The sequence below is a fragment of the Dasypus novemcinctus genome, chromosome 13 (genome assembly GCF_030445035.2).
Source record: "Dasypus novemcinctus isolate mDasNov1 chromosome 13, mDasNov1.1.hap2, whole genome shotgun sequence".
Taxonomy (NCBI): domain Eukaryota; kingdom Metazoa; phylum Chordata; class Mammalia; order Cingulata; family Dasypodidae; genus Dasypus; species Dasypus novemcinctus.
The window spans coordinates 90,238,923-90,459,748 of NC_080685.1; the positions used below are offsets into that span (position 1 = coordinate 90,238,923).

Sequence of the window (220,826 nt, forward strand, 5' to 3'; positions counted from 1 at the left end):
TGAGCCACAGCTGCTTTCCCCTGGAATCTCTTTTTAATTACTTCCTTTGTTCTGTTCATTTTCTCTATATTTGATTATAATTGATCATAACCCATTTATCTCTTTCATTTATCCTTTATTTATTCATCCAGGGGGCATTCTTTATAATGAGCTTTTAGATGTCCTCCTGCCTGTCTTAGATTATAAATTCTCATGTAATTCTTTGACTAACAGCTAGCACAGCATCACATTCAGGGAGGTACTTCATTCATAGAGTGCCGCTGTGAACAACTGTGCAGGTTAGGCACTGCCCAACTCCAGGTGGCACCGGTCACAGTGTAGTCCAGTGCTGCTCACTAGAACGTTCCGCAATGATGGAAATATTCTCTAATCTCTATTTTCTAATACAGAAGCTGCTAGTCACATGCGTGGCTACTGAGCACTTGAAATGTGACTAGTGTGGCTGAGAAAATTAATTTTTAATTTTAATTAATTTAAATTTAAGGGAAATAAATGTGGCCCAAGCAGCTGCCTACCACATGGGAGGTCCCAGGTTTGGTTCCCGGTGCCTCCTGGAGAAGACAGCAAGAGAGTGAGCTGACATGAAAGGTTGGCATGGCAAGCTGATGCAACAAGATGATGCAGTGAGATGACACAACCAAGAGACACAGTGAGGAAACAAAATGAGAGCCACAACAAAGAGGGCATAGAGGTGGCTCAAGCGATTAGGCCCCTCTTTCCCACATGGGAGGCCCCAGGTCCGGTTCCCAGTGCCTCCTAAAAAGCAGACAGTGAGGGCAAACAGTGAGGGGAGAGGTAAGAAATAAATAATAAAATAATAAATCTTGAAAAAAATTTTAGATGGCCACATGTGGTATGGTGGATTTAATTGTGTCCCCCAGTTTGGACACGTTCTTGGTCTGCATTCTAGGGGGTGTGGGCCATTGTAAAGATCTTCTCAAGATGGCCCTGCGGAATCAGGGTGGGCTTTAATCCAGATTACTGGAGTCCTTTATAAGAAAAGTGAAAGTCAGACACACACAGAGAGAATGTCACTGGGAACAGCCAGAAGCTGGACGTCAATGGAGCACCAAAGGAAAAGAAGACACCGCTGCGTGCACTGCCTTGTGACAGAAAAGTCAAGGAACCCCAGAGATTGCTGGTCAGCCAGAAGATATTGCCCTGGAAGAAAGCAAGTCTTCCAGCCTCTGGAACCATCAGTCAATAAAGTCCTGTTGTAAAGCCAACCCATTATATGGTATTTATTTTAGCAGCTAGGAAACTAATGTATGTGGATACCATATTAGACAGTATAGTTTATGCTCAAGGCAGCTCAGCTTTTATTCAAACATTCACTCAGCCATTCAGCAAATAGCTAAGAAGCTTCAAGTACGAGTGATGCACTGTGACACCCTCTGTGGCCACATGGAGACTAAGACAGTCCCTGCTCTCAGGAAACTTCCAATCGAGTGGGGGAGACACATCTATTTAAAAACTCAGTGTGATAAATGCCATGAAGGGAGCATTTGCCAGGGGCACTGGCTGGATCTGCCTAGTGAGAGCTTTTATTCCCTCCACGGGAGAGATGTGCATGGGTCTTAAAACAGGAGTATACCACAAAGCTAAAGTGAGTGAGAGATTTCAGAAAGAGAAACACTTAAGAACATTTTAACAATTTGGTTATGATGAAATGAATACCTTTTGTGGTTAGCAACACATGATCACTCTCAAGAGTACTTGCAAAAACGTGTTTTCAAGACAGCTACAAGAGGAAAAGCTCTTTGGTCAAGTGTTTTCCAAATTCCAGGATTCCCAGGTAGAAAGGAATCTTGCTCATTTCCCTGCTTGGGGGCAAGATTATGAAACAACCAACCCAGAAAATCAGTTTGTAAGAGGCTCCAGTAAATCAAGGTTTTATGTATAGGGAGAGAAAGAGTTTGAAGTCGGGGCTTTCTTCTGGCTGGTTGGTTGGAGGTGGGAGAGAGATAAATGTCCGCCGCCACTGCTATCGTTGATAACCAAATGGAGGCCTTTCCTTGCAGTAAAAGAAATGACTGAAAAACCCAGCTCCCTCTAACATATCTATACAGGAAAAATTAGACCACAATGATCTCTGAGGTAGTCTTTAAAGGAGGAAATACTCCCTGAATAAACGCAGGCTGTGGGTCTAAGAGGCGCGGGACAGTTCCACGCCTTTGTCCTGCTGACGGAGCAGGTCTGACGTGTGGACCTAGCCTGGGGCCAGTGAGTGGCCCTACCAGAGCCTCCTTCACAACTGCTTCTGTCTCACCAGAGGCTCTCCCAGGAATGGAATTTTGCCTTCTGAGGCAGGAAGACTGATTCCACGTACCGTGGGGAGGGCTTCTAGATTTCCTCCGAACATGCTTCTCAGCCTGCTTTGCTCCCTCCTCACCAATCCCTCTCGCTGGAGCGTAGCATGGCCACCGAGCCTGTCCTTTCCTGCTTGCCACACGACGTGTCAGTGTAAGGGAGTACAGTGTCGCGGGGAGGGCACATGCTGTAGTCTCAGAGCCCTGTGTTCACATCCCAGTTCCACCAATTACCATCTATTAATACATATTAGGAGGCCCCAGAATCACCCTCACTTCTGAAACCAATTGCTAGTTGAGGTGTCCCCGAGGTCACTTTCTTTTTTTATTTTTTTTAAGAATTATTTTTAAAATTTATTTCTCTCCCCTTACCCCCCCTCCCCCCCGGCCCCCTGTTGTCTGCTCTCTTGTGTCCGTTTGCTGTGTGTTCTTCACTTGCATTCTCGGTGGCACCAGGAATCTGTGTCTCTTTTTGTTGCGTCATCTTGCTGCATCAGCAATCCGTGTGTGCAACATCACTCCTAGGTGGGCTGCGCTTTTTCATGCGGGGCACCTCTCCTTGCAGGGTGCACTCCTTGCGTGTGGGGCTCCCCTATGCGGGCGGTGGGGGGGTGGGGGGGACCCTGGTATGGCATGGCACTCCTTGTGTGCGGCAGCACTGCCCATGGGCCAGGTCACCACACAGGCCAGGAGGCCCTGGGTTCGAACCCTGGACCTCCTATATGGTGGGCAGACGCTCTATCAGTTGAGCCACATCTGCTTCCCTCCCCAAGGCCACTTTCAGGTTTAATCATTAGCCAGGATTTACAGAATTCACTGAAAGCTGTTATATTCATGGTTTTGATTTATTACTGTAAAGGAATTCGGAGTAAAAATCAGTCAAGAGACACATGGAGTAGAGTGGGAAAAATTCCCAATGTGGAGCTTCCATTGTCCTCTCCCACTGAAGACAGGGACAATGCTGAATTCTTCTGGCAATAGTGTGTGACAATATGCATGGAGTATTGCCAACCAGGGAAGCTCACCTGAGCCTTGATGTCCAGAGTTTTTACTGGGACTTGGTCACATGGACACGAATGACATCCCGTGTGGCTGATCTTAGTTTCCAGGCCCTCTGGAGGCTGAGCAGATGCTGCCTGCCTAAAGCTCCTACCATAGTCACATTGTTAGGACAGACTATCTGGTGTGGCCCCAGGAAACAAAAGTACTTTTATCAGGCAGGACAATCCAAGGGCTTGGAGATGGCCTACAAGGGTCAAGGGCAGAGGCCAGGCCTCTCTGTGGGAAGATTAATTCTTGACTGTGCACCCTCTGTATGATGCTGCACTCATACTGCCCTCACTGGCCTCTATTTCCTCATCAGTAAAATGGGATGAGAGTCCCACCTCCCTGGCATTTTGTGAGGATTAAGTGATAGAACACCCATGAAGGGCTTGGTATGCTAAAAATTTCAGCAAAAGCTACATCTTTCCTGCTTTCTTCCGGGTGCTCCGTTCTCATTTCTAAATTGGTCCAGGGCACCATTTCCTCTCCTTTTCTTCCCACCCCTTATCTCAAATTGCTTTTTTCCCCCCAAGAAAGGGATAATACCTTACATGGTGTTATTAAATTGCTTTTCTTTTTGAAAGATATATGTGTGTGCACTATCATTTTTAAAAGCAGCTTCATTCTTTTCTATGGAATGAATTATCATAAAGTATTTAATCATTGCTCTTGAAGGAATGCACTGAACACCCTTGTACATACACAGCTTTGTGACTTGTGTCAATGTTTCTGAAGGCTGAATTCTTGGGGGTGACATTGATGGGTCAAAGGGTGCATTTAAAGTCTGGATGGTCCTGCCTAATTGTGCTCCTAAAGGCTGCACCTACTTAAACCTCCGCCAGTTCTGCACGAGGCGGAGGCTCCCCCGCCCTCTCCGGGGCTGTGTGGAGGAGCATGGGTTGAAGAGTGCACCAGACACTGTCAGGACCCTGCCCTGCCCCCCAGCACTCACCATGGCACACGTGTCCCCCAGCAGGCACTTGGGGGCTTTCTCTTTACTTGAACTCGGGATGAGGCAGGGACTGTGGAATTTGATTGGGAGAAACGCTAGGGACTGTGAAAATCATCAGTGACTTACCATTCGCCAAGACAGGGCGCACACTGAGGGAGATTTTGGGTCCAGGGTCAGCAGAGGCAGCTGGGTTGAAGTCCACGCCTGCTGGAGGTTTCAGGCAGAACCAAAGATACAAACCCGGGGCAGAAAAGAAAGGCCAGAAAAATGTCTGGGAAGAGAAAAGCAACCACTTTCTGCCTTTTGCCCTGAGTCTGTTCCTGGCACCGGTAGAACAGCCTGCACCTGGCCCAGACTCGTCTTGGTCCTTGAGTCCTCGGATTCCATCACCAGCAGGTGGCGCCCCTCCCCGATCAGGACGGGCTGGGAGCTCCAGGAAAGGGCCTTGCAGGGAAAGGTCGCCGTGCTTCCCTCCTGGCCAGGCTAAATTTCTTTTCACCAACACCATGAGATTTGATTTCCAGTCCAACTCACTATGTGATCAGTCTTCTATTTCTCTAGGCCTTCTTTTTCTTGGTTGTTGACAAAAAAAAAAAAAAAGAAAGATAAGGGAAGACCGGACAATAACATTTGTGTAGAGCATTCTGTCTTGTAAAGTGTCTTATCTCATTGTTGCTCACTTTATCCACATTTTCCAGATGTGAGAAATGAGTCTTCGGTTAAATGATCTCCCCAAGTTCACCCAAGCGCACGTTGGTGGCAAATCCTGAGTTCCTTTAACTTGCCCATCCTACAAGATCCTAATATTGTAAATCTAAGATTTTTAGGACCCACCCTAAAATAGCAAAGTAATTTTAAGCAGTCACTGTTGGTCACATCTCAGCTTTGAACGACTACTTGGGCAGATTACATGAGTTTCCATTTTCTCATCTATAATAATAACAAGCAACATTTAGTAAGTGCTTGTATGATAAGCACCTTGCTACATGAATTATTTCATTTATCCTCACAGTAATCCTATGAGGTACTACATTTATCCCTATTTTACAGATGAAGTAACTAAGACTTAGGTCCATAGCAGTACACTGGACAGAGAGGAACAAATAGAGACTGGAATATGTCTGAAGGCTCCGGGACAGATTCTTCAAGAAGATAAATTTGCTAGAATACTTGTTGGAGCTGAACATTTGGAGAACAGATTTAGAGAACTGATGGAATTATAGATAATTACCTTACATGAAACAAGTAAACAAAAAATGCAAACCATAACTCCTGGAAAAACAAAAGGTTTTTAGGAAATGAAAAGATCAGTTGTGAACAGGATTTAAATAGTCATAATAAATACTAATTCTGATATTAATATCAGGATGTGACTAAATCTGGAGGCAGAGTTAGAGAACAGGAAGGGCATATGTGAGGTGAAGACAGGGGTAAAAGAGCATCTTTCATAGAGAGAAATCAAGAGATAATGTCTGAAAGAGAAAAAGTGAGAAGTAGCAATATAACACGTTATTTAGAGGTATGAAGATAAATATCAAAAGAAACCACTCAAAAGAGTTGAAAGTGGTGACATCTGGAGTGGGGAAAAAATGAGGAATATGTAGTCTATAAGAACTCTTGTAGAATGATTGGACTCAGATTCAATTATGTGTTTGTATAGCTTTGATACTTTTAAAAAAAATAAAAGGAAATAACTTGCTCAAGTTCACCCACATCTGTTGTGGTAGAGGGGGGCTCTGTACCTTCATTGCCTTGAAAGCTGATGCTCTCAGCCATTATGCCATACCGCCTATAAATATCTATTTCCTAGGGCTATTAAAAAGTAAGTGAATAATATAAATGAGACCTTGTGACCAGCAGCACTCAATTGGTTTTTAGAAAAAGAGAGTAATTTTCTTTAGCTCATGGTACTGGCCACAACTGGACACTTTCAGCCTTTAGAGATGGTAAGGGGGCCTCTCTGACCTGGGTCCAGGCCTGAGGGGTCCTGGCACCTTGAAGTGTCTTCCTGGAAATTTTCTACGTGGCCCTTTGGTGCCTGGGACCAGCCAAGTTGGCAGTGCCATCCAGGCAGGGCTCCCCAGCTTTTCTTGGGAGTGTTTTCCATCCCTTTACACACTTCCCATGGGAGTGACCAGATGCTCTGAGAAGCTTTAATACTTCCTCCTGTGGCCAGACCCCCCTCGAGGAGGGCTCTATTTTGTTCACGGTGCTGCTATTTCATTCACAGGCTGCCAGAATGATGCCTACATGCTGATTTTAAGAGACAAAAATTGTATAGACAGGGAACCTGCAAAAAATATATGCCCAGTGTCCTTCTCACCCAGAGGCAGCCATATCAACCTTCTTCCCCTCCCATCTTATTGCCAAACAGGGCAATTGTGTATTCTGAGGCACTTAACTGAAGAGTGGAAACATTTTATCAATTATCTGGATGATTTCTTCTATCATTAGCAGTCATTCATTTCTTCAGCACGTTTATACTGACCTACTATGTGCTAGGGCTGGGGATACCCTGGGGAACGGCCTGGTGGGGGAGGCCAAGAAGCAGACGGGTGGGTATAGCTCAGACCACCAGGGTCCAGGCTCTGTGGGCAGAGAGAAAGGGGCCCGATGCAGCCTTGAATAGAGCCCTGGAGGGGACTGTGGCTTCGGATAGGGACTGGACTAGAGTCTCCCAAGAGCCCTTCCACGCCTAACAGTCTATGACTCCCGCATCAGAATCTTATCACTGTCGCAGGTGTCTCTCTGCAGTTCCCTGGGAACACAGATGCCCGACAAATTCCTGTCCGCAAGAGGTCCTAGTTTGACGGTGGAGGGGGCATATATAGGACAAACATGCGGCCCTGCTGGGTCCTGGGGCTATTTCCTCCTGTGTGCTTGGCACGTAGTAGGCTCTCAGCAAACGGAAACCAGCATGAATCATTATCATTCCCAACGTCAGTCCTCAAAGAGGCCCGTGGGTAGGGTGAGAGGAGAAAGGAGAGGCTTTTTCATGCCCCTCTCTCTGCGAATGGGCCCAGACGCGCACGGCGAGGTTGCGACCCGAGCATCCTTTCCTCCTCTTGCGTCCGGGTTCCGGCTTGACGGACGCTCGGCGCGCGCGGAGGGAGTGGCGCGGCGGCGCGCACGCAGGCTGTCGGGGGCGCGCTAGCCACCGGGGACGCGCACGGGCTGGTCTCTGCCCTAATGCGGCGGCTGGCGGCGAGAGGCGCTGCAGGGGACGCGGGGGAAGTGGCGGCGCCCGCACCCAACAGCTCGGACTGCGCCCAGGGTCGGAGCCCGAGCCCCTGAAGGTAGGCGAACACGGACGCTGGAGAGATGGGAGTAGGGGAGAGTGGGGGCCATGGAAACCCAGCTAGCGACACCCCCTTGTTCCCGCCCTCCTCTCTCCACCTCTATTCCCCGACCTGTCCCCATCCCCCTCCGTCCACATCCCTGTCCCTTCACGTCTCCACACCGTCACCTGCCCTGAATCTATCCTATTCTCGTCATATCTTCGTCTCATTGCTGCCCCATCCTCCTTTGCACCCTACCCCCGTCCAGCCCCCAACCCCCTGCCTACCCCATCACCCTTTCTATCTTCTTTGGCTGCATCCCCTTCCTTCCTGCATCCTCACCTACTGCCCCCTCTCCTCTCTTCCCCTGTCCCTACACCTCTGTTTACCTCGACACCCCACTTTTTTTTCATCCCATCCTTGCCACTCCCCTCCCCCACATCAGCCCCTCTCCTTGCCCTATTCCATCACTCCTCCATTCTCTTTCCAAGCTCCTACATCACTCCGTGTGCCTTCCCTCCATTAGCTCCCTCACAGTTTATTTCCTCTGCACACCCTGTCCCGGCCCTTCCAGCAACCTCTTGCTTTCCTCCTGCACCCTAGCTCCTGTCAAGAACCCCCTCTCCCCTCCCTTGGCTGTTCGCTGGTCTCCCACCTCGCACCTTCTCCCCCTGCCCTCCCTGGTGCTGCTTTTAGCCACCAGGTTTGGACCACGTCCCCTCACTTGCCCCTGGGCCCTCCCGCCCCACCTGGGGAGGCCCAGGGCCCTAAGGCCTGGTGTACTCACGGGGGTGGAATCCAGTTATAACGTGTGTTTGTCCCTATTCATGGCTTGGAGGTGAAGGGTGGGCCTCTCTTATGCTCCTCTCCAACACCCTCCTCCCCCAGCTGTTCAGGTTTGTTTCCTAGATGGACTTGGAGAGGGGGGTGCTAGCCATAGCGAAACTAGGATGGGGAAGAGGTTGGCTCAGGGAATGGCTGGACGGGCTCTTCCTGCGTCTTGTTCTGAGTCCTGAAGCGCACAGGCCTGGATGAGGATCTCCGCTGGAGGAGGGGGTGGAGTCAGGATTTTAAGAAAGGATTCTTCCTCGTCCTCCAAGCAGCACTCTGGCATCAGGAGCCGTCATGAGTGTGGCCGTGGCGGGGCTGGGAGTGGGCAGAGTGCTGAATCACCCCGACTCCGGTCCCCACGGCAGCCCCTCTCGTGCCCTGAGTCAGGCTCTGCTCCTGGTTCCTTGGCGGTCGGCAGTGGGTCGTATGTGCGTGTATGTGTGTGTGCGTGTGTATGTGTGTGTGTTGGGGAGAGATGCCTCCTCCCTCAGCCTGGAAGAGTGGACGGCAGTGGCTCTGTTCTCCCTCTATCCTTGGAACTGTGGTGAGCCCTACTGGGCCCAGTCAAATCTCTGGCAAGGCCCCTGGACTCTGGGGCCCGCAGGTTGAATTGTTTGTGTGGGGATAGTGACTGGCTGGTTCAGAACCCACAGAACTTGAGCCACAAAAAGGGGAAGCCCAGGGAACTGTGTGTGGAGCATGAACGCCCCTGGGGCAGGGATGGTGCCAGCCGTGAGGAGGGAGACGGAGGGGGCAGGCAGAGATCTAGCCTCCCTGCTGGTTTGGGGGTGATTGAGCCTGGAGGAATTGCACCGGAGGAAGAGCTGAAGGAGATGAGCAGCCAGCTCTGCATCGGATACATTCCACCTTTTATGTTGCCTGAGCTGGCACTTGTGAGAGAGAGCGAGCGAGCGAGCGAGAGAAAACAGGCAATAGCAGCCCAGGGATCCTCAGCTAAAACCCAGAGGCTTCAATTGGGAGGTTAGGAGCCAATTATAGACACTGTCTCTTCTCTGAAAGGCCCCCTCACTTTAGAAAGCTGAGCGGTTGGACTCCGGCTCACGCGGGACTGAACGGGACCCAGGCACTGCCGGCGAGGGGGCGTGCAGCGAGGGGGGGCTGACCGTCCTCTGCTTTGTCGCCCTTCTCCGCCTCGTCTCCTCCCTGTCACTGAGTGGGGGTGGGGCAAGCAGCTTCCCCGGGCATTCGCCCACCCAGGGCTACCAGCCTTTCCTGGTATAGGAAGGAGGCATCACCTGAAGCTGTCGAGAGCTGATTGGATTAAGGCTCTGACGTTGACATGCTCGATTGGGGCTCAGGTTAAGTAGGGGATTCTGATGACAACAGTACGCATTTCCCAGTTTTGTGCAATGAATCTCACCCCTTGTTCCCTTGCTTTGACATCTCAAAGGCTACACAGAGATAAGCCGAGGCACATGGTGAGAGGAGCTAGAGCGGAGACCTGACGAGTGTGTCTAGTTGCTCCCTGTGGAGCTGAACTGGGCTGCAGTTAGAAGGACTGGTTCTTTCAGGGCATGCCAAGGAAATGGCTGATACCTGGGAGATGGGTCCTGCTTTGGCTCTCTGGGGGCATGGAAGGGGAGGAGGGAGGAGGGTCCTATTTCTGCCGACAGAGGCACGGGATTCCAGGGCTCTGGAATTGTAGATTGTTGCAGCTGTTCCTTATTCCTGGCACCTCCATCGAGCTCATTTGGAAGCTGGAGGGTACACTAAGTTTTCCAAGACCATCCAGGAGTTGGAAATGGAGTGAGGATCATCACTTCGTTATTTTAAAAAGAGAAGAAAGGCGGAGAAGCTCAGGGCTCAGTCTGTTTGCCTGGGGGCAGGTGTAGTGAGAGAAACTTAAGGCTGGTTAGAGATCATTCATTTAATTAAAGTCTACAGTGTGCTGCCGTAGTAGGTGCTGAGGTCATGAAGATGAAGAGTAAGACAGGGTCCCGTCTCTCAGAGCCCCCCCGGTGTCATGGGGGAAACACCTGATCAGACAAATTACATAGATAAGTTTGAGTGAGATCCTCCTGACAGAGATGTTGGACAGCGGTACTTTTAATTCCAGTGGTGTCAGCCCTCTCGCATCCCCAACCAAGAAGAGGGCTTGCCTGATGCTGTCCAGAAGGGTAGGTCAGGCCAACCCTGGAGTTCACTGTGAGGTGCTCCCTGGTTCCCAGCCGGAGGGGCAAGGAGGGATGCTTTGTATGCAGCCGAATCCTGCTCGATGCTGCAGCCTGACTGGGCACCCAGAGGGAAGAGGTCACTGGCTACTTAACTCTCCTGTTTAGGTCTTCTAACCACTTTTATTTTAGGGGCCAAGAATGGTCTGGAAATGTTTAGACAGTCAGAGTGAGTCAGAGGAAAGAGGTCCAGTGTGGGCCCTCAGGGAGCTCCCAGTCTGAGGGCACAGCAAGCACATGCAGTTATGTGCTCAGAACCAAGGCAGCTAAAAATGTTGGAAGCTCTGATGTGTGAAAGGGTGTTGGAGTTAAGGGATAGTTGGAGTCAGGTGAGAGTCATTAGAGAAGACCAGGAGGGGACAGGAAATCGATGGGGAGCAGGAGAGATCCTTAGAAGTTATATATTTGAGCAGAGTTTACCAGGAACATCCATAGCTGAACTGGGAAAGCAGCCTAAGGATAGAAATTCCAGCCTCATCCATCTGAGTAGCTCCTCCCCACACACCTAATTTAGTTAATTTAATTAGTGTGTCCTGGGCTGTTGAAAAAATGCCAGGACTTGTGGTAGGTATTGGGCAAATAGATCAAATTGGAGAGACAGAAGTGAAAAACAAATTAAAATTCAGCACAAGAGATGCTCTGACAGCTCTTAGATGGGTTCCTGGCACTGCGGGAGCATGGCTGAGGGGTCAGGGTGGGCAGTAGAACCTGGAGTGGATAGAGCCCTGCCTTGGCTAGAGTAGTTTGATGTCACACTTTTGAGCATTTAGTCATGGTCCTGGGTCCAGGCCCACTTGCAAGGGCAGATGTTGGATGCATCTGATCTGGTTGCTGGGACTGCAGGGGAAGGTTCTGGGAGCTAATGGCTGTGCTTGGTGCTTGAGTAGGCACTTCAGCAGCTTTGCTGACCAAGGGCATTAGATGGGGCCAGCCAGCTTGAGCAGACTCAGCCATCCTCCTTTCATTTAGGTCTTGAGGTGAGCCCAGAAAAAGTAAAAGGGGCATCATAGCATGGCCATGCTTACTGAGTGCTAGGCACCCTACTATGTGCTTTATGAGTGTCATTCATTTAATCCTCTGAAGTGTTAACCCTACAAAGGAGGTACTGTTAGGATCCTAGTTTTACAGATAACAAAACAGAGGTTGTTGCTTGTCTAAGATCACAGAGCAGGTGAGTTGCAGAGCTGGAATTTAAATCTGTATTTGTTTGACTTCAAACCCCATGATCCTCTTCTGTATACCCTGGTAGAAAAGTAAAGAATTCAGATGTTTTAGCCACATGCATGGGGATATCTAGAAAAATCTGTTAGAAGGGATCAGTTAGCACACATTTTTTAATGTTCTTCTGAAGGATATGGAAATGTGGTTCCTGCTTTCAAATCGGGGAAATAAGATGGAAATATGTTCAATCTCATTGGTGGAATTTGAAGGAGATGCGTGAAGCACCTTGGCAACAATACAAGACATAATGGAATTTTCATTGTTGTCTTAGACCCTGGACAGTAAATTTCAAAAGAAGTGATCCATCAGTACATCAGTTGCAGTCAGGGAGGTGACAGAGCACAGTGGAAAGCACTCAGCCTTTGAGGTTAGACAGACCTAGGTTTTATTTTAACCAGGGGACTGCAGTCTCCCCATCTGTAGAATGGGGATGTTAATATGGACCTTGCAGAGCTGTTCTAAGGATTAAGTGGATAAGGTAGTGAAGGGCCCAGCACACTACCTGATTGGTAGTAAATACTCATCAGATGGTAGCTGCTGTTCACTGAGAAGGTGAGGATGGAGATGAGCCTTAAAGAATAGGTAGAGGACATTGTAAATCCTCCCAGGGCCCACTGGATGGAATGGGGAAGAGTATGGGCCATGATGTGGACCATTGACCATGAGGTGCAGAGATGTCCAGTGATGTTCTTACCAAATGCAATGGATGTGTCATGATGATGGGAGTGAGTGTTGCTGGGGGGGTGGGGTTGAATGGGACCTCATTTTTTTTTAATGTAATATTTTTACAAAATCAAAAAAAAAAAAAAAGAATAGGTAGAATTTGGATAGAAGGGTGGAGAGGAAGGACTGTAGATGAACACTTCTCCAGGTATGTAAGCAGAAGCATGGTGGGTTCATGCTCTCTGGGAGGAAGTGACCTGCCTCATTGTCCTCATCCTGCCTCCTCTCCCCAGCCCTCACCTCCCCGACCCCACATCCCTGCAGTAAAGTCTTGCAAGGAAAGGACATCATCATGAAAGACATGAAGGTCCTATGTTCCATTTCCAGCCCCATCATTAACAAAATTTAAGTATCTTTCTCTGTAAAACTCTCTAGCTCCAGAAGCCCAAGTCCCTGGGATTCATTTAGTGATTAACTTCTCATCCTGTCTTTCCCATCCCAAACATCAGGCCAAGAAAAGTTGGAGTGCCTGGGGCACGGTGGGGTCATCTCCTGCGGCCCCTGTCCTCCCCTCCCCTTCTGCAGTTTCCCTCCCCAGGGAAGCAGCTGCCTGAGCATCTGCCTCCTCCTCCTTCACCTGCCCCTTCTCACTCTTGCCCTCCCGGCTGGGCCAGCCCCTCCTGAAAGGCCTCCCTGGCAGCCCCTCTCCCCGTCATTATGATGCTAATCGTGTTGTTAATTTTTCTGAGATTCAGAAAGAAAGCCCCAATCTGTTCTAATGAATTTAATTAGAGAGGGGCTTGGAGGGCCCCAGAACCTCTTACCAGGATCACAATAAACAGAGTTAACGAGATAAACAGCTTGGGATCAGCCGCTCAGGGGGAGGAAGAGAGGATTCCCGACTCAGTCCTAGCTTGAGGAAGGCCCAGGCACCCAGAATTGGAGAAAGACTGAGTGGGCTGCTGTTGTTCAGGTGGGCTCCCTTTTGCTGTGTTTCCACCTATGCCACCCAGCCCCTTGTACTTGGTTGCCCTTGGTGGCAGGTGAGCCTTCTGAGAAGGTCTTGTCATTCTTGTCATTATCACCAAAGATTTAGAAGGCATCTGCTGTGCATAAAAGGGAAACCACATCATCTTCTGGAGCTCTGTGGAGGTTTACAAGATCTTGCCTCTGCCCAAAAAGGAGAAAAGTGATATATGTTCAAATATAAAAGCCATTTTCTAATTTCAAGACAATAAATGTAAGGAGGTTGAGGGCAGACAACACTGGGCTTGGGTGATCTGAAAGAGCCTCTTGGAGGAGGAAGGACTTGAGGTTGGTCTGGAAAGACCAAGACTTGAAGACGTAATAACCAGAGCTGCTGGAAGAAGAGCAAGTGCAAAGGCAGAAAGGTGCAGAGATCGAGTCCTGGTGAATAAATGGCATGGCTTGGGTGGTGGGCTCATGTATTTTCAGGAGGGAGGGATTTGTCTGGGGATATATTGAGAAGCAATCATTGAGGACCTGGAGTACTCAGGTATTTTGCTCCTCTGCCCTGGTTGTTGGCTAGTACTGAGGGCTCCCTGCTTTCCTTCTCTGAGTACCTCAGAAGCCAAACTTGGGGAAGAGTATCTTAGAACATGGTGTTTCTCGCCTTCATGCTGAGTCAGCTCTTGTGGACCTAGTTTAGCCAAGCTGGGCAGATGAACTCTCTCTGGTGGACTGACTAGATGCTGAGTTTGTTCTCAGGTCTTGTGATTTTCTGGGATGAGAGTGAATGGCTGGCAGAGCAATTCCAAGGACTCTTTCCAGAGATGAGAGCTCCCTTCTTCTTCACGGATGCTGGCCAGTTTCCTTTGGCAGTAGCATTTTTTGCAAGTATTTGGTTGAATCTTCTAGTTTCAAGGTCATTGTGTTTCATAGCTCTTCTTTCTGGGTTGCCAAGAGTCCTCTGAGTATATGTATGTGCATCTGTGCACATGTGTGTGCTGCCTCTGTCAGTCAAATTATTCCAACTAGATTCTGATTCTAGTTTGACCTTTATTTGTAATGCAAACTTGATTAAACATTTCTGGGACTTATTATTTCCATGTGCAAGAGGGGATGAGTCACCCTTATACCTTATTGTATGTGGATACATAAGCTGAATGCTTTTAAAACAGGATTTTAAATAAATGTGAAGGGATATTATAGATATCATTTTGACAGGAAGTATAATTTGGAGCCGAAATTTTAAGTCAGTTCCAATCCCCCCTCCCCCCACTGCTCCAGTACTTTTTACCTTGTGAGACCAGCCATAATCTTATTTTTGAGCACCACCAAGGTTTATACTTTTTGTTGTTTTCCATAATCTATCTGGGCTTATGCATAATGAGTAATGAATTCAGAATATTGGCAGGAGTTGGGTGACATATCCTTGTGTTTATATGAGAGGCATTGTTATAATGTCGTTCTTCTGATACCCATTGTATGGTATTTTCCACATGTTGGAGGAGACATATTTTTTAGGAAGGAAAATGCCTGTGAGGCCACATGCAATTTTCCTATGCTGATGTGGGCAGGGATGGAAACTTGATCTCTTTCTGATCATCATCACACACTGAGTGGAACTGAAGCTTTTGGGACTCATGTTGGGAGCTAAACCAGAGTTCTGTGGCTGATCCCAGCCCTGAGCTGTGCCTTGGTTTTGTATTTATATAATACCCATTGCATTTGCAGTTATTCTTTGAAGCTCTTACTATGTGCATAGCACTCTTCTAGGTGGCAACTCATTATAAGAGAATCCTCAATTCATATAATAATAGAGACTTTTTAGTTCAAGATCTGTATTTTGCTAATGAAGAAACTGAGACTCAGAGGCGTGAAGTAACTTACTGTGGCTGCATGGTGAATTGCTGGCAAAAGCTATCCCTTCTTCCTCATACTGGCCCATAAATGAACCTAATAATTGTGCGAGATGATATGTAATTAAGTTCCCTAAAGCATGATTGAAACCAGCAGTGATTTCAAATGTCAGAGATGGGAAGAAATCAATGTAGACTAATGTCCTTTGGGAAAGTTTTGAAGAGAAGAGGGGCTGGTTCAAGGCTTTAGGGATGGGTAGGATTTAAATAGGTAAATGTAAGGAAATGAGATTTAAGGTAGGGTGGAGAAAGCATAGTCCGTCAAAGGTTTAGAGAAGGAAAACAACTGGTATGGACAGACATAGTGAATTAATCAGGCTGTAGTAGTGGGAAGTGCAGTTGAAGGGACTGGCTGGGGCCAGAATGCAGAGAACCTTTTCTCCTTGAGGAAGGAATTGGGCTTTTTCTTGGTGAAGGGACCATTAGAAGCTTCTTTTCTGAGCTGGTTCTTGCTCTGAGGACAAGGCTGTGCTGCTAGAAGTGAGTGGAAAATCCCTGCACAAGCATCTGGTGGTATCTGAGGAGACAGTTCCTTCTAAAGGGGAGTTTGCAGGGAAAGGGAGTGCTGAAACTTTTCCTTGGGTGCTATTAGGGAGCTAGTTGCTGTCCAGGGTGCTGACAGGACTTTGAAAGATTTCCTCCAATGATGACAGTTTAGACGATAAAGCCAGAAAATGATTAGAACCACCCAAAGTGATCTGGCAGAAGATCCTGGCTAGGACTGGGTAACATGTGGGATTTCTGGCAGCAAACTGGTTACAGCATCTAACTTCACAGTTTTTGTGATGAAAGCAAAAGTATGGGTTGGGGGAAACCAGTAATGGCCCTTTTAAGAAGAGACCACATGTGTGCACATGAGTATGCTAAGATGACCTGATTTTTAGCCCTGTCAGTTTTGCTTTAGAATCTCTGTGTTTTCCAGAGAATCCCAGCACATTTCTTAATCCATTGTTAAAGTGCATTCCCTCTATTCAACATTCCACAGAGTCTCCAGCAAGCTAGGAGAGAGTGCAGAAGTTTCCAGAAGATCCTACTCAATGGAGAAAATGAAACATCTAAATGCTTGATGTTAGTCCAATAGAACTTTCTGTGATAGTGGAAATGTCTTCTATCTGCATTGTCCAGCACTGTAGCCATTAAGCATATGGCTGTTGAGTACTTGAAATTGGATAGTGTGATTGAAGAATTGAATTTTTAACTTGTAATTTAAATTTAAATGTAAAAATAGCCACATGTGGCTAGTAGCTTCTGTGTTGGACTGCACAGCTCTATATAGTCAGAGTCCTTGACCTTTGCCACTTATCCTTGTTTATTAGTCCCTAATATCTAAAACTCTCTGTCTTAGAGGAAAGTGGACTTTGCATGGAGATAAGTTTGACAAATTGCTGGAGAAAGCCCCATGCTGAATCTGAATGGAAAGATTTCATCTGGCTATACATTTGCCTTTACTTTCTTGTCTTCACGCTGAGAACAGCCATACATGATATACTGCAATTTTCTTTTCAAGGACAAAGAGAAAGTTCTTTGTACTCTGGCTGAGGTCCCAAGAACTGGTTTTGAGACCTTTGGGAGCCTTGACTAGAGAGGCAATGCATGTTTGTGGCCCTAAAGCCTGGCTCTCAGGTGAGGTGGGAGGCGGATGTGCTGCTGTGTCACCTGCTTTTGGGCACCCAGCGGAGAGGTGCTCCTGGTCTTCATCTGTCTCCCATTGCAACTTTGGGCATTTTCTTCTCACCCTTTTTCCCTGGTACAGTGGATATCGCCCAGGATGAGGGTGAGAATGTTTGGTAGAGATACCAGAGGGGGAAAAATGCTTTAAAAGTGCCAGGCAATAGGCAGGTAGTAACCTGTCAAATGACTGGAACAGGAACTTCCCATTGTATTGGCATTTGCCATGCCCCCAGGCCTGCCACACCTCATTTCATAAGCATGCTTGGTTTCCTTGGGTCTCTTGTCTTTGCCTTATCATGTATAAGTCTGAATTCATAAAGGAGAATGCAGGCTTTTTGAAGGCAGGAACCATGCTTTATACTTCTGTTTTCTCCCATAGAATCCTAATTATAACTCTTAATAAATGCCTGCTTCTGAGTGGCTCTTCCATAGCCTAGAGCCATGGGGCTGGCCCCTAGAAAATGTGTTCACATGAATACAAATAATATTTACTGAGCCCATGCAGGGTGTTCATCTTTCTCCTTGGTACTGTGGACAGTGACAAAGGAGTAGCGAAGGGTGGTTGCTCACAGACGAATGGGAGAGAAGAGGCAGGCACATATGAATAATCACACACACACACACAACTGATAGAAACAAAGACAGAAGTGGCAGCAGTGATGCAGAGCTGGGGGTGGGGTGCAGGCGGCTGGAGGGTCCAGCTTATGTGTGCGTCTCTGTCTGGCCTTCTCCTGAGGATTCCCTGCTTCATAGGCCTAGCTGGTACCAGCCACCCCCATGCCTGCAGTGACAGAGCGGCCTTTATGGTCGGTCAGACAGCTTGCTGTCTCACTGCGCTGTGCTGTCCTGAGCTTGCCCCTTCTGTGGCGAAGAGCCCTTGATGAGGGGGACGGGGAAGGGGGAAGAGGACTGTGTGGAACAGGGAGAATCTCCTTTTTTTCTTGTCTCTGAAATGGTGGCAGAGTCTTGCTCTCAGACTTCCTCCTAATCACAGAAAGGTTTGCTGGGACTCCAGCAGCTCTTGTACATGGAGCCCCATGATGCAGGCTCAGGTGCAGCTCTAGAGGAGACAAGAGAAGCAGAGCTCTGTAATACGGCTCCCCACAGTCACCTGAGCCCCCCTGCTCCACTCTCAAGGGTGTGATCTGCCTGGCAGGGAGCAGGTGGGCTGCCTCTCCCAGCTGGGGCTTGGGAGGGGCTGCTCTGGTTGACTCACAGGGAGGGGTCTGCCTTCCACCATCCTCTATGTCAGTGCGTCTCAGTCCTCAGTGTGCACATGGATCGCTCTGTTAGAATGCAGTTTCAGAATCAGTATGTCCAGGCTGGGGTCTGAGAGTCTGCATTTCTAAATAGATGCTGCCTGTGGGGGAACCACACTTGATTGGCAGGTCTCCACACCTGGGTTCTCACTGCTGGCAGTACATTAGCATCACCTGGGCAGATTTAAAAATATGCTGTTCCTGCAACCCACCCACACTGGAATAAATCAGTCACTGAGGTTGAGTCTGGACATTGGTGTATTTTAAAGGCCCTCCAGGTAATTCTAATATACAGCCCAGGTTGAGAACCATTGATTATCTGGGTAGTTTTTCTCCTGTCTACACTGAGTTTCACCTGGCTTCGCCTTTCTTACCCGAAGAAAGACTGTAAGTGTCTTGAGGACATAGATAGTCTTATGTCCTATACTACTATGCCTCCCCTACAGTAGTTCTCAGTCTGGATAGCAGTGGTTAGCTGAGGTGGTTACAGCATGATGTCAAGGTACCCAAGGTCATGGGCTCCATCGCCGGATGTATCATCAGCCGTGTGGAATTGAAAAATGTGATTGACTCAGAGTAGGCCAGTTCTGCTCATGGAACAATTCAAAGTGGGTGTCCAGTGCCTGGAACCATGCCTGGCACTTAGTAAACTTTCAGGGAGTATGTATTGAATGGTTAGTTATTCCATAGATTGAGGCAATGTGTCATGGGGGGATGGGCACTGGATGATGGATCTGAAGACCGAGGCTAAGTGCAATTGGACAACTTAGCCTCCTTTAGCTTTAATTTTCTGTAAAATGAGAGTAATAATGACTACCAAATATGGATTCTGCAAATGCTAAAAATTATGCAGATAAATGATCATGTAAGAATTCATTTTAACAATGGTGAGGCTAAGCTACAGGTATCCATTCTTTAACCTTGTTCTAAGAGACCCTCTGGGTAATCGTCATCTGTGCCTTTATCTACTCAACAGCAAGAGGGCTAAGGGAGGTGCTAGTGACAGCATACCTGCTCTGTATCATGGCCCATGCTAGATGCTTGGCTTTTTTCATCTGATTGATACAGCCCAACCCTTGGAATGTATGTTATTATCCTCATTATACTCAGAAAACTGAGGCTGAGAGTGGGAACCAACTTGCCCAAAGTAGCACAGCTCCAAGAGGCAGAGCTGGAATTTCCTTCCAGGTCTGTCTAATTCCAAATTCCTGGTAATTACCCAACAGGCAGTTCTGGGTTCCTGCATAGGCCAATGATCCATTTGTTTGATCCTTATATTGAAATATGAGGTAAGAGCCTGAGTATCACAGAAACCCATCTCCTGTTAGGGAATGTTAGGATCTGACAGCTCCAGAACGTTCTGGATCTTGGCTGACATATGGTGAAGCCAGTGCTCAATGTTTTCCTCTGGCCTCAGAGCTGAGGCTATGACACCTTCTGCATAGGAGACTCACCGTCTGAGCCCTAGATCTCTTCTCTGATGGACAAAGCCATGGCGCCCAGCCCTGGCGTCTGTTTTGCTTACCTAGCTTTACTTTTCTCATTCTGGTACTAAAAGAAAATGGGAACATAAAAGGGTCAAATCCCCTGACCCTCCCCTGTCTACCTTGCTCCCAGTATAAAGCCAATGGTGCTATGCTCTCATCCTGGGGATGGGGGACCTACCTTCTCTGATCTGCTTAGCATGGAGAGGAGATCCAATTTCTGCTCTCCTCCTGCCTACCTCTACTTCAGCACTGATGCCAGGTTTATGAGGGTGCATCCTGGCAGAAATCTCCCTGGCTAAGCTCTTTAGTAAGAGAAGGGTGTGCTAATGGTGGGGCTGATTTGCATGGTCTGACCAGTTAGGGTGGATCCACCTGGTCCAGGTGCTTATATGTCATACCTGCAATGCTTTTTTAACTTAGACCTTTATCAAGTTTTACCTGAAATGAACTGAATGTGCACAGAGGAGGAGAACTATATAAAGTTAACCGGACAGGAAACTCAAGCAGGACTATATAAACCCACCAAATATCAGACGGTGAGCTTGGATATAAACTTCTAAAGCCCCTCACTGAGGGGTAACTCGCTCTTCATATGTGGTCCATATTCATGCTTGTGCCTTGTTCTAATTTGGCTTATTTTTCTCATTTATTTCATGAAATTATGTGCTGGGATATTGCCTTCCTCCGCCAGGGCCACTATTACCATATCTGGGGCATTCTTTTTTTTCTTCCACTTACCTGTTTATTAGAAACATTCAAGTCTGGGGCATCCTTAAATTTTGTTTATAAATTACTTAAAGTTTACTTTTGAGTGCAGAGTTTATCCGTTGTGTTGCTTCAATATGTTCTCTGATAAATCCCATTTTATACTGCCTTTTTTTTTTTAAGATTTATTTATTTATTTCTCTCTCATTCTCTCCCCTCCCCCCGGTTGTCTGCTCTCTCTGTCTATTTGCTGTGTCTTCTTCCTTGTCCGCTTCTGTTGTTGTCAGCGGCACGGGAATCTGTGTTTCTTTTTGTTGTGTCATCTTGTTGTGTCAGCTCTCTGTGTGTGCGGTGCCATTCCTGGGCAGGCTGCACTTTCTTTCCCGCTGGGCGGCTCTCCTTACGGGGCGCACTCCTTGTGCCTGAGGCTCCCCTACGCGGGGGACACCCCTGCATGACAGGACACCCCTTGCACACATCAGCACTGCGCAATGGCCAACTCCACAAGGGTCAAGGAGGCCCGGGGTTTGAACCGCGGACCTCCCATGTGCTAGAGAGATGCCTAACCAGTGGGCCAAGTCCGCTTCCCTATACTGCCTTTTTTTTTCTCTTTCTCTTTGAGGGTCCCTAGTGTTGATGTCTGTTCCTGTCTCTGATTCAGTATGGTCAACCTGTGTTTTCTCTGGTGGGAATTAAAACTTCCAGTTAGGTCTGGGCTAAAAATGGATCCCCTGCCACCCAGAAGCTTGGGCACCCATCTCATACTCTTTGTAACACCATTGGACTGTGGACTTCTATGGTTTTAGTGCTTAATTGTTTTACTCCCTCTGGCCTGTGGCTCCTCCAGCACAACTAGTTCCCAAGTATTTTAGGAATCAGCATAAAGTCTCTTGGGCTTCTGGGACCTGGATGGGTTTGGCTGCTGGATCTTCAGGCACCCTTCCCCTTTTCCCTCTCCATCTGGCTGTCCTCAACCCTGGGGCCATCAGTGTGTTGTCACGTTGCACTGACAACTAGAGGCTTGGATGAGGTGTACATGCTGGATGCTGGAGGTGGTCTGTCTTTGGTGTAGGCTTAATAGAGATGTAGCAAATGACTGTGGGTGTTGTGTGGGTGGCTCTGATGGAAGGTTCTGGAAGGTTGGTGTTGGGAGAGAGATTAGGGCTTGGGTCAGGGCTGGTCCCATTCTGGGTCAGACTGGGAAAACCTCTCCAAACACATCTCATGATTCTTCTGCATTCCTGAAATCTTGAAAAATAAAGAGGGAGCATTTAGCACCATAAGAAGTTGCAGCTGGGGCTTCTGAGAGCAAGTACACTTTGTTTCTCAGTGGGGTGGTAATGTCATCTGGAGTCTACCCTAGATGTTGGGGATGGACCAAAATCTGGCAAAAGTCTACTAAATGATGGCCACAGATAGTCTGCCTTTGTGGATTGCTTTTGGTCCAGATCATTTGTCTACTTCCTGCTCTTGCTTCCCTCCCAAGCTTGTTTTCCTAAGTTCACTTTTTGAGATGCTCAGTCCATGTGTCTGGTCTTGGAAGTGTAGATAATGCAGGAGCAAGGGCCCTGGAATCAGACTTTCTGGGTACAAATCCCTATTGCCTGGTTGTGTGATCTTTGGTGTCTTAGTTCTAAGGGCTGCCATAACAACTTACAATAAACTGGGTGGCTTAAAACAGATATTTACTGTCTCACAGTTCTGGAGGCAGCAAGTCAGAGCTGCGTGTCCTTAGAAACTGTAAGGGAGGATCCTTCTTTGTCTCTTCAAGCTTCTGGTGTTTGCCAGCAACCCCTGGCAACCTTGGCTTGTAGCTGCATCACCCCAGTCTCTGCCTCTGTCTTCACATGGCTGTTGCCTCCCTTATCTGTCTTTTCTCTTCTTCGTATAAGGGCTGCAGTCATACTGGATCAGATGCCTGCCCCACTCCAGTATGACCTCATGTTATCTACTCCACCTGCAGCAACACCATTTCCAAATAGGCTTGCATTCTGAGATTCTGGGGCTTATGGTTTCCATGTATCTTTTGGGGGAGTGAGGAGCACAATTCAGCCCAAAACATTTAGCACATGGCTTCAATCTTCTCTAATTTTCATCTGTAAACTGGGAATTAAATAGTGCTTACCCTGCATGGGGTCGTTAGTATTTTATTAGAAAATGCATATAAGCCCCTTTGCACAGTGCCTAGCAAATAAGATGTGCCCCATAAAAGTGAGCTTTTGTTATTATTTCCCCACCTGCCTTTCCTCATAGTAGCCTCAAGGCCTGCCTTCTCTAAGAATGCCTAATGGCTTTGGTAGATGTCATACAATTTTTCAGCCTTAACACGGTGCCCATTATATGCTAGGAACTATGCGAATTACAGCGAAGAAGAGGAAGTTATGCCCTCAAGAATCTAGCACTCTAGTTAAGGAAGCATACCTGGCATCCATGCATGACAAGAGACCAGTTGGCCCAGGTGAATGCTGTGTGTTTACACACATCAGAATTGGTGTCTGTCTGCAGCCTACCTTTCAGGCCTCCCTTTGGAGCCTATGACCAAGGCAGAGGGCAGGAGCCACTGAGTGTGTAGATGTGGGGACAAAGCCCATTCTTGGACTTGTCATCCTTAGCCATTGGCATCTGACCTTCCTTCCGAAATTGGCTTCTATTTGGGCATTGAGTTATTTTATGTAAAGTACTCTCACATTGTGAGAGCCTTGCAAGTGTTAGCTAATACCATCATCATCAAGATCATCATCAGCTTATCTTCCAGGCTGGGGGGGAAACTGTCAGAGCTGCAGGAACCTTAAAAACAGGCTAGTCTGTTTCTCATACTTTGGTGTGCACCAGAGTCATCTGGAGGACCTCTTAAAACACAGATTGCAGGGCCCTACTCCAGAATTTTTGAGTCAGCAGGTTTGGGGTAGGGCCCAAGAATGTGCATTTCTGACAAGTTCCCTGTGATGCAGATGCTGCTGGTCCACCCCACTTGGAGAACCACTAACCCACTTCCTTCATTTTGCAAGCAGCGGCCTGAGGGGAAATAACTTAGTAAAAGTTTTACTATTAGTTAATTCCACAACAAAAAGGCAAATAATCCAATTTAAAAATGGGCAAAGGGCTTGAATAGACTTTTCCCCAAAGATGATATACGAATAGCCAATAAACACATGAAAAGATGCTCAACACCATTAGCCTTTAGGGAAATGCAAATTACTTCTAGTTAGTTGCAGAGCTGGGCCCCAAACACAGGTCTTCTGACTCCCAGCATGATGTTCTGGTCACCTGTCCTCCTGGAAGTGCCAGCAGCTGGGTGGTACAGGACTCTTGTCCTGCGATTAAAACTGCCCCAACTCTGAAAAGTGAACAAGAGCAGGCACAGCTTGACTGTAGGGGCCAGGAATACAAATCCTGATCCTGCTGCAATTTCTCTTTATGGTGTTTGGTCATTCATACCTTTATTTATTCAGTAACCCTTTGTCAAATACCTACTATGGGAAAAGAGCTGTGCCTGGTGCTATGAGGGGCAACTGGACAAACAGGACAAAGTCTGAGTTCCCATCTGTGCCTGTGCAATCCCTGGACCCTGCCTGTCCTCCAGTGTTCGGAGCCATCCTTAGCTGTTGGGTGCATAGTGAGAAGAGAAATCTCAGATGCTAATCCCTGCTCTACTGTGACTTACCAGATGACCCCAGGGAAATCGTGTTCCTCTCCAGTTTTCAGTTTCTTCACTGGGGATGGGAGAGGGCTTTAGCAAGACTCCTTTCTCAGGCTGTGATTCTGCTACTTTGGAGGTTCTCAAATAGATAGTAATAGCATCTGACTTCATTCCTGCTTTTCATCAGTCAATGAATACATTTCTTTCACCTTTCCTCCTTAATATGAAACATATTGGGAGTGTCATGTTCCCGTCCCTCCATTGGTGTATTATCCACTGAACACTGCCTACTGCAGTGGTAGTTTTTCCCTCATAGTTTTAATTTGTTTTTCTTCTTAGACATCTATTGTTAATTTTTCCATAATGAACCATTAGTGGAGATAGGAAACATATGGTAGAGTTCATGAGTAATCCAACAGTTATAATAATTCTACAGATTTGCCTGAAGATGATGCTTACCAGATTGTATTCATTTGACCAGAATTTTTATATGGCACATAAAAATATTTCTAGTTCTTAAAAAAAGTTATAATTATATCTAAGGTAGATTTTCATTTACTGGGCATAACCACTATCCACATCTATAACAGTGAAGTATACATAAATAGGTCTGAAAACTTGTCTCCTTTAGAAATAAAATTTAAAACTTACAAAGCACCAAGTATAAGAGTTTCTAACTTCAGGATGTGAGAGCAGTTTTGACTATTTTTGATCCCTTAACATTTGATTAAATTCCTGTAATATAATTTGATTCCTGAACCTGACATGATACAATACATTTAAAATTGTGAACTCTATTAAACAGTATGTGCCACTTGCTAAATGGGGGGAAAAGTTAAAATTTGCCTTTATGCCTATAATAATCATTGTTAAAGATTGCATTAAACTATATAAAAATGTAATAACAAGCTAACCTAAAATAGCATATTTTTAAACTTCAAAAATATGCAAAATAACCAAATCATTTTACCATTTCTAAGATGAAAAGATTGGGAAGCAAGGGGAGAAAAATTTCTAAGATTCTTTCTGGTTCTGACACACTAGGATTGTAGGATGGTGCAGGGTTTGAAAACCATGATAAAGAACAGGAGAGTATAGTAGTTTAGCTGGGGGTGGGGACACCACGTTCCCACGCAGGATTGTTGTTGGAAATGGGCTTGGGTATGTTCTTTGAGAGTCCAGTGTAGAACTACATCAGGGGTGGAGATCACAGGGGCAGCTTTCTGTCCAATTTACCAAGAGCTTTCTAATCTTTAGAGTCATTGAATCTTAGAGTTGGAAGGGGGCATCAGAGACCATCTGATCCGACTAGAGCTGCCCCAAATAGGAAGCAGAGTGAGAAGCCTTGCAAGGCATGGGTTAGGCACCTTAGGAAGCGTTTAAGCAGAGGCTGATTGCCTGGAGATTGACATTGATGATCAGCCCTGGAGCCTGCTGCTGGGGCTCAGACACGAGTGTGGCTAGATGGACGCGATTCCATCCTCCTCTCCCACCAGCTCCAAGCTGCCTTTGGCAAAGGTGGGTCCATGGGCAGATGAGCTCTGGGCCTGGGCCTCTGGGAACACTGCTATGGCATCGTGGGGGGCTCTCACTGGCCTGGGCATGCCTTTTCTGGGGGAGCTGACTGTTGTGTCTTCAGATTTCATGTTAGGAGGGGAGGGAGCAGCCTTTGAAAGTGGGACTGATGGTCTGGTCTGAAGGAAAGCCCCTGGGCTTGGGTTCAGGTCACCCAAGGCCTCAACCCAGCTTGAGGCGCCTCCTGCCCTGTCAGTCCTCCTGGCTGGCATTACTGCTTTTATGGCCACATTACCAGATGGGAAGCAGTGCCACAAAAGGCACAAACCCTAGATCATCTACAACCACATTTAGTTTAGGAATGACCTACTGGATGTCACTTAGTTTTACACAGATCATCCTTGCTTATTTTAGTTTTTGTTGGGGTTACAGACAAAAATGCTTTTATATATTTGAAGTCCATATTAGAAGCAGGGAGCTTAGAAGGTGTTCAGGCTCAGAAATAAACTGTCCTAGGCCTGAATATTTGTTGCAGGTGATTGAGAATTGCTTTTAGTTCCCTATAATCACATTCTCTTGTGCTTTTGTATAATAATCCTCTTCAATTTTAATCAGTTTGTGTGTGCGTGTGTCCCATATACTCTATTTAGCCTTAACTAACCTCCCAGAGCCTCAGCCTAGAGCCTTCTTTCTGTATCTCTCTACCCCAGGGCCCAGTAACTGGCTCCCGTAGTATTTTAGGGTATAGCTTAAATAAAGCACCCCAAGCATAGGGTGTACAACCCTGAGCCAGTTCTTTGTGTTCTTTTCCTGTTTGGGGGAGACGATTGTTGTGAGTGTCCTGAGCACAGCTGTTTGCACAGCTGATACCTCCTGGCATCGTGCCAAACTTGTGCCAGCCCCTGCGTATCTCACTGACAAGTTGGGAGAAGTCTGATGCTCTTGGCTTGCCCCACTCAGTGGAGTGTGAATGAGTTTCTCAGCTGGGCTTCTCAGGACACCCCCTTCTGCCTGCCACTCCCACCCATCAAGGGGCAGCCAGGCACCCCCCTGGATTCCTGCTGGCAAGAGTGGGAGGGAGGCTGCCCGAGAGCTTGTGGCAGGCCTCTGCATGGCTTCTTTTCTGCTCTTCCTTCTGAGGGGCTCCAAACTAGCCTCCTGACTGTCTCGCACACCTAGACTCACCATTAGCATTACCTGGCACCTAGTTTTTTCTCTGGCGGCATTAGCTTGTCCATTCCCCACTTGAAAGGCTTAGTGAGTGTCTGTTTTGTTTTTCCGTTCCTTGGGTGGTGGCTTCATCAAAGGGACCTGTGAGTGGGGGCCGTCTGCAGGTACCTCACCTACTTCCATATCAGCCACCCGGAGCTCCTTCATTTTTTTGGCTGACATTTAATCCAGCAGGTGAGCGCCTGTTGGTGGAAGGGGCTCAAGCACCTGGGAGCTACATCTGGAACAATAGAGCCAGGTTGGGTTGCCCGCCCTCACCCTCCTGACCTGGGGAAATCCTCTAAGCTGACCTAATTACCTGCAATGAGAGAAAGCCAACAGTCTTAGCAGATGTGGGACTGAGGAGGGAGGGAATCCTTGGAGACAGGTAGGGTGAACCACTCTGGAGTTAACCCTTTGGTTGCTGCCTCCTTAGGAAGAGTGTTTTCTTTCACTTTGCTATCCTTGTGAGAGTCAAGTGCTTTGGATTTCTTCCGGGCTGGTCAGCCCTCGGGGATACAAGGAATCACAATCCCAGCTTAGCATAGATTTGCCTGACCTGAGCATATTTCTGCCTCTCTCTCAGTGCTAATCATCAAGAGATGCCTGGCCACAGAGAGGAAAAAATGAATAGACAAACAGAAAATCTTAGAAGTGAGAGGCCAAGGGGAAAGAACCGCTGTGGGCTGTGTAGAGAGAGCTTGACAGATAGAGCCAGTCCTGATGGCCAAGTGAGCAAAAAGTGCCAAGCAGAGCTGCAGAAGGGTGTGTGCATGCATCTGTGTGCGTTTGTGCGCGTTTGCATGCATGCAGGCTCTCTTGCACGTGGAAGGATAGGAGTGTACAGAGGCTCTGGTTGAAGCAGGCCTCCCAAACAGGGTTGAGGGAATGTAAAGTGCTCAGTGCTGGGCACAAGGTGTGACCTCAATAAATGCCAGTTTTTGTGACCATTATTTTTATTTCCATGCCTTTTTAAAATTTATTTCTTAATGTATCTGACACCTCATATTTTAATAACTCATGCCTTACCGCTAACGTCTTTTCTTGATCTCTTTTTGAGTTGCAATATGAGAACTGCAGAATTGTCGTTGTTGATCTGGAATTGGTCATGTTCTGGACCTTCTGGATAAAATGTATTGTGCTGCCTAACTTTGTCTTCCTATGTGGTCCAAGACTCCAATAGGCCCAGCTTATCCTCCCCAAAATGCTGATTACCTTTATTTTTTTACTGCTAAGCTGAGGAACAGGCACCAGCTCAACTGCAAGTCCATGCCTTCAGTGGTGGTGAGGCCTAATTCCACGGCCGTGCTCCTGAATGTGTGACCTTGTCAAAGCTAGTTGCCTCTCTGAATCTGGCTGGAGGAGGGCCTGACTGCATTGTGGGGGGGAGGGTATGAAAATGTCTAGTGGACGTTCACCAAGGTAGAGGCTGGAATGATCCTCTAGTATGTACCTAATGATTACCTTTTACCTATAAGATCACCCCTCCACATTTTATGCACTGGGCTCAGTACGCAGGTGCAGCCTCTTTCTCAAAATAGCCCCTTTAGCCCACCCACCTTGGGCCAGGGGTCTTGGCCACTTCTCGGTCTTATCATTCTATTTCTCATGCTTGCTCTGTCATCAGTCAGCCCTGTGTTTTCTTAGAAGTTGGATGGCTCTACTGTGGTCATCCTGAGCTGAGAAAGCCAAAACAGAAGCAATTGCCTGCCCCGGGCCCTGCCTGCTTCTGGGCTGTACTGTCCCCTCCTTATGTGCCTTCTTCTCCCCAATACCAGCCACTGGGGGCCAGTTGTGAGAACACAGGAGCTCTCAAAGTTCTCTGGCCCTGCTGTGGAGATGACACTTGGAATTTTCTTGGGTGCCCCAAGCTACAGCTGGCTTTAAGGGGGTCGTCTATGGGTGGATAGAGCAGCAGGGGTGGTTAATGACCAGAGAGTGCTGGCAGAGAGGCTGGGGAGGGGCTGGGGACTGGGACGGGGCCCCGTGATTCTTCCTGGACTGCTCTTTGGTTTCAGAGTTGCCTTTTTTCAGGCAAGATCAGAACTGGTGGGGGGTGGGGCAAGAAATGGTGGCAGTGAAGGGGGCACTGGGAGCTTTGGGGAGGCAGGAAAAGCAGTGTCCATGATCAATAATTTATTCTTGGATCCCATGCAGGAGGGTATTGCCATGGTAACAGGCCGGCTCCCAGTGGTTGGTCTGGCGATTGTCTCTCAGAGCCACTGCTTCTTACTTGGTTGCTTTCTCCCCCATTCTCCCTTCCTTGCTTTCTCTCTGCCACTTCCCTTCCTTTTCATTTTTCTTGTGTGTCTCAGGAGGCTCTTTGTGGAGTGGAGTCTGTCTGTGCCTGGGAGGACACCACTCTGCTTGCTCACTGGAGGGACTCAGGGACTCACAACAGCTGTAGCAGCTCCCTCTCTACTCCTGAGTGACCGTCTTAGTTTGACAGAGCTGCTGTGACAAATCCTGCACAATGTTTGGCTTAACAATAGGAATTTATTGGCTCATGGTCGTGGAGGCCAGAAGTCTCAAATCAGGGTGTTTGCAACACTGTACTTTCTTTTTTTTTTTTTAATTTTTAAAATTTTATTTATTTATTTATTTATTTATTTATTTATTTATTTATTTCTCTTCCCCCCCCCACCCCGGTTGTCTGTTCTCTGTGTCTATTTGCTGCATCTTCTCTGTCCACTTCTGTCTTTCAAAGCCTGTGGTATCTGATGCTGGCTCGCTGTGACCTTGGTGTTCCCTGACTGCATCTCTGCCTCTGTCCCAGGGTGGTGTCCTTGGTCTCCTCCTGTGGCTTTCTCTGACTTCCGACCTCGACATCTTCTGCTTCTTCTGGCTTCTGCTGGCTGACTGCAGCTGAGTTTCCTCTCTTCAGGGTCTCCAGTCATTTGGATTAAGGCCCTCCCTGATTCAATTTGGCTGCACCTTAACCAAAATAACGTCCTCCAGAGGTCCTGTTTATGATGGGTTCACACCCACAGGAGTGTGGATTAAGGTGAAGCATGTGTCTTTTCTTGGGGGGCATGATTCAGTCTACCACAGTGGTCCCAGGGTCAGAGGTCATCTCTGACTTTCTAATCGCCGGGCCTCTTGCCTCTGCACAAGCTCACAGAGAGCTGCTCCTTTAACAAGTTGAATGGGTTGACGTCCCGCCACATTCTGTTCACTGGGCCAGGTGCCTCTGCCCAGAGAGAGCCCCTCAAGCACAGCAGCCGGCCTTCCCCTGCCTTAGCCCCCCAGGCGGGTCACCCTCCCGCCTGCCCGCTGTTGGCTACAGCAGGTGTGCCTCAGTGGACGGGGAGATGCCAGGAGCAGGCAGCTAACGAGAAGTCTGTGAGCACCACCATCCCGTCAGCTCCAGGCCTGGGATTGTTATCATCCTCAGTGTCACACAGTAGGTGCCCAATAAATACTTTTGCTATGCTGTGGAATAAATGAAAGAGGAGTCTGAAGGAGGACTCCGACAAAGACTGAGTCAGGAGCAGTCCCTGCCTCTTGGGTCTTTCGAAGATAATTCCCAGAGCTGGGGTCTTGGATCCAACAATTGTACTGAGATTCAGCAGTTCAGACCGTTGAATTTTTAAAGTTATTTTTCATGTACATTAAAATCTACTGCTCCTCTGATTCACTGGCTGTCACAACTAATAAGGGATCTGGGCCTGTAATAACTGTTTAAGACTTAATGTTATTAGTCTTGTAATTGCTGCTGAGGGTCTCCTCTCACCTCTCAGTTTATAAATCCTCACTCACAAAGATTAGGAAAACATACCCCTAAGCTGGAGGCTGCACAGGGCTGGGTGGCTGGAGACCAGCCTCAGCTGCTGGCCTGCTGTGCTAGTTTCCTGATAAAGCTTCGAGCTGGGGATGCAGATATGCCTGGGGAGCATCTGTGAGCATCCGTGGAGAGCTGGGGAAGGAAGGGAGGGGTGCCTGTGGAGGACTGTGGCGCGGTTGACAAGCAGCTGCTCGTAGAGAGCAGCACCTCGTCTCCAGGGATGGTACCCTGCCCCCTCCCCAGTCCCCAGCTGACTGCCCTGCTCGCCCTGGAGAGTGAGCAGCGATGCTGTAATCAGTTGGTGTGATGCTGCAGGCGGGATTAGAGTGGACAAGAAAACCAGCTGTATTAGAAATGTCCTCGGCAGGCTTTATCTCGAGGAAACGTTCCCACCTCTCCCCACGGGGGATCTTTTCCCACACATGGCTGGCTCTGGTCCTCATCAAAAAGCATTTATTATGGGTTTGATTGTTTGGGTGAGGTGGAGGGAGTTGACAGCCAGGGCTCACGGCTGTTTATCACTGTCTGGGTGCTGCTCACCTTGCACCGCCCTCTCCTCTCTGCCAGTTTGTGAGGGTCTGGACACTGCTGCCTATGAGAGCTGCCAACCAGCACCAGCAGCCACTGGCCTCTCCAGACCCTTCTTCTAGAAGGATTTAGGAAAAACTCAGCCTCCTTTTTTTTTTTTTTTAACATCTTGATAAAATACACATCACATAAACATGACCATTTTAAGCATTTTAAAGTGTGCAAGTCACCTGCATTCATTGCATACATAACGTTGTACAACCATCACCATTACCTAGTTCCAAAGGATTTTCATCACTCCAAAAGGAAACCGTGTCCCCAGTATGCAATAACTCCTCATTCCTTCCCCCGCCCCCTGGCAACCATGCTGTCTCTATGGATTTGCCTATTCTGGACATTTCATGTAAATAGAATCATACAGTGTGCAGCCTTTTGTGTCTGGCTTCTTTCACTTAGCATGATGGTTTCAAGGTTCATTCATTGGTGTAACAGGTGTCAGTATTTCATTCCTTTTTTATGGCAGAATGATGTCATTGTATGGATGTGCCACAATTTGTTTATCATCTGTTAATGGCCATTTGGGTTGTTTCCACCTTTTGGCTCTCGTGAATAATGCTGTTACGAACAATCATGTACAAAATTTTATTTGAACACCTGTTTTCGGTTCTTTTGGGTATCTCCCCAGGAGTGGAATTTCTAGGTCATGTGGTAGGTAATTCTATGTTTAACCTACTGAGGAGCCCAAACCTCTTGAAAAACTCTGCCCATTTCTTTACATGTGCCAGCCTGTTCCTTCGAGAGAGGGGACAGCCTGTTCCCTGTGCCCACTCCAGGTTATGACCCTTGGCAGCCACTCTTGGAAAGTTCCCTGTTGCTAGACAGTGACATGGATGAACACTGCCAGGGAATCCAGCAGTGACAGTGGAGTGATTTCTAGTTGTTTTTAGTGGTATTACCAGATCTTATTCACCCACACATGTGCTGTCCTTCAAAGCCACATCATTTGGGAACTGCTAGTTGTTCCTGAAAGGAAGCCAATATTCAAAACCTAATCTCACACTCCCTAGGAATGGCCTTCAGAGCCTCTTGACTGCTGTTCGCTTTGCTTTAGATACTAAAAGTACTCCCTATTGCATCACCCACCATCTTTACCATTCTTGACACTCGTTTTCAATTTAAGGGGGAAAAACCCAAATCTACCGTAATAGTATAAAAATTTGCCACCATAAAGGTCCTTCAAAAGAATGTGCTGTAGGTTTTGAAAGCAGTTCCAAAAAAGAAGCTTTGGAAATGTTCTAAGCACTGCATGTTTTTGGGATATGCATGTAGCCTCCTGCCGGGTCTTCTTTGAAGGAGACAGCCCTCATATGAATATATAAATTCAAATGTTTGTTTAAAAGGTGAGTCAGTAGTCTCCATAGGCATATAATAAAAACATATTGATGGTTATTGAATTATATACACTTCTAGGAAATTTAAGAAAGATGCATGCATTTTAGGAATATATAGCCTGGGGTGTGGTGGGGTGGTTAACACAAAATAGTACTGCCCAACTGCTGGAGAGGAGAGGGGTCAGGGGAGCACCCAAAGGCTTAGAACAAGCATCTCCCCATCTTGACAGGGGCAGCGTCTCTCTTTTGAGTTATTCCAGCCACTGTCAGTCTGGCAAGGAAGGAGATCACATACAGAACATGACTATTTTCACTGTTCTGCGTTTTTCGGGGCCATGTGAGAAGGGAGGCTGATAAGAAGTACAGGTGACCTGGTACCTTGATGAGTTAAGTTTTAAAAATCTAAAAATGTGGAATGCATGTGGAAGTCTCTTCCTGTAGCCTGGACCCCTGGGGCTTCCTTTTATAGGTTAAATATTTTAGCTTTGGAAGTCTGGCAAAGAAGCTTTGGGCAAAGCACCTAAACCCCTGTTCTGGGTATGCCTGACCTACTGGGTAGTGGTTGTTTTTCCTTCTGGTTCATGAAGCTAAAGTCAGCAGCCAAGGGGTAGAACTGGGAAGACTTGGGAGTGGCCTGGAGGGAAGGTCAGAGAAGTGTAGTCTGGTTCTTACACAGTTTCAGGGAGAGTTCGGAGGCTGGTGACACTGCCCCCATTTTACATCCAGGCCTTAAAGGTGGATGACAAGGTTAGCAGAGTTTCAGAACTGAGAATAGCTCCCCACTCCACTGCAGTGCCACGGTAACCACCTCATTCCAAGGTTTGAAGAATATCGCCCTCCAGGGAAATAGCACTTCTGAAAACCGCTCCATGTCTTTGTCTCATTTAGCCCAGCAGTCATTTATTTTGGGCTGGGTATTGATGTACTTGAAAGCAAAGCAAGAAAGAATGCTTTAGTGATTTAGAGACTCGAGAGAGTTACTCATCCTGGGGGTGTTTGGGTAAGTCATCAGTCTCCAGATCTCATGATTGGAATCAGAACTGTCATTTTTTAAAATGTATATCAAACTTTAAAAAGGTCAGATGAAGTGAAAAAGGAGATAAACAAGGTAGAGAGAAGCTAAGGAAGAGAAGGGTCTTGAGCCTAGATTTGACCAGACAGAAGAGCAAGGCTGTGCCATACCTTAACTCACCGCAAAGTCTTTTGTTACAATTTTTTAACAGCTTTATTGAGATAATTCACATACCATAAAATTCACCCATTTAGAGTGTACAATTCAATGACTTTTAGTATAATCACAGTTGTGTATGCATCACCACAATCAATTTTAGAACATTTTTATTACCCCCTAAATGACACTGCACTCCTTTAGCCATCACCTCTCAATGCTCATCATCCGGTCCTAAGCAACCATTAATATATTTTCTGTCTCTGTAGATTTTCCTATTCTGAACTTTTCATTTAAATGAAATCATACAATATGTAGTCCTTTGTGTTTGGCTTCTTTCACTTAGAATAATGCTTTCAAGTTCATCCATGTCATAGCATGTATCAGAGCTTCATTCATTTATATAGGAGAATAATATTCCATTGAATGAGCATACTGCATTTTGTTTTTCCATTCATCCACTGATGGACATTTGGGTTGTTTCTACTTTGGGGCTGTTATGAATAATGATGCTATAAATATTTGTGAACAAGTTCTTGTTCATTTGGATATATACCTTGGAATGAACTACTTGAGGAACTGCTGGACTGTTTTCCAAAGTAGCTGCACCATTTTCCTACCAGCAGTACATGAGGGTTCTGATTTCTCCTCATCCTTGCTAATACTTGTTATTATCTGACTTTTTGATTGTGACCATCCTAGTTGGTGTGAAGTGGTACCTTACTCTGGTTTTGATTCGTTTTATTCTGAAATAATTTTCACTAAGGTGTAATTTATATATGGTAAAGCACACATACATTAAGTGTACAGCTTGATGGGTTTTTTACATGTCTATATCCATGAAACAACTACCAGACAAAGATATAGAACATTATCAGACCCAAAAGACTCCTCTGTGTCCCTGCCTGGTCAGTAGCTCCCCAAAGGTAAATCTTTTCTTTTTTTTTTTAAAGATTTAAAAATTTTTTGTACTTTATTTTTCTCCCCTTCTCCCCCTCCCCCGCCCCAGTTGTCCATTCTCTGTGTCCATTTGCTACGTGTTCTTCTTTGTCCGCTTCTGTTGTTGTCAGCAGCACGGGAAGCTGTGTCTCTTTGTTGTTGCGTCATCTTGCTACATCAGCTCTCCGTGTGTGCGGCACCATTCTTGGGCAGGCTGCACTTACTTTCGCCCTGGGCGGCTCTCCTTACGGGGCGCACTCCTTGAGCGTGGGGCTCCCCTAGGCAGGGGGCGCCCCTGCGTGGCAGGGTACTCCTTGCACGCATCAGCACTGCATTTAGGCCAGCTGCACATGGGTCAAGGAGGCCCAGGGTTTGAACCATGGACCTCCCATGTGGTAGGCGGATGCCCTATCCACTGGGCCAAATCCACTTCCCAAAAGTAAATCTTTTTTGACCTCTGTCACCATAACCTGTTCTGACGTTTATATAAATGGAACCATATAGTATGTTTACTTTTGTATCTGACTTTCTTTGTTCATCATTGGTTATGTGAGGTTCATTCGTATTGTTGTATATGTTAATAGTTCGTTATTTTTTGTTGCTATGTAGTATTTTATTGTATACAAATATCACAACTTATTCATTCAACCATTGTTGGATGCTTGTGTTATTTCCAGTTTTGACTATTATGATTAAAGCTTCTGTATTCATTCTTGAACATTTTTTGTGTGTGTGGGCATAAGCCCTAATTTCTACTGGGTGAATACCCAAAAGTGGAATTGCTGGCTCATTGAATGTAATTCTATTCAGCTTTAGTAGAAACTGAACTGCGAAACAATTTTCCAAAATGATTGTACCAAGTTCTCTTCTACCAGCAGTGTGCCACATCCTTGCCAACATTTGGTAATGCCAAGTCTTTTGTCAAATTTTAGCCTTTCTCATAGAGGACTCCCAAATTCTGAGTCAAACTCTGCTGGCTTTTTCAGGGGCAGGAGAAGCAGCCCCATCTTTGCCCAGATGGTCTTTCCTCTGGCACCGCGTTGGAGAGTACTCCTTGCTCCCTTCCCCATCAACAGCAGCCAGGGTCTTGCTCAGCTTTGGAGGTGAAGATCTTGCAGGATGTCCAGCCAATCTGAGAGAACATTGGGTTTGGAATATGTGCCTGTATGTGTGGAAGCGGGGGTAGGGAGGGGGTGGTGGTCATCAAGGTTGCTTGAGAGAAATTACTGACTGAATTCAGTCTTGGCTGCAGGCTCCAGCCATCTGAGGTGCAGGGTGAATGGGGCTCTCAGAGCAGGGAGAGGTCAGTTTTTAGGGAAGCATGCCTCATTAGAATGAAGAAAATGGCAGAGCTGTCCTCATTTGACCCTGGGCATTTGTTCCCAGAGGAGTCTCCTTCAGACACAATGAGAGTCTGAGTTCAGAGAAGTTCAGCAGCATTTCCTGCCTCGCAGCACACCAGGGCTGGAGACTCTCAGGTCTTTGGTGCACACGGGCCCAGCTCTAAAGCACCCAAGGCAGTGCCTGCTCAGTTAACCCCCTTTTTCCATTTTCTGGGCAGCTAAACTCAAGCCATAAAGTTTAGTAAGTATTGACTGTGGACCTCTGTGTTTAAGACATTGGACCAGGCACCTTGGGAGCTACAAAGGACAGAATGAACTCCCTGAATGTAAGTTATGCATCACCTTGTAGGGGAGGAAATATTTGCATATGTCATTGCAAAGAAAGTGGAATGGGAGCTGTGCATAGTGAGTATACGTAATGGGCTTTGGGAGCCAGGGGCAGAGAGCACCCAGCCAAAGGACTGAAATGGCTTCTTGGAGGAGGGGCCCTCGGCCTTGAGCCTGGAGGATGAGTAAGATTTTGTTAATCAGAGACGGGGTAAAGGAATTCTAGGCAAAGAAACAGAGGTGTGGAGGTGGGCATTTGGAGAAAAGCAAGTGTAATCAGAGGACCACATGCTAACAGGGAGGCCCCTGGATTTTATTCTGCAGAAGCAAGGAGCTGCTGCAAGGCACACATGTGGAGGACTCACTCGGGGGATACTGGAGAGTATTCTGCTAACAGCAGAGAAACCATGGGGCTGCCACCCTCTCCTGCTTCTGCTTCCACACACACGCATACACACGTACAGGAATCGGGACAAACGCACACATAAAGACCGACAGGCCCACACGTTCAATGCACATCCATGTATTGGAACTCATTGGTACACACACAATGACAAAAAGCCTGTAAACCCAAGAAGACACGCATTCAAGCCCAAACAATGTCCTGTGACAGTAGTACACACAGCAAGACAGCCCTACACACTGACACACTAAGGTACACACATACAACAAGACAGACATATGGGACTGACATACACATATGCCCACTGAGCCAGACATAATTAGATATCGCCATCTTAGACATAAATACACACCGAGGCACTTGCACACACCAGGGTACTCTTACACACACAGCCAAGCAGAGCCTGCTCACACTCACTGGGGCATATACATGGGGGCTGAAAATCCCTCCCCAGAGACAGACGCACACAGCTTCTCATAGCCTCACAAGCACATGCTCACACACAGGCACACCCACTGACACACCTACTCAGCAGAGCCTCGCCAAAGCAGCCACGAGCGGATTCAGGCCATGGGCCTGCCCGCGCTCTCCTCACACGTGTGCCCCTCCGCACGCGTGTGCCCCTCCGCACACACATGCGCTCCTCACAGGCTCACTGCTGAATGACTTGCTGCTCCGTGGCTGCTTCTAACCCTGTGTAATCCTGGGCTCTCAGCACTGGACAGACCCTCAGAGGGGGTCCTAGCCCACCTCCCACTCAGTTCTGGCATTTGTACTGCTCCTCCCACCGAAGTTACCCAGCTTCTGCTTAAATACTGCAGAGAAAATACTCCATGACAAGTTTCCTGTTGCAATGGAATTCACTCTCCCTCCGTGGAGTGAGGATGGTGCACCTGCAGATGAGAATGGCCCTTTGCTGCAGTACTCACAGTCAGATAACAAACATGGTTTGAGCACTTCTGGCCTGCTCGTCCCCGTCCTGATCCCTCAGTTCCCGTGGGCTGTCTCTTGCAGGACCACTCTCCCTTCCACCATCCGTGAGCATTATCTCACTGACCTGCTCTAGGGTGGAAGAGTGGGTGGGCTGGATTTCGCATACCAGTCACCTCCAGAGAGGGGCTGCGGGTGCAGAGGAGTGACCCTGTGGGGTGGGGGAGGGTAGGAGCGTGGCTTGGCCACCTTGCCTCGGTCGGGGTGGCGACCTCCCTCGGCTCCCAGCTGTTCCAGCCATCCTGTATTGGCACCGGTATCCTCTGTGAATGTGACACAGGCCCAGCGGCTCTCTTCTGCCCACCCCCACAGCCCTCCCCACGCCCTGTCCTCCTCCGGGCTGAGAAAGGAACTGCTCTGCGCATCTGAGAGACAGCGCTGGTGCGGCTGCCTCTGGGAGGGGAAAGTCAAGGGCCCTCCAAAGCAGTGGCTTCCACCTGAGAGTGAGCACAGAGTGGAGCTGGCCACCCGCAGGGGTCATCTGGATGCCTGCCTGGTTTTCTCAGTCTTCCCTCCTCCTGTTCCTCTCCACATGGGCTATATCCCCGTCTTTGCATTAAACCCTCCCTACCCTGCCGGCCTGGAAGAGGCGGCTCCTGCTGCCTGGGTAGGACTCTGCCCCATCCCCACCTGGGCCGCCCCCCCCCTTCTTCTCCCCATTCTGTGTGCACTGTGGCTCTGAATCTCAGGGCCAGCACCTCCCCTTTCTCCGCTGTCCTTCCCAGGCTCTTGCAAACTCCATTAGCCCAGTGGTCATCACAGGCAAGAGAAATAGCTCAGCAGCAGCCCCTGGAGAAAGGCCAGGCTGGGGATAGGGGGTAGAGCTGCAGAGAGCCACGGCCTGGGGCTGAGGCTGACTTGCAGCTCAATATGGGCGCACAGTGGGACGTGATGGTCAGAGGCAAGGCAAGGTGAGACCTCCCCGCAGGGAGGGCAGCGGCCGGGACCAGGGGCTACTAGCCCTGAGCTCTGTGCTGGGGAATGACGCTCTGCTGTGGGTACCATCCAAGGGGAAAAAAAGGTTTCCCTGCTAATGAAAGCAATTTATGTTCTTTGTAGAAAATTTAGAAAATACAAGTATGCACAAAGGAAAAAATATAAATTAGCTATAATTTCACTACCCAAAGATAGCCATTCTGACCCTATTTTAGTAATCTACTTTTTTGCACCGAACATTCCATTTTATTAAAATATTCAACCTATTTCATCATTCTAATACTATATAATATTTCATTGTTTATGATGGTTGTAGCAGTTTGATATTGTTTATGAATTCCAAAAATAGATACTGGATTATATTTGTAAACTGGTCTGTTCCTCTGGGCATATTGGGTTTTGTTGGATTCAGAGGTTTCACTTTTACTTGATTAAATAATGAATGGGGTTTTGATTGGGTCACATCAGTAGGACGTTGAGTCCCCGCCCCCTTGGTGGGTCCCCTTGATGGGCGAGGACTTACAGAGAAACTGGACCACAGAGAAGGGAGGTCGGGGTTTTGATCCTGGAGCTCGGAAAGTAAACACACAGAGAAGCAGATACGTGAGGAAGAAGTCTCCAGTAAACACAGGCAGAGGCCTCAGGAAGAGAGACGAGCCGTTTGCTTGATAGTCTACAGCTGGCCTTGTGGAGAAAGCAGAGCAGCTGAGCCCGAAGAGAAACCAGCCCCAGGAAGAGAGGAGCCCAGGAAGCGTGAACCCTGGCAGGTGTTGGCAGCCATCTCACTCCAACACGTAACAGGCTTTGGTGAGGGAAGTAACTACGCTTTCTGGCCTGGTATGTGTAAGCCCCTACCCCAAATAAATACCCTTTATAAAAACCAACCGATTTCTGGTATTTTGCATCAGCACCCCTTTGGCTGACTAATACAATAGTAATGGTAATACAAGCTAATTTTTTTTTTTAGCATTTATTGTATGTATCAGACACAGTCATTCATTGAATCTTTGTAATGTGAGATTAGTACTATTAGTATCCTGAATATACATATAAGGAAACTGAGGCACAGAGAGGCTAAGTAACTTGTTCAAGGTCACACAATGGCAATGCCACATTATTTTGGGTTGAATTTTGTTCCCTGAAAATAGATGTCCCTCGGACTGTGAACTTATTTGGAAACAGGGTCACTACAGATGGAATTCAGTGGGTGAAGATTAGGTCGCCCTGAAGCAGGAGTGGCCCTTAGTCCAGTATGGCCGGGGTCCTTATGAGAAGGAGAGAATGGACACAGGCAGGGGGAGACTTCAGGGAGAATGTAGGACAACCGAAGCGGAGGTGGAAGCCCGAGAAGCGCCAGCAGGCCCCCAGAAGCTGGGAGGGGCAGGGGAGGACTACACCTTACAGATTCCGCAGGAGTGCCTGTCTGTTGCCTCACGCCCTGCCCTCCGGCCTGTCGAGCTTTGTTGGGGAGTCCCTAGGAGACCGAACCCAGGTCATGCGACTGCAGAACGCTGGTGGCTTCCCCGCCCTGCTGCCTGTCAAACCAGGCACCGGCCTAGTTTATCAGCCCCTATGATGGCTCTTTAGGTTGTTTCTAATTTATTTTTTACCATTATGAGCAATATTCTGATGAGCATTTGTGTGACTAAATATTCTAATTATCCTTCATATCCTTCAGATACACTCCCAGAAATGGGATTTATAAGGAGCATAAACATTTTTAAGACCTTTCAATCCGATCTCCACATCTCTCTCCAGAAGGGTATGTTTAAGGTTCACTCCCACAGCAGGCCAGGAGGGTTGGGCCTCACACATTGAGAGAAACCCTGAGCCCCTGTGTGCTGGGGTGAATGGAAAGTTTCCCGCGAGGGCTGCTGGGGGTTGGAGATTTTATATTCAGCCTGCAGGGCACGCGGGGATGAGGGCACACTCTTGGCTGTGATCGGACAGTGGTGGGCCGTGCAGTGGAAGAGAGAGGCTTGTCCTGAGGCCCCAGAGCACAAGTGCACCAGTGGGCCGACGTTTCGGAGAGCGATTGTCCTGCGCAGGGCCAGCTCATGGCCTTGGACGGGCAGGGTGGGTGTTGAGTAAATGTTACGTGCCCCGCTGCTGTCCCCGGCCTGGGCTCATGTGGGGGCTTGTGTGCGGGGGAGGCCCAGTACCACCCACGCCACGCTGTGCATGACGTCTTGGGATCCTGTCTAGGGGCTCTGCTCCCCATCCCACCACCGCCGCCCCGGGGAGCCTGGCCCGGCCTGGTACCTCTCTCCGTCTTTCCCTCAGGGCCAAGGAGCACAGCATGGCTTGTGTCATGAGCCACACAACTCCTCCATTATGCATGAGGGGGACCCAGCGGTGAGTGAGCGAGCCAGCCAGGGCAGAGGGACGGGACAAGTGGTTATTAATAAACGAGTGTATTGTGTGGATTCCATTCACTGCACTCTCGGAGGACGTGGTGGGCTTGAGATAATAAAGCCCTGTTTATGCCACAGAGGCCTCGGGAGGTGGCGGGAGGGGGTGGCAAGGAGCAGGGAAATCAGCAGTTATTTTGATTCCACCGGGCAGGGCTGCAGTGTTTGCTCTGGGGCCAGCACCCGGGGGGAAGGTCTAGCCGGGCGTTGGCTCAGGCCGCAGTCTGCTGCTGCTGTGGCCCGGGCCTGAGAAATGCTCCGTTTTCCATCCTGCTCTGTCCCCATGGTGGGAGACTGAGGAGACCCTGGATGAATCACACCATGACTCCTTTCAGAGCGAGGTAGCAGGTGAACTCTACCCTACCTGCTTCCAGGTGAGTCCTTCCGCTGTGGTCCTGAAAGGCTCGAGTGGTGTGTGTGAGGATGGTGCATAGTTCCCTGGGGCACTAGAAATGTGTTTGTGGACAAGGGCAGGTGGAGGCTTCCCAGCCCACAGTAGAGTGGTTTGGTGGTAGAATCTAGAATATGAAGCAGGCAAGCTAGAAGGGATAGAGGGGATGATAATTGTCTCACATTCTCAGTGAGCTGAAAATTTTAGGAGACAAGAAACAAGGCTGCAAAATCCTAGTTGTGGGCAGGCAGGGGAGCTGTGGTCTGAGGAATGAGGGGTGGCTGGGGAAGTGAGATGCTGAAGAGCTTTTGGATAGAGAATTCAGCATTGTGTGTCTACTTGCAAAGCCCACGTTAGTGCCGCAGCCTGACCCTCGCCTGGGTTGGTCTTCTCTGCGCCTCTTCCTTTCTGTCCTTCAGCCCTTTGCTTGGGCTCCACCACCCCAAAGCAGCCCTCTCCCTCCAGCCGAGCCTGCCCTGCTCAGTCTGGGACCAAGAATGGAGAAGCTGGTGGTTGGGAAGAAGGTCCAATGGTCCATTTTGCTGTCTGCTGCTTGTGGGGCTGGAGAACAGGTCCTGGTTCAGGTGCTGAAGGGTGAGGCCAGAACCCGGAAAGACCTGGGTGGCCCTGCTCCTCAGGAGCAGGTGGTGCTCCTTGGACCCTGCACGTGGCTCTGGCCCGGAGCTGCCTTGAGTTAGGACACCCTTTTGCCTGCGACAGCTGAGGAGGGTGTGCTGGTTTGGGGGTGAGTTGGGTGGGATAGGGAGGCGGGGGGAGGGGACAATTTGTCCTGCCCTCCTTGAGGGTGCAGGGCTGCTGAGGCCTGGCCTTGGCCCAGTGACTTTAAAATGTGTTTGGATAGAAGATTCCATATCTCTCTTTTCTCTCAGGAAGTTTTGAGGCTGCATTAGAGCCAAAATAGGCTGATTCCAGGTTATAGAAGGAACTTGGCTCAGGTAGAAGGTGGTGGCCTCGCCACAGGCAGGACAGAACTCCCCCGGGGCAGGGGTCAGAACTCAACTTTGCAGGGTGCTCCCTGCACTCCATGCTCACAGCCACGCAGGTGCCCCTGAGGAGGGTCTGCAGAGAACGGCAGCTCCCAGGGCTCCACACTTCCTGTCGACACCTGGACACTCGCTTCCCATCCCCCTCCCACATCTGATGATGCAGTGACTATTTTTAGAGCACCTGCATGCTCCTGGGATAATTGTTTCTGTGGTTTACGGGCCCGGCTGGCTGTGTGTCTACTTAGGGAGGGGGCATGAGCTGGCCCAGCGGCTGGGTGGGGATATGGGTGTGTGTTCTGCCCACCGCAGTTGGCCCGGGCAGCCGGGCCTGCAGGAATGAGCCAGCGGCCCCCGCCACACCTTCTGGGGGCGCTCACTGGCCTTGCTTGATGGTGGTCAGGTGCTGTAGGCAGTTCCTAGAAGGTCCTGCAACAGAGCAGGGCCTTGGTGAGAGAAGCAGCCAGACTGCGCACCCTTGGGCACCCTGCCTTGGTAACGGGGCCTTCCAGGTAGCAGTGGCTACTGTTTATTGAGGGCTCACTCTGTGACAGGCACTGCCTCAAGCCCTTGAGGCTTCCGTCATCCTACGCTGTCCTCATCTTAGAGTTGGGGAAACTGAGGCCCAGGGAACAGCGCGTGTTGCTCAGGGTCACGCCGTCGACTGAGCCAGGCACCTCCCCGGCCGTCTGGTCCAAGTGCTGCCCTCGGGGAGCCTGAGGCTGCACAGCCTCCCAGCAGAAGGCAACAGGGTGCATTGTCGTGGTGGCCACGAGGAGGACTGAGGCCAGCACGCGGAAATACTTCTTGACCGTGAGAGGCGCTGGGTGGGAGGTTCTAACTTTGGCACCTCTGGGCAGCATCTTGCACTTCTGGAAGACACCTTCCTGCAGGCGGGACTCTGGATGGATGACCGCTCGGGGGATTTTCTTTCTTGGGATTTCGGCAGCTCTTTTTTTTTTCTGTACCCTTGACTGGCGGCCGCCTGTCCGTGAAAGATGCTAGATCATGTATCCATAGGCACAGGGTGTGCCCGACCCACGGCTTCTGGGGGAATACCAAGAGCCTGCCTGGGATTTGGGGTCCTGGGAAAAGGCCAGTGAGCCTGGAGAATTCCCCCAGCCCAGAGAGGAAGCCCGAGAGGGAGCAGCTACCCCCGGGAGCTCGGGAGCAGCCTTGTGGTTTAATGGACTTTTCATTATCGCCTTCGAGTCAGATGTGTGCTGTTCACCCAGAAATGAATCCTTGGCTCCGCCGGGGCCGCGGGCACCGGGCCATAGCCCTGGGAGGCCCTTCCTGAACCTCCTCGCACAGAGCATGAGGGAGCAGCGCAGAGCCAGGAAATGCTTGACGCTTTACCGAGGATACGGGCGTCTTCAGTTCCTTTGTGTGCAGGGGACGGCTGCTGGGGGTCTCCAAGCTGAGGCAGGAAGGGGCAAGAGGAGAGAGCCCCTCCCTCAGGATGGGCGAGCCGTCTGGGTGGGGACGGGGGCTCCCCGTGCTCCAGCTGCAGGCCTGCTCGAGCCCTTCCTTCCCGCTCCGTCTGCTTATTTGTACCATGGCAGCAGACTGAGAGAAGAGCGTGGGGGCTCTCTCCTCCGTGAGGACCCGCAGTGGGGAGGGAGAGTGAGCGCAGCCAGCACCTGGAGGAGGTGTGGTGAGTGGGCAGACGTGCAGATGGACAGTGGGGCCCGACTGCCTGGCTCCAGACCCAGTTCTACCCCTGGCTGGGCGGCCTCCGCTCTCCTCATCTGTCAAGTGCCATCCTCCTTGTGATTTGTGAAGACAAGTGAACTAATCCATGAAGTCATTTAGCATGGTGCCTGGTTGGGGTAGTGGCAGTGGGGGTGAGAGGGAGGAAGAGCCGTCTGTCCACTTCATTCTCTCTCTCTCAGCTTCTCCTTAGTACCCCCTTCTGCCACCCGGCCGGTGGTGGAGGGAGCCTCCTGGGGCTGGTAGCACACCTCCTGCTGCCCTGCTCCACTGGGATGAGACCGCCCTGCGGCCTCCTGGCTGCTCCCGCCCACTGCCCCCTGTAGTTGTCGGAGCCAGGGGCTACGCTGAGGCTCAAGCTTGAGTTCCAGTCCTGCGGCTCCCTGGGTGCCTTTGGCCCTCTTTCGGGTCTGGAGGTGAGAGTTCTCTTCCGGACAGTGCCAGGGCACACCCTCCTGGTTTCTGGCTGGCACCGAGTGACTTCCCGGGCTCCTCACGTCGCAGCCCGGAGCCCACTGCTTTGGGGCCTGGGAATCGAATCATGGCTCCGTGCCACCGCCCTCTGTCTGCAGCGGGCTTTCCAGGGCCCTCCTCCGGCTCCTGCAGCCCCAGCCCACCTCCCGGATCCACCTCCCTCTCTCCTTTCTGCCTCCTTGTCCTGATCGCATCTGCCCCAGATCCTTGCCTTTCTCTGCCAGCGCCCTGCTCCCCTTCACGGCTCTGCCCGCTGCCCTGGTCTGAACATTACGAAAGTTTTTACTCCTCGGGGATTCAGGTCCACTTTGCAGGCCTCTTAAACTTCTGTTGACCTTTAAAAAATACCTGAGGGCCCATTTTCATTTCAATGTGAACCCAGCATACTCTGTCTGATACAGGTGACCGAAATGAGGGTCCTGAGATGGACCCACATTTCAAGTCTCTTCTGAAAAGCAGAGGTAACTTTCCATTTGCTCTAGACTGATTGGGGTCAGAATGAGGGGGTGTGGAGGGAATGGCATTATGCTTTTTGGCTGCCATCAGTCCTTGCCCTGTGCCTTTGATGTATGCCCTCATTCAGTCCCTTCCATAACCCAATGAGGCAGATACCACAATCCCCATTTTATGGACAGGGAGACAGAGAGGTTACGTGACTTGCCTCAGCTCACACAGTGAGTAAGTGGCGAGTCAGGATTCGAACGTGGGTCTGTGTCTTCCACAGGACAGAGGTGAGTTGAATGGATATTAAGGTGGATACATGGGAATTTTGGTTATCCCTGAGTGGGGTTTTTGCCTGTGAGCAGCCCCACACCTCCAGTTGAGGTCCTTCGTCCCTCGTGGAGACCTCGCAGGCCTCGGGGGAGGAGGGGCATCCCAGCCTCTAGGTTAGACCCGGAGTGTGGCCAAGTGCTGAAACCGTCGGCCCCTCGGACATCACGTGTCTGGGAGTGGATGGATGAGCGGGAAAGAAAGGAGTGGGGAATCTGGAGGTGCCCAAGAAACACAGCACTGAAGAGTTAAAATGCATCTCCCCCCTAAAATCAGTGGGCGGGAACATTCTGCAGAATTCATTCCATGGTCGAGGAGGCCTGAGGGCTGGGTACCTGAACGAGCCACCGAAATACGGCTGCCCCTAGTCTTGGGGCTGCTCTCTTTCTCAGAGCTCCCCCCTCCCCACCCCCTCAGCGCCCTGCCGTGGGCGCTTTGTGAGGAAAGATGCCGCAAGTGACATGGTAATGGGCCTAAGCACATACCAGGAACCAACAGTAGGTACCAGCCACCCTGCTCCCCCTCCACAAGTCCCCAGACAAGACAGGGTGTTATTAACTAGGTTGTGAGGGAACGTTCCGGACAACTTCCATCAGCCTGAGAAGAGGTCTGGCGGAGGCTTTGTCTGCCTGAGTCTGAAATTCTGGGGCTGGTGGGAGAGGATGCGGGGAAGAGGGCCCCGTGCCCTGTGCCCAGCATCGATTTGCCTGGTAAATCACGGTCATTTGGGTGCATTGTCTTCCCTCCTGAGCCTTTAGGAGCTGCCTCCTAAATTACTACCAACACATGTGACAATCTTGCCCCATCTCCTAGGGTGCTTTTTTTTTTTAACTTTTAAAATCAATTTTATTAAGGTATCATTTATATTCAATAAAATGTACTCGTTTTAAGGTTACAGTTATGTGAATTTTGGCAAATGTATACACCCATGTAACCACCGGTCCAACCAAGATACGGAATAGGTCTGTCACCCCTCAAAGATGTAGATTGTTTTGCCCATTCTAGGACAGATACAAGTGGAATCAAGTGGTAAGCCTCCTTGTGTCCCCTTCCAGGGCTTTTATTAAGCATCCAGGGAGAATAACAGTTATTGGAGACCCAAGCACAGCCTCTGCGTCAGACCCCCCACCTCTGCACCTGCTGCGCTCTCCTCGCACCCAGCACCTCCTCTCTGCCCTTGTCTTGCGTTTGCAGCAGGAAAAGTCCCCACCCTTCCCTCTGCTTTTGCCGGGAGTCTAAGGAAACAGTAGGAAGAGAGATTTGAGGGAGTTTGGGCCTGTGGTTGAGAACAATTTGAAGCACAAAATCCCCTCAGAAGGGAACCCCCGGATAACGTGGTGGTAGAGAGGCAGCTGGGACGCCCGCTTCCCCCTCGGTTTGTGGCAGGTTGTTGCCACTGTGGGTGTGAAAGTGGAAGCTGCTCTGCTGGGGAACATTGACTCCGGAGGTCCATGGCCTTTTTTCCCTTCTTTTCAGGACGTACCAGGGATTGAACCCAGAACCTCGTACACAGGAAGCAGGTGTTCAACCACTGAGCTACATCTGCTCCCTCCATGTCCTTTTAGTTGAATTGAGGGGCAGGGAGGCACAGAAAGGACCAGACTTGAGAGGGTCAACTCCTGGGTGGGTGCTAGGGGCTAGGAGGCCACCTAGAACAGGTGCAGCCGTGGGTTTGAGGCAGTGAGGTATGTGTCACAAAGCGGCGTGAGAGGACAAGCACCAGGGAGCAGGGCCAGGACCCGCTGACCAAGGGGCGAGCAGCACCGCAGTTTAACTTGGGCTCTGGTCAGCAGCTCCTCCTCTCCTTGGGCAGGCCAGAAAGGCCGATGAGACTGTTTCTTAGTGATTCCGCGCAGCAAGCTGGGTGAGAAGCACACTGCTGAGGATTTGCTGCAGTTTGCCTAAACTTTCTGGCATTCAGTTGACCCATCTCTATGAATGGGCATATTTTAAGGATATTTTAATGCACAATTTTAAATGTGCTTTTAGCTCTGGGGAAAAGATACAAACTAAAGCCAAGATGTTGTCATTATGGTATTTTAAATACTCAGCAGCACAGAAACTCTTACTCCTCCAACTTCTGTCTCCCAAGGACCGGGAATGGAATGTATTTATGCTTCCCCAGCCTGCACCCCTGTCTCCTCTTACTTATGCCTGTGGGGAAAATGATGTGCTTCCAGTAGTTCAGTCTTTGATGGGGAATGGGGATTCAGGTTTTCAAACAATAGAGTTTTGAGTTCCTTTCTCTAGAAATTTTCTTTTCAGCATGTCCTATTCTTAGTCACCAGCTGACTTTTGGAGTTTGATTCCATTAAGTTTCTTAACACCAGAATATAACAAAGCATCTTGGTTCATCAAGGATAGAAAAGACGCTAAATCAATCACTCAGTCTATCTACCTATCTATCTGTCTGTTTATACATACATACGTATATACATCTACCCATCCATCTATTTTTAAACATTTGAGAATGGGTTGTATATATCATGCTCCTTGAACACTTAATACTTCCATGTACATTTCCTAAGAATAAGGATATTTGCTTATGAAACCATCTTGAGAAGTTTAGCATTGATATGAAGTTTACAGCTTATATTCCGATTTTTTTCATGTATTCCAACAATGTCCTTTTGATGAGGCCAACACCTTTCATACACTATCTAGATGGCTACCTGGACCTTTAAGTGCAAAGAAGCCAGAGAATTTTCCTGGGCATTTTCTTTTACAATAGAAAGTCCAGTCCTGGAGTTTCCCTTGAAAAGAAAAGCGCTTTGGGCTGCCTTTCCCTAGTTCTGGTAAACTGTGGAATTATGATTAAAATATAGTAAAGCACAGAGAATGGTATAATGACTCCCCACATACCCAGCTTCGACAATTATCAGCACGTAGCCAATTTTGTTTATTCTCACAGGATCTTCTTTTTGATCTTTGGGTTTGTCCCAAGTTAGGTGGCAGCAGTTGGTGTTTTCTGGAAAAGCGAAGGGGGAACAGCAGATCTGTGCATCGTGGAGCTTCATCTCTTCCCAGCTGGAAGAGTGTTAATTGCCATGGGTTGGAATCCCCTCTGAAGGTTCATTATTCTTCTTGTTACTGAACACTATCCAGGTTGTGGGGGGGAGACAAAGCTTTTGGGAGGCCTGGCAAGACTTGGCAGGGTAGGGAGAGAGGCTTCCCTTTCTGAGAGCATTTTCCTCCTGCAGTTTATTTATTAGAGATTCTTCTAAGAGGGAAGAAAGAAGGTTACATGAGGATAAGTACCTTAGGGAAACAAGGCTGAGCCAAGCCAGTCTTGAACAGAAGCAGGGACCAGAGTCAAGTAAGCCTTTGCCTCTTCCACTAGTTTTAACAAACATTTTTATTTATGTATATTTTTAATATCTAGAATGTGCTAGGCACTTGACTGGGACTGCAACTAAGACATGTTGGCATCTCTCAAAAAGTTTATGGTTCACAAAAATAATAGTTTTTTATTTTCATTTTTAAAAATGCTATTGCGATAGCATATATACAACATAAAATTTCCCAGTTTAAAGCATTTTAGTGTATAATTCGGTGGTATTAATTACATTCACCATGTTGTACTGCCATCACTGCCATCCATTGCCAAACAGAATCTTAACTATTAATAGCTAATGAAAACTAACATTTGTTGTGTGCCAGACACTGTGCCCAAGCACCTTACGTTCATCGTCTCATTCCCTACCTCCCCAGCAACTTGTAAAATGGGTGCAGTTATCCCCATGATACAGGTGAGGAAACTGGGGCCTGCCTGGGATCCCCTGCACCCCGTGCAGCTGGCAGTGCTGGAGATGCTTGGGTTTGTGCTGCTGAGGTCTGTGCAGGATGAAGAGGGTAGAGAGGACTGCAGCGGGGGAGAGGGGAGGGGACCATCTCTTAGGCCACTGGAATGTGGTTATGTCAGACCCCGCCAGATGCACTTTGTCATAGGATTTGGCGGAAGCCAAATGGCACATTTTCCTCTTGATGTTATAGAGAACTGAGGGATTTTTTTTTTTAATTTCCAAGACAAGGCAGTCCTGTGGGAGGAGAGGGAGGATTGAAAGCTGGAACTTAGAAAGAATTCTTCCCTGGGGCTGCAGAAAGGGATGGAGAGATGAGAAATGAGTTGGGTTTATTTGTGTTTCCTTTTTCTTTACAAGAATATGTGCTGGCTTTGCCCCACGGTCAGGAGGTTCAGACCCTCGTGCTGGGGGGGCACCCCGTCTTGGGGCAGCAAAGCTACTGTCCCTGCCCTCCTGGGAGTGACGCTGGCAGGGCAAGCCCAGCTTTTGCATGGAGGCCGCTTTGAGAGTTTGAACATGTTTTCTAGAGTTGGAAAATAGACTGAGTCTATAGTAGAGATGAATTAGTGATTTATTTTAAAAGAAAACCTATCAACCTCTTTCCGCCCCAGGCAGCCCCTCACCCTACTTCGTTTAAGCCTTCGTTTACCCTTAGAAAGCTCTGCCTGCCTGTCCAGAAAGGGATGTGAAACATAGAAATGAGAGTGCCAAGAACGGCCTGGGATTTCCTTTAAGGAGCTGAGAGAAAAGGAGTGTCTATTATTAGTATTTTAATTTTTAGTTTCCTTTAAAAAAAAAAAAAAGACCTGGGTTTTTCTTTATATAGAATCTCTGTGCGATGGTGCTGTTTGGCTCAGAGACCAGGGAGTGATTCCTCTAAAGGTCCTTCCAGCTGTGTGATGTTTTTCTAGTTGGCTCCATCCTGAGTTTTCAGGTATTTTAAAAGCAAGATTTTGGGCAGTAGCAGCTTTAAGAAGTGACTTTGAATCGTCTTAACCATTTGCATTTGCACCTTACTGACAGATGAAAGCGAATAAGGACGTGTCTTTCAGGAGTCTGAGGAAGAGAAATGCATGTCTTAGTCTCAGAATAAGCAGAGCACTGTGTTTCCAGCCGCCTGCTGCTCGCCCTCCCGGGATCGCAACACACAAATGCCTGTTGCTATGGATACGGGCAACTGAGGCTCCCCTGGGGCAGTGGCGGTAGAAGCCAGCGCGGCTGTTTGTTGCAGTGATGTGGGAGCTGGTGTGGGTGGGTGCCCCACGACAGTGCCTCGGAGGGCGGGCAGGGACCAGCGTTGCCCGAGCTGGGCGGTGGCGGAGTAGCCCCAGACTCTGTGCCTGTGTCTGCCCACCCACCCCCGGGGGCATGTGTACCTGAGGTAGCCAGGTCTGGCATTGAGTGGCGGGTGGGGCAGTTCAGGGTGGGCTTGGGGGCGCCCTTTCTGGACAGAGCACCGCACAGGTAAGAGTCACCGTGAGCAGGCCCGTCCTGCAGGCCAAGGGAAGGCATGGAAAGGTGGGGGCAGTAGCTTGTGCCCTCAAGGGCTGCTGGTCTGAGAGGGGAGACACAGCCCCTGTTCCCAGTGACCTCCCACTCTGCCGGGGAAACCAGACGTTCCTGAAGGACACAGCATGGCAGACAAAGAGAAGGGAAAACCCTCCCTTCCTTGTTTCCAGTCCTCCAGTGGCCTGCCTTCACCGCTTCACGTAAAACCAGCCTCTCCATGGCTCCATGGTGTGCCGGCCCTGTGGGGCCTGCCCCCCCCCCCCCCCCCCCCGCCACTAGGCCGTCTTCACCCCTTCACTGCCCACACCCCCAGCCCACTCTGCTTTCACTCCCCGCACCCCCAGCCCACTCTGCCTTCACTCCCCACACCCCCAGCCCACTCTGCCTTCACTCCCCACACCCCCAGCCCACTCTGCTTTCAGTCCCCACACCCCCAGCCCACTCTGCCCTCACTGCCCCCACCCCCAGCCCACTCTGCCCTCACTGCCCCCACCCCCAGCACACTCTGCTTTCACTCCCCACACCCCCAGCCCACTCTGCCCTCATTGCCCCCATCCCCAGCCCACTCTGCTTTCAGTCCCCACACCCCCAGCCCACTCTGCTTTCACTCCCCCCACCCCCAGCCCACTCTGCCCTCATTGCCCCCATCCCCAGCCCACTCTGCTTTCAGTCCCCACACCCCCAGCCCACTCTGCCCTCACTGCCCCCACCCCCAGCCCATTCTGTCTTCACTGCCCACACCCCCAGCCCACTCTGCCTTCACTCCCCCCACCCCCAGCCCACTCTGCTTTCACTCCCCACACCCCCAGCCCACTCTGCCTTCACTGCCCCCACCCCCAGCCCACTCTGCTTTCACTCCCCACACCTCCAGCCCACTCTGCCTTCACTGCCCACACCCCCAGCCCACTCTGCTTTCACTCCCCCCACCCCCAGCCCACTCTGCTTTCACTGCCCACACCCCCAGCCCACTCTGCTTTCAGTCCCCACACCCCCAGCCCACTCTGCCTTCATTGCCCCCACCCCCAGCCCACTCTGCTTTCAGTCCCCACACCCCCAGCCCACTCTGCTTTCACTGCCCACACCCCAGCCCACTCTGCTTTGCACAGGGTCTCTGGGCGTGGCTCCTGCCTCAGGGCCTTTCCTTGCTGTTCCCTTTGCCTGGAGCTGTGTCCGGGTGACCTCCCAGCGTTCTCCTTCACCGTATTTGTAATTCCGGCGTCTGGCCTGGTCTCTCCTTCTGGCCACACTAGGTAAAACCAGCACTTTCTTTTACCCCTACCCTCATTGTTCCTCTTTCTCTTCTTCATTTTCCTTTACTCTTTTCCCTGTAGTGATAGTGTTTGTTGTTTACTGTTTCATTGCCTGTCTCCCCTCCTGAGTGTTGTGGTAAACAGTTCCTGGTTTACCACTGACTCCCCTTGCCGAGAACATTGTCTGGCACATACTAGGTACTCAGTAAATATCTGATGAATGATAAACTGTGTAGCTCAATTTTTCTTGAGGAATTCTGAGAGGACGTTTACAATATGCTTCCGTAGTCTTTTACCAGTGATAAAGATGAAACTTGCCATTTCAGAGTCTAGTTTGCAATTGAGAGCTGTCTTTCACTGACTTAGACTTTAGTTTCTTCAGTCTTCTCACCCTGGGGTATGCACACTCCTGGAGGGTCTTAGATACGCCCTTGGGAGTTTAAGATTTGTTTCCTTCAGAAGATATCTGTACATTAATCAAGTTTGGGAAACCTGTATGTGTGCTGTTGGAAATCATGTACATGAGGGACTGAGGTGGGAAGCACTGGGGGCGGGACTTTCTGGAGGGCAGGTCTTGAGCAGCAGTGGAAAGCAGGGGCGGGTGTTAGAGGCGCACCAAGGGCACGACTTGGGTGAATGCTGGGGAAGGCCATCTGGAACGAGCCCTGGGGCCGCCAAGGAGTGTGCCTACCTGGCTGAAAGGGAGCCTGAACTGGGATAAAACAAAGTGAAGCTGTTCAGCCCAGGACATTTGTGTCCCAAATGCCTGAAAGTGAGTGACAGCTGGGACTGCACTGGAGCGGTGACCCATAAACTCTGCTTTCTGGCCCCTTCCCCATCACTTAGGTCTCATTGAAGTCATGCTGGCATGATGGCCCCTCCAGGGAGCGTCGGTCCCCCCTCCCGTGGCCCGTGCAGCCGGGGGGGTGGGGGTGGGGGGGGTGCGTGCATGCAGGAGTCAGCTGGCAGGTGGGTGGGGACGCAGCCCTCGGGAGCCTGGTTCCTGGCTCACCAGCTTGCAGCCTTTCGTTTAACCACAAACCAACCAGGCCACAGGTCAGCACTTTCCTTGGAAGACTGTCAGAGCTCACCTGTGGTTGAGGGGAAGCAGGGTCAGGTTCCCGGGGAGTGGGCCAGGTCGAGGCCCCTTCTCCCACACCGGCTCTCCATTGTCTGCAGCCTGGCATGGGGTGGGCAAGGTGGCTTTCACAGCCTGGTCAGGACCGTAGACCTGCGCAGGCAGGAGGCCTTTTAGAAGCCACGTGATGACGCCCTTCCTGTAGAGATGAGAGGTCTGAGGCCCAGGGAGGCCTCTTAGAGATACTGGTGCAGCTAGGCCTGGAGCCTGAGTGCCCTGAGGCCTCGCTCAGAGCCCTTCCTGCCTGAGCGGGGCCAGGAACCCAGGTGGGCAGCGAGGCCCAATGCCCCCGCACCTGCATTTCTTCCTGAGCGTGGGCCTTGCTCAGGAGGGTCACGGTCCATTTGGGAGTTTAAAATAAACATTCCCCGCTCTCTGCTGGAGTGACAATTATTCTCCTTGGACATGTGGCTGTCATCTGACTTCCTCATGCTGTCAGAGCCTTGGGCGCCCTCCAGGGCGGGAAGGCACGGGGCTTCGGGCGAACTGTTTGGAGGGCTCCAAGGTGAACGTTCGTGCGCAGCGGCCCCTCGTGGGATGGCATCGGGGCCCGAGGAGGAAGGAGGTCCGTGGCCCTCGAGGTTCTACCCCTTCTCGGGCTGCCAGCTTCATTTCTACCTCTTCTCGCAGTTCTTCAGAGGTCCGTGATCTTGGTCATGGCTCCTAAAATCATGCCGTCGGTTTGAAGACCCTTGCTTTTGCCCCTCTCCCAGCCTGGGGGGCCGGGAGCGTGTGAGGCTCTGGATGGGAGGCAGGCAGAAGGGGCTGGGGCCGGCGAGACCTGTCCAAATTCCAGGGCATGAGGACCCAGTTCCAAGAAGCAGAAGGTAAGTTGAGGGTGGTGGTCTACCTACTTACCTTTGGGCTTTTAGAGGGATGGGAGTTGTCTAAGCGTTAACACTTCCAGATTTGGAGTCACAGAGACCTAGGTTTGCATTTGAGCTCTTCCCCTTGACCTTGACTAGGCTAAAGAAACTTTTTGAGCCTCAGCTTCCTTATCTGAAAAGTAGAATTGTTAGTACCTCTCCCATAGTACTGTTGAGAGGATTGGCTAAGGCAACACCCATTAATAGAGTGCTTCTCCCAGTGCCTCGCCATGGGAGGTGGTCAGTACATGCAGCTCATCCTCACCTTCCTCATCACGCGGGGCGGGGTACCTACGCTGTGCCCAGCTGCGTGCTGCGTGCTGTGGGAAGGGAAGAGTCCTTCACACGCCAGCTAGCAAGTGCAGTCTAACTGGAGAGAGAATCGCACATAAAAGAGAGGCTAATGCAAAGCGTGTGGGAGAGAGTTCCATAAAACGAAGAAGATGACTTTTAAGGACATTTGAGGAGTTGAAGTAGGATTAGCAATAAGCTCAACATATATTCAAAATAACCTTCCACTTTTAGTATCTGCTTCCCCAAGTGAACACTGGAATACCACAGTGTGGAGTCCTGGGCTGAGGGGCCAGGTGAATTTCTGAGTGGCAGGTGGCCCAGGAAATAGAACCTTCCACCACCACCCCCCTTCACTTTCCCCAGGGGTCAAGTCCACGGGTGCCTCCTTCCCAAAGACCAGAAAGCCTATGTGGCTAGATGGAGAAAGAATCTTCCACCCTCTGAGTTTTCACTGGACCCTGTGGGATGCTAGAAATATTTTTCAACCCACCAAAGGCTAAAAGAATTGACCGGGGCTGGTGCCAAAATATTCAGTAAATTCAAAGGAGTCTTTTGTTTTATGAAGAAAGTGGCTGGGATGGGAGCCTCCTCTTCTGATTTGACATCATAACCCCATGGGTTGGGCCGTCCACAGCTTGTCCAGTCCTCAGTCCCTGACTCAAAGGCTATTAGCCTATTCAGGATTCTTTGGGAAAGCTGATTTCTGGTTCCACGTATTAGTTGTTTAACCTTAGACAAATCATTTGTCCCCTCTGGGCCTCAGCTACGTCATCTCTGAAATGGTGGTAACAATTCCCTTTGAAGGGTAAGCTCTGAACCGAATCGTCCCTTGTTCCATTTTCAGCTATTAGGTCTGAGCTTTCATGAAACGAGTCTTGCCCCTTGCCAGATGGACACTTCGGGATGTCAAACACATAGTTCTTTCATTATCCAAAACATGGCTGAGGTATGCTTTGGAAATTGCCTCTGAACCTGCAGCACATTCTTTGAATCTCCTCAGGGATAGACAGTCTTCTTCCTTTTAGAGAGCTTTCGATTTCTAGAAGCAGCTTAATCAGGAAAATAAATTATATGATCAAGCTGAATGAAGATACTTTTAGTTCCAAACAAATGAAGCTGATTTTGCTCAGTTTCTAAACTAATTCAGAAATCAGTTCCAAATAAAACATCAAAAATGTTTTGTACAAGAACTATATTATTAGAACACAGGCATAGCCTTGTAGTGACTTGTGAGGACAGCACTCATTTGGATATATTAAATCTGATTTTTTAAAAAATGCACTTACTGCTTTCTGTTTACACCTCAGTTTTGAAAACATGGTTAAGTGCCCTCTTCATTCCTATTCATTTCCCCCTGTATTGATTTTATGTGTTTGAATGTGTGTGCATTTTATTTTCCTACAAATGTCGCTTACCCAGCTCATTATCACTTACCAAAAAATAAAATGTCCTAGCTCAGTGGCTCTCAAACTGGAATGCTTTGTCAAGCCCAGATTGTTGGGCCCACGCCCTGAGCTTCTGATTCAGGATGACTAGGATGGGGTGCGGTAATTTGCAATTTTAATATGTTCCCAGGGAATGTTGCTCCTCTGGGACCACATTTTGAGAACCCCTGGCCTAGCTAAAAGGGGCCTTGGTTTTCTAATCCCATCCCCTTATTGTGCAAATGAGTAAACTGAGGTCTGGGGAGAAGTGACTTCCTTGCCTAGTGTTATATAACTAGTTAGTGGCAAAGCTGGAACCAGGCACTCTATACACCCTGAACTTTGCTTCTGAAATGATCATTTCTTGGTTGGGAACCTAGTTGTCATGACTGTGGGTTTTTAAGATTTTTCAGGACCTTCCTGGTTTCAAATAATCTGGCCTTTTATCCCCTTTAGTACAACTGTGTCATGATTTTTATTTCAGAATATAGAGTCACCATGGGAATAGATTGTGTTTGATTTGCTTTTTATTCTGCGAAGTTGAGGCTGGAAGTACTGACCTGCTGTTAACAAATTAGTGGGTAAACAGAGCCTGAACAGTCACTGGCTCTCACCCATCTGGTGCTAATATTGGAAGGTGAATCAGCTGCTCTGCAATAAAGCAGCTCTGTTCACAGTTCACTACCAGAAGCTGCAAATGGTCTCTTGAGCATACTCCCTTCTACTGCTTGACTCTGCCCTGTCTTCCCTGTCAACAGGCTACGTTCATGTTTGCTTCTCCTTTGCCTTTGGGCTTCTAGCTGTTTGTATTCCTGTCTACCAAAGCTCGCCAGTCCCCAGACACTCCCCCTGCAGTACAGAATGAAGTCTGGAACCAGTGAGTATAGCCTCTTACACTGCACCTTAAATTCCCTAGATGGAATAGAATTGTAGTCTTGGGAGGTAGGTGAGATGGGAAGGCCTCACACGTAATAGAGACTAATAAATACTTTTAGAATTAATGGATGAGTGTTTGACAAGAGGGCTAGAAAGCTGTCAGGTGGGGTTCTGGGGAGCTGGGAAGTTTTGCAAGGAATAGCCAACTGGATGCATTGGTTTTTACCACCACTCAACAGTCTCTGAAGCTTCCCTGGAGTTAGAGGAGGTGATTGGGAAGCCTGGTGCCTCCTGCTTCTGGATGAGTGCCTGCTTGAGGGTTAGAGCACAAGTTTCCTCGATATCCATCCCAGTCTGTTTGTGGCTCATGTGGGATCTCTAGCAGCAATTCCAAGAGTCAGCAGGGTGTTGGGGGCTGAGGAGAAGGAACGCATTGACTGAGGCTTTAGTCTGCAAAAACTCCGTGGTCTCTGCAGCTGACTTGAGGGGTCTTGTGAAACTCCAAAACCAAAAAAAAAAAAAATTTTTTTTTAAGTTTAAGAAAAATTAAAGCAACACAACCTTCTCTTCCTGGTTCCAAAATCCTTCAATCAATGAAGTTAAACTACTAGTAACTGGTATAGAACTCCCAAAAGGTTTGTCCTGCTATCATTTTTCCTCCTCACCACTGTCAGCTGAGTGGATGGGTTACTTAAAAATAAAAATAAAAACCGGTAAGATGGCCATTATTGATGCCATCAGAAATTATTCTTTTGCTCTAATTCAAGTGCTCTGTTAGTCAGGTTATCAGAGGGGAAATGTGAAGCAGATATGGCAGGTTATCCACAGCATCTCTGTAGGCTCAGAATAGCATCATGTTCATTTATTTTGCATCAGCAGATGGTACTGATGCTATCTGTATGACATTTTACGACTTACAGTTAATTTTTACCCATATTGTCTCTACACATTGGTAAATGTCTTCTTAGATCTTGGGGCTTTGTGTGTCTCTTCCCCCAGTACATTTTCCCCTCAAGGAGGTGGTCCAGACATCTGCCCCCAAGTGGGTATTATCCTTTTTTCCTTTCCTCACATTAGAATGGAGCTTTCTAAGAGTTCCCAGATCCTGGGACAATCAGCGAAGGTAAAAGTACTGGGTGGTAATTGGTGATGTTTATCTGGCGGTTGGGAGCTGTCATCAGGTCTTCAGAGTACAAATTTGTAGAATCCATTAACATCAGTGCTTGCTACTAATTGTAACCAGACCCCACCTTATCTCAGCATCCTGCTGCCACTTAAAAGGGTAATTCCCCTTGGCAGCTGACTTCCCTTTCCAGTTGCTCTGGGTGTGCAAAGGAAAGGACATTTATTTCCTCAAGGCCTTGATAACTTAGTCATCAGATGAGAGCGAAAGGTCTTTGTGGGCCTCCCCCTGTCCTGTGAGCGCTGTGAGAGCTGCCTTCCTAAGGGCTGCTTAGGGTGAGGCAGTGCACACGGGTAAATGTGGCTGACTTCCCTCATGTTAGGCCTGGGGCCAGAGTTATTCATCCTTTTGCTGTTGAGTTGTAGGGTTTCCTTTTATATTCTGCATATTAAATGCTCATCAGATATGTGGTTTCCAAATATTTTCTTCCATTCTGTAGGTTGTTTTTTACTTTTGTCATGAAGTTTTTGATGCACAAAATTTTGAAATTTTGATGAAATCTAACATCTATTTTCTCTTTGGTTGCATGCACTTTGGGTAAAGTCCAAGAAACCATCGCCTAATACAAGGCTCTGAAGATGCTTTTCTATGATTTTTTACTAGGAGTTTTATAGTTTTCATACTTACATTTAGGTCTTTGATCCATTTTGAGTTGATTCTTGTATATGTGTCCAGTTTCACTCTTTAGCATGTGGATATCCAGTTTTGCTAGCACCATTCGTTGAAGAGACATTGTTTACCCATTGAGTGGACTTAGCACTCTAGTCACAGATCAGCTGGCCATAGATGTGAGGGTTTATTTCTAAACTTTCAGTTCAATTCCATTGATCTATATGTGTGTCCTTGTGTAAAGACAATGCTGTTTTGATTACTGTAGTTTTGTATTAAGTTTTAAAATTGGAAACTGTAAGTCCTCCAACTTCATTCTTCTTTTTTGAGATGGTTTTGACTATTTGGGCCTCCTTGAGAGACCTCCTTGGTGACATTCATTTCTTCAGCCACTCATTCAGGTAGTGGTTGTCTCACCTCTTCCTGTGTTGGGAGCCACCCAGGGGGTCAGGGCTACACAAGACCTCATGTACACCTTCACAGAACCTCTAGCGTGATTGATGACACTAGATCGCTCTACATGAAAATCCAGACAGCAATACAAGGCAGGCCTTAGAGCAAACAACCCATCATTTTATAGGTAAAGGAAATGAGCATGTGAAACCCAAGCTCTTGAACCTAGACTAGGTTGGAAGAAAGACCAGGAAAAGGAAGGAGTGAAGCATTTTACGAATCTTCCATAAAAGTACTTAAGAAAGGTGATGTCTATTTCTTTGGAAAGCAGAGGGTACTTTTCTAAGGGGAATAGGAGAGGGAGTGACAGTAGCATGAATCCTCTGATGCTTATGCAGTGGTCGGATGCCTTGGGAGTGTGCCAGGCCTTCTGGGGCAAAGACAGTGGGATGGACAAAGAAGACATTACTTAAGATGAGAACCAGAGAAATGTGGGTTTCTCTTGAAGCAGTTAAACATAAGGTGCCTGAAATGTTATTGGGTTGTGTGTGTGTGTGTAATATAAATATCTCCTGCCTAACTGGATTCTAGGTCGCTGGTATCTTGGCTTGGATTCTCCAGAAAGCAAAACCTAAGGCAAAGGTTTTGTGCTGCAATTTTAGAGGGGATTGCTATCCCAGGGAACAGACATGAAGGGAAAGGTAGGGAAGGCAGGGCAATAGGGCGAGCCAATACGAGGATGCATTGTTGATCTGGCCACCACGTGCTATCAGGCCCAACCATCGGCTCCTTCATTTGGGACCATATTAAATGACTGCTTCTCCCAACAGTCCATCAGGTGAAGAAGGGAAAGAATTTATCCACCAGCTACCCTTTGCTTTTGGTCAAAGACCTGTCCCTGGGCATGAATTCCCTAGCATTTCTGCGTTGCTGGTATATGGGCTCCCAGTGTTGCCTCACAGCTCAGTGGCAATGGGGAAGCATGTGATATGGAAGTGAGGCTAGGAACAGTTGGGTGGTGCCAATGTAGAGGATGGAATAATACCTTTATTAGTGCCTGGGAGTGGAAGAAATGACCCCAGAAACAACTGGGGCCAAGAGGATCTGAAGCAGCACTTGACCACACACCCGCATAGCTCTGTGGACAGGAGTCAAGATAGATTTTCTTTGAATACCAGCAAGAGTATGAGTCATAGACTGTGTGGCTGGAGTAGGAAGCATTCTTTATTTTCCTAAACAAAGGGGACCCTGCAGGGGCTTGATTAAATGTCTGGCTGCCAACATAGAGATGAAAAGGAAAGATGCCCAGGCAAGCAACAATGACAGCTGCCACTTAGCCTGCTGCGACAAAACCTCTGGTCAAACTAACCTAGTCTGCAAGGAGACCTAGCGCCATTATCTTCTCTAGTCCTGGCCTGCATGGAACCCTGCACCTAGCCTAGCCCAGGGGAAAAGCTTCTGTGGACTCTTCTGTCAGTACTGAGTATCAAGAATGTGTCTTTGTACTATAAGCATGTGATACTTTTAAAATTTTGAGTTAGTGAATGATTCCTAGTATATGAAGAGGAGAGTGGCTTGGGGTTGGTAAAATTGAAGCATATTGAATAAAAGTGAATTCTCTGATTGACTACACATTTGAAGACTGCTTTTACTAGATTAGATTCATCCTTCTTTACCTCCTTATATAAAGTCTTAAGACTTTCAGAACCTTAGCAAATATTGCAGCACTATCTACTACTGAATCAGTTATCTATTTCTGTGTAACAAGCCACCCCCAAACTCAATGACCTAAAACAACAACTACATCATTTCTTCACAGTTCCATAGGTCAACAGTTTATGCTGGCTCTGTTAGATGGTTCCTCTGATGGTCATACCTGGAGTTACTCATGTGGCTGCAGTCATCTGGTGGCCCGAAGGGGCCGGATGGGGTCAGATGGCCTCACTTACATATCTGGCTTATGCTGCTGTCAGCTGGTTAGTGTAGAGCTGTGTTGTCCAGGGCCTTAGTGACTATCCACATGTGACTATTGCATTCTTGAAATGTGACCCATCTGAACTGAGATATGCCATAAAAAATAATGCACACCTTGCTTTTGAAGTCTTAGTAACTATGTTTAATAGAAACTGCCTCATTAATGATTTTTGCATATTGATTACATGTTGAAATGATATTTTAGATATATTATTAAAACTAATTTTACCTTTAAAATATAACTATTAGAAAATTTAAAATTACATATATGGTTCACATTTGTGGCATTATATTGCTATCGGACAGCTTTGTACCCTATGAACAACATATATAGTTGCATTGCAAATGGCGCTATGACTTAAGTTTTACCATTTTCATATGTATTAATAAATGATGAAATGGATAAGATTATCTATATGGTTCATACCTTTCACATCTGCTCCATCCCTTTTACCTCTGGTGGGAAAAGGATCCAGAATTATTTAAGGGTGGAAAACCAGGACTAGGATGCAGAGTCTTGTTTTGTCACAACTGTGTTTTGTGAAGGACAGAAACAAAAGCTCAGAGGGTTAAGTGACCAGATTAGAACTAGGACCCAGGACTCCTGCCACCCAGCCCTTGGCCATGCTGCTCATGCCTTCATCAGTGGTTCTCCCTGGACCCTGGACCATATCTCTACAGCTTAGGCATTTTCTTCTCTCTAGAACCACAAAACCCTTTCTTTCCTTATCACATCTCATGCCTTCATGCCACAGGCAGCCCAATATTTCATACTCAATCCCTAGCACCAGAAATAGATGTAACAGCTCAGAGCTTTGCACTTTGACATTCTGCCATAATCAGTTGACATTCATTAACCCAACCTGACCAGGTGGGGCAAGACTGGGAGCAAGTCCCCAAAACCAATCTGGAACCAAGAGTGAAAAGCAGAGACTAAAATTACTGCTAGTCACTGGCCTGGGCTAAAGCACACCCACTGAGCCTTTTGACCCAGATGCTCTGAGGTCTGAAGGAAATCTGTAGCATCAGCAGAACTGAGGACATCACTGTACACCTTGCAGAAGCTCAAAATTAATATTGTTAGGCAGCAGAAAACAATGAAAATAATAGTGACCCAGTTGAAACTTGAATTAAAGTATCAGCAGGAAGCATGAATAGTAAGGGACAGAATAAATACTTAGGAGCCAAAATAGAAAGGAGTTGGATGTGGGAGGCATGGAGAGAGAGAAAAGAGTCTGATTCTCAGATCTAGCATGGTGAACCTGCTGGATAATGGTGTCATTCATTGATGGTGTGACTATAAAGAGGAGAAAGTGGAGGAAGTTTTTATAGAAGATCATGAGCCTGGTTTTAAATATGTTGTTTTTAAGATACCTAAGGGAGATGCTAGTGGAGACGGTCAGCAAACAGCTGGAAATGGGGATTAATTGTGGGAGAGAAGAAAGGACTAAAACATTAATACCGGAGTCATTACTGAATAGGTGGTGATTGAATCCATTGGTGGAGCTGATTCTCCAGGGAGACTGCAAAGATTAAGGAGAGAACATCGCTGAAAGTTTGAAGTTTGGGGAAAGGAAATAGAACCTTTGAAGACCAAGAAGTGATCTACCAACAGGGCCCGCTACTCAATCCATATTTGCAGAAAGAGGAAGGAAGAAAAATCCATAGAATGTAATTCTTCATCTTTGTATTCCCCAAGGGTTTTGCACATCAAAGACACACAATTGATATTTGTGGAATGAGATTAAGTTGTATTGTATTGCACTGCACTGCATTGAGCTTTGCTGCTTCCAGGGCTGCTCAAGTGAGCTTTTTCTGCTCTTTCCAGCTTCTTGGCATTCCTTCTTTCTCTTCTCTTGTTCACTAAAGCCTAGTATATGTAAGAACTTTATTCCTGTTTAAACATTACAGGGTTTCAGTGAAAGCTGATACAGATTGTCTCACAAGTTACCATTTTCCTGCTTTCAGATAACCTTTAACAGAAGGTACAGATAACAAAGACTTAAGTAAAAGGACATTTAATTACCTCTCAAATTAAGCAGTCTGAAAGTAGATGGTTCTAGGTTTGGGGCAGGACATAACAGGCTATAAAAGACCCAGGTTCTTTGTGTCTTTCCACTTTCAAGCATCATGACCTCTAATAGTCAAATTCCTGCAAGAATAAACATAATGCCCCTTTGTAGTATCTTTGAAAGAGATAAAAATCCTTCTCAGAAGTTTACCTGCTGGCTAAGAAGTCATTGGCCAACTTGGCTATATACCCATCCCTAAACCAACTACTAGCAAAGGGAAGTCATATTAATGTGCTTGGCTTAGTCAAATCAGAGTTCAAACATTAGAGCTGGAAGATCTATAAACTGGGAAAGGAGGAAATGACTGTTGGGCAGGCAATAAGCAGTGTCTTTCACACCCATTTTTTTTTTTGTTCTTGTCTTCTTCCACCTTCCACATTCAATCCAGCACTTATTAGGCATTTACTCTGAATCAAGAACAATTACCTCACTGAGGCAGATAATAACTCAGAGTTTAAAATACTGAGTAGGTCTTCTGTCTACTATCGGTTGTTAGTCTCTGCTTTTCCATAGAGTTCTCTCCTACTTGGAACACTGAATCAACCCTCTGGGCTTTGCTCAGTTCTAATCCAATGTTTTGGCCAATTTCCTCACCTTCTTGCTTGGTGTACTTGATCCTGACCTTTGAAAATCCTATATTCTTTGCTTCTAGTCAGCCAAGCTAGCATTATAAAGCAGTGCAGGGTGTCACTGCCCCACAAGATCTTTGAACAACTAGCAAAAGCTGACAGAGCCATCTTCCTCAACACTCTGGAAAATAGTAAAGGACTGCAGTGCCTGGGCCATGCTGAATTAAGAAAACACAGCTTTAAAAACGGTAGGAGAATCCCTACCCCTCACTACCACTTCCGCAGCATGGAGTGAAGCCAGCCTATATGCCCATTGCAGGAAGAGGTAAATTTAAGCTTCTTGTTAACCATAAAGAAAATATCTGGAAAATATATACATAAAGAAATGAGAAGGATCTCAAATTAGTACACAACCAAAAAATCAAATAAATATGAAAGTATGTGTTAACTGAAGAATTTGGAGAACAGTAAAAATATAAGACTTACAAAGACCAAATAGCAAATTAGCAGAAGAAAGTCCTGATTCTCAGTCGTTATCTTAAATGTAAATGGATTAAACTCTTCAGTCAAAAGGCAGAGATTGTTGGAATGAATAAAACACTATGACCCAACTATCTGATGTTTACAAGACACTAACCTTAAATTAAAAGATATAAGGAGGTTCAAAGTGAAAAAACCATACCATACAAATAAGAAAAAGAGAGCCAGAGTAGCTATACTGCTTTCATATAAAATAGACGTTAAGTAAAAAACTGTCAGAAGGGACAAAAAAGTCAGTATATACTGATAAAGAGGTCAATACAACAAAAAGACATAACAATTACATCTAATAGCAGAACCCCGAAAGATATGAAACAAATACTTACCAATTTGAGTGGAGAAATAGACAATTCTACATTACTAGTAGGAGAGTTTGATACACCCCTTTCAATAATGGATAGAACATCAACACGGAGATCAATAAGGAATAGAAGACTTGAACAATGTTCTGAACCAACTAGACGTAACAGACATATATAGAACACTTCATCCAACAGCAGCAGAATACACATTCTGCTCTAGTACACATGGATCATTATCGAGAACAGACCATATATTAGGTTATAAAACAAGTCTCAATAAATTTAAAAACGATGTTTCTCTGACCACATCTGGAATGAAATGAGAAATCAGTAACAGAGGGAAAACTGGAAAATTCACAAATATATAAAAATTAAACAATGTCCCCTTAAACTACCAGTGGGTTAAAGAGAAAATCACAAGGGAAATTAGGAAATATCTTGAGGCAAATGAAAATGAAAATAGAACATACCAAAACATATGGGATGCAGCAAAGGCAGTGCTGAGAGGGAAATTTATAGTTTTAAATGCTTACGTTAAAAAAGAAAAAAAGATCTCAAATCAGAGACCCACCCTCACAACTGGAGTATCTAGAAAAAGAAACTCAAACTAAACCCAAAGCATGCAGAAAGGAGGAAATAACAAAAATTAGAGCAGAGATAAATGAAATAGAGAATTAAAAAAAAATAGAATCAACAAAACCAATAATTGGTTCTTTGAAAAGATCAATAAAATCAGCAAACACTTAACTAGAATGATAAAGAAAAATGAGAGGACACAAGTAAGATCAGAAATAAAAGGGGGTCATTACTACTAACCACACAGAAATAAGGCTTATAAGAGGATACAATGAATAACTGTATGCCAACAAATTAGATAACCTAGATGAAATGGACAAATTCTTAGAAACACACAAACTACCTACACTGACTCAAGAAGAAACAGAAGATCTCACCAGACCAATTACAAGTAAAGAGATTGAATCAGTCATCAGAAACCTTCCAACAAGGGGCTCGAACAGATATTTGCACACTGTTGTTTATAGCAGCACTATTCATAATTGTCAAACAATGGAAGCAACCCAAGTTTCCTTCAACGGATGAATGGATAAATAAAATGTAATATATACATACAATGGAATATTATTCAGCTGTAAAGTGGAATGAAGTCCTGATACATGTGGCAACATGGATGAACCTTGAAGACATCATGTTGAATGAAATAAGCCAGACACAAAAGGACAGATATTGTATGATCTCACTGGTGTGAAACAATTCGAATAAGCAAACTCATAAAGTCAGTATCTAGAATGGTTACCAAGGGATGGGGTAGGGATAGGGAATGGGAAGTAAGGCTTAAAATGTACAGAGTTCCTGTTAGGAATGAAGAAAATGTTTTGGTAATGAATGGTGGTGGTGATAGCACAACATTGTGAATGCAGTTAATAACACTGAAGTACATAACTGAATATGATTAAAAGAAGGAATGTTAGACTGTATGGTAAAAGAATAAAAAATTTTTTAAAAATCCATGGAACTACACTACACAGTGAACCCTAGGTTAAACCATAGACTTTAATTAATAGTACAATTATTAAAATGTGCTATCATCAATTATAACAAATGTTCCACACCTATGCACGGTGTTGGTGGTGAAGTAGTATATGGGAATCCTGAATTTTATGTGATTGTTCTGTAAACCACAACTTCTTTAATAAAGGGGATTAAAAAAACTCCCCCCAAGGAAGAAAAGTCCAGGACCAGAGAACTCTCTGGTGAATTTTACAAAACTTTCCAAGAAGAGTTAACACCAAACCTACTCAGACGTTTCCAAAAAAAATGAAGAGGAAAGAACACTCCCTAATTCATTCTATAAGGCCACCATAGTCCTAATAGTAAAGCAGATAAAGATACCACAAGAAAAGAAAATTACAGACCAATATCCCTTATGAATATAGATGTAAAAATCCTCAACAAAATACAAGCAAACTAAATCCAAAAGCACATTAAAAGAATTATGTACACCATAATCAAGAATTATGTGTACTGTGTATGCAAGAGTGGTGCAGTATAAAAAAATCAATTAATGTATACACCATATAAAGAGAATGAAAGGAAAAAAACACACGATCATCTCAATTGATATAGAAAAGGCACCTCTTGTGTTTGTGTGTGTGTCTGTGGTAGTTTTTATTGCCAAAATAACGTAGGAACAAGGTATATATTTTTTAAAAAACCTTGAAATTAGTTGCATACATTCTTTTTTTTAAAAAGATTTATTTTATTTATTTCTCTCCCCTTCCCTGCCACCCCCACCCCCCCATTTGTCTGCTCTCTGTCCATTCCCATGTGTTCTTCTGTGTCCGCTTGTGTTCTTGTCAGTGGCACCCGGAATCTGTGTCTCTTTTTGTTGTGTCATCCCGCTGCATCAGCTTTCCGTGTGTGCGGCCCCATTCCTGGGCAGGCTGCACTTTTTCTGCACTAAGTAGCTCTCCTTGCAGAGTGCACTCCTTGCACGTATGCAAGGACACCCCTGCGTGGCACGGCACTCCTTGTGCGCATCAGCACTGTGCATGGGCCAGCTGCACACGGGTCAAGGAGGCCCGGGATTGGAACCACAGACCTCTCATGTGGTAGGCGGACACCCTATCCATTGGGCCAAGTCTGCTTCCCCAGTTGAATACATTCTTAAGGACTACTGGGTGTGTATTTTTCAGCCAATTTCAGATGTTTTAAGATTTTTTTTCAGGAAGAGACTCGGCCTAAGTCCTAGGATATTAACCATAGGTCCTGGATGATTCAAATTCAGCTCTCTGAAAGCATGAAGATGGATGGCGTTTGTTTAGGTCTTCTCTGACTCAATGACTCAATAATGACGTTAAGTAAAAATAATGCCTCATACATTTATTCAAATGTCTTTCCCCTTACATAACCATCCTCCTCAGAAATATGAATAAAGAGCCATTATAAACTCTAAAAATCATCAAATCATTAAATAGTAAGTAGGGGATACTTATTTTAATTGTTTATTTTACTAAAGAAATGAGCAGTGGCAGATATATTTTTGTTTTTGATGTTTGATTTTTGAATAAATACAACTATGATTTGAGGAATGCACAATTTACAACTGTAGATTCTGCCACCACCTTCATACTATCTCTTTTCTCACAACATTTAGAGATAGGTGGTATTTTCTTTCAGACTGCAGAATCTTATCTTGATTTAAAGTAACCTTTTAACACTTTCACATTTTTTTTCTTATTTTGCTTGATTTAGGGTAGTAATTAATCATTCAGATTAAGCAGCCCCCTCTTGGTGTATTTGAGGAATAAAAGTGGTGGTGGATATAGATCTGTAATCAAAGACTTGTAGTGTCTATTTCCTCTTCATCTTAATTTGAAAACAAGACTGGCCATGGACAATAGCTATTTGCAATCATATCAATATAATGTTACTAGCATACTCCAACAGAGAACTATCCTAACTTCTATTTAACCAAAAGTTAACTGGTAGCACTGCTTGTTTGGAAAGGGGTATGTGTGTGTATTTATATATATTTACCTATATTTGTGAAACCGTTATTAATACTCATGTATAACACACAAATAAGATATATGGAGTACTTGCTCAGCTTCTAAACTTGGAGACTTCTTGAAATTCACTGAAAATTTACCACCTGAAGTTTTATTATTTCATAACAATTTTGAGTTAGTATTATACCTGTAGTGACCTTTTCTTTTATGCTGTTTCAAAACTACTTGAGTATATTTTCATTATAAAAAGAAATTAGTCTAGTTCCTTGGTCTCTTTGTCCAAAGTTAAAATTTTCGTCTCTACTTTGTAAAATTTCTTTTTATACTACTTAGTTTTACACAATGGTCAATCATACACATTTCAATACAGTCATATCTTTTACACATTTTAAAAAAAGATTTGTTGATTTATTTATTTTTCCCCCTTCCCCTCCTCTCACCCTGCTGTTTTTGCCATCTGTGTTGTCTTCTCTTCTCATTTTCACTCCAGGATTCACCAGGATTTCATCCTGGAGACCCCTGATGTGTAGAGAGTTTCCTTGTCAATTGCGCCACCTCAGTTCCTGGTTTCTGCTGTGCTTCACCTTGACTCTCTCCTTGTCTCTCTTTTGATGCATCATCATCTTGCTGCATGGCTCACTTGCGCGGGCACTGGCTCACCACACAGGCACTCGCACAGGCACTGGCTCGCTACGTGTACACGCTTTCTCTTCTTCTTTTTCACCAGGAGGCCCCGGGGATCAAACGCAAGTCCTCCCATATGGTAGGTAGAAGCTCTATCACTCAAGCCACAACTGCCTCCCTCTTTTACACATTTGACAAAAATAACTTATTTATGAAGGAAAATTAATTTAGTAAGCAATAAAATATTGATGGCTATGGACTGTGAAAATAATAAGACAAATATACAAAAATTATTTTATAACTTCTTTTTCGTAAGTGGTGACCTTCTGGCACAAGGGCAAAACCTGCATTAGAAGAGTGCCATGAGCTTCTCCTTAAGTTGGTGTCCAATAATAATGTATTTTAAATTCATTGGCGACTTCTCCAAGATAAACACAGTCGTCCACCACAAATGGATCCACATCTGTATTGTCTGGTTGTAGATGGCCTGTTTGAATTAAGTCTGAATATGCCACACATGTATAATTTGTTTCCCCAAATGTAGATGTTAGTGAGTGTGGGATTTGTTGTTACTGATTGTGAAAGTGCAACAAGTCCTTCTTCTCTTATGTTGTTGCTAAACACTGACAATGCTTTAAGAGTCCTGTTATGTAAAGCAAGACTTTCACTGAGATAATTTGCTCCTGTGTTTTCTACTCTGTTAAAAGTAAGATTATTACTTCCAGGGTAATGTTGCTTTTCGTACACCAGCCAAATAACCCCATTCCATCATGAGTTATTTTATTGCAGCTGACATCAAGGTTGCATCGGCTAGAGTTTCGATACAGTGCATCACGTAACTGTTTCCTACTATAATTTTTTATATCATGCTTACACATGTGTAGTTCAACAAGGCAGTGAGTTTCTTTTAACATGTGGCCTAAATGGACGTGGACTCTTCCTGCTCACCATACAATATAGGATGGTTTAGGTTTATTCCCCTAATTGCTTGGTTTTGAGTTAGTCCTGTAGCAAATGCTATCACACTATGCACTCCAAGATCACAGTCTCCCAGATATGATTTCTCCAAGGATGAATTAACCCATAGCATTACAGCAAAAAACATTCCACCTTTATTTTCAATCTTGTTTCCAGTTATCCTTAGGTACTTCAGAGTTGTATTCTTATGTGGCGCTTTAGCAATCAGTTCTCCACCATCAGGCCCGATATCATTAAACATAGGGTTTAAATAAATGAGATTAAGTTGTTTCTCAAGCAGTTTTGCAGCATGGCACGCACCCACATTGCTGAGTAGATTGTATCTAACATCCAAACCCGTAATATATGGATTTGTCTTTAAAATTCTGGAAAGAATCCAAAAATCTTTACTGGTTACTCTTTCTACTGGTATTAGGCAATTGTTACCAGCATTGTTTAATGTGATTCTTTTTCCCAATCCCTTTTTACTTCCTTCATCTACTTTCTAGAGTATATTCAATATAAAAAGATTAATTTTCTGGGACTTTTCGTTCACAGATCATAGTAATGTTCTCAAAGACTGGCAATAGATGCTGGAATGATCTCTTTGGCTGAGGCTAGGGTCGGAGTTGGGGCAGGAGAAGGGACTGGAGTGGGGGCCGAGGCCTGGGAGGGCCATCCCCTCCTGATGTTGCCAGACGTTCTGCCATGCCAGCCAAGGTGGGGGCATTGCCATGGCGACCCCGCTGCACGTCCAGCAGCTGTAACACCTCTTCTTTATTAGAGATTTATTTTTAATTTTTTTTGTTTTTATTTTTTATTTATTTCTCTCCCTTCCTCCCCCCACCCCCAGTTGTCTGCTCTCTCTGTCCATTCACTGTGTTCTTCTGTGACTGCTTCTATCCTTATCAGTGGCACCAGGAATCTGTGTTTCTTTTTGTTGCGTCATCTTGCTGTGTCAGCTCTCTGTGTGTGTGGTGCCATTCCTGGGCAGGCTGCACTTTGTTTTGTGCTGGGCGGCTCTCCTTACGGGCACACTCCTTGTGTGTGGGGTTCCCCTACATGGGGACACCCCTGCGTGGCAGGGCACTCCTTGTGCGCATCAGCACTGTGCATGGGCCAGCTCCACATGGGTCAAGGAGGCCCAGGGTTTGAACCGCGAACCTCCCATGTGGTAGACGGACGCCCTAACCATTGGGCCAAGTCCGCTTCCCTTGATTAAACATTTAGAGAACTAGGAGTAGAAGGAAACTTCCTCAACATATATAAAAAACACACCACCAACATCCTATTCAATGGTGAAAGTCTGAAATCTTTCTCTCTAGATCAGGAACAATATGCTGTCACCAAGATTATTCAGCATTGTGCTAGAATTTCTAGGCAGAGCAATTAGGCACAAAAGATAAATAAAAAACATCCAAATTGGAAAAGAAGAAATGAATCATTCCCTATGTGTAGGTAAGATGATCATACATCTAGAAAATCCCGAAATATCCATAACAAAGCCGTTATGTGGGGTGAAGTGGTGGGGTACAAGATCAGTGTGCAAAAATCAGTACTGTTTCTATACACTAGTCATAAAAATGTAAAAAGGAAATCAAGAAAAAATGCCATTTACAATAGAAACCAAATCAACTAAATATCTGTGAGAATTAACCATGGATGTAAAAGACTTATACACAGGAAAACTGTAAGACATTGCCGAAAGAAAATAATGAAGACCTAAATAATTGGAAGGGAATTCCATGTACCTGGGTTGGAAGACTAAATATTAAGATATCAATTCTACCCACAGAAATTTACAGATTCTACATAAGCCCAATAAAAATTCCAAAAGCCTTAAAAATTTTTATGCATCAAAAGACTTCATCATGAAAGTAAAAGCCCATAGAGAAAGAAGAAAAGGAAAAACACAATCTACAGAATGGGAGAAAATATTTGGAAACCACGTAATGCTAAGGATTTAATATATAGAATATAAAAGGAAATCCTACAGCTGAAAAACAAAAAGACCAACAACTCAATTAAAAATAGGCAAAAGACTTGAGTAGACATCTCTCCAAAGAAGATGTACAAATGGCCAATAAGCATATTAAAAGATGCTCAACAACATTAAGTCATTGGGTAAACACGAATCAAAACCACAATGAGATATCATTTCATAACCTGTAGAATGGCTACTACTAAAAATAATGAAAGAATATTTTTTAAAAAAGAACAAATAAAAGGAAAAATATAAAATAAGAAGTGTTGGAGAGGATGTAGAAAAATAGGAACATTTGTTCATTGTCAGAGGGAATGTAAAATGATACAGCTGCTGTGGATAAGTCTGGCAGTTCCTTGGAAAGTTAAGTGTAGAATTACTATATGGCCCAGCAATTCCACTTCTAGATTTGTATCAAAAAGAATTGAACAGATATTTGCACACCGGTCCATGGTGGCCTTATTCACAATTGTCAAAAGACGGAAACAACCCAAATGTCTATCAACAGATAAAGAGGTGAACAAAATGTGGTCTACATGTTCGATGGATTACCAGCCCTAAAAAGGAATGGAGTCCTGCATGTGACAACATGGGTGAACCTTGATGACATCATCTTGAGTGAAATAAGCCAGACACAAAAGGACAAATACTGTAGTGCCAGAAACTAGAATACAGGGTACCAGGGCCAGGGTAGGTTTGGGAATGGGGAATTAAGTCATAATTGGTACAGGGTGTCTGTGGGGGGTAATGGATGGCAGTGATGGTACACAACATTGTGGATGTCACTAACACCACCGAATTATATATTTGAATATGGATAAAAGGGGACATTTTAGGTTGATAATAAGTTACTATTAATAGAATAAAAATGTTTAAAAGTCTGTAGGGGCCATGGACTTGGCCCAGTGGTCAGGGCATCCATCTACCAAATGGGAGGTCCGCGGTTCAAACCCCAGGCCTCCTGACCCGTGTGGAGCTGGCCCATGCGCAGTGCTGATGCGCACAAGGAGTGCCCTGCCACGCAGGGGTGTCCCCCGCATAGGGGAGCCCCACGCGCAAGGAGCGCGCCCCATAAGGAGAGCCGCCCAGTGCGAAAGAAAGTGCAGCCTGCCTAGGAATGGTGCTGCACACACGGAGAGCTGACACAACAAGATGATGCAACCAAAAGAAACACAGATTCCTGTGCTGCTGACAACAACAGAAGTGGACAAAGAAGACACAGCAAATAGACACAGAGAACAGACAACCGGGGTGGCGGGGGGAAGGGGAGAGAAATAAATAAATTTTTAAAAAAAGTCTGTAGAAATGTACAATACAAACAATGAACCCTAATGTAATCTAAGGACTATGGTTAAGAATATAATTATAGGGAAGCGGATTTGGCTCAATGGATAGAGCATCCGCCTACCACATGGGAGGTCCAGGGTTCAAACCCAGGGTCTCCTGACCCATGTGATGAGCTGGCTTACATGCAGCGCTGATGTGCACAAGGAGTACCGTGCCACGCAGGGGTGTCCCCCACATAGGGGAGCCCCACACGAAAGGAGTGCGCCCCGTAAGGAGAGCTGCCCAGCATGATAAAAGTGTGGCCTGCCCAGGAGTGGCATCGCACACACAGAGAGCTGATGCAGCAAGGTGATGCAATAAAAAGAGACACAGATTCCCAGTGCCGCTGACAAGAATACAAGTGGACACAGAAGAACACACAGCAAATGGACACAGAGCAGACTACTGGTCGGGGGAAGTGGGGAAAGGGAGAGAAATAAATTTTTTAAAAAATATATAATATGGTTTCATCAATTGTAGTGTTAATAATAGAGAAAACTGTATGGGGTGGGTATATAGAAGCTCTGTATTTTCTGTGTGTTTTTTTCTCTGAACTTTACTCCTTAAAAATATTCTTTATTCCCATCATTCTTCTTTTGTTGATGGAGGCCATTCGTTGTCTCTGTACTCCTCTCTTCCCTTAAGCTCCTCCCCATAAAATATTTTGTGTGTTTTTAAATCACAAGCCCATAAAATATTTTACTGCCCAGCCTCCTTTCTGTATGCTCAATCTCTACCAGTCCCAGTTTCCATCAGTCAGTCTCAAGGTCTTCTTCAGGTTTGTTTGCTTACTCTCTCTTTTTCTTCCTACCCCATTCACTCTTTTCCACCCTGAGCCTTGCCATTACTGCGTCTTTCAGGAGTCACCTGCTCACCCCCTGACTGGTCCCAGTTTGGACACAGTCCCTGGCTCAGAGAATTCTGGTGGTTCTCCATCATTGGTTACGTGAATTCTCCAGCCTGCCAGAAGGATAATAGCTAGTAACAGTGTTTACTTATAGAGAGTGCTGAAGGGTTCATTAACTTCATCTGTATTACTTGCGTGTCCTACTGCGAGATCTTATTCTGTGTTACTTCTAATTTTTTAAAAAAAATCTCTAACCTGGCAGTCAAAGCTTTCCACAGACTCTCCTCTCCATCCACACCGGTGTCCTGTCTGCTCTCGTGATCAGCCTTGAATTATTGCTCAATCCTCAGCCCAGTATAAGGTGAACTTTAGCCTTTGCCTCCTGCCTTACCTAATTTGTACCCTCTGCGATCTTTCAAGACATCACGCCTTCCAGTCTCCTTCCTTCACACTCCGAGGCACCAGTGCTGCTGTCCAGGGCTCTGACTTCGCCCACATCTGCCTTTCGCTGTCATTCAGCTCTGCTCTTCCGGCACTGCCTCACAGAAGACTGAGCATCCATTCTTGCCTTCTTTATTCATTCACACCCTGATTTTTGCTGATGACACTGAATGTGGCTGGAGTGACTGCAGCAGTGGGCAGGAAGGATTTCAGCTTACAAAGGGCTTTAAGATGTGATCTTCAGAAATGCCTTGTTTACAAATACCTAAACTATTTATTTGGCTTTTAGGTGTTTACTTCCTGGCAATCTCTGGTATTGTAACCTTTAGACGTGACTTACTATTTCCTATTAATCTTATTCCCTTAACAAGATCATAAACCTCACAAAAGACAGGATCATATCTAATTTATTTGTGTTTACCCCCCACAAATATTTATCTCTCTGAGTACATCTTTGTTGGTTTGATTTGAATCCCATTTCCTTATATTTTCTTTGTCGCCACATTTTCAAATCAGTACTCGCAGACTTCCTCATGTTTTTTAAAGAACTGAGACTTCACATTTGAATTTGAGCATCGATGTTTCCAACTCTCTTTATGTAAATGGCCCCTCTAGCCCCATAACCACCTTCTTGGAGACAAGGACTTCCGTCTCAGGAGCCTTCTGCCGGTAGGAGGTCGAGAATGAAGGCAATTGGGCCCACAAATTGGATAGGTCCCCGGGAAATGGGCCCAACCTGTTGGTTTCCTGAGGTCATTTTGTTTAGAAGCTTCTGAGCTGCAAACAGCTCCATCCCCTGTCTGGCCTGGAGGAGACAGTATGGTGTGAGCCAAAAGGAACAAAACGGAGAAGAAACCAAGGTTGGGATAATCAGAGAAGCCGAATGCAGAGAATTGAGGTGCACAGCCAGAAGTTGCAGCAAAATTGGGGGCAGGGAGGCATTGCAGGCCCCACCCATGATTGCTCCTATTGGGCTTAGTAATTGTGCTCTGAGAAGCATTTAGACTGGCATTTAGATGGGCCTAGAATGTGAATTCTTGCAGGGGAGGCAGCCAGCACAATCCTGCTTTGTTCCAGTTCTTTGAGGGCTAAGGAAATAATTTTTTAAACAATAACCCTTCTTCCTGAGTTGTCACTTGTTTGTTTGCTTCAAGGATTGCTCAATAACTCTTTGGTCTCTTTTATTCATTTTGTTTGTTTGTAGTTATTGTTGTTATTTTAACTCTGTGCTCTTAACAAGTAGGAATTGGTGGAAGGGAAGGTTTGGGGTAAATGGCAATCTGGTGGTATATTAATTGTGTCATTCTACATATGTTTTACACCCATAAGGGGTCACAGACCGGCGTCTCTTCTTCATTTATCCCTCAGTCCTCTATTCAACAAACGCTTCGCAGACCTTTTAGGTGTGTGTATCTAGGGTCGTTCTAACTATTAGGAATAGAAAAGAAGAAAGACATGGTTCTTACCTCAAGAATCTATAGTTCCATGATATAATAATAAAATATACAATAGTAATAATAGCCACTGACATCATTTATTGAATCCCTTTTACTTGGACCAGAGCCAGTCTAGAGGTAATAGAGATACTGCTCAATTAATCAGCAAGCATTTCTTGAGTGTCTCTCATCTGGGCACTGTGCTGGGGGCTGGGAATCAGGCCGAGAGCTGCCAGAGAGCTGGCGTTTGGCAGGAAAGACAGCATTAAAGAAGTACTTGCAAGTGGGAAAGGGAGCTTTGCCACTCTCCAGGGGCACCTCCAGCAGCGCCGGCTCACCTGGAGCATCTAGTGCAGCACTCAGGTGTGCTGAATCAGAACCTACTGCAGACTGACAAGGTCACAGGTGGTTCATTTGTATGCACACTGAAATTTGGGAAGCACTGGCCAGCAGTCATGGTTTAGGTTGGTCTAGGCTGGGAGATCAAAGGAAGCTTTTCCAACAAAGTGACTTGTAAGCTGAAATAGGATGGATGAGTGGGAGAGTGGGGAGGTAGCCAGGAACGAAGGGGATGGTGGAGGGTGGGGTGGAGTGAGTTCTTGGCTGCAGGAGCAGCTTGTGGGCAGGCCGGGGCTATGGAGTCCAGTGTGCTGGCAGTGCAGAGGGGTAGGCAGGGGCTGGGGGGAGCACCCTGGAAACCAGGGTAAAGGATGTAGATTTTATCCTAAGACAACCTGAAGATATTGTGTACAGCTTTGGGCCTTAAAAAAAAAAATCTCAGTGATACAGAGAATGGATAAAAAGGAAGTATTATCCCAAATTTATGGATGAGAAAACCAAAGTTCAGATAGGTTGAGTAATTGGCCCAAGGTCACATAGCTACTAACTCACTGGTAAACTAGTAAGAGCTAGATTTACATCCAGGTCCCCAATTCCAAAATCCATTTTCTGAAGCACCATATAATTTTGTTCTCATGGGTCATTAAGAAGACAAAATATACACATAATTTTATGCATCTCTTTTATTATTTAGGATTTAAAGACTCTCACAGTAAAATGGGTTAAATTAAACAGGATGATTAAAACTGGAAACAAACAATGAAACCCATGAACTGGGAGGAGGAGATAGTTCCATTTGAGCACAGTTTTTTTCCTCTAGTTTCTTAGGAGCTGTGGTATAGAAACAGACACTGTAAGTAGATAGCTCTTGTTATCTGAAAAAATAATGTAGATTTCTTGCTGAGGAAGAACGTTTCTCTGCCCGACCATTACACTGTAAGAGGAAGCACGAAATGGTTAACTGCGAAGGCAGAGCGCTGTGATTAAAACAGGGTTGCTTCCGTCCCTTGTGCTATTTGGCTGAGCGAGCCCTTGTATCTTTTCTTTCTCAGCTCACGATGTGGGCCAGAAGGCAGGAGAGAGGGGCAAGGAGGGAGGGGAGAGACAAAGCAGAGCCTTGTGTCCTCCACATCTCAGGCAAGATAGGTGAAACTTGGGCACCGGCGCCAGCTCAGACAGATGAGCTGAGCTGCTGGACCTCCTCCCAGAAGACTCCACGGGCTCCCTCTGGCTGGCGGATTCCTGTGCCTCAAATTGGCCAACCCCGCACACTGCCGGGAAGGAAGGGAAGGAGACCCCTGTCCTTGGTGCTGGAGGATGCTCGAGGAGGAGCTGTGTGCCCTGGCCCCCGGGAAATTCTGCAGCTGTTAGGAGGGTCTGATCTTCAACCTTGGGGAGCTTCCAGTCTGATGGGAGAGGCACAGCCTCTGCCTTCAAACAACTCCAAGAGTGACGGGGGAGATGCAGCTCTTGCCTTCATGAGGTCCAGACTGAAGGGGAGAAACCGACCTGCCCTAGGGAGCTTCCAGGCTGATTGGAGAGACAAAAAGCTCAGACCAGACCCAGGAGAATACAGAAGAGCACAATTGCCAAAGTTACCAAAGCTATTTAAAAAATGACAGCACCCCTGGCGCCACACTGCCGTGAGAGGACTTTGGAACACACCAGTTTACTTCTTGTCATTTCTTGGCCAGCTGCAAAAGCAGGAAGAACTCACTGCATCTGCAAAATCAGAAGCCAATGAAGACAGGACTCACTCCTTTTGAGTGAGTTGGTTTCTGTCTCTCAGGGGTTATTTTAAGGGGGAATAAGTTGCTACTCATTGTCCTGGTAGGAAGGAAGGAGAAACTCCTGAGGCTAAAGAAAGGTAGCTGGGAAACACTCAGACGTACTTTCTCTCCTCCTCTCTCATCTAAACCCCAAATTCATACACAGTTCACACTCCGCTGCAATGCCAAGGCTGGTGGCAAAAGTAAGTGATACAATTTCCAGTGTCTGCCTTGGGAGAGCAGCTGTGCCTTCCAGCTGATGTTCCAGAGAACTGTTTAGCATACGGTATATTTGTCTGTCCTTTCTCTCCAGCATCACCCCAGGAGACTGTGACTGCTGATGTGGGGGCAAGAAAGAAGGAGAACTTGAGGCCGACTGAAAGGGGCATTGGAATAATCAGGAAGTTCTTGCTTTTCTTCTACAAATGACTCACATGTCTCCTTGAGCGAGTTCTCCTTCATTCCTTTATTCTGCTACCACGGTGTCCCTTTCCCCATTAGTATTAAACTAAGGCAGCATGGCAGACAGGAAAGACCGGATCATCTGAAATCATGAGACCTGTGTTCAAGTCCTAGCTCTCCTGCTCCGAGCTGTATGACCTTGGGTAAGGGATTCTATTTTTTTCCTCAGATAAGGGATTTTTTAAAGTAATTTGAGCCTCAGTTTTCTAATCTGTAAAATAGGAATGATGATCATTCCTAGCACACTGGTGGCTCTGATGATCAGTTATAGTGAATATTGAAATATGCCTGCTTTGATTGGAGAGCCTAAATAGTAGAAACAGCTAATTCATGGTCAATACTGTGCTAGGGCTGAGGGTGATAAAGGATAAATGGAAAACCAGGTCTTGTGCCTCAGAGAACTCAGAGCCTAGTGGGAGAAATAAGATTAAGAATCATGACAGTAACACACAACGTTAACTGATACATTTCAGACTCCAAGTGTTTGGGAAGATCAAAGGAATCAGGGAAGTCTGCATGGAGAGAGCATGTTGTAGTAAAGCTACAAGTGTAAATGTATTAATTTATTCAACAAATATTTATTGACTGTCTTTTATGGGCTGAGCACTATTCTATATGTTGGGAATACAGCCAGTAAATGAAGCTGATTACATTTGAATGAGAAGAGATAAACAATAAATAAGGAAAACAAGGAAAATATATGGTACATTAGATGGTTATAAGTGCTAGAGGAAAGAAATTAGGAGGGGGATGCAGGGAGTGTTGAGAGAGATGGTTTGCAGTTTTAGGTAGCATGGCCAGGGGACACTTGCACAAAGACCTAATGGAGAAAAGTAAGATTGTTGGCAAGAATGGTGGCTTGGACCAAGAGTGGAAGAATAGAGAAATTGAGAAGAAAACAGATTCCTTTTTGAGATAGAGGCAGTAATATTTGCTGATGGTTCAGGGGCAAGGTACGAGAAGGAATCAGAGATGACCCTAAGGTTTGGCATACCTGGAAGAAGTGCTGTCATTAACTGAAATGGGAAAGGCTGTGTGTGGTATGGTAGGATGAGAACAGGAGCATACTAATTCTGATGTGCCTACTAGAAACACGATCGGAGATACCAAGTAGGCAGTTGGCTATGTGGGTCTGGGAGTTTTCAACATAGGGATGGTATTTAATGGAATGAAACTCAATGAGATCTCCAAGGCAGAGAGTGAGTGTAGAAAAGAGGAGATCCTAGGACAGAGCCCTGGGACACTCCAGCATTAGCAGTTGGAGAAACCAACATAGGAGATTGAAAAGGAACAGCAACAAGGAAGGAAGAGAACCAGGAGATTGTGGTATTCCAGCTGCCAAGTGAAAAAAGTGTTTCAAGGAGGCTGGAGTGATCATTTGTGTTAGATATAGTAGGATGAGAACTAAGAATTTACCGTTGGATTTACCACTGTGAGGTCATTGGTGATCTTGATAAAACCAGTTTGGGTTGAGTTGTGTGTGTGTGTGGGGGGGAATCTTGATTAGAACAGGTTTAAAAGAGGTTTGCAGAGAAGAGAAATTGCGATCATTAATATAGGCAACTCTCATAAGGGATTTTCCTGTAAAGGGAAGAGAAATAGGGCACTAGGACAGAGTGGGAGCAAGAGAAGGCGTGTGTGTGTGTGTGTGAGTGTGTGTAACATATAGATGATATAAAATTTCCCATTTAACCACTTTCTTGTATACTGGTCAGTGGTATTGATCACATTCACAATGTTGTGCCACCATCACCATCATCCATTACCAGAACTTTTCCATCACTCCAAACAGAAACGGTATCCATTATGCATTAAATATTCATCCCCCCTCCTATATGACCCTGGTAATTTGTAATTCCCTTTCTGTCTCTTTCAATTTGCATGTTTTAGTTATTTCATTTAAGTGAAATCATATAATATCTGTCCTTTTGTGTCTGGCTTATTTCACTGAGCATAATGCTTTCGGGGTTCACTCATGCTGTAGCATTATCTGAGTGTCACTCCTTTTTAATCGCTGAATAAAATTCCATTGTATGTGTATAGAACATGTTGTTTATTAATACATCTGTCAATGGGCCAGTGTCTTGATCCCACCCTTTGGCTATTGTGAATATTGCTGCTGTGAGCATTGGTTTACAAATATCTGTTCAAGTCCCTTCTTTCAATTCTTTTGGGTATACACCTAGAAGTGGGGTTGCTTGGTCATGCGGTAGTCCTATGTGCTATCTCATTGTGGTTTTGATTTGCACTTTCCTAAATGGCTATGATGTTTAACATCATTTCATGTTCTTTGCCCATTTTTAAAATTGTGTTGTTTGTCTTTCTGTTGTTGGCTTATAAGAATTCTTTATATATTCTGGATATTAAATCCATATAATATATAGGATTTCCAAATATTTTCTCCCATTTTGTAGATTATCTTTTTACTTTTTTTTTTTTTTCTTTTCTGTACCAGGAGCTGGGGATTGAACCCAGGATCTCGTATGTGGGAAGCCAGCACCCAACCACTGAGACTCTTCAGTCTCCCTAAGTTGGATTCCTTGCCCATTTTGCTTGTTGTTTTTTGTTTGTTTTGTTTTTCAGGAGGCACTGGGAAGCATGCCCAGGACTTCCCATGTTGGAGGTGGGCACTCAACCACTTGAGTTATATCTGCTCCCTTTACTTCCTTGATAATGTCCTTTGATGCACAAAAGTTTTTAACTTTGATGAAGTCTATTTTTTCTTTGTTGCTTGTGCTTTTAGTGTAGGCTGAGAATCAATTGCCTAATACATGGTCCTGAAGACATTTCAATATGTTTTCTTCTGAGAGTTTTATAGAATTCATACTTATATTTAGGCCATTGATACCTTTCGAATTAATTTTTTAGTATGTTGTGAGGTGGGGCTCACTCTTTTGTGTACGGATATCTAGTTTTTCCAATACCATTTGTTGAAGAGACACTTCTTTCCCCATTGAGCAGACCTGGCAGCCTTGTCAAAAATCAGTTGACCATAAATGAATGGGTTTATTTCTGAACTCTCAGTTCTATTCCACTGATTTAGAAGAAGTCTTTTTAAAGTTAGGCTAAATAGCATGTTTGTAAGCAAATGGGAAAGACCCATAAAGAAGGGAAATTTGATGTGGCAGGAAAAAGGGAAGAAATTGCTGGAGCATTGTCTCTGAGTTGGCAAGTGAGATGAAATCTAGTGCACAAACAGTTCATCCACAATAGAACAGGAGAGATGGTAGAATGTGCAAGCACAAATGCAGGAAGGTGCAGGAAAAAATACAGGAGGGTGGGTAGATGTGGTGATGGCCCTTGGGGAGGTTTTCTTTTGATTGTTTCTGTTTTCTCAAAAAATAAACAGGGCCACTAGCCAAGAGTAAATGAATGGGGAACCCCAGGTTCTTTAAAAAATAAAGTTTAAGGGGGAAAAAAGAGAGGTGAAATGGGAACTTATAGATTAAATGAGACTTAGTGCATTATCAGCTAATGAGAGGACCTTATTTGGATTCTGATTCAAACAAACATGAAAAAGTTAAGACATTTATGAAACATTCGGGAATTTGGACACCTAATGAATATTTGTTAATATTAAGAAATTATTGCTAATTTCAGAGGATCAGGATGGTCTTTGCTTCACAGTGATTTTGGGACTAGTTTAGCTGATTTCTCAGGCAATCCATCTTTTGACCAAGTTTAATACTCTATTCCAGGAATTTTAAATTGTTTATTTTGTTTCATGAGCAAAAATATATCTGTATCTCTATTTTTCTCTCTCTATTCATCTTACCATCCCTATCTGTCTGTCTGTCTGTCTAATCTATCTTTCAGTCACCCACCTGTCTAAGGTGGGGAGAAACGGAAGTGGCTCCAATTGCCCCACCTCCCATCCTCCTATCCCTGCATCTAATGTGTGAGTGTGGGAGCGTAATCTTGGTCTGAGTGTTCTTTCCTCAGTGTGTATGTGGCTGGGACAGATGTGATACTAATTCCTCTCTTGAATAATGGCTGGCTTGCTTTGGATCCCCATTTTCACTTGCTAGCTTTTTCTATTGAGGAAGTCATTGTGGTCCAGTTGGAAATCAAAAGCATCTTGTAAAGAACAAGGTATTTGTCATACCCCTGATTATGGTTCAGCCTTTGTAGACTATTTCCCTTAGCCCCTCCTGTCCGTCAGCTCATGCTCTATCCCAAGGCTGTTCCAGCAGCAGCAGAGCTCATCTTTCATTGGGTCATGACTTCCTAGTTCCTGGTCACAGGACTGAGGGTCTGGTTGCCATGGTTTATCTACTTCATCTTCCTTAGGAAAAGATCTTTCGTAAGTCAAAACATTTCTCTGGCCAGGACATGCTTACTAGTACAAATTTGTCTCTAGTTCATGATATATGTTAAAACCAAATTGAACATATAAACTAAGTGTAGTTGGTATGGTTTTTATATGTCTTTTTCCCTTGGGAATAATCATTTCTTTATCTCAGAAGATAAGCACAAAGAACATTTTTAAAGAAACCTCATGTCTAGTTTTCTCATCTTTATATCTTCTACAGGGTCTTTCACAAAATAGCAGTTTGAATGTTGTATTGCAGTGAAGTAAGTTTCAGCATGGCATAAAAATAGTATGGGCTTTGGGGACACTCAGTTTGAGTTTTGTCTCTGGTACTCACCAGCTGTGAAACCTTGAACAAGTTATTTAAAATCACTACACTTCAGATTCCTAATGTGAAAAAACTAGATATTAAAGTCTTCCTTATAATAATATTACAAGAATTAAAATGGATGGGTAAGTGTAACTACCTGGCATCATGCCAGCATATAGTAGGAATGGATCTGTTCTTACTTTTCCCTTATTGCTGCTTTATTTAGCCTATTTATGTTTTTATATTTAACATGGGTGTCTAGAGTCAGCATATAGTTGGCTCTTGCTTACTTATCCAATTTATATTTTTTGCTTTTTAACTGGGGCATTTAGAGCATCTATACATATAATAATTAATATGGATTTAAATTTGTCTCTCATTGCACTTCTCCTCGTTGTGTCTCTTCGTGCATCATCTTGTTGCATCAGTTCGCCACACCAGCCTGTCTTATCAGCTCACTGTCTTGCTTGTCTTTTTTAGGAGGACTGGGAACCAAACCTGGGACCTCCCATGTGGTAGGCATGCACCCAACTGCTTGAGCCGCATCTGCTTCCCCTCATTTCCTTTTTCTACTTTTCTGTTTGCTTTTGCATTAATTTAGTATCTTTATGGTTCAGTTTCATTTCTGTTATTAGCTTATCAGTTGTACATCTTTTAAAAACAATTTGGTTTGTGGCTGCCCCAGGGTTTATAATATATATCTTTAACGTCTACCTTCAAATAATATTAAACTAGTTGATGTGTATTACATATAAGTGTTATAACATTATACTTCCATTTCTTCCTTTCCATCCTTTATGCTATTGTTGTCATGCATTTTACTTTTACTTATGTTATCCTGACAATACATTGTTTAATTTCTTTAGACAGTCAATTCTCTTTTAGAATGATTAATGATAAGAAAAATATCTTTTGTACAATCTTTCATTTCTGTTTCCAAAGTTTTTTTTATTTTTTTATGAATAGCAAGTCTCTGATATATTACTTTTGCTTGAGACCTTCTTTTTTAATTTCTCATAGCCCACATCTGCTAACAGTGAATTCTTTCTCTCTTATGTTTCTGACACTTCCATCATACTTATGTTAAACCATGTCATATTGCTCCACATCTCTTGGATGCTTTGACTTTTTTTCCTCTGTTTCTCTCTGTATTTCAGTTGGATAGTTTCTCTTGATCTATCTTCACATTTACTGATTCATTCTCCAGCTATACAAAATCTCCTGAAAAGCCCAATGAAGACATTCTTCATTTCTATTATCATGGGATGTTGGTTTTTGTTTTTGTTTTTTTTCATTTCTAGCATTTGCTTTTTATAGCCTCTCTCTCTCTCTGCTGAATTTTTTTCATCTTTTTATGCATATTGCCTACCTTTTCCACTAGATCTTTATCACATCAATCATAATTGTATTAAAGTCCCTGTTTAATAGTTCCAACATTTGGGTCATCACTGAGTCTGGTTGATTGCTTTATTTCCTGAAAATTGCCCTTTTCTTGCTTTTTTGTATGTCTTTTAGTTTTTACGTGAATGGTTGACATCATGAGTAGGCCATTAGAGACTGAATTTAACAGTGTTAATGCCTGGAAATAGGCAAGCAACTTCTCTTAGTCCATTAGTCTGGGGACTTGATTCAGTGTAGTTACTAGTTGATCTGGGTTTGGGTTTTGTTGTTACTATGTTTAGCTTCAGTGCACCACTGGCTTCAAATACCTTTAGGGTTTCCTTATGCTTTGTGTGGGGGCTGCAGCATCAGAAGGTTTTCATCATGTTCCTGTTCCACCTTCAGCTTGCAACATTCCCTGTGCACCTGTACTCAGAGAGAGTCTCCCCCCACCCCCATGATACGTTGCTCTTGTTTATTACTAGTGCTTGCTAGGCTGGGGGAGGGGGTGGTGGGATGGAGTTAGGTTGGTTTTCTTTTGTCTTGCTCCAGCCTCAGCCTTAGGTAGACCCTCAATGTATAGATTGCAGCATGGCACATTTCATTGATCCTGCCTCTCGTACCTGTGACAGTCAAACTACCTCGTGTCTACAATAGATCTTTGTAGGACAATTCCTTGCTCCTCCCCTAGCCCTGGACCCAGGACATTTGCTGCCTCACCCCCAGGGAAGATGTTTTTTTCCTTATATCCTTCTCCCATCTGCAAAGGGTCTTCACTTGTGCCCTTGGAACAAGTGCGTTTCAGCTCCTCCCCCAGAGAGTTAAGACTTTTGCATCTAATGAGAAAAGGGTTTGGACAGGGGTGTGGGGTTTTGTGCCTTCCCTGGACGTCAGTACCGAGGAATCAGTGCTCTCTGACCTCCTGCCCTCCCACCAAGCCTCCTTGTGAGCATTCAGAGGAAGTCTAGGGAAAAGAACCCACAAGTGTGTGCACACTCTCCTTCGGTCTGGGCTTCCAGTATTCTCTACTGTCATGCTAGCCCATACTTAGCCTTTAACTCTTTGCTAAAAAATTCTCTTCCAAGAATTTTTAATTTTAGATTTTTTTCCTAAAAAAAACAGCCAGTGCCTGTTCCTCCTATGCAGTGCACAGGTGAGCCAGTTCATGCATCTTCCTTCTTGGAGGAGACTTTCTCATTGGAATTCAAACTACTTGGTTGCTGTACAACCTTAGCTCTCTGATGAGTTCAAAAGTTATCATTTTGTATTTTTTCCAGTTTTTCATCATTTTTAGGGTGGGAGCAAACTCTTCTTGGTTTTCTCCATACTTTGGAACTCTTCTAATAAGTGTTTTGATGAACAGAAATTCCTTAAGTTTACTTAGGTTCACTTTCTTAAATTCATTTTTTATAAATGAAAGTTCAGTAATAAAGCAAAATGTACCTTTCTGTGCCTTGTTCAAGAAATCTTTCCCTATTAAAGGTCTAAAAGATATATATCTATATTTTCTGCTGATTTCTTTATTTTTAAATTTAATTTATTTTATTTATTTATTTATTTTTCAGTTACCAGGGCTGGGGATTGAACCCAGGACCTTGTATGTGGGAATGTGGCAATCAACCACTGAGCCACATCAGCTGCCCTGAGTTGGGTTTTTTGTCTGCTTGTTTGTTGTTTGTTTGTTTTGTTTTTAGGAGGCACCAGGGAACAAACTGGGATCTTCCATGTGGGAAGCAGGCACTCAACTACTTGAGCCATATCTGTTCCCCTCTACTGATTTTTAAGGTTCTGTTTTTAATTTTCTAAGTCCTCAATCCATGTAGAGCTGATTTTTGTATATGGGATGAGAGATTCAATTTTATCTTCTTCCATATGGATAACCAATTTTTCCAGCTTGATTTATTAAACATTATTCCTTTCCTTACTGATTCTATCTCTATCAACCAAAATTTCATACTTTCCTGGGTCTGTTTCTTTATTCTATTTTATTTATCCATTTGTTGATTCCTACACTATCTTAATTATTAAAGCTTCATAATTACTCCTGCTCTCTGGTAAAACAAGTTCTACCTCCATGCTCTTTTTTTTAAAAGCAGTTCCTAGTTTATCTTGGCCTTTTATCCTTCCACATATATTTTAGAATCATCTTGTCAAGTCCCATAAAAAAGTAAGTTGGGATATTTAAATCAAATTTATAGCTCTGATTGGGGAGAATTGACAATTTTAACATGTTAAATCTTTCGATTCATATTCATGCTATATATCTTCATTTATTTAGGCCTTCTTAGAAATCTGTTCATTAAATTGTATGATTTTTCTATAGCTGTCTTGAACATTTTTAGTTAAGCTTATTCCTAAATGTTTGTTATTCCCTAATACTACTTCTAATAAGTTCTTATTTTAATTATTTTCTAATTCTGCTAATACATACATTACACACACAATGGAATTTTGTTTATTAATCTATCTGGCCATTTTTTAATGTAATCATATTTTACCATTATATCTAATCCTATATCTGTATCAGGGTAGTTACAAAAATAGTTATGTAATATGCACATAACTACAATTTCTTTACTCTTTACAATTATTCCTCTAACCTCTTTATCTGTTTCATTATACTGGCTAGAACCTCCAATACAAGGCTAATGAAACAGATCTTTAAAAATCAGTTTCAGAAGAGAAAAATACATGTGTTTTTAAATGCAGAGTTTCAAAATTGGGATGAAGTGTCATTTCATTTCAATGTCCTAGAAGGAGTTGGTGATATATTTTAGTTTCACTGAAGAGAAGTTACTCTCCCCAAATATTAATACTTATTGAACTTTCCATTTCTTCATATTAATAGTTATTATGTGGTAATTAGAATAGAGAGGAGAGCTGGAAACTGAGGACCAGGTTAGTTTAGAGAATGGAGACATAGAAAGAGGAACATGGAAGGGGATGTGTGATCTTTTCCATGAATTGTAAATCTGTTCACTTTCTTTTCTTCACTGATGCCCAGTGCCTGGTGATCCCTGACTTGATAGATTTCACCTTGATCGTTGTCATCTTCTTTAACCCTTATGACACCACTCAGTCCTATGGAAAACTATACTGATGGATCTTTCCTTTCCTTCCCAAGCATTTTTCCCAATAGTATTTTAAAAAGAAATGTATGGAATTTACTGCATTCTTTCTTTTAAGTTAATTTATTAGCTATGTACTTCCTCCTCTGGACTGCAGGCTCTGGGGAGTGGGGCGCATATCATGATCTTGCATTTTTTGTACTTCCTGCATTACCTAAGCAAAATGCCCGACAGAATATGCTTAAGGAATGTTTATTGACCTCTTATACCAAGCTTCTGCCTTCTGGAAGCTTTAGACAGACTTGTCGATTTGGGGATGCAGATGGCAGAATTGAAGTGTTCTATAATAAACTTCAGACCAGAAAAAAAAAAAAAAGCATAAATAAAGTTACTTCCAATTCTGGTAATGGCAGACTGTTTTTTTTACAGGAACTTGTCAAGTTGATTTTTAAATTTAGATGGAAATGGAAAAGACCAAGAATTGCTACTGTTCTTGAATATGAACAATGGAGGATGAATTGTTCTACCAGATATCAGTGTTTATTATATCTCTATAGTAATTAAGACAGTGTGATAATACGGAAAGGTAGACAAATAGACCAGTGAAACTGAATAAAGAGCTCAGAAAAAGACCCACACTGGATGGATTTATGGTAAGATACCACAGGGAAAGGGAGGCCTTTCCAATAAATGGTGCTAGGACAGTTGCATATCCATATGGAAAAAATTAATTGGAACCTTACCTCACACCATACACAAAAATCAATTCCTGAAAGTTTATAAATTTAAAGGTGAAAAGTAAAAGAACAAGGCTTTTTATAAGATCATATCACAGAATATCTTCATGTTCTTGAGATTAGGAAGAGAATTTTTAAATAGGTCACAAAAAAAAAAAAACATAAGAAATTAGTAAATACAATTAAATTGATGTTATTAACTTTTCTTCATCAAGAGAGTAGAAAGACTATATAAAATGGGGAAATGTATTTTCAGTATGTGCAAACAATAAAATGTTCATATTCAGAATATACTGAAAACTCTTAAAATCAACAATAGAAAGAAAATCTAATAGAAAAGATGGCAAAATACTTGAACATACATTTTATTAAAAGGATATTCAAATGGAGAATAAACATTTGAAAGTGAAAATGAAAATGAAAAGTTGCTCAAACTTGCTAGTAACCAGAGAAATGCAAATTAACATCACAATGGAATACCACATCACCACCCTTACCAGATTGACAAAAATTAGAGAACCTGATAATTTCTAGTATTACTAAGGCTATGGAGTTAATACTGATAGAACATAATATGAAACAACATGGAAAACATTTTGGCATTATCTAGTAAAGTTGATGATATGCCTTTTCTGTAATCCACCAGTTCCATTCTTAGATTTGTATCCTAGAGAAGTGGATATACATATACACAAGGATTGCAAGACAAATGTTCATATCAGCATCATTCATAATATCCAAAAACTGGAAACAAATGTCTGTCAATGAGAGAGTGGATAATAAATTATGCAGTGGAAGTACTATGCAGCAATGAAAAGGAATGACCTACATGCAATAACATGGGTGAATCTTACAATAATAAAATTGAGCAAAAGAAGTCAGATGTACAGGTATAATGTGTTTCTAGTTATTTGAGTTTCAAAAACAGACAAAACAAAACTACTGATGGTAGTTCGGGATGGAACTCTAGGAAGTAAAACCTTAAAGCAAGGAAATGACTACCACAGAAAAAGACTAATGCTTCCATCTAGGGACAGGCAGGGGACTGTGATCAGGAAGGGACAAGGTGGGGCTGCCAGTGTGTACACACTTGGCCTGCATTTTTGCTTTGTCATAATTAAACTGTACACTTATGCACATTTCTCTATATAAGTTATATTTCACATTTGCAAAGATTTTAAAAAGTGAACCATTGTAGATAATGTGCAGATACATTTGGGAGTCAGGGAATAAGGCTAAACTCTGAGCTGAAGGGAGAAGGCAGTCCCCAGAGATGGAGGTCATTTGGAGAGTCTAGGTGGGCGTGAGGTGCCTGTTTGAAAGGGACTTTAAACTATGCACTGCTTAAGTCCCCTAGGCCTGAAGGTCCAGGGTCATTTCTGACAACCCTCTTTGCTGCCCCTTCTTGCAGAAGCTCAGTGCTGTCAGAACTCACACAATTTCTTCTTTTGGACTTTCACTTACCCACAGGGGTGGGCTAAGAGGTCGGTGGCTTGGGGTAAGAGAATGGCCCTACTGGTCATCTCTGACAGCACGGCCCCTCCACCAAGCTTGCACTGCAGTTGCAGCTTTGAGGCATCTTAACTAGCCCATGCCCACTTCAAGCCCTGTCCTAGAGGTATTCTGGGACCACCACAGCTTTTTTTTTTTTTTTTTTTTTTTTTAATTTATTTTTCTCCCCCCTCTCCCAGTTGTCTACTCTGTGTCCATTCACTGTGTGTTCTTCTGTGTCCGCTTGTGTCATCAGCACCCGGGATCTGTGTCTTGTTTTGTTGCATCATCTTGCTGCGTCAGCTCTCCGTGTGTGTGGTGCCACTCCTGGGCAGAGCACTTTTTTTGCACAGGGCGGCTCTCCTTACGGGGTGCACTCCTTGCACCTGGGGCCCCCCTACGTGGGGGACACCCCTGCATGGCACAGCACTCCTTGCACGCGTCAGCACTGCACGTGGGCCAGCTCCACACGGGTCAGGAGGCCCGGGGTTTGAACCTTGGACCTCCCGTGTGGTAGGCGGACACCCTATCCATTGGGCCAAATCCGCTTCCCTGAAAATATTTTACTTAAACTTTTTATTTTGAAACAGTTATAGATTCACGTGCAGTTGTAAGAAATAATACAGAGAGATGCTTTATAAATTTTGCCTAGTTTCCCCCAACGATAACATGTTGCAAAACTAGTGCAATATCACAACCAGGATATTGACATTGATACTGTCAAGATACAAAATACGCCCGACACTAGGAGGACCCCTCCTGCTGCTCTTGTACAGCCACGCCCATTTCCTCCTGTCACCACCCCTTTCCTTGGCCCATGGCAACAACTAATCTGCTGTCCATTTCTCTAATTTTATCATATCAAGAATGTTATAGGGGGGTGGGACCACAGGTCCCAGATGCAGTTAAGAAACTTGTCCAGCCTTTTGATGTCTTGTCCACTTTCATGCCCATCTCGCTGTCGTCACCGCCACCACCATGGGGAAGCTCAGCCCCAGAAGGATAAAACGTACATTACCTGTGTTGAATACACTCACGTCTATGGTGGCAAGAGAGCAGATATTCCCCAAACAAATTTTCATCGTTTACCTTTTGACCACCGCAGTGTCTCTCTGCAGCCCTTCCCCTACCCGCTGTGCACCCCTGAAGGCGCAGTCTCTGTCTTGCTACGCATCGTGTTTTGGCTTAAGAAGTGTGGGACCAACCCCAGCAGTGGAGAGGACCAAGCCATTTTATTGCGGGACTTCTGGGGGATAGAGGAAGGGGTGGGGACGAGGTCCGACGTCAGCAAACCCGCAGGGACCTCCCGACCTCGCAGCTGTAGAAAGCTTACTGGAAATTCTTAACTATGTACGTATCTCACCAAGTTAAAAATCTTTTTAGTAAAAGTCACCGCATTTCTATAACAAAGTAACAAAAGTCACAGCTAATGTAAATGAACTTAAATCCATTCAACTACAGGCTGAAAAAATTCTTTGGTTCTTCAGGAAAAAATTTTGCAAAGCAAGAAATTTGTTTCATTTAATAGTTGTTAAATTTCATAGCTGTACTTTAATGGTTACATGTAAAAAACACTCCACAAGAACCAAACTATGTAAGTAATTAATGAATATGCTTGAGACTGTGCATTCAACATACCTGGCAGGAAAACTATGGTTATAAGGCTAAGTAGAACGAATTGGTCTTTAAAATATGAGTTCCTGGGAAGCAGATTTGGCTCCGCCTGCCATATAGGAGGTCCAGCGTTCAAACCCAGGGCCTCCTGGCTCATGTGATGAGCTGGCCCATGCACAGTGCTGACACGCACAAGGAGTGCTGTGCCACCCAGGGGTATCCCCCGTGTAGGGGAGCCCCACGCGCAAGGAGTGCACCCTGTAAGGAGAGCCATCCAGCATGAAAAAAACACAGCCCACCCAGGAGTGGCACCGCACACATGGAGAGCTGACACAGCACAATGACGCAACAAAAAGAGACACAGATTCCTGGTGCCACTGACAAGAATATAAGCGGACACAGAAGAACACACAGCAAATGGAGACAGCAGACAATGGCAGTGGGGGGGAAGGGGAGAAAAATAAAATCTTTAAAAAAAAAAGAATTCCTTTCCTTTAAAAAAAATTAGGGGGAAGCTCAACAGATAGAGCGTCCACCTACCACATGGGAGGTCTGTGGTTCATACCCCGGGCCTCCTTGACCCGTGTGGAGCTGGCCCATGCGCAGTGCTAATGCGCACAAGGAGTGCCATGCCACGCAGGGGTGTCCCCCACGTAGGGGAGCCCCACACGCAAGGAGTGCACCCCGTAAGGAGAGCCACCCAGCATGAAAAAGGAGAGCCACCCAGCATGAAAAAGGAGCCACACACACAGAGCTGACGTAGCAAGATGACGCAACAAAAAGAGACACAGATTCCCAGTGCTGCTGACAAGAATACAAGTGGACACAGAAGAACACACAGCGAATGGACACAGAGAGCAGACAACTGGGGGGATGGGGGAGGAAGGGGAGAAAATAAATTAAAAATAAATCTAAAAAAAAAATTAGGGAAGCGGATTTGGCTCAACGGATAGAGTGTCCACCTACCACATGGGAGGTCTGTGGTTCAAACCCAGGACCTCCTAACCCATGTGGTGAGCTGGCCCATGTGCAGTGCTGATGCGCACAAGGAGTGCCATGCCACACAGGGGTGCCCCACGCGCAAGCAGAGCTACCCCGCACAAAAAGCGCAGCCCACCCAGGAGTGGCGCCCCACACACGGAGAGCTGACACAGCAAGATGACACAATGAAGAGACACAGATTCCCAGTGCCGCTGAGAATGCATGTGGACACAGAAGAACACACAGTGAATGGACACAGAGAGCAGACAACAGGGGCAGGGAAGGGGGAAGGGGAGAGAAATAAGTAAAAGTAAATCTTAAAAAAAATTAAACATAAGTCTGTATGTAAAAAAAAAAAAAAAGACTGTTATAGGGAAGCGGATGTGGCTCAAGTGATTGGGCTCCTGTCTACCATATAGGGGGTTCCAAGTTCAGTTCCCAAGGCCTCCTGGTGAAGGCAAGCCAAGCCTGTACCACGAGCTGATGCAACAAGATGATGCAACAAAAAGAGACAGCGGAAAGCCAATGAGTGACACAATAAACCAGGGAGCTGAGGTGGCTCAAGTGATTGAGTGTCTCTCTCCCACATCAGAGGTTCCAGGATCAGTTCCTGGTGCCTCCTAAAGAGAAGACGAAAAGAGAGGACAAGCAGACACAGAAGAACGCGTAGTGAATGGACACAGAGTGCAGACAGCAAGTGCAGGCAGCAAGGGAGGGTGGGCGGTAATAAATAAAATAAGCAAACCTTTTTTTAAAAAAAGAATGTTATATAGGGGAGTGGGTGTAGCTCAGTGTTTGAGTACCTGCTCCACATGTACGAGGTTCCAGGTTCAATCCCTGATATCTCCTAAAAAAAAAAAAAGTTATGTAAATGAAACTGCACAGTAAGCAACATTTTGGGGTTAGCTTTTTAAACTCAGTATAATTCTCTGGAAATTCACCTAGTTATTGTATATATCAATAGTTTCTTCCTTTTTTAATGCTGAGTAATATTCCATGGTATGGATGTACCTGTTGAACTATTGTTTCCAGTTTGGGGCTATTATGAATAAAGCTGCTATAAACATTCATGTACAGGTTTTTGCGTGAACATAAGTCTTCATTTCTCTGGGATAAATGCCCAGGAGTGTACTTGCTAGATCATATTGCAGGTTTAATTTTTTTTAAAACTGCCAAACCATTTTTTTAGAATACCTTTACCATTTTACATTCCCACCAGTAATGTGTAAGTGATCCAGTTTTCCCACATCCTCACCAGCATTTGGTGTTATCACTATTTTTTTTTAAGGAGAGCATCTTGGTCAAAAATCAGTTGCGTATAATGTGTAAGTCTAATTCTGGGTTCTCTATTCTGTTCCATTGGTCTATGCATCTGTCCCTCTACAAATATCACACAGTCTAGATTGCTGTAGCTATATAAATCTTGAAATTGGTTGGACTGATTTCTCCCATTTTATTCTTTGTTTTCAAAATTGTTTTTAACTATTCTAGGTCCTTTGCCTTTACCTATAAATTTTAGAATAATCTTGTCTCTCTCTAGGAATTTGGTAGGAGTTGTTTTAAAAATTTTTGGGTCTTAAAATTATGAATTACATTTCCTTAATAATTACAGGGCTATTCAAACTGTTATCTATTTAGGAGATGTGGTAGTTTGTATTGTGTTTTTTGAGGAATTCATCCTTTTCATCTAAGTTGTCACATTAATGTGTATAGAGTTCTTTGTTGCATTCCCTCCATATCCTTTTGATATCTGCAGGGCCTGCAGCAATATCCTTATTTCATTTCTGATATTGGTAGTTGTATCATCTCTCCTTTTTTCTTTTTCAGTTTTGTTAGAGGCTTGGCAACTGTATTGACTTTTTTCAAAAACCAGCTCTTCATTGCATTGTTTTCTCTATTGTTTTTGTTTTCTATTTTACTGACTTCTGCTGATTATCATTCCCTTCTTTCTGCTTACTTGGAGTTTATTTTCTTCCTCTTTTTTCTAGGTTCATGAGGTGGGAACTTAGAGTATTGAAATGAAAGCATTTCCTCTTTTCTAAACGCATGTATTTAGTGCTATAAATTTCCCTCTTAGCACTACTTTAACAGTGTCTCGGAGATTTTAATATGTTGTACTTTCAATTTAATTCAGTTAAATGTATGTTTTATTTCCTTTGAGACTTTCTCTCTGAACCATGGATTATTTAGAAAAATAAAATTCAGTACAGTGGGATTAAAAAGTAATATGCAACAATCATTTAAAATAGCCTAATGAAAATCAAATGCATAGCAATAGACAACACAAATGTGCATCATCTATATGAGAAAATTTTGAAATGTGATTGAATTAAAAGGAACTCCAATGAAATGTGAACAAATTAAAAGGCATGTCACAGTCTTATTTTAATGTGATTCCAATAAAATACTATCTAATTTTTTAAAAAAAAACAAGAGATTCTGATTTGGGAATTCATGGGGAAAAAGAAATAAAGAATAAACAGGAAAATTCTTAAAAAGAAGAATAAAATCTATTATAAAGCTATAATAATTTTAAAACATAGTTCCAGTACATGAAGAAATAAACAGATGAATGGAAAAGAAAATCCAGAAGTGGATCCAAATACGTAAGGGAATTTAGTATATGACATAAGTGAAATTTCAAACCGGAGGGTAAGAGGTGAATTCTTCAATAAATGGTGTTGTGAGACATCCATCTTTATGTATTCATAAAGCTAGATCCCTCTCTAACATGATATCAAAATAAGTTCCAGATGGATAAGAGATTGAAACATAAAAAAATTAATCCATAAAACTGCTAAGGAAAACATGGGAACATTTAAAAATAATCTTGGAAGGAGAAGGCCTAAGTATGACACAAGACAGAGTTATTAAAAAAAGAAAATTCATTTAACTATGAAAAAAAATTTAAATTTTTTCCATGGCAAAAAAAAAAATTATATAGATAATTTGCAGCTCCTATTATAGAGATAATTTCCCAAATAAGCAAAGATCATCTTCAATCTGATAAGAGCAAACCAACAACCCAGTAGAGAAATGGGCAAAGAACAGAAATAATTCAAAGAAAATAAAAATGTCCAACCTCATTCATAATAAAAGAACCACAAAAGAGATACCATTTTGTGTACATCAGATTGTCAACAATAACGAAAATAAACTAACAACACAGCTTGTTGAAGAGAGAGTGGAAAACAGGAACTCTTGTATGTTATTTATTTTTTTTGGTATTTTTTTTTATTTATTATTTTTTTAAATTACATTAAAAAAAATATAAGGTCCCATTCAACCCCACCGCCCCCGCCCCCCACTCCTCCCACAGCAACACTCTCTCCCATCATCATGACACATCCATTGCACCTGGTAAGTTCATCTCTGAGCATCACTGCACCCCATAGTCAATGGTCCACATCATAGCCCAGACTCTCTCACGTTCCATCCAGTGGGCCCTGGGGGGATCTACAACGTCCCGTAATTGTCCGTGAAGCACTATCCAGGACAACTCCACGTCCCGAAAACGCCTCCACATCTCATCTCTTCCTCCCGTTCCCCACACCCAGCAGCCACCATGGCTACCGTTCCCACACCCATTCCACATTTTCTCTGTGGACATTGGATTGGTTGTGTCCATTGCACACCTATGTCAAGTGAGGGCTTAGATTCCACATGGGTACTGGATGCTCTCCTCCCACTTCCAGTTGTAGACACTCTAGGCTCCATGTTGTCGTGGTTGACCTTCTTCAACTCCATGTTAGCTGAGTGGAGTAAGTCCAATAAATCAAAGTGTAGGAGCTGAAGTCTGTTGAGGCTCTGGGCCTAGGTGTCATATTATCAGTCCAGAGATTCAAATCCCCTACATATATCTTAAACCCAGCACCAACTACAGTTCCAATAAAGTAGCATGCAAGTCTTGTGAAAAGAGATCCCCTCTGAGTCCAATTCCATCATGCAGAAACAACAGCTCCAAAGAAGGGCCATCTGTCATGGCAGTGAACTCCTTCTGCCATGACCATAGAACCCGTGGGTCTCTTTATCCCTCAAAAGAACCAATACCTGGGGTTGTATCTACCTTATCTGTCTCTTAGACTCTGTTCAGTTGTACATAGGGGTATTCCTTCTGACAACCTCCAGACTCTTTTTTAGAGACTCACAGCCTTATAATCTCATTTCTCCTTTCCATTTCCCCCTTACATTAGGTCAAACAGCTTCCCGAAGTCATGTTATTATATGTAGACAGGTATATTCTGCTGTTCCGCATTGAATCTTTAATTCAAGGTCATTTTCTAGTTGCTTCTTCAGCTGCTATGTGGTAGTGATCCCTCGGTGCCAGGGAGGCTCATCCCCGGGTGTCGTGTCCCCCGCTGGGGGGAATGCATCACATCTACACACTGAGTTTGGCTGTGAGAGTGGCCACATTTGAGTAACATGAAGGCTGTCAGGAGGAAACCCCCAGGCACAATGCTACTCTAGGCCTTGTTCTTATTGTAGGTGTATAGGCTCAAAAGTGTAGCCATTAGTATCAAGAGCCCACTGTTGGGCCCTCCTTCCTTCCTGGTTCTTGCCATTGCACCTGGAGGATTGCCGCTGCTCTCCCAGGGCCCACAACAGTGACCCCCCAGCCAGGAGCCCAGTACCCCCCCAGCGGTTGTTTTTAATTGTTTCCACTATGAGTATATATAGACATTACCATATACCCTGGGCATATGCCCTGTATAACTCCCTGTCAACCATATATATCCTGTCAATAACATCCGATATCAGTATTCCTCCGCTGCCATTGTTGAACCACTCTGTGATCCAAAACTTCCCGTAAAGTGAATCCCAACATAATGTCAGCTTCACAAGAGTCTTAGATCACCGAAATTCATATATACAATATACAGTATTTCCCCAGATCCACCATAAAACCTTTTCCCTTCCACAGCAATAATCTTTTAACTTATTCATATCATATTTCCTGAAACTGATGTACAGATTCCAAAACTATAGTTTTCAAACAAGGTGACATTTGTGCTTACTATGTGGTCCATACTTTAGGTTGTACAGTTTTCTAAATTTTTTAGTTATCCTATGTTTTGTCTTATGGTTTTCATTATTAGTCTGTCGTCCCCTATATGTTTTTGGTGTAATATTAGCTGTTTTATATTCATCCTCGTGTACTCTCACATAACTCCTCTTTTGCCCCCTTATTTACCTTAGTTCCATCCATTCCACATCCATTTTCCCCTCCCCTTAGGGCCCACAACGCCTGCCAATCTAATGCCCTGGGAGCCGTCCTTTCTCACGAGAGATACAGTTCTCTCTATTCGATGGCATTAGTCTTCCCCAGGATATGGGTCCGCCCCACCCAATGGTAGAACCCACCTTGGCAAAATGAGCCTTCAGCTATTCCCTCCGGAGTCTGTCCCGCATCAGACCATACCCCCTGAGGGTCCTAACCAGGTAACCCTCCTACTTATACTTTGATACATTTTACTCAATATTTAGTTCTCAACAAACTTCTGACACTCTCCCATGTTCGTATGTTGCCCCTCCCTCCCACCTATTTCTTGGACAATATTACCCCTCTTCCCATCCCCAGCCCCCCTCAAACCCAGAAAACCCCACCCGAAGGTAACCCCTTGCCCCCATTTTGTCCCTTCTTTGTGCTCATACTTACTGCCCAGCTCATCACAGATTCCACCCCTGCAGACATTAACTCACATCCTTCCTCCACCCCCCGATTTCCTGTAAGCCACTTTTCCAGACTCTAGCGCTCTGAGGCAGTTAACTTATTTCATATCATTGAGGTCATATAGTATTTGTCCTTCAATGCCTGGGTTGCTTCACTCAACATAAGATTCTCAAGATTCATCCATGTTATCACGTGCAATTGTAGTGTATTGGTTCTTACAGCTGAGTAGTATTCCATTGTGTGTATATACCACATTTTATTGATCCACTCATCTGTTGATGGACATTTGGATTGATTCCAACTTTTGGCGATAGTGTACAATGCTGCTATGAACACTGGTGTACATATATCGGTTTGTGTCCTTGTTTTCAGATCTGATGGGTATATACCCAGCACTGGTATTTCTGGGTCATATGGCAAATCTATGGATAATTTTTTGAGAAACCGTCAAACTGTCCTCCAGAATGGTTGGATCCTTCTGCATTCCCACCAGCAATGGATGAGTGTTCCCCTTTCTTCACATCCTCTCCAGCATTTGTATTCTACTGTTTTTTTCATGGCTGCCAATCTTATGGGAGTAAGATGGTATCTCATTGTAGTTTTGATTTGCATTTCCCTAATAGCTAGAGATTTGGAGCATTTTTCATGTGCTTTTTAGCCATTTGTATTTCTTCTTTGGAGAAGTGTCTGTTTAAATCTTTTTCCCATTTTTTAAATGGGTTGTTTATCTTTTTGTTTTCAAGATATATGAGTTCTTTATATATGCAAGTTATAAGTCTCTTATCAGATATATGGTTGCCAAATATTTTCTCCCATTGTGTGGGTTCCCTTTTTACTTTCTTGACAAACTCCTTTGAGGTGCAGAAGGCTTTAATTTTGAGGAAGTCCCATTTATCTATTTGTTCTTTTGCTGCTCGTGCTTTTGGTGTGATATTCATGAAGCCATTTCCTATTACAAGGTCCTGTAGATGTTCCCTACACTGCTTTCTAAGGTCTTTATGGTCTTGGCTCTTATATTTAGGTCTTTGATCCATCTTGAGTTGATCTTTGTATAAGGTGTGAGATGGTAATCCTCTTTCATTCTTCTACATATGGCTATCCAGTTCTCCACGCACCATTTGTTGAATAGGCCATTCTCTCCCAGTTAAGAGGGTTTGGTGGCTTTATCGAATATTATATGGCTATATACATGAGGTTCTATATCTGAACTTTCAATTCGATTCCATTGGTCTGTGTGTCTCTCCTTATGCCAGTACCATGCTGTTTTCACTACTGTAGCTTTGTAGTATGTTTTGAAGTCAGGAAGTGTGATTCCTCCTATTTCGTTTTTCTTTTTCCATATGTCTTTGGCTATTCGGGGCCTCTTTCTATTCCAAATAAATTTCATAGTTAGTTTTTCTAGTTCCTTAAAGAAGGCTGTGTTGATTTTTATTGGGATTGCATTGAATGTGTAGATCAGTTTTGGTAGGATAGACATCTTAATAATATTCAGTCTTCCTATCCATGAACAGGGAATATTCTTCCATTTATTTAGGTCTTCTTTGATTTCTTTGAACAATCTTGTATAGTTCTCGATGTATAAGTTTTTTACCTCTTTAGTTAAATTTATTCCTAAGTATTTGATTTTTTTATTTACTATTGTGAATGGTATTTGTTTCTTGATTTCCTCCTGATCTTGCTCATTATTGGTGTACAGAAATGCTACTGATTTTTGCGCATTGATCTTATAACCTGCGACTTTGCTAAACTCATTTATGAGTTCTAGGAGCTTTGTTGTAGATCTCTCAGGGTTTTCTATATATAGGATCATGTCATCTGCAAATAATGAAATTTTGACTTCTTCCCTTCCAATTTGAATGCCTTTTATATCTGGTTCTTGTCTCAGTGCTCGAGCAAGTACTTCCAAGACAATGTTAAATAGGAGCAGAGACAATGGGCATCCTTGTCTTGTTCCTGAGTTTAGAGGGAAGGATTTCAGGATTTTGCCATTGTAAACAATGTTGGCTTTAGGTTTTTCATATATACTCTTTATCATGTTCAAAAAGTTTCCTTGTATTCCAATCTTTTGGAGTGTTTTTATCAGGAAGGGGTGCTGTATTTTGTCAAATGCCTTTTCTGCATCTATAGATATAATCATGTGTTTTTTTTCTCTCAATCTGTTTATATGGTGTATTACATTGATTGATTTTCTTATGTTGAACCATCCTTGCATACCTGGAATAAATCCCACTTGGTCATGGTGTATAATTCGTTTAATGTGTTGTTGAATACGATTAGCAAGTATTTTGTTAAGTATTTTTGCGTCTAGGTTCATTAGAGAAATTGGTCTGTAATTTTCCTTTCTTGTGGTGTCTTTGTTTGGCTTTGGTACTAGGGTAATGTTGGCATCATAAAAGGAATTAGGCAGTGTTCCTTCTGTTTCAATTTTTTGGAATAGTTTCAACAGGATTGGTGTTAGTTCTTTCCGGAATGTTTTGTAGAATTCACCTGTGAAGCCGTCTGGCCCTGGGCTCTTCTTAGTTGGGAGATTTTTAATGACTGATTCTATCTCTTTGCTTGTGATTGGTTTGTTAAGATCATCGATTTCTTCTTTCGTCAGTGTGGGCTGCTTATGTGTTTCTAGGAATTTGTCCATTTCCTCTAAATTGTCATTTTTGTTGGTTTATAGTTTTTCAAAGTATCCTTTTATGATAGTCTTTATTTCTGTGGGGTCAGTGGTGATATCACCTTTCTCATTTCTTATTTTGTGTATTTGCATCTTTTCTCTTTTTTTCTTTGTTAGTCTCACTAAAGGTTTGTCAATTTTGTTGATCTTCTCAAAAAACCAGCTCTTGGTCTTGTTTATTTTTTCAAGTGCTTTCTTATTTTCTATTTCATTTAGTTCTGCTCTTATCTTTGTTATTTCCTTCCTTCTTCTTCCTGTTGGGTTACTTTGTTGTTGTTTTTCTAATTCTGTCAAAAGTGCAGTTAGTTCTCCAATTTCTGCTCTTTCTTCTTTTTTGATATTTGAATTTATGGCTATAAATTTCCCTCTCAGTACCGCTTTTGCTGCATCCCATAAATTTTGGTATGTTGTGTTATCATTATCATTTGTTTCAAGGTAGTCATTGATTTCTTTTGAGATTTCCTCTTTGACCCACTGTTTTTCTAAGAGTGTGCTGTTTAATTTCCAAATTGTCGTGTGAAGTCTGGGTCTCTGTCCCTTGCAAATTTCCAGCTTGACTCCACTGTGGTCAGAGATATTGTTTTGTATGATTTCGATCTTTCTGAATTCATTAAGCCTTTCTTTGTGGCCTAGCATATGGTCAATCTTGGAGAATGTTCCGTGTGCGCTTGAGAAAAATGTATATCCTGCTGTGTTTGGGTGTAATGATCTATATATGTCTATTACATCCAGCTCTTCTAATATACTGTTCAAATGTTTTGTTTCTTTAGTGATTCTCTTTTGAGATGTTCTGTCCAGAGTTGATAGTGGTGTGTTAAAATCCCCCACTATAATTGTAGATGCATCTATTCTTTCACTTAGTTTTTCCAGCGTTTGCCTCACATATTTAGAGGCACCCTTGTTAGGAGCATAAATATTTATGATTGTTCGATCTTCTTGACAGATTGTCCCTTTCACTAAAATATAGTATCCTTTTTTGTCTCTCACAATTGTTTCGCATTTAAAGTCTATTTTGTCTGATATTAATATAGCTACTCCTGCCTTTTTTTGGTTGTTGTTTGCTTGTATGATTGTTTTCCAGCCATTCACTTTCAACCTCCATGAGTCTCTGGGTCTAAGATGTGTCTCTTGTAGGCAGCATATAGATGGGTCGTATTTCCTTATCCAGTGTCCCAGTCTGAATCTTTTGATAGGTGAGTTTAGTCCGTTGACATTCAGTGTTATTACGTTTAGAGAGTTATTTATGGTAGCCATATTTTGGTTGGATTTGTGTTTGTTATATTTTGTTTGTATTATTTTATTTTCCCCTTCTATTTTTGTCTTTCTTGTTGCTTTTACACTCTCCTCCATCTCTGACTGTCCTGTTTTTTCCTTTCTTCCTGCAGAACTCCCTTAAGAATTTCTTGAAGGGGAGGTTTCTTGTTGATATACTCTTTCAGTTTCTGTTTATCTGTGAATATTTTGAACTCTCCATCATTTTTGAATGCTAGTTTAGCTGGATAGGTATTCTTGGTTGGAAATTTTTTTCCTTTAGTACCTTGACTATATCATACCACTGCCTTCTTGCCTCCATCGTTTCAGATGAGAAATCAGCACTTAATCTTTTGGAGTTTCCCTTGTATGTGATGGTTTTCTTTTCTCTTGCTGCTTTTAGAATTTTTTCTTTGTCTTGAGCATTGGATAATTTGACAAGTATATGTCTTGGGGTGGGCCTGTTGGGGTTTATGACCAGTGGAGTGCGCTGTGCTTCTTGGATATGTACATCTGTCTCTTTCAGTAGATTTGGGAAGTTTTCGTTCATTATTTCCTGCAACACTCCTTCTGACCCCTTTCCCTTCTCTTCTCCTTCTGGAATGCCTATAATACGTATGTTTGAGTGTTTTGCGTTATCATTCAGGTCCCTAAGTCCTATCTGGACTTTTTTCTACCTTTTTATTGACCACTTCTACTATCTGTTTGATTTCCAATGCACTGTCTTCCACATCACTAATTCTCTGCTCTGCCTCTCTAGTCTGCTGATATTTGCTGCAAGTGTATTTTTGATTTCTTGAATTGTGGTGTTCATTTCCATCATATCTGTTATTTTTTTGCGCATGTCTGCAATTTCCCCTCCAAGTGTTGTCTTCATGCTGTTAACCTCTTTCATTACTTCATCAAATTTGTCGGTGATAAATGTTCTGAGATCTTTCATTGCTTGTGTGAAGTCCTGCCCCCCTTCCTGATTTTTAGTTTGTTGATTGGATTCAGCCATGTTTTCCTGATTACTGGTTTGGTTTGTAGATTTTTGTTGCTGTCTTGTCAACATTTTTTCTTGACGGGCTTAATCAGTTCCTTAGCTTCTTTGTCTAGTCTTGGAGATTAATTAGCTGTTGTTTTTGCGTAAGTGTTATATCTTCTCTTTGTCACTTTGTTCTTCTTATTCCAATTTCTTATTGCTAGTTAAGCTCACTTTAAAGGAAAGTATTAGTGCTGGAGAAAGGCAATTGTGTAAGGAAGGAAAAAGTGTGAAGTAGTATTGGTGATATATGTTAACAAAGCAACAGTATGAGTTCTGGGAGGATGGAGGTTAGATCATGTAAATTGTGTAGAGTTATAGTAGAAGGAAAGTACCTATAATGAGGTAGACAACTGAATATGGGAGGAATGTGGTACGTACTAAGAGGCTATTGTTTTCGTGAGAGAGGGAAAGAGAAAAGAAAGGTAATAGTTTCAGGGATGAATACCAGATGGAAAACTAAATAAAGGTATTAGAAATTAAGAGTTAGACACTTTGTGGATCAAAGAAAGGGAGATGGAATATAGGAGAGATAGCAGATGGTGGAGGATATTAAGTTGTAGGGGAAAGGGGATAGTGTAGATAGGCTAAATCTATTCACAGAGAAATGAGGCAGTGGAGGGTGAGGAAACCCAGCAAATGTGAGGTATTTCCTGTAGGACCTATTGTATTGTTAAGATAAAATAGTATAAGAAGAATATTGGGGACAAGAAAGAGAGGATTAAAAAAAAAACAAAACAACAACAACAAAAAATAAAAAATAAAAAAATAAAAACAAAAAACAAAGAACAGAAACCCCGCCGCCAGGCTCGGCTGGGCTCGGCTCCCTCGCCCGCCGCGGCTCGGCTGGGCTCGGCTGGGCCCGGCTGGGCTCGACTTCCCCGCCGGCCACCCGCCGCGGCACAGCGCGACCCGGCTCTCCCACTCGCCGCCCGCCGCAGCGCGGCTGAGCTTGACCGAGCTCGGCTGGGCTCGGCCCCCCGCCCGCCGTGGCTCAGCTGGGCTCGGCTGGGCTCGGCTTCCCCGCCCACCGCCCGCCGCGGCACAGCGCGGCTCGGCTCTCCCGCCCGCCGCCTGCCGCGGCGTGGCTAGGCTCGGCTGGGCTCGGCTCCCTCGCCCGCCGCCCGCCGCGGCTCGGCTGGGTTCGGCTGGGCTCGGCTGGGCTCTGCTGGGCTTGGTTCCCCCGCCCGCAGCCCGCCGCAGCGCAGCGCGGCTCGGCTCTCCCACCTGCCGCCCGCGCCCGCCGCAGCGCGGCTCGGCTCTCCCGCCCGCCGCCCGCTGCCCGCCGCAGCGCGGCTCGGCTCTCCCGCCCGCCGCCCGCCGCAGCGTGGCTCGGATCCCCCGCCCGCTGCCCGCCGTGGCCCAGCTAGGCTACCCTGGCCGCCACCCACTGGGGCTCAGCGGGGTGCTAGCTGCCTCAGCTCCGCCTACCCAAGGAGGGAATCCTCCACTCGTAGCTGGGATCTCCGTGTATATTTCACAGACGGATCCTCTCTGTTACCTTCCCTCCAAATCGATGTCCAGACACCTCCGGACCAGGAAAAATCCCGAAACAGCCCGGTCCCAAAGAGTCTCCGACGCCTCCCAGCCGATTCCCCCCAGGAGCTAGTAACTGGGAAGTTCACTCAGCCGCCATCTTGCCTCTCTCTCCTCTTGTATGTTATTGATGGAAGTATAAATTGTCACAACCTTTATGGAAATCAATTTGATCACATTCCCTCTGACTCATAAATTCTTCATCTAAGAACTTATCCTGCAAATAGTCTTGCAAATATAAGAAATAACATTTGTCCAAAGATATTTATTGCATCAATTTTCAACCTACATGTCTTTCAGTAGGGGGCAAGCAAATAAATTATGGTATGATCATGTAGTGGAATACTGTGCAGCTGCTAAGGCAGTTTTATGTGAACTAATTTAGAAAGACTTCTAAGATATTCGTTAAATGGGGGAAAAAAAGCAAGGTAGAGGAAAAATATGTATACTGTGCTATAATTTGCTTTAAAAACAAACATCTATGTTTGTGCTGGGGATTGAATCGTGTCCCTCATAAAGACTTGTTCAAGTCTATTCTGCATTCCTGGGGTGGGAAACCAATTGTGAATAGGCTCTCTGGTGTTGATATTATTAGTTAAGTTGTGGATTCATTTGTGAATAGGATCTTCGAAGATCCTGTTTAGATGCAGCCATATTGAATCAGACTGGGCCTTTTTTTTTTTAATTTCCCTCCCCTCCCTTCCCCTCCCCCCCCCCCAGTTGTCTGCTGTCTTTATCCATTCGCTGCGTGTGTCCATTGACTGCGTGTTCTTCTGTGACTGCTTCTGTCCTTATCAGCGGCACCAGGAATCTGTGTTTCTTTTTGTTGCGTCATCTTGTTGTGTCAGCGCTCTGTGTGTGCGGTGCCATTCTTGGACAGGCTGCGCTTTCTTTCGTGCTGGATGGCTGTCCTTATGGGGCGCTCTCCTTGGCTGGGCCTTAATCCACATAACTGAAGACCTTATAAGGAGAGGAAATTTAGACAGAGACACAGACAATTGAGCAGGGGAAGGAGAAGCCAGAAGGAGAAGCCTCGTGACAGAAGCATACACGTAAGCCGGGGATTGTGGCAAGCCACCTCCAGAATGCTACAGACTTTGGGGAGAAAGTAGATACCTTGACTTTGGACTTCCAGACCCCAAACCATGAGACAATAAATTTCCATTGTTTAAGCCAACCCATTGTGCGGTATTTGTCATAGCAGCCCTGGCAAACTAAGACAGTATACATGGACTACCTCTGAAAAGATACGTAAGAAACTGGCAGCAGTGGCTGGCCAGAGAGAGGGGCTGAGGGGGACTGGGGGGTGGGGGGGCAGTGGTGGGAAGGAGATGTACTTTTCACTGTATACTCTTTTGTGTCTTTTGAGTTTTGTGTCATTGAAGGGATTCCCTATTCAAAAAGTAAGTAATATAATTTCTTTTTAAATTTTAAGTTGAAAACTTGGAGAGAGACACAGGATAGAATGAGTCTTTGTTCCCTGAGCACACACTAAACATTGAGGGGAGAGGAGGCAGATCAACCTGGAATCAGGATTTTGTGCTTGTTCAGAAATATGCACTTAAAAAATCATAGAATTCCCAGGTGAGGGAGGGTTTGAGATCTGCCAGACTGGTTTTTATTTTATGGCAGAATGAATTAAAATCTGGGAATAAACATTTATGGTGGAGAAATCTGCAGATAGGGCTGACATTAAGATGAACTCCAAGACAGAGCAGAATCTTTGGAACTGGTTAGCACCACCAGTCACTCCTTCCCATCGTCTCTCTGACGAGCTTTGACCTTCCCTTCTGGAGGGCACCTTGCACCGCCTGCTGCACCCCTCCCTCCAGCCAGGCATCACTGGGAAGTGAGCTCCAGCCACCTGCTGCCCTTCTGGAAACTGGGGCTAGTGCTCAAGACGCCCAGCAAACTGGTGATGGTCTCTGCCATCTGTGACTCTGAACAACAGTTCTTGCTGCCTGCGTGGTATCGGGTGTCCTCTTGATCCCTGTGCTTCCCGGGAGCATCAGGTGTCCTTCCTGGAGCTTTCCTATACTGGGTCAAGTGGAGACTATTCCCTGGGTTTTAAGTCGCACTTCTCATTTAACCCTGAAATCCTGCGTGTGACAGTAGAAGCACTGATGGTGATTGTAACCCCACCCACATATCTGTCTGTCTATCTATCTTCAAATTACAGATCTCATTTGAAGCAACAACCTTGTAGGGTAGATCTGATCCAAATTTTCAAATGACAGTAAAATATTTGTATAAAGGTTTGTTTTCCAAGTAGTTCTTTCACTTAATACCTGTAGATCAACACACACGCATGTAGTATATATTTGGAGTAGATGCTTAGAACTGGGATTGCCGGGTCAAAGGATAAATGCATACTTATTTTGATAGATATTGCCACATACTCCTCTACATGCATTGGTTTTACTGTCTCCTGCAGGCACATTTTAATGTTAGAGCTAATGATTAAATAAGATAAAGTATTTGTGCTGAGAAAGATTAAATGGTTGTGCAGAAGGAGTGGAACTGGGACTTGAACCCCCCAAATGCTAACCAATGGCCCATTGTTCTGACCCTTTCCACATACCTTCTCCCCATTTTATAGATGAAGAGACTGAAGAAACCATCCCTAATGATATAATAAGATAGAATTTTAAATCCGTGTCTCCTGACCCTAAAATTAGATCTCCTTTCAGTGAGCTGCAGATTCACTTATGGTGTACTCTCTTTGCTTATCTGTAGATGAGAAAGAAAAACATAGTAGTTCTCCTAAGGAAATTAAGAAAATTAATGAGATAATTATGGGTAAATTATTCCTTGGGTGTAGGAAAGGTTCTTTGAGATATAGCTTAACTCCTTTAGGTGAGCAGGGAATCAGCAAATCGATTGTGGTGTCAGGGCACTATGAACTCTTCCTCCCCTGCCCTCCCATTACCCTAAGTCCAGCATGTTTCTACCCGTTGCAGAATCTGTCCTGCTTCCTACAAGAAGGTTGAACTTCTTTGAACACAGGTGCCACACTCTGCAAAACTTTACGTATGGTCAAATGTGCAGTTTCTTGGGTGAATAAACAAGCTGAAAACCACAGAGCCCCTTTTTTCCCTTGCCTAGAGTGACCCTCGGGTTCTCCTTTGTGCTTGCTTTGAGACAGGTTGGTTGACTTATGTGCAATTTGGGACACTGGAGTTTTCCTTCCGTCTTCAGACTGGAACGGAGCTTCCTTGGGTGCTGCAGGGAGGCTGAATGAGGCAGAGAAGGTGAGTGGGGCTTGGGCCTGGGGCATGTGTCTGGGCAGGGGGATGGGGGAATGAGTGAAAGCCTCCTGCCCTTTCTCTTTGATGAGAAGGGCTCTTTGCCTGGTCCCAGGAATCTGAGATAGAAGTTCAGAGTCTGCCACAAAGCCAGATCTCCAGGCTTTCCCTTCCAAGAAGGCTGGTGGTGGGGAAGTGTCAGCTCCTTCCTTGCCAGCAGGTGAGATCATTAGATATTACGCAGCCATTGTCCAAATGTCCACCTTAATTGAAAAATTGGGAAATGGCTTTATTAGTGACCCACGTTCCCCTTAGCCTGGGCCTTCATGACCCGTCAACCTCCTGAGTGACAGCTCCAGCATATGGGGGGCAGTCTGAGAACCCCTCCCTCAAGCGGGGCACTGAGCCCCAGCAGGTGGACAGCTGTCTGGTACAAAGCATACAGCCACGGTTGACAGCTCTGAAACCATACCCTGTGTCCAGGGTCTGCATTGTTCTGTCTGAATTAGAATCCCCTGTTGCTCCCAGCAACTCCTGTACTAGTCTCAGGCCAAGAAGGCAAGGGAGGAGATACAAGAAGTGCATCCTTTATTTTAATAGAGGAGTCATTGGCAACTGGTCCCAAGCTAGCTGCCTGGGGGCTGCTGGGCTGGGGGTGTCTGGCCTGGAGGCCTGGACCTAGAAAGATTCCCTTCTTCTTTGAGTTGGGGCACCTCTGCCTCATTGTAGTTTGTCTTTCTTACTCCAGCCTCTTTCAAGTCTCTTCTGTTCTCCCAAAAGAGTTGGTGGCTAGGGGTGGGGGTGGGGGACAATGGGGAGAGGCTAAAGGTGTGTCAAATAAAAAACAAATCCAGACTTGGTAAGGAGAGTGTTTATTCAAAAGGATTATTGCAATGGGGGAAAGGGGCTTTGCCATAGAGGGAGGGGACTATCACAATGGGGAGAGCGCGCTGACCGTGAGGTCTACAAGCATCTCAAGATACTTTAGAGAAAGGGAAGAACCGGATGTTGGGAAGTGGGATGAAAGTTGGCATGATCAGATAGTAGCTCTGAGGATATTTTAGGCTGAAGCAGCCTATTTAATGAGAGATGCCTTAAAATTGAGGGATCTGGAGGATGGAGAGAAGCTTAACCGAGTCTGGTTAGCAAGCATTTTGTTCTGATTGATCGTGGGGACAAGCAGTTCAGCGAGTCATTTCTGGCCTTATCCTGGGTAACGAGGGCATCTGTGATCTTAGCCAAGCCAACCTGCTGGAAGGTGGCTCTTGGCAGGAAGTCCTTTCCCAGAACACAGATTCGGGGGTGGGGGCGTGGAGAAAACCACAGGGCTCGGGTAAAATTAAACATTCCCGTGGGAGCAGAGCATGCTGATGATGCCGACTTGACTTTGGGTCTGGACAGAGTTTAGACCAGGCCTTGCATCTGGACAAACCGATTTGAAACCGCAGTTCTTCCACCTGCCTTGTGGCCCTAGGAAAGTGTCTTCACCTGTCTAGGTGCCGGTTTCCTAGTATATGCAGTGGCCGTAATGATGAACACCTAGTAGATATTAAATTTTTAAAAATTAAACATCTAAAGAGTCCCACACAGTACCTGAGATCTAGTAGATGCTCAAAAAGTGAAAACCGTTTTTATTTCTCATATCAACAGCAGCTCAGACGTACTTGTTTTTATCAAGGTAGTTTCTTTGTGTAGTTTCAGGGAACCCCTGGGAAATCCATGTGACTGCAGGGCTTTCCCACCCCCTCGTTGTAACTAAACATTGAACTTGACTACGCTGGCAGAGGGGTTGGGGTATTGAGGACGCTGATGGCAAAAGTGGTAGAGCAGTTCATGTAACCATTTCAGCATAGTATATGTAGGCAAAGCAGCCTGGGAACAGATGCTGGGAGTGAAGGAATCCCGAGTCAGCCCGGCTGGGTGTCACCTGCCCACGCTGTCCCCCCTGGAACCCTTCCGCAGCCCTCCCTGGGCACACACTCCCTGGGTGGCCTAACCAGGGCCCAGCCTAAGCGACCTGGGAGCCCCGCCTTCTCTGATGGCTGCAACATCACTGGCAGCAGGGCTGGGCAGCCTCCGGGGTCCCCCCCCTGCATCCTGCCTCAGGTAGAGCAGCCTTGCCCCAGCTTGCACCTCGGGACCTCCCCATCGAGTCAACAATCCCCACCATCGGTTCACAGCTTTATTATTTGTATTATTTGTCCATTTACATTACCTGTGTCATCTGGCTTTCATGACAACTCTGTGACGTGAGCAAAACTGGTATCATCATCCCCATTTCATTGATGAAGAAACCGAGGTTCTAAAAAGTTATTTTCCCCCAAGATCACAAAATAGTGAGCAAAAGCGCCTGTACTAGGGAAACGGACTTTGGCGCAGTGGTTAGGGCGTCCGTCTACCACATGGGAGGTCCACGGTTCAAACCCCGGGCCTCCTTGACCCGTGTGGAGCTGGCCCATGCGCAGTGCTGATGCGCGCAAGGAGTGCCCTGCCACACAGGGGTGTCCCCCGCGTAGGGGAGCCCCACGCGCAAGGAGTGCACCCGTAAGGAGAGCCACCCAGCGTGAAGGGAAATGCAGCCTGCCCAGGAATGGTGCCGCTGACGACAACAGAAGCGGACAAAGAAACAAGACGCAGCAAAAGACACAGAAAACAGACAACCGGGAGAGGGGAGGGGAATTAAATAAATAAAAATAAATCTTTAAAAAAAAAAAAAAAGAGCCTGTACTAGAACTCAGAAGCCGTGAATTGTGGGCTGGGCTGTTTTTCTTTCTGGGCTGCCCACACAACATGAAGGGGGGAAAACTCTCCAAGGACTTTCAGACACACAGAGGATACACACAAAGGAAACGAAAACAAAATGAGTACAGAAATAGTCACAAGCAAGGACTTACGGCGACTGAGGGGAATTCTGAGAGCAGTGAGCTGCTCCAGTTTTCTTTAGGTGGGTGATCATCCTCCTCCTAGCCAGCGCTTGAGTACTGTCTGGGGACAGGCTCCCTGCTCTGCTCCTGAGGCTTATTTCCCATTTAGTTTTCCTGACAGCAACCCTGTGAAGTAGGGCCCTATTACCCACATTTTACCGATGACAGAAGAGAGGCAGAGGAAGGGGTGGGAATTTGCTCAAAGCCGCACATCTAGGAAACTGCCAGTGCGTGGGTTCACGTTCACATGGTCCAGCTCCCGGAGCCATGCTGCCGACCCCTGGAACTCGGGGCTGGAGCGGGTTTCCGGGAGGCGTGTTCTTGTTTCCCGGCATCGCTGCTTCTGAGCGGGACTCCAGCCAGGCTCCAGGTGAGCGTCTGATTTCGTCGCTGCCCCTCTGAGGCCCGATGAGGAGCAAGCCCTGCCTTTGCCCGTCCTGCTTCCCTCTGGCTCTTCTCCCTTTGCTCGGGGCCGCTGCCATCTGGAACTGCTCCCTCCTGCCTGCCCCTGTGAGCACACTCCCCCCTCCTCCCGCCCCGGCAGAAGGCACCTTCCCCCACCCCCCAGGTTTCAGCTCCTCCCGGGTCACTCAGAGCGGACACCTGCCCTCTGACGCAAGTCACAGAAAGCACCCAGCTTCCCCAGGCCTCCAATCTCCCAAATGGATCCATTTGGTTAATCGCACCCACACTCCTAAATCTCCCTGTCAGAGGAGGCCGGGCCTCCTTTCTCCAGAAACATTACCACAGGCCACTGCAGCCATCAGGAGCAGGAGCTCAGGACTCACAGCTAGGGCTGGGAGGCGGGCATGGCGCATTGTTAAATGGTCTGTTTTGCTTTCCCCAGTCCTTGCCCCAAAAGTGACTTCAGGCTCCTGAGGCAGCACACGTGCTGGCTACCTTTTCCTCTGGCCACTGAGATCTTCAGAGGAAGGTGGGAGGACGTGGGTGGTAGCACAGAAGCGATTCCCCTTAACAGCCTGTGCTACCTCATTTCTGCTGCAGTGATGCAGCACTTCTAGATCCTTCTCTAACCTGTTCTGCTGTCCCTCTAAATTCACCTTTTTACCAAAGGCTGGGCTGTTTGGTTTGAGACAACATCTCGCCCTCTGCGTTCCTCTTTCTAATAAGAGAACCAGACTGTAGCAAAGGGAGGGCTTTCCTATTTCCTGGAGTAAGACCTTACTGAGAGTATAAGACACAAAGTTTCCCTTGACACCACTGAGAGCCAACAGTGTCTTTGGAATAAGTCTTGTAGCTGCCAGCACTTTGCATCCAGACTCCTAGACAAATGGTGCATCGGGGGAAAAACCTTATCATGCCTGTTGCCTCCCCATTTTGCTCCCACCCCTCTCCTCCCGGCCCCCAGGATTTTCATGTCTCTTCCTGCTTGTAGAAGCCTGCCTGCCTGCCTGCCAGGAGAGCAGTTGGATCCAGACTGATGTCTGTACTGGATGTAAATGCAGAGGGCTGAAGGGAGGGAGGGAAGGAACAGATGCTGCTCCCTCCTGCTGGCTTAGTCCTTCCCTCCCTATTACCCCACCCCACCCTGCCCACTACCTTATCAAGCAGGAGTTTTTTAAATGCCTGGGGAGTGGTGGTGATGGTGTGCTGTTTGGAGTATCAGCAGTTAAACCAGTAATGACAGCAGAAGGGAAGTTATCTCAGAAGAGCTGACCCAACTCCCTCTGCTCATCCACTGGGAGCAATTGGCCACATAGGTCACGAGGCACGGAAGGAAGAAGCTGGCGTGAGTGAGGGGAAGGGGCCTGGAGGAGAGTGAAGTGCTTTGGTTAAGGAGACGGTGACAAAGGCCAGAGAGAGCAGCCTAGAGGGGCTTTGGCTAGCCCGGATCTTATAAAAGCTCCCCATTCTCTCTGGTCCAACCCAGTCTCTATGTTTTTTGTTTTTTTTTGTTTTTTTAAAGATTTATTTTTTATTTATTTATTTCCTCTTCTCCACCCCTTCGCCCCCTGCCAGTTATCTGCTCTCTGTGTCCATTCGCTGTGTGTTCTGTGTCCGCTTGTATTCCTGTCAGCAGCATCAGAAATTTGTGCCTCTTTTTGTTGCATCATCTTGCAGCATCAGCTTTCCATGTATGTGGCACCGTTCCTGGGCAGGCTGCACTTTTTTCACACTGGGCGGCTCTCCTTACAGGGCATACTCCTTGTGCATGGGGCTCCCCTATGCGGGGGACACCCCTGCGTGACACGGCACTCCTTGCGCGCATCAGCACTGCACATGGGCCAGCTCGCCATGTGGGTCAAGGAGGCCCGGGGTTTGAACCCTGGACCTCCCATGTGGTCGGCGGATGCTCTATCCATTGAATCAAATCCAATTCCCAAACCTAGTCTTTATGGTCAAGGAATTATTTACTCTTAGAATCAACATATAGTTATCTTCATAGGCATGATCTACTTTGTGGACTTGAGAACCCAGCTCATCCAGAACTCTATAGCAAAGCAGTATATACCTGTAACTTGGAGGAAAGGAGAAAACACCAATGGTTTCTGAATATCAAGTATGTGCCTGGCTGTGGGTTAGATGCTGTACATATAAATTAGTTCATTTATTGCATTTCCTAGTCCTCACAGTAGCCTTGTGATAAGTAGGTATATTTATCCCACTCTTAAAGATAAGAGAACTGAGGTTCTGAGAGAGATGAAACCACGTAGGAGGTAAATGGCTGAGGTTGGATTGTGTAGTCCAAGTCTACACTTTTTCTGTGCCACAGTGATTGCATGCTGCCTTCTCTTGATGCTAAGTCTCCAAATTCACACACCTGGTGTTTTTCCCCTAGACGCACGCATGTTTTCTGAGCTAGTTCGTTGTCCACCGGTGTGTTTTAAGCCCAGCCCTGTTCTGCTTTGAGCTGGCACTTGCTTCTGTGAAAGACACAGGGAAGAAGGAGGCACAGCCCGGCCCTTCAGAAGCCCACAGTCTGGCTGAGGCCTGAAAGTCACCTCTTCTTCTCCTACCCCAAGTTTTTTCCTATGGTCTTGTGCCTCTTTTTCCCCTTGCTTTGGCTCACCATCTGGTTTTCCAATGGCTTTTAGAATCCTGGTCTGTTGAAACCAGGCTTAGAATCCTCCCAAATAGAGGTCGTAGTAAGCAGCTTAACATGCTGACGTCGTGAGCCGGTGGGTCCAGGTGGCAGGTCCTGCCATGGACAGCAGCCTGGACTCCAGGTGGACTTTCCACTCAGAGAGCCTGGAAGGAAGAGCCCAGGATAAGGAAGCTGGGGGTGGGGGGCTAGAGCATGGCACAGGGAAACGGACTTGGCCCAGTGGTTAGGGCGTCCGTCTACCACATGGGAGGTCCATGGTTCAAACCCCGGGCCTCCTTGACCCGTGTGGAGCTGGCCCATGCGCAGTGCTGATGTGCGCAAGGAGTGCCCTGCCACACAGGGGTGTCCCCCGCGTAGGGGAGCCCCACGCGCAAGGAGTGCGCCCGTAAGGAGAGCTGCCCAGGAATGGCGCCGCCCACACTTCCCGTGCCGCTGATGACAACAGAAGCGGACAAAGAAACAAGACGCAGCAAAAAGACACAGAAAACAGACAACCAGGGGAGGGGAGGGGAATTAAATAAATAAAAATACTTTAAAAAAAAAAAAAAGCATGGCATAGCTGCCTTCCTTTAGGAAAGGGGGAGAAAGGTTTCTGGCTGTTCAAGAGCCACCTAACCATCACACAGCATTTTTTAATTTACTAAGATAGGACAACAGGGGGACAGGGACTAGAGAGTTTGTGATTTGCTTAAGGTAACATACAAGAACTGAGCCCTGGGTCTTTTTCTTTTAAATTAATATTCAATTTATCAAGCTTTTATTTATTTATTTATTTTTAAAGATGTATTTTTTTATTTATTTCTCTCCTCCCCCTCCCTCCCCCCAGTTGTCTGCTCACTGTGTCCATTCGCTGTGTGTTCTTCTGTGACTGCTTCTATCCTTATCAGCGGCACCAGGAATCTGTGTTTCTTTTTGTTGTGTCATCTTGGTGTGTCACTTCTCCGTGTGTGCAGCACCATTCCTGGGCAGGCTGCGCTTTCTTTCCTGCTGGGCAGCTGTCCTTACGGGGCGCACTCCTTGCGTGTGGGGCTCCCCTATGCGGGGGACACCCCTGCATGGCAGGGCACTCCTTGTGCACATCAGCACCGTGCGTGGGCTAGCTCCACACGGGTCAAGGAGGCCCGGGGTTTGAACCGTGGTCCTCCCATGTGGTAGGCGGACGCCCTATCCATTGGGCCAAGTCCATTTCCCTATCAAAGCTTTTAAATCCCAAAACCTAATTTGTCTTTAAACTTTTAATTTCAACTGACAAATTTTACAATTCTATCCATAAATCTAGTTAAATTTTAGAAATCACTTGTTTGCTCCCACTTACTAAACTTAGTTAATTAAATTCCTTTGACCATTTGAAATTGCATTTATAAATTTACTCTTTCTTTAATGAAATATTACAATTTTCTGCCTAACAGAACCTTCTAAATTCTCATGTAATTCTATTCTCATTAATATTTTTAATAACAGCTTTATTGAGACATAATTCACATACCATACAACTCACCTATGTAAAGCATACAACTTAGTGATTTTTATTATATTCAGAGTCGGGAAACTTCTAGACCCTCTGTCAATTTTAGAATATTTTTGTCACCTGCTCTAAAAACAAATGTCATTCCTATAAGCAGTTGTTCTCCTTTTCCTAGCCATAGACAACTACTGATCTACTTTCTGTCAATGTAGATTTGCCTATTCTGGAATTTCATACTGATGGAAGAATATATGTAATCTTTTATGTTTAGCTTGTATCCTTAACATAATATTTTTGAGGCAGTTTGTCCATGTTATAAAGATGTGTTCATTCCTTTTTATGGCTATTATTCCATTGTGTGGCATACCACATTTTTATGGCTATTATTCCATTGTGTGGCATAACACATTTTATTCATCCATTCATCCATTTCCTGACATTTAGGTTTGTTCCACTTTGGGGCTTCTATAAATGATGCTGCTGTGAAAATTCACTTACAAGTTTTCATGTGAACATGTTTTCATTTCTCTTGGGTATCGATCTAGGAGTGGAACTTCTGGGGCATACGCCCACTCTGTTTCACTTTTTAAGAACTAAGTCCTTTAATTGTCTCCGAGGGTCCCTTTTGGGTCTTCTACCTTCAGTCTCCATCTTCTCTCCCACCTGGGTCCCTCCCTCTTACCTTCTAGGAGCCTGGAATCCCCAAATCTTGGGCCCCCACCCTTGGAGACCTTCCCGCAGGATTAGCAGCCAGTACCAGCTTTCCTCTGCACTTTCCCCTTTAATGTCAGGGCCCAGGGAGTTGGGTGGGGGTGGGTGAGGGGTGCTGTTTGAGATGTGCCTGGAAGCTGCACAAACCCTCTCTCTCCAGCTGTGAGGAAAGATGTGTCTAATTGCTGTGAAAACTCCCCCTGAGGGTAGAACACAGGGAGCCAAGGCAAGTGAGAAGCTGGAGTCTTGAATTTTCAGGAGGTGGGAGCTCTTCCTCTCCTTCCTGGTTGTGGCAAAATTCTTCCTTAGGGGGAGGAACACCCCGACAGGTCCTCAGTTTCCTTTACACCCTGTTTTACCCGCTAATCTTTATATGGAAGGAGACTAGTCAGAGCTCGGGTCAACACCACCTGGATGATGGAAGTTCTCAGGTAATCCACAAGCTTTCTTTGATCAGCCCTTCTCAGAGGGGCAGATCGGCTCATCCGCAGCGTGGAAGGCTGCATCTGAGAGTCTTTTCCATTCCATAAATGTTTCCTTGCCCTTCCTTTCTGAGGATGAACGAGGAAGCCAGGAGGAGGAGAAAGAAAACGCACAGCCCCCAAGAACCCTCGAAGGCCGGCTGGATCGAGCGTTGTCCTTCCCGCTGCACCCAGCCCCCGCTGTGCCCGAGACCCTGATGCTTTGAGTTTCCTTGCTATGCCAGGCTGGGACGTGCCTGGCTCCAGGTGGCCTCAGGGCAAAGAGGCCCCCCTTCCTCCATGTACAGGGATATGCGTACAAGGAGGTGTGCTGCAGACTTTTATAATGGGAGGGAAATGAGAAAACCAACCTAAAGTCACAACAAAAAGATGGTGAAGTGGCTATGGTGGAGCCACCACACGATGCATGTGGAAAAGAATACCATGTGTCTTCGTGGCTAAGCTGCGTGCACCTCCGGCCCTACGAGGGGTTGCCCCTATTGTGGGTACAGCCTTCTTGTGGGGTCCCAAGCCTGCTGGCGGCTTATGAGTAACGTTGTGCCTTCGCTTGCTTTTGAGGGCCAGGTGAGGACACCAGATATCCACAGAGGCCAGCTTGAGGGAAGAACAGCCGCCTCTTCCCCCTCCCCCAACTTAATAACCAAGTTGTCAGATTTCAACCTATAGATTAGTTCTGGGCATTGGGCAGGAAACAGCTGTTTTTCAGCTTTTTATAGCCCTAATCCTAGATGCAGGTGTCCCCCAGGCAGGAATCAGGACCACCTGACACCTCCCTCCCCCCAGGCGCGCCTCCTGCGGAATCCCCTGACCTCTGTGAGCATAGCTGAGGCAGGGAGGAGAGGGGCCGCCTGCTGCTGCGGCAGAGCAGATCTCCATCAATGGTTAAGCCCCCACCCCCTCACTCCGCCCAGATCGCCCCCCCTGACAGTGAAAGGGAGCCAAGCATGAAACACAGCCACAGAGCAGATGGAGACCACCCCCCTCCAACCCTGAGAAGTGAGGACGGGAGGGAGAGATGAATCCCATATTCGAGATTTCTTTGGCTATTTGAAGATCCTAGAAGACAACCGGTTCAACCCCGCACGGGCAAGGAAGCTGCGTCCCTCTCCTCCAGGGTGTGGGGCCAGGCGGAGGGCTAGAAGCAGGCTGGTGAGTGCTTTCCCAGGCTGCCAAGTCCTTGTGCCCAGGGGGTTTGTGTAATTCAGCGCCTTCAGAAAGGGGAGGTGGGAGGATTGTGTAGGCAGTCAGACTTTCTCAGAAGATGCTGACAGGGGTCATTTCGTTTGGGGTAAGGAGGGAGATGTGGTGAAATGTCGTTCCTTGGCAACTGCTCTGAGAAGTGGAAGCGGGGAGTGGTGAGCGGAACCTCCCTGCTGCCTCCCCCGCTAAGCTAATCATGTCCTCTGCCGAAGACCTCTGTCTTTCTTCTCCTTGCTTGGGCATCTTGAGTTTCCTAGGAAACCGAACCCCTCCCCTTCAAATGCCTGTGGGCTGGAGGGGGTGGAGCACGCTTGGGTGCTTGGGTCACCATCTGTTGCATCGTCCCTCCCTTGGCATGAGAGAGATGAAAGGAGGTGGCAGTGGGGGCCTGTGGGCTGGAGGGGGCGGGGAAGGGGAGCCCTCTGCTGTGTCCAGATCAGTCCCTCTGCTGCAGGTGGACTTCAGAACCCAGTGCAGCCAAGCTGGAGCCCTCAGGATGCAGGGGAGACTGGGAATGCAGTGAGGGCAGGTCTGGGGTTGGCACCCAGAGCAACTAAATCTCCAGATTCTGAGTGACTGTGGAATGGAGAAAGTCAGGTGGCGTTGAAAGTAGCCCTGGCTGAGGTCAGACTGTAGGAAGCTCAGAGGGAGACTGGGGGAAGGGTGAATGTATCTGCCTTGCAGGAACTGTCTACTCTAAAGGATGCGGAATAGTTATTATTATGAGGTTATTGGTCTATTTTTCTGTTACTAGGGTTTATACAGTAACAATAGAACTATCATGTGTTCTATCGACCAAGGGTGTGTAATGTATTCTGATTCATTGATGGGATAAATCCCTCCCAGTTAGAAGAAGGAATCGTAAATGCATATTGCTAAGTGAAAGAAGCCTGTGTGAAAAGGCTGCATGCCATATGATATCTAGAAAAGGCAAAACTATAGAGATGGTAAAAAGAAGCAGTGCTTGTCGGGGGTGGGGAGGAGGGGTGAATGGGAGAACCCTGGGCAGTGTTCAGTATCTGTACACCCAAAGAACTGTGTACACAAAGAGTGAACCCGAATGTGAACCGTGGTCTTTAGTTAATAATAGATTAACTAAGTACTAATTGTAACAAACTAATGGGAGATGTAAATAATAGGGAAAAACCTGTGGGGAGGAGAGGTTGTTTGGGGAATTCTCTGTACTTTCTGCACAGTTTTTTTCCTGTCAATCTAAAGTTGCTCTTAAAAAACATGGGCTGTTAAGTTGTTTAATCTTCCAGTAATATGAAGTGTTAGGATAAAAACGCTGTCCCCTCATCCGAGGAGTATTCATTGTACTGTACTACAGAAGGAGGCAAGACAGAGCTCAAGAAGTTCAGAGTCCGACGGGGGAGACGGCCGTGGGAACACTGAGCCCCTCGAGGCTCCTAGAACCGAGCAGGGCTGGGGCCCTGGGAATCCGTGTGAAAGCAGGGACAGCTTCCTGGCAGAGTCGCCTACTCGGCCTCGGCGAAGAAGGAATTTTCACCGGAGAGAAGGAAGGGCATGGGCTGTCTGGCCTAGGCAAAAGTGGAAGCAAAGATGGGTGGGGGCACATGGCCTGCTTGGGGGATGGGGGCGGCCTGGCCTGGCAGGAGACATGATGTGGGAGGAAAACCGCAGGGGAGGCCAGCTCCAGATCTACGAGGGACTGAGCCGAGAGGTGGGGTGTGACGCCTGAGGCCATTCCCCTATTTTTCCTGCCAAGACAAAGGTGACAGAGGATATTCATAGGCAGGACACCTGGCTCTTTCTTCTTTCTTCAAGAAAGAAAACACAATGAGAGTGAGAGTAGATTATAGTGCTAACCCGAGCCACCCTAAACATTTATTTTTATGTATACGCCAACATTTTGGCTTGTCTTGGGAACACTTATTGAGAAATAACTTATATCTGATTGCTCGGGTTCTCCATTCCAAGAGGTCTGCCTGTCCCTTCCAACCCCGTGTAGGAGAAACGTGAGCTCCTTTGGGATTGTTCTTGCACGTGTGGCCCTTCCCTGCTCCGTGTTTTGATGGGCCCCTCTTCCTCATTTGTTTCAGCTCCTCTCTCTGATTCCTGAACAGGTTGCTTCCAGGCAGCTATAGTAATAAGCCTGCTGCATTTTTTAAAAATTTAACGCAGAATGGCTGAGTTTTGCGTTGGCTCTCTTGGGCTTTTATTATCTTCCTGTTCCCCCACAATACCCTGTGGCAGTGATGTGTGAATGTATTCCTTAGTTGGCTCTTGTAGTACTATTTTAGTCATTTGATTAGTTTATTCTGAGAACGAATTGCTGGCATGTGGTGGTGGCAGCACTAATCTGTCGGTAGCAAATCCCTAGGCATGAATTCAGGAGCACAGCCTCAGAGTACCTGCAGAACTGCTTCATTTGTGACTCTCAGGCATTTCAGACTGAACACATTCAACTCCAAACTCATGATCTCCTTGTGCCCCAAGCACTACCCGACTTGCTCCTTTCTGTATTTTCCATGCCTATTACCAGCAGCATCTTACCTAGTTTCCCAACCTAGAAACCTTGATGCCACCCTTCTCAACACCTACAACCAGGCAGCCATCGGTTCCTTTTGATTCTACCCCAGAAACACCACTCGAAGCTCAGGGAGGCCTTGGGGTCCAATTAGACCACGCTGCTTATATGTGCTCTCTCACCCTGCCCAGGGACACCTGTGAAATCTGGGAGACAGTGGAGTGGAGGGAGAGGGACACGCTCTGAGTCTCACTCCCGGGATTCATCACAGAGCAGGCGGGATGCTGTAGCCCCAGACCAGCTGCCCCTGGGCTGAGTGACATCAGGCAGGTCAAGGCCCTCCCTTGGATTTAGGTTTATCTCATTCAGGGAAAACATGAAGGTCTTGCTTTTATGCATTGAGCGTAGTAAAAGTGCCTTACATTGCCCTGTGTTCCAGGTTCCTGTGCAGTATCACATTCAGCCCTCTCAGGAACCATCTGAAACAAAGCAGGCTATGTACCACCATCTAAGGAAAGTAAGGCTTAAAAAACAAGTAACTTACAAAAGATAAGTGGCAGAACTGAGACTTTTACTTGGATTTTTCACTCCATGAATATTATCTGCCCAGGACTCTGCCAAGCCCTAAGGATACAGGACAGCACAGGGTATGATCTGAGCCTCAGAGTTTACAAAGAAGGGAAGAAAGCTGATTAAGCCAGAGGTCAGGAAATGAGCATGCTTGGGCCAACTCCAGCCCATTGACTTGTTCACAAATACAGTTTTACTGGAACATAGTCATGCCCATTCATTCACTTATTGTCTGTAGCTGCCTTCACACCATTTAGGCAGAGTTTAGTTGTGACAGAGGCATTATGGCCCCCAGAACCTAAAATATTTATTATCTGGCCCTTTACAGAAAAAGTTTCCTGCCCTCTAGTTTAAACTTATGGTTTTATCACAGTGTGGTAATTGCCACCAGAGTCAAGTTCAAAGTGGAGTGGAAGTGGATGTTCCCAGCTCTTCTGGGACAGGCTGCCCAGGGGGAGCACAGGAGCTCTTCGCAGAGCAGAAGATGTCAGAGTAGGGTCTTGAAGACTGAACAGGAACTGATCACATGAAGGGAAGGGAAGGCACCGAGGATGGCACGTGTCAAGTATGGAGGTGGTGAATGGAGTGGCATGCTTAGACAATGGCATGCCATTTCATTGGGACGCATGTAGGGTTTGGGTGGGTAGAATGGACTTATATGCCATACTTGGAAGTTTGTGTTTGATCTTTACAGATTACTGGGGTGATATGGAAGGGTTTACAACAGAGGACTGAGATGATCATATGGAGATTTAGAAATACCACTGAAATAGCAGCATGCAGAATGCATTCGAAGGAGGCCAACTAGGAGACTATTGCAGTAGTCCATGAGAGACAGAATGTGTGTCCAAGATAAGCTGGAGCGAGCATGGGGAAAGGAAGGGGCCTGGGAGGCCCTGGGAAGCAGATAGGCCACTGGCCTTGGTGCTGGGTGTGACTGGTGAGAAGAGATGGGGTTTAAGAGTGACTCCCAGGTTTCTGGTTTGAGTGGCTTGGGTGGGTACCATCAACAAAGACTGGGAAGAGAGAGGGAAGAACAGGATCCCAGTGGGGGAAAAGATCATCAGGCAGAAGAGGATGCAGCAGGGTGACCAGAGCTGCCATGGAGGTTGGGAAGGGCAGAGAGAGGAGGAGGAGGCCTCAGAGTGGTGCTTCAGAGGCCAGGGAGGAAGGCTGGAGGGGCAAACAGTGGCTGATGGTCCCCAGAAGTCAGGGGAGATAAAGGCTGAGGATGCTGCCTGTGGCCAGCGTGAGGCCAGAGGGAGGAGCAGAGGAAAGAGGCCCAGAACGTGCTTGGAGGAGTGAAGGGGGCTGAATAAACAAAGGCAGAATCTGTAGATTGCTCTTTAAAATAAAACCACCTTCATGAGAAAAAGAGGGAGAATAAAGTTAAGTAGGTGTAGGGAGGCTATGGGGTAGAGAGAATGATCTTTTGGTTTTAAGTTGAGAAAAACGTGAAGATGTTTCTCTACTGAGGCAGAGAACCAGAAATTCAGTTCAGCTGGAAATTCAGGAGAGACGGGGTGGTTGATGGTCAAGGGCAGGTAAAGGGCAGTCCCTGGGGAGGGCTGGGCTGGGTCCAGGCAGAGCAGCAGGCCTAAGGACGCCTTTCTAACACAGGACGTGGGGGCGAGGTCAGGGAAGGTTGTGCGGCCGCCAGCATTCTGGGGCATTTCTGATTCTGATAGGATGCTCAGCTTCACTGCACATAATAGAAAACTACTCCAAATGGCTTGAAAATTAAAGGGAATTTTTACTGTAAACATATTTAACTAAACAAAATCCACAAGTAGGGCTTTCTGAAGGAATGCTCAGTCAGTAACGCAAGCAATGACACAAAGGGCCTGATCTTCGTACATCTTCTCTCTGCCTTCTGCAGTGTAGGATTATCCTCAGATTGCACGTGAAGCCCCCCACCACACCTGGAGCTCCTCCCAGGGTCTATTTCAGAGGAGAGGGGAAGCTTGTCTTTCCAAGGTATCAGCAAAAGTCTCCCTGAATCACACTGCCTCTTGCTAGGTTTGATGCCCATTTCTAAACCAGTCGTGTTGGGAAGAGGATAGGGAGTGCTAGTTGGCTTAAATTAGCCAAACTCAACTTTGGAGCTAGGGGTAGGATCAGTCTGAGAAAGGGGTAGAGATGAATTTGTCAAAGAAAAATATGGGTACTGTGGATGGGAGGAGGATAATGTGTATGGTAGTTAAGCATTCAGCAAATATCTGCAAGGTTTTCTGTGTGCTTAACATTGTGCAGGTTGAATAAAGATGCTGTCCCCAGCTTCAAGGAACTCACTGAATAGTTGGGGACACAGATGAGTAGACAATCTCCACCGAGATCTAGCACTCATTAAGTGAGCGTATCCCAGAATCCTTTGGGAGCACGTCATGAGAATCTAGTCTTGGTGGGAAGAGGTGGTGCAGGAAAATCAAGGGAGGGAAGCGGACTTGGCCCAGTGGTTAGGGCGTCTGTCTACCACATGGGAGGTCCATGGGTCGAACCCCAGGGCTCCTTGACCAGTGTGGAGCTGGCCCATGCGCGGTGCTGATGCGTGCAAGAAGTGCCGTGCCATGCAGGGGTGTTCCCCGCATAGGGAAGCCCCACGCACAAGGAGTGCACCCCACACGGAGAGCTGCCCAGCACAAAAGGAAATGCAGCCTGCCCAAAAATGACTCCACACACACAGAGAGCTGACACAACAAGATGACAAAACAAAAAGAAACACAGATTCCAGGTGCCGCTGATAAGGATAGAAGTGGTCACAGAAGAACACAGCGAATGGACACAGAGCAGACAACTGGGGGGAGGGGGGGTGCAGGAGAAGGGGAGAGAAATAAATAAAAAATAAATCTTTTTTAAAAAAAAATCAAGGGAGGCTTTCCAGAGGAGGTGTCACCTGGTCTGAGCCTGGAAGATGACAAAGAGTTGGATGAGAGAAGAATAGCAAAGACATTCTAGGAAAAGAGTGCATCAAAATGAGAACAGACTGTTTATTCAGAGTTTGCTATAGCAAGGGAGTCAGTCACCATTCCATGTGTTGTCTGAGACTCAAAGGCAGACAGCGGATTGGAAAAGTTTTATAGAGGATAAAAGGGAAGGCTCGGCTTGGGTATGCTCTGATTGGAGGCTGTTGGCACTGGGGAGGGGGGCTGAAGGCAGCCTAACTAGAAGCCGAGCGTCTTATGTGATTGGTGGGGAGCATATATGATTTCCCTGGTTGGTCCTACCGTGGAAACGGTGGCAGAAATAGGGAAGCTGGCAGCCACGACCCAAATGCTGGGTGTTCCAGGCCACTTGTCGCAGCGGCTGTGGTTTGGCTTCCCAGCTGGTTGCGACGGAGGTTGTGGGCCTGAGTTCTATGATCATATATAGTCGGTTGTTATCCATTTGTTTACCCCAGTTTCTCAGGGGTGATGTGTGAGAGAGCAAGGATTATTCATGAAACTAAAATAATTCAATGTAACTGGGGTCCAGAGGTGGGGAAAGATGTGACTGGGCAGGTAGGCAAAAGCCAGGTCAAAAGGGCTTTTTAAAGTAATTTTTATAGGAGGTACCAGGGATTGAACCCAGGGCCTTGTACATGGGAGGCAGACGCTCAACCACTGAGCTGCCTCCACTTTCCAGGAAGGGCTTTTTTTTTTTTTTTTTTTTTTTTTTTTTTTTTTTAATTTTTTTATTTTTTATTGAATTTGTAATAATATTACATTAAAAATATATATGTGAGGTCCCATTCAACCCCACCCCCCCACCCCCCCTCTCCCCCCCCCCCAACAACACTCGTTCCCATCATCATGACACATCCATTGGATTTGGTAAGTACATCTTTGGGCACCTCTGCACCTCATATACATTGGTTCACATCATGGCCCATACTCTCCTCTATTCCATCATGTAGGCCCTGTGAGGATTTACAATGTCCGGTGATTACCTCTGAAGCACCATCCAGGGCAGCTCCAGGAAGGGCTTTTGAAGTGCGTTTTAGGAGTGTAGTGAAGGATGGACACAGCCGTTGCGGGGAACGGCAGGGGGAGTGGATGCCCGGGCTTGTGGAGCAGCCCGGAGAAGCCACCTGAAGCTGGGGGGCTTGCATTTGGGGGGATATCATTGTGCAGAGTGGTTCCAACCTACAGCCCTGTCCTTTCCCCTGCACCCCAATGTTCAATGTGAATATGCAAATACAAAAAGCTAGCCTCGGGGAGCCCAAGGGCTCCAAGCCCAGGGCTGCAACCCCAGCCTCCTGCTTCCTCACACCTGGTCTTGTACTGCCTTTGGCACAGGGTGTCTGCATTTGAAACCTTAGGCTATTGCTAAAGGATTTTCTGTTATTTTACTACCAGAATCCTTCTTTGAAATAAAACCTTATGCAAAACCTCAATATAAAACAGTGACTGTGAAGCTGCTCAGGTGGGAGTGCGGTGGGGGGTCCCAGCTGCCCTCTTCCCTCCCCAGATCCCCTCGGAGAAGGCCCTGCTGGAGGAAGCCCCAGCAGGCTCCTTTGGACCCAGTGGGGAAACCTCAGCACTCAGAAATCTTAAGAAATCTCTCAGCTCCGTTAGGTCCCAGAGGTCCGTGAGGCTCCCTGCATTGGGCGATTTCATTGAAGCGGTGGTGGGGTATCAGCGTGTGGAAACCAGGGGCTGGCCTCAGACGGCTGCAGCGCCTGCTGACTGGCCCCTGCTCCCACCCTTGTGCATTTACATTCCACCCTTCACAAATCAGCCAGCGTAGTCTTTAAAAACAAATCTCACCATGTCACTCCACTACTTAATTCCACTCCGTAGTGTCCTGTGATAGTTAGAATATAATTTCAGCTCCTTACCCTGACCTACAAAGCCCTCCCAGAGTACACTCTTGCCTTCCTCTCTGCGACTTGTGCCGTTCTTCTCCACAAGTCTTCTAAGCCCCAGCCACGTTGGCTTCATTCGGTTCCTTGCATGTGCCAATCCGAGCCCTGCATCAGGGCCTTTGCACAAGCAGTTCTCCTTGCCTGGGATGCTTCACGGACTCATCTTCACAAGAGGCCTCCTTCTCGCCCTTCAGGTCTTGGTGCAGTGTCGCCTTCTCACAGGAGCCTTCCTGGATTCCTCTGTTCCCTTGATCACATCACCCCATCTGGGTTTCTTCAGTGCACTTAATACGACCTGATTTTTGGTTAAAAGTTTCTTTTCTGTCTCCCCCCACTAGAATATGAGCCTCCATGAGAGCATTTAAACTGTGCTTGCTGTCCACTTGTGTATTCTCTAGAAGAGTGTCTAGGTCAATGAACGGCCCAGACCGAAGTCTGAGGCGGCTCCTGCTGCGAGGAGAGGAAAAGCTGCCGGTGAGCTGAGTCTCAGCTCTGCCAGTCTACTCTCCTATCACTGCACGTGTATTGTGGCCATTGATGCAGAGTACTCAGAATGGGGCTGTGGGAATGTGGGGGGCTCCCGGGTGATGACAGCTTGTGGGCGCCATGGGCCTCTCATCCATCTGCCAGGGACAGCTTGGGGAATCCACACGAGGGGCCCCCCAATCTGGGGAAAGAAAGCAAACTAGGAGCCAGATAAAAGAAAAAATAGAAAAGCCGGCCGTGATAGCGATGGATAATTATTATTACTGTCAGCTGCTGTTACTGGTAACGTCATTTAAGAGCCAGAATGCTCCCCTCATCCTTAGGAACTCAAAGCCCGCTCCGTGGCGGCAGCTAATGCTTATTACTGCACTTCTACTCTGTGCCCCTTGCTATCTAGGAATTGTGCAGTAAATCCTCACAGCAGCCCCTGGAGTAGTATGGGTTTTATTCTCCCCATTATCAGATGAGAACTGCAAAGCTCCGAAGGTCCCCTCCTCACATTCACCCAGCAGGCAGCAACGGGCCGGAGAGTGGCTGGGCTGGAGGTGGGGGCCGCAGCTCCTGGGGTGGCCCATCAGCTCCAGGCTCACAAGCACTTCCCCGGCCCCATCTCGGACACTTCAAATCTCCCCCCAAGTCTTGCAAATTTAAAAGCCTGCCGTTGGGGTCCCTTGCCTAAGTGTGTAAAACATCTCTGTGGAAGATCTTAGGGCGCCCATGGCCTTTCAAGTTCAGCAAGAAACAAAAGGATTTACAGGCCTGAGTCTGCCCCTGCCTAGAGGTTTGAGGGTCCCGGAATCTGTACGGTTAAAAACTGCCGCAGGTGATTCTGGGTGGTATCCAGTTACCTTCCTGTGTGGGCACGTTGTCAGCAGTGCCTGACCAAGTACTAATTGGATTCTTTATGAAACTGTGAACTCACAACTCCACAAGGCATTCTGTGTTCAGATGTCTCCATTCTCTTTTCCTTTCCTTCCTTCCCTTGTCTTCTCTCTCTCCCAGACTTCCCTCTCTCCCTCTCTCTGTAGAGGTTGGGGTGAACCTCAGATACACAAGAATTGACTTTATCATATTTCCTGTTCATGATCATCAAGGCATGCAAGATTTATTTTTTTTTTTATTTATTTTTGTTTCTTCACTCTCCCCCTTGCCATAGGCACCCCCTCTGATGTATTTTATGTCCTTACATTCCAGTTCTTACATATGTGATTAAATGTCAAAGGAGGCTTCAAAAACACAGCAATTCTGTAGCGTGTGTGGATGCTATGTTAAGTTTCCTAAATAGTACTGTGCAATGACTATATCTGTTAGACAGCTCTTGACTGTGTCTCGGGGAAGGGACTGCCTCTCTGGAACTTCTTCTCTTTTGATGCTAGTTTTGTCCCTGTGAAGATGAATAGAAAATTCTCTTCCTCCTTCCAGCATTTGAAGACGGTCATCGTGGCACCCACTTGGTGCCTCAGCCTGCCCTTCCCCCACGTTTCCTCACGGGCTGTGGGATTTTCCCTCCCCCTCTGGGATGCTCTGTGGTTGGATGGTACCCCCTGAAGGGCCCTGCCCCTCCAGGCCCAGCCCTGCTGCCAAGAGGACCTTCCAGAGCAGACCCCATGGGTGTTCTTCACCCCGTGATGGCCTTTTGGGCTGCAGGAAGGGCCAGGAGAAGAACCTGGGAGAGGATGTGACGGGCCACCCAGCAAGACTGTGCAAGAACTAAGGTTTAGTTGGAAATGGTACCTTATTGTTGTAGGTTAGAAACGTCTTCCTGGGAAGTGGATTTGGCTCAACGGATGGAGCGTCTGCCTGCCACATGGGAGGTCCAAGGTTCAAACCCCGGGCCTCCTGACCCATGTGATGAGCTGGCCCATGCGCAGTGCTGATGTGCGCAAGGAGTGCCCTGCCACATGGGGTGCCCCCCACGTAGGGGAACCCCATGTGCAAGGAGTGTACCCCGTAAGGAGAGCCGCCCAGCACGAAAAAAGTGCAACCTGCCCAGGAGTGGCACCGCACACACAGAGAACTGACGCAGCGAGATGATGCAACAAAAAGAGAAACAGGGAAGCAGACTTGGCTCAATGGATAGAGCGTCCGCCTACCATGTGGGAGGTCCAGAGTTCAAACCCAGGGCCTCCAGACCTGTGTGGTGAACTCATCCACAGGCAGTGCTGATGCACACAGAGAGTGCCATGCCATGCAGTGGTGTCCCCCCCGTAGGGGAGCCCCACATGCAAGAAGTGCGCCCCGTAAGGAGAGCTGCCCGTATGAAAGGAAGTCTAGCCTGCCCAGGAGTGGCACCATACACATGGAGAGCTGACACGGCAAGATGACAAAACAAAAAGAGACACAGATTCCCAGTGCCACTGACAAGAATACAAGCAGACACAGAAGAACACACAGCGAATGGACGCAGAGAGCAGACCACTGGGCAGGGGGGCACGGAAGGGGAGAGAAATAAATAAAAAATTAATCTTAAAAAAAAAAAGAAACATCTTCCTGGTGATCAGGATGGGGGCCGGTCAGCTGTGGTGAGGTGGCTGCACTCCTGGCAGGCTGGCAGGGTCCTCTGCCCCCTCTGCACTGGGTCCTTTGACTTCGATGGAAATTCCCTCAGGATGTACGGGAAGGGTTGCAAACCCTGTGCTTTCCCTCTAGGCACCTTTAAGCCCAGATTACATAATCCCTTCTCAGTTTCTTTTCTGTCCTCTCTGTGAGCACATTATGGAGACCAATAGTATGCAATTCCTTTTTTTTTTTTAAGGAGGTACCAGGGGTTGAACCTGGGACCTCGTCCATGGGAAGCAGGCGTTCAAACCACTGAGCTATATCCGCTCTTCTACAATTCCTTTTAAAATAGCAAACTTCTTTGGTACTTTCCTTATATCAAAAACAGGGAAAGCAGGTGGAAAAGCCCTGGGCTGGAGGTCAAGAGAATGATGTATTTCCCTAATCTTGCTCTGGCCCAGCTGTGTAACCTTGAGCAGTTCACATCCCCTCTCTGGACTCTCGTTTCCTCATCTAAAAAGGGAAAGATTGGGTAAAGCTAAATTATCTTTACATTTTCTTCTTGCTTTAAGATTTTATTGGGAAAATTGGGTTCCAGAAAATAGAGGGGGAAAGAATTGCCGAACAGTTCAATGTGATTATCTCTATGTTCTTTTTCTACTGTGCTTTTATTTATTTATTTTTCCAAATTCTACTCAATTTATTCATTTTTTTTAAAGATATTACATTAAAAAAATATGAGGTCCTCATTCACCCCCACCACTCCACCCCCAATAACACTCTCCCCCATCATCATGTCACATCCATTGCATCTGGTGAGTACGTCTCCGGGCATCACTGCATCGCTGACCTTTTTTCTGCCAATGTATAGCTTCTGGTTTTCTTTTTACATCAAGCTTCCCCAAATAAGATATCATTTCCTATACTTGGCAGCTTCTCTCTTTCTCTCTCTCTCTCTCTTTCTCTCTCTCTCTGTCTCTCTCTCTATATGTATATATATATATTTTAACTACAATACAGTGTGGGTTTTTTTTAGTTTTTTTTTTTCATTTATTTCTCTCCTCCCCACCCCATTGTCTGCTCTCTATGTCCACTCGCTTTGTGTTCTTCTGTGCCCTCTCGCACACTTGGTGGCACCAGGAAACTGTTTCTCTTTTTGTTGCGTCATCTTGCTGCATCAGCTCTCTGTGTGTGCTGTGCCACTCTTGGGCGGGCTGTGCTTTTTTCACACGAGGCGGCTCTCCTTGCGGGGCGCACTCCTTGCATGTGGGGCACTCCCACATGGGGACGCCCCTGCATGGCACAGCACTCCTTGCACACGACAGCTCTGCACGTGGGCCAGCTCACCACACGGGTCAGGAGGGCCTGGTGATGGAACCCTGGACCCTCCCATGTGGTAGGAGGACACTCCATCAGCTGAGCCATGTCCGCTTCCCAGAACAAAACATGGTGGTCACGGAGCCACTACTAGAGCCATCCCTGCTGCCCTCCCCAAAGGAATGCCACACTTTTCCTAGTGCTGCTTCCTTCAGCGAGAAAGTTTCAGCTGGGTGATCTGAGCCCAGTCTTTGGAAGTGGATAAGCCAAGGAGAGAAGTTAGCAGGCTCTTTCTAGGAACCTGTAAGGATAGTCTTAGAGAGTTAGAAGGAAGAGCTGAAAACCTCCTGTAATGCCTTCCAGCCAGTGGGTACCTTCCTGGGAGATGTTTGACTCTCTTGACCCTCATCCAGCTGCTGGTTGCCTGGCTAGAATGCAGCGCAGTGGAGGGGGGGAGTTTTTCCTTCAATTGTTAGCCATCACGGTACGTTTGCCAAGTCCCTAGCATCTCCTCTCCTGCGCCACCTGGTGACTTTATGGGGAAAATACTGGGCTAAAGAAACGTGTGACCCAAATGGCTTCCGACTTCATTTATTTGGTCATGAATTTGTATATTCTTTCATCCATCTATCAGATACTTTTGAGTACCTGCTATGTTTTAGGCACTGTGCTAGATTCTAGGAATAGAACAATGAACAAGACAGGGCACTTTGCTTCATTTTAAAAGGGGACACAGATATGTGGTTTTTAGAATGAATACAAAATGAAAAATGGGGAAACGGACTTTGGCCCAGTGGTTAGGGCGTCCGTCTACCACATGGGAGGTCCGCGGTTCAAGCCCCGGGCCTCCTTGACCCGTGTGGAGCTGGCCCATGCGCAGTGCTGATGCGTGCAAGGAGTGCCGTGCTACACAGGGGTGTCCCCCGCATAGGGGAGCCCCACGCGCAAGGAGTGCACCCATAAGGAGAGCCGCCCAGCGCGAAGGAGGGAGCAGCCTGCAGAGGAATGGCGCCGCCCACACTTCCCGTGCCGCTGACGACAACAGAAGCGAACAAAGAAACAAGACGCAGCAAATAGACACAGAGAACAGACAACCAGGGGAGGGGAGGGGAATTAAATAAATAAATAAATCTTTAAAAAAAAAAATGAAAAATGTATAATGGGGGGTGAGGTGGGGGAGGGTGTACAGGAACACAGAGTTGGGAAACCTGAGTCACACATGGTAAATCTGGGAGAGAGAGGGAAGACTGAAAGAGTGTTCTAGATAGAGGTAAATCTATGCCAAGTTCGGTCAGAACAAAAAGAGACCTGTACCAAGACCGGTATTGGCTGGAGCACAGAACACGGGGAAGGTGGTGAGAGATGAGGTTACATTATGCAGCTCCTCAGCCCTCAGCGCCATGTTAAGGACTTTAGCTTTAACTTGAGGGCAGCAGAGGGCTGTTGAGAGTTTGACTTATGGGCAGGACGTAATCAGATTGGCACTTTAGAATTAACTGCTCTGGGTGTGGGTGGAGAATGAATCAGAGGGGCCAAGAGGAGAAGTAGAAAAACCAACTGCAGTAACTTCAGCCTGAAATGGCAGTGGTCAAACCAAGATGGTGACGATGGGAATGGAGGCAAGTGGACGGAGTCCAGGGGACATCGGTGTGACCTTGTCTCTATGCCTCTACCCCAATCCTCTCCTCCCCAGGCACACTCAGGCCCAGTGGTCCAGAAGGCTGTGAGGCTGGTGCACTTGTTCCTAGCTCAGTGCTTGGCGTCTTCTGGATCCTGGGCCTGGGGGCCAGGGGCCAGTGTTGGTTTTTGTGACCGTTCTATGTGGAGCTGCCCTTCCTTCTAGAACTGTGGTTCTCAACTGGGAATGAGTTTGCCCTCCAAGGGACAGTTGGCAACACCTGGAGATGTTGATTGTCACAACTGGGAGCAGAAGTGAGTTCTGTTAGCATCTGGTGGGTAGAGGCCAGGCATGCTGCTAAACCTCCTACAATGCCCGGGACAGGTCTCCACACAAAGATCTGTCCAGGCCAAAATGTCAGGAGTGCCACTCGTTTTAGAACATCAGTCTGCGACCAAGGGGGTCTTTGAGTCCTCCGAGGCCTTATAGGTTTGCTAGACCAAAACACAAATTCCAGAAAAACTCACTTGTTGTCTTTCTTTCCACAGCTGAGCTCTGTCCGGGAGGCCCAGTTAGAGCGGCTGGAGGCAGCAGGACCCCGCGGGCTGGGGAGCAGGGAGCAGGGCCTCGTGCTGAGGATGGCCAGGCCGCCGCCGCCCTGGCTTCACGCAGCCTTCCTCCTCTGGCTCCTTGGCCTCGGCGGGGCCATCGAGATTCCTATGGATCGTGAGTCCAGCTCCATCCTCTTTTTCTGCGGATTTTTGGGCAGAGGAATTGGAGGGAAGGGAAGGTCAGGGGAGAGTTAAGACGATTCAGAGAACTTTGGGGAGACGGATAGTAGTAGGTTCCAGGATTTAGATTTTTTTCCAAAGCACTGACTCAGGCTCATGCTTGGAAATCTGAGACTGTCAGTTGCAGGGCTGGTCCCCTCAGGGCTGTGGCCGGGCCATGGAGCAGGACCAGGAGGTGGCAGAGTTGGGGATTCTGAGCGCCTCTCAGAAGTTCTTGCCTCCTCTCACCTCCCATGTCCTTCTGTTGTCTCGACCTGCCCGTAAAAGCAGATTCTCCAGGGGTCAAGTGTGGTGGCCTGTTCTTATTTGCCTTTGTAGGGTCTGACACATCCAGAGCTGGGCACTCAGGCCCTCTTGGCTGGGGTGATCAGGAGGATGGATGGGCTGGGGAGGGTTGGGAAGGGGATTTTCTCTGCCAAAAACCGGCTAAAGGAGACATTAAAATAGAGCCCCATTATGAAGCCACCGTAGGGGAATCAGGCCCGGATTCCTTCTGTTTGTTTTCAACTTTCCCACAGTAAAGTTGAAAAGTAAAATGCAGGCCATTCTCTTCCCCATGGTAGGGGTGTTATTGACCGTCAGAGTCATTATATGCGAGGCTTCAAACGCTGACCGACAGCGGGGACCCCCACCAGTCGCATCTGCTGCTGCACTCGTAGACGGCCCGTGGCTCAGCAGCCGTGCCCCTTGGCCCTGCCTTCGGTGTGTGCCACCTCTGCCACAGTCCTGACATTTCTACAGGATTCTTGGCATCCCAGTGCTGACGTGAGCTTAGATGAGAGCACACCGCCTCTGGCCCTTTACCTGCTTCACGGAATAGATGGAATCCATGTGATGCCAGCATTGACTTGGGCTCTCTCTAGGAAGGAGACGGTAGAGTAATACCTCCTCCAAGAAGTCCCCACTGAGCCCTGCAAAACCAGACTCTTGGTCCAGGAGTTAGTGCCATTTAACTCCCCCCACTTTCAAAAATAGCTGCCCCAGAAGAGTGGACTCTTCCAGATGGTAGAAAGCCAGTAGAAATTACAAGTGGCACCCAGAAGCTAGATGGCCGAGGCTTCTGCTGCCCTCCTGATAGTCCCAAGTGTGTGTGAGCACGTGTGCACATGTGTAAGTGCATGTGTGGGCATGTGCAGGCGTGTAAGCACGTGTGTGTGAGTGCACACATACAGGGAGGAAGGAGAGAGGAACTGTGTAAGGTACTGTTCCCATGGAGACCGTCTGCACTGCTGGCCAAGGAGAGTTTCTCATTAACAGCCCCAAGCAGACAGTCTAATAAGGAGCATGATAAGGCCACATCCCTGGAGAGAAGAGGGGGTGCGGAGGAAATTGGGTTATCAAGAAAGAGGTGAAGGCTCATTTCTCTTCTGCAGTTTTTCTTCACTCACTCATCTGCCACTTTGACTCCTGGGGCCAGTGGGTGCAGGGGTTCCTGCAAGGTGAAGGCTTTGGTGTCTGTGCTAAGAGCTGGAGCTCTAGCTCTAATATAATCCTAGGAGCCCTTCTCTCCATGTACCACCTTTGGGCAGAGAGCTGAGCGCGCCCTTCCCACCACTGTTTTCCCCCAAGGAGGGCTGCGAGTATCCCTCTCCCGTGATGCACTTATGGGAACTTGAGCCCTTGCTTGCTAAGGGTCAAACAGCAAAGGGGTGGTGGGGTCTGGAAAAGAACCCAGGTTTCTTGACCCTGCCCCCCCCAGCCCCCCACTTGAAAGCCCCAGCCCTACCTCTGGCAACCCTGCCTCCTTTTAGTCTTTGCTCTTTTTGGAATTCACTGGAATAATAATAATAGTAACAGCAGCTACCATATGCTAGGCAGAGAGCAGAGTGCCTTGCATAGATCATCTCATGCCATTCTCAGAGCTAGTCTACAAAGTAGGTGTCCTTGGCTGACAGGTTAGAAAACGGAGACTCAGGGAAACAACAGGACCGAGCCAGGCTGTAGCGCCACTCTGAATAAGGGGAAGAGGTGAGTCCTTCTGTGTCACCATTCCAGGTGACGGCCAGGCTGGTCAGGCTGTGCAGATACAGGAGATGCCTCCTGCTGGGAGCCTGCCCCAACCCTACTGCCACCCTCCAGCTGCTGCAGGTGCAGGGGTAGCAACATCTCCAAGACGAGTCTACGTAGGCTGTGCACAGACAACAGAGGGACGGGCCCTTCGGGGAGGACCCAGTCATCCTGGGAAGAGGCTCTCTTCAGCCGGTGTCCTTCCTGCTGGCCTTCTATGTTAGCTGAGCCCACCCTGCAGCCTCACCCTGGGCTGGGGAAAGATCAGGTGTCCTTCTTAACGTCCCATGTCTGTTGGCTGCGAGGGACTGCAGGGGCCCCGCCAGGTGTGGCCCTTCCCCTCGTCTGCCCCTTCGGAGAGCAGTGTCTGTGCCCGGAGGACAGGGACAGCGCTTCTGCTCCAGTCCAGCCTCAGCCACAGAGTTCGGGCGCTGCAGGCTTCCTGGAGGGGAGCCCCGGGCTGCTATACAATCCTGCATTGACGCATCCGGCCTCCAGCCTCCCCTGCTCCGCCAGTGGGGTCACCCGAACCCCCTCCCAGCCCCACTCCCCTCCCTCACCGGCCCCAAGGAGAACAGCACGACTTTTGAAAACATCAAAGGTTCGCCTTCTCAATCAACGTGGGCTTGCCAAAAAGTGAGTCTGCTGGCAGCTGGCCTCCTCCCCAAAATCAAGGCAGTTCAATATCTTTCTCCTAGGAACCCTTAGAGGAGAGCAGTGGAGGGACAGTTCCTCTCCAGCTTCATCCCAAATAGGGCCACGGGATGACCTCGACAACACACACTGAGAGTCATGCTCCATCCTCTGGGGGCTGAATGCCAGAGGCTGATCATATCAGAGCCAGGGAAAGGAAAGAGGCGCGGGAATCAAGAAACCGTGCAGGCTAGGCTGGCATCTGACTTCGCCCCCCACAGAGCCTGGGTGGATGGTTTTACCTCCCCCTCGGAAGCCACAAGAGTAAAATCATTCTCCACTTGAGATTGTCGTTAAGCAAGTTCCACAGGGGAGATGGGCAGGATGTGGCACGGGGCACAGGACCGGATGGGAGCCCCCCGTCCTTGTGCCTAGACCAGCTGCCCTGTGTCTTCTTCCTGGGCAGCCTGTCTTGTGGCCGATGCTTTCCCTGGGATGAACTCCTCAAAGCACTGTGGGGACTGCAGATGTCATTGTCCTTTCAGGCAAGCAGGCCCTCAAGAAGCCAGCGAGGCCGTGTGGGGCTCTGGACAGCACCCCGCCCACTCTGGCTGCCCTGAGCGTCTTCACCCCCCAAAGTCTCCTTTCTTATTCACCTATGTCCAAAATGTCCAGGAAATTCAAGTGCTGGCACCTTTCTGGCTGGGGTTTGTGAAAAGAGCTGTCGACCAGGTATCGGGGGAGCTGGTGCTCATTCTGGTTCTGCAACAAAATTCCTGTGAGATCTTAACTGGGTGACTGGGCTGCCATCCCCTGGGCAGTGCCTTAGGCTCTTGCAGCTGAACAGGCTGGGGGTGCCCAAAGGAGAAGCTTTGACGCCCACGTGGGCAGAGGAGAACCTTTCTCAGCCTTCCCGGCCAGGGTGAGGCCAGAGCCCTCAGCTGTCTGTGAGGGCTCACGAGACAAACGCACTGAAATGAGGAAACCAGGGGCCGGGCCTGGTGGCCAAAGGGAGTGGATCCAAGAGTTAGTCCTGCTTCTCCTGGGAATGGCCCTTCTCCCCATCTGCCCTGCCCGTCCCCAACCCCACTGGCTTTCGGTCCTTCCAGAATTACCTTTCTTGGACCCTGGCAGGACAGTCATGCACACGTGAAGATGGTGCCACGGGCGGCTCCACGGAGCATGTGTTCAGAAACAGATCTTGGCTTTCTCCCTGGGCTTTTCATTCCTGCCCTGGTAACCTTAGGCAAAAGGTAGAGCAGCCAAAATGCCTCCCCTGCCCCAGCAGGCCCCCAAAATAACTGAAAGAATTATTTTGAACCTTTCCACGAGTCTTGCTTTCGAGACTTCGTTTTCTGACGCTCCCCGCTTCCCGCCGCCCTGGCTGGGGGCTCCTCCCTGCATCTCCCCCAGCCCTGCCTTAACTCTGGCTTCCCCAGGCCACGCTCTCTGAGCCTCACGTCCTCTTCCATGTCTCTCTCCAGTCGGGTCTGAAGGCTTCTAGACGGCCTTGGTTCTGCCCCGATGCCAGCTGCCTCCCGCTTGTCCTAGGAGGCACCGACCCTTTACAAGCGAAGCCCCAGGCCCACACAATAGCCGACACCCACACCAACGTGAAATAAGAAGTTGTATTACTCTCAAATAGAATCATAAGGAGAAGGCATTTTTAAAAGTTAGAGCAGCACGTGTTCTTTTTCCTGCAGCCAAGACCCTCTCCCCCACAGCGAACATGCCACCTAAATCCCAGCGATTCAGAGCGTGGTCCACAGACCACCAGCCTTGGCATCACCTGGGCCCTTGTCAGAAATGCAGAATCAGCATTTTAACCAGACCCCAGTGATTCCTATGCATGCTGAAGTTTGAGACGCCTTACTTAAATCACACACACGCACGTGCTCAGGCCAGGTAAGGGCAAGGGAAGACTGGCGCCACCTACCTTTACCCCCTTTGCAAAAAGCTCAGAAAGGCTCCACTTCATCCCTGGAGTCTCTCACGCAAATGCAGGATTTCTATAGGTGAGTGTACTTCTGCCATGAGTAGGGCAACAACCACTCATCTGTCTCTAGAGTTTTCCAAACTGGGGGAAAGGAAGAGACGGTGGAGAAAGAAGACGCTTTCATGTGTGAAAGAAAGGAGGTGTAGTGTGAGAGAAGGGAGGCCTTTGGCTCTTGCCAGGCCCCTTGGGGCTTCCAAACCTTGGAGCTTTGCCCTGTAGCAGTGGTTCAAGTCCACTCCTTCCCTGGACCTCAGTCTTGCCCTCAGCATCTCCTTGCACCATTGGCCAGTGAACCCACTTTCCTCTATGGTGTCTAGAGATGACAAGCAGCATTTTCAGCGCCCAGCCTCTTTCGAGCAGTATTGCCACACTGACATTTGGACTTCCCTGGTGACATCTTCATTTGGTCAGATGCTGATCTTCCCACTCAACTACCTGGTTCCAGTGTCCATAAAACCTCCCAGGGGAAGCAGCTGTGGCTCAACTGATAGAGCGTCTGCCTACCATATAGGAGGTCAAGGGTTCAAATCCAGGGCCTCCTGGCCCCTATAGCGAGCTGGCCCACGCGCAGTGCTGCTGCGCACAAGGAGTGCCATGCCACGCAGGGGTGTCCCCTGCATAGGGGTGCCCCACACGCAAGGAATGCACCCCGCAAGGAGAGCTACCCTGCATGAAAAGTACAGCCTGCCCAGGAGTGGCACCGCACACACAGAGAGCTGACACGGCAAGATGACACAACAATAAGAGATACAGATTCCCATGCCACCTGATGAGAATGCAGGCAGACACAGAAGAAGACACAGTGAATGGACACAGAGGGCAGACAATGGGGGGAAGGGGAGAGAAATAAATAAAAATAAATCTTTAAAAAAAAACTAACAACTCCCAGGGGTGGCATCACCATCATTTTGAAGCATTGGCTGGGTCTCTCCCCTCTCCCCAGTCCTGCTCCGCTCTACCTGGAGCTCTGCAGCTGAGAGGAGAGCACCCCAGGCAGGGCCCTCCGCAGCCCCCTCTCCCTTCTCCCTGCATGCTGGGCACCAGGACCACCTAGACGATAAGTCATGTGCGATAACCGATGTTCTTTTTTTCTCCTCCCCACCCCCTCGCCCCCCAACAATGCTAACCCATCGGAACTAACAGCAAGCATTCAGAATGAGCGTAAGTTCCCCACCCGCCTCTCTCTGCTTGTCCTGCTGGGAAGTGGGAGGGCCAGAAGGAGGGGCAGGAAGAAGGTCAGGAGAAGGGATCCCCGAGGTAGTGGCCTCTGCACCTGCCTACTGTAGCTTCTGCCCGGGGCTTGACACCCGAGCCCTGTAGTGGATCCACACAGGAAGGAAGGAGACGTCCACAGAGTATCCTAGTGGTGGGAAAGGTGGAGAAACAGATGGGTAGGAGGGCCTTTGGACTGAAGCTGAGGTGTGCATCAGCCACCACCATGCAACATCATCTGTGGCTGGTACAGGGCTCATTTGAGCTCAGGACCTAGAGTGAGAGGAATTTCTCTGAGGGCTAAAACCTCTTTCTGCTCTGTCCTCATCACAGTTAGACAATCTCTTGAGCCTGCAGGGCTCAGAACCATCATGTCCCATAAGCTTTGGAAATCTAGCTGCTTTTTGTTCCTATGGTCATTCAGCCAAACGTTTATGAACAACTCCTGTGCAGTAAGCATGTTGTACTAAGCATTGGGATACAAGAATGGATCAAATACAAGCCTGGACTTAAGTTTCTCATAGGATACTATGGGATCTTAAAGGGTTTTTCTTCTGCTTAGCCTTGGACACCCACACCTTTCCTGCAGCCCACTTAAGGAACCGGGCCTCTAGCCTGGGGCAGTGAGCCCTGCTTACCCCCTTGTACAGCTGTCCCCCAAGCCAGGCACCTGGACAGGTCCCCCAGGCCTGACCCCTCCGTGTGCACTGTTGCAGTGTCCCAGCCCCCGACCATCACCAAGCAGTCAGTGAAGGACCACATCGTGGATCCCCGGGATAACATCTTGATTGAGTGTGAAGCAAAGGGGAACCCCGCCCCCAGGTAAGTGCACCGCCAGGTAAATCCAAGCCTGGTGGCGGGAAAGGGGCCTTAAAAGAGGACATCTAAACCACCCCCTCACCACTGGGCTTGGTGATGCTTAGGGAAACAAAGCAACTGGGAAATTAGATTTACCCATTTGAGAACCATCCACAGGTGCCTACTAGGTGGAAGACCTAATTTAGATATCTAGGAAATTTAGCTCATAAGGAAATGAGGTGGCTAGAAAATGTCAGTGGCTTGTCTAGGTTCATATCCAAAAAACAAGACTAGATTTTAAGTTTTCTGACTCTTAACGTAATAGTTTTTCCATTACTTTGTGTTGGCATCATCCACCCCATGTTTAATTTATAGGAAGATCCTCTTCCTGGCTAACTTGAGGCTTTCATTCTTAGCCTTTCTCCACTTGTTTGTTATGTGCTCATCGGGATAAAATGAGATTTCAGCAAATGTGGTTCAGAAGCCTGCTCTGGGCTAGGCTCTGAGTTAGACGTTGCTACCTGCATTGTCTCATTTGACCAACTGCCTGCTCTTTGGGGGAGTACGATGTCCTCATGAAGAGGATGTGAAATGGAGGCAAAGGTTTTAAGTACCTTTCCAAAGGTCGCCCAGCTTGAAAGAGGGAGGACTTATACCCCAAGCCTGTTGGTTTCTACCAAACAGTGAGCACTGGAGATATGGCAGATGTTAAGCTCTCAGCCTCCATCTTCAGGTAGCATCCACAGACTGGACCTTTCACCCAAACCTGGCAGGTGCAGGGCACACACCCAGGTCTGCAGGAGACAGTCTATCCCAGAGCTGGGAGCCCAGGCAGAAGCAGAGCTCCCTGGCCCCCGACAAGAATAGACAATCAGGGCTCCCTGGCCCCCGACAAGAGTAGGGGGCATTGACGGCTTTGCTGCCCCTTTCTCTCCCGCTCCTTTTCCCAGTCAGGCCATGAGCAGCCCAGGATGTGAGGCCCTGGTTGTAGCTGATACACAGCCTCTCCATCCTCCCAGGAGAAGAAGGAGACCCTGCGTTCTTGGCCCCATGGCTCAGCTTTATTAAGGCTGCTCTTTCTTGGAAGTCTGTCCCTCCTGGGCTACAGTGTGTGGCCACTGCTTTATAACCTACACTCAGTGAGCAGAGGCACAGATATGCTAAGCCATTTCACTTGGACTTCATAGTGGATTATAAAATTAAGGCAGTAAAAGGAGCAAGTCCCTAATATGTTTGGGTTGGGTGAAAAGCTCATTTGAGTCTGCATTCCCTGTAGGAGGCTGGGAATGTCCTGGGGGCGAGGGGGGAGAAAACAGCTGACTCTGGATTTTAAAAACTCAAAAGATCTTCAAAAGCATTTTTAAAACTCCTCGAAGAACATTGACCAGTGGCTGCTTGAGGATGTGCCATCTAGAACCATGATCCTGAGCCTTGGCTGGGTAGAAACACTAATGCTAGGGATCTGTTCCTAGAGGTGCACCAGGGTGGGACTTGGGAATCTGGATGTTATCAAGCTCCCCAGCCGGTACTGATGCTCAGCCAGGGCTGGAACCCCTGGTATGGCAGCGTGGTTATTTAAGTCAAGAAAGGCATGAGGCACTGTGCCTAGGACTAGGGATCCGAGATTCTCACCTGGAGCCTGGAACCCACCCTCTTTCTCTTTATTGCTTCTCATCCCCTATTGTCCACAGCTTCCACTGGACTCGAAACAGCAGGTTCTTCAACGTCGCCAAGGACCCCCGGGTGTCGATGAGGAGGCGGTCTGGGACCCTGGTGATTGACTTCCGCAGTGGCGGGCGGCCAGAGGAGTACGAGGGGGAGTACCAGTGCTTCGCACGCAACAAATTCGGCACGGCCCTGTCCAATCGGATCCGCCTGCAGGTGTCCAGTGAGTAGTGTGGGGCGGGGCCGAGATGCCCTGCTCCTGGGTAGACAGAGCTGGGCCTAGAGAGTCATTCCAGGAGGGGAGCCCCTGCCCTTGGCCTGCGGGAGCCTTGGGGTCCTCTCTGTCTTGCTCGCCCTTCTGCCTCTCAGCAGGTGTACATCTCCCTGCTCAGAAAGATTCCCTGGAAAGGATTCTTCCAAACCAGAATCATTAACAACTTCACCAGCCACTCTAGGCTTAGGAGGAGGAGAAAAGAGAGGAGACCCTGACGATGGTGCCCATTCAACCATGAGACATCTCCCACCTCTCCAGGGCTGCCCCTCACCCAGGCCCATGGACCAGTCCCTCTCTCTTGCCTGCTCTTATTCGTGTCTCCTCCTTTCCCCTCCTCGCATGCCCGCCTTTAACCCTGCTCCTGGCCCCGGGCCCCAGTCATCACCCTTATTTCTTCCCCTTCTCTCTGTTTCTCCCAAGAATCTCCCCTGTGGCCCAAGGAGAACCTCGACCCAGTTGTCGTTCAAGAAGGTGCCCCCTTGACGCTCCAGTGCAACCCCCCACCTGGGCTTCCCTCCCCCGTCATCTTCTGGATGAGCAGCTGTAAGTCTTGGGGGGTCTGGCTGATGTGTCTTGTTTATATTTTAATCTTAGGGAGTGGGGTGCGTTGTCTTTAGTGGAAGGGGCTTGCCCCGGGCAAGAAGACCTTGTCTTGAGGTACAGATGCCAGGTGGTCATGGGGCTGAGCACACAGGCGCCGCAGGGAGAGGCTCCTTGCCTGGCTCGGCTGCTCTTAGCTGGTTTTGAGTTTCCACTCCTGAAAGCACAAGGTTACGATGCCAACCCTTCAACGATGGACTAGTCAGCCCTTCAAATCATGTATCATAAACTTCCTGTGGGCCAGGCTGTGTCCTTGGTACTAGGGAAAGAGAGGAACAAGAAGGGCAGTGCCTGCCTTCACAGAGCTTACAGCCTAGTGGAGGCGAGAGGTTCCCAGCTGCAGGGCTTGGGAAAAGACAGCTACGCAGGCAGCACTCTCAGTCACTCGCAGGCTGCCAATAATTCCAGGAGGCACATTCTTTTCATATTTGAACACCTCTGAAACTGGAAGGCATCTTAAAATGGATGCTATGCATCCTTGACTGGTATGCATCTTATAACTGGCAGTGCTTTTTTCTTATGTATTAAAAGACTCAAAGGCGTATCTTAAAATTGATGACGTCTTAGATTTTGAAGAAATGGCACAAGGCCAAGTTCAATTTCATTTAATTCAGCAAATTTTTGAATGCCTACTCTGTGCCAGGTCCTCAGCTGGGTGCTGGGAGATGAAGATGAGAGATCCCTGCCCTCGGATGGCTCCCTCTGCTAGCATGAGAATTTGAATCCCTGGTGTGGGGAGCACCTGAGGGCTGGTGTTCCCTCCCCTGGCCTCAGGGTCAGGCAGGTCTTTCGTGGCACCAACAGGAGATAAAATAGTGTGGTGGACATGGTAGGCTGACAGGTCTGAATCCAAAACCTGCTCTCCCCTCACTGCCTTTGCAACCCAGGACACATTAAATCCTCTGCTTCCGTATCTGTAAAATGGGAATAAGCCCTACCTCAGGGTTTTGATGATTAGAGAAAATAATGTCAAGCTCCTGGTCCCCACCTGACCCTCTGTCTTCTCCAGAGCTCTCTTGAGCATTATTGTTGTTGTTACTATTACTACTAACCTCTCATTGTACCTCTGCTTCCTTATAGCCATGGAGCCCATCACCCAAGATAAGCGTGTCTCCCAGGGCCATAACGGAGACCTGTATTTCTCTAACGTGATACTGCAGGACATGCAGACGGACTACAGCTGCAATGCCCGCTTCCACTTCACCCACACCATCCAGCAGAAAAACCCCTTCACCCTCAAGGTCCTCACCAGTAAGTGCAGGCCTCCGCCTGGGACTGGGGACCGGGGGCCAGGGGAGGCAGCCCTCCAAGCCCAAGAGCCCGGGGCACCAGGTCTGACCTAGAAATCCTTCCAGCTCCTTATGTCTCAGCCATGTCAGCTGCTCCTGAACAACAGCTCTTGATTCTGAAGACTTGGGTTACACTCGGTCTTACCCCAGGCTAGTGGTTCATACACCTTGGTGGAATCAGAATTGCCAGGGGAACGCAGCAAACACGCGAAGGCCCAGCCGTGTCCTAGGTCACAGCCCTGGGACTCTGTGCTCCTCATTTGCTCTCTAGGTGATTGAGACACACACCGGAGTTGGAGAGCCACTGCTTTACGTGGCCATCTGGATGCCACTCAGGCGCTCAGCTTGACTGTTTCTTTTACTTTATGGTTACCTTTATTTCTAGAAAAAAAGCCATAGCAAGCACGGATATCCAAATTAGTGGCTACAGCATAACTTTTGTTTGATTTGGTAATACATATATGCTAAGCCCTATGGAATCGCTCTTTTCGTGAGTTGCAGATTTATGTTTTAATTTTATTTGCTTTGGTTTTTATTCCCTGGTTCCGTTTGGCTGGCACAAAAGCAAATCAGCATTTCCTGACCCATTTTCTCATTGGTGGCCCTCTGCAGAGGTGAGAGAAGCTAGTCACATCAGAAGTACACGTCTTGGTGGGGCCAGGCTGGCCTTGAGCTTTTGCTGCAGTCCTCAGCTTGCTCGGGACACTGAAAGTTGCCGATGTTGGTTTACGCCATGGCTTTCCAACAAGCTTCCACAGAGGAGCTGCTCCCAAAGACACCTCCAGCCTCTCTGCCTGCCACTGGGAACGTTGTTTTCACTACCACAGTCAGCGGGGACTGTGGGGGAAGCCGAGCAAAGGGCGCCACGGGGCAGGTGGCAGCTTCCACAGGTGGTGGAAAGAGGCAGAGTCCTGGCTTCCTGGGGCCCAGATGGGGTGGCTGACGATGCTCCTGGGTGGGGTGTGGGGAGAGGCTTGGTGAACTCACTCCTCTTTCAGGACGAGTAGGGATCCAGGACCCCTTGTGTTCTCTTCTTTCCTCTTCCATCCCTGCCGACCCTGGAAACTAATGGTGCTGAGCTCCAGCAGAGCCCATGGCCCGCTTTCCACCGTGACGCAGAGGTGGACCCCCAAGGAAGCAGTTTCCTTTCTGTCCTCTTCCTCCTGTTATTTGTTTTTTCCTTCCTCCTTTCTTCCCACGCTCCCTCTTCGGTTCTTCCCTTTTCTCTCCAGTTCTTTCCTCTCCGTTTCCCCTCCCTTTCTTACTTTTTTCTTTTCCCGTCTCTCTAGCCTCACTTTCCTGAACTCCACCATGCCCTCCGCCACCCGCTCCCTTCTGATCTCCACTGTTCTGAGTCGGTTGAGCTGCCCATGATCTGATAGCCCCCAGGATCCTGGCAGGGGTCCCTGGCTTCTGTCAGCATGTGCCCCACCACCTGGCTTTCTTATTCCTTATCGGGGCCAGGAAGACCCCCTGGAGAAGAAGGTTGGGATGTCTGCAGCATCTCCCCAGTGCACATGCTGCTGGCTGAGCCACAGAGGACAGTGCAGTCTGCCCAGGACATCGGGGTGGCCTTGGTGGCCAGGACAGGGCTGGCAGCACTGGGGCAGTGGGAGGAGCAGAAACGTCATGAGCAAGGTGCCACTGAGCTGATCCCTCCCTGGACAGCCGTCAGTGTCATCGCCTGGACCACCTTTCTCCTTCCCCGCGGATGATCACTCAAGTCAGCCTGCTGCTTCCAGAACCGAGTCAGGCAGACCCTCTGCCGTCCTGTGCACTTGGCAGGGCCGTCCCAGTCACATAGGAGAGAAGAGGCAGGGAGGTCGAGGTGGGGAAGGGGCTTCTGTGGAATTCAGGAGGTTGAGATTAAACCACGTTTAGGAGTTGGGCTTTCAAAAACATCCCTTTTTCTACCAAAGAGGGTGAGGGTCATCTGTTTCTGCCCCGTCTCTGGGACCCCTTTGCCACTGAAAACTCTTTCCTGATGGTGAGGCCCCCTAGGTGTAGGAGAAGAGCCCTGTCAGCTTCCCGGAGTTCTCCCAGGAACAGCTTTGGCTGGGAGTATGTTCTGGGCATCTAAGCCAGCCCTGAATTGGGTACAGTTGCTCAAAATAGCACAGTTGTGCTCTCTCTACTTTTCTGTCTGGAAAAGACACAGGCTTTTTCTTTTACCTTCAGAACCAGGTCTGGGGGTGGAAGGCAAAACAGCCAAGTTGGGACAGTGCCAAAGATCCTGTTCTAACCAGGTGTTTCTATCACTGTTTCCCCATTTGGGAAGAAAGAAATCTCAATCACATCTAATTTTTGATTACCTGGCATTAGAGGAAGGGAAGAAAGGTATATAATGCAAAAACGCTGCTCATCTAAAATCATTTTTTAAATTTGTTTTGGAGTGCAGTTAAAAACAAGCAGTATAGTTGGGCTAAAAAAGATGTACCTGCCCACCTTGTCTTTCTCAGGATACTTCCACTGCCGTAAGGGGCAGCTGTGGTGAGGCAGGAGGGTTATCCCCAGGGCGGACATTGACGCCTCAGCCTCCTTCCTCCTAATGCCCGAAGCTCAGTGACATTCTTAGAGGAGTCAGAAAAATCCCCCTGAATTTCTCAGGTGTGCTTTGGAACCCACAAGTTTGAGGTCAGTTCTGAGCTTGGGTTATTTCTCCACAACGACATAGGTTTCACCTGGTCGCATCGGAGCTTTCAGCAAGGGTCTTTTTGTCTATGCATGCCCACTGTCCTCCCCCAGGGCATGACCATTACCTCCAGGGACAGCTGCAGCCCCTCCTGCACCTTCGCCAGTCTGCCTCTTCATTCCCTTGCAGATCAGTCCCCACTTCTAGCTACAGATAGACCCAAGATGACTTCCCAAATGCAGTCTGGTCTTTTACAACAAACCCCATCTCAAGGGATAGTTCTGAATAACGAACACTTCCCACTGGATGTTAAGCAGATTTGGGATGCAGTGCAGTGCTAGTCTCAGGAAAGAACTTGCATATCCCTTTGCATTGAGTAGCGACAGGATTTGACGTGTCTTTAAAGATGCAAATTTTCTGGCATAGCACCTCTCCTCTCTCAGGCACTTGGACCATGTTCTGGGCGTCTCAAGGCTGTTGGCTTGGCTTTTCAATCATCTATATCACCCTCTACCCGCTGCTGGTACTGTCAGAACTTGAACCCAGTAGCTGGAAGGGGATGTTGGTAGACGAGTGAAAAGCTACTTGAGGACATTGGCTTGATTATGCATCCTATTCTAAAATGTCTTTTCATTGAGGATTAAATGCCCAAGGGTTTTAATTACCTAACATTGGAACCACAGCCACTGAGCTTTCTCCTTAAGCAATGTTTTCACCCTTAGCCAGTCTCAGCCAAGTCAGCAGATCTTTCCCAGTCCAAAGCATAGAGTTCACAGCTCTCTCCTGTCCCAAGTTCCCGTTCTGATGCTAAAACCTGAACCTCAGCAAGCTCTCCCCCTCACTGGACCACTCGCAGCCTTCTCATGAGGGCACCTCAGGGACCGTGGCGGTTCCAGCCTGCTCGGGTTGGGGGAGGAGGTGTTTGTTGCTGGTCAGCAGACGATGGCTGAGTGCTGCCAAGCAGTCCACTCTCTTTGGCCCACTCTCTGGGTTGACGAAATGTTTCTCTTGGACTGTCTTCACCTCTTATTGACTTCCCACCCCCTGAAACTTTGCTTCTGTTCGGGTAGGACTTTGCTCTTCTCCCCAGGGCTCACTAACAGTCCTTTCTCTTTAGCTCTCCCCCAAAAGCTGGCCTGATCCAGAGTCCCTGGAACTGAGGACTTTGATGGGAAGGAATTATTCAAAAGACTTCTGAGATAACTAGTAATCCTCGTCTCATTTGTTTGAAAATATAGTAGGACCGTGCAATTAAAGTTCAAGTCTAATTACTTTAATTTTTTAAAACTTATTTTATTATTGCCTTCTTTTGCAGGATTTAACCTTTTCTTTCCTTTTTGGGCTGTTTTGTGTTGCTTATTCTTCACCAAGCATATTTTCTTTCCAAATATGCCACGTCTCTCTTTTGCAAAAGACCACTGATGCTCTCCTCGGTTGTGTTCCTGGCTTTGCGTTTCTGTTTTTCGCTCCCCGTTTATGCCTTTGTGACTTCGCCATGGCCTCCTGTTTGCTCACCCACTTTTGTTTATTGCAGACCACCCTTATAATGACTCGTCCTTAAGAAACCCCCCTGACATGTACAGTGGTGAGTTGTGACGGTAACCTTGGGAGTAACCTTGCCTGTCCTAACCCAGTTTGCCTAACCTGACTGATCCCGTGTCACTAACTCCTGCTGCCTGTCAGGTCTGACAGCTGGCCAGGCCAGGTGCCAGGGTGACGCCTGCAGAAGGCTGGGTCGGGAGGATGGTGGCCAATTTGGGAGCTTGAGGTGGCTCACATGGTGGTGTGGCATCCCCTGATGTGTCAGCCGCAAGTTGCTGAATTCTGGACAAGTCATATAAGCCAGGATAGGACTTCAAAAGAGCTTCTTGGAGGTTTTGGTAGAAACTCAGGAGTCAGTGCCATTTGCTCTTTTCTTCAGGATGGAGAATATCTGAGAATAGGTGAGTTCCCACAGTGAGAGAGGAACAGAGTCTGGTCCCTGTTAGTAGTTTAGAGACACAGAAAGCTTTGAAGTTTGTGTTTCATTAATCCTAAGCATCTGGATGTGAATTGCCTGCTTTGTAGACTAGCCTTAATTACTGGGGTACCATTTCACAACCAGATTCTGTGTCTCTTTAAAATCCATCTGGGAAATGAGTGTGAGTCCAGGTATGAGGCCACTTTCAAGGTAAGTCTAAATGAAGTAGGTCCATCCATTGTACTTTATCACTGATGCCTCTTCTCTTGAAGCATGTGCAGGTCCGGTACTCACCAGTCCACACACATGCAAGTTATTGAACAGTTGCAATGAGCCATATTTCTAACTCAGCATCACTGATTGCTCAATCTGATGAACAGGGTTATTAGTTATTTCCACACCTGAGTTACTTCCTACTATTGCTCAAGAATTTCTTATTTTCCTTGAGCCGCCAGAGAAATCACCCATTTGCTGGCTCTGGTGAGGCAGCCGGCCCCTGTCACTGGTTAGGCCTCTGAAGCTGAGGTTGCAGGTCCCCAGGGGGGTCATTGTGGGCTCAAAGAGACAGGAAGTGTCTGCACTGTGATATGCTAATATAAACAAGATCTGTGTCTGGGGTGGGGGTGGGAGGAGGGAGTCGGAGCCAGGGAGAGAGTCAGAGGCTCTAACTTGGCACCAAGCAGCTAAAGCCACACTGAGATCCTGCCAAAGAGACTTAATTTACTGCCCCAAGAAGCAGGGAAAGTTGGTTGGATTCCGGGCATTGTTTGTTTTCAAGAAAATGGGATCAACCTCCCTTGTGTCAAGAGCCCCAGAGCTCTGGTGTAGAATGTGCCTTTTTCTAAATTAGATTCTGGGTGTTCTTTAAATCATGGTCTATTCAAAATGAAGGTCATTAGAGACCATCTGTTCCACATTTCTCATTTTATTTAAAGTAAACCGTTATACATGTAGAATTGTTTTAACAGTTGGATAGTTTCGAGTGATTCCAACCTTAAACCAGTGACCAGTCGTAGATGTGATTGCAGGGGAAGAAGTGGGAGTTCTGAGCACCATTCAGGTCTGTGAAACCAAGCCCAGCTCATAAAAGCCCACATGGAGATTGACTCCTTGTCCTCAATCCAAGGTAGGCCAGAGCTGACCCAAATATGAAGCCACTTGGAAAGGATATAAAGTCAAAGTGAGGCACACACTGAGGAAAAGACAGCCAGTTTGAAATGTCCAGAATGAAATAGAAAGCGAAAAGGAAGGAGGATAAGGTCGCCTTCTGAATGGTCAGACCTTCCTCAGTGCAGGGAGCTGGGCAGAGAGACACAGTGCTATGAAAAATGACCAGTACATTTGTTTGGCTTTGAAATATGGCATTTCTCTTTCATAGCAGGATGACCATGCCATAATTTCATTTCATTCTGCAGTGGGTTGGTATCTTCTGACCAGGTGCCAGATCTGCTGGGTAGCAGGAAAAGGTAGATCTGAGAGTATAACATGTCGTTTAGAATCCACCCAGAAAGAAGACCCAGGAATTAAGAGGGTTGTGTACTCTGAGGTAAAGTCCCTTGGATTAAGTCTTGGCTCCAGAACCTACCATTGAGTGACCCGAAAAGTCATAGTATTTTAGCTAATTTCCTCATCTGCCAAATGGGTATATAACCTGCCTCATAGGATTGAACAGAACAATGTGCGTATGGTTCTAGCATGGTGCTAGACATCTTATCATTACTTAATAAATGCTATGTTTGTTGATATTAAAGGAATGGTTTAGTATAGACTGTATCTGGCACAGGGTTCTATGCTTCTGAAATTAAGAGGGACATGGAGAACTTGAAGAGAAGCCAGGGGGGAAAAGGCAGGCATAATTAGAGGAAGAAAGTTTTGTGGAGGGAGAAATTTTAAGGCGGGCTAAAGAAATGAAAGCTGCCAAGATCCCCTGCTGTGCTGAGAATTGGATGAGAAAAAAAAACTCCAACTATAACTTGAGGGATTTGAGGGTAGACCTATGGAAAAATTTTCCTGGCAGTGAAAGTGCCAAATGATAATAGACACACGGGCTCTTCTCTTCTTCTGAGATTGTTTGATCAGCCCTTCAGAGAGGCCAACGATCTTGCCCCATGACTCTGTGGTTCTCACTTCTGAGAATCCCAAGTAGCAGAGGTGGCCTGGACCCAGCTGCCCCTGATAGATGTCTCTGGCAAATGCCTTCATCTGACTAACTGAGCTCTGTTCTCCCTTTGACAAAGCAGCACTTGATAGAGGGTAGCAACTAAGATTTCCAGGAATCTTGATCTTTCCTCTGTAGCAGGAGACAAGTGACAGGCGTTACTCACTGGACACTTAAAGCCAAGGTTGTTGAGGTGGTGTCATCTCCTGATGCCCCTGCAGACCACACTCCCCTGGAAACCCATGAACCCACTGATGAGCCAGTTTGTCAGAACAGAAGACTGACTGTTGAGCTAGAGGTCGATGGGCCTACAAAGGAAGCTCTTCCTGAATCCACACAGACATGAGCTCTAGCATCTGGATTCTGTGTTTATGTATTAGGTTAGAACCCAGCCCTGAAGATCTGGGAGAGTAACAGAAACATCCTCAGGCTGGATGGGCTCTCCAGGATAAAAGAGGGAGTCCTATGATAGCTACCCCAAGAGGAGATGCTGTCGTCTTCCACCATTGAGCGTTTGGTCTAGTAATCACCTTTGCCTCAGAGCCTCTTCCTGTATCTACTCCAGGGAAGAAAATGATGCATCTTCCTGTGATAATGGTGGCTCCCAGTGCCACCAGCTGGATCGTCCTTCTCATATTGCCATGCAATCCCCCTGCTGCAGCTGACCACACTTCCCTGAAACCTCCCCTTTGGAAGCCAGCCTTCTTGTCCCTTAGTGATTCCGTGTGCTGCCCTGACTCCTCTCCAAGGTCTCCATGCCCCTAAGAATTCAATCGAGATACCTTTGGAGCCTCTTCATTCCCTTCCTTCTCAGCCCTCCCTTTTTTTTTTCCAACTTGGAGCTGAGTTCAGTTAAAAACTGCTGAAGGGAGATTGACTCTTAGCTGAGACAGTCAGAGTAGTATTTGAGGAAAATATAGTGGAAGGGTTTCACCAGAGTAGATCACAAAGATAAAAATAGCCCTCTCCTTCACCTGTTTTGCCCTTTGATTTGGATTTTCTTTAGTTTGGTTAAGAAAGGTATTCCCAAAACTGACTTTCAGAAGTAGGAGTAAGTGGGGTATCTATTATTTATCTTCAATTATCCACCCAGCCCCGCCTAACTCCAAAAGGAACACCTCTAATGATTAAAATAAAGAAGCCATTTACCACCCTTACACAGACAGCTAGTCCCTGATCAAAAGGCTTGTGTTCCAATGCTGAAGCCAGAGTCTCTCGTTAGTGTTGGTAGGTGTCACGAAGGTTGAAGGAAGACCCCATGACAATGGTTGAGAGGCACTGGAAAATCACTCATGTCTGTTTTTTAGACCTCTTAACAGCAGGTTCAGGCATAGCCTCCCTCTGTTGCCAGAGGCCCACGTGGCTTATGAATAGGGCACGTGCTCTGGAATGTGGCATGTTCCACATTCAGGGTTGGCTGGACCCCTGGAGGTCACCTCTCCCAACCTGCCATCCAGGGCCAGGCTCTCTCCATGACTTCACCATCGAGTGGGCATCCAGCCTCAGATGGAAAGCCTCAAGGAATTCACTGCCTCCCAAGGCAGGCAAGTCCATATTTAGATAGAGAGGCAATATAGAGTAGGTGTTAGAGCAAAGCTTTAGAGCTTAGTGGCCCAGGGTTCAAGGCATAACTAGCTTATGATCTTGAGTAAGTCTCTTAAATTTGCTGAGCCTCCATTTCCTATGCTGAAAATGGGAAAGAAAAAACAAACCAGATTTGTTGAGGATTAAGTAGAGGGATGTAGGTTCGAGTCGTTAGCACAGGGTTCAGCCCATTGTGAATGCTCGACAAGCGGAGGTCCTTATTCCCTCTGACTTTAAGGATGTTCTGCCCTTGTTTTGAGCTTTAGCTTATTTCCCCAAAGCTTTTCCTCTTTGGGGATAATTCTGTGGTTGCTAGCCCACATCCTACAAATAATGTATTGCGATGACCTTTTTTATAGTCACAGCTATAGCGTATCGAGGCACCCACAGCGGGACTCTGTGCTAATTTTTCCTCCTTCCATCCTTAATGCTTTGCTGGTCATGTGTGCTTGTGGTGCTGCATGCTACGGTGTGAAGTAAATGTCCATAGGGTCACAGATGAGTTTATGCAGATTTTGTCCCTGCCTGAAAGGAGTATGCCAACTGAGCTGGGACCTGCTCCACGTAACCCCAGGATTCCCAGCTCTTGACAGATTCATCAGCCTGACACCAGGGATGCGTGCCCTGAAATCTCCTTCCCGTCCTGGTGCCTTTGACCTTGTGTTGTTCTCTGTGTTTTGGTGATCCAGTGACAATGGGCAGGAGGGAGCTGCTGCTTTGGTGTCAGGCTTCCTTAGAACTGGATGCTACAAAAGCTGTAAAAATATATATACATATATGGTAACCGATTAACCACATAATAGATTAACCCCTTCAGTGGCCTCTGTTGTATATGTTATGTGTGGTGGGACAAAAGAGGACATATGCAGAAAGAGAAATAACATGTGGAGTAAAGAGTTGCCTTTTTTTGGTTGTTCTCATCCCCCTCTTTAATTCATTCATCCCATGAACCTTTCCTGAGCACTTTCTATGTGCTAAGTATTGTCCCAGCTGCCTCTCTACCTGAGGTTGAAAAATGCATGTTTCATCATTTCTTCACCTATCAAAAGGATAAAATAGGCACAAACTCTATGAAATGCACTCCCCCAGCAGCTGTTGGAGGGAAGTTGAGCCTCATTGCTCCAGCCAGGCACCACCTAGTCCATCAAGCACCTTTAGTTACTTTTCTGATCGGAAACACCAATTACAGAGAGTCCCACTGCCATTTTAGGCTCACTCTGCCAGCACCAATTAAATCCCCCAATAAATGCCTTTGTTCTCACTCCAGGCATCTCTGAGGGCTCCCAGCCCCTGGCAGCTCTGCCTCCCCTCCATCTCACACTTGTCCAGCTGAGTCCCATTAAATCCATAGGTAGGCTCAGCTTTTTTTTTTTCCCCTAACTCTTCTTGTTCACAACCACACGACTCTGGGCAGGGGGTGCCTCCACCAGTTTCCCACTGGTTGGAAAAGACTTGTTTCTCCCTTCTACTGTATCTGTTTCCACTGAACTTTGCAATGAGCTCTGGGGAGAGGTGAGGCTCAGGTAAGGTAGGGTCCACTCTCCTGTCCCCAGACCTGTATGACCCCTTCCGTGGGGAACAACCTTCCTGACCAGGTCAATTTCTGTGGACCCCCTGGCCTTTTAAAAACTGCATTAATTTTATTGATTCCAGACCAGTGGCTGCCCCTGGCCTAGTTGAATTGTAAATCAGCTTCTCCATCTTGGCTGCCACTTCCCTCTCACCCTCCTCCCCAGTATCTCACATCCAATTAACACCCTCCTCCCCAGCCCCCTTCCAAAGTCATTAGTAAGGAGGCAAAATGGTCTTGGCCCCACAGTGATTTCCTGTCATCTCTGCTCATTAATTCTCTCCATGTCTTTGCTACATCATTAATAACCCTTCCTGCATCTCTTTGACTGTTCATCTGGGTCTTTGTGGCTCCATCCAGTTCCTTGTCTCCAGGGTCTCAAAGAGCAGGTTGTCTGTCCTGTGGCCCCAGTACTTGCCTCCTATTTCTTCCCCATCCCTGTCTCAGAGAGGAAGACTGCTGCTGAGACCATCTGCCCTGGAGGCCACCACATTGGCCTCTGGGATCCCCAGATGCCCAGGAAGCAGACATCGCACTGCTCAGACAGACCCCTCCCCTGTACCATGGAAGGAGAGTAGCGGTTCCCATACATGCGCTGCTGGGGCCAAGGTGCCCTGAGCTTCCTAACACACCTCTTAATGATGCCCAGGCCCTTGGGTGGTCTCAGCTGGGAGGGTGCGGGGCTGAGTGCCTCCTGAGAGTAACGAATATAGAGGGGGCGTGATGACATTTCTCTCTAGCCTGACAGCTTTGGCCGAGCTGGGTCAGCCCTCTGGGGAGGAGGCTCAGGGAGCTTGTTCTATCCTGTTTCAGCCCGAGGAGTTGCAGAAAGAACACCCAGCTTCATGTATCCCCAGGGCACGGCGAGCAGTCAGATGGTGCTTCGTGGCATGGACCTCCTGCTGGAGTGCATCGCCTCCGGGGTGTATGTACAGCTTGCACCCTCCCTTCTGGCCACCCTTCCCAGGGGGACTGGGGGTGGGAGGTGTCCATGCTTTGTTCTTGGGGCAGACCAGTTGTGCAGCAAAAAGAGAAGCAGTCCCTCATGGAGCAGGATTTGGCAAATCACAGATAGTCAACACTACCCCATTCTGTTTTGGATAATGAGGACAAGCATCCTGTATGTGTGCTAGAATCTTGTGTGACCTTACTTAAGTCCCTCGGGCTCTCTGTGTTTCCTTTGGGTCTAGGAGAGATCAGCTTTTAGAGGGTCATGCACTTCCTGGGCTCAAGTACCCTTTTAGACCCCTGGGCTTTGCAGCTCCAAAGAGTAACAGGGTCGCATGGAGTGATGAGTCCTTTGTCCTTGATTGGTTTCTCTCCTAGCCCAACACCGGACATCGCGTGGTACAAGAAAGGTGGGGACCTCCCATCTGACAAAGCCAAGTTTGAGAACTTTAACAAGGCTCTGCGGATCACCAACATCTCCGAGGAAGACTCTGGGGAGTATTTCTGCCTGGCCTCCAACAAGATGGGCAGCATCCGGCACACGATCTCGGTGAGAGTAAAGGGTACGTTGTGTGTATTTCTCATTATGGTTATTTTGCCAACCCCAAACACCACGACCACCCCGTCCGTCTGAGAGTGTCCGAGGGTAGGGGAAGTGAGAGAATTTCCCAGCACATCAGTTAGCGGCAGCCATGACTGTACGCGTGGATGGCGTCACCTGCTGGATGTATGTATATGTGTGTGCAGGGGCACGTGTGTAAGGGAAGGAGAGCCACCCTGACATCACCCAAGTCTCCTTTGTGCCTGGAACTTCCTCAACAAGTGAATTTCCTCCCATAGCCGTGTGGATCGCAAGCCCCAGAGCCTGTTCTTTCTTTCATTTTGCATTCCCGTTCGTGACGTGTCGTTTTAGCCCTGTGCTTGTCTGTGTACTTGTGCATGATGCTGTGCTTCTTTTGAAAAATGGGGAGTTAAAATGGCCCAATTATTTTATTTCCAGTCATCTCCCTCTCCCACATGCAGTGTTGGCTCACCTGGGCTACTGCAAGCAATGAGCACATGCCCTTGCATCCCAGCCGTGGGTGGTGGGGTGTACGAGTCACTGCCCAGCCTGGGGCCCCGGCACCCATTTCACACATTCACAGAATGGACGATGGAGCTGATGAGCTCTAACACCCTAGATTGAGAAAAATTTCTTAGCATTCAGTCCATGGTCTCAGGACCTTGGTTTTGGTATCACACCAAACCAGGTGGCTCTGAAACATTTCGGGGCATCCAGATCTTTGAGAATCCCAGCAAAATGCACATATCCACATGCTCACACAATCAAAAGGAATGGCCAGTTAAAACCTGCACTCTAACTAAAGCGTTATGCCTTGAAGAATGAATGTAAAGTGCTTCATAAATGATCTCATTTTGCACCAACAACAAAAAATCCAGAGTGTCAATCCGGTGCCTGCTCTACCACCCTCTATGGCAGAGATTTGAGCCCTTGGGCGCACATTATAAACACCTATGGCTCTCCCCCAAGGAATCTGATTTAGTATGTCTAAGGTGGGGCCCCAGCGTCTGTGTTTTTCAAGAGCTCTGCAGGGGTTTCTAAGGAGCAACCTCAGCCTAGAACTATTGTTCTGTGAACTCCAAATAGACAAGTCAGCATCTGTACTGCCAGGCTCACCAGACACAGGCTGGACCATGTCACCCCCATGTGGGGGAACCTGTGGGGCCGGTGGCGAGGGCCCGCTGCTGGGACGTGGGCTCCTGCCCTCCTGGTGGGAGCCCATATGGTTTCCTCCCCTGCCCCACTGCCACCTAACTCCCCGGCCTGTGGCTGTCCTTGTCTTCCAGCTGCTCCCTACTGGCTGGATGAACCCAAGAACCTGATCCTGGCTCCTGGGGAGGACGGGAGGCTGGTGTGTCGAGCCAACGGGAATCCTAAGCCCACCGTGCAGTGGATGGTGAACGGGGAGCCTTTGCAATGTAAGTAACGCGCTGCCGTCTTCCTCGGCCCTCTTCTCCCATCAGAGGTCCAGGTCCCTGTCCCCGCGACAGCCCCTAGTGGATTAGAGGTGAAGGGAAAGAGGAGCCCCTTGGCTGCTGCTTCTCAGCACACCCCATCCCTTTGAACATCTCAAGAGACAGGAAGCCTGCCTCATCTTTTATGGGAACGCAGAAGGCCTGGAGACCTGGGATTCTGTCCCCAGGTCCAGGGGCTCTCTGCTCTCTTCCCTTTCATAACTACAGGGTGTGGGACTGTGGAGGCAACCCTGAGGTCTGGGGCTCTGAGCATTGTCTGAGACCTGGAAGGAAGGGGCGAGCTCAGTAACCAGCTGTCACTGCTTACTCATGTCCCACTCTGCTGAGTAGAAAATAAGAGGCAGGGTTATGTGACCCTCTGAAAGATTGTGGTTGGAGGAAGGACTTCCTGGTAAGCGCAGAGATGCACTGGTGCAGTTATGGAGCATGTGCTGACTGCACCGGGCAGCTATTGATTTTGTGTGCTGACTTTGGGAAGATGTAGGCCTGCACTGACTTTGGGAAGATGGAGGAGGTGACACCAAGGCCCCTTCCAGCCAGAATTCTTGGTTGAGTTTCACATCACATTCTCTCTGGTTGCATTTACTTTTTAAAATGTTCTGTCAGTGTTTTCTCTAAGGGGTCAGAGGATATGTAAACAGTCGTATCAAACACATGGGGCAAAAACCAGAGGAAGAGCGCTCAGGGTCTAACTCAAGAATAGCGGCCAATAGAAGCAGGCAGAGAGGAAGGAGACAGGTAGAGAGGAGGGTGAGAATGCATTTTTTTAATGTTTATCACGTCCCAGGCACTGTGCTGGGTGCTGTACTATTTTTTTCATTGCAAACATTAAAAATGAAGAAACAAGGCTCTTTGATTGGTAACGGGACTTGCCCAAGGTTACATAGCTAGTGCGTGGTGAAGCCCTGAGTTGCTGTGAGAACTAAACATACCTGCAGTATCTGGTGTTGAACATATAGGTACCGTCAGTGAATGTTATTCCCCTCAATACAATTGGGGGTATGGGCATTTCCTGCCATCTGCAGCTCTCCCTGTCCAAAATAGCGCTCTGGGAGTGAGGCCGGCCAAGGCACTAGATGTCACATCACCATGAAATAAATCCAGGGTGCAGAGGCTTGCAGCTGGCCTTGGCCCTGAAAAGGCCACTGGTCACTGTCCCAAGGAGTGCAGACAGATTGGGGGGAAAGCTGGTCCCATGAAAATGGCAGGGCAGGGAGCCGTGAAGGTTGCGGGCACAGCCTTTTTGCTGAGCGGGGACTCGGGGAAGGTGATAAGGATGCTGCCCGTGTCCTCAGCGACCTGCTGACTCCCGGTCCTGGGCTCAGGACTGCTGCCTGCGGAGCGGCGCCGGGAGGCCAGACTCCTGGTTCCGCCCCACCCAGCTTCCCCTGAGCGGCCCTGGCATGAGCTCATGGGCTCCGCCGGCCAAGGCACCCACTGGCCAGTTCCAACAGTCACCTTCTTGTGGTTAACACTGATACCAAAAAAAAATGTATTTCTGTAGTTCACTATTAGTCTCTTATCTTAGCCTTCCTCAGAATAGGGGACAGCTAGGAGTAGTCCTTCCTCATTTTACAGATGACGGAAATGAGGCCCAGAGGGCTGTGTGGGTTTGCCCGAGGTCCCAGAGTAACTCGTGGGGCTGAGAGCCAGCCCTCCACCTGCCCCGCCAGCCTCTGTCCTCTGTGTCCTGAGCCAGCAGTAAGGAGAGAACCGCCGGAAAGGATTGATTTCCCCCAGATCAGGATACATTTCAAGGGGGCTTTGGCAAAAAGAAGGACCCTTCCAGTTTTCAACACACCCACTGGCTTATGTGTTTAACTTTGTAAATCTTTGAAGAATGTTCTGCCTGGAGGATAGGAAGGTGATGGGTCCCATCCATTTGTATACTGCTTTTTCCTTTTCTTTTAAAAACACGTTTATTTACATGCACATTGGATCAAAAGAATAATAGCAAAAATAAGAATCAGGGCGCTGAGCCCCCTGCTAATCACTTTATACATGCATAAAATCTCATGTCATCATCATTAAAAAGCCCATGAGGTGATATGATATCCCCACTCGACAACAAGGAAACTGAAGCTTAGGGGGATTGCCAATCAGGGCCATGGTTAAAATCCAGATCCCTTTCTGATTCCAAAACTTTTGCTCTCAGCGCCACCTGCTCAGCTGTTATAGAGGTTAAGCAGGGAGTCATTTTTCCTATTGCACAGATTGAGAAATAAACCAGTAGCTTGATAGGCCCAAATTTGCACAGCTGGGTAGCGGTGGGGCTGGAAGTCAGGCGCTTCTTCCACGCCACCCAGCCGTAGCCCCAGATACCCTTCTTGCCCTCGCCCATTTCTCATAAGGAGCGTCTCTTTCTTATCTGAAGCGGCACCACCCAACCCAAACCGAGAAGTGGCCGGCGACACCATCATCTTCCGTGACACCCAGATCAGCAGCAGGGCCGTGTACCAGTGCAACACCTCCAACGAACACGGGTACCTGCTGGCCAATGCTTTCGTCAGTGTGCTGGGTGAGTGCAGAGTGGGGCAGCCTGGCCCTACCCCTGTGCATCCACAGCCGGGTCTTCCTGGGGTTAGGTTTCTTCTCAGGAGATTAGCAAGGCCAGGGGGCAGTTGTGTTGGGCAGGGGTAGCATGGAGACTGAAGATGAGATCTGGGGGGAAGATGCAGGACTTAGAATCCAAAGAGCTACATGTGCAGGCAGTTCATTTCCACCAGAAAAGTCAGTCTCAGTCCCTCTCTCCTCTGATGAGAGAGAGTGGATCTGCCTCATTTCTTTGGTGTATCCATGTCGACACATCTGTGTTCTCTGTTCGATCATAGGGTGGGAAATGATCCTAAGCTGTGCTCCCTGAACAGGGAGATTGTGGTGGCAGGGGTCACTGGAGATGCCTCTGGGGTGTGGACCAGCAGATAATTTGGGCGAAGTCTTTGCAAGAGGTGGATTGAATGTAGGTTGGTAAGGGCAGATGAGTAAACTTGCTCTGTCCTCACCTAATCTGGAGGCTTCTTAAAGGAGGGACAGTTAATAAGGAAGGCATCTTGGAGCTCGGAAAGCTGCTGTGAGAAGGCAGATGAAGGTAAGACCAAAGAGGGAGAAGTGGAAGAGTTAGACCCTGCACCCAAAATTGTTCTCCTGGAAATTTCAGATGTGCCGCCTCGGATGCTGTCGCCCCGGAACCAGCTCATTAGGGTGATCCTTTACAACCGAACACGGCTAGACTGCCCATTCTTTGGGTCCCCCATCCCCACGCTCCGATGGTAAGTTCCAAGAGGACCGACTCTCCCGGCTGGGGTCGTCTGTCTCACTTTTCTCATTTTCTTGCTGGCCCATAGTAGGTATTCAGCAACCTGGGAGCCTTAGTGGGTCTAAGCTGGGAGAACAGAGAAGGAAACCAAGGCCCAGGGAATATCCATGACTTGCCAGGGTCACCCAGAGGTTGGAGGCAGACCCAATAGGAGAGCTCGGGGCTCCTGACTCACCGTGGGGCTCCTTCCACTGCCCACACAGCCCCTCCCAACCGCTGGCTGCCCCCGCAACCTTTTCTCATTATGCTGTGTGTTCTGTTACTCTGTTGTGAGGTTTAAGAATGGGCAAGGAAGCAACCTGGATGGTGGCAACTACCACGTCTATGAGAATGGCAGCCTGGAAATTAAGATGATCCGCAAAGAGGACCAAGGCATCTACACCTGTGTCGCCACCAATATCCTGGGCAAAGCTGAAAACCAAGTCCGCCTGGAGGTCAAAGGTAAAGGAGAGGGCTGGTAGGTAGGCTGCAGGTGGGGCAAGGAAGCCACCTCCTTGTGGTTATCCACACGTGATATTCACTTTGAAAATGCACCACACCTAAGGTTTGATCCCAGGTGAGCGTCTTCTGTGGCTCTGCATGTCCTCTCAGGGTTTCCAGCTGACCTGGGTGCTGGGACCACAGAGTCTTTTCGATGCTGGCCTGCTCCAAAAGGAATTAGGAAAGGGAAGCAACTCCCCACTGCCACCCCGGAAATTACCGCATAGATTCCCCAACCAGAGAGAAAGGGTTGGGGGCTGCTTACTATGTGGGATTATGCACACCAGGTCTCCCCTCCGGGGTGGTGGGCAATGAGCTCCTGGGTTTCCCCACAGACCCCACCAGGATCTTCCGGATGCCTGAGGACCAGGTGGTCAAGAGGGGCACAACCGTGCAGCTGGAATGTCGAGTGAAGCACGACCCCTCCCTGAAACTCACCGTCTCCTGGCTGAAGGACGACGAGCCGCTCCACATTGGAAACAGGTTTCTGGTCCTTCTCTCTCTCCCGGTGGCAGCTTTTTTCCTTGCTCTTGGTGACAACTGTCGAACTCAGGGATCAGGGGTGTGTGTCATGCCTGTCACCCAGGAGTGGCTGAGGAGGGCGTGACGGCCTGGGCGGCCTCTCCCTCCAGCTCGACAGAGACCCCCAACGCCATTCTCCCCTCTCCCATCAGCTCCTGCTTTTCTCTCCCTCTTCCCTTTTCCCTCTCCTTTCTCTCTTCACCACTCCTTCCCTTTTCCTCCTCCCTCTCTTTTTACCCCTTCCTTTCCCCTCCTCCTCCTCTTCTGCAGTGCAGCCAGGACCACACTCTCCTCCTTCCAGCCCTGGCGGCAGCTCCCCTCTTCTCCAGCAGAGGGCAGGCTGGCCTACGTCATCTCTCCTGCAGCCCGCCGCATCAGGAGTGTTGTAGTTGGTGTTCTCAACCCTTAGGGCGCAGTCGGATCACCTGGGAAGCTTTTTTTTAAGGATTTATTTATTCCACCCCTCTCCCCCAGTTGTCTGTTCTCTGTGTCCCCCAGTTGTCTGCTCTCTGTGTCCACCTGCAATCTTGTCAGCGGCACTGGGAATCTGTGTCTCTTTTTGGTGCGTCATCTTGCTGTGTCAGCTCTCCGTGTGTGCGGCGCCATTCCTGGGCAGGCTGCACTTTCTTTCGCGCTGGGCGGCTCTCCTTACAGGGCACACTCCTTGTGCGTGGGGCTCACCTATGCGGGGGCACCCCTGCGTGGCAGGGCACTCCTTGCGCACATCAGCACTGTGCATGGGCCGGCTCCACACGGGTCAGGAGGCCCTGGGTTTGAACCCTGGACCTCCCATGTAGTAGGCGGATGCTGTATCCGTTGAGCCAAATCCGCTTCCCATCCCCTGGGGAGCTTTTAAAACTATCCTTACCTGCCCCTTCCCCCGACTCCAGAGCCTGAATTAATTGGTGTGGCCATTTTTCAAAAAATCCCTCAGGTGTTTCTAATGTGCATCCAGCCTCCCTCCGTGGGACGGGACCCTCCTCCAGCCCGGCAGCTGCGCAGGCCTCTGGGCTGGGGATAGGCCCTGGTTCCTTCCCGCCCTCAGGCTGAGTCTTGGCAGGCACACTGGCCTCTCAGCTGCTGTTACAGCTTTCCACTCTGCCTGCTCTTTGGTGCCCTCCTCCATCTGTGGGAGACGGTTCAAAAGGGGGGTGGGCTTAGGGGGCAGGCCTGCCTGAGCCTGTTGCAGAGGGGACACAATCTGGGCTGAAGACAGAGCTAGAAGTACGAGAAGAGGCCTTTGGGGCTGGGCTCTCTGCTTTATCTGGGGAAGGGTGCTAGCTCAAGGAAGGCTCAGGCAGCTGTGAATGTGGAGTTGACAGTGAACGTGGTCCAGGGCCTCTTTAACGCCCCCTCCCCGGCCCCATCAAGCACCTGCATGCTCAGAGACAGCAGAGGCCCCATCCCCACTCGGCGCACTGAGGCAGAGCCGCGCACCCCGAGGGGAGCTGTGCTCCGCAGTCCCAGGCTCCCCTCTTCCCCTGGCTCCAGACGCCCCCTTGGGGGGGGCAGCCTCAGACACTCCCCCAGCCTCTCCCTTTCTCTCTCCCCCTCGCCCTCCTCCAACCCCTCCCCGGTCCTTTGCAGGATGAAGAGAGAAGAGGACTCCCTGACCATCTTTGGTGTGGCGGAGCGGGACCAGGGCAGCTACACGTGCATCGCCAGCACCGAGCTGGACCAGGACCTGGCCAAGGCCTACCTCACCGTGCTAGGTAACCGCAGCGGCTCCCGCTCGCCCTGAGCCCCGACCCGGGCCCTGCACGGCCCGAAGGCAGTGCCTGTGGTCAGCAGGTGTGGTGATGTCTAAGGACCAGAACAAGCTGTGCGGGCAGCTGGCCTCCTGGTGGAACCACGAACGCCCCCACATCCTCAACTGAAGGGTGTCAGGATGATTAGGAGAAAGGACAGAGGGGTTTCTTGCTATGATAATCATTCCTTCCTTTATAGCTAACTCTATAGTATGAAATCAGTGAAAGTGATCCGTAATTAAAGCATGATGAGTTGTGTTTTTTTTTTAAGATTTATTCATTTATATTTCCCCCCTCCCTCCATTGTCTGCTCTCTCTGTCCATCCACTGTGCGCCCTTTTGTGTCCACCTGTATTCTCATTAGTTGGCTCTGGGAATCGATCCCAGAACCTTCTGGAGTGGGAGAGAGGCGATCACTCTCTTGCACCTCCTCAGCTCTGTGGTCTGCCGTGCCTCCCACTGTCTCTTCCCTGTGTCCCCCTCTGCTGTGTCATCCTGCTGCACCAGCTCTCTGCGTGAGCCAGCACTCCACGCAGGCCAGCACTCTGCATGGGCCAGCTCGCCACGCAGGCCAGCCTGCCTTCACCAGGAGGCCTTGGGTATTGAACCCGGGACCTCACATATGGTAGATGGGAGCCCAATTGCTTGCACTTCCCAACATTACAAATTTTGTGTTTGTCCTTCTGACAACTTCTGCTAGCCTACTCCTCCTTCCACCGTGCCTGTTTTGTGATGAGATTTCACAGTGTGCTGTGATCCCCAACTCTTCATGCCCTGTGTCCAAGCCAGACTGTAAATGCTAAGCCAGTCCCCTGGTGTCCCCTCATCACCTCTGTCCTCCCTCGGGCACCCTGCTTCCATCGGTATTGGGGCGCTCTCAGCCCTGCTGTTCTCTCCCTTCCTCAGTGGAGATGCACAGCTGCTGGGAATGGTGAGCCCACTGACAATAGCGACGTTGGCACTGGCGGGGGGGGGTGAGGGGGGAATGTGGGAAGGCCTCTAGAAGGGGTGGGGGGTTCTCCATGGAAGTGGGAGGGGTGAGCTGTGCCTGGAATACCTCAGCTCAGGGGCAGCTGTTCAAGCCTCAGCTGCCTGTCCCCATCCTTCTAGAACACCTTTAACCCTGGATAACCTGCTAACCTGGATAACCCGTCTTACCTTTGCAGCTGATCAGGCCACTCCAACTAACCGTTTGGCTGCCCTGCCCAAAGGTAATTCATACTAATCGTGGGACCCTTGCCACGGCCCTCCCCAGGCAGCTGGGGGAAGAAGGGCACGGCAGGAAAGGACGTTCTGTGTGTAGCTCGTGGGTAATGCTCCCTGATGCTGACCTCTTCAAGTGCCCGGCCACCTCCCGGGGCCTGTGTCAGTCGTCCTCTGGGCTTCCTGCTCCCTTCCCAGGGAACCCTGCAACCCCTCAGTTGAGCTGAGAAATCTTTGGCTGCTGTTTTACCTGCACACTTGACTCCTGGCCACACGCACCGCTCCTTTGGGGTGACCCTGTCCTCCTCCCCTCGACCTCAGAAGTGCATAGGGCCTAGAGAGGAGAGCCCACTTCCTTGGCTTATCATCAGGCCTGTCTTTCCACAGCCTCCCTACAACCACTGCTCTGCACGCTTGCAATCTTCATGCCCCCGCCCCCCCCCCATACACACACGAACACATGTGACTTGCCTCCTGGGAATCCACCAGGAATGAGCCAAAACATGGCAAGAGCTGTCCCAGGGAGCAGGATGGGGGAAAGCATCTTGCCTATCCCCACACCAGTCAGGGGCTGGGAGGCTTTAGCTGAAAGCCAGGATGGCATTTAGCCCACTAAAGAAATCCCAGTAAGACTGCAGCCCCCAAAAGGTGCTGCTCTCCCTCCTGTCTGGAAGCTGCTGGGGCTCCTCTGGCCCACTATCCGTCGCTGACACATCTGGACTCGTCTCTAGTTCCCCTTGGCCTGGCTTCCTTACACCCCCCATTCTCCCTAATCTGTCTGCCCTGCCCTGTACTTCAAACACCTTCCTGGGCTCCTGCCCCTCTGAGCCTCAGCACACAGACTGGAAGATCAATACCAAGGGAAAATGAAATCAAACGCCCACACTTCCTCACCATGCTGTCTAATGAAAAGGGCAGCGTTTTCCAAATGTTTGCGCTCTGAGAATGAATATCCAACCAAGGATGAGTTGGTCCCAGTTCTCCCTGTGTCCTGCATGATCTTCTTTATTTCCTTCCTTTACATCCTTTGCCGTTCTTTTGAGGGGCCAGGGGGTGGGATTTGGGGTCTTCTCCTTGACTCCCTGAGGGAAGGGGTGGCCCCTGTGCTGACCCCGCAAGGCAGCTTGGAGCATGGTTGCTGCTGGCCGTCAGGGGCCAGCTTGCATGGCAGGGTGTCAGGCTGGGGCCAGCGCACTGACGGGCCGGTTTATAACTCAGGGATCCTGCATGCTGTGTTCTCCCTCTGCCGCCAGGACGGCCGGACCGACCCCGGGACCTGGAGCTGACCGACCTGGCTGAGAGGAGCGTGAGGCTGACCTGGATCCCAGGGGATGACAACAACAGCCCTATCACAGGTCAGCGCAGGGCTCTGCGTCCCACAGCCAGGAAAGGAGGATGGCAACAGCCATGAAGCCTGGCTCCTGGTCCCACTTCCGCCTCACTTGGTATTTGCCCAGGGCTGCTCGCAGAATGCATGTGAGCCTTGGTTTCCCTTTCCTTGTCCTGGGAAGATTCTCCTTGTGCCCTCCTCTCCCTGAGAGCGATGATAAAGATTAACGGATGCTAAGGAGGACACTCATACAGAAGAACGGGCTAGCTCAGCTCCTGAAATGGCTATGTCTTCCTTGCCCGCTCAGACTATGTCGTCCAGTTTGAAGAGGACCAGTTCCAGCCGGGGGTATGGCATGACCATTCCAAGTTCCCAGGCAGTGTCAACTCGGCCATCCTCCAGTTGTCACCATATGTCAACTACCAGTTCCGGGTCATCGCTGTCAACGAGGTTGGGAGCAGCCACCCCAGCCTCCCATCCGAGCGCTACCGAACCAGTGGAGCAGGTGAGTACTCAAGGGCTATCAGAAGGCTCTGGAAGCAGGCATCTCACGTTCAAACCCAAGCCATGCCCCCCTCACCAGTTCCCAGCCATGTGACTTTGGGCAGGTTACTTTGCTTCTCTGAGTCTCGATGTCCTTATTTGTGAAACAGAGACTAATAGCGATGACACCTCCATTCAGGAGCTGTTGTGAGCATACCCTGAAAATGCATGTCAGGTATTAATACTTAGCATGTTGCCTGGCATGTGGCGAGCACCCAGTAGATGTTAGCTGTCGTTGTTAGCGTTACTAATATTAATACTCGGTTATCTGCTTTAAAGGGGAGAGCTATGGCAAAGATTTGCAACAGAAATATGTAATCCAGCATTACATCAGATTTCTCTTTCTAACATGTTTGGGTGATGCTTGGCTTTCCAAGTGAACATCAGCTCATAGAGAGTGGAGATGCTCCTGTGTTGAGTGGCAGGATGAACCAGCCTGGTGTTAAACATATTTCGTGGATAATCCACAAAGGGGCTAATCCACATTGAGCTGGCCATGTTGACCACCCACAGTGTGGAACGCTGTATGATAAATGCTGTCTGATAAGGAATTAAAATGCAAAAGAAATTAGTCCTGCTTTGGGGGGAATAAGTCTTAGGAAGGCACACCGTACACATGAGAAAAAGGCAGGGCAAGCTCAATTACATGCAAGACAGAACAGATATATAGCTACTGAGACAGCATGTAGAAGGAATCGGTCAAGGGGAGGGAGAAGAGTTCCTCTCTGGGCCTTGCTCAGGCACAAATTGGGTTTGAACTCTGTCCATTTGGGTTCCAGCCCCTGAGTCCAATCCCACGGACGTGAAGGGAGAGGGGACCAGAAAGAACAACATGGAGATCACGTGGACGGTAAGTGGCCCTCCCAGCCTAACCCTGGGTGGCCCCACCGTAGCTGGGACCGTGATCTGGGAACCACATGCCTTTATCCCCTGTGGCCCCAGAGTCACAGCGTGCCTCGGGCTGTCTGGGTGGTTGTGATGGCCACCCTTCTCCAGGAAACCGATCTCTCCTCTGAGTTGGGCACCTAAAAAGCAAACAGGAGAAAAGTTTGAGAGCAAGATTTAGGGGAGGAAACAGGAGCAGGGGTGCCCAGGCAGCACAGACTGCCAGGTGGAGGGAAATCGTAGCAAAGACCAGCCAAGTAAAGGACTGCTTTAGTAGAAGGAGGGATTTATGTTAGGCCTCAGGCAGGGGTTAGCCTAAGTACAAGCACCTAACCTTGATGTGTTCTGAGCGTTCTCTCTTGGGAGCTTTGTCGGGGTGAAGGAGAAACCAGCACCTGCAGTGGTCTCCGTGTAGGCCTTCTTGAAGTCAAGGAATGGACTAGGTGACTCGAAAGACTCCTTCAGGCCAGAACTGTGAATACTCATCTTCATCTTGGCTCACCGACGACGGCTTCCAAACCTAAACTGGGGGACATGGTCTCAAAATGACTTCTTTAAAAACCGCTTTCAAGTCTGAGAGATGTAGGTCAGCCACTGAAGTATTAACATTTCCGACGCACTACCGTGGGCTATGGAAACAGGGCTGACACTGGTTGAAATCATGGCAGGTCCAGTCTTTCTAAGTCTCTGGTCTCACAGCAGCCTTGGGCAGAGCGGAGTAGGCAACTGGGCCAGGCCCAGAGTCAGGACACCTGGACCTTATCTCCAGGCCCTCCGTGGGTGGGGTCTGGTCTATAGCTCTGTATTCCAGGCTCCCAGGAAGCCAATTCCTGGACCAGGCTCAGAGAAGAGAATAAAGAACAGAGTTGGGAAGAACAGGGTAGACATGCATGGGTTTGGTGGAAATGAAATCCGTTCCGGATTTTTTTTCATTGGCAAGAGGTGTGCTGTGATTAAACGAAAACTCATCCCTTTCTGACTATGGAGAATATTATATTATTGTCCATATTTAGTTTTATTTTGGTTCCTATTTAAAAGAAAGCTTTTGCTCTCTGTTCTCCCAAAAATAGCATCAGAGTCACTGGTCTCAGATGAGACCTTTGTCCCAGGAAATCTACATGCAGAGAAAATGAGTAATTGGTCCTATTTGCCAAAATGCTCCTGACTGCATTGACGCTAGGCTTTTCTGGGAGAGTGATGCTCAACAGGGGAGGAAGGCCTGCTCTCTCCCACCCTGCAGTGCAGAGAGCAGGCCAGTGTTGGGTGGATCGGGGTGGGGAGCCTGGCAGAGAGGAAGTGCCAGCTGTGAGTGGAGCTGACCCCTCTACACGCCCTCTCCACCCCTACCAGTGCTGGCCCCTCTGCTCACGCCCTCTCCACCCCTACCTGTGCTGACCCCACTGCTCACGCCCTCTCCACCCCTACCTCTCTCCCCTGCTCAGCCTATGAATGCCACCTCTGCCTTTGGTCCCAACCTGCGCTACATTGTCAAGTGGCGGCGGAGAGAGACTCGAGAGACCTGGAACAATGTCACAGTATGGGGATCCCGCTACGTGGTGGGGCAGACCCCTGTCTACGTGCCCTATGAAATCCGAGTCCAGGCCGAAAATGACTTTGGGAAGGGTCCTGAGCCAGATACTGTCATCGGTTATTCTGGAGAAGATTGTGAGTACCTTCCACCCTCCTGCCCAGGTCCCCGATGGCTGGGCCACACAAGGCCACTCTCACAGGCCAGGAGCCTTGGGGTTGGGTGGTGGGACTTCCAAGACATCCTGAGAGAACAGCCAGTTCCAAGGAAAGAGAAGTCTCCTTCAGTGCCTTAGAGCAGAAGGCATGTGGAAATGCCAAGGGCAGAAGTATTATCATCCAAACATTGGTTAGAATTACTGAACGTCACCACTGTAAAGGTCATGAGAAATCACCTACTCCTGTACTCTCATTTTATAGATGTGAAAACTGGGGCCCTAATAGGGAAAACCATTGACCAGCATTACACACTAGTAAATGTCAGGCTTGGAAATAGAACCCAGGTCTTCTGCCCCCAGGCAGGCTGCCTTACCGCTGTGATAGCCAGGCCGGCGCCAAGGAAAGACTGCCGGACTGTCTGTCTCAAAGAGCCATAATTAGATTCACCCCAGGGGAAGCTTGGAGGGATGTAGAAGGTCTAGAGGGCACCAGACTGGTACGATACTCGGTCTCAAGGTCCAGCCACCTGCCAGCGTTCCCAGTGTTGCTCAGAACCCTTGGATTTGAGCATAAAATGAGATGTTCTTTGAGGGCTCACACTGGGTAATCAACAAGATTCTGAACACCCGTGTGGAAGCATGTGCCTGGCTTCCCAGGCCGCGGCAGCGCATCTGCCCACAGCACTTCAACACAGCTGGCTGCTGGGCAGAGCAGAAGATGTGGGGGAGGCCCCTCCTGGCTTAGGATCTGGGTCGGATCTAAAAAGAGATCATGGAGGTAAGACAGCACAAGCAAAGGAAAGAAGAAGGGAGTTGGGGAGGAGCAGAGCGTCAGAAGGGGCAGCACTGGGCTCATGAGTAGGACAGTGGTATTCATAACAATGGGAAATGAGGGTTTTGTCCTGCGCCCCATTTCCTGGGAATGATGTGTGCATTGGACCCACTTGGGAGATCAGCATAGGGCATCGGTTGCCCATGCGACTCAGTCCATGCCGCACCTCACCTCCATGTAGGCAGATGTTTCTGGACAGAGGCCTGTGGGGACTACTGGATAGTAAGTGTGGGAAGGAGGGGTCTGGACGTGGACTTCATGGACCACCCCACAGTTCCCGTTGCATCCATCCACCCCTGCAGCTTTTGCTCTGATGAATTAGAGGGGATGAGGCAGAACTGCTTTTGCAGCAGTGAGAGAAAAGGGGCAAGAATCCGTTGATCTCCCTTTCCAGGTAGTCACAGGATCAGAATCCCTTTCTAAACCATATTAGGGCTTCTTCATAATGAGGGTAATATTTTGCAGGGTCCTAGTAGGAAACGATGCACGCTCAAAAAAAGACCATGTGTAATATGTACCTAGGTTGAGAGGGAAAACAGTGAGGTAAGGTGAAACCGCTCAAGGCTAGCAAGGCCAGGAAGCCATTACCAGCCACCCCGGGTTTTGATGGGGCAGGGGACAGATGAGCTCCCAGAGCCAGCTAGAGGGCTGTCAACCTGCAGCCTAGCAAAGGAGCCAGGGGAACATATACCCACCTCCCCCTCCTCTCCCACCCTGGGATCTCCTGATGGCAACCCGTAATGGCCAAACCAACCTGGAAGGCTGAGAACAAGGGAGTCCAGCTGGTACAGCCTCTGGGATATGGGACAGGGTGGGGACTGCACAGCTAGGCTAACTGAGACTGCTGGAGGGGGGTCTGCCACCCTTTTGGTCTCCTGGCCTCCCCCCACTACTCTAACATAGGCCCTGCCCTCATGGAGCACCCAGTGGACAGAGTGGGCTGGGGGTGTGGGCCAGCAAAGAACAAGTGAGAGGTGACCCTCGAGTCCTGTGTAACCAGCTCTCTGTCCCAACACGTTGCAGATCCCAGGGCTGCACCCACTGATGTTAAAATCCGAGTCCTGAACAGCACAGCCATCGGCCTTCAGTGGAACCGCGTCTACCCCGACACGGTCCAGGGCCTGCTCAGGGAGTACCGAGTGAGGAAACCAGCGCCCGACCCCTTAACCACCTGGCGCGCTAACCAGGGCGAGGGGGGTGTGGTATTTGGAAGGGGTCCTAGGATATTTATTGGATCCAGAGTTGAATGGTGAAGATTATTTCTGGGGCTAGCTTTTCCAAAGCTATAATATATAGTATTCCCAGAAAACTATATATTATACCCAGAACCTCCTGGTACAGATATGCTGAGAGATTCTCAGCAGAAACCCACGTGGAGGGCGGGGAGTTTGGGTCAATGTTGCGTGGCACATTGTGTCTGCCGTACATGTGGGAGAAGACACATGTGTCTTTGGAAGCAGCGTTGAGGCCCCGCTGAGCTCCACCCTCCCTCGCCTCCTGGCCCTGCTGGCCTGCTTGCCTCTCCCAGTCTGGTTTTGTAAAGCCCCAACTAACAGGCAGGTCCATTAAATGGATACAGACACCTCCTCTGTCGTCACAGCCAACTCCAGCTTTTCCAGCAAATGGATTATCTAGGCCTTTGGTTTCTTCTGATCCTCCCTGCCTGTCACAGTTTCTGCTTAAACATCCTTCCTCTTTGAAAGCATGCACTGAAGTGGGAAGGAGAGAGCGAAAACCTTGGGCACACAAGGCTCTCCACCTTTTTGAATAGCTCTACTTGAAAATTGGCTGGGAGGTGAGGGAGGATGTAGCCATCATGGGTTAACACAGGTTCTGAGACCGCTGAGGTCATCAAGAGTTGGCTGATGGGGAAACGGACTTGGCCCAGGGGTTAGGGCATCCGTCTACCACATGGGAGGTCCGCGGTTCAAACCCCGGGCCTCCTTAACCCGTGTGGAGCTGGCCCATGCGCAGTGCTGATGCGCGCAAGGAGTGCCGCGCCACACAGGGGTGTCCCCCGCGTAGGGGAGCCCCACACACAAGTAGTGCGCCCCTAAGGAGAGCCGCCCAGCACAAAAGAAAGTGCAGCCTGCCCAGGAATGGTGCCGCCCACACTTCCCGTGCAGCTGACGACAACAGAAGCAGACAAAGAAACAAGACGCAGCAAATAGACACAGAGAACAGACAACCGGGGGAGGGGGGGAATTAAATAAATAAATAAATCTTTAAAAAAAAAAAAAAGAGTTGGCTGATGGACAACAGGGGAAGAATGGAGGGTCAGTCCCTTCTTGGGAAATGAATTTGGTAAGTAGGGAAAGGAAGGCAAGATGATGTACGCACTTGAATGATCTCTTCCCCAACAGTTGGCTTGCACACTTAACCTACTTGCCTGGAGGTTTTCTGGCTAAAGCTTCCTTCCGGTCCCCCCTAAAGTCTGAAATTACTTCTTTCCTTGCCATTGGTGGCTTTGGTGACACTGGTGTGGCCAGACTGACGTGTGGCTTCTTATCCCCTGCTAATCAGAATTTGTGTTGCAAACTCTCTCAACTATACCCAGTGACACTACTGTCTGCTGTAAACCATCCCATCCCAGCTCTTGTCACCAGGCAGCCTGGCATCCCACGGACTGGGACCTAGGACTGTCTCTTGGACATGTGTCTACCTTATTCCTAAAGGTTTTCAAACAATATTAAGAGAAACTGTTTGCCTTCAAAGGATTAAACCAACCCTTTCTCCAATTCAGGGGGTAAACTGCTGCTCCTTGACTCCTGTTTCCACCTAAACCATACTAACCCAACTCAAGGCGATGCGGTCTTCGACCTCAGAGCAGAGCCTTCGCGCCGGGACCCGTGGCTTATATTTGTGGTGCTGGCACTGACTCCCTGAGCAACCTGTTGCCCCGCTTGGAAATAAGTCCCATGACGGAGCAGCTCAGATGTAAACGTGGCGCCCACCTGCCCATTCCCCAGAGATGTGGCACGGCTTGGAAAATGATTGAAACCAAAACCCCGTTTCCCGTTTGACATAAATTCACATTCTCAGTGGCAAATGAGCAGGGACGGTGAGGCTGCTCCCCGGCCCCAGGTGGGCTTGGAGCTCCTGTGGGACTTGGCGCCTGTAGCGAGTAAAGGGAAGACGGGTCCCGACCACCGCCACTAACGACTAACCGCCTCTGCCTGCCGGCCCCTCACCGGCCTGCCTCTGCCCTGAAGGCCTACTACTGGAGGGAGAGCAGCTTGCTGAAGAACCTGTGGGTGTCTCAGAAGAGACAGCAAGCCAGCTTCCCTGGCGAACGCGGCACCCGGGGCGTGGTGTCCCGCCTCTTCCCCTACAGTAACTACAAACTGGAGATGGTTGTGGTCAATGGGCGAGGCGACGGGCCTCGCAGTGAAACCAAGGAGTTCACCACCCCGGAAGGAGGTAGGTCTGACCTGCCGCCCTGCAGGGTGGGGTAGGACGAGGGTAGCACAACCGGAGAGCCTGGAGCAGCTCCTGCGCAGCTCAGGACCAACCCCACGAGTGGGCCTCGGCGTGCTCTCCAGGAGCTGGCCACCTGCAAGCTGCACCACTCTTGCCATTCCGCAAAGCCATCCATCTGCAAGAGGACTTGCCTTGGCAGGAAGTTGTATCTCAAGGAAAAAAACCCGTGCAGTCTGCAGACGTAGTTCCCGAGGGGCTCTGCAGACAGCCCCTCAAGGGCACTGTGAGACCCTTGGCTGTCCCCCGTCTCCCGAGGCTGCAGGCAGCACACTGATCCTGACCGCCAGGAGGCGGGTGGTTTATCAGCGCCTAAGACCATCACAACCCTCTCACCTCTGTTGTCAAGAAATGCAAGCCGAGAGAGTGGGCCAGTGTAAGTGGGTGCCCCATAGAGGGCTGCCCAGGTGAGGCCCTTGCCTTCTGGAGGTGCTGGGGCTGCAGACATCTGGTCCAGCTCTCTGTTCTTGCCAGCCCTCTTGGACCTACTTTACATTTGCTTTGCTCTCTTCTGTCTTCTCCCTCCCTTCTTAACTATTTTCCCCATTTTTCTTCTCCTCTTCCTCCTCTTGACTCTCCTCTGTTCTTCCCTCTTGTCTGCTTTATTCCTGTCTTTCCCCCTCCTTGTTTGGTTTTCACTACCAGCCCCTTCCACTCACTCCCACTCCTACCACCCTTTCCACGTGTTACATCTTGGGCTTCTTTCTCCTCGCCCCTCAACCCAACATTCTCAACTCAGCAGCCTGGGCCTGCTGTTTGGACCCAGTGGTGAGAATCTTTGTCTGAGGACTGGGAACTGCAGCATCTGCATGAAACAGCTATAATTAGTCCCCTGCCGGGAAATCACTTTGCCCAACTTGGAGGTATCTTTGCAGGGTCAGATCCTAACATGCTGAATCCAGGGTAGTTGCTAAAGGAAAACTTGATTTACTTCTTTCCCATTTGAACAGCAGAGTCTAAGCCATGCCTATCCTCACACCTGGGGGAAATAACAGTCCTGGATGGGGCATTGGGCTCTGACCATCTTATGGCTCTCCTGGGTTCTGGTTAAATAGCAATCTAGCATGGGGGTTGCCCAGAGGTCGATACCTTCATATTTGTGCTTTGTTTTTTGTGTTTTCCTCCATCATCCCCACCCCTCTCCTCTCATCTCCCCTGCTCTCTCCTCCTTCCCCAAGTACCCAGTGCCCCCAGGCGTTTCCGAGTCCGGCAGCCCAATCTGGAGACAATCAACCTGGAATGGGATCACCCGGAACACCCCAATGGGATCCTGATTGGATATACTCTCAAATACGTGGCCTGTATGTTCTGCCCTTCTCTTTCTTTTAGATAATCTGGGAATCAGAAACCCCAATCTCACCTCTTTTCCTAAAGGATTGAGGTAGAGTACATAGGTACAGAGAGTGTTGCATGATGGACAAATGGGCCAAGGGAAGAGTTCCCCATGGTATTGGGGGAGGTAGATGAGCTCCAGTCTCTGCTCTCCTTGCACAGCTCTGCCTGCAGGGAGCTTCTAGTCTGATGGATGAGACAAAAGGAACTTCCAGTCTAGTGAGGAAGACAGTGGCATTTCCACTTGATGGTGTAGACAGTACATGCACAGGAGCCCACATAACAATCAGAGGACACCTTAACAAGGTGTCATTTACCTAAGGCAGCTGTGGGTAGAGCTGCCAAGGAATTGGGAGTGACTGGAATGAGGAGACTGAGCTGGGAAGACCTCACCTCAAGAGCTCAGCTTCACCAAGCAGGAACAAGAGCGTCATCACATTGGAAGAGCTTGAAGTCTTCTAAAGTAGATGAAGTGGTACCTGGTTGAGACACTCAAAGGGCCAGGTGTTGATTTAACACTTTTAATAGCCAACGATGTGTTTGTATTTTGTACTGAATAGATTGCTGGACCTGTCCCATGACCCCTTCCCTCTTTGAGGTGTACTGAATAGCCTTTTTAAAGATGAGGCATTAACAATCAAAACCTCTAATGGTTCTGTCCTAGTTCTGTTTGAAAGGAAGAAAGGAACTGAAGAGTTTTGTCCTTGTTTAAAAGATTTGGGCATAATAAACCAAATCTTTCAGAATCAGCCACATATCTTTGTAGTGAGCTAGAAATAATGAGATCACGGGGAAAGTATTACCCCTGATATGTAATCAAAGAGCTGTAAGAAAATTCTTGCCCAGCTCTATTCCTTTGAAGCCAAGTTTCCTGTGCCCCAAGTCTATAAGGTCACTAGGCAGCATCCACCATCAAAATCAGGAGGGCTTCTCCTTCCAGCTGCAGATTATATAACCCATCATGTAAGCGTCACTAAAGTTGATTCTGCTTGCCCCTCTCTCTCTCTAGTTAATGGAACCAAATTAGGAAAGCAGATAGTGGAAAACTTCTCTCCCAATCAAACCAAGTTCATGGTACAGAGAGCAGACCCAGTGTCACGCTACCGCTTCACCCTCAGCGCCAGGACGCAGGTGGGCTCTGGGGAAGCAGTCACAGAGGAGTCGCCAGCACCCCCAAATGAAGGTAAGTACATTGCGGCAGCCTCTGGGGCGAGAGGCCCCAGCTCATTCAGATGCTTGGGGAAACACACAGAGAGCTGCACCTGGCTTCCTGGCATGGTGAGCCACGAGGCTGCAGACCCCCAAGCCCTCCGTAGGAGAAGACCCACTTTGTATCCTGAGAGGTAGGCGCTGGCATTATATCTGGAAAACTCAAATCTTCTCAGACTATTGGAATCAGACCTGCATCCCTACTTTGCCTTGACTTGCTCAATCACTCAACATCTATGATCTTTCCTTTTCATAGAGACAGAAGGAAGAGAACATGCGTCTGTCTGTAGCAGAGTTTAGGGTGTGAGGGAAAGCACTTTAGAAGTAAATATGCTAATGAACTCCAAAGAAGCCTGGAAGTGTTTATCCACTGAGGAAGCCAAGAATATTATGGAGGGTGCCCCGTGAGGCTCTGGGGACAACCTTTTTCTCAAGGGAACATGGGGCCAAGGAAGATGGGGAGCCTGTTGTGATTGAAGCTAATTGCCAGATCATGAATAGAGTGGGCAGTGTCGCCCCTACTTGCAGGCTGAATGGGGCGTGCTGTCATCAAGTTTGGGAAGGAGGAGGGTAGTTGACAAATAGCCGGTGGCCAAGCCAGCTTCACAAAACACAAAACTTCCCCTGGGTGCTCACATGTGCTAGCAGCACGGAGCCCTCACCCGAGCTGCGTCTGCCTGGGAAGCCACTAGGGGGCTCCAAACTCATTTGCACACAGGCCAGCTTCAGTCCCGAATGTGTTTTCTGAGGGACTTGCAACTATTGAAGCCCCAATATTGGCAGATCCCCTGTGAAAAGGCAGACATCCCTTGCTCTCCTCTCAGAGGTGCATTGGTCTAATCAACAGCCATTTCTTGAGCACCTCCAATGTGAGGTGCCAGGCACTGTGCCAAAAACAAGGATACCAAAGTAGCAAGAAGTTCACACACAGCCTGGAGAGGGAGACACTCCCTAGAATAGCTCATTGCCATTCAGCATGAAGAATGTTATGTCTAGGTGAGGGAAGGGGAATGTGTGTGCTGAGGTGGTGAGAGTAAATCTGCAAGGGAAGACTTCAAAGAGAGGCTGGTCGACAATGTGGCCGTGTCTAGAGCCTTCCCCTAGGGCTCACCGTCCCATAGCCCCATTCTGGCCTGGAAGGGACCTCCTGAGACCTAGCCACTTGTTTTCCAGCCAACCAGGAGGCCATCCATGCTTCCTTCCTGGGTGCTGCTGGGCCCAGCTGCCTCAGCTGCCTGGCCCTGGGCTCCCACTTCAACTTCTTAAGCAGCCCTGCATCTCTCCCTAGCCCCACCCCTCTAACCACCCTGAGGTAGGGAGCAGAGGGAGTGAGGGGGGCGGCGGGGGCAGAAACTGGCAAAATCTGACAGTCCTTCCTGCCTCCTCTCTGGTCTTGTAAAGCCAGAGTGAGTCATAGCAGAAGCTCCCCGTCCTGCATATTCTTCCAACCCCCTGGGCACTCAGGGAGTTTATTGGGGCTGGGGGACTGGGGGTAAGTGGCTGGTAAATGTCCACTACCAAAGGTCCAGCCAGACAGGGGATTGTTTTCTTGATTACTTAATAGAGAAAAAGCCCCTTCTCCCTCCCCATATCCACCCCAATACAGAAAATCAAATAAACAAAGCCCCATTGTCCAGCCCCAGTGACCATGGCAGGGAAAGTTCTGTAGCCCCAGGGCACCATAGGACAAAAAGAGAGGTTTCTTCTCAATTTAGTGATTGCAGCAAATTCAAGAGTTCCTTTTAGGGCTCTCAACCCCAGTTGGATTTCCTATTTCATAAAGGACAACTGGTGGGAAAGAACTGGGGGAACAAAATGCCAGGACAGGGGGCTTTGAGACTCCACTTTCCCAAAGTTCTTTGGCCTTCCAAGGCTACAATGGTGGTGGGGAGGATTTAGCTAAATACACACCCCCTTTCCCTTCCACCCCAACACTATGCAGCATCTTTTCCTGAAGATACAGGCCATCCTTTTGGCTGGGATTGTGTACTATTACTTCAAGGGCCTTATGCCATCAATTCCCAGCATCATGGGGGTCACCCAGCTTGCTCTAGAGGTCATCCCAACCTAGCCAGGGCAGGATGTGCCCTTGGGGAAAGGACAGGGAATGTAGTGGTGTGAGTGGACTCTCCCTGCTATCATCTCAGGTGATGAGTCCTTGAAAAGATGCCGAAGTGGAAGCAGGTGTTGGAAAGGTCTCCGAGACCTAGCTATAGAGGCTTCTGTGGGAACATGCTAGACTCCAGTGCAGCTGAACGTCACCCCCAAATGCCTGCTGGCCTCCTCAGTACAGCGGCCAGCACCTGGCTACACCCTTTGGGTCTGGTTTAAGCCAGAACCTTTTCTTCTTACTTGCCCTGTGGTTTCACCTATGCCTCTGTTTTCTCTTCCCTGTCTCATCCTTTTCCCCTCTCTCTGGCCATCTTGGGTGCTGTGTTCTGAAGCTACTCCAACCGCAGGTACCGTATACCAACAGCGGAGGTAATGGGCATGGCATGGGGCAACACGTGGAGCCCAGCCCAGCCAGGGTGAAGGAGGGAGAGGCTCTGGACAAAAGCATGCTCCTGACTCCCCCTATCAGTGGTTGGGAGGCCACACTGTCTAGGGAGATGGAGTGTTTTCTATGAAGCTGACTGATTACTTCCCCTGAGTCACCTGGACACTTGCCTAGGCTTGACCCTCTCACAGAGAGAGGGTCCACAGCTTCTGGGCTGCCAGCTGCTTTCTCCTTCTCAGGAGTGGGGACAGCTGGCTCCCATCTCCTGGTCAGGCTGCCATCCTCTGAAAGGGTGACCTGTGGGTTGAGCATGCTGTGCATGCTGGGCTTGCTTGCTGCACGGGGGCCCAGCACCAGCTCTGTCATCTCCTGCGGGTACTGGTCAGTGAGAATGAGAGAGCATGTCCTTGGATCAGGCCAGGTGCTCCAGGACCTGGAGTCTCAGTGGTCACCATGGCCTAATGGTTCTCTCACCCCTCAGAAGCCCAGCTTCTCAGCCTTTAGCATTAAGAATAGTCTCTACTCTTAAGGTCTGGGGGTAGATCTTCAGTGGAAATGAGGAGGTGGGCAGGCAGCTCCTACTTTGGCAATGACCCGCTCACCAAGTTCCCTCCTGTCTAGTCCTCATGTCATGGGTTTGAGGGGCATCAAAGGGCTCTTCACCACAGAAGACCTGTCCCCAGGCTGGAAAACCTAGGGAGGGGTCCCAGGGCCCCTTACTCTGCCCAGCTCTGGGACTATGAAACTGAGTTTCATCAGATGGGAAATGGAAACAGGGTTCACCCTAGCAGAGCAAAGGCTGTGGCATGAGGGTTCACCAGAGCCTCCTTCAGCTCTGGGCTGCTAGGAGGACAGAGAGAGCCAGGCAAGGAATCAGAGGGTGGCTTTATGAAGAAGATGCCACCTGCTCCCATTTGGTTTCCTCCTCACCATTACTGATTAATCTCCCCACCATTTTAGGTTGATTCTCTTTCTTTTGCACACCCTGCTTCCTTCCATTTATGTATTGTTTTGCCATTAGCTATGTGGGTGGTGAGCTGCCATCACCCTTCCCTCTCCCAGCCCCCTCTGTCCCACTAAGAACCAGGGTGGCCAGGCTCAGTGCCTCCCTGCAGGGTCTGAACAACAAAGCAGAGAAGTTGTCCTGGACCCAGGGACCTTGTCTTGTCCTACTCTGAGGGTTTCCCTGACCTCCTGATTAAAGTTTGCTTAAGAGTCTATGAATGTTCTAGCAGGTGCTCATTAAGAAGGCTCAGTGAATATGGGAGGTGAGGAGCAGGGCAAGGGCAGCAAGGAATCATCTAGAAGTTCCCTGGTAAGGCACCCTGGGACTAAGGCAAGCAGGTCTCGTGGCAGGGAATCTGCCTTGCTCAGTAGGTGTTTTGTTAATATTTTCCTGGCTGCTGAAACACATACCGAACAATGAGTAGTCTTAACAACAGGAACTTATGGGCTCACAGTTTCAGAGGCTGGAAGGCTTGCTTCCTCCGGGGGTGGTTATCTTCCAGCTGGGCAGCGATCTTGAGGTTTCCTTGGCTTTTCTGTCACGTGACAATGCTCACGGCAGCGTCTTCTCGTTCTCCTCAAGGTTCCACTGACTCACACCTCCTGACTGCTCCCCAGGGTCTCCCCTCTGTGCCCTTGTCTATACGGCCTCTCGTAATGGGAGTAAGACCATCCTGATCGAGTCGGGCCGCACCTTTGGTGAAGTAACCTCCTCAAAATGTCCTATTTACAGTGGGCTCCCACCCACAGGAATGGATTACGATGAAAAACATGTTCTTCTGGGGTACAGGACCCCAAGCCACTTCCCCGCCCCCCAGCCCGAGGGGTTGTACCTTCCCCTGAGCAGTGAACCACAGTTTCCCCATGGACGGCTTGTCTTCGCCTCCCTCCCCATTAACCCTCCGACAGTTCACTCAGCCTGACTCTTCTGTCCCTCCCCTTCCAGCCTTTTCTTCTTGCCTCTACCCTTCATGTGAGCCTGTCCAGCCTTGGAACAATAGAGACACAGTTAATTGAGTGGGCCCGAGAGAACCTGCGTTTGCCAGCTGCGGCCTCAGCCTGCCCGTGTTGTGACCGCCACAGAAACGCCAATGGCGGGCGCCACTGGAGAGGGAACAGGGGGGTGACTCTCCCCTCACTGGCCTCCTGTTCCCTCTCACTCATGCCCCTGGGCCAGAGGGAAAAGCCCTCGCGGAGAGAAACAGTTCCTGCACGGCACACTTGGCAGAAGTGGCCACCGGAGGGAGTGGACTAGACCCCGTGAAACTTTCTCAAAGTCATCTCTCATTCTTGTCCCTACCCGCAGCTCACCCTGTCGAGTAAGAGACACGCCCTCCTCCCCCAGGCTCTCTCGGCTGTTCCTAGGCTACTCACTGGAACTCTCTGGGGGGCAGGAGCGAGCCCTGCGAGCGTGAGGGAGTGTGTGTGTGTGGCTTGTATGTGGACCAAGGGGCCACGGGAGAGGGATATAGCTTTGGGGAAGACTGATTCAGAGGGCCTGCAAAATGGAACAGCCAAATGGATGTGTATCAAGGGGAGTCCCTGTCCCTGCACTAGGCGGGGTGGGAGGATTATTTCTTGTGATGCCTTTTAGATAGTTGTGAGAAAGGAGGGCCCTGTGAATACTTTGTTTGCCAGAATTGCTAGAAAATACAGTCCTGATTGGAACTAAATCAGGACAGCTCTGCTTCAATGGACAAAATGACCCCTCAGGGCTCCTTCCAGCAGCATAAAGCAGGGGGAAAAGCCTGTGTCCACGGCCATAGAAGCTGTCAGTGACCAGTCCTGGGAAAAAGATGACCTTTGCCTTACTTGTCTCTCAGGGTTTTCTGTGTATGCGTATGTGTGTCTTAGTGGGTAGAATAGGGGAATTCCTCGCGCTGTGCATCTGTAGCCCTAGGCTTACATCCCAGGCCTGGGACCACCTTGGACTAGATGCATCCTCAAATAAAGAGTATGAAAGGGAGAGTTGCCTCCCCACCCCCACGTGATGGCTGTAAGTTGCCTGGGGGTGGGAAATACAGCACTGTGGCTGTGAAGTTGCCCAAGCATCTCTGGAATGTATGCGGCATGTCAGTATCCAGCACAGCTTCTGTGGCTAGCACCCTCAGGGCCCAGTAACACCTCTGATCTTACAAATAGGCCAAGTGGGGGGGGGTCCTGGGAGCATTCCCTCCTTCCCAGTAGGGGGTGTGTAACATGGAGGCCCAGGGGAATAAATGGGCTTTTGTTGACCAGGCTTTGGTCAGGAGGACTGAGGGTCTCTCAATTCTCCCCTGAGAAAAGGTCTCTGGCAGTTCTCTCTGGTTTTTCTTCCTCCCTTGGCCCCCTGTGGGGATGACGGACATCATTTTCCTGGACATTTGAAGATTTGAAGCAGAGTGGGATGTTGCCAGTCCTTGGGAGCTCGAGTTGCCTGCTTATGTCTTAAAGTCCCTGCCTCTCGCCTCATTAGCACTGACACGAGAAAGTGAACCATAGTCAGATCACAAGGGAGGAAGCGCAAGGAGGAGGGGAGGTGCTCTTGCATGTGCGCTCGCTCGTGCTCTCTCTCTGATTTGCCCCATCATTTCATTCTTCTCACACCTGAACTATAGCTAATACTTGAACCAGAGGGTAAGGAGATGGTGGCTCTTCATTAGCTCCCATGACCTCTCACTGAAAGGAAAGAGAACATGTGGCAAAGTTGCCACATCGTTCCCCAAGGCTGATTGATATCAAGGAGTTGCTTTGGATGAGAGGTGAGAAAGGGAGTGTTCACACTGATCCTGTGTGTGTCCCTAATGGAAACTTAGGCGCAGCATGTGTCCTACTTCCTGGGATTGCCGTCTACTCTGGATTGGGAAGGTGGTGCTGCCATTCACAAACTACGCTGTGATTCCATGAATACCTTCTAATATGAACAGAAAGAACTTAGGGGGTCTGGGCCCCAGATGTCCTAGAGAGACAGAAAGGCAGTTGCTAGATGTCACAATGGATTTAGAATAATTGCATAAAGGGCCATCACTGGGCAAGAAAGAAGGGGGAAGGAAGGAGACATGAAAAAAGGAGAAAGAGACAGGAGAAGAAACCAGAAGGGAAGGAGACTGGGGAGAGGGTGAGCAATGGAGGCAGGAGAGGTGAATCGAAGACTTGTTTGACCGTGAGGCTGGCCTCGCAGAGAGGGGATCGTGCTGTCTCTGTAGTCTGGTCGGGGCGGCTGTTTGAAGTCAAGCAGATATGACAGAGGGTAATTTTGCAGTGAATGGTCGGGCATGGCAGGCTGCCCTGTGCTCCTGCAGGGCAGGGTCTAGCTGTCTGCCCACTGCTGAGGCTGGGGTTCCAGGACTGAACTGACGTGGTGCTGCTGGGGCCTGGGTGCTTGGCCTAGGATTCCATGCCGTCGCCGGGGCTGAGTGCCTCAGCCTGTGTCCCATTCCCATCCTCATCCTCGGCCTTGGCTGGGTGCATGCTGGGTGCTTTGAGCCACACAGACCATGAGAAGAAAATGAAACGCACTCAGGGCTTCATTCTCTTCCTTTTCCATGGCTGTGCTTTCTCCCACTGTGACCCATCGGACCCAATCCATTATGCTCGCGGAAGCTTCTGGTCTCTGAGCTTTCTACACCTCTTCCCCGGGCTGCCTGCCTTGCGCGCGGGGGCCACGTGCCCAGGCTGGGGGCGGCCTAACCAACCGGACGCGGCTGTTTTACCTTTCCCTCCCAGCTCCTCCCACGTTGCCCCCGACTACCGCGGGCACGGCGGGCGCTGTGGGCAGTGCTGACGCTACTGCCACTGCCGCCAGCACCGAGGCCACAGCAGCCCCCGTCATCCCCACCGTCGCACCCACCACCGTGGCCTCCACCACCGTCGCCACAACTACTTCCACCACTGCCGCCACCACGGAGAGCCCTCCCATCACCACCACGGGGACTAAGATTCACGAATCCGGTACTGCGCGATGCCCCTGCTCTCCGCCCTCCTGACCCTCCTCCCCAGTCTTCTCAAGCCCACAGGCCTCCCCGGCTAGGAGGTGAGCACCAGGGTGGTGCTTACCGACCCCTGCCTCTGGCACTCCGTGCAGGACGAGATTCTGTCCTGTTGCCTAGAGGCCCCAGGGCTCCCCACTCCTTGGGCAGGCCTCAAGCCCTCGGGACCACCTGTCCTGGCCACAGAGCCCCTGTCCTTTAACAGAAGGCCACACAGCACTCTTCGAAAGACACGCGCAGGCACACCCCCAGGGTCGCGGAGGTAGAACTGTCTCCAGCTACGTGTTGAGCCGTCAGCCCGAGGCTGAGCCCTGGGAAGGGAGAGGGCCTGGGGGAGCGCCTGCCTCTAAAGGCTTCCTGCCCCGGCCACGGCTGCACCCAGCCTCGCGGGGAGCTGGAGTGCCGAGGAGGGGGACGGGGCCCTTCCCAGAAGCCCTGCTCCTTCCTCATCCTTCTTCCCCCAAGGCCCCCTTACAAACTATTTTTGAAAAAAGTCAGTCCTTCCAGGAAGCAGTATGGTAATGCCTGAAGGTCTCCGTTCCTCTTCCCGCTTCTACTCCCCGTGCCCCCGAATGCACACGTAGTGGCAAAATTGCAGCCATTTCAGAGGCCGCTGGTAAGAATCGATCCCAGAGCTGGCCTGATGAGCCCGGAAAATGTGCTGTTCCTGCATAATGCAGCCAGGCCAGGAAGCTCTGTTCTTCCAGCAAGAGGAGCTCCCTTGGGCATTCGGTGATACTTTTAAGAACTGAACATCAAACAGTCTTTTATTTCCAGAGGACAGGGCCCAAGCTCAGTGAGCCCACATGCCAGCTGTAAACTCCGTGTGATGCAGCCGCGAGGCTGCAGGAAGCACCAGCTCTCCCCTGGCAGTTGTAGAACCGTAGACTGTCACCGTCACTCCCTGTTTCCTGGGCAAGCCCCTTAACCTGTCTAGGCTTGCTGTTTCCCCATCCCGCCCCGCTTCTCTTCACCCACTTAAATGAGGATGGAAGCTTATTATACATGTGATTTTTTTAAAAACTCAATTAGGTGGAATTATGTGAGCTGTTAGGGAAGGCAGGTGATTCATAACTGACACCAAACTCCTCAGACCTGGTAAACACTGATTTGTTTTAAAGGTGCAATATATCTAGAATTTGCACATCATGCGCTCTAGGAAAAGGTGGGCTGAGGAAAAGCGTGTTGGCCTATTAGAAGCTGCCACGTGTGGCTTGGTGATTGGCCTTCTTCAGGTCACAGTAATGTATCTTGTGTATTGAAATGGGAGTTGATGTCCTACAAGTGCTTTGAGTTCACAGAATAGAAACACAGAGTGTGAAGAAAAGATGGATCTAGCTCCCCAGCAAGGGTGTTGGCTTCAGGGAAGGTCAGCCTTCCTGCCGTATAGCGTTAGCCCCATGGCTCTTACACCCCAAGTTCTGTCTGTGTCTGAGACACTGAGGAAGGCCAGGCAACAGCACCCTGGTCTCACCCTTCTGAGACTGGGTAGAAACCCCCTCAAACAGTCAAGCTTCCCTGAATGTAGCAGAAAGTCTCTGCTGTCCAGGATTTTTAAAATGTATTTTCATGTTTATTGAGTCGTTTAGCACATAGTGCTTCATACGTTTACTCTTCTCAAGGTGATATAGGACCTTCTCTTTGTCCTCAGCTTGTCCCTTTCAGCTTTCTAGGTCTATTCCCTAAATCTCACATTCCAGGAGTCATTCACCTCCCTAACCTTTTGGTTTTGATGGTTATTGCTAGTTTCCCTTCTTGATCCTGCTCTTTGAACTTTTCAGTTCCTTAGTGGTCAATTCCATATGGCTATTCCTTCTTTCAGTTCCCTTCTCTAAATCATTTTGGTTTCTCATTGCTTTACCTTTTCCAAACATGCCACAATTTCCATTGCCTTTAGGACACTCAGATTTGGGTCAATATTATATTGGTGGCCAACTGCTTAAACCTAGGTTCTTTGGTATTTCCTGGGCCCGAGCTAAGGAGAAAGAAATCCCAGTCCCAAATCATGACTACCATAACTCATTTCCAGTGAGCCATAACATTCCAAGGAGCTGGAATTTAGGGTGGCTTACAGCAGTCATACAATGGAAAACTCTGGCAGATAAGTATAGCAGTCTACCTGCTGCCCTCCCATGGAGAACCCCTATAGTGCCATCAAGGGAATCTCTTTCTTCGCCCCTCAGCTATCAAGAAGCACATTCATCTGGGGCAACTGACAGAGGTACTTCTTTAAAGCGAAAACCAGCTCTTTTATCACTTCCCCAGTCCTGCAGACTCAGTCACATGTCAAATAGATAATGAATAAATGCATCTCCCAGTATACTTTGTTCATTTATTTTTGACAGGTGAGTTGGTGACAGTGCCCCCTTGCATGCTAATAAAATATACAGCAGCCACACTGGCAGTCTTTGAAATACAAGGCTTCACGCTAGTACTCCACTATTCAGTCTTTGCTGGGAAATGGGGTAATCGGACTGCAGGGACTCTGGGAAAATGATTACTTTTGAAGATTAGCGCCATCCTCCACACACAGGCTGTGGTTTCAGATAGCATGAGGCTTTGATAAAGTAGCACCCAGCTCCTGGGAATGCCATAATTAATGTCCTCTGTGTCTCATGGAGATCAAGCCCCCAGGACTCTGGTGCTGAGAATCCCATAAAACGAGGTTCTTCTGGTGACTGCACCTCCAAGAGTTTGAGTGCCAAGAAGCTATTTTTTCTCGGGCCCACCGAGCCCAAAGAGGAAGGGTTCAGCCTGTCTCTAGGTGGCTCCCTGGGGTTCTAGGCCTCAAGTCACCTTAGAGAGTGTGAGACTGTTTTCCATATAATCCGGGCTCTTACTGATCAAGAAAGATCCCAGGGTCTCCTGAGACCAGGGTGTCCTTTCTCCTCATTCTCTTTAAGAAGCCCAGTAAGGTTCTCCCTTGTTTGGTCTTGTCCTACCTGCAAATCTCATCATGACTCTCACTTGGCTTTTTAGGAGAACCTCTCTCCTTCCTGTAGAATTTCCATAGCTGAAGGGGGAGATGTGTTTCAGCTTCACTGCACATCTCTCCCTCTCTCTCTGCTTCCTGGCCAAGGGAGCTCTTCTCTGGCCCCTTACCCTGCACTGTTCAAATTTGAGACAATGAAATAAGCCCAGGTTAGAGACTCAGATGACCTGGATTAAAATCCACTCTTCCATTCTTTAATTCACCTTTATGTACAGTGCTTCATCCTGAATGCACCAGCTCGTCTTCAGGCTGCTCCCTCTGGCCTGGCCACCAAGGCTGCAGCTTAGAGCTCTGGCAGGCCTTGTGCACAGCCATTTCTGACTCTGTCCTTTCCTCGCAGACCCTGTGTGTGTGCATGTGTGCGTGTGTGCACCGTGCTGCCTCCCTCGTCGTCACTAACTCCTCTTCTAACCGTCCACCAGCCCCCGACGAGCAGTCCATATGGAACGTCACGGTGCTCCCCAACAGTAAATGGGCCAACATCACCTGGAAGCACAATTTCGGGCCCGGAACTGACTTTGTGGTTGAGTACATCGACAGTAAGCATTGCCGTGTGGGGTGGTGGCGGCGGCAGCGGCGGGTAGTCTTAGATGCCATTAAGGAGATCCTGTGAGCGCCCCGGGCTCAGAGAGGCCTTTTAGCCTGAGTTAATTACGGCTTAATGAAACTGAAATGTACTCAGGCGGTAGTGAGATGGAAGGGGCAGCTCAAGGAAAAAGGAAGGGAGCTTCGGAAGCTATTAGTGAAGGTCTAGAGTTGCATGTGCCTTGGAGGTCCTGGATAATGGGCCCTGCCTTCATTTCCTGCCCAGGATGATGGTTCTGAATAGCCCCCAAATGAGCCAAATCTCGCCTCGGTATTAATCTCCTTAACTCAGAATCCATGTCATCGGATGTCTCTTCTAGCCGGCTGGGCCAGTGCACAGGCTTTGGGTACAGCCGTGCTTTGCTCCTAGAGGAAGGCCAGTGGTCCACAGTCAGAGCTACAGACCAGATTTATTGTCTCAGAGTTAGTGGCTTGAGCTTCATGGGATCTTGGGATCAGGATGCAGGCTTGTTAGACTGTAGAGTGTAGTCAGGACATCTGCCTCCTCTGAATGAACCCCCTGTTCCTCAGGTCACACCCACCTTTCTGGCCTCTTTAGCATCTGCTCTAAGCTACTAAATTAACTAACCCAGCCAGAAAAGGTCCACATGGAATGGTCCACCCTGAGATCTCTTAGGGAGCAGCAAAGTCAACTCCTAGTTTGCTGTGTTGGAGGAGGGAGTCACATCCTCAGAATCTGGAGTCCCTACTCCTTACTTTTCCAGCTTCCTACCACCACCATTCACCTTACACCTCAGATAACACAGGCACATGCTTTCCCTGATGTGTGAATTAGCCCCACGGCAAGAAATGAGGAGTGAAACCAGGTGCGAGAACCAGGAAGGGAGTCCTGCTTCATCTCTCACCATCAGGGATGCGACTGTCCCTCTGACCCTCACCAGAAAGATCCCACGGGGAGGTGAGACAGCCCAGGGAAACAGAGCATTGGCCGACATGCTGGGAGTCTAAGGAAGCAGGTCGTACTATGTGGAGCACGAAGACCGTAGAGCAGAAGGAAAACGTCAGGAGAGGGAGGCAGCACCCTCAGCTGAAGGGGTAGTTGCAGAAGAGTTGGCATGCAGTGGAAGGGCTTGGTGGCGCTGCCTGATCACCTCCCGGTCTGTGCAAGGAAGACCTGCTGTACCCCTGGCCCTTCCCCGACCTTTCCTACCTTTGACAGGTGACCAGGAACCAAAGCACTGTCTCTCCAGCGCCTCGCGCCTGGCCCCAGGCTGACTGAGGTTTCTGTTCCCCAGGCAACCATACGAAAAAAACTGTCCCTGTTAAGGCCCAGGCCCAGCCTATACAGCTGACAGACCTCTCTCCCGGGATGACATACACGTTGCGGGTTTATTCCCGGGACAACGAGGGCATCAGCAGTACCATCATCACCTTTATGACCAGTTCAGGTGAGAGGGGACCTGGCCTGGCCATCCCCTGCAAGCATGGGACATTGCATTCTCATTCTCTGCTGCCTGCTTGTCTCTTCTGAGAAAGGAGACTCATCCCCACCCCGTTCCCAACCTTGCATGCCATGGCTCAGCTCTTACTACACGTCAGTCTGTGGCTGCCGAGGAGCCAAGAGGAGCCAAAGGTGCACACACAGTAGAGAAGGAACCAGGATTCTGACCCTCTAGAGGATGAATGGGGAGTTGGAAGGAAACACAGGATTTTCTGATGAGAACAGAGGAGGGCGCTGGGCCCCAGCTGTGCTCGAAACAAAGGGACTTGGTGTGTGTGCAAATTCAGTCACTGTGTGTGGCCTACAGGCTGCTGAGGCAGGGAGCTGCCTGCTCTGTGTGCACAAGGGTTTGCTTCCTCCATGCAGGATAGGGATAGGGTCATCCAAGGGGGTTGATCTGGAAATCTCTCCAGGAACCAAACCAAGGCTCAGCGAATAGCTACTGTCTTGCCACTGCCATGCCTCTCACCTGCAGTTAAAATTCCGTAATGTATGACAACTTGTTTGGGGCTTTGCATTGATCTGATTTTTATCCCAAGGTTGTCTGGGCTTAAATGTAGTTGACCTGAGGAGCAGATGTGGCTCAGGCAGTTGGGAACCCACCTTTCACATGGGAGGTCCCAGGTTTGGTTCCCAGTGCCTCCTAAAGAAGAAACAGACGACGAGCAGAGAGATGAGGGAGCCCTCTCAGGGGAGGGGGCGCTGAGGGGGGTGAGGGGGAAGTAGTAGACCTCCTGTAGTTTTGAGGGAGGAGAAGAAGTTCTCTGGTAGAATAGTTCTGGCTCCATAGGGGCTTCAGCTGTGGTTGGAGAAGCATCTTCATTGTGCCAAATTAGCAGCCTGACTGGGGCCCTCAAGAAAAGGTGCAAGGCTCAGAAGTCTCTCTGCTGGTAAGGGTATGTGGAAGTCTGGAAACTGCACAGTATTTATGTTTATCTTTAAAATTGACCAGTGTGCCACCAAGTGGTCTGGATGCTAAGCTCTGGGGCTGAAGGTGAGGGTTGGGGCAAAGAGAGTGAGAGAGAAAAGGACCAGACCCTGCCCCCTGGGGTCCTAATCCAGTGCAGATTATTAGACACAAGCATAGAAAAAGCAACAGCAACAATGATTTGTATGAACCGAATGCTGTCTTACATATTCATTACTCTTCCCATGGTTAGCCTGGGAAGGCTGGTCCTGATAGCTTGCATCTTGGGAGTCATTGCTCATCAGTATAAATGTTTCCACCCCACCTTCTAGCCTAGTCCCTCCTGGTCTGGGCATCCTGTCATCCTCCCTGTGTGTCTTCCTGTCCTGCCCATTTCCATGCGATCAAGACTCAGGGAGTCTAAGAGTCCAGCTGCCTGCTTGGGCCTGCTACAGACTGGTCAGGCCAACTCAAGCAGGATGTCTGCTGTGAGTGGCCAGGCCCGTTCTGTACGAAGGGAGCCAAGCAAGGGGTCTGGCCAGTCGACCTAGCAGAGCAGGTGGCTCGACTCTTTCTCGCCCGGTCGGGGTCCCAAGCTGTTTCTCACCAGTGCATGCATTTGATTTGGTTGTGTTATAAACCTGAGTCGTCCAGTACAGAGGCAGGAAGCAAAGATGTTGTCTGAGGATGGAGTGCCATCCTAGGGATGCTGTGAAAGCTGATGCAGCCTGCTTTCAGAATTTGGCTTCAAGATGCACAGACTTTGGGATTAGGGGTGAGGGTTGGGGAAAGGGATCCAGAGAGAAAGGGCCAGTTCCTGCCCCAGAATGTCCTAATCTAATGCACGTTATTAGACACACAACACAGGGGAAAAAAACTAGCAGTAATTATTGACATAAGCTTCCGAACATTGACTTAAGTATTCATTTCTCTTCTCCTGGGCCTGGTCTGGTGGCTTGCTTTCAGAGGGGCTGAGACTCCTCCCAGTGCAAGCTGGAGTGGGCAGGTTTATGCCCTTGGGTCTGAGTATATTTGTTCACTTATCTGACAGGCTGGTTGGAGATTACGATGTGCAAACCACATAGAAAAAGACAACTGTTTTCACATTCTGAAGTATGTGTATGTCTGGGAATATGTGTCTATGTCTTAGAAAATATACACTCTGCTTCTTCTGAGTAGACTCCAGAGCCAAGCCCACATCCTTTCAATTCCTCTAAATCCCAGTGTCTCATCAGGGCAAGAGTTTGTAAGCACCTCTGGGTCCCCACCCCTGGTCACTTAGGCAACCACAGACCATCGCTTTATTCCACAGACTTGAACGTGCTACAGTGGTTCAGGAAGGAAATGGAAGGAAACCACTAGGAATGCTAACAGGCTCTCTGATCCTCACCAGAAAGATCCCACATGGGAAGTTAATTGCCTCCTTAAAGCTTCTGAGGCCAAAGAGACCCCAGGGCCTACAGTCTTATAATCTTGAACTCCAAGAGGCCCGTTAGCTCTTCCGTCCTGGAGTGGGTAGGATGGGACAAGGCAGCAGCATGGTGGATGCTAACAGTGGCCCAGTAAGGCAGACAGCCACCTGCCATGGACCTCAGGAAAGGGAGAAGTGGGGAAGGAACATTAGGGGACCTGGCTACAGTCAGCCTCTTTCTGCTGTGTTTGGGAGAAACACGGTCAACCCAGGATGGGGAAGGCAGGAAGGGAGAGGTTTAAGATGATGCTTAAGTGAGAACAGCCAAGTCAAATTGCATTTGAACAAAGTCCATCCCTGTTACGTTTGTTAATCGATCTACCCCCATTTCTGAAATATAACTCTTCTGCAGACTTTGAGTGGCTGGCCTCTCCTCCGTGGCCTAACCAAATTCCTTCCAATTAGAATTAGGAGCCATTAGGATTGGTTGCCTTGGAGGTAAATTTCCCAGTACCGATGGGGGCAGGGGGAGGGTATGATGTAGAAAGCACACAGAACATGACCTGTCATCCAGAACAAGAAGCGTCTTGGACCTGTTCGTTGCTAGGCATGTGGGCCCATTGAGGGGTTGCTGTTCAGGCTCCCCATTAGTTCCAGGTGAAGGTGATAAGTGTAAATGTACCCTGGACTTGAAATGTTGATATTATTGGGCGCATTAGCAATCTTGAAACAAATTTAACATCAATTAAATATGGTGTTGGCAGCCAGATGTAATTGCCCTGGAGCCTTTTGAAGCAGTTTTCCTCTCAGTCCATGCCATGGGTTCAAGTTGTGAGATCATCACAATGTAATGTTTCTTTTGGCTCTTGAGAAACTTACTCATTTTTTGTGGGAGAAGCAGTGACATCAGCTTCTAAACATTCACTTAAGTATTCATTTCTTGAGAAATTAACTCATTTTGAGTTGAGCCCATCTTATCCCAGCTCCCACTTGGTTTTGAACAGCGTTCTGGCTAATGTCTACATCCAAACTTCATAGAAAACTCTTTGACCTTTTTCAGTGAAGACGTTGAAGGTAACATTTGAACTTCACATGGTGCTGTCAGGGATGGAATGGGGGGAGCGCCGCTGATTTCTGAGTTGCTCAATGTTGCCACTTTCTCCTGGAATTATCACTTTCTCTCCCAAGGAAAAGGGAATCTCCTGGAGACAGCCATCAGAGTATTAAGATGGTGGTGCAAACAAGCTGCTGCATATAAACAGCAACTTCTCTGGGAAAGTTGAGAACACAGGTTGGAGTGATTCCTACATCCTAGTGACCACATATGGTGCAGAGTCAAGCCAATAACCATGTGACCCCCAGCTGGTATCAGGGGACAAAACTAAAGAGGTGGCCCAGGTTAACCACATTATATTAGGATTCAATTGATCCATTAACCAGTAAGTAAGTGCTGGGTACTAATTATATGACTAGCATAGAGTGCTCAAAGGCCTAATAGTAATGGCCTCAAGACATTAATAGTATGACTGGAAGTCAGGACCCAGAAAGAAAGAATTAAACATTAAGTTATGTGGAGAAAACTGGAGTGAAGTCAGAGTTCAGAGACTGGGTCTGAGATTGCGGTGAACTGGAGTAATCAGATTCTGGAAAGAGGGGTAGAGTGTGAGAAGGTAGAGAGCAAGAAGGCCTGCAGTCTAGGCTTTCTTGGGTAGGGGTGGGAAACCCATCAGTTGTCGACATGTCGAATTTCAAGCAGACAGGCCATCTAAGGAGAGCTGTCAGGAGGAATCTCGGTGCTAACTGTTGTGGAAGTGGCTGGAAGGACAATGAAAGATGAATAAAAAGACCAGTCAGTTGGGACTGGAAGGCAGGTGAGGGTAAGAGTCAGGGGTCAGGGGGTAGATTTGGGAGAGAGCTGCTCAAAGATGGTAGCTGAAGGACTGAGCATTAGAGGGGCCTGAAGTTAGCTCGTTAGGGGTGAAGATAGGAGTGGCTGGCAGGAACTGAAGACAAAGAAAGATGAAGGAGTTTGCCTCTCAACAGGACAGTGCATGAACTAGAGTAGAAAAGTGGCAGGTTCCTCAAGGGCTTCTGTTTTAAGATACATAAGAAGGAAGGAGACAGCAAGGAGGAAGAAACTGAAACTGCTAGAGAGTTCAGACATCCTTATAGGAATGAGGGACTCATGGAAGGGAGGTGTGGCTCCTACATACCAGGGAGGAGCAGTTTCAGAGAGGTGCCAGGAGAGCCCTGCCTCTGACCCTGGAGGAAGGAGCCCTTGTAGAGGCTGAGAGGCTTCAGTGATCTCTAGGGCATCCATGGAGTAAGTCAGGTCAACTGCTGACGCAGGGACAGAGTAATCTGGGAGCAGAGGGAGACGGAGGGAGGAGCATCTGTGGACTAACAGGAGGGACAATAAGAAATGAAAAAAAAAAGACTGTCCAACTGCAGCCAAGTTCCCTCTGAAGTATGATGTTGTGAACTTCTAATTGGCTGGGGGTCACACTTCTTCATCTTCCTCCAGCAGGGCTCAATGACAGGCACAAAAGTGCAATTATTGCCAAGGAGATCCATAGCTGGGAATTGAGTTGAGTGATGGAGTGAGTGAGGCAAAAAGGAAGACAGTGGGAAGTGCAAGGTGAAAGTGGATGTGTAGACTGAGTGACGGCAAGAAGTCTAGGGTTCATCCACCAAGCAAATATGCATCAAATGCCTCCTCCATGCCAGGCACCTCCTCCATGCCAGTCAACCCAGCAGAGCCCCTGCTTCATGGAGCTCACCTACCAGCGTCGGTGCTCAAATGGAATAGTAAAGAGCACAGGCTCTGGGGTCAGACCATCTATTCACATCCCAGCTCTACACTTACTAGTTATAAGCAAGTTACTTTACCTCTCTGTGCCTCAGTTTCCTTACTGTGAAACAGGGACAGTGATAAAAATCTACCTCGTGGTTGTTATTAGATAATGTATGGACAAATACTTAGATCATTACCTGGTCTATAGAAAGTGTTTATAAAGTGGGAACTATTAGTAGTAGTAATATATCAAGTGGTTATAAATGCTATGGAAAAGATGAGAGATGGAGAATGGCTGGGGGGTGAGGCAGGCTTTGCTTTTGCTGGGAAGGTCCCAGACCTTTCTGAGAAGTTGATATTTGCTGATATGGCCAGCTGAAGATCTGGGGCGGTTGGGGGAGTGGGGTACGGGGAGCTGTACCTGCCTAAGCAGAAAGGCCAACAAGTACAAAGGCCCTGTGGCAGGAGTGAGAGTGGCCAGTGTGACTGAAGCATAGCAGGTGAGAAGAGAGTCATGGGAGCTGGGAATAGAGAGGTGAGCAGGGCCAGCTCTGATGCTGCCTAGCAGACCAGGATACAGAATGGGTTTTTTTAATTTCCCAGTAGCAAAGGGAAGCATTAGAGCACTGAGGCAAGGGAGTGATTTTTCTGACTTGGGGTCTGGGGAAGATCACTCTGATGGCTGTGTGGAGAATGGACTGCAGGAAGCAGGAGTGGAAGCAGGGATGTGCCTTTTCCCCATAGCATACGTAGGTCGGGGTAATCTCAAGTAATATTCTTACCAGATTCGACTCCTTTTCAGCCCGGGGCTGCCAGCACCAAGAGCATGGAAACACGCGCTTGTTCAGTCTTCACCATTGGCTGAGGACCTTCTTAGTACAATGCCTTAACTTGACATTGGCAAGGCTAGAATGACAGTTTCTGTCCCTAAGAACAGAGGGTGGAATTGTTGTGACCTGCCCTACAAAATGGCACATGATAAAGACCCCGGAGCACAGTGAGGGCCACAGGTTCCCCTGTGCTGTGCCTTGTGCTCAAGGAAATGGTTCAGTGCTGTGGCTCCAGCTCCCAGGGATTCCTGCTGGCGTCTCTGTCATCCAGCTCCCCCGGAGGTCTCTCTTTGGGTCTGTTCTGTTCCTCTAATCATCCTTCTCCTCTAAGTCTCAGCTTCCATGATGGCTGCATTTCAGCAGGTGTCGCTTTTGTTCTCCAGTCCATAGAAAGGAGAAGGGTAAGTGGGTCCTGACCACCCCACACCCGCTCTCCCTAGCTGTCAGATGGCTCCAGATCTCCTGTTCTTCAGGCCCATCTGCAGGGCCCTCCAATCATGAAGGGCTCTCCACACAGCTAGTGTGGTCGTGGATTCCTGCTGGGCAGGGGCAGACAGAGACTCCCTGGGTAGGTGGAAGTGGTTTGGAAGTGGTGTGGAATGAGTTGGAGGCACTGCCCCAGCCCCAGCACCGTGGCCTGCCCATCTAGGATTCGGAAACTTGATGCCAGGATGGCCTTTGCTGTCACAGAGTGTGCAGCTCAGCTGGGAAGACATGAAAAAGCACAGGTGTCCTTTACCTGCCCAGGACCCAGGCCCACTGGCTGGAAGGCTGGTGGGCCTCGGGCAGTGCTGGTGGGCAGCGCTGCTGACCTGTACCTGTGAAGGCATTCTCGTGTTGGGCTTTTGCAGTGCACCCACCACTCCCCTTCCCTGATAGGTCCCTGTTTCCTCATCCTGGGCTCATGGAGAATCATACTTGCATTGCAAATCCCTGCCCTACCCTCAACCTCTCCTCAAGCCCGTCAAGCTGTGACCCGCTGGTTTGCAAGAACGCCATGCCTTGTCCTCAGGAAGCTGTCCCCTTCCTAAAGGACCTGCTCAGCCACCCGCTTCTTATTCTGCTACCTGTGCCCCTTTCCTTTGCTTCTTTTCTGATCCTTTGACCTTGGCTCCTTAATTGTTTTCTCTTTGTCCCTTTAGTGGAGTAGTTTGGGCCAGAGGGCTGCTAGGTGGTGGCTCTGTCCTCCAGGAGAAACAGCTACCGGAAACAGCTGAACTTCTCCCCTCACCTCTCCCTCCTCACCTCTCCCTCCTCTCCTTCTCCCATGTGAACTCTCACGTGCTTGCCTCTGGCCCTCCCCACCAGCTTACACCAACAACCAGGCGGACATCGCCACCCAGGGCTGGTTCATCGGGCTCATGTGCGCCATCGCCCTCTTGGTGCTGATCCTGCTCATCGTCTGTTTCATCAAGAGGAGTCGGGGTGGGAAGTACCCAGGTAAGACATGCGCACGGAGTGGGGGCAAGCAAAATGCCCTGTGGGTCCCCAGGTCCCCAGCCAGAGCCAGGGCACTCTGTTCTCTCAGTGAGGCCTGTCCTTGCCGAGCTTGGAAGCCCCATCTTCTTGCCTCTTCTGTGCATCTTAGAGCTGCCGGAAAGCAGCTGAATTAATTAAGCTTGCCTGAGGTAGGCGGATGGGGCGGTCCAGGCAGCCTCAGAGAGGGGATGGAAGGAACCCTGGCTGCCCTCCCCTTGACTCACCACCCATCTGCTCAGTAAATTGGCCTTTTTCAGCCTGAATTGCATTAGAATCTAGTATCCTAGGGATGGAGGAAGGGAGAGAGGCATTTCCTCTAACCATGTCAGAGAGAATGGGGTAAGGGAAGGCTCTTGACATGCTTAGGATCTAAGTGTGAGCACCTGTAGCACAGAGTCAGGAGCTCTCGTGGGAGGGGCAGGGAGGGGCTGTGGGGTAGTGCCGACAGGGACACCCTTGGCCCTTCAAGGTCTGTGGGCTTTCCTGGAAACTTGGAGAGGCATTTGTCTTCCATAGACCTCAGAACCCTCTAGCACAGACAAAGCAAGGTCAAGGACAAGGACCTCTGGCATTCTCGTTTCTGGAAATATCGATTGTTTTTCAAAGAGGATGAGAGAGCCATCTGTCTGAGATGGGGTAGTGGGTTCTCGACGGAGACCAGATAATGGATGACCCTGAGAGGGACAATCCTGCTGGATGACAAAATGAAATTGCTTCCTTCTCCCCCAAAGCCCCACCACCAAACATACCTCACACTCCCCAAATGCTTCCTTCTATAAACAAGCCCTCCCCCACGATCCCTCCAAGCTCAACACAGAGGAAGTAGAAGGGAGAGGAGATTCTATTTTATTTCCTTCCCACTGCCCAAGCACTCTCAGACCTTAGGATTCTAAGGAGTTATGCCTTTAATCTAAGTGAGGGAGGCACCTATGAAGAAGGGCAGGAAATTATAATTCAGTCAATGAGTGATGCTTTTCTTTCACTTGTTTCGCTGTGTTGGGGTTGTATTTCTTTTATAAAAGAAAAAGCCAAAGTTAGGGATAAGGCTGGCCTTCTGTATTTAGGGGGACCCCCTGTGCTCACCCCCCTTTTCCAGTTAGAACTGGGCCCCCCGAAGAGTTCATCAGATAAATCCGGAGATTTCCTTTGCTCTTTCAGAAAGTGTCCCATTCCAGGAAGTTCTTTTTCCATGCTAACTTCTCTCCCTCCAGCTACCGTATAAGCCCCTGATACATTAGGAAAATGAGTGAGCCAGGAATCAGGAATGGCTTCTTGTCTCCACTCGAGTCTTCACTCAGTCACTCGTTATTCTTAACCTCTCAGTCTCAGTTTCCCTAAAGAACCCTAAAATGAAGGTGATTAAACTGCCTTATACCTCAAAAGGGATGCAGAAAAGGTCATTTGTCTAAGTATTGGCTTTCCTGGGTGCCAGGGATACTAAAGGAAAAGATGGTCTCTCCCTCAAGAGGTGGACGCGTCCACAGGTCACAGAGATGGTGTAAGGAAAGGGAGGCCACACAGCGAGGTCACAGATGTGTGTGGAGCGCCCCCTCTGTCCAGGGCAGTCTGCTCGGAGCTTTGAAGAAAGACAGTCACCTACCCTCGAGGAGAGAACTGCCTCACAAAAAATTATAATAGAAAAAGAAAGGTGTAAACCACGTACTGTTTGGCTTTGGTATAAAGGGATCGTGTCCATTTGGGCTTTTGGGAAGACTTCATGGAGAGTTGGTAGAAAGCTCAGGTGAGAGAAAGATTCCAGTAGCCCAGGAGCAGTTAGGAGACCCCTGGGAGAAGGAGAAGGAGGTGGAGCCAAACAACTTGGCAGCTGACTGGGTGCAGGAAGCAAAAATAAAGGAGGCATTCACAATGATGGAAGAGTTTGTTGATGTGGGTGGGGTGGGGGGTATATGGAGACCTCATATTTTTTTAATGTAACATTTAAAAGAAAATAAAGAAAAAAATGAAAAAAAAAAAAAAAAGAGAAAATAAAAGAGGCATTGACGGCGCCTTATTGAAGGAAAGCATGTCATTGAATCCAGGGCTGGGTCGTCTGGCTCTACTCTTGGGACCGTGGAGAGCCAGGGCCACACTTCTTATTTATCATGTCTGTGTCTTTGCTTCCCTTTCTGACCAAGTACGAGAAAAGAAGGATGTTCCCCTGGGCCCCGAAGACCCCAAAGAAGAAGATGGCTCGTTTGATTATAGGTATGTGATCTCCTTCCTCTCCTGCCCAGACACGGCCTCCCCTCCGTCAGGTGGGCGCCCTCGTTGCCCCCACGGCAGCCTCCCACCTCCCGCCTGTCTCTCAGGGCACCGCGGCCTGGTGGAGAGGCCATGGTGTCCTCGCCCTTGGGCTGTTCCCTCTGTCTCACTGACATGCCTGGGCAGAGGGCCGTGTGCTGTCAGGCTTGCTCGGAGACCTCCTCATCCTGATCGCTCCTGACCAGTCTGCTCCCCCTGGAGACACTTGCCTCAGCGCCACAAACAGTCGATGAACGGCATCCCATCCTTCAATTGCACAGCTCTAATTTATTGAGCTCCCTGGGTGTGGGTTTCTACTTTTTTCCCCTAAAAAGCCCTCTTGCGCAAGGAGCTAGCTCTCAGGTTTCTTCTCTGCCCACACCTCACCCCTCATCCTGGAGACAGTAACCCAAGGAGGCTGTCTCGAGTGGAGGGAGGAATCCTAGGGTATGTCACCCTCCACCTAAGCAATATCTCTGGGCCCTAGATTGCCTGGAGTAGCTGTGGAGACCGTCTAGTCAGAGACCTTGTTCCTCACGTGAGAGGACTGAGGAGAATGCCCAGTCCAGGGGCCCAGTTCCTCAGGTGAGAGGACTGAGGAGAATGCCTAGTCCAGTGGCCTAGTTCCTCAGGTGAGAGGACTGAGGAGAATGCCTAGTTCAGGGGCCCAGTTCCTCAGGTGAGAGGACTGAGGAGAATGCCTAGTCCAGTGGCCTAGTTCCTCAGGTGAGAGGACTGAGGAGAATGCCTAGTCCAGGGGTCTTGTCTTGTTCCTCAGGTGAGAGGACTGAGGCCCAGACCATCAGGCGAAAGCAACTTGCACAAGGCTCCCATGTGGTTCTGTGAGCCAGGGGCAGAGCTGGAAAGTCAGGAGCCTGACCTCCAGGCTAGTAGCAGGGCCCTGCAGCCATGCACCCTCTCTGATTTGCCTGGGCCTTTGTATCTGGGTGTAACAAAGTTGATATCTGCCAGTTTTGATGGCAGGTGTATGTTGAGTTAGGAAATGAAGCAGGACAGGTCGTGGCGATCTCATTCCCAGATCAAGTGGAGTAGGAAGAAGTGCCTTGGTCTGAGCCCTCCTTCCTGAGCCCCACAGAGCTACTATCCCAGATACAAGTCACCCCTACCCTCTTTTGTCCCTCCTTATCCTTCCGGTCCTTTTCCACTCCAGCCATCACCAGCCTGGCAAACAGGATCACCTCAGTGGGCCACCGGAGCTGCTGCCCACACAGGCGCCCACCTGGGGGCTTTACAGACCCTGTCCATCTCTTCAGTCCCACTGTCCCCTTGAGCCTCCCCACAGGGAACACGAGAGGCCCCTCTGCTCTCCATTTCTGGCCATTTTTCTCCGTGAGCTGGATAGAAGTGCCAGTTCCAAAGGCCTCAGGGCTTCCTCTCCCCAGGGCCCTGAGTGCAGCCAAAGAGGAGTGACAACTGCCTCAAATACAGAGCCAGGAAGCTGTGCTAGGAGAAGCAGCTTCCCACGGGCCTCTCCTCCCCCAGACACTAAAGCTAGGGGGCAAAAACCCCTGCCTCCTCCCTGCAGACTTTCTGAGGTTGAAATACACACAGAGGGGCGTGCACACGCCAGCACCCAGCACACGTGAGGCACACACACATCGGCTTTGTCTCAGGGGGCTCTGCAGGGACCAGTCCATCCTAGAGCCCCTACTTGGGAGGGTCCAAGAGTCCCAAACTGAGAAAAGGCTGAAATTAACACATCAGAGGTAAGTTTCCAGTGGGGGGCAGAGTTGGGGACAAGGAGGGAGGCCTACCTTGACTCCACTCTGGCCAAGTCGCTGACCCACCTTGCTGATGGGCTCCCTGCTTCTCCCTTGCCTGTCACCTGTACCTTGAAGGTGTCTTGGAAGGTGGGTTGACAGGCCACTAGCCATGCATCTTCTTTCCAGACCTGCTTCCTTCTTCCCCTTCAAGAACCTAACACCCTAAAGACCCCTCCTCTCGCCCTTCATCCCACCTGCTGGGACCCCGCTTCCCACTGCTGGCCCACCCCCCTGCCCCTGCCTTGGAGCTCCTCTCTCCTCTGAAGTACAGGATGGCACCTGCCCCTGCCCCCAGGCTAAAGGGCAGACAGCTTTCCAGCCAGGGAAAGAGGCATGGTGCGCAGCAGAAGCCAGGCCCTGCTTCCTCGGCTGCAGCAGACGCCCTGCCGGCGCATCCTTTCCCAGAGGGCGGAGGCCGTGTTGAGCCCCCCAGTCTCCCCAGCTCTCCTTGCACCAGAGGAGCTTAAGGACAGGATGGGGGTGGGGTGGGGGTGGGGACGGGAGGCAGGGACTGGGGGCTGGGCAGGATCCTCTGAGACTTGCCAGTCTTTTTCACCAGTTTGCTGGCCTCCTGAAGTTATTTGCATTTCCCCCCACCCTGACAATCTTTGTTGCCCTTTCACTTGCTATACCAGGAACAATGGCATCTGTTTGTAAATAAACCAGGTATCTGAGATAAATGCCAAGACAGAGAGGTGAGAGGCAGGGCGAGTTGGTACCTAAGGCCCAGAACCTTGCTTTTCGTCATTGGCAGAGCCTTTCCCTGAAGTGTCACAGACGGTGAGTGGCCAATGCTGGCCCAGCCCCTCATGAAGGGGACACTAAGACCCAGTGAGAAGAAAGGGTTTTCCCAAGGTCACAAACCACGCAGTGAAGTGCTGGGGATGAGAAACCTTGACTCTCCCTCCACGTGGTCCCACTTGGTGGGATGGCTGTCCTCTGCCCACACGCACCACAGAGGAAAAGGGCCCAGAACCACAGTCCAGAAACAGGGGCTCCTGCCCCAGCTCTGCACCAACTTGCCACCTCACCTTGGAGGAGATGCTTGTTCTCTCTAAGCCTCAGTTTCCCTTCTGTAGACCTGGCTGGTCAGGGGAGGCCTGGACCAGGCACTCTCTAAGGCACCTTCCTCTCTGAGCTGGGCAGCACATGCGCTCGGCAGGAGGCGGGCTGCCCAGTCCCACCCCTCCTGGGCTTGCGCTGGGCCCTGCCCCTGACTCTGTGTCTCTCTCTGGCCAGTGATGAGGATAACAAGCCCCTGCAGGGCAGCCAGACATCCCTGGATGGCACCATCAAGCAGCAGGAGAGTGACGACAGCCTGGTGGACTATGGCGAGGGTGGCGAGGGACAGTTCAATGAGGATGGTTCCTTCATCGGTCAATACACGGTCAAAAAGGACAAGGAGGAAACAGAAGGCAATGAAAGCTCAGAAGCCACATCACCCGTCAACGCCATCTATTCTCTGGCCTAACGGAGCCCACCAGGCACAGCGCTACTTCGCAAGTGGGAGGAGGGGAGAGGCGGGACGAAGCCACTGCAGACCTACCACCAAACCACCACCACCGTCGGGGACAAGGGCACAAAATGAGGGTCCACCATCCTGTGAGGACCAGTGACCACCCAGCCAACCACAAGCCCCCTCCCAATGACCCTGCCCGCACCCCAGGGTGCCACCAGTGTGGCAGAGCCTGAGCCACGGCTAAGCTCAGCTGGAGGGTCCTGGATCCCGTGCTCAGCTCCACAGCCACCCTGAGCTTCCCACCCACCATTCCCTCCCCCGTCTACCCTGGACCTCGGCACCCACGCTCACCAGCTTCCCCTTGGTTATGGTACTTTTCACTGTCTTTATTTTTGCTTTGTGCATTTTGCCCCCCAGATCCAATGCCCCCATTTTCTTTTCCTTTTGGAGAAGTGTCCCTGGAAAAGAAAGAATAGATGGATTCTCTCCCAGGAAACCACAAAGATGGGCAAAAAGGATTGATCAGTAACAGAACATAGAGAAAAGCTGTAGTATTCAAACCGCCACCAGGCCAACGTATTTCCGAAGGATGCCTTTCTCGCCATATGCCTCCCCTTGCCCCCATCCCGTCCACCTCTGCCCTGCCAGTTGCTGAGCTGGGCTTGGCTCCTTTCTGGAAAATGACAGTATTTTTGGCAGGGAGAGGCAAGAGAGCCTTCTTGCCTCTGTCTGGTTCAGTTGGGAGGTGGGTTTATCTCCTGCTCCCTGCTCTTACCCTGCCTCTTCCTCCAGAGTATCCTAAACATTTGCTGCACTGACTCGGAAGAAGCAGTTTGAGGAACAGGAGTGGGTGCTGATGGTAAAGGACTTAACTCCAGTGACTGGACCCTGAGCAGAAGGCAGTCAGGTGTCTGGTCGCTGAGCTGTGCTCACCTCTAAAGAGAGAGCAGAAAGGCTCTGGGATTGTGCTTCCTTCCTCCTCACTGGCGAAACCCAGGATGTAGGAGAGAGGACCCCACCCACTGCAGCCAGAATTGAGGGTACGCCCACCTGCCCGGGAGTCTACACCGCTACCCTCCAGGATTCCATCCCTGTGATGTCAAAGCTTTGCTGATGTATTTGGGGGTATATAGCACTGTTCCCCCTCTCATCTCTAGCACAGGAGGTACCATCACTCCTGTCAATTCAGTATGACATTGAAATTTGTGTTTTACACTGTGTGGACGGGGACCTGCTGCCCCCCAAGACTGACCCCATCTGTCCTTTCATTGAGGTATGCAGACCCGGAGGGGACCCAGCACTAACAGTGCTGTACTGCCTCAGCCTGGGAGTGACCCATGTCCTTCGTATGCCTTACGCAGCTCTGATCTGTCCCTGGAGTTCCCAGGTTCCCAGCCCCTCCTTGCAAACCTTGAGGGCTCCAGAGATGTCAGTCTCAAGGAGAATGGGGCGGCCTATGCAAGCATCACAGCAGAACCAGAGGCAGCCCCTCAACACATGCCCTACCACCTGAGGCCCCAGATGGAGATCCTCGCAGACCTGCGTTCTCAGAGCCCGAAGGTGCTGCCTTCATCCCCCCACCTAATCCATGTTGGAAACCAAAGGTACCTAGCCTCTGAAAAGCGGGAGAGATCTCGAGCCTAAGAGTCGCCCCGTCGCTGTTTCTGCAGCTGGAGTCCGTTTCAGGAGGGTGAAGCGAATCCCTGTAATGGACCACCCGCCAGGGCCAGCACCTCTGGTTGGAGCCCCAGCTGCTAGCCAGGGAGCCTGGGCAGGAACGGGGCGGTGTCCTTCTGGGCCCTTATCAAAGCTTCGTTTGCCACATGTTTAAGCCGCAGAGGTATTAGCAGTGCTTGCAGCACTTAATAATTATTCAGTGGAAGGACGGGACACGTACTTCATCTGCAGGGAAGAGACCGTAGCCCAGTTGTGTTGTTTGAGCCTGAGAGTAACTGTCCTTCGACCCAGAGGCGGTCCCTGGCTGGAAGCTGAGGGGCAGCGCTCTCATGGCGAAGGGGAACAGGGTAAGGAGCAGGGGCTGGGGTGCGAGCTCAGGGGTTGTCTCGCCTGCGTTTCCTCCCACACCTGCTTGGATGCAGCAGGCATCCTGCAGCCGAGGCCCGCTGTCCCTGAAGGGCAGTGCTGGGGAAGGGTGCCCATCTGAGCAGGGGAGTCACCTTCTCAGGCACTCGTTCTATACCGCGCCGTAGGCACTAGTGTACTCACAGCACCGAAACAGGTTCTTAGGGCAGGGAGGGAGTGCGAGGTGCCCCCAGCCCCCTGTCTCTAGGAGAGTCTGCCGCACAAATTAATGTCTGGGCAAAGGCCTCTTCTCCCTTGGAGAGTCTCGGGGAGAGGAGAGCCCTCAGCCCATTTTGTTCCTTGTCCCAGTGTTCTGCCAGTCTCCGTAGCTGCCTTCGTCTATGAGGTTAATGCTGTCAGCCCCCCTTCAAGGGCTGCTGTGCTGTTTTGCTGTGAGTGCTGAGAGCCATTCGTGCTCTGTCTCCCCTCCTCCACCACGCAGTCACAGCTCTCTTGGCAGGAGCAAACCTGGGGCTGCAGAACCAAGTTTTCCCCAAGTGAAGGGGGCAGGTGCTGAGAGAGGTCAAACTCAGGTGTGTGGACATGCAGCGAAAGGCAGGCAGCCCCTTCCAGGAACAGGAAGAGGTACCTTCTGTGGAGCCCATGCTCCTCTCCCCAGCGCAGCAGGACAGCAGTATTGTCTGGCGTTCCCTGCCCATGGGGCCTCTCGAGCAACCACCCTAAAACGTACCAACAAGGATGCCAGGGGTGGGCGATAGCGCTGGTGCTTTGGCCTGTCTGGCTTGGGGGAGAGGTGTTAGGTCACCTTACAGAGACTCTAGGGGTGCTTAACCTTGTTTGTCCCACAGACCCCTTTGCCAGTCAGGTGAAAACCACGGACCCCTAAGTCCACACTCTACTGTGTATTATTTAATTACTATATCACACCACGCCAACACGTCCCCACAAGAATAACGCTTTCTTGAATTTCAGTTCAAGCTCACGGACCCCTGGTTAAGAACCCCTGTCTAGAAGTTCATTGACTGCGCGGCCATCCCACCTGTTACACTCGACCTGCTCTCATTTGTCCCTTCACTCATTCAGCAAATACTCTCCGGGCTTCTAGTCTGAGCCATGCCCTGAGCCAGGCACCAGGGATGCTGAGTGGAGTGTGGCCCCTGCCCTCACAGGGCTTACAGCCTTGGAACTAGGTCTTGGAACACAGGGCATTGACTTGTGACCACTCTGCTTTCTCCATGCTTAACCCTCTGATGTCTCCAGGCTAGAAGGGAGAGGCTTCAGGGGAGAACTTTGTCCGTCTGGTCGTCAGGCAGGACAGAATAGGGCAGTCAAGGACTGGAGATGGGTTAAGGGCTGAGGAACAGTGCTGCTCCCTGAGGCCCCTTCGCTCTGCCTAAACCATCTGTATTTTGGTGCCTCTGTCTCTCCCATTCAGTCCCTCTTTCAAATCTCTCTCCCCACAGAGAGGCCTGCGACCACTAGTAGAGCAGGAGAGCCAGTGTTTGGGAAGCACATCGCTGCAGGGTCAAGGGAGAACTACCTCCCGCCTTGCCTGGGTTTAGTGAATGGACCTCTTTCTCTAGCTGGCTTTGGAGGAAATGGTTGAATTCAACCATACCCCTTTCCTTGGCGCTACGATAGTGGAGGCATCTGGTCTACCCTCTTCCTTGAGCTCTGGAAGAGCAAGCACATGTCCAAGAGTCACTGAGTGCCAATGTTGCTCACCCCATGAGGGGCATTGGCAACCTGGGCCCAGATACTTCTTTCATATTTTCCCCAAATACAATTAGCCTAAGAAAGGAGATGAACACTGATCTGAGGAGATGTGTGGGTTTTCCAGCCAAGGGAGAGCCTTTCCTGCCCATGCTGAGTATAAACGTGCATGTGTGTGCACACGTGTGCGTACAGATACACACGTTCAGCAGACTGCAACCCCAGTACTTTCAGGGGGTAGCAATCCAGATTATGTCACTATCTTGGAGAGGGTAGGTCCACACCAAGGACCACTTGAGATGCACTGCAAAGAACAATGTGTGGGTGTGCTGCCCGACGAGGTGGGAGAGAAGCCACCTAGGTCGGCAGCCCTGGTTAGGTGATTCCCGTAGGCAGAACCTAAGGAGAGAGTGTGGTCCAAAAGGAGAGGGAGACTTTCCCCCAGAAACAGTGCAGACAGTGGCTCTCTAAGGCCCACCCAGGAGTCTATATGCTAGGGCAGGGCAAGATCTTGGGGCATCTCAAAAGCCCATTTGATGGAAAGAGAAGATAGTTCACACATTTTTATCACAATCTTTGTAAGGCTCCTTTGCCCAAAGTGAGTAAAATTCCTCCAGCCTCACTTCTCGGTGACGGGGCAGCTGTTTCCTGCGGTACCACATGAGCACTCACTGCTCCCTGCTCATCTGGCACCTTGGTGTGGTGTGGCCCAGTCACCACTCCAGCTGGCCCCTGCCAGAAACACACAGGCCCACGGTGGTGGTGAGGACGACCCACTTAGCTCCACTAGATCTAAGGTCACTCTAACAAAACAGAGGATCTGGTTGAGCTTTGCATGATGGGACAGGAGTAGCATGTTGGAGCTCCCTGATTAAAAATTAAAATCCGAGGAATTAAACTAATAAGTGGCAAGTTCAGCAGAGCCCAGTTCTGGGAAGTCCCCTCCCTTAAACTAGCCGGGGCTGCCCCACATGAGTACAAACCAGGCTCTGTGGCTGCCCGCAGCCTGCACACCCCAAGCCCGGGCAAGTGCCCTTTCCTCCTCCTGAGACAGATTCAGGGAAAGAGGGAAAGGAAGACAAGCAGCCAGGAAAGCCAGGAGACCCCACCAAACAGAATCCCGAGCCACACCCAAAACCAAGGTTCCCCCCATCAGTGTATTAGTATTACAAGGATGCTCCATAATGTTAAGGATGAGAATGAAATAGGTACAAATGCTTAGAACAAAATCAGATTTCCGCATATGAAGGAACCACAGAGCTGACTGAAATAACTCATTGTACAGACAAGGAAACTAAAACCCAGGATGGCTAAGGGACTTGCCCAAGATCACACAGCTAGTCCATGGTAAAGTTAAGGCTTGAACTTGAACCTTCTGACTCCTTGTCCAGTGTTCTTTCATCTCACCACAGCTGCCTCCTTTGAAACAGAGGTATTACTTCAGCTCTATCCTGCTGGTTGACCCTCTTGTACCTCTTTACCACTTCTCCTACCACATCCTCTGTACGTCTCCCAAAATGCAAGACAAAAAGGATTTTTCTGAGTCCGAGATCAGTTGGTCTGTGACAGCCTGTGGGTAACCCAGCCATGTAGTTAAGGACAGGCGCAGGCCAGTAGAATAGAATGACGAGATGATTTGGTGTTTGTTACTGTGGAATCTAGACTGTGCCCATTAGAATGGTGTCTCTTGCTTTGTAGCACATTGGCCCTCAGCATGCTGTATTCCTCAGAAATGAGGGCTTGCAGGGTCTGTCACCCTCTGCCCTTGACCACAGGGTGCTGAGTGGAGGCAGGGCCTAAAGCCCTGCCACCCTGGGACTTGCTGGGCTGGAGTTCAGCAGATGTAAAGACTTCAGTTAAGCAATAAACACAAAAATCTGAGAGAAGAAATCCAGAATTTTGTGCACTACTCTGTTTCTTTTTTAAAAATGATACACATCCGATGTCCCCGCCCTGATCTCTTTCCTGATTCTCACCTGAGATGTCCTCAGTCAGTGTTGTCCCTCTGCCCAGCTCCCCAGCTCTTTGCCAACTCCTTTGTGCTCCTCTTGAGCTGAGCATCAGTCGCCCGTGACATGGCAGCCTTCTGTCCTGGCCCCACCAACCCAAGCTGGACCCTGGAGGGCCTCGTCCCCTGCCCCTCCCCACACATTCCAATTGGTTCTTTTCAGTGGGGAAATTTTCCCCCTTGTCTCCATCCCTTACCACATACTCATGCACCCACCAATTGGTCTGATCTTTTTTCATCAGTTAAATATTTAACTTTCCATGGCAGACCTTATTTTAACCCCTCTCACATCGTATCCTTTACTTTTTGCGAGTTATTTTGCATTAACCAACTTTGTCAGCGACAGATGGTATCTGAGGGTGTCACACACGACCTTCAGCAGGGAAGACTCCTGGGCTGTGGAGGACCACCTAATACACGGACTTATAAACTGACTGCATGAGCAATGAAAAGGCCAAATTATTCAGAATTTTTTTTTTGAATCACTGTAAAAAAAAACTGATTTTTTTTGTATAGAGAACACTAAACGTATAATAAAAATTGTTCAAAACAGACTCTGGCCATTTTGATTTTCTCAGTTTCCTTGGTTAATGGGTGGAAGAGGGGTGTCAGGGGCTTGATGACAAGTGAATTAAAGGATTTTTCATGGGATACCAAGCCATCGTGTGAAGCTGTTCTTGCCCTAGAAAACTCATTTGCATAATTCGTGTTTTAAGTGTGGAGTCAGTGTTGAGGAATATTTACAGCTGTGGAGACCCATCCCGTGATTCCCTCATTTGTGTGTGCATGTGCGCACCATTTTAAAAGCCCACCTTGAGGATGGAGGGAGAAGGGGAGAAACGCGGAGTAGAGGCCCTGGCCCCTCCCCCTTCTGCACCCCTTGCCCTTAAGTGGGAGAACACAAACATGTGCCCATGCTGTGCTTGGCACAGAATAGACATGTAATATTGCTAAGGAATGAATAAAACTGGTTACAACAAACGAAAAGGGAAGCAGATGCCGCTCAAGCAATTGGGCTCCTCTGCTATAGGGGAGGTCCAGGGTTTGATACCCAGGGCCTCCTGGTTAAGGCAAGCTGGCCTGCACAGAGAGCTGACCCACACAGAGTGCTGGTGTGGCAAGATGATGCAACAAAGAGACACAGACAAGACAATAAGAGAACACAGCCGACCAGGGAACTGGGGTGGTGCAAGAGATTGGATTGATGGAGGTCCCAGGATCGGTTCCCAGTGCTGCTTAAAGAGAAGACAAGCAGACACAGAAGAACACACAGTGAATGGACACAGAGCAGACAGCAAGTGCAGAACAATGAGGGGGTTATAAATAAATAAATAAACCTTAAAAAAAACAAACCCTCTTAATAGACACAAAGGAATCTCCATCAAGAGCTAAGCAGGGAAGGGAAAGAAGCAGAGGGCCACGCTGGTTGTGGAGCAATGCTCAATTCTTGCCACACCTGACTGCCTTCCTCTTTTCTTTCTTCCTTTCCTTTATTAATACCATTTTTTGTTTTTATTTTTATTTTTATTGTGGTAAAATATAGATGACAAAATTTACCATTTTAACTATTTCTAAGTGTACAGTTCAGTAGCATTAATTACATTCATAATGTTGTGTTACCGTTACCACCACCTTTTTCCAAAATTTTTCATCACTCCAAACAGAAACTCTGTACCCATATCCTGGAGCCCATATGCTGGAGCATTCCCACCACCCACTGCCCCTCGTAACCTCCAATCTACATTCGTCTTGGTGAATTTTTCTATTCTACATGCTTCATACTATAGTTGTCCTTTGGGGGTCTGACTTCTTTCACTTAGCATATCTTCAAGGTTCATTCATATGGCAGTATGTACCAGACCTCATTCCTTTTTATGGCTGCGTGGCTTGCCACACCTCCTTTCTCAATGCTTTTGGCCCTGGATGTGCTAATTCTCATGAAGGAATAGCCAAAAAGGCATCAGACAGGACAGGTTAGTGAGGGTCCCCCAGACATCATGACCCCCTCCATATCCTCAGCTTGTTGTGTGTGGGGGTTGGAGAGTGGTTACGGCTGCAAAGTGGTGCCATCACCAAAATAACTGATAGTTTTCAGGCAGTAATGGGATACACGGGCAAAGGGACCCCTGAAAATGCAGGCGCAATAGACAAAGAACCGCCAAGCCACTGTACAATCCGCCTGGGTTCATGCTCCTTTGAAGGTCCTCAGAGCAGGCTTGAGAGGTTGTTGCTTGGCTAGATTAAAGTGGGACCTTATTTCCACATCTGGCTCTTGCTGAATTGTTGGGTAAATTGTTGACTGTATCCCACGACACCCCGGAACCTCCCTGTTCACCCCCTCGGAATATGAAAAAGATCTTTTCTCATCACTCTCGAGTCACAGGCCATCTCTGAAATTCAGCCCTTGCTCCCAGCCTTAGTCCAGCCCTCGTGACCTGAAGTGACAGCTCCTTGCCACCTGCTTTGCTCACTCACGCCTTGAAACTACAGCAAGAGGGATCTTCTAAAATACAAATATGATCATATCACATCCTTACTTGCTACACTATAAATCAAAACTCCTTTGGCATGCTAGACCTTTCGTGACCTGACCCTCACCTCACCATCCTCATTTTTTACCACTCCCCATGTGTACCCTAAACTCTAGCCATAACAAGCTATTTCCAGCTCCCTCTCACATGTCACAATTTCTCACACTTCCCAGCTTTGGCAATTCAATTCTACTAAAAAACACCTACTCTGTGCCAATTAATGCCCTAAGATAAGTGCCATAAGAGTTCAGACTGTCATAGAGACAAGTGGGCAAGAGCAGCGTTACAGTGGTCACAGTGTCCTGGGCAAAGGGCTCAATAAATGTGCGTTCAATAAAGGTATTATGGCTCAAAGATGCATCTGCTTGAGACACCCTCTTCACTCCCCACCCTCCACTACCACCCCCTTCTGGATAATTTATAGCCACCGGAGTTGAAGCTCCCAACCAGGTTATGCAACACCTGATTCCAGGCTCTTTCCTCTTTTGCACTCCAAACCCCTCTAGCCCCCTTTCTCCTGCCAGACCATTCCTCCTGAGCCCCTCCAAGGCAGCCGCAGCCTCTGTGTCAGGGCACACGCCTTTAACACTCAGCTCAGGAAGCCTTCCCTGACAGCACTCACACCTGAGCACACGCACCGCATTTGCACAATTCTAGAGCCCTTCTCTGTGCCCCTAGAGTCCCTGATGTATGTCTCTCAGAGGGTTTGGGCATGACATTTCTTGCCTATTTCTTTCACAAAATTGTGACCATCTTGAGAGCAAGGGGCCGTGTTTTTCATCTCTGTATCCATAGCCCAGTGCCTGACACACAGCAAGTGCCTCCTGAAAGATAGAATGAGTGAGCAAATGAGTAAATGGATGAATGAATGACTCAGCCGATCCTTTGAAAGAATGATTGAGTGAGCACAAGGTTTTGGCCTCATCCTCTTTGACTGGCATATAACATTTTGGGGGTGAGGAGGGCATCCACAGCCCAAATTTAAAGGAAAAGCCTCCTTCATGGGGATCGAACGGAGAGATGGAAGCGGGCATCTTGTTTGAAGAAACAGTTCAACCGAGCCCAGACAAAGCAGCTGCCTCTCTTCAGAGCCCCAGGGGCCCCTGGAATATCTGTCATCCCTCATCCCTGTCTCCTGAAGGCTGCACCTCCCAGCCCATTAGAAATGCTAATCTCCGGCTTGGAGTTGGATTAACTGACCCAGTGGGAGGGGACAGGGCATCTTCCAATTTTTATTAAGAGGGAAGGCTGTACCCCATGTTGCCCCCAAAGGGCTCGGATCTGGGAATTCGTTAGAGTCCCTCTCATCAAGGCTCAACACTATATCAGTTGAAGGAGGGCAGGGGGCCCATTTCAATAACACCCCCCTCCGCCCGCCGCCCTAACACACACACTTAATGCATCAGAGCCCATTTGTTTGATGTCAGTTCCTGCTGGAGCACGGACCAGGCACGGGCCTCAGAGCAATTTGGAGCCACAGCTGCGGCCCAACAGGCCAGTCCCCAACCCCCACCCCCACCCCCATCCCAGAACTTGCTGCTGATTAGCCCAAACACCGTGGCAGAGAAGCGTGGCTTTGTGGAGACTGGGGCTCGGCCGAGTCTGGTAGGGGCCATGCTCAGCACCTCAGTCCAGGTTTGGGTTCACTAGGAACTCACCTTGCCGAGTTCAAACAGGAATTCTGACAGCTCAGTCTCCCTTCGGAGACGGTGGCAGAACACGCGCTACATTTCTGGGAATACAGATCAACAGTATTACATAGTAAGTATTTAAAATATCAATTGCCTTCAAAAAAGATGACTCCTATTCAATGGAAAGCCCCTGATTGGCTGGAACATGCCGTGGATCTGGGAGACTGCAGAAGGCAAGCTGGGGAGGGCCCTTGCATAAAACAAGGGGAAGATTTTGGAAGTGCAGGGCCATCCAGGGAGGAGACGGGCAGAAGAAACATTAGAGTAGTGGTTCTCGAAGGTGGTCCCTGCACCAGCGGTATCCTATCTGGGCCCTGGGAGAAATGCAAATTCCCAGGCCTACCCCAGACCTGTTGAATCAGAAACTCTGGGAGTGGGGCCCAGCAATCTGTGTTTCAACAAGCCCGCCAAGTGATTCTGACAAGGCTAAAATTTGAGGCCTGCTAGACTACAAGGACACAATGATAAGGCTGGACATTCTGGGATATAACCCTACCCTGTGACCCCCAATTCAGGAATTTGTTCTTTGTGAATTTTTTTTAATGCAAAATAGGAAAATTGCTGAATCTTTCTTCCGAATTGATGCAGGGTGAAGGGGAGACATGTGAGAATGTAGGGGTCAGAGCAAAGTCCCCAGGGATTAGCAAACATTGTGAGAGGGTCTTTGACTTTCCAGATCATAGAATTGGCAGGGAACTGAGCCATTCATACTTGGATGTTGAAGAGGCAAGGGGGCACCAGAAGGTGTTTGGGTCACAACACATCTATGCTAAGTGACTGAAGAGGAGAAGGGGACTAATAAAATCAACACTACTGGGTAAGGCACAGGACTGGGCTGCTCTATGCAAATTATATCTTTTAAAACTTGCACACCTGCCCTTCAGGCAGGTAGCTTTATATCCTGTGGTGGATGAGGACACTGTGGCTCCAAATGGTTCAAACATTTTCCCAAGGTAAAGTAGCAAAGCCAGACTAGTTACCAGGTCTGTCTGACTCTAAAACCTCAGCTCTTGGGAAGTGGATTTGGCTCAATGGATAGAGCGTCCGCCTACCACGTGGGAGGTCCAGGGTTCAAACCCAGGGCTTCCTGACCCATGTGATGAGCTGGCCCACGCACAGCGCTGATGCGCACAAGGAGTGTCATGCCACGCAGGGGTGTCCCCTGCGTAGGGGAGCCCCATGGGCAAGGAATGCGCCCCGTAAGGAGAGCCGCCCCATGTGAAAAAAGTGCAGCCTGCCCAGGAGTGGTGCCACACACATGGAGAGCTGATGCAGCAAGATGACATAATAAAAAGAGATACAGATTCCCGGTGCCACTGGCAAGAATGCAAGCGGACACAGAAGAATATACAGCGAATGGACACAGAGAGCAGACAACTGGGGAAGGGGGAGGGGAGAGAAATAAATAATAAATCTTTTTTTAAAATTAAAATAAAAAAATAAAATAAAACCTCAGCTCTTGGGAAGCAGATATGACTCAAGCAATTGAGCTCCTGCCTACCACATGGGAGGTCTGGGATTCGGTTCCTGGTGCCTCTGAAGAAGTCGAGCAAGACAGTGAGCTGGCACGACAGGCAGTCGCAGAGAGCTGATGAATCAAGATGATGCAACAAGGAGACACAAAGAGGAAAGACAATGAGAGATACAACAAAGCAGGGAGCTGAGGTGGCTCAAGTGGTTGAGTGCCTCTCTCTTACATGGAGGTCCCAGGTTCAGTTCCTGGTGCCTCATAATGAGAAGACGAGCACACAGTACATAGACACAGACAGCAAGTGCAAACAGTGGGGGAGGGGGCGGTGGATAAATAAATAAAATAAATCTTTTTAAAGACACTCAGCTCTTACTACTCTGTTTAGGAATGAATGGACATCTCTATGAAGAATTAGCCCTGGAGTCTGTGCTTCAAAGGAATCATTGCCAGAGCAGGCTTTGCCAGCTCCTCAACATCTCCCTGTGCTTCTCCTCTGTGCTGTACTGTGAGATGCAGGCTCCTGACTCCACACTAGGCAATGCCCAGGAGAGTGGTGTGGATATTTTGTAGCTCACGATCATGTGAGGAGGGGACAGCAAAGCAGGAGTTGCTCACCCTCCTCCAAGTCTGCCTGGAGGATCGAGTAAGGGTCAGGACTCTGCAGATGGGCCAAGTTACTTAACCTCTCTTTGTCTCAGTTTTCTCATCTGCAAAGCAGAGATTGTTGTCCTAGCTACCTCGTAGGTACAGATTAAAACAGTTAAAATGTGTTCAGTTCTAAGAACAGTATCCGGTGCATAATAAGCACTATATAACAACTTGCTAAATTTAAATAAATGAAGAAATCACTGCACATATCCTCCTCTTCAGCCCAGCCTTCCTTCAAAACTCCTCCCCATCTTCAAGGCAGGCTCAAAGCCCACCTCTCCTAACCACCACTGCCCATACGGCTCTCCCCTTCCTAGGGGCTTTTCTGGACTTGAGCACACACTCCCTGATATTGCAGGGCAGGTACCTCACTCCTCCTGTGCTTTGTGGCACCCAGCCCTGTGCCTCATGCGCAGTAGATAATTCGTAAATATGTGTTGATGGATCTTTGGGACCAGTGGTCCTCGCAGGGCAACCAAGCCCCATTTGTATTCCATCTGTCTACACAACTGTATTTACTGCCCAGCTAGTGGTTTAGTCTGAGTGGGATTGGTAAAGGCAGGGGGCAGGGTGAGCAGTATTTTTCTCCCTAAAAGCAAGTTTACCAGGTTCCAAGGGGCTCCATGCAGGAGCCAGTGATGAGTATTGAGAGCTAGAGGTTCATCCTACAGCCCCATTAATTAACTTCCCCAAAGTCCCCTAAGTGCTCTTGTCTGTTTTCGAGCCCAGGAACCCACTCTCATTCATCAGAAAGGTGTGTCCATCTTTCATTTCCCTCCCTCCTGCCCCTCCAGCTCCAGCTTGACTGTTAGAGCACTAGCCTCTACCCACCAAGGACCCAGAGTGGCAGAAGAGGGTGAGGCTAGATGTCCGGAAGTCCTGGGCTTGTCCCAAGAAAGAACGGGCACAGGGGTCGGCCAGTGTCCTTTTCAGGAGAGTCTCAGCAGGGGTCAGGCTGGCAGCGCTGGTCCAGATGGAACTGGATGAAGTTATCTCCTGGGGGGCATTTGACACTGAGATTTAGAGACCGTCTCCCAAGGCTTAGAACAGGAGACAGAAGCTGTTCCACGCAGCAGGCATGAGATTTGGGGTTCCTCCCTTCTCAACACTGGGAATACCATCTCCCCCAAGGAAGGGGAGATTCTCAATCCAATCATCTCTGAGATTCAGGGAGCTAAAATCTGCCGTCCTTCTCCCTACATAAGGCCCAGCAGCTACCCCCATGAAAAACAAAAATCAAATAAACAAATAAAATCCTTCTTTTTGATTTTTCCTTTTCTTTTTTGAGGTCCTGGGGTCAGGGATTGAACCCAGGACCTCATAGGTGGGAAGCCAATGCTCGAACTCTGAGCCCCACATCAGCTTCCCTTAAATCCTTTTTGAACCACAACATCCACCTAGTTCCCAAGTTTTCCGCAGGGCTGTGCTGCAGCGTGGGTGGTACAGCTAACTGCAGGAGCGAGAGCGTGGGCTGCCCTGCCGGGCACTGGAGCGGTCATGGGCAGTGTCTGCTAGGATGGGTCCTGGGAGAGGCCCCAGTCCCCTCTCGGTTATGTGCACGTGGCTTGGACCCACTGACTGTCAGAGCTAGAGGGAGCTGGTCCTCTCCCCTCATCAAATGCTAAACCCCAAACTGGCTCCCCCACCACCTGGCAAATGCACCACCCCCTCCCTGCCACATTAGCTAATGCATCCTTGGGGAAAACAGACTCAAATTTCAAATCGTGGCAGACCAGACTGCAATGGAAGAGGCTTGGGCTTTTTCTGCGGAAACAGAGAAAGAAAGAGAGAGAGACTTACAAATACACTCATTCCAAAGCCAAGGAGAAATAACTTGGGATTTTCAGCTGCCTGAAACTCTCCCAGGCACCACTCGCCCCTGTTAGAGCAGACAGCTGTGAACAGCGTGCTGGGTGGAGGCAGCTGGGGCAGGCAGGGGCAGCTGGGTAGCTTGCAGCATATCCTAAACTGAGGAATCTATAGGTGTAACTTCAGTTCCCAGAAGCAGGATGAGCCCCGACCAGGGCAGAGCCTCCGCTCCCTCTTCCTCACTCTCCTCCACCCTCCACATTCACCCCTTTCCATTGCCAAGTCTCCAGCCCCCTCCCAGGGCTGTCAGCCACACTCGCCCTGGTCCATCAGCGGCTTTTAACTGCGCTCCCAGCTTTCATCCTATTAGCGAGCGGGGGAGTAATTACGACTTCATTAGCCAAATAGGTTCTTGGTTCAGAGGACTCGCCCCTCCCCACCCCCCCCCCCCAAAAACAAAACACACACCCGCTTCCCTCCATCTGAAGTCTGTCCCCTGAGGCCTCCAGCTAACAATGTAGCAGGCTCCAGGGAAACCGGGCAGGAAACGGGGAAGGGGTCCGGACGGCTGCCCAATGGGGAGGACGCCCGGAGCCCCACTGCCCTCCTCCGCGACGCGTCTGTCAGCTGACCCACCCCCGGGAGGTTTTTGACAGGGAGAAGGATGGCACTGGAGCAAATGAGGGGCGTGACCCTCGCATCTGCCTGTCGCCCTCGCCCTCCGGCCCGCAGGCCCCCGCAGTCCTAGGTGGGACTCTTCCCAGAGGGGTGGGCCCCTCCTCATCGGGGAGGACTCCCTGGGCCAATGCCCGGAACCCGCCAGCGTGTCAGGTGCCCCCAGTCCCCGCCCCGTACTTCAGCTGCTGCGGCTGCAGGGGCAAGGAAGCATGGGCTGGCCACGCCAGGACAAAGCTGCAGCCGGGACCATGTGACTGCGGGTCCGTGGGGCTCCTGACACCTGGGAGAGATTCCACAGCTCTCCTTGGGCACTTGGACTTCTCATACCTCAGGTTTTGAAACTTTCCTTTGGATCTAAATTAACTCCACCTTGCAATTAAAAGCATTCCCACGTGGGAAACCGCTTACGGTCGTTCTCTTTTCCCTCTTCTTTTAATAGGTTTTAGAAGACTAGAGTCCAACCCCCTGCCCCTAAGCAGGACCCAGCTAACCTACTTTACCACCGCCCTTCCTTCGTTCCTCCCAGCCACGCCGCGTTAACCGCAACCTCCTGCCTCTCCCAGCAGGCCAGGAAGCCCCCGGGAGAGGCCACCCCAGCTCCAGCCCCTGCCACGGTCCGCCTCTCACCAGGAGCAGGTGAGGCTCCCTGCGGACCCTCAGACGCACACCTCTTTGTCCACAGTTTCCAGAGAGACGCACACTTCTTTGGGGGGCTTTGGAATAACAGCAGGTGAAGTCTCATTCCTACTGAGGGCCCCTCTGCCTGGATCCTCAGTTGGCAAGATGCCCGCTGCTGGGGCTGGCACGGGAGGGGGGGGCGAGATGAGGTGACCCCCTGGCAGCCCTGCCGTTTATGAGATTCCAAGCTAAGGGCAGCCTTGGCCCTGGCTCTGGCTCCAACCTGACCCTATTCTGCCCCCAGGACCGACCGCCGGGCCTCTGCCCCTCCCTGTTCCCACCCTCAACACACAAGCCGCCCAGAGACCAGGCAGGGAGACCCCGGCTCTTGCCCTTGAAGGGAAGGGAGTCCCCAGAGGCCATCCCAGCTGTACACACTGCGCCTCTGCTTGCGTTCCCTGAAAGCTACCGTCCTTTTGTTCACTCTGCAATTTCCCAAAGTGCCAGCAGCATCTCATCTGACAGTCACAGCATCTGTTCCTCTCACTCTCCAGAAGGTCGGGTGGGAGCAGTGCCAGCCCCTTCCCTGAGGCTCCCCCAGCCTCACGCTCCTTCCGACAGATTTTGAGCACCCTGCTCCCTGGTCACTGGAGCGCCTCCAGTTCCCTCTCTGCATCCCCGGCCCCTGCCACTCCTCTCTCCGGCCATGGCTGGCAGGGATCAAATTCACCTGCCCATGAGGATAGATATCTGTCCTCTTCTCGGGGACTGCAGGGAAAGAGGCTGCTCCTCTACTTGAGGGCAGCCCAGGCGCCCCTAGCAAATGGAGGAGCCATAGGTGCTAAGGAATGGAAAGCCTCGTGCTTGGGCCTTCCCACTGCCCCCTCCCTCCGTACACACAGTCCTCAGGGCTGCTCCGTTCCAGGGCAGTGGCGGTGCAGCTGGCCCCTCTGAGGAGTCTGGACTGTCCCTGCTCAGAGCTTCAGTGCAGGGTTCCTCAACCTCTGTGCGAATGACATTGTTGGCAGGATAATTCTTAGCTGGGGGGCGGGGGGGGGGTTCTGTCCTGTGCACTGTAGGAGGTTTTGCAGCACCCCTGGCCTCTAGATGCCAGTAGCACCCATCTTTCCCGCCTCCCACCAGTCATAACACCCAAAAATGTCTCTGGACATTAACAAATGTTAAGAACCATTGAGCTAAGGAAGAAAAACAAAAACCATCAAGCCTTGGTGGCACTGATGCTCCCCCAGGTTTCTGATGCCGAGGCACTAGGTGACAGAGGGATGCCTTAAACGAGGGCTGGCAAACCTTTTCTCTAAAGGGCCAGATAGTAAATATTTTCAGCTTTCCAGGCCGTGCAGTCTCTGTTGCAACTACTCAACTCTGCGGGCTTAGCATGAAAGCAGTTATAGACAATATGCAAATGAGTAAGCGTGGCTGTGTTCCAATAAATCTTTATTTATGAACACTAAAATTTGCATTTCATGTTATTTTCCCATGTCATGAATAATTCTTCTTTTGATTTTTTCAACCGCTAAAAAATACAAAAAGCATTCTTAGCGTGTGAACTCCTGGCTTAAAGGTTCTCGGATGAACCAAAACTTCAGGATCCTTGTTGACCCGTTCCTACAAGAACAACAAAGCCAAGGGCAGAGAGTGAACTTGAGAAGGGAGTTCAGTGTCTCCAAGGAGGCGGGGGTGGAGGTTCAATCATCCCCCGTCCTTCAGTCCATTTTGGCCCCCAAACCCCAGGGCTATGCTTAATGGGGGCAAGCCCTCTGACTTCAGCAGGACAAGCTGCATAATTTGCGGTGCCCAGTGCAAAGCGAAAGTGCAGAGCCTCTTGTTGTTGTTGTTGTTGTTGTTTTTAAGGTACTAATAATTCCAAGATAGGAGAAGAACATTAAACTAAGCACGGAGCCCTTCTGAGTGCAGGATGCTGCAACTACACACAGCTTGCACACCTACAACATGGGCCCTGGACCTCCGAAAGGCCCAAGAAGGTCGCACCCACCTCGCAACCCCTGCCGGGCATGGGACTGCCATGTCAGGCTAGTTCTCTGACCCTGGAAGACAGCTTCTCCCAAGGGCCTTTGGGCTGGGCTGCCACCTGTGACCTGCACAACCACACCCAGCTGAGGTGGTGAATGGGAGCTGAAGTCCAGCCCTCGCTCCCCTCGCCAAGTCTGCGCATGCTTGGAGGGATTGGCACTACGTGGGCTGGCAGTGGCCCTGCCTCCAAGCACCCAGGGTGGGGAGAGAAGTAGCCAACTATGTCTCAGCTTGGTCCCCTCCACCCATCCAATCCTAAACCCCAGAGTGGAATGGATGACTCATTCATCAATTCATTAGCAAACGCATATACTGAGCACCAGACACTCTGCTAAAGGCACAGAGGTGGAGACACTTCAACAACCACACCAGTTAGTAAGAGGGTTGATTCTGAGGTGATAAGGACACTAAAGAGGGTCACCTAACGTCTACAGAGAGAGTCCTGGGGCAAGGCAGGCTTCCTAGATGGCTAATTCTAGAGGGCAAGGAGGATTTATTCAGAAAGCAAGGCACAGCACAAAGAGAGAAAAGAGAAAGTCTAGTCCTTTCCAGAAAGGGTAAGTGGATCTATACAACTGGAGTGAGTTGGGGAAAGGTTTGAGAAGAGGGTGGAGCTGAACAGGGAACCAAATCAGGAAGGAGCCTGGAATTTAACCTGCAGGCAAGAGATGCTGAAGAATTTTTAGCAGGAGAGTGACAAGATTTGATTTGCATTTTAGGTAGCACTCTCCAAGCTCTAACTGCAGTTGAGAGGCTGGATGGGAGGGGGCAAGACTGGAAACAGGAAGCCTAGTTAGGAAATTCAGGTGAAGCCTAGGTAAGAATTCAGGTGAAGGGGCGGCGGACTTGGCCCAGTGGTTAGGGCCTCCGTCTACCACACGGGAGGCCCGCAGTTCAAACCCCGGGCCCCCTTGACCCGTGTGGAGCTGGCCCATGCGCAGTGCTGATGTGAGCAAGGAGTGCCCTGCCACACAGCCATGTCCCCCATGTAGGGGAGCCCCACGTGCAAGGAGTGCGCCCCATAAAGAGAGCTGTCCAGCGTGAAAAAAAGTGCAGCCTGCCCAGGAATGGTGCCACACACACAGAGAGCTGACACAGCAAGATGATGCAACAAAAACAAACACAGATTCCGGTGCAGCTCACAACAACAAAAAGGAACAAAGAAGACGGTGCAGCTCACAACAACAAAAAGGAACAAAGAAGACGCAGCAGATAGACACAGAGAGCAGACAGCCGGGGCGGGGGTGGGGGGTGGGTGGGAGAGAAGTAAATAAATAAATAAATCTTTTGGGGGAAAAAAAAGAATTCAGGTGAAAACTGGTGGGGTCAGAACTAAGACTGTGGGAGAGGGCTGGGAGTAGGAGGAATGTCAGGTAGGGAAGGCCGTGTGAGGGAGCGTTCAGGTCCCAGGTGGTGATGTAAGAGGTCCATGGGCTCCAGGTGAAGACTTCTGGCTGCCAGGCACAGGTTTGAGCTCCACGCCCATTGACCCTTGCAGGTCTTCATCAGCTGTCCTTTAACCTGCTTCCAAGTCTGTCTAGCTAGCCTCCATGCCGCCAAGCCTGCATCCCCTCCCCTCTGCCCCAAAGTGGACTTTCCAAAGCACTCATCTCAGTCACTCTCTTGCTCGCTCAGACCCCTCCAAAAGTCCATTGCTCTCAGAAAAAAGCTGCTGCGAGGCTTATAAGGCTCTTCGTGGACTCAACCCCACTAGTGCCTCAGCCCCAATAGGCTTTCCTTGCACCCTCCACTCCAGACGTCCTGAATGACTTGCTCTCCAAGTCACCATGTTCTGCCATGGTTGCCACCTTTGCACAAGCTGTTCCTTCTTCCTGGAATCACCTTGTCCCAGTCCTTATCATGTACATCTGGTCTACCTGGTAAATGCATGGTCTTCCTCTAAGGTTGGGTTGAAACGTTCACTCTTTTCCTGAACTTCACTAGGCCAAAGCAGATACCTCAACCATGACACTGTGCAAACCTGGATTATAGCCCTTACCGAGTTGCATTTTTATGATTTTTGCATGTCATTAGTTCCTCCATTAGATTGGGAGCCCCTTAATTCTCAAACTATGTCTTATTTTCCTCAGTATTGCCAGCACTTGGCACAGTACCTAGTACAAAAGGTACTCAATATTTGCTTTGTAAATGAATTAATGGGCAAATGAATGAATACAACATTTTCAACATTTTCAACATAAAGCTATTATTTATTGAACACTTGTTTTGTGCCAGGCAATGTGCTAGGACCTTTAAGTCCTGAATCATTCTGGATTCACCATTGCAGGTTAGCAGCAACAGACATTAGTGATGTTAAGCAGAAAAGGAATTCATCAGATGGTTATCAGGTGGATCACAGATTCAATAAAAGGCTAAAGAAGCCAATTCATAAATGAGTAGGAACAGGGCAGGAGGGACTAGCCAGCAGAAACAGGTCAAGGTCACCCTCCAGGAATGGTCTGGTCAGGACCCACTGCTAACATCGCCAAAATCTTGAGATTCCCACTATTGCCTTCACTTCTGTCCAACATGTGGTCATCACCTCATCTGGTCCTCACAGCCCTTTGAGGACTATAACCTCACCTCTGTTTTATAGATGAGGAAACTGAGGCTTAGGGAAGTCAATCTATGGAGTGCCTAGGATTGGAATCAAGATCTGCCTGACTCCAAAGTCCATCCCTTCCACGCCACACCATCCCTCTCCAGAGGGTACCACTTACATGGTTCTGATGTAAATCAGCTCCCAGGTAGTGTGGCACAGCAGCCCTGTCATTCTGACACGCCCAGATTGTTGGGGTTTTTTTACTATGCATTTTGGGTATGTTTTTGGCACTGACAAATTGTGGTCAGGGAATATAAAGGTAGTGAAATCAGCACAAGAGGGCTGAGTAAATGGAGAAGGTCTGGATGACTGTTGTGGGGTGACTGAGGTAGCACATCAGACATTCAGGGATCCCAGAAATGGCGTCCAGCCTAAGACTTAGATGCCTGAAGAATCTGGCCAGTGGCTGTGCATCCCCTCCTGCCCCTCCGTTCCTATGTTCCATGGCTGCCAGTGGGTCTCCCAAGGCAAACTTAGTAAAGCACGTTCTAGCCCTTCCGTTCTGCAGCCCAGACCACTGCCAGGGTCCCAGCTGCCCCCAGGAATCCTCCTTCATACCCCACTTGGCATGGCTCTTGACCAAAACCCACCAGGGCCCTCCTCCTCAGACCCAGATGGCCCAGGTGGAGTAGAGGGCAGAGCTCCAGGCAGGGAACAGGAGCACCCAGTCCCAGTCCCAGCTCTACCTCTATGACCTTGGCCCAATCATTTCACCTTTCTGGGCTTCTGTGACTCAGTCCATCCCCGATGGCCCTGCCCTCTCACCCTCCCACCTCCCACACTGGCCAAATTGTTTCATAAAAAGAGAACTCAGGGTTCTTTGAGCTCTTTGGAGAGACCACATAAATGCAGGGCATTATTAGCATCATTACTATTAAATATTAATAATGACATTAGCATTGTCTATTATAAGCCTGAAAAAGAAGCTCCAAGAGCCCTGAGTTGAAATGGCTAAGAGAATAATTAGGCCCCTCCGGGCCACAGACCCCTCTAGGACCTCAAGCGAAATTAGAAAGGCAAATGCAGGCAGAGTGCTGAGATTTCCTTCCCACCACCCCCTGCTCAGTTCACTTAGGCTCCTCCTGGCCCCACACATATTACGTTCTTTCCAGCCCCCAAGTCTTTGGTCCTGCCACACTCCACATCCCCAGGAACACTTCCCCCACCTCCTCTCTGTCTATCCAGACTCAATTCAAGGCGCACCCCCTAAACCTTCGCCCACCTCCTAGCTCCCTCTCTCCCCACCCTCTGATTTGTTACAGCAATTATTCTCCTCCATCCACTAACCCAAGCAACAAATATCTATTGAATCTCTTCAGTGCACCAAGTACTGAGCTGGAGGGTGAGGGCTGGGAAGACACAGACATTAATGTGAGAATATCTACCTGCAAAGGTCGTACAGTCGAAGAGAAAATAATCAGTAGTTTGTATCACACTTGACTATTTACCAAGTGCTTTTGAAAATCATCACATTTAATCCACGTATCCTCACAATCATCCTAAAGAGGAGGTAAATAGGATTGTTTCCACTTTACTGATGAGGAAATGGATTCTCAGAGCAATCAAGTATCGTTAAGTGACCTGTCCAAAGTCATCCAGCTAAGAGTAACAGAGCTGGGCCAGAGTGCAGTTCTCTCGACTATAAATCCCAAGCTGCCCCAACCAACAGAGAAGGGTAGGGCAGGAAGGGTTCAGCCCATTGTCCCACACTCTTCTTTTACAGATGGGGAAGCTAGATCCCAAAAAGGCAAAAAGGGACACACTGACATTTAATGAACACCTACTATGAGCTCAACACTGTGGCTGGATGGTTTATGTTAAGTCAATGCTCACATCAACTCAGTAGCTGGCAATCCCCATTTTCTGAATGAGGAAGCCAAGGCTGTGAGGAGTTAAGTGGCTTTCCCATGGCCACGTGGCTCATAA

General features: G+C 48.5%; 1 protein-coding gene and 1 pseudogene across 25 annotated transcripts; one reads left to right on the plus strand and one right to left on the minus strand.

Annotated features, from left to right (window-relative positions):
• The first annotated feature begins 7,438 nt into the window (after positions 1–7,438).
• On the plus strand, positions 7,439–205,354 carry NFASC (neurofascin). Of its 25 annotated transcripts, none has more exons than XM_058275042.2 (33): positions 7,489–7,601; positions 107,134–107,239; positions 131,455–131,632; positions 137,477–137,494; positions 138,262–138,367; positions 140,035–140,231; positions 140,703–140,825; positions 141,963–142,133; positions 146,338–146,388; positions 152,889–153,000; positions 153,402–153,586; positions 154,872–155,003; positions 157,435–157,578; positions 158,218–158,329; positions 158,651–158,817; positions 159,192–159,339; positions 160,966–161,090; positions 162,293–162,337; positions 163,583–163,684; positions 163,967–164,164; positions 164,982–165,052; positions 166,530–166,752; positions 168,628–168,743; positions 170,817–171,024; positions 172,260–172,382; positions 173,423–173,596; positions 176,067–176,081; positions 180,830–181,054; positions 184,507–184,623; positions 185,926–186,078; positions 193,382–193,513; positions 195,688–195,757; positions 198,817–205,354. In XM_058275042.2, exons 3-33 carry the CDS (start codon positions 131,545–131,547, stop codon positions 199,046–199,048), a joined length of 4,083 nt encoding a protein of 1,360 aa, XP_058131025.1. In that variant the 5' UTR covers positions 7,489–7,601; positions 107,134–107,239; positions 131,455–131,544; the 3' UTR covers positions 199,049–205,354. The 25 variants fall into 25 exon arrangements, with proteins under 25 accessions (XP_058131029.1, XP_058131034.1, XP_058131030.1 ...); XM_058275043.1 differs by lacking the exon at positions 7,489–7,601 and adding an exon at positions 41,218–41,452; XM_058275046.1 differs by lacking the exon at positions 146,338–146,388 and having other exon boundaries at positions 7,439–7,601.
• On the minus strand, positions 43,061–70,080 carry LOC111764277 (leucine-rich repeat-containing protein 34-like; annotated as a pseudogene).
• Positions 205,355–220,826: the final 15,472 nt, after the last annotated feature.

What these genes read in the sequence shown, in the direction of transcription:
- NFASC (XM_058275042.2), top strand. Translation starts at nt 131,545, where the DNA reads ATGGCCAGGCCGCCGCCGCCCTGGCTTCACGCAGCCTTCCTCCTCTGG. An exon ending in TACTCTCAAATACGTGGCCT is followed by an intron (nt 172,383 to 173,422) that starts GTATGTTCTGCC and finishes CTCTCTCTCTAG; the next exon opens with TTAATGGAACCAAATTAGGA. An exon ending in TCGGGGTGGGAAGTACCCAG is followed by an intron (nt 193,514 to 195,687) that starts GTAAGACATGCG and finishes TTTCTGACCAAG; the next exon opens with TACGAGAAAAGAAGGATGTT.